Here is a 276,396-nt window from a genome sequence, read left to right as displayed (position 1 = left end):
TTCATGTCTTTTTCCTACTCTTTTGACCGACTTCCTTTCTACCTTGCCTTTGACATGAGAGAGTGAAATACTGAGCTCTGGTAAGTGCTAGTTAAATGCAACACTTAAAAAAAAAAAATAGAGTCAAGCTTTCCAGGTGTTATGAAAGGCTTTCTTCTAGAATATGCTTTTTGATTTATTATAACGGTGGGTAGTACAAGAAATAGTGGATATTTTTAAAACCTCCATTCATAATCAAAGCGTCACATGGCTAGCAAAGCACTGAGCCTGGCCACGGTACCCTCACCCTCCTTCCCATCCGCTCTCTTTCTCTCCCTTTAATTGAACACCTTGGAGAATGAACCAGTTTTTAAAAAAGCAAAATTATAAAGCTAAGGTTGGATGGAATCATTGAAGTCATATAAATTAAATACTTTATTTTAAAGATGATGATAAAGACTGAATCTTGTAACATAACAACCCATTTAAATATCCAGTGAAAATAAAATGATTGTGATCCGAATAAATCAATGTTTTTTTTCCTAAACGTTTTTCTTCTTGCTGTATGACATTTTTTTCCCACTTAAGTAAACATTTCACAGAAATAAAACTAGAACGGATGTGTGAAGACGGAAGGGTCTCAGCACCCAAACTCCCCACAAGGAAATGTTTCCTAAAACGAGTTTGCTAAGGATGACTGATTTTTCAAGACGCTCTTAAAACCCAAACTCTTGACTGTGTCTGTCAAAGGACCAGGCTACCCTCCTGTCTTCCCTGTGGGCTTCTCCCCATTCAATATGGGGGGAGAATAGAAATCTTGAGCCAAATACTTGGAAAAGTTGGATTTACAGAGCTGGCTTTGCTTGCAAAGACTTTAGGCCTTTTGAGGTAGACCCAGTCAGAAAGCATACAGGTTATTTTATAGGCCTGTAGTGCATATATATACATAAATGTGCATTTGTGTGGTTTGAATTTCTCGATGCTTCTGGGAATTGCCATTTATCAGGATGCTTCTTAAATGAGAGACACGATCAGATAAGCTTTTACGGAATTATAATTCAGAGACAGATCACTCTTTTATTTTGCTGCCTAAATCTCTTTAACAAAAGCATTTTTGGCTTTTTCCATTATTTATTTCCTAAGTTTACTGGCTTTTATTTTAGACTGGAAGTAAACACTTTAAGAAAACCGAGAGTTTGAATTACCTGAGCGTAAACGGTAGAGTAACCTCAGAGTTCAGACGGAAGTCCTGCAGCACATTTTATTTCAACCACAAAGTGGCATATTCATAATAATCTAATCCTCAGCGGGTGCAGGACTTCAATACTATTCTTGAACTTGAGACTTTAGACGTTTTCTTAGAATATGGTCCCCTAGAGATTCCAACATGAAGCTGAACAGCCACATGCCTGGAAAACCCTCAGTTCTAATCAGCCTGTTTTAGCCATAGCAAGGATTCTTGATCATCAGTCAGAGGTAAGCACAGCATTGTGTTTGGTAAGGACACCTTCTTCTGAACGTCCTAGAGGTGGCCTCCTTCCTCATGGGGCCCGTGGTAGACTTTAGTCTCTGTCTGAGAGGCAATATGCAAATGAGGTATGTGAGCATATGACAGATCAATCGAAATTTATGCACGATAAGAATAGAAGGAGCGAATGCCTGCACTTGGAATTAATTTAGAAAGGACTCTCTGGTCTCTTAGAGAATCCTTTCGTGGAAAGCAGCATTTGAAGACTCTGTAATTACAGATGCCGCCACAGAGTGAGTGCTGCTTCTGTGTGTCAACCAGAAACCTGACAATCACAGGGAAGGGTGGGAAAGGATTTGTCATCATTTGGAATTGTAAATAGCAGCGCTAGCCCCAGAGTGGAAAACAATGTAAAATAAACATCCTTTTCCCGCCAGTTATTGCAAATACTCGAATGATACAATAAGGATTCTTTAGAGAAGAACATACGAGACCATTCTTTCTAAAAAGTTCACATTCTATAAAAAAGGTTTCCTGAATAAAGAATTCCCACAAAAATATCATGAACGTAAATTCTCTTAACAGTCTCAAGAGATCAAAGAAGTTTGCAATCAGTGAATACGTGGGAAGCAATGGGCAGGAACCTCTTGGAGAAACTAATTTTCTTGATGACACTTTATTGGAGATAGACAAGTTAGAGTCTGAAGAGGTGGTTACCTAGAACAAAGAATGGTGCTTGCCAGCCACTTTGATCATGACATTCACACAATCACCTTTATATTGTATAGAACAACAACAGAAAAATGAAATTAAAGGAAAACCTATTGTTGTTAAGGCAAAACCAATGCCCTCAATAATGACGACCTCATTAAATACAATGTCAGATCCATTCCCACCTAACAGATTTCAGGGATAGTCCTAAGAGTGTTTTGTGACAGATGTCGCCAACACATTAAGGGTGATTTAGTTTACTTGAAATGTATAGAATGTGCTGTCTGACAGAGTTCACTTGGCAAGTGGCAAAGCGAGAGGAAACAGATTTTCCATTTTAGCATCTCCGGATGTCTGGGTTTGCTCAACGTTTCAGCTGCAAGGAAAAAGACTGTAACATGCTGTAATTCCAATAAAAAGCACAGTGACCCAACAGCTGATGGGAACGTCTGGCCCATCTTTAACCACTACCTCCGCAAAACAAAGCTGCTCACATTCAAGAGCCATAGGGCAGATCTGAGCAGCCTAGCTCGGAAATAAACAATTCCAACAGCAATTTGGGAAGCGTTTCCAAATATCATCATGTGTGGAGTAAGCAGGTTTGATCTCGGGCCAGAAAAAGCATCTGTGTTGTTAACCTTCTGCCAATTCTCATAAGAAATTTCAGGTCTTTGATAATTCATCAATATTTGGTTTCCCGACTGAAATATAGGGCCAAGGGCAGAATCAGGGAGACACAACCAGGCTTTCTCCTATTAAGAGTGCACCGAGCTGGCTTAAAACATACCAATGCCAGAACACGGACTACAAGAAGAAGAAATTACTTGTATTAACATAATATTCCCGTTTTGGTCTGTATTCTAGGCCAGTGCCATTCCAAGTATGATCTGTTGAAGAGCAGCAGGAATGGGCCCAGAAGGAAGAATCTGTCTTTTAATGAGCTATCCTGGTACTCTGATGTAGGCTAAAGTTTGGGAAGTGTGATTTGTCTATAAATTGTATACCCATTGTTACCGCTCTCAGATGCAAAGAATTGGTTTTATTTTATTTATACGGTTTTTCAATTATTTGTTTTAAAGCAGTCTCTTTATAGGGCATGGGCCTTTACATAACAATCACATTACATCTTGTTAAAAAATGCCGAGAGGCCAAGCTTGAGTGTGTGGTGAGCTGAACTGGGGTTATTATCTGAATAATTCAGGCCTAAGCCTGATGGCCTCACACATTTCTATTTGATCAGTTTGGCTTGTGTAATCCATGTTTCAGAATCCTCCCAATTTAGAATTTCAGTAAGTCTTGTAGTTGAAATTATAAGAATAGAAAGCAGAATACAAAATAAATGGTAAGAAAATTATTTGGATAACATAAGAGAAAAAAAAAAAGAGCTGTCACCTTTTTTCCCCCCTTTTTTTTTTTTATTATTTTTTTTTATTATCTAGATACCACAGGTCAAAATGCTCATGACTCCAATATTATACTTTTTTTTTTTTTTTTTATAGTGCTTTATGCAAAACCCTATGGGTTTCTTATACAATGACTGGGTTCATGGCTTTAAAAAATGTGGTTTAAAGCCATTTCTTTTTTCTTTCTCATCTGGATGTTTCTACCTCTTTACCAGTTTTTAAGATTTCTAGAACAAATATCTAACTGGATTTGTGCTCACCAAGCTACTTTTAGCTGATGCAAAATCGAGTACACAGAATGATATGAATCTACAAGAAAACTGGTTAGCATAAATGATTTTTCAATAGCAACAATGACTTCATAATATGAAAAACAGGTTTTCATTTAATTTGGGAAAAAGGTCTCCATATGCAGTGTCCTGCCATACAGGTGTGACACATCCCTTGGCTTGTGGTGTACGTAGAGACAAATCGAATCACCTGAACACGACTCTTGAAGGGATCGCCAGCTATTTGCACATGGCCTCAATACTTCACCTTTTTTCATTTGTTGATGTTGGTGTGATTTTTTTTTTTTTTTTTTTTGGTGGCAGGGGGGTGGATAGGGAGAGGGGTTAAAAATGGTTGCTGTGGGAAATGAAAAAAAAAGAAAAATAGTAGAAAAAGCCTCCCATCCTTACAAACACTTATTAATTCTCAGCTACCTTGATAAATGTCCACTAAACTTGGAGGGGGCGTCTGACTTTAAAAAAATTATGATTGCAGTCAAGACGGTGATGGCAAAGGTGGTAGCTATAACTTCAACTTTGGAAGCCTTTTGGGATGGCGGCTCACAAACGCCGAAGGTATGGGAGAATGATATATAACCATGCTAAGCTGGAAGCCACATCGCTCCTATGACTCTATTTTAGCATTTAATCCCTTCCTCTACTTTATTATTCTCTAATTGCTTTTTCTAGATTATACTGTCCAAGAAGGCAAGGTTTGCATGTCTTTTATAATAATTATAAATAGGAATTGCATACAATAGGTACTCAGAAATTTTTTGTGCATTACTATTGTATATCAGTACACTAATTGATCAGTTACACTGAAAATAGTTAACATTTACCAACACTTCCGATTTAGACTGTTGGTTCTAAGAGGGCAGAAATCACACCTGTTTTGTTCACCACTGTCTACCTACAGTATGTGCAGTAATGTCTATAGCATAAGTCATGACTATAGCTTCAAAAGTACTTCTTGGAAGAATGATGAAAGGACAAAACCCCAAATCAAAAAGTATTTAGAAATGTTATTTTGAGATTACTCGTCAACTGAAGCATTCCAAAAGTTTTGAGGAAGCTTGCTCTTCTCAAGGAGCAATTTAGTTTTATAACCATGGTTGTTCAGCTCAAGTATACATGTATTGATTCATATCTCCAAACACCATACCTTAAAAGATGAAATATGAAATTCATTTGAAGATGTTCTACAAATGAAATCATAGGAAATCTATAGAAATTATTGAAGTAAATTTTTTTGTGTGTGTGCAGTGATTCTGAACTGGAGTCAAATTGCAATGTCTGGAGGGGACCACTGGCAATTTCTAGAGGCATTTTGGTTGCCATAACTGAGGGAGGGTTACTATTGGCATCTAGTGAGTAGAAGCCAGGGATGCTACTCATCATCTATAACACACAGGATAGCCCCCACAACAAAGAAAACTGGCCCAAAGTACCATTGGTGCTGAGGTTTGGAAACCATGTCCATAGCATAAAAAAAAAACCCAAACCCATTGCTGTCCAGTCAATTCCGACTCATAGTGACCCTATAGGACAAAGTAGAACTGCCCCATCGTTTCCAAGGAGCATTTGGTGGATCTGAACTGCCAACCATTTGGTTAGCAGCCATAGCTCTTAATCACTATGCCACCAGGGTTTCCCCATAGCATACCCATATATTTATAAGCTTCATATTTACAAAACAAGAATGAATTTGATACCATAGTAATTAGAAATGGCATACAGCATTCATTTACCCTCTGCTCCACAAACAAGCAGTAAATCTTAGACTCTGTGCTGAGATATTACTGATATAAACCAGTTTCTTACAGCCCTGACATCTAAATCAATTTCCTGAATCCTATAATTGAGCAAAGAAGCAAGACTCATATGTGACTTCAATGGATATGATTATTTTCGACTTCAAATTTATTTTGCTATTGTTTTGTAATTTTTTTTTTTTAGAGTTGGGGGGGGGAGTCCTGGTGGTACAGTGGTTAAGTCAGCAGTTCAAATCCACCAGCTGTTTCTTGAAACCCTATGCAGCAGTTCTACTCTGTCCTATGAGCTGGAATTGATTTGATGGCAACGAGTTTGATTTTGATTTGAGATCTGGGCTGTTCTTTCCTGTCCTTGGACAGGCTTAGATTCAGATGGCATAATATTTGGATTGCTACCTATACGTGTGTAGCTAACAGGTTATGGGCTAGGAGTATATTTAGAAGTAAGACATTTTCTATAGCTATATGCTAAATCTGGAAACCCTGGTGGTGTAGTGGTTAAGAGCTACAGCTGCTAACTTAAAGGTCGGCAGTTCGAATCCACCAGGCACTCCTTGGAAAACCTCCAGGGCAGTTTTACTCTGTCCTATAAGGCCTGTAGAGTCACTATGAGTTGGAATCAGCTCGACAGCAACAGGTTTGGTTTGATTTTATATGATAAATTTAGAAGAGTTATGTACTTCGTTTGCCTAAGGAGAGAATATTTATTAGTTAAAAAAATATTTTTTTTCATCTTCTATTTCTAAATCAGAAACCCTGGTAGCATAGCAGTTAAGAACTAGGGCTACTAACTAAGAGGTGGGTAGTTTGAATCCACCAGGCACTCCCTGGAAACTGTATGGTGCAGTTCTACTCTGTCCTACAGGGTCGCTGTGAGTCGGAATCGACTCAAAGGCAACAGGTTTGGTGTTTTTTGTTTATTTCTAAATCAAATATGCTTAATTTCAGGTTGTTTTTTGATTCCATTTCTATTAATTAGAAGTTTTTTTTTTAAATATGTAATATTAGAGACACTAAAAACAGATTAGTTTTAACCATGGAGTTTGCTGTAAAAGAATCCTAATTATATACCATGCCTATTCAACTGCGAATAAGGGCTTCACTTATTGGTTAAATATCTATTTATACAATTATAGCATTTTGAATGAGACTATAAAGTAAATATGTCACATTTAAGTATTTCTTACCAAAGCAGGTACACAGATAATCAGGATTGCTAACAGTGCTTTCTTGTATCATTTAGCATCTTATGCCTAAAACTAAAGAAACTCGTTTAACAGTGACTTTTCATATTGTCAACAAGCTTCCTTAGATTTCTAATAGAGAAAGCGGTTTTTAAGTATATTACCTTATTGGGAGAGAGTTGAAAGCTTGAAGACTCTGGAACCCATTGGCCAAATGGTTTTGTTGGCTGAATTTCAACTAATGTGCAAAACAATTAGTTCTTTTATCATTCAACTTGTACACTGATTATAAAAACTGATCCTATTAAAATTGTGAAAGGAATCCCATTTTGCAGCTAGATTACTGTATTCTTTTCCTTTCATATTTCTAATTGAAGAGATCATAGTTGGTGAGCCAGTAGAAATATGAATTGTGCACACAAGGATTACAAATTCTCTTTATTGAGCTTTTGGCAGCTTCAGCCACAAAGGGTAAACTCATGTTCATCAGCCTCTCATTCCAATTACAAAACAAGAAGGCGGTTCTCAGCTGGGGGGTCTACCACCCACAAACATGTACACCATAAAAACCAATGTGGTGTGGTGTAGATGACATGAAGGAGTTAGACTATTTGTACGGAAAAGAGTGGTGTTTCACTCCAAGTACTTCGGCTTCACTTTGCCAGCTCCCAGCAGTATGTCTATGCCTTCCCCACACAGATGTATCATGCAGTTCCCAAATCAGCTTAAAGGGATTTGAAAAAAGCCAATAAAGATTAAAAGCCATTAAGATAGGATGCTTATCAAATGAATGGATTAATCACAATATTTTTCAGCACCTTCCATACTTTTGGAAACCCTGGTGGCGTAGTGGTTAAGTGCTATGGCTGCTAACCAAAGGGTTGGCAGTTAGAATCTGCCAGGTGCTCCTTGGAAACTCTATGGGGCAGTTCTACTCTGTCCTATAGGGTCATTATGAGTCGGAATCAACTCGATGGCACTGAGTTTGGGTTTTGTTTCATACTTTTAAATATACAAAGGGAACCTCAGATCTCTACCCACCAAATCTATTACATAATAAAAAATTTTGTTAGCCTGATAGATAATAGATCCTAACCATTTTGCTACTTTAACAACATTAAACAAACAAATATATATATATGTATGTATGTATACACACACACATACACCACACAGACACCTGGTGCCGTCAAGTCAATTCCAACTCATAGAAACTCTATAGGACAGAGTAGAACTGCCTCATAGAGTTTCCAAGGAGTGCCTGGTGGATTTAAACTGCCGACCTTTTGGTTAGCAGCCATAGCTCTTAACCACTACTCCACCAGGGTTTCCATATATGTATGCATAGCCCTGGTGGCACAGTGGTTAAGAGTTCCCCTGCTAACCAAAAGGTCAGCAGTTTGAATCCAACAGCTGCTTCTTGGAAACCCTATGGGGCAGTTCTACTCTGTCCTATAGGGTCACTATGAGTCAGAATCGAGTTGACACCAACGGGTTTGGTTTGGTTTATATATGTATATATATATATATACACACACATATGAAAACCAAAACCAAACCCACCAGGGTTTCCATATATACATATATACACATATATATGTGTCTCTGTGTGTGTATGTGTATATATATATATACAACCCTGGTGATGTGGTGGTTAAGAGCTACAACTGCTAACCAAAAGGTCAGCAGTTCAAATCTACCAGGCATTCCTTGGAAACTCTATGGGGCAGTTCTACTCTGTTCTCTAGGTTTGCTATGAGTTGGAATCAACTAGATGGTGACGGATATAATATATATAGCATCCCTTTAAAAATGTTTTCTTCTTTTTCCTTCCAAGAAACCTAGAAAACCAAACAGACTGCCATCAAGTCGGCACTGCTAGCTTGACCCTCTTGGCGTTTAGTATGGGGATTCCCGGGCTTTGCCAGGTTAATGTTGGAGCTCACTGCATGATTTCCATGCTATGCAAGAATAACGTACACCAGGTTAAATGCTGCAACATTTCCTTTATATATCACAGCCAACGTGCATTGCCACATGTTATTAGTACGCATTTCCTGTGCTACCAAGTGCTTTAATAGCCATGTATCTGCCCAAGATTCTTGTCAAATCTTGCCATGCAATAAGAAATGATTTCTTCACTTGTACACTCTACAAACCTCTAAGTAGATTTTCAACGTACCCAACGTTTAAAATGCATGCCAGAAGCAGTATTCCAGGCCAGTCTCCTTCCAAATGGTAAGGCAAACACCGTTCCCAGCAGATATCTGAATATTTATGGCCTCATCTTTTGTCTGGTCAAATGTTTATTTGGCTTTAATTAGCACTCAGGACTGTGAGCCATCACACGGCTTCTCATTAAAAACCCCTTTCTGACAAATCAGCCAAAAGACCCAGCTGTAGATCGTTTTCAAGGTCTTGCAGGATCCTACTGGCAAATGGGGCTGGGAAATCGTTTCTCAAACCACAGTGGTGATCGAGAGGAAGAGCTACCTGTTATCTTACTTATGGCCATTGTTTATAGTGCAAATCGCCTAAATATGTTAACAAGGCACCTCGATTCCCGCTATGACTAGGAAAGCAGCTATTCCTTGTCCTGCAATTTGCTACAAAATGCACTTTATTTTGTGGCCCCTCAGAGGACATTTCTGGGATTTTTTTTTTCCTCCTTTAAGACATTTTGAGGAATTTGCTTGGTTAGAGCTAGCAACTCAAATTGACTAAAGGATACAGGTGCGAAGTCATAACCCTATTAAGAACTAATCGCCCCCTTTAAAGTATGCTTTTTTAGTATTATTGTTACCAATATGTCTAAATTGAGTATATACACTCCTGATGAAGCGTTTTATAATCTAATAAACGAAAAGAAAAAAAAAAAAAAAACCGTTGCCATCAAGTCGATTCCAACCCATAGGGACCCTACAGGACAGAATAGAACTGCCCCACAGGGTTTCCAAGCAGCAGCTGATGGATTCGAACTGCCAACCTTTTGGTTATAACCACTAGATCACCAGGGCTCTTTGTGATCTAATGATGGGATAAAATATGTCCTGGTGGAATGGCCATATTCTAAGGCCACAACTTACATATTATCATCAACCAGCATACATTCTGAAGCCTGCAAGATGTTCGGCAAACATACAGGAAGTGGTCAAGTAGATGAGATGAAAGCCAGCATTATGTTTCTATTCATCTGTGTGCTATTTGTTGTAGGGTTTGTCAGTTACTTAGTTACATGTTTTCTTCCACTTAAGTTCTATAGTCATTTCTCCTAAACAGTAATACAGTAATTTTACCCTTTTCTTAAATACCGGTTACCATCGAGTTGAGTCTGACTCACGATGGCCTCACGTGTGTCACAGTAGAACTGTGCGCCACAGCCATAGAGTTTTCAACAGCTGGTGTCTTGGAAGTGGATCAGCAGGACTTTCTTCCAAGGCATCTCTGGGTGGACTGGAACCTCTGACCTCTTGGTTAGCAGTCAGCACGTAACCGCTTGCAACACTCAGAGAGCTGAACGGTATTACACTCACGAGTACCTTGTTTCTTTCTAAGTGTGGTCCGGTCTCAAGATAGCATCTTATGGAGGCTTAGTGCAGAATCTCAGCTTACTTCATAGACCCACTGACTCAAAACCTCATCTCAGTAAGACCCCCAGGTGATCCCTAGGCACGTTACAGTTTGAGAAGCACTGTCATGGCTTTTTTTTTTTTTTAAGGTCTCCCATGGCTTTAAGTCAATCTTGTATTGCACGGCTTTGAAAAAGACTCGGTTTTAGTTGTAACCATTTTGTTAATGTCTTTATCAGTTCTTATTTGAGGGCTAGGTGTTGTTGCTGTTGTTAGGTGCCGTCGAGTCGGCTCCGACTCATAGCGACCCTATGCACAACAGAACGAAACACTGCCGGGTCCTGCGCGATCCTTTCAATTGTTGTTATGCTTGAGCTCATTGTTGCAGCCACTGTGTCAATCCACCTCGTTGAGGGTCTTCCTCTTTTCCACTAACCCTGTACTCTGCCAAACATGATGTCCTTCTCCAGGGACTGATCCCTCCAGACAACATGTCCAAAGTATGTAAGACGCAGTCTCGCCATCCTTGCCTCTAAGAAGCATTCTGACCGCACTTCCTCCAAGACAGATTTGTTCATTCTTTTCGCAGTCCATGGTATATTCAATGTTCTTTGCCAACACCACAATTCGAAGGCGTCAACTCTTCTTCGGTTTTCCTTATTCATTGTTTAGCTTTCACATGCATATGATGTGATTGAAAATACCATGGTGTGGGTCAGGCGCACCTTAGTCTTCAGGGTGACATCTTTGCTCTTCAACACTTTGAAGAGGTCCTTTGCAGCAGATTTGCCCAATGCAATGCGTCTTTTGATTTCTTGACTGCTGCTTCCATGGGTGTTGATTGTGGATCCAAGTAAAATGAAATCCTTGACAACTTCAGTCTTTTCTCTGTTTATCATGATGTTGCCCACTGGTCCAGTTGTGAGGATTTTTGTTTTCTTTATGTTGAGGTGTAATCCATACTGAAGGCTGTGGTCTTTGATCTTCATTAGTAAGTGCTTCAAGCCCTCTTCACTTTCACCAAGCAAGGTAGGGTTAGGTAGCTTCAAACAATCTTAGTAACATAAAGATGCCTCCTTGACATAACCACATACAGCCAGTTAACATTTAATTCGGTTCCTCGATAATTTCCATAGGGTTTCTGCCTTTATCCATAAAATTTCTTTACAGTATCTATGATGTATTTTCATGGCAACCTTCAAAATAAAACCGCCATTCTTTCCAAACAACATCTGCTTCACCGATAAGTTAGAAATAGCTAATACAACCAAAAAGAGCCCTGGTGGTGCAGTGGTTAAGCACTCAGCTGTTACCTAAAAGTTTGGCAGTTTGAACCCACCAGCTGGTCTGTGAGAGAAAGATGTGGTAGTCTGCTTCTGTAAAGATTTACTGCCTTGGAAACCTTATGGGGCAGTTCTACTCTGTCCTACAGTGTTGTTATCAGTCAGAATTGACTCAATGGCAACAGGTATTATAGCCAAGTATGAGAAGGGATACTACATACCTTGTAAAATAATGAGATTCAGCATTTGAATACTTTGGTTAGTCACATATATATATATATATAAAATATGTATATATATGGTATTAAAATATATATGTATATATGGTATTAAAAGCCAAGTTCAAATATATTGCTACTTTGTTATAAAAAAAAATTGTTATACACAGATGAAATTAATCAAAACTGCTCCAACTCATTCAAAATTAAAGTTTTTAGTATCTCTTTTGTGCCTTGACCTTTTTCCTGAACTCCTGATCCAAATTTCCAACTGCTCACTAAATCTAGAATCTTAGGCACCTCAAAACAACCATGCCCCTTTCTGAATATACATATATACAGGCAGCCCCCGGGTTATGAACGCCTGACTTATGGGCAGCATGTACTTGCCCTTTAATGTTCTGTAAATTCGCCCTCACCCTGAAGTGACTGAACCAACCCCTGCTTGCAACAGATCCTTCATTACTATCACCTTCACCTACTGCAGGTGCAGCTTTTAAATCACTGAAAAGCTTCAAGCCTTTCTTGCACTAAACCAACCAAACCCACTGCTGTCAAGTGGATTCTGACTCACAGCCCAGAGTCGAACTCCCCCATAGGGTTTCCAAAGTTGTAAATTCTTATGGAAGTCAACTCCCACGTCTTTCTCCCGTGGAGCAGCTGACAGGTTTGCACCACTGACCTTTGCGTTAGCAGCAGAGCACTTTAACCACTGCACCACTAGGGCTCCTCTCTTGGACTAACCAAACACATTGCCGTTGAGTTGATTTCAACTTATAGAGACCTTATAGGACTGAGCAGAACTGCTCCATAGGGTTTCCAAGGAGTGGCTGATGGATTCAAACTGCCAAGTTTCTGGTTAGCAGCCATGCTCTTAACCACCATGCCACCAGGGCTCCCTCTCGCACTAAAGTAAGGCTAAATAAGAACTGTACGCACTGGTTTCTACTTTCCTACAAATCTGACTTAAAGACTTAAAGACACACTTCGGAACAGATCTCATTCATAACCAGGGGACTGCCTATATGTGTGTGTGTATCTATATCTATATATTTTTTTCCTATTTCCACACTCAGAGTATATTCTTTCTCTTCTGTTTGATTCTAGGAATAATATAGAAACTTCTAGGTTATTTTTCCCTTCTCCTTCTCCCTTACCACCAAGAAGAACACAGTAGTCAAATCTTGGAGCCTTGGTGGTGTAGTGGTTAAGTGGTCAGCTGGTAACCCAAAGGGTGGCAGATAGAACCCACCAACTGTTTCACAGGAGAAGATGTGGCAGTCTTCTGCCATAAAGATGGCAGTCTTGCAAACACTATGGGGCAGTTCTACTCTGTCCTTATAGGGTTTCTGTAAGTTGGAATTGACTCGATGCCTATGGTTTTTGTTTTAGTCAAGTCTTGTGAATGCTACACCATAAATATCTCCAAATCTGCTCTCGTTTCCTCCCAACCGCTACTGGCTACGTTGAGGACTTCATCGTCTTTTACTGAGCTCAATCCAACTACTTCCTATAGTGTCTGGGGCCATTCATTATTACTTCTTACGGTGTGAATCCTGCCTTCTCAACACAGAACTGGAAAAACCTACATTTCCTAGGCTCTCTTGCAGCTGGGTGTAGATATGTAACTTCTGGTGATCAGAAGCACCTCCAAAGCATTTAGAGCTGCAAGACAGGTTAGAATAAGAGCTGAGCAGGGCCCCGGGCATCTATTTTTCTGGCCTGGTGGTTGCAGACGTAGGGTGATTCCATGGTTTGCAGCAGCCAGGGTGGCCATTTTCTTACCAGAGCTCAGCAGTGTGGTTTTGGGGTCAACAGTACAAATGATGCCCTTCGGGCCATGTAGCAGAATTATCTAGAATTGTATGAGAATATTTAGCATTTACTGGCTAGCAGATTAAGCTTTTACCAAGAGTTTTCTTTCTATAGTAGCTATATTTATGAAGTACATGCTAATTTTATTGTTTTTAATTTCTTTTTGAAGGTAGATGGGATGAGAGAGAAACCAAGGTAGTATTATTCTACCAAAAATAATTCACTAAGGTATCCTGAATATTGCCTACTGTTTCTTGAAGGGAAACAAATATGACTTTATGTCCACTAACCAGTATTCAAATTTAGCAGTATTTTTTATCATCATGTGCTTTGATGGCATACCCTTTTTATATTACCTTTCAAAAGTTCCAGGAAAAATAACGTGGAGCTGCAAACACATGAAAGTAAACTTATGGCACAAATGTTTTTCTGACCTCTCAGCCACCCAGCTGAAATCACTGTGTTGTTTTAAAGATATCCAAGAGAAAAATATTCTGAGCCATTCGTTCTCCCACCGTTTTCTCTTAGCCTGCCCTTCTCTTTCTCACAGATTATAAGTGAAGTAGGTGGGGAAATGGATGTTCAGCAAAATCGGGTGGTTTGACTAGCATCAGAGGCTTTCAACATATACTTTCACTTTATTTCATGTGAAAGAAAGCCTGAAACCATCTGCCCTCCAGCACCTACATTCTTCGTTTCCATTATGGACTCATAAGTCCCACTATGTCATCATTAAAAGCCTATCTTCAAAGGTACATTGTTTTTGCTTATTCCGTTGTGACAGATGTTTTCTATCGTCTACCTCAACAAGCTAGTTCATCTGTAAGGGACACCCACTCTTTGCAGCCAGCTGTGGAAATAGCTCCGGTGTCATCTGTGGACACTCTCATTCCATCCTTCTGACCTCACTGAAGACCACGTCCAAGTACAGGAAAAACAAACAGCCTGATAACTTCCTTTACAATGATTCCAGGGCAGGAGGTGGGCCCACGTTAGACAAAAGCTCTTTACAAAGTATGTACCAAAGGTTATTCAAGCTCATTTGGAATGTTCAAGTATCACCTAACTAGCCAATTGGGGTAATCCCTAGATTAAGGAAAAACAGAGCAATCACCTCCGTGGGAATGATGCAACTGAAAACATCTGGTTGACTCAGCGCCACTTCAATTAGCTGGGGTATACATTAGTCAATCATTTCTTTTCTTTTGATTGTACAAAGTTCCCAAGAGGAAATGTTTATACCACCAACACATCCAACTGTTTCAAATACTGTGAAGAGACTATAAGTCACTTTGTAAACCGACAGAGAACTAACATGAATTGCTCAGTGGTGGAATTATACCCTGCCATTAGAATAAATTTTTAGGAACAAAAACTAATCTGCTTTTTTAACAAGTCTATCTTGGCTTGCTTGGAATTGACAAAGAAAAACTTTTAGTCTTAAGAATTACATCACTTTCAGATATTGAGAGAGCTGCCCAAATTACAGTTTATATGCGGAACTGCAGAGTTACAGCTATAATAACTTCTTTAAAGATGTTTAGGTGATAGTTAGAGTTTAAGATCAAGAACATTCATTCATTCGTGAATAGTTACCGACCACTGACTATGTCCTGCCTTCAGAAAACTTATAGTTTAGTAGTTAAATAACTTTAATATGAGATATTAAAAAAACGAGTTTCAAAAATATAATACAGGCAAGGTGACAGGGGAGATTCAAAATTTCCATAGAAATAAATATCACTGGTTACACTATGTCCATTTTTGTCTTCATTGGCATGGCTGCTAATGGCTGATTGCTAAAAGACAACTCCTGAAGTCACGGGTGAGGCCCCTGATGTGTGTCTCCCCCTGTAAATTAAGGACTTATCTAGTTTGAGCAAGCCTGGATATTGTACTGCGGCAGGAGCTTGTGGGTACCCAGGAAACAGCCTGAGGTTACCAAGCACCGGGGTGAAGAATAGAACGCCAGAAGGGAATAGTTCTCAAAGATGAGGCAAAACTGTAGACACCCCGGACTGTGTCTACAAATGACTCAGACTCAGTAGTTACCTTAATTATTAGAATCAAAAATGCCTTGATGGGGCCGAGCCTTGGAGCTTCAAGGGATGAATGGCTCATCTCTGAAGAGTTGGCAATAATTCCAGGTACATTAATTTCTGTTGTCAATCATAGCTCTCTCCTTAGCCCTTTGATCACTGCCAGTTGTCAACCTGTTAATTGACTGGGAATACTTTATTGTGTCATTCTTCCTAAAAGATATTGCCAGCACCTTAAAAACAACCTCTCAATTGATAGCTTTTTAGGTATTTGTGTGGCAATGGGATGGCAAACATAGCTAATCTACACATTGTAAGTGACTAGGCTGACTATAGTGGGTGTTATGGAAGATGGAAACCTCAAAAACTTGAGTTACAATTCCACGGTTTCCTCGTAGTACAGACCTAATAAGTATTGATATCCAGTGATGTTCTTATAAAGGCCCTTTGAAGCAATTATTTCTGTACATGGCCACCAACTGCAGAAAATTCAGAACTTTATTAGCATAATGAAAATTAATTAGTTTATAATTGTTCCTGTGATTTTTAATAGTGACCATTTCTTTTACATATATTCATGGGGGATTCTGTGAATCAGAAAAGCAATTGCTAAAGTTAAGAATAAAAATTACATTCCAAGAAAATATGCATATAAGAAATGATGATTTCATCCCAGTCTACTTGGTATGGATCTAATGTCAACTCAGATGGGGAAAAGAATCTTTTTAAAATATTAGGATTTTTTTTTTTTGGATGAAGGCAGTAGTGTGCAGGAATTTCAAAAAATGATAGAGAATGGGTTTTTGCATATAACAAAATGTTATATGCAAAAACCCATTCTCTTTAACCTCTGAATTGTGAACACCAGTAACATACTTGCCACTTGACTCATACCCTGCGAACCTTTCAAAAGCCAAAGTATAAACAAGTCTCTCAAATTCGTAATTTGTGCTTAGGGACACGTGAGGAGTACGAACGCTGCTGATCCATTTTAAACTTTATCAGGAAAAATTGAGAAACTGTCCAAATTTCATTCACCTTTTTTTGGTCAGCTGGATTTATTATTGCCTTCTATGAGCTAACTTGAATCTGGCCTCCTGAGGTGGTGAGGATTTTTTTTTTTTTTAATCCAGGTATAGTTAAAAAATATATATCCTAAAAAAGAGGGGGCTAATGCTCTACAATCCTATGAAGCCAACCAAATTATTCTAGGAATTTTCTTCCTACAGCCTGTAAGCGTGGAGGAGCAGGGGGAGACGCTGGGCTAACAACGTGGGAGCAAATTTTGTGAATAAAATGGCGGAAAAGTAGAGTTTAGAGAAGCAAGTGCGGCTGCCTCAGCCAAAGGCCTCAGCATTAGGAGCTGGGCTCTATTTCCTAGGGAGGTATAACCCACAGGTATCTAGAATTCCTGGCACCTAAACCTAGTTCTGGGAGGGACTCCCTAAAGCCCACTCTCTGGAGGCATCTGAAGTGTTAAAACAAAATTGTCCAACACGCAGAAGTTGTCAAGGGCCTGCACTTTATAACTACTAGGACATTACAATGGGCACGCAGAGGGACAGTTAACAAAAATTATGACTGAGATTAGCACTTAACAAAAATCATCATTACAGATTAGTCAATAACTGTAGCAATTGTGGAGCCCTGGTGCTCAATGGCTAAGAGCTACAGCTGCTAACCAAAAAGGTCAGCAGTTTGAATCCACCAGCCGGTCCTTGGAAACCCTATTGGGCAGCTCTACTCTGTCCCGTAGGGTTGCTGTGAGTTGGAATCAACTCAACTGCAATGGCTTTGGTTTTGTTTTTTGGTAGCAATTATTAACTTGGCAAGCTGTGTGTTCTGCAGTTGTTACACACACCTACATACAAGGTAGCTAAGACTGCGTGACTTGAACCAAGATTGTACAGTTCTGACACTTGCATCTTCCCCTATGTAAGAAGCATCATTCCTTCTTCCTTCTCTGAGAAATTCCATCTTTCTCTGGCCATTTATTTTACCAGATCATCTATGACTTCTTGGAAGAGATGCCGCAACGCCCCATGCTGTGGTTGGCAATCTGATATTAATCTATCCTCTCGAAGGGAGTGGGTGATGCCCCGCTTTGTCTTTTCACTTAAGTGGGTCAGGCAACTGCTGAAGGCAAATGCAACCCAGTGCTGCTGAAATTGCTTCTGTAGTACTGCAATTCCTGCCTTTGGAAAATCCTTTAACATAACTATGTGGTTTTATCATACAGGGTTTAAGCAAAATCTCCTAAAACATTTAAAAAGTGATTTTAAAAACCCTAAAAAACAAGTAGGAAGTATTTCATCTTTATTAATGTTTGTTTTCTCACTTAAAAAAGAATGAGTCTAAATGAAAAGAAAAGAAAAAAAAAACCCTGCAAACTCTTCTTTTGGTTTTATTTTTAATGACTATATTTTCACTTTACAAAATAGATAATACCTAAAGTAAGGAAAGTGACAACATATTATTTTAGAAGAAATTATTCCTTTTGGGCTTAATTCACAATTGCTTGATCTTTACGGCTTAATTTGTGGGGTTTTGGAAAAAAATAAGAGTCTGCTCCTTAAAAATTAATCAAAATTATTACACAAGGCTCAAAATTACCCACTTGCTACAATAAAAACTACCCTGTGTGGAAACTCATAATGGACTTTAGCATATAATTTTCAAACAGTGCTCTAGTTAACACAGACCTGAAGAAAATGCAGTGACACCCATTTTATACCATAAAATACCCTAGAATTTTCTCAGTTATGTCTTATGTGCTTTATCAGATATACCCACTTTAAAATGCAAAAAGTGTTTTAAGTAGGCAGCTATGAAATCTCTACAATATTTATAGTATTAATATGGTTCATTTCCAATGACAATGCAGAATAAAAATGAGGCATATTTACCTTAGACATAGCATCTAGCCTGATATGATTTTGAGACAGAATTATATTATTTGAATAAATGTGTATATCAAAAATCAAAACTTTGAACTAAATCTTATTAACTCCTTTCCACTTAAAGTATAATGATGGGATTACTAAAACATTAAAATATCTTACATTCTTATGCTAGTTTAATCAGTTTTAATGCACATAATTGATTTATTAATATTTTGTATTCTCTGTGCAAAAGGACCCAAACATAATACTTCTTTTTTATGTGTCAACTTGATTTCCTTGGGTTAAATTACATAACCCTAAATATAAAATTATAAAAATGTACTGAAAAATCAGCCAGTCATAATGAAATAGAACTGGGGTTAATCTGGACTGAAATATACCTGTCCCAGCTTTGCCACCAACTTGCTCAATATCTGAAAAGTCAATTAACCTCTCTGAGCCTTACTTCCCTCATTTGTAAAACTATTATTATATACTATTCTGGTTTATACTTTATGATCGCATATACGATATCGGAAACCCTGGTGGCGTAGTGGTTAAGAGGGTTGGCAGTTCAAATCGCCAGGCGCTCCTTGGAAACTGTATGGAGCAGTTCTACTCTGTCCTACAGGGTTGTTATGAGTCGGAATCGACTCGACGGCACTGGGTATATACAATATCATCAAGAACTTCCTATGAAGACAGAGGGAAAAATGTCTGTGTAATCTGAAAAGGCAGGACATTTTCCCAAAGGGTATAGAAAGATCCAAACCCGAAAGACGCGTGCACCTGCTTGTTGATGTCTGGAATTCTCTGTCGTTGTTGTTGTTGGTTGCCATCAAGACGATGCCAACTCATAGAGGGCCTCATGTATGCAGGGTAGAACTGCTCCATAGGGTTTTCAAGGCTGTGACCTTTTGGAAGCAGATCACAAGGCCTACTTTGGAGGCACCTCTGGGTGGGTGGGTTTGAACCACCAACCTTTTGGTCAGTAGTCTAGTGCTTAACTGTTTGCACCACCCAAGGTCTCCTGGGAGTTCTCTAGGGAGTAACATACTTTTCGTTACATAGTAAGAGGAAAAATAAATAAAATACCAAGCTCAATGACAATCTCATTCAAACCTAGATACCAATGACCAGATCAAAGTCTTCGAGAGTGATTTCGAGAGAAGTACACACACTGTTAGCTTAGCTGGACTGGATGGTTGTTTTCGATTCCTTATCATTCCTCTCCAAGCTCCCACCAAACACACACACACACACACACACACATACACAAAAAGTCAGGGCCCTCTAAAACACGCAATCAGAGTCTCGTGTACCGTTCTTTATTAGAATTTTTGCCAGTTTAATTTTATACTCTTTAATATACTCATTTGATTAATCTTTCTTCCCCAATAGACTGTAAATTTCATAAGGGCAGTGACTACATTTTATTTCCTGTCCCCTGTACTCCTAAACCGGGTCCAGCCCACGGTGTCAGGCACAAATTGATTTCTCTGTAAATATTGTCTAAATTAAAAAAGCAAAGGAGAGAAAAACAAGAACATGAGTGTCTTGAAGAAAGGGCACCACCAAGTTCAAGAAAAGGAAGTTGAAAGTAATGGCTGAGATTCACAAAGATAAATTATGTCCACTTGACAGTTTTAGCAAAATGTGGCCTTAAATATTTAGCATGGTGTGTTAGCATATTCCTTGTTATTTTATTAGTCCCCCCCCCCCCGCCCCTGCTAGGATGTAAGTTTCACAAGAAAAGGGATCTCTGTTTGGTTTGGTTTTACATCCCAAGTGTCTAGAACGGTGTGTGGCACATAGTAAACATCTAATAAATGAATAAGTGAATGAATGACTCTGGTTCCATTATTCCAATAAGTTGCCTTAATAGCAATATTTTTAGTTTCAGGAAAAAGAAAAACTGAATAAATGATCTACTTTTTAATGGTTGTCATTCTTCTAAGGTGCAGCAAAAGAAATACCCTTGATTCTACTGGAAATATTCCAGAAGTTAATTGATTGCTCAATAGTTGTAATTTGAAGCTTTTGAACCTCCATTGGGAGTATTGTTAAATACCTTGAGATTGATAAAATCTAAAACATTTTCCACCCCTGAGGAATCTTCTTAATTTTCATATGCACATACTTTTTTCTGGAAACAAAACTGCAGTGGAGTGAATTACTTAATATGGCCCTTTTAGCCACAGTCTTTGTGAGACCCACACAATGATTGGGTGGGACTATGCAAATAAGGTATATGAACCTGTGATTGTTAAGTGTCAACTTGGCTGGGCCATGATTGTCAAAGGTTTGGCAGTTATGTAATGGTGTAATCTGGCAGTTATATAATGATGTAGTCATCCTCCATTTTGTGATCAGATGTATTAATGTTTCATTTTGTCATATGTTGTAAATCCTAGCCTCTATGCCTGTGGTTATGGTTCCATTTGGGAGTGAGTTGTCTGTTATGTTAATGAGACAGGATTAGGGTGGGAAGTATCTTGAGTCATCACCTTACTAGAGGGTGTGACTCAAGTTCCCACCCTTACCCCAGTCACCACACTTACCACCCTGATTCTAGTCATGCCCTTACTTGAATCAAACCTTTTATCTTAAAAAACAAGAGAAAAAAAGAAGAGATAAGGAAGTGGTGAAGGAGAGACCCCCCATCATCAAGAAGAAGGCCCAGGAGTGGAACGTGTCCTTTGGACCCAGGACTCCTGTGCTTAGAACCTCTTAGATCTAGGAGACAGAGAGCTGTAAAACCAAAGACAACACAAGACAATGAGAAGTGGCAGAGAGCTGGCAGCAGCAGAACCAGGAGACCGGCACGAGACTCCATGGAGCAATATAGCTGAGTGCCTTCGGCGGGAGGCTTCCTGGCAAGAGTGGGGTGCCTCCGGGTATTTGTCAATGGAGCTAGGCTTGCAGACTCATGAAGCGAGAAAGAGTTGAGCGCCTTTGGCCCAAGGATTACTGGAGGAGTGGGGTGCCTCTGGGCACTTACTGACAGAGCTACAGAGCTTTGTAACACTTGTCTGAGCAGGGCAGAGGCTAGGTCAAGGGGCTGTGGGGCCTACAGCCTGAGGTACCTAGGGGTCAAGAGCCAGAGAGAGGCCTGCCTGTGGACATGGCTGAGAATAGACTGTTCTGATCGTAAAACTGTATCCTGAATTGTGGCCTGTTACTTCCCTAAAAAACCACATAATCATGAGTGTTGTGGGTTCTGTGTGGCCATTGCAATGAATTATCAAACCCAGAAGAGAAGTAGAGTGCCGTGGGAGGGACGGCTGGTGTCAGAATTGGTAAAAAGGTTGGAGAGAGGAGGCATGTCTGACCTCCACCTCACAGGAATCAGCCTTGGAGTATTGATCTTGATTCTCCTTCCCCACTGTGAAGTTAGAGGAGGTTAGACATCTCTGCCACACCATTTTTACAATAACCCATATGCTTCTGATTCATTTACACTTGCGGTGGTCCATCACAATTTTGATCAGATTAATGTGATATTTAAAAGACAAACATTTGTTTCTCCTGAACAACTAATAAGCAGGGTTTCTAATGAAAGCAATAAAAGAAATATCTTAACTACTTACTGATAGGTTCAAAATTCGGAGTTCTTAAAAAGTTAACAACTCAATATAAAAAAAAAAAAGTATGTGCTCTCTGATGGACTTTCACTGTAAATTATTAAACTTAAATTCAAGAAGAGAAGATTATACTTTAAACAATATTATGGTGAAATACAGTCATTTCTTAAAGAATTTAGTTTGTGTAAAACTAAAAGTAAAAGGAGAAAGCAAACTAGAGAAATAGATTTACTAGACAGTACTACTTTCTTCTTGCATAATTTGACTCTGCTAGGAAATCAGTGCTGTAACAATTTATTTCATTTCTCTAGGGCAGTTGTAAGATGAAATTGTGTCAGCCAGAACACTTCCCATCATCTGCCCAGTCATGTGTCATAGAAGCAGAGAAGACCAAATGATCACATCATTCTGATTTACATGGGCCTGTTTTGTCTACATGACTTTATAAGCAGGGGTGATTGCTGCTAACAGGGCTGCCTTGGTAAACTGTGGCAAATCAGCATCATGAAATACTGGGAACACATCACAGTCCATCTCAACAGAGAAGACTAAACCTGCATATGTTTGCATTAAAAATTTGTTCCAGGTGAAGAATTAAAAGAGCTTTTTTTTTTTTTTTTTTTGGTTAGAATTGAAAAGTAATAAAAAAAAATTTAAAAGACAAATTCTTTGATACTGGTTCAGATATCAGAAATCAGATGGTAGGGATTAAAGTTTTATTTTTGAAACATTGAATCCTGTTGTATGGCATCTAATATGCCACCAAATACCCTCCTGCTGATTGTCAAAGAATCATCACCCTCCCCGATTTCATACTCAACTTATTTTTTGAAAAAGACATGAAGGAGAGTTAAATTTTTGAGCCACAGTCCAATTTGAAAACACTTGTCTCAAGATATAGACACACTGTTAGGGATTCTTAAGAAACTTCCTTTAAACTTTGTTTTTTTCTTTTTTTAATGTCAAATAGGACAGAGGGAAAACACCAAGGAACAGCATGTCTGAAGTACTGAGTGCATGGAAAAATCCCACAGGGAAACGTGATGTTCTTCAATAATTCAGCTCTCATATTCCCTATGCGGCTCTTTCAAGTTGGCCATTTGAAACACTGGAATTATTGAGTCACTCTGAGCTCATACTTTTATGATCAGTAAAAGTGTTTCTTATTACCAGCATCGACCTTAACATTAGAGCAAAATACAGTTTAAAGTCCCTGGTGCCAAGGATGAAATTAGCCAGCAAAGCCTGAAATAATAATCTATCCTGTCAATAAAGCAAAAGAAATGAAAATATGTCCAGAGCTTGAAGAACAGATCCCTCTATGCTACAAAGGGTAGGAAACCTTCATTGGTAACAGTCTAGAATTTATAGAGTTCCTAGATCACGATTACTGACAACGAGATCCTGTTGCTTCCAGTCGGTTCTAATGCATGGCAACCCCACGTGTTTCAGAGTAGAACTGCCCCGTAGGGTTTTAATGGCTGTGATCTTACAGGTCTTTCGTCCATAGCACTGCTGGGTGGATTTGAAACCGCCAACCTTTCAGTTAGTAGTTGAGCACACACTGTATGTACCACCCAGAGACCTAACAATGAAATAGGTAAATCTAAATGTATTGAAGCCTCCACCTTTTTTAAAAGTGATAATAACAGATCTAGGATTTTCTTACAGGTTTGACAAAGGAGCTGATTGCCTTCTTGGTTTGTACTCAGCAGAGGGTTGCTGCTATTCTCTTCTCATTTTGTTTTTCTTCTTCTTGCTGGATTTGTGGCAAGAGTGGAGAGGTGATCTAACGAAAAACATGTCTCCTGAAATGCTACCCAAGATTGAACGAAACATTTATGTATGGATACACATGACAATTTCTGAAACGTTTATCTCAATTCTTACACAGGCGGTCCTCTGGTTGTGAACGAGATCCACTTCTAAGTGTGTCTTTAAGAATTTGTAGGCAATAGATTCATATGGTTCTTACTTAGCATTGCTTTAGTGCAAAAAAAGGCTAGAAGATATTTCAGTTGATTTAAAAGCTGCACGTGCAGCAGGTGAAGGTGATCGTGATGAAGAATTCGTAGAGAGCAGGGGTTGAGGTGATAGTTTCAAAGGGAGGGCAAATTTGTGTAACATTAAAGGGCAAGTACGGTTGTCCATAAACTGGACATTTGTAACCCTGGACTTACTGTACTTCAGTGGCGGTTGGATTAAATGGCCTCTAAGATTCATTCCAATTTGAAGCATGTATCTCTATTTTCTGACTTGTCACTGAGGTTAGTGCCCTAAGTAGAAGCACCAGGTACCTGTGCATTTGGTCAATACTGTAATGCAATACATAACCAGCTTTAAATATATAGGGGTATGCTAGTTAATTAGGTTGCTAAATAATCTTGCTTGCAAAAAGTATAAGCAAGCATTTGATTTAATACACATAAGACTAATGTACTTAATACGACGTCACTATAAGTATATTGGAGCCCTCTTGGCATAGTGGTTAAGAGCTCAGCTGCTAACTAAAAGGTTGGCAGTTTAAATCCACCAGCCACTCCTTGGAAACGCTGTGGGGCAGTTCTACTCGGTCCTGTAGGGCCACTGTGAGTTAGCACTGACTCAAAGGCACCTAACAACAACAATATGTGTAATATATTTCTGAGTTGAAGAGCTATTGCACAGATCAAGAATAGTAAACGTAAGTGCAAAGTAAATGGATTGATAGAAATCTCATCTTTTCACTCTCGTGAGAATGAAAGACCCCCAAGTCTATCACTGCCAATTTTGAGTATCAATCCTGTATTTTAAGCCACATACTGAAAATCTTTTTCTGGCCCCAGAAACTCAACATCCCAAAGAGAATTCCATGTTCTTGATCTTGAACTTCTCTTACACTTACTAATTTACATACTAATTCCACCTACTGATTCAGTTTAAGAACATCATCTTCTACCTAGTTACCTAGGGCTGAAATTGGCTACAGTCAATCTTGACTTACTTACCCTTCATATCTTTTGTTCTTTCTTCTCTTATCCTAATTTATACCATGAATCACAACACTACTCACCTGTATTTTTTATCATATAAATACGACTCTGAACATATTCGTAAAAACAAAAATTGGTGTTATATGTATTGGTCCGTGTTTCGGCTACTTAGTATCTACTGTGGAAACCCTGGTGGCGTAGTGGCTAAGTGCTACGGCTGCTAACCAAAGGGCCAGCAGTTTGAATCCTCCAGGTGCTCCTTGGAAACTCTATGGCGCAGTTCTACTCTGTCCTATAGGGTCGCTATGAGTCAGAATTGACTCGATGGCAATGGGTTTGGAATATCTACTGTGGAGATCAGCATATGTGAACATGAGTGTATACATTGTATCTATCCATCCATTCGTCTCTCCATGAACATAGAGTATAAACTATTCTTCTGAAATAACTTCCATATATGCATGTATATACATATATATACATGCATGTATACATATATATATCAGAAAGAGTGAAATAATTTTGAAGAGTGACATTAAAATACAAAGATTTATACACGTAGTGTGTAACACAAACTTGGCCTCATAATGGTTTTTCAGTATTGACTGAAAATACTTAGAGATACAAGACTAAGGAGCTAAAAGGCTTTATAGGAAAGTAAAAATTGATTTCTACTACACAACATTGTTATGCAGAACTGGTTCTAATGCGTATTGATTAAAAACCCTTTAAGAATATCTCTTTGATAAAAGGTCTCTCTTCTGAATAGAAGTTTTAAGGTTATTATTCAGACCCCAAGTTGATAATTAGGTTGATTTCTTCTGTGCTAAATGAGAATGAAAAAGCCAGGAACACAATGTTCTTTTTAACACAGATAAGAATTAATCCTTTTCCTTGAAATTTGCTGCTGTTTTGTTGGCTTGCTTCTAATATTTTTCTTCCGTATGTGCAATGAATTTATACTGAAGTGATGTAAAAAGGGACAAGCACCACTCCAAGTTTTAAAAATATTGTACATACACAGGGTGGTCCCAACTGATCTACGTGCATGTCTTCCTGAAGTCAGCAGGAAGGCAAGTTTTCTCTTCTCTGGTGCTGATGGGTTTTGCTGTCACTTCTCAAACGCAGCCTTCAAAATCAGCTGAACTTGTGTGTGTGTGTGTATATATATATACACACATACATATATACCTGAATTGCAGACATAGCACCTTAGTAGAACTAGCTAAGATCTCCAGGGCTAACCTAGTAAAGGGCAATCTTTAAAGCAAAGTGAAGTGTCCCCGTAACATTTCTGGAGGCAAGAAACAGAGAATAATATCTTTTGGTATTTAGGAATATTCCAAATTTTGAACCCATTCATGACGATCTGTTTAATGAGGACTCATATACTTCATGTAACTGCTGGGGTTTTAGTTATGTATGGGCATTTTGCTCCAGTGTGCTAGAAAAGTAAAACATAATTCCATAGACTTTCTGTACCCTCACTCTCAATCCTTCAGTGATTTCGTAAGTAGTTTGTGTTGCCCTGGCAACATTTATAAAATAAATGATCTACCCTAACTCTATATGATTGTGTTGCCTTGGCAACTTACTCTTTTCTATAAAATCTGACTTAGATTTTCTCTTAGCTGTGTATTTGCTCTCTCTAAGGAAATACGGATTTAATAGATTGAGTACTTACATTGTGTTTTTATATGATTATATTTAGTATGTTAAATAGCTACTGAGGAAGAAATGTTGTCAATGTTTTCATGAAGGAACTCGCTAGGTAGTGATACTATGGTTTACTGATGATGTAGTGATGAAAAATTGTAAGTACTATCCAAGGACAGAAATAGAGTCACTATGATTTGGAATGGACTCGACAGCAATGGGTTTGGTTAGGTTTGGTTTATCCAAGGATGCATTGGAAGTCATGTACAATTGAAATCTTGTCTCTTTAGCAGCTGTCAGTCTTTTATTCAAGACCGTCTAAAGTCCTAAAAAGCAATACATTACTCCTTGGGTTATTCTTTCTTTTCTAAAAGTCTATGGTAAAACAACTTAAAAACATATGCAGAAAGATGTGCCATATGCACACACACCATACACACAGACATATATTCTCACACATTCCCACAGTACAGAAGCTGGAGTATTCCAATTGGTGCCAATTTTTACGTTACTGGATATAGAAGGAGTAGCCGTCTAGATGGTATGGAGATATGTTGGGTGCCTAGCACTTTGTAACTTCCAACTACCAATATCTCAAAATTAAAAAAAAAAAAATTAAAGCACATTTTTGGATTTCAAAGGATTCTGGAATCCCTGCTGCTTCAAGCCACGCCTGTGCTTAGGAGGCAAGGATCTTAGACATCAGGAAACATTCCCTCCACGTAGCTTTCAGAAGACCTACTTGGAGGCAGAAAATTACTTCCAAAAAATACTTCTGTGGATGCAAAAAGATTTTTGTTACATGGGCTTTTCATAGTTGTTGTTATTGTGTGTCATGGAGTCAGTCTGACTCATAGCAACCCTATACCTGCAAGAGCATTTTTATAAGGCAGCATAATTACACATTTTTTCCTTTTGTGATTGATTCATCCACTACTGGAGTGGAACTTATGACCGTTTCACACATATCAGTGAAATAATTTAGCACTTTCTGTGTTACATTTTCCAAAGTCAACCCAAATTCTAGACAATGGCTTTGGAACTGTCAAAATAATAAAAAAATGTGTAGGAAAGTCTGCCAGATTTAACTAAAAAAAAGCTGCACTCCAGTAGACCACAATTCACCTTTTCAACCAGATCTTTCCCTTTTTTCCTAGCACATTTCCACTTAATGCAAGCTATTTGCCTCTCTAACCCCTGAAAAATTAAGATCTCATGCTTCTCTTGTATTTTTCACGTAATGTATATTCTTTCTTTCTCTTTAACGCATAAACTTAACCCATCCTTTAAGTTCATATTCATTTGTTTGTTCTTCTCTGTCCTTTAGTGTTCATAGATACTTCCTTTTTTAATATTACGTAATTGCTAAACAATTAGCACACTTTTCTTGTATACTTTTAATTAAATTTTCCTACGTATATAAGAATTATCCCTATAATTAGATCATATGACTTGAGAAGAGATTGTTTCTTGCTTCCTCTCCCCCTTTACCAAAAACACCTAGAATATTCTGTATATACCTGACGATTATTTGTTGGTTTTTTTTCATTGAAACCAAGATTCTCTGTATCCTAATATAAACAGCCAGTGACTGGTATAGCTAAGGGCTCGGGAAAAGAAAGACAGAATCAAGTAAACATTTGAGGGAATTATTTCTCAAATTTGACCAAATTGCAAGTTATTGATCTACCATTGCTGATATCCAACAATTTCTTATTAAATGACTGATGACTATTTTTAATTTACAATAGATTTAATTTAAGATCTATATGACCTGAAGATCAACAACTAATCACTGAGCAACTAATAATGCCAATCTGGCTAAGACCATAACATTTCACAACCCAACTGTCTTGATCATTTTAGCAACTACACTGTCAACTCTGCAACAATCGAACAGAGACATGATGAGCGGACATGATGTTCACAAATCCCTAAACGGATATCAGATGTGATGTTTACAACCCCCTAGAGGGAATATACAGTTCCATTCTCCTGAAATCATTTATCTCACAGGAGTAATAAATGAGGCCACTATGAGTCAGAATAAATTCAATGGCAATGTGTTTTTTTTTTTTTTTTTTTGGTGGAATAAATGCATTTTGTCCCAAAAGCCAAAACAGCTTCCTATGTGATAATAATAATAAAAAAAAATTTTATAATAATACGTGTCAAAAGCTATTTAAAATAGTTCCAAGATTAAGAGAAATAAGAATGCTTCCAAAATATTTTTATGATTCAAACCTGGCAAAAATAGGACACTAAAAAGAAAACACAACAGTATAGTTCATGAATACTGATGCTCAAGTCATAAATAAAATATTAATAAGTGTAATCCAAGAGCATACTTTTTTCAAAAAAGCATACAGTAGGACAAAACGGAGTTCATTATAGAGTGGTGCCACCTTAAGAAATATATTCATAATATTAATTATAAAGTAAATGATAAAAATACATTCATAAAATAAAACAAGTAAAAGGAAAAAAAGAATCTCGATAGTTTCTTGAAAGACCATTAGTTAAATTCAACATCTACTGCTGATTTAAAAAACACTTCATAGTAGCATTCTCATATGGTAAGGAATATATAGAGTATAAAGAATATACTCCAAAACAATTGGATGAGAAAACTGAATATGAAATATAGATACATGAAATGAGGTGGAAAATTATATTATTTTTGATGACCTGCAAAACCCAAGAGAATAAACGGAACACTCTATTGGAAACAATAAGGGTCAGAAAGAAAGCTGGTTATAAATTTTTTTATTTTTTTATTTTTTTCATATGTAGGCTAGAAGAACAGACTAAACAACGCCATGAAGAATCAGCCAGACATATCAAAAAGTGAGACACTCTGCAGGGCAGTGAGCCTAGTCTGTCCAACAATTCCGTAACACGAGGGGGAAAAAAAAAAGACTATGCTAGATTAAAAGAGACTTAAAAGACAGAACAGCCAGATGCAATATGTAGCTCAGGATTGGATCCTGATTTGGGGAAAAGAGCTATAATGAATTTTTTTAATTTCTCAAAATTTGAATACTAAAGAAGATAAAAATGTATTAATATGGCAAAGTGAATATTACTAGCTGATAACAGTTTCACAATAGTGTGTGCAGTGTGATTTAATTTTGGCGAAAAATATATTTATACCTATCTGTCTCTCTGTACACATATACACACACACAAAATATACACTTGTTTCCTGCTCTCTTCTCATCCCTTTGCTGACATGTCAGTGTGTACAGGTGTAAACAGGTAGAGAGATTTAGATAGATAAAGGTCTGGAAAGATATACTATTAGATGTTAACTGGAGAAATCTTTAGAAAAGATGAAACTGATGTTTTTAATATTCATATTGTCATGTATGTATATTTCTGAAGTGTTGACTACTCTTTTGAAGAATTAAAGGATACTTTTAATTTAAAATAAATACAATTTTTCTGTATACCAAAACGACCAATGAGAAAATACAATTTAAGAAAATCCTAACTACCGTAAAAATATTAACATGCCATATGAAATACTGGAGAAATGTACAGGACATACATGGAGAAAATGTTAACACTCTATGAAAGAACCTTAAGGGCAAAAAGAAATTCTTGAGTAAATGGAAAGACATCCTCTTTTCTTAGATAGAAAAATTCAGTAATATAAACATCGTATTGTTAAATTTCCCACAAATTAATATATGAAATCAAAGTGATCCCAATCAAAATTTTAGCTGATGTTTTAACTTGACAAAATAATACTAAAGTTTATATAGAAATGTAAAACAGCTAGAAAAATGAGAACTATGAAATGAATAATGTTGGGGGCAAGTGCTACCAGGTATAAGGTATTATAAAGTTATAGTAATTCAGATAGTAGACCAATGGCCCAAATATAGACAGATCAATACAACAGAATAGAGCTCAAAAATAGACCAAAGATACAAGGAGATTTATTCTCTGATAAAAACTGGCATAAATTTTTATATCAATGGTGAAAATATAGATGGCTTAAAAAGCTGAAGTTGTTGTGGTAATTAGTTATCCATTTGGAGAAAAATAATAAAAAGCTGGATCACAATCTCATCCCATATTACAAAATAAACTCCAAAAGGAACAAATACTTTTTAAAAGTACTGTAAACACAATAAGAGAAGATATGGTATTTAAAGTGTTATAGTGGATAAGGTATTTCACATGAAGCCCACATGTTCCAAAGCAAGGGTCGGCAAAATACAGCCTACAAGCTAAATGTGGGCACCTATCTCCTTCTGTGGAAACCCTGGTGCAGTAGTGGTTAAGTGCTACGACTGCTAACCAAAGGGTCAGCAGTTCAAATCTGCCAGGCGCTCCTTGAAAACTCTATTGGACAGTTCTACCCTGTCCTATAGGGTTACTATGAGTCGGAATCGACTCGACGGCACTGGGTTTTTTTTTTTTTATCTACTTCCATAAATAAAGTTTTATTGGAACTCAGCAATTCCCATTCATTTACTGATAGTCTCTGTCTGCTTTCACACTACAATGGCAAAACTTAGTAGTTGTGACAGAAATCACATGGCTCATGAAGCCAAAAATATGAACTGTCCAGTTTTTATAGAAAAAGTTTACTGATCCTTGCTCTAAAGGGAAAGACTCATAAATCTAAACACATAAATACTAAGATTCTGCATGGCAAAGACCACAAAATTAAAAATCAAAGTAAGCTGAGAAAATATTTAAAATAACTATGACAGTGTTAACTTATTGTAATAAGATCATTTTATAAATAAGAAAAGATCTATACCCCAAAAGAAAAAAACATGCAAAGCAAATAAACATAGAATTCAGAGGAAACAGCAATAAAATTGGTCAATAAACATATGATAGGCAACTCGACGCCTCTAGGACTCACTGAAAGAAAAGTAAACCATCAATAAGATACCATTCACTAGTTATCATATTAACAAAATATTTAAAACGTGAGGTCATGCTAACAGAGGCTGTGGGGAAATAAAAACTTTAAAGTGCAATTTGATAATAATACACGTCAAATGTAAAACACTCATACCCTCTGAACCAGCAATTTGTCCTGTAGATATTTTCCTACTAGTGCTCAATATTACAATATTGAATTCATGAGCAAATACTAGTAGCAACTTAAGGGCTATGAATAGGAAATTGGTTAAATATATTTTGGTGCATCCACACAAAAGCGTATCATGAAGCTGTTAAAAAAGTGGTATAGATCTATATGTGACCCATATATTATGACATTCAGGACATTCTATTATTGTGGGGAAAAGAAAGCAAGCTACAATACAATGTTTGTAGAATAATCTTGCATATATATTAAAAATACACACATACGCACACAGTGAAAATGTCTGGATGGTGATATATGAATTTTTTTTTTTTAATAAGCTTAATCCTGGGGAATAGAATTGATGAGGGAGGGATCCTTGGTGGGAAGACTTTTATTTTATGCCCCCCTGAATTATAAGCCTGTATTAATTTCATTATTTAAAGTTCTTTTCTAAAGTCACCTAAGATTACTTTTGAAAAATTACGGTAGAGTTTTGAAGTTACATTTGATAGCAAAGCCAGTAGTGTTTTTCAAAGCAGTTTAGGTGTCCAAGAGATTTGCTACAGTTGCATAGAAATTATTTTTTCATATTTACTTTGTTGTTGTCGTTAGGTACTGTGGAGCTGATTCCAACTCACAGAAATCCTCTACACAACAGAACGAAACACAAGCCCGGTCCTGCGCCATCCTCACAATTGTTGTTATGCTTGAGCCCATTGTTGCAGCCACTGTGTCAGTTCATCTAGTTGAGCATCTTCCTCTCTTTCATTAACCCTCTACTTTACCAAGACTGATGTCCTTCTTCAGGGACTGGTCCCTCCTGATAACATGTCCAAAGTAAGTGAGACAAAGTCTCCCCATCCTTGCTTCTAAGGAGCATTCTGGTTTTACTGCTTCCAAGGCAGGTTTACTTTATCTAGCAGTATATTTGAAAGGAGGTGGCACTCAAAGGTAGATGCCTCCACCCCTCCGAGGTTATTCTTACATATTGGGATTCTCCTTCAGTAGAAGAAATACATATGGGTTAGCACCGCTGTAGCACCGTTGTTTTTGCTGTTTACTTAAAAAAAGATTTGGCCCATAGGCATATGCATTTACCAGCTTGACTTGTTAGATAGCAAAAGCATTTTGCACTTGGTACTTTGATAATGAAACCATAAGGGTTATGATTTTTGCTCAACTCGGGTGTTAGAGTAAAAAGAAGGTATCTGAAAACCATGCGTTCTCAGGAGCAGAATTCTAATGCTTTATGATACCCTTTCCAAATTTAGTGACGTGCCTTCATAGAAGACACACCTGCCATTTTGACGGACACAACCTCTAAAACTAATTTCTTACAAAGCGTCTGCAGCAAACAATGGCAAATCAAGTATTCTACAGCTTTCCTGAAGAGTCTTGCTGTACAGGGGAAGTTTATATTTACCTCTCAGCTATAAACTTGGGGTTCATTAATCACGAAAATCATAATTCAGCCTTGCCTCCCAACACACCAGTCAGTGAACCAGGACGTTTCTTAGGAAGCTGTAATTAGATAACCAGTTTGTAACAAAGTAAAAATGAAAGCTGACCTTTCTCCTTGGGATGAAATAATACCAACTACATGAACGACAGAAGATTTATGATTCGAATAAGCCTAAATATAATTTAAGGGGATAGCATTATGCTTCTTTTTAAGAGCTATCATCTTTTCTCCTTGTCAGTAGCACAAACTCAACAAAATGGCCAATGTATTGCACCACGTGAATTGCAAGTGTGCACCCATATGAGACTGCAATGTGACATTATGCTGCTATGCAGAGAGGATATTCGGTGCAATCTGTTACCTATTAAAATTCTGTCAGTGTAGTGGTGAGATTTCAGAGTATAGTACAGAGTCCTGTACTGAGAAGCAGAAACAAACAACCAATTGCATCAACAAAGCCAGCCTTTTTGCTTCTTCGCCGCAAAGCACGTGAATTTAGTCTTAAAGAGCCCTCTCCCCAGTCTCAGAATGATGACAAAGTGCAAACAGAAATGTGCTTGTTGCCCTGAGTGGGCTTGACAACTTTCCAGGGTCCGATAACTGAGAGATGTTGTCTTGCACAAACACCAGAATGATGGGTGAGTTATAACCTGGACAAGGAGACTATTACCACCTCCTCTTGAAAAGTGAAGAGCCTCTTTGATCTTATTTCTAAATCTACAGAAAAGCAGACTGCACACAACTTAGAAAATTACATCTCCAGAAAAGCAAACTTCAATGGCAAACTTCAGCAAGCTATGTGCTTATGTTTTCTGTCCTTCTTTTGTCCCTCCACTGTTCCCTTCCCTGGTCTGTGTCACTTCGTTTCTCTTATACTAATTGTCGCCCCTCCAGTTTACCATTCATCTGCCCTGCTAGAGACCAAGGGCACTCTGCTTTACTTTAAGGCTGTTCCCTTGAAGCACTGTGTTCTCTTTTGATACAAACCTAATTGAGAGCTTAGAGCCGATGGAGTCAAGCCTGAGAGAGAACCTGCTGGCCTTCTGTGGAGACAAAGCTTCTTTCTCTAACACAGGAGTCAGTGTGAGCCATGGTGATGGAGTGGAATATGACTACGCAGTGAGAGTTTTACCTTAGATTTTCTCAAAGTGGGGGTAGGGAAAATGTGAGAAAAGTTGCAAGCTAATAGGAATTATGGGCAATGTATTTGAGACACATGGAATTTATTTGTAAAGTAGGTTCTAGTTTCTAACAGAAAGTGGGTACCTCATAGACATTTCTTTTTAACTTTAGTGTTAGGTATTGAATGGATTAGTAAGAAAATAAGTACTAATCAAGGTGATTTGTTTTATGTATAGCTACAGAGGCTACCTGCAGCAAACTTTTTGGCAGCACACATTAAATAAGCAATATGAATGTGGTAGAAATAACTGATTTTTGCTTATTCTCAACCTTCTTTCTATATCAATATTCATTTTATGTAATCTGCCTAAAGTATAATGTGAGGTGTATCCATATAACTAAATAATAATAATAATTTTCAAGGGTTTTCCATTGGCCAGGGATGATTTTAAAAGCTTTAATACTTTATTTCATTTAACGACCAAAACATAATTAACCCCACTGCCGTTGAGTCGATTCCGACTCAAAGCAACCCTATAGGACAGGGTAGAACTGCCCCATAGAGTTTCCAAAGAGCACCTAGTGGATTTGAACTGCCGACCTCTTGGTTAGCAGCCATAGCACTTAACCACTACGTCACCAGGGTTTCCAAACACATAATTAGTAGGTATTATTATGCCCGTCTTACAGATAACGAAACAGTGACTCAGAAAGTTTAAGTACCTTGTCCAAGGTCCTAAAGCTAATAAAGATTTCCATCCCAGAAGCCTAACCAAGAATCCATGCTATTAACAATCAAGTCATTCATTCACTTATTCATTCATGCAATATTTATTATGCCACGTGTAATTCTAGGTGCATTCAATTATATGGATTTTATGGCACATTAGACCATCGGGTGTAACTTTGGCGGCGTAGTGGTTAAGTGCTACAGCTGCCAATGAAGAGGTCAGCAGTTCGAATCCACCAGGCACTCCTTGTAAACTCTATGGGGCAGTTCTACTCTGTCCTATAGGGCTGCTCAGAGTCAGAATCTACTCAATGTTAGTGGGTTTGGTGTTTTTGGTTATACCATTGGGCATTTTCATGGAAGTGATATTCAGAGATTCTGTTCAGATCCAGGTATTTTGTTTCTGGGCTTCAGATGGCTTAAATACTTTCATATTTTAGCATCACAGAATGTTTAACACCACATTAATGATGAAGACACTAAGGCCTGTTTGATAAGATTATCTGCATGATATAAAACCAGCAAGACCGCCACAGGGTAAGACAAATTTGTTTCCATGACTTTGTTCAGCAAATGTCCCACATTAAAAACAACAAAGTAGTGGGTGGCCCAGCCACTCCTTTTGCTAGGAATCACCCTGGCCACAAATATAACATGTTTAAATGAGTGGTCTAAGCTCAAGTGTGATGCATGGTCAAGTCATGGCAAGTACTATGGTATCAGTGAGCCGTAGCTAAAGCAAGGAAGATCCGTGGGGACAAATTAAAACACACACACACACACACACACACACACACACACACAGAGCTAGTGCTCCAGGAAGATGCGTGAGAAATGGGGCTGAAGTTGTGTTTGGGTGGAGGGAAGTGTACATGAAAAATGTTGCCAAGGTCCTGAGTGACTGGTGAACTAAGGATCTATACAACCATCTTCCCTTCTTCTGACAGCTAGAGAAGTACTGGAGAATCTTACATACTTTGACATCTGGTAAACTCTTCAGATTTTTCCAGATACGCCTTCCTTTTGGCCACAAAGAGATGATGCTTAACCTCAGTGTGAGGATTAAACTAGCACTGCTGCTCTACAGGTGAACATATTATTATTATTATTTTTAGAAGGAAGTTGTTTCCTTCTAGAAAGTCTTCCTGTTTAAAACTTGGCAGGACTTCTTCCCTTTTCATGTGTTGACCCAGTCAGTGCAATACATTGGTTTAGCAGCCCAGCTTAATTCTATCTCATGACTTGGAGAGAAAAGTGTAGCCTGTATTTGTCACAAATCGATATGATCTACAAATATAGACTAAATGAACTCAGGACACCCCAAAGATATGTAAATAATAGTAAATAGCGGGATTTATAAAACAGGACCCTAAGGTCTGCTGTGGTAAGCTACATACATTTTAATTTTTAAATAAAAACAAAATATTGAAATATTAGGAGAAACATGGAATGTTCCTTATGTATTAAAAAAAAAAAAAAAACAGTAAGTGGACAAAGCTCAAATATGAAAACCAGGTGCTGGGATTGATCCTTTGAGTCCAGAAAATGGAAGCCTGTGTATTTAGCTTCCTGGTCTTTAATATGTGTTATATTATTTAAAAGGAGCCCTGGCGGCACAGCGGTTAAAGCACTCAGCTGCTAAATTAAAGGTCAGTGGTTCAAACCCACCAGCTGCTTAGAGGGAGAAAAATGTGGGAGTCTGCTTCATAAAGATTCCAGCCTTGGAAGCCCTGTGGGGCAGTTCTAGTCTGTCCAATGGGATTGCTACGAGTTGGAATTGACTTGATGGCAATGGGTTTTGGTTTACTTCTCTAAAGACAGCTTCTGAAAGGGTTAATGTGTAATGTTGCCTCTTTGTATAAATGACCAAATCAACAATACTGATGATAGCATGTCCTACTTTTAAAGCTGTTTTTACGTATACTCTTTCATTTGGTCCTCCCAAAGGCAATTAGGTATAGGTCCTCCCAAAAGCCCATTAGGTATAGTGACAGAAAAGCAAACAAAGACACAGATGTAAGCATACCCAGGAGGGTGCACCAAAGACCTTGTCACAGAACTTCCAGTCTAGGGCTCTTGTTCCTGCTACGTTCTTGAGGGTGCTGCTATTGAAATCTCGCTATCATATACCTCTACAGAGCTAGAAAACCTGGAAGACCTAGACAAAGACAGATGGAATCACTATCCTTCAATCGATGTTCTAATTAAACATGTAATATTTTTAAACTTTGGACTAATGTAATATTTCATCACTCAATGGGAAATCTAACAAGTTGAAAGTAGAGTTTTAATGTATTTTTTTTTTGGAAGAAATTTTTCTTTAAAGAAGATAATGGCGATAGTAAACTTAAAAATACCTATCCAGTTTGCTATCTATCTTTGTATCTCTACTTACTAGCAGATAACTCCGTCCAAATTTCAAATATACTGCTTTACAGTCAATGTTTGGCTGTGATAATCAAAAATTTCCCCAAAGCATATCAAATTGCATTCAAAGAAAGCAAAGCATACCAGAAAGAGAAGGAAAACAAAAAGGCTTTCCTTCTACAATGGGTTTAAGTGCCCAGAGTTCCAAGTTCCTGCATGAAGCAGAAATATCCCACTCATAACAGACTGTAGACATCAGCTTGGGAGGTTGACTGCTATTTCCTCCAATAAAGTTTGTTCATATTCTTTCTCTTCCTCTCTCCCTTTCTCTCTCCTTCTCTCACTCTCCCTCTATCTCCCTCTCTTTACATGCTTTTGTTAGACATTCAGGAACAGCATTTTAACTGGAAAATATGGCTGCCTGAAAGAGGTATGGAATATAACAAAAGCTTTACCCCAAAGCTTCTATGCATTACAAAAGCTTGCACTAGGATAATAGAAATATTTAGCCTCAGGTGACTGAGAACACTTACTGTTGGTTGCATAACGTATGGCGGATGAGGCATCCATGAAGTACTCTGGACCTATGCATCAAACAGCATTTATTAGCACAAAGCAATCACAGAGAGAACTTGGTTCTTGCGTTCAGTGGAGTCACACTAGGATATAAGAAAGTGGAGTCCATCTGACTTTATAGCTAACTAGTACTCAAAACCAAGGACAAAAAGGAAATTCTTGGGCCTGATTAATTTGATCTCTGAAACGTGGCAAAAATGTACTAATTTCCCATTTCACTGGAGCTGGCTGCAATGCCCACATGGTCCAGGTTGGGTCTTGGGGCATATTTTGGGGTTAGTGATGGAGATTAAAGTCTCAGGAGGCCTCAGAAACTATATGGCGGTCAAGTCCCAGAGATGTCCTGGCAAGTCGTGAAAAAGGCAAGAGTTGACTGTTAAGATTTCTTTTTCTATCATTGGTTCTAACCTCAAAGTCTCAAGTTATCCCTTCTTGGAAGTATGTTCAAGCAGTAAAAGTTGGGATAAGAACTAAAAAGAACTCTAGAAGTTTTGGGGAATGCTTTGAGTTCAACCCAAGTTAAGTAACTTCATAACTTTTTCCCTTGTAGTAATTTGTATGGCAAACAAAAAATGAATATTTGAACCAGCCAACTGTTCAGAGATGTGCCACGTGTCAGCCAGATGAGAAAGTCAGCTTGTAAGAGCTGACTGTCACAAGGAGAACCCTGAAGAATTTGGTTTTCAATATATTCATACCAGTGGAATTGCCAGTGCCATTTAGATTCAAAAAAATAAATAAATGAAAGACGAAGAAGTGGGTGAGAAGCGAGAATCAACAACATAAGAAATCGCTCGAATTCCCTTTTCGAGAAAAGGGAGCTGGGGTTGAATTTCACTCATGAGCCCTCCCAAGTAAAATCACTTTTCTGTGGGTATTTTTTTTCACGTCACCAAAGTGCTCTACACTGGGGCTCAATGGGTGGTCTTGGCTGAAACAGAGGCCAAGACGAAAAAAAAGGAAAAAAAAAAAAAATACACATTACAACGAGGCAGGCCTGCAGGAAGAACAAAAACTGAACAGCACCTGCACCGAGCCCCAGAGGCCCCAAGGAAAGGCAATTAAGACATCAGCTCTTGTGAGACCTTTGAATGCAATTCCAATGAAAGTCTACTCCATTCACCTACCGACATGTATCAAGAGTCTGAGTGCAGGAAAAGAATGAAAATGAGCTGCTTCAGGGTGGGGGGTTCAGTTAAGGAAAAATGCTTGTGGTCTCAAGTTGCATGCTCTGACAGCTGGGATATCCTGAAAAATAGTATGTCGTGGCTGGATAAGGTAAAACTTCACTGAATTCGTAGCAGTCAGCAACATGACAGTGTTACCCACTGTAAAACATCCACCCCCACGGTCTGCAAAATATCTAGAAGTACCTGCATGCACACACTTGCACACACACTCTCTCTCTCGTTCTCCTTCTCTCTCCACACTTTTACAAAATGACACTAGACACTGTCTTCCTGTAGGCAGCGTTTCTAGGCATTTTTTTCTTAGAACAGAACAGTTGTTTCAAGAACCATATTAGATAAAGAGGAGCAGGGAGTGTATCATATCTGATAACTTGGAGACATAAAATGAGAAGTATTTTTTGGAAGGAAAAGTGTGACGACTTCACCTGTGCGCTTCGAATGAATTGGCTGCAACGTCTGGTTTAGGAGACATATTGAATCTGAGATTTTCTAGCTTTTCAACATATAGAACCCTGAGGTCTCTTGTGGCCTCTCGTGAACTGAGAACGAAGTCAGAGTAGGGATTAGGAATACCAATTCACCACTTAGTCCTCTCTGTTTCTTGGGAAATAGGATTTAACATCTCTCCATGTAGCTTTGCCAGGACAACCGTGACAAAAATGAGATGACGATGAGACAATATGCTGGAGTGAGTGAGGGGAATCCTAGAAATGTGCTTTTAGAAAAGACAGTGGGGAACAGGAACAACCCAAATAGCAGGAAACAAACAAAATCATCTCTCAGTGGTAAGAAAGCTGTACTGATGCGGGCCGGAAAGTGGCACAGTCATAAACACTCAGCAGGAAGAGCAAAAGGTGTGGTGGATTTTGTCATTTACTGAAATAGAAGCAAACAGGCCCTTGAAAGTATAGGCTAATTCATAACTTGAGAATTATCACATTAAAATGTACCTAAAGTGTATGAGGTCAGCTTTTCTTTCACTTGTTTCCTACTGGCTCTGTATAGGCTATTACTGGCAAGGGAGATCTCTCCTGAGGTGCAGGTAAACTGGACATACCTGGTATGTGGAGACAGGGGAAGCAGCAATGAATGGCGTGATAGATGTCTGTGGAATCATGCGGTTGGTTGCAATACTGTACGGTGAAGAATAAAATCTGCAAACAGAAAACAAAAAAGAAGATTCATGAAGCGGCTGCATGCCTGGCTGCTAAGCAAATGCTACCAAGTACCTCTGGGAAAGACAGAGTTTCCCCTCATGTCTTCCTACCAACTGTTAGATTTATAGCACCCAATTCCACTAAGGGAAATATATCATTTGGAACAAAATGACAACTTCGAGTCATCTTCTAAAAATTGGCCTCACAAAATCTCTCTCATGCCAGGTGAGTGTAACAGCATCTAACCAACGGGGAGACAAGCCATTGTGCACTGCCTTCAGGAAAAGGAAACACCATTCTAAAGTTCTTTGAGGAAAGGCAAAATGAAAACACTAAGCTTCATAAAGGTGACTGCTGTGGCATACACATGAATTGTACCCCACCTCTTTACTCAGGAAATAAGTATCCACTCCTAGAAAGCGCTGGATATTTTGTGCTGGTCATAGGTCCATGCCTTTATGCAGAAAGTTAGCTAAATACTTTCTCCATGAAAAGATAAAAAAGAGGACGTTTTGTGTCGAGGTGGGGATATGTGTATTTTTTTGGTACGCAATCAAGGAACTGGTGGAGATTCTGATCCTATGTGGTATACTCCCGTAGATTCTACGAAAAGCTCAGAGTTTCCTAGTCCTCTAAGGCTCTTCATGGAATAAATCAGATGAAGGATGATACTTCTGGAAACCCAGTAAAAGGAAACCTCTAGGTATGGAAATCAGTGACACGTCTGTCTCTGCTCAGCCCATTCCTTAGAGTCTACCAATTATCTAATGCTCATATTCTCCAACAGAATTTTGAATCATTTTTTTCCTTTGTGCTTCACTGGTAAGTGAAAGGCTAGAGTGGCCAGACACAGAACAGACAGAAGCAAGTTGCTTGAGAGGGAAGATTTCACTGATGTGAAGACAAGATCCAAAAATGTGTCTCAGGGATAAGGGAGTCAAGATTTCACTTTCCCAGATTCTAAGCGAAAGTTAATCACTATATTCAGTATATGTATTTTTTAAGATTATAACTGAGGTTGTAGTTTTGGGGACAAGACTTCATTACATTGGTGGAGTTACTGCTATTTTGAATAGAGGATCTCAGGGATTACCTTTAAGGAAAGCAGTTCTAGGAGAAACCCATTGAACATGGGAGAGCTGGAAATAAAAGTTACCATCATTCAAGGAGTAAATTCTTCAAACTTAGATTCCTATAAAAGTCTTCAATCTAAGATTGGGGATCTATAATCTTGGTTTTGTTTTATCTGGTTCTGAACAAAGATTATACAAGGTCATACTCTTTTGGTAAAAAAAAGAAAAAGTAGCTGAAAGATTATTCCCTTACACATTACTTCTTACAATCTGTACCCAGCAGACGCCTAAATTTATCGTTAAGTTTAAAAAAAGATGTTGACTATACACCTATTTGAATGGTCAAAATTAAAAACAAAAACAGAGCAATATGAAATGCTGGAAAAGATGCAGAGACAATGAACTCTCATTCACTGCTGGTGGGAACGCAAAATGGTATAGTCATTTGGGGAAACAGATTGACAGTTTCTTATAAAGTTAAATATACACATACCATATGACCCAGAAGATCCACTGATAAATATTTGCTCCAGATAAATGAAAATACATGTTTAAACAAAAGCCTTAATGTAAATGTGTACAGCAGCTTTATTCATAATCACCAAAAATTTCAAAACAATCCAAGTGTCTTCCAACTGAATGAATTAACAAACTGTGCGAAATACTACTCAGCAATCAAAAGGAAAGAGCTACTGATACATACAACCATGAGGATGACTCTCACATGCACTACGCTAAGTGAAAGAATTGAGACTCAAAAGGTTATATATTATACAATCCCATTTCTATGACAATATGAACAGACAGAAAATATGTCAGTAGATGCCAAGGTCTGGGGGTTGGAGAAGGGGTCCTTTACAAAATGGCATGAGGGAATTTTAGGAGCTGATGTAATTGTTGTAGTAGTTAGACAATGCATGAGTTTGTAAGAATTTATAGAATTGTATAATAAAATGGGTGCATCTCTCTACATAAATTATGCCTAATAAACCTGACTGTTTAAAAGAAACTCGATTATTAGGTGTTACAAACTGAATTGTGTCCCCTCAAAATGTGTATCAGCTTGGCTAGGTCATGATTCCCAGTATCGTGTGCTTTCCAATATTTGTGATCTGATGTGATTCTCCTATGTGCTGTAAATCCTAACCTCTATGATGTTAATGAGGCAGGATTAGAGGCAGTTATGTTAATGAAGCTGGACTCAATCTACAGGGTTAGGCTATATCTTGAGTCAATCTCTTTTGAGATATGTAGGAGAGAACTGGGCAGAGGGGAGAAGGACTTCATGCCATAAGAAAGAAGGGCCAGGAGTGGAGTACTTCCTTTGGGCCCGAAGTCCCTGTCCTAGACCAGAGGAGATTGAAGACAAAGACCTTCCCCCAGAACCAAAAGAGAGAGAAAGCCTTACCTGGGAGCTGGCACCTTGAATTCAGACTTCTAGCCTTCAAGACTGTGAGAGAATAAATTTCTCTTTGTTAGAGCCATCTACTGTGGGATTTCTGTTATAGCAGCACTAGATAACTAAGATACTAGGTAAGAAACAAACAACCATCTTTCCATTTAAAAAATTTATTGTGCATTTACTTTGTGCTCCAAAGAGGGGCAAGACTCTACCATAACTCTGAATTTTTCTATTTAGCTACTTAAATCATATTTTATCTGTATACTTCTCATTGCAATGAGAACAAAATTTCAACACTTTGTATTGGCCAGCCCAATCTGGCCCCTGCCTACCTCTCTGATAACTTCTCCTACCTCTCTCCCCCTAAGACCCAACCAGGCTGACCTTCTTTTGGTCACATGATCTGATCACTTTCACTCCCATCTTGGGCCACTCAACTTGTAGTTCTCTCTGCCTAGAATGCACATTTCCCCAAGTCTCCATACGGCTACATCTTTCTCGTCATTTGGTCTTACTAAACTGTCCTTTCTCCAGAGAAGCCTACAGCTAAAGTAGCAACCACCACGTGTTTCCCAATTGCCCTCTATCACTTTGCCCTAATTTATTTTCTTCATTTCTCTTATCACTAACTGAAGTAGTATTTTAAAAATTTTTTTCTTTATGTATGCATTGACTGTTTCTCCCTCTAGAATGTCAGTTCCAAGAGGGCTGAGGACACATTGGCCTTGTTGTCTAGAACAGAGCCAGGAACATAGTAGATACTTAATAACTATATGCTAAATTAATGAATGACTAAATAAATGAAGGCAGAGCAGCTTAGGGAAGTAAGAATTGAATACAGTACAGAGTGTTCAATGTGAAGATGTTGGGAGCATAGAAGATGGACGTCTTAGTCATCTAGTGCTGCCGTAACAGAAATACCACAAGTGGATGGCTTTAACAAAGAGAAATTTATTTCCTCACAGTCTAGTAGGTTACAAGTCCAAATTCAGGGCATCGGCTCCAGGGGAAGGCTTTCTCTCTCTGTTGGCTCTGGAGGAAGGTCCTTATCTTCAATCTTCCCCTGGTCAAGGAGCTTCTCAGGTGTAGGGATCCTGTGTCCAAAGAACATGCTCTGCTCCTGGTGTTGCTTTCTTGGTGGTACGAGGTCCCCAGCTCTCTGCTTGCATCCCTTTCTTTTTATCTCCTGAGAGATAAAAGGTGGTACAGGCCACATCCCAGGGAAACTCCCTTTACATTGGATAGGGGAGGTGACTTGAGTAAGGGTGATGTTACAATCCCACCCTAATCCTCTTAACGTAAAATTACAATCACAAAATGGAGGATAACCACATTATACTGGGAATCATAGCCTAACCAAGTTGCTACACACATTTTTGGGGGGATTTAATTCAATCCATGACAATGTGTCTCTAAAATGGGTAGGAATCTGTGGGTGAGATTCCAAGCAGAGAGTCCATGGTCACATATCTGTAGATGATCAAACCCAATGCTGTCAAGTCTATTCTGACTCATGGAGACCCCATGTGTTACACAGTAGAACTGCTCCATAGGGTTTTGTTGGCTATATTCTTTATGGAAACAGATCACCAGGCCTGTCTTCCACGGTGTGCTGTGTGGGTTTGAACAGCCAACCTATAGGTTAGTAGTCAATCGCAAACTGCTTGCACCATCCGGAGACCTTTGTAGATGCTTAATTAGTGGGAAAGCTTAATTAGTACCTATTTTCTAAGCATGCAGGGATATCTGTAACTAAAGAAAACAGTTATTTTCTAGGAAAATTATGGTTTCCATTTAAGATCTGCATATTGAAATTGCACTTAGGTCTTATCGTTGACAGATTTACTTTGAGTCTCCTAATGATATGACAAGCATCCCTGACAGACCTTCTCACTCACCATTTGGTGGTTTAACTTCTGTTAGAAACCCAGGCTCAGCCTCCCATACTAACCAGAATGAGTTGCACATCAGATTTTAGCGTGGCTAGGCTGTTTTGTAAAAGACACCAATTAGAGTATTGAAAATGAAAGCAATAAGTGTGGGATCGACAGGCAGAGTTTACAGGGAATTCTGTGGGGAAAAGAGAAAGCATAAACATAAAGAAACCAGCCAAGTAAATGGATACAGCAAAGGGAACCCTTAGGGGAAATTTAATGCATTTTTGTTCTCTCTGCTCTAATCCTATCCATCAAACAAGAATGATTATTTCATACTTTCCAGCGAGTTCCAATACTGCCACTCAAGTCAGAGAGTCACTTAGAATGGAAAATGTACTGGGAAGAACAGATTCAGCCCAGTGTCTTGATCCTCTAATTTCCGTATTCTGAAATAAGCTCTTCCCAAGTCCAACGTAAACTGGATGAATTAACAGGAAACCCTTTACTTAAACCATAACAGGAGAACCTGCTCTTGCACGTGAGGCTTAGAAGTATCGGATCCGAAGAAAATCCACAGGACCAGACTCTAATGACAGAACTCCAAAATGCATTTCCCAATCTCTTAGGTTTTTCTCAGCCCATACCATATGTCTGTCATGGTGTGAAAACACTGTCTCATGGGCATCATGTTAAAAAAAAAAAAGAAGAAAAATCAGACCATCCAAATAGATACTTCAAGCACTGCTGCTATGTTACTGGGAAAAAGAAAGAGAAAAGTGATAGAACATTTTAGCCATAACACCAAAGCTAAGGTACTTTTAAACTTGTGGCTTTATCTTTTTGTATCTGCTAATAAATGCTTTATACCTTGCAAATGCTATTACGGAGAATTGGGGATGAAGTCTGTTAAACTACTTTCCCGGGAATAGTTCACTCTCCAAAGAGAATGTTTCTTTGCCAAGAGTCACATAACTTGTGTGTATGGGTGCCCCTTTTATCCTTAGCCAAGTGGTGGTAAATCAGAGGTGGTTTTGACCCTTTCTGCCCAGGCAACATTTGGCAACGCTAGGAGACATTTTTGGTTGTCACCACATGAGGGGATGTGCTACTGGCATCTCGTGTGTGGAGGACAAGGACGCCGCTCACAGCAAAGAATTATCTGGCGCATGTCAGTGTCATTTTGAGAAACCTTGCCTTACGCATGTGAACTAGTTACATCTGGGGAGCTTCCACCTGTACAAGATACCAAACGCCAGCGTGGTTAAGAGAAGTTAACTAAGCTTGATCTACCAAACTATAAGCTGGCCTTTGAAAGACTTAATATTTTTACAGACTGCAAAGAGTCACCTGATTCTCTGGGATTTAAGCCAAGTGTCTCTCAGAAATCCAGAAAATTCAAGGCTAGGCCACTAATAGAACATGATGTTGCCTGCAGAAAAATCATCTTCAGGGGATTTGGTAGTCAGAAGTAATATGGTGAAATCTCATTTTACTGACAATAAAAGTTACCGTGAATCTATCAATAACCCCAGGGTAGAATGTTTTGTGCTCTAGAGAAACCACCCAAAATACTATTTGTACATGGAAATAAACAATACTGGCTTGTGTTTCATATCCACAGGCAATATTGTTAGAATCAGGCCCACAAATGCCGTCCTCAGGGTAACACAATAGCACAGGGTTAGTAAATTATTGGTCATTTCTATGGTAATACCAAGGTCTCCTTCACATTTGATTCCCTTCCTCGTATAAGATAAGGCTTCTGTGTCATTTAATATCAAAAGCCTGTGTAAAACAGCTGGCAACATAATGCTATAGAAAAACACTGTCTTTATCCAACAGGCTTTTTATACTGCAGCCCCGGTGAAAAGGGTAGAGGAAAGATGAGAATATGAATATGAGTGTGAGGTGGGGGTGGGGGGGCAGAGGGAAATTATTTTCTGCCTCCAACACTCATATCTGAGAGTGATGGAATTTCATACTGAACTGCTAAAAAAAGCAAGAAGGCAACAGTAATAACAAATTTCAGAGCCCTGCCAGATAGACCTGAGAGAAGAACGGGCATTTTTAGTCTCAGAAGTTAGCCGATAGTAAGAAGTATCAAGCCTTTTTACTCTTCTTTTGTGATACACATACTTCATTCTATTCTTCAAAGCCTTAGATGGAAATGACATTGAAGTGATTTCTAAACATGATCATTTGGGTAGATCCAGGAGGATGGCACAACCAATGTTACCTACTGGCCAGAAGCAAAACAAACAGCACAAATCACCATGGCCCATGGCTATACAACGTTTGTTCTTCAGTAGCCAATAAATTAAGTTAAATTTGGGGATCTTTCTGTATTTCACTTTCATGCTGCTATATTAACGTGGATTTCTTGGGATTTAGAATGTTAAACTCTTTACACAGTTTGAGGTGCTGGCTTACAAACCCAGTTATGTATTTTGCTTACTTATAAAAACTTCTAGTTTAATACACAGAAGAAGGATACCACAGGATAAAAAATATGTTCTTTAGTTAAGACGTGGGACATCTCTAAGAGGAAAACTCATGTCAGTCCTCCATCATAAAGCTTTTCCAACGTCTCACTGAAACTCAACTGCCTTTTTTCTGTGGTCTTAGAGCACTGATTTTCTTTTTTTTTGAAACGAACACAAAAAGATATGCAGTAAAAAATGAGCCTCCCTCCCACCCCTGTTTCCCAGCGCTCCATGGGTTCTATCCAGAGATCCACTGTCTCCAATGTTTTGTGTCTTCTTCCAGAAATACTATCTACAAAAAATGAATATATACATCAATCTCATAGAACTTTGTGCTTATCTTCCAATACTATTTGCCTCTATCTTGTATTAGAATTATATACATGCCCATCACCCCTCAGTAAATAATGAGAAGATTTCCTTTTTCAAATCTTTATTACCAAAATGACTTTGTTGTTGTTCTTAGGTGCTCTGGAGTCAGCTCTGACTCACAGTGACCTTATGTATGACAGAACAAAATACTACCCAGTCCTGGACCATCCTCACAATCATTGCTATGTTTGAGCCCATTGTTGCAGCCACTATGCCCATCCAAAATGACTTTAAACAGTGCAATATATATATTGTTGTTGTTGTTGTTGGCCCCCAACTCATGGCAACCCCATGCACAATGGAAGTGGACTGTTGAGATCCATAGAGTTTTTATCAGCAGAGCTTTTGGAAGTAGATTGCCAGGGCTTTCTTACAATATACATAATATACTCATTGCTCTTGAGCCACTTCCGACTCTTAGTGACCCTATAAGACAGAGTATAACTACCCTATAGGGTTTCCAAGGAGAGGCTGGTGAATTTGAACTGCTGACCTTTTGGTTAGCAGCCAAGCTCTTAACCACTGTGCCACTAGGGCCACATATGCATAATACCCAGCGCTGTTGAGTCGATTCCAACTCATACCAACCCTATAGACAGTTAAAAAAGGCTTGAGTTGATTCAGCACTAAGCAAGGTTTAAAAATATTAACTAAATTCGGGTGAGTTGGAACTATAATTTTTATTGTGCTTTAAGTGAAAGTTTACAAGTCAAGTCAGTCTCTCACACAAAAACCCATATACACCTTGCTACACACTCCCAATTACTCTCCTGCTAATGAGACAGCCCGCTCTCTCCCTCCACTCTCTCTTTTTGTGTCCATTTCGCCAGTTTCTAACCCCCTCCACCCTCTCATCTCCCCTCCAGGCAGGAGATGCCAACATAGTCTCAAGTGTCCATCTGATCCAAGAAGCTCACTCCTCACCAGTATCCCTCTCCATCCCATTGTCCTGTCCAATTCATGTCTGAAGAGTTGGCTTCGGGAATGGTTCCTGTCCTGGGCCAACAGAAGGTCTGGGGGCCATGACCACCGGGGACCTTCTAGCGTCAGTAAGACCAGTAAGTCTGGCCTTATGAGAATTTGAGGTCTGTATCCCACTGCTCTCCTGCTCCCTCAGAGGTTCTCTGTTGTGTTCCCTGTCAGGGCAGTCATCGGTTATAGCCGGGCAACATCTAGTTCTGCTGGTCTCAGGATGATGCAGTCGCTGGTTCATGTGGCCCTTTCTGTCTCTTGGGCTCGTAATTGCCCTGTGTCCTTGGTGTTCTTCATTCTGCTTTGATCCAGGTGGGTTGAGACCAATTCATGCATCTTAGATGGCTGCTTGCTAGCATTTAAGACCCTAGACGCCACTCTTCAAAGTGGGATGCAGAACGTTTTCTTAATAGATTTTATTATGCCAATTGACTTAGATGTCCCCTGAAACCATGGTCCCCAGACCCCTGCCCCTGCTACGCTGGCCTTCGAAGCATTCAGTTTATTCAGGAAACTTCTTTGCTTTTGGTTTAGTCCAATTGTACTGACCTCCCCTGTATTGTGTGCTGTCTTTTCCTTCACCTAAAGTAGTTCTTATCTACTATCTAATTAGTGAATGCCCCTCTTCCATCCTCCCTCCCTCCCCCCTCTTATAACTACAAAAGAATGTTTTCTTCTCGGTTTAAACTATTTTTCAAGTTCTTATAATAGTGGTCTTATACAATATTTGTCCTTTTGCAGCTGACTAATTTCACTCAGCATAATGCCTTCCAGGTTCCTCCATGTTATGAAATGTTTCACAGATTCCTCACTGTTCTTTATCGACACATAGTATTCCATTTATCCATTCATCTCTTGATGGGCACCTTGGTTGCTTCCATCCTTTTGCTATTGTAAACAGTGCTGCAATAAACATGGGTGTGCATATAACTGTTCGTATAAAGGCTCTTATTTCTCTAGGATATATGTCAAGGAGTGGGATTGCTGGATCATATGGTAGTCCTATTTCTAGCTTTTTAAGGAAGCACCAAATCAATTTCCAAAGTGGTTGTACCATTTTACATTCCCACCAGCAGTGTAGAAGTGTTCCAATCTCTCCACAGCCTCTCCAACATTTATTATGTTGTGTTTTTTGGATTAATGCCAACCTTGTTGGAGTGAAATGAAATCTCATTGTAGTTTTGATTTGCATTTCTCTAATGGCTAATGATCGTGAACATTTCCTCATATATCTGTTAGCTACCTGAATGTCTTCTTTAGCGAAGTGTCTATTCATATCTTTTGCCCATTTTTTCATTGGGTTATTTGTCTTTTTGCAGTTGAGTTTTTGCAGTATCATGTAGATTTTAGAGATCAGGGGCTGATCAGAAATGTCATAGCTAAAAACTTTTTCCCAGTCTGTAGGTAGCCTTTTCACTCTTTTGGTGAAGTCTTTGGATGAGCATAAGTGTTTGATTTTTAGGAGCTCCCAGTTATCTAGTTTTTCTTCTACATTCTTTATAATGTTTTGCATATTGTTTATGCCATGAATTAGGGCTCCTAACATTGTCCCTATTTTTTCTTCCATGATCTTTAATGTTTTAGATTTAGGTCTTTGATCCATTTTGAGTTAGTTTTTGTGCATGGAGTGAGGTATGGGTCTTGTTTCATTTTTTTGCAAATAGATATCCAGTTATGCCAGCACCATTTGTTAAAAAGGCTGTCTTTTCCCCCATTTAACTGTTTTGGGGCCTTTGTCAAATATCAACTGCTCATATGTGGATGGATTTATGTCTGGATTCTCAATTCTGGTCCATGTATCTGTTGTTATACCAGGACCAGGCTGTTTTGACTACTGTGGCGGTATAATAGGTTCTAAAATCAGGTAAAGTAGGGCCTCCCACTTTGTTCTTCTTTTTCAGTAATGCCTTATTTATCTGGGGCCTCTTTCCCTTCCATATGAAGTTGGTGATTTGTTTCTCCATCTCATTAAAGAATGTTGTTGGGATTTGGATTGGAATTGCCTTAAAGGTATAGTGGAACTATATTTTTAGGTATCATTTGTTCTGTGTAAAATCGGACCTGTATCCTCCCTGCAGTAACATGTACAAAAAAAAAAAAAAAAAACATGTACAACATCTCTTGAAATTATATCTGACTGCTAGATTGAATACAGCAACGTGAATAGGTTTATTCTAGATATTCATGTTAGACTCCATGTTATGCTGAGTAAGACATCTAAATCAACTTCTTTGCCTCTAAGAGATGCCTGCTAATGTTAACCCAAGGGACAATATGGTGAGAAAATGTTTGTGGTTATTTTGATATCTTACATGCATAGAAATAGTTGTTTTACTGCTTCCCCTTTATTAGAATGTTAACCATAGAAGGCAATGAAAAAAAAAAAAACTGAACAACAATGTTTAAAATCATCTAAATGAGATTAATTAGCAGCCATTTTTCTATTTCTTTCTATTTTATATATAAAATTTCTACCTTTTAGTCACCAAGAATACAATGGATATAGTCTAAGGCTTCCAAAATTGTTTTCTTAAGCCAGGATATGAGAAATTTATGGACAGTTTGGCTGCTTTGGGTGAAACTAGTGGCTGTATTTAGGGAGAATCAAGTTAAAGAATTGGTGGGAACAGACCAGGTTGATGGGGAAGGGAACCCTAATGCCAACTTTCCGGAGCCAAGTAGATGTCATCTGTCACATTTGTTCTTTTTGATTTGGCTTTCTCAATACTGTGTTAAACAGGATATAAAGATGAGTAAGACATAGACCTACATTCATTGAATTGATAGACCAGCAGGGAAATAGATATGGATATCAATGTCGTTGTTGTTATCAGGTACTGTTGAGTCAATTTTGACTCATAGAAACCCCAAGTGAAAGAGCTGAACTGCCCCATAGGGTTTCCTAGGCTATAATCTTTAAGGTAGCAAATCACTGGGTGAGTTTGAACAGCCAGACTTTCAGTTAGCAGCCAAGAGCTTAACTGGTGCACCACCAGAGTTCCTTATGGGTATCAATAAAACCTGATAAAAGACTAAGTGTCAAACACAACATGGGAACATAAAATATAATGCAATAATAAAAGCTAATATTTACATTGATGATTACATTGTACCATGCAGGGCTCTTTAATTCTTACAACAGTTTAGGAAGAAGTACTATCAGTATTAGTAATAGTACTATTACTATCATCTTCATTGCACAGAGGAGGATACTAAGGTCAATGGTCACACGCCTGGTGAATGACACCTGAGCAGGATAGCTCAGGAGTCAGCTCTTAACTGCTTCTCTCATGACTAACTCTGCCTGGGTTTTATGATTGTATCATGTTTTTGAGATGAGAGCAGTGTTTAAAAAAAGAAAACACCATACCTGAACCTGTTAGCAGAAATAATGCCATGTACAACAAGACACAGAAGTGAAATATACCATGGGATGCTCTGAGAACCAGAAACAGTTCTTTTTGGCCCATTCTAGCAAGTTTGAGTTATATTCTGTAGCTACTAAAGGCCATTTAATACTTTAAACCAAATAGCTAGGTGATTGCTATGACTATATTTGCTTTAAATATTATTCAAAAAGCTATATGAAAATGGTTTGGAGGAAAGTTAGACAGAAGGCAAGTAGAAGAAAACCTAGTGCAGGTAGGAATGATGATGGCAGGGAAGAAGGGCTGGACTGAAGATATTTTTTGAGATGGATTTAGCAAGTCTTAATGACCAATGACTCATCTGTCGGTCATACTGTGGTGGCTTGCATATTGCTACGATGCTGGAAGCAATGTCATTGATATTTCAAACACTAGCACGGTCACCCGTGGTAGACACATTTCAGCAGAGCTTTCAGATTTAAGACCAACTCGGAAGAAAGGACTGGCTCTCTACTACTGAAAATTAGCCTATGAAAACCTTATGGATCACAACAGAACACTATCTGATTTGCTTGCTTTGGACACATCATCTGGAGGAATTAATCACTAGAGAAGGACAACATGTTTGGTGCAGTGGAAGGACAAGGGCATGGGAGACCCTTGGTGAGGTGGATTGGCACAATAGTTGAAATGATAGACTCAAACATGCTGGCAGTTTTAAGGATGACACAGGACTGGGCAATGTTTTGTCCTGTTGTACATAAAGTCCCCGAAAGTTACAGAGTTAGAGTCAACTTGATGGCAGCTAACAACAACAAAGACCAATTAGTTTGTGAAGATCGTAGGAGAAGAAATACTCCAGGAGACTGGAGTTTCTATCCTAAGTAACTATATAGGGTATTCAAAAGAAGAAGTTATTAGATATTTATTTTTCCTCAGCAATGGTTCGATTTGTATTACAAAGGGTTGATGAGGATAATAAGCTCAATTTGGGACATTTAAAAACATCCAGATAGCAATACCTAAAGCTACTGAACATTCAGGTAACTAAAACGAAAGGAAGAAATGATGGAGTAAAAGAGCTGAACAGAAGATTTCAAAGGGCAGCTCGAGAAGACAAACTAAAGTATTATAATGAAATATGCAAAGATCTGGAGTTAGCAAATCAAAAGGGAAGAACACGCTTGGCATTTCTCAAGCTGAAGGAACTGAAGAACAAATTCAAACCTCGAGTTGAAATACGCTCCTTGGAAACCCTGTGGGGCAGTTCTACTCTGTCCTGTAGGGTCGCTATGAGTAAGAATTGACTTGATGGCAGGGTTTGGTTTTGTTTTTTTTTTTTATGGGCAAAACATTGAACTACGCAGGAAGCATCAAAAGGAGACGGAAGGAATACACAGAGTCAATGTACCAAAAAGAATTGGTTGATGTTCAACCATTTCAGTAGGTAGCATGTGACCAAGGACCAATGGTACTGAAGAAAGAAGTCTAAGCTATGCTGAAGGTATTGGCAAAAAATCAAGCCTCTAGGAATTGACAGAATGCCAATTGAGATGTTTCCACAAACTGATGCAACAGTGGAAGCGCTCACTTGTCTGTGCCAAGAAATTTGGAAGACAGTTACCTGGCCAATTCATTGGAAGAGATCCGTATTTGTGCCCATTCCAAACAAAGGTTATCCAATGGAATGCAGAAATTATTAAACAATATCATAAACATCACATGCAAATAAAATTTTGCTGAAGATAATTCGAAGAAAGATTGGTAGTTGGAAAATATGGTTTTGGTGATATAACATCTAGGTACTCATTAAGCCCCATCAGATCTCAGCTCAAGCATCCCTGTTCAGAGAAGTCTTGGGTAGCAATCCAAAGTGAGGCCAAGCTTTTCACAATATCCTGCTATTCAGCATTATGTGATTATTATATATAAATAATAAAAAGTTGCTAATATCTACTTCTGTTGCTACAATGTGGGAAAGCAAAGAGTCTGTGTTGTTTGTTCATCAGTGTGTCCTCAATCCTTGATGGGGAGATCTGCTCATAGAAGTGCTTGATGGACATTAGTTTCTTTTTTATTTTTATTTGTAATATTTGATTGAGTTTTTAGTGAATGTTTACACAGCAAATTAGGTTCCCATTTGACAATTTCTATGTAAATTTTCCAGGGACATTAGTTACATTTATCACAATGCATCAACATTTTCTTTAATTGTGTTCTGTTTGTTTCATTTCCAGTACTCTAGGTTCCCTGCCCCCTTATCTTCTCATCTTTGCTTTTGAGTAGCTGTTGACGTTTTGGTCTCATACTAATGGCTTTTAAGTAGTGTGCTGGTCTTACAGGTAATATCCTTTATTTTGTGTGCCACTCTGCTATTTAGCTAAAAGGTGGTCTCAGGGGATAGGCTTGGTTCTAGGTTTAAAGAACGTTTTAGGGTGATAGTCTCAGGGAATCTTCTGTTCTCTACTGTTTCAGTTTGTCTGACATTTATTTATTTTAAGAATTTTGAGTTTTTCTTCCATTCTGTCTTGGACCATCTATTGTGATCACGGTCAGAACAGTCAGTGGTGGTAGCAGGGTACCATCTAGTTCTTCTGGTCTCAGTGTAGATGAGGTTGTAGCTCATGTAAATTTGTTTCTTCTTTGAGCTTTTGGTTACTGTCTTAGTCATCTAGTGCTGCGATAACAGAAATACTACAAGTGGATGGTTTCAACAAACACATTCTCACATTCTAGTAGGCTAGAAGTCCAAATTCAGGGCATCAGCTCCAGGGGAAGGCTTTCTCTCTGCCAGATCTGGAGGACAGTCCTTGTCATCAATCTTCCCCCAGTCTAGGGGATTCACAGGCACAGGGACCCTGGGTCTAAAGGATGTGCTCTGCTCCTGGTGCTGCTGTTGTGCTGGTGTGAGGTTCCTCCACTCTCTACTTACTTCCCTTTCCTTTTATCTCTTGTAAGATAAAAGGTGATACAGCCCACACCCGAGGCAAACTCTGTTTACATTGGATCAGGGATGCAACCTGAGCAAGGGTGTTATATCCCACCCTAATCCTCTTTAACATAATCTAATTTTGCCTCATTAACCACAGGCAGAAATTAGGATTTACAACACATAGGACAATTACATCAATCATAAAATGGAGGACAACCACACAATACTGGGAATCATGGCCTAACCAAGTTGACCCATGAATTTTTGGGAGATACAACCCAACCCATAACAGTTAAACCTTTTTACTGTTTTGCTCCTGGTAAGTAGAAACCAGTAGTTGTATCTTTGACGGGTGATTGCAAGTTTTTAACATCTCAGATGTTACTCTCTTCACTAGAATACAGATCATGATTATGTTATGCCAACTGACTGAGTAGTCCCATGAGACTATGGTCCTAAGCTTTCCAGCCAGGAAACCAGTCTTGAAAGGTGTTTGGTTATGTCTGAGGAGTATCCATATTTGTGTGTTCAATGAATATATGTGCCCGTACTCACATTATTTGTTTTTACATGTACCTATAGTTTTTTTTTTTTTTTATAGTTATTTTTATAGATACTTCCGAGCCCTGGTGGCACGGTGGTTAAGAGATCAGCTGCTAACCAAAAGGTCAGCGGTTCAAATCCACCAGTCGCTCCTCGGAAATCCCTCGGGGCAGCTCTACTCTGTCCTATGAGGTTGCTACGAGTCAGAATTGACTTCGGTTTTGTATAGATATCTCTGGGGCCCTGGTGGTGTAGTAGTTGAGAGCTAGCTGATAAACAAAAGGATGGCAGTTTGGATCCACCAGCCACTCCTTGGAGACCCTATGGGGCAGCCCTACTTCATCCTATAGGGTGACTATGAGTCAGATTCAACTTGACAGCAATGACTTTGGGTTTGGTTTTATAGATACTTCTCTCTGTTCTCGCCTATGTATACATCTGTACCTACCTGTATAACAGTATGCCTGTACCCATGCATATGTGCTCACACAGTCATTTTTACTTTGGTTGTGTTATGCCCAGTATATTCTCATTCGGTGTCACTTTTTCTATCACCAAAAATAACAATTCGCTATGATCTAAAGCCTACTTTCTCCTCCCTCTCACTGACCACTAATGAACGTCGGTATCTCTCTACATATATCTATTCTTGCCTTATAAAAGAGGGATCATACAATATTTATCCTAGTGTGATTGACTTATTTCACTTAGCATTATCCCTTCCAGGTTCATTCATGTTATAAAATGTTTCGCAGACTCATCATTGTTCTTTAGGATTGCATAGTATTCCACTGTATGTATGTACCACAATTTGCTTATCCATTTATCTGTTGATGGCACTTCAGTTGTTTCTGTTTATACTATTGTGAATAAAGCAAAAATGAACACAAGTGTGCATATGTCTGTTCATGTCATTATTTTTAGGTCACTAGGTTTTTTTTTTTTTTTAGGGTATAGGGTATATACCAGTGGCGTAGTGGTTAAGTGCTATGGCTACTAACCAAAGGGTTGGCAGTTTGAATCTGCCAGGCGCTCCTTGGAAACACTATGGGGCAATTCTACTCTGTCCTTTAGGGTCGCTATGAGTTGGAATCGACTCAGTGGCACTGGGATTTGGGTTTTGGTAGGGTATATACCTAGGATTGCTGGATCATAGGGTTTATTTCTAGTTTTTTCAGAATGTGCCATACCGGAGGCTGGGCCAAGATGGCAGAGTAATCAGACTTCTGGAGATCCCTCTTACAACAAAGACCCGAAAAAACAAGTGACACAATTATATTTATGACAAGCTAGGAGCCCTGAACATCAAAGGCAAAGTTAGAAAATGGACTGAGCAGCAGGGGGAGGGAGAGACAGTTTAGAAGCAGAGAGGAGTTGCCAGACCTGAATCACCGGGAACCCTCAGGCTGCGGTGAGCTGGTGGTATGGTTCGGCTGTAGTTTCCTCAGGGAGAAACAGCCAGCCTCACAACCTACTCACACTTCCGGAACCAGAGGAGAACAGCGCTCTCAGCAAAAGCTAAGTACTTGTGTATATTTTAATGGCCCCCCAGCCCCCAAGCCAGCTTCAGTGGCTGTCAATTTTCCTCGTCCTGAGATAGGTCCTGCTGAGTACTCTGAGCAATTCTCCTGGCCTTGGAGAAGGAATAAATTCACAACCGGGGGAAAAGATAATTTGCCAGCTCCACTAAGCAACATTTAGCAGCGTTGCTAAATTCTTCTAGTAGTTTTAGCAGTTTTCTTGTGGAATGTATAGGTTCTTCTATGTCTAGGGTCATGCCATCTGCAAATATAATTTTACTTCTTCCTTTCTGATTTTATTTCTTTCTTGTCTTATTGATCTCTCTAGGACTTCCAGTACAATGTTGAATAAGAGTGGTGATAATGGGCATCCTTGTCTCATTCCCATTTTCAAAGGAAAGGTTCTCAGTCTTTTCTGTTGAGTATAATATTGGCTGTTAATTTTATATATACTGTATTTATACACGTATAACACACGTTATATATTTTTTGCCAACCGCGTAATCCTCGCTTGTTATTTTTGTAAGCAAACTATGCCGAGCATTGTATGTGTAGGTGTTATTTATGTGGGCACATTATTTGCAAAAAAATATGGTATGACCTTAATAATGTTGCTAAATTTCTATTCCTGTTTTGCCAAGAGTTGTTATCAGGAAATATGTTGAATTTTATCGAATGCCTTTTTCTGTACCAATTGATATGATCGTATAGTTTTTTTCCTTTGTTTTACTTATGTGGTGGATTGCATTCATTGATTTTCTAATGTTGAGCTGCCCTTGTAATCCTGGTATGAATTCCACTTGATCATGTCATATGATTTTTTTTTTTTTTGATATGTTGCTGCAGTCTGTTGGCTAGAATTTTGTTGAAAAATTTTGCCTTTGTGTTCATAAGGAATATTGGTCTGTAATTTTCTTTTTTGATTGATGTTGTTGCCTGGTTTTAGTATCAGGGTTATGCTGGATTCATAGAAAGAGTTCAGTAGTGTTCTTTCCTCTTCTGTTTTTTGAAGAGATTGAGTAGGATTGGTGTCAGCTCTTCTCTGAATGTTTGGTAGAATTCTCCAGCATAGCTTCCTGGGCTTTTTTTTTGTTGTTGTTGGCACTTTTTTTGTTGTTGTTGTTGGCACTTTTTTTGGTGACACTTTCAATCTCTTCTTTTGTAATGGGTCTGTTTAAATTTCCTACCTCTGTTTGTGTTAGTTTGGGTAGATAGTGTGTTTCTACGAATTTGTCCATTTCACTTCGGTTTTCAAATTTGTTAGAGTATAATTTTTTATAGTAATATATTATGATCTTCTTTCTCTCTGTTGGGTCATTTTTTTTTTAAAACTTTTTTTTTTTATTAACTTTTATTAAGCTTCAAGTGAACGTTTACAAATCCAATCAGTCTGTCACATATAAGTTTACATACATCTCACTCCCTACTCCCACTTGCTCTCCCCTTCTTGAGTCAGCCCTTTCAGTCTCTCCTTTCGTGACAATTTTGCCGGCTTCTCTCTCTCTCTATCCTCCCATCCCCCCTGCAGACAAGAGTTGCCAACACAATCTCAAGTGTCCACCTGATATAATTAGCTCACTCTTCATCAGCGTCTCTCTCCCACCTGCTGACCAGTCCCTTTCATGTCTGATGAGTTGTCTTTGGGGATGGTTCCTGTCCTGTGCCAACAGAAGGTCTGGGGACCATGGCTGCCGGGATTCCTCTAGTCTCAGTCAGATCACTAAGTTTGGTCTTTTTATGAGAATTTGGGGTCTGTATCCCACTGATCTCCTGCTCCCTCAGGGGTCCTCTGCTGTGCTCCCTGTCAGGGCAGTCATCGATTGTGGCCGGGCACCAACTAGTTCTTCTGGTCTCAGGATGATGTAGGTCTCTGGTTCATGTGGCCCTTTCTGTCTCTTGGGCTCTTAGTTGTCATGTGGCCTTGGTGTTCTTCATTTTCCTTTGCTCCAGGTGGGTTGAGACCAATTGATGCATCTTAGATGGCCGCTTGTTAGCATTTAAGACCCCAGATGCCACATTTCAAAGTGGGATGCAGAATGATTTCATAATAGAATTATTTTGCAAATTGACTTAGAAGTCCCCGCAAACCATGTTCCGCAGACCCCCGCCCTTGCTCCGCTGACCTTTGAAGCATTCATTTTATCCCGGCAACTTCCTAGCTTTTGGTCCAGTCCAATTGAGCTGACCTTCCATGTATTGAGTGTTGTCTTTCCCTTCACCTAAAGCATTTCTTATCTACTGATTAATCAATAAAAAACCCTCTCCCACCCTCCCTCCCTCCCCGCCTCGTAACCACGAAAGTATGTGTTCTTCTCAGGTTTACTATTACTCAAGATCTTACAATAGTGGTCTTATACAATATTTGTCCTTTTGCCTCTGACTAATTTCGCTCAGCATAATGCCTTCCAGGTTCCTCCATGTTATGAAATGTTTCACAGATTCATCACTGTTCTTTATCGATGCGTAGTATTCCATTGTGTGAATATACCACAATTTATTTACCCATTCATCCGTTGATGGACACCTTGGTTGCTTCCAACTTTTTGCTATTGTAAACAGAGCTGCAATAAACATGGGTGTGCATATATCTGTTTGTATGAAGGCTCTTGTATCTCTAGGGTATATTCCTAGGAGTGGGATTTCTGGGTTGTATGGTAGTTCTATTTCTAACTGTTTAAGATAATGCCAGATAGATTTCCAAAGCGGTTGTACCATTTTACGTTCCCACCAGCAGTGTATAAGAGTTCCAATCTCTCCGCAGCCTCTCCAACATTTATTATTTTGTGTTTTTTGGATTAATGCCAGCCTTGCCGGTGTGAGATGGAATCTCATCGTAGTTTTAATTTGCATTTCTCTAATGGCTAATGATCGAGAGCATTTTCTCATGTGTCTGTTGGCTGCCTGAATATCTTCTTTAGTGAAATGTGTGTTCATATCCTTTGCAGACTTTTTGATTGGGTTGTTTGTCTTTTTGTGGTTGAGTTTTGACAGAATCATGTAGATTTTAGAGATCAGGTGCTGGTCTGAGATGTCATAGCTGAAAATTCTTTCCCAGTCTGTAGGTGGTCTTTTTACTCTTTTGGAGAAGTCTTTAGATGAGCATAGGTGTTTGATTTTTAGGAGCTCCCAGTTATCGGGTTTCTCTTCATCATTTTTGGTAATGTTTTGTATTCTGTTTATGCCCTGTATTAGGGCTCCTAGGGTTGTCCTAATTTTTTCTTCCATGATCTTTATCATTTTAGTCTTTATGTTTAGGTCTTTGATCCACTTGGAGTTAGTTTTTGTGCATGGTGTAAGGTATGGGTCCTGTTTCATTTTTTTGCAAATGAATATCCAGTTATGCCAGCACCATTTGTTAAAAAGGCTTTCTTTTCCCCAATTAATTGACACTGGTCCTTTGTCAAACATCAGCTGCTCATACGTGGATGGATCTATGTCTGGGTTCTCAATTCTGTTCCATTGGTCTATGTGCCTGTTGTTGTACCAGTACCAGGCTGTTTTGACTACTCTGGCTGTATAATAAGTTCTGAAATCAGGTAAAGTGAGGCCTCCCACTTTCTTCTTCTTTTTCAGTAGTGCTTTGCTTATCCGGGGCTTCTTTCCCTTCCATATGAAATTGGTGATTTGTTTCTCTATCCTCTTAAAATATGACATTGGAATTTGGATCGGAAGTGCGTTAAATGTATAGATGGCTTTTGGTAGAATAGACATTTTTACTATGTTAAGTCTTCCTATCTATGAGCAAGGTATGTTTTTCCACTTAAGTATGTCCTTTTGAATTTCTTGTAGTAGAGCTTTGTAGTTTTCTTTGTATAGGTCTTTTACATCCTTGGTAAGATTTATTCCTAAGTATCTTATCTTCTTGGGGGCTACTGTGAATGGTATTGATTTGGTGATTTCCTCTTTGGTGTACTTTTTGTTGATGTAGAGGAATCCAAGTGATTTTTGTATGTTTATTTTATAACCTGAGACTCTTCCAAACTCTTCTATTAGTTTCAGTAGTTTTCTGGAGGATTCCTTAGGGTTTTCTGTGTATATAATCATGTCATCTGCAAATAGTGATAACTTTACTTCTTCCTTGCCAATCCGGATACCTTTTATTTCTTTGTCTAGCCTAATTGCCCTGGCTAGGACTTCCAGCACGATGTTGAATAAGAGCGGTGATAAAGGGCATCCTTGTCTGGTTCCCGTTCTCAAGGGAAATGCTTTCAGGTTCTCTCCATTTAGAGTGATATTGGCTGTTGGCTTTGCATAGATGCCCTTTATTATGTTGAGGAATTTTCCTTCAGTTCCTATTTTGGTAAGAGTTTTTATCATGAATCGGTGTTGGACTTTGTCAAATGCCTTTTCTGCATCAATTGATAAGATCATGTGGTTTTTGTCTTTTGTTTTATTTATGTGATGGATTACATTAATGGTTTTTCTGATATTAAAGCAGCCTTGCATACCTGGTATAAATCCCACTTGATCAGGGTGAATTATTTTTTTGATGTGTTGTTGGATTCTATTGGCTAGAATTTTGTTGAGGATTTTTGCATCTATGTTCATGAGGGATATAGGTCTATAATTTTCTTTTTTTGTAATGTCTTTACCTGGGTTTGGTATCAGGGAGATGGTGGCTTCATAGAATGAGTTGGGTAGTATTCCGTCATTTTCTATGCTTTGGAATACCTTCAGAAGTAGTGGTGTTAACTCTTCTCTGAAAGTTTGGTAGAACTCTGCAGTGAAGCCATCCGGGCCAGGGCTTTTTTTTGTTGGGAGTTTTTTGATTACCGTTTCAACCTCTTTTTTTGTTTTGGGTCTATTTAGTTGTTCTACTTCTGAATGTGTTAGTTTAGTCAGGTAGTGTTTTTCCAGGAATTCATACATTTCTTCTAGGTTTTCAAATTTGTTAGAGTACAATTTTTCATAATAATCTGAAATGATTCTTTTAATTTCATTTGGTTCTGTTGTGATGTGGTCCTTCTCGTTTCTTATTCGGGTTATTTATTTCCTTTCCTGTATTTCTTTATTTATTTTTATTTTTTTTTTTAGTCAGTCTAGCCAATGGTTTATCAATTTTGTTAATTTTGTCAAAGAACCAGCTTTTGGCTTTGTTAATTCTTTCGATTGTTTTTCTGTTCTCTAATTCCTTTAGTTCAGCTCTAATTTTTATTATTTGTTTTCTTCTGGTGCCTGATGGATTCTTTTGTTGTTCAGTTTCTATTTGTTCAAGTTGTAGGGACAGTTCTCTGATTTTGGCTCTTTCTTCTTTTTGTATGTGTGCATTTATCGATATAAATTGGCCTCTGAGCACTGCTTTTGCTGTGTCCCAGAGGTTTTGATAGGAAGTATTTTCATTCTCGTTGTTTTCTAAGAATTTCCTTATTCCCTCCTTGATGTCTTCTATAACCCAGTCTTTTTTCAGGAGGGTATTGTTCATTTTCCAAGTATTTGATTTCTTTTCCCTAGTTTTTCTGTTATTGATCTCTAGTTTTATTGCCTTGTGGTCTGAGAAGATGCTTTGTAATATTTCGATGTTTTGGGCTCTGCGAAGGTTTGTTTTATGACCTAATATGTGGTCTATTCTAGAGAATGTTCCATGTGTGCTAGAAAAAAAAAGTGTATTTTGCAGCAGTTGGGTGGAGAGTTCTGTATAAGTCAATGAGGTCAAGTTGGTTGATCGTTGTAATTAGATCTTCCGTGTCTCTATTGAGCTTCTTACTGGATGTCCTGTCCTTCTCCGAAAGTGGTGTGTTGAAGTCTCCTACTATAATTGTGGAGGTATCTATCTCACTTTTCAATTCTGTTAAAATTTGATTTATGTATCTTGCAGCCCTGTCATTGGGTGCATAAATATTTAATATGCTTATGTCTTCCTGATCAATTATCCCTTTTATCATTATATAGTGTCCTTCTTTATCCTTTGTGGTGGATTTAAGTCTAAAGTTTATTTTGTCAGGAATTAATATTGCTACTCCTCTTCTTTTTTGCTTATTGTTTGCTTGATATATTTTTTCCATCCTTTGAGTTTTAGTTTGTTTGTGTCTCTAAGTCTAAGGTGTGTCTCTTGTAGGCAGCATATAGATGGATCGTGTTTCTTTATCCAGTCTGTGACTCTCTGTCTCTTTATTGGTGCATTTAGTCCATTTACATTCAGCGTAATTATAGATAAATAAGTTTTTAGTGCTGTCATTTTGATGCCTTTTCATGTGTGTTGGTGACAATTTCATTTTTCTGCATACTTTTTTGTGCTGAGGCGTTTTTCTTAGTAAATTGTGAGATCCTCATTTTCATAGTGTTTGACTTTATGTTAGTTGAGTTGTTACGTTTTTCTTGGCTTTTATCTTGAGTTATAGAGTTGTTATACCTTTTTGTGGTTACCTTATTATTTACCCCTATTTTTCTAAGTAAAAACCTAACTTGTGTTGTTCTATACCGCCTTGTATCACTCTCCATCTGGCAGTTCAATGCCTCCTGTATTTAGTCCCTCTTTTTGATTATTTTGATCTTTTACCTATTGACTTCCATGATTCCCTGTTATGTATATATTTTTTTTTAATTAATCTTAATTTGTTTGTTTTTGTGCTTTCCCTATTTGAGTTGATATCAGGACGTTCTGTTTTGTGACCTTGTGTTGTGCTGATATCTGATATTATTGGTTCTCTGACCAAACAATATCCTTTAGCATTTCTTGTAGCTTTGGTTTGGTTTTTGCAAATTCTCTACACTTGTGTTTATCTGTAAATATCTTAATTTCGCCTTCATATTTCAGAGAGAGTTTTGCTGGATATATGATCCTTGGCTGGCAGTTTTTCTCCTTCAGTGTTCTGTATATGTCGTCCCATTCCTTTCTTGCCTGCATGGTTTCTGCTGAGTAGTCTGAACTTATTCTTATTGATTCTCCCTTGAAGGAGACCTTTCTTTTCTCCCTGGCTGCTTTTAAAATTTTCTGTTTATCTTTGGTTTTGGCGAGTTTGATGATAATATGTCTTGGTGTTTTTCTTTTTGGATCAATCTTAAATGGGGTTCGATGAGCATCTTGGATAGATATCCTTTTGTCTTTCATGATGTCAGGGAAGTTTTGTGTCTGGAGTTCTTCAACTATTTTCTCTGTGTTTTCTGTCCCCCCTCCCTGTTCTGGGACTCCAATCACCTGCAGGTTATCCTTCTTGATAGAGTCCCATATGATTCTTAGGGTTTCTTCATTTTTTTTAATTCTTTTATCTGATTTTTTTTCAGCTATGTTGGTGTTGATTCCCTGGTCCTCCAGATGTCCCAGTCTGCATTCTAATTGCTCAAGTCTGCTCCTCTGACTTCCTATTGCGTCGTCTAATTCTGTAATTTTATTGTTAATCTTTTGGATTTCTACATGCTGTCTCTCTATGGATTCTTGCAACTTATTAATTTTTCCACTATGTTCTTGAATAATCTTTTTGAGTTCTTCAACAGTTTTATCAGTGTGTTCCTTGGCTTTTTCTGCAGTTTGCCTTATTTCATTTGTGATGTCTTGAAGCATTCTGTAAATTAGTTTTTTATATTCTGTATCTGATAATTCCAGGATTGTATCTTCATTTGGGAAAGATTTTGATTCTTTTGTTTGGGGGGTTGGAGAAGCTGTCATGGTCTGCTTCTTTAAGTGGTTTGATATGGATTGTTGTCTCCGAGCCATCACTGGGAAACTAGTTTTTCCAGAAAATCCGCTGCGTCCAGTCCAAATCCCGGTGGGATGGTTCCCTGGCTGGGATGCTGCTCTCCCCGTTCCAAGACCAGTCACTGCCTCCTGGGGACTTCTCCTACCGGCTGTGTCCCTCGCTGCCCGCGGAACCGGCTGGTCCCCCTCCTGGGGTTAGTTCAGGGGGGTGGAGCAGCTCTCTGTGCTTGTGCCGTACCTGACTGGTACGCTGGCTCCAGGCTCTGAAAACAATCGCTACTTCCCTGTATTAGTTCGTTCTCCGTCTCTAAATCTGTGTTTGTTGTTCAGGGTTTGTAGATTGTTATGTATGTGATCGATTCACTTGTTTTTCCGTGTCTTTGTTGTAAGAGGGCTCCGAGGTAGCGTCTGCCTAGTCCGCCATCTTGGCTCCGCTCTCCTGTTTGGTCATTTTTAATGTCACCATTTCATTTCTTAATTTGGTTAGCTACATCTTCTGTTTTTTTCTTTTATCAATCTAGCTAATCGTTTGTCTATTTTACTGATACTTTCAAAGATGGTGGACATTTGTTGAATGAATGAATGGTTTGTTTAGATTATCCTTATACCTGTTCCCATTTTCCTTTCATACTTCAACCACTGTAGGACAAACTCTTACCATTTTATACCTTGACTATTTTTTTAAAAATATCCTATTAATTGTTTCTTACTTAGAACATGTTTCTGATCCACTTTATTCTTCACTATTTATATCATATCAGTCTTGCTAAAAAAAAACCAAAACTATAAATTGTTCTTCTTGATTAGGAAGTAAAGTCAAAACCCTTGAATTTGTGGTTACAATGCCTTAGAAATCTGGAATCAACAGATTTTTGAAACCTGCAAAGATTCTTCACATGAAACTTCTACTCCAGTCAAACTGGTTGATTTGCTAATCTCTAAAATGTCACATCCATGCATATCACTCTACCTACTCAGAAAGCATCTTTTTCTTTGTGTATCCTTGCTAAACATAATTATCCTTGATATGTCATGTCAAATCCCATTGCTTCCATATAGTCTTCCTTTTACCCCAGCTGGATCAAAACATCATGCTTTTAAGTGGGTATTAGAGTCAGAGAGATCGGCATTTGTCTCCCAATTCTACCTCTGACTGGGTGACCTCATTTTTCTTATCTGTAATATAAGAATATTAACAATCACCCAAAAGGGAAATCATCAGTAAATTAAATAACCCATGTAAGGTATTCTGACATGATCTCTTTATCTTGCTTCAAAAGCAACCAGCTATGAAATATAATTTGGGGACACTGATCAAGTTGAACATAATGTGGAAAATAGGTGATATTTTGGAATTAGTACAAATTTCATTTTGTCTGATACTATCATAATGCGGGATAATTTCCTAATTTTTGGAGATGTATGTTGAAGAATTTAGGGGTGAAATGTTATGATGTCTAAAATTTACTTCGCTAAAACAAAAAACAAAAAAACAAACTCATGCCGTTGAGTTGATTCCGACCCACAGTGACCCATAGGACAGAGTAAAACTGTCTCATAGGGTTTCCAAAGAGCAGTTGGTGGATTCGAAGTGCCGATCTTTTGATTAGCAGCCGAACTCTTAACCCTTCTTAACCACTGCACCACTATAGTCCAGTAAAAACATATCTATCTAATTAGTGCTTAAAACAATTGCAATTAAATAATTAATCATGAAATTAAACAAATAACTATGTATAAAAATTAAAAGTTATTTGGTTAGATAGGATGTTTGTGGGGCAGTGAGTTTACGTTAATGGGAGAGGGAGGATTTGGAAAAGGAGAGTGAGAATGGTTACACAACTTCAAGAATGCAATCAATATCACTGGATTTTACATACAGAAATTGTTGAATGGGTATATATTCTGCTGTGTATATTTTCAACAACAACAAAAAAGAAAAATTTATTTTATTTATGGTTCTACTTGGACAATGTAAGGTCTATGAGTATAATGACTAGGTCTGCCTAGGTCACCACTACCTCTCCAGTCCTTGGTATGTAGCCTTCAGCAAGAAGGTGCTTATAATGAATTTAAAACTAATGAATAGATATAAATGGAAGAAAATATCCTAAAATATTAACACTTGCTGAATCTAATCAGTGGGCATATAAATATTCACTCAACTATTATTTCTACTTTCCTGTGTGTGTGAAAATTTTCTAAATAAATCTCTAGTTGTAATGATATGCATTCATTTGACTCAGAAACCAGGTACTAATAAATTAAAAGTACAAAAAGCCTTACAAATAGTAGGTGTTAAATAATTGCCATTCCCTTTCATTATAGCACCTTTTTTCTGTTACTGTGACTTGACATTATCTCTCCAAATAAGCAATGAATTCTAATGGACTCTCTTTTCCGTGTGTTTCCTTCTTTCCACTCACCAAAGTTTAGAGCATCTTGCTTGGAAATAAATAAATGTCTACTGCGTAAATAAAAAAGTATCCATAATATTCATTCCTAGCGGGAAGTTTTAATCAACCAAAAACAACAAAGGACCTCATGCCTATCCCTAGCCTACTGATAATTTTTTTTTTTTTTAATGTAATGGCAGCCTGTGAACTTCTTGAGGGATAGGGTCTTTTCATGTACATTGTTTTATAAATCTATAGAGCATAATGCTGTGCCTGGTACACTCATTGGACGTTTACTGAATTCCTGAATGAATGATTATAAGAATAAATGGTATTATTTAAACACTTCCAACATCTCACAGGTTTTCATTAAATGCCAGTGACAAAATAGAAAATAGAGTTTAATTCCTTCTACTTCCTATGCTGACATCTTCAATAAGGCCTTCATGTTGGTCAATTCTTAAATAAAAGATAGTCAGCTGAAACCCATGGACAAATCTAAGGAAAATAAAAACAACCAACTAACCAAAGACTGATTCTGTCTATTACAGGGTAGCCAAAGCAAAGAAAAAGGATTGGAAAGTGAGAAGACAGCTTCAAATAAAGATAGTAAGAATCATAGAATTTTAGGGAAGCCAGGTGATGTAGTTTAACAATTTTATTTTTCAAAAGAAAAATTTGAAGCTATATGACTCGTTCTAAGTAAAAAGCACAGATTTCTTGATGTTTAAAGAATTAAGATACAACCATTCGAGTTACTAACCTGACCTCCAGAATGAAAACGTAAAAGCATTACTGATGTAGACATGAACTTGGGCACACTCTAAAAATTGTTGCAAGCTAGACAACAGAGTTATTAGCAGGGCCTACACATTTGTCTTAGAGACACACAGATAAATCTCCCAGCCTAGCTCTCTCTAGCTTTACTCCCTCTTCACAACTTATTCCTTACTCTTTCCCAGAGATAGTGAAAAAGACAGAGAGAGCAAAAGTGAGAGAAAAAGAGATGGAAAGAGACAGACAGACAGACACAGAGAGAGAAGCTTAATGTGTGTAAAAACGAGAGACATGGATGCTATGAAGTCAGGGTCACTTATGGGAAGAAAGAAAAGTACAGTGGTAAGAAATGTTTGGTTTATAGTTTTTGTTCAAAGATGTAAAACAAAAGCAAGACAGATTTGGAAGTTTTTTCTTCAGTATTAATTGAAGAGCACCAAGATATCTTATGAATTAGAATAAAGAAAATGTGGTCTACTTACCCATTCTGTATGGCAGCTGTGGGGTCATAGGTCAGAGCCATGCCAGCCTGTATAGAGTGGGGAGAGGGAAGAAAACAGATCTTAACATTTTTATTGTGGTGTCCAAAACATTCAGTATACACAAAGACTCTTATCTTTACCTACCATGATTTAAGTTTATTTTCTCTATTCTTACTGCCAAGGCTAGCATTTTTACTACTCACGAACCAGGCCCACCAGTGAGCTGAGGAGTTTATATTGTATACCTAGACAAACCAAGGAACAATGCAGCTTGGATGAGTTCCATTCCTACTTCATAAACCATCCACTGTAATATGGTATCCTTATAATTTCTCACTGCTCTCAAGAGCACCTATCGTACAACTCATGACATGAAAAAAAAAAAAAAAATGAATCCTGCAGTCAGGATAAAAACAAAAGCCACTTAAAATTTATTACACTGTTTAGAAGAAAATATTAAGAAATATTTATTTTAAAATAGATCATATGCCTAAAAATAAAAAGTACTAAAATCTTGCAAGCAGCCATCAGTTGGTTCCATCCCACTTGAAGCAAAGCAGAATGAAGAAAACCAAAGACACAAGAAAAATAATAGCCCAAAGGACTAAAGGACTAAATGAACCAGAGATTCCACCAGGCTGCGACCAAAAGAAATAAATGGTGCCCAAAAAACCCACGCCGTCTACCACAAATGACCCCCTGACAGGATTGCAACAGACAGTCCCAGACAGAGCAGGAGAAAAATGTAGAGTAGAACATAAATTCATGCAAAAAGACCAGACTTACTGGTCTGACAGAGACTGGAGGAACCCTGAAACTATAACTATGGGCCTTCAACACACTGTTAGCCCAGAACTGAAACCATTCCCAAAGCCTGCTCCTCAGACAAAGATTATACAGGACTACAAAACAAAAAATAATACACATGAGGAATGTGTTTCTTAGTTCAGTCAGATATACTAGACCAAATGGGCAGCTCCTGTCCAAAAGCAGGATGAGAAGGCAGGAAGGGACAGGAACTGGTCAAATGGACACAGGGAACCTGGAGTGGAAAGAGTGACTGTGCTGTCACATTGTGGGGATGGCAATGAATGTCACAAAACAATATGTGTATAAATTTTTGAGTAAGAAACTGAGCTGTAAACTTTCACTTAAAGCATAATAAAAAATAAATAAATAAATAAATAAATAAGATAAAAATAAAAGTAAAAAACAAAACAAAACACAGGATCAGCTTTGAGGGCATTTACAGAGGAAAAGAAACACTATAACAATTTTAATGAAAAGTAAGAGAGCTTTCAAGTTTGAGTTTTTCCAGTGTGGTTGAAGGCAGCTGTCCTATTGGGCCAGGTGAATTCTTCAGATGTAACATATAAATGACATAAAAATTTGCAGGCTTCCTAACTTAGGGGCTAAAGTCCAGTGTGGCTGGTTACATTCACATTTAGATTTGCATGCATTATTTTCCCTAAGTAGCAATGAAATATATATATCATAAAGATTGGCATGAGGAACAAAAGCGTACAACCATATATAAATGGAAATTGGCATAAGGATAGCATACATAATTGTAAATGGAGTTGGCTAATAATGTTGAGAAGGCTGTCAGAAGACAACAAAGCTGCAATGGGAACACATGTTTAATGATAACGGTATGACCTCTCTAAACTTAACGATCTCACTCATGTTATAGAAATATGCAACTGGTTATATAAGCTGAGGGACTGGGAAACAATGAAGAAAGGTTTTTGCTTTTTATCTTGGGAGAGACACAGGTAGTGGTGTCAAAACACGCTGAGACACAAAGTCTAAATTCTTCCCTGGGAGGAAGCTTCTGCCATGTGACTCCTGGACCTACTGAAAATTCCCCAGAATGGAACCGTCTAGGACTTAACTGAAACTCCATGGTCCTGGGTATTGGAGAGGGCAGTTGTAAAAGCTGTTTATCTGAGATGAGATTACCTTTTAGGAGCACTGAGCTTCTTCCCTCTATTTGTCCAAGATGCCACACCAGAAGCAGAAGTATGCTAATGTTAGCAGAGATATTGTTAGATCTTGAGGGATTTAGGATGATAGTCACATCTTCAGCCTCCTAACTACTCCAAATCGTTTAATTCATGAGGAACTTATAGGAAACTTTTCCACTATTACTTCATTTCTCTGTACTTACTTTCCTGCAGTGCTCAGAAACCAATGCTATCTAGCCCTTCTTGAATTATACACTGTCTTGAACAGTCTCTTCTTCTGTCATGCTTGTTTTGGCAACTTTTAGGTAAGAATTTTTTTTCCTCATATTTTATTTGAATTCTTGATGGATTCTAGTTAACCAGTCACTTCTAAAAAAAAAAAAGAAAATACAGTAATGATCAATAAACTCTAGCTCTTTGTTGAATATGTATTTGATAATCATAAAAACCTAAGTTGGTCTCTTTCTCCATCTAAACCCTCACCACCTCTTTTGACGGATAGGTAATAACTGCGTAGGAAACAATATGTAGAATGGAAAGAATATATGTTTTGGAGTCAGACAGACCTGGGTTCAAGACCTAGCTCTGTTATTTCTTAGAAATGTGTCCTTGGGCAAATTATTTAACCTATTTGAGCCTCAGTTTCCTCAACTGTTAAACAGCATGACAATATCTACCTCATTGGATTGTTGTGAAATTTAAATGAGATTACATTTGTAAAGCACCCAGGACAGTGCCTTGAGATAAGACACATACATAAATTATAATACAAAGCATGCGGTAAGTGTCATACGAGTGGTATGCATGAAGTGTGGAGAAAGGAGGCTGGGGGTGATCAGGAAAGGCACATAGAGGAGGTTCAACTGAACAGCTTTGAAAAATAAGTAGGGTTTCCATAGATGAAGATAAGAGATGAAGGCCAGTTCAGGCAAAAGGGATAGCATGGGAAAATGTGTATAAATAAAAACAGCAAGGTGGGTGATCCTCCTGCAGTAGAACATGTAGGGAGGGATAGTGGGAAATAAGATCCAAAAGGTATGGAGGGAGGCTTTTGATTGGCAGGCTCCTTTTTGGGGAGCCAGTGAACATTTTTGAGCAGGTAAGCTATACAATCAAAGAGGGATTGGGCAAGGAGCATCCCGGAACACAGAGGGTAAATCTCCCGCAGTGGGCAACTGGAGAAGACAACTGGAGACTGCGCAGTGGAGAGAATCAAAGGTACGATTATCATTGCAAAAGGGTAGAGGATGAATCCATGTTCCACCTACTTCATCATTTTGTCTAGGGGTAGGCCTGCCTCTGAGTACTTTTGGCAAGAGGAGACAACAAGGAATAGTGTCAGGTCATACGCACCTGGAATCTTCTGGGAAACAAAACAAGGCATGAGTTAAAACAAAGGGTGCTTTGAAAACTTACCAGTTGGCTGAATACCATAGCACAATGACTAATACTCTGCTACACCCAGTTTCTACTTCACGTGTAACAGGCTGTTGAGGTATAATTCTAATATGGTCTTAATGCAGATTTTGAATTCTTTTGTTTCATTTCTTTTGACAAAATTTAAAAAAAAGTGATTTTGCTGCTCTTTCTAGCCACCATTTATACTAAGCTAGACGCATGAAATCATCATTATGTAATTACCATGTATTAAGGCATGTTTACAAGCTCCAGAGTCACACCAAAAGTAAAAGAGCTTGGAACAAAATGAAAATGTCACACCACATAAGTAGAAAAGTGATGTTTAATAATGTTGCTTTCTTTCAAAAAAAGACTTCTCTCCATAAATACTAAATTCACAAATATTTTCCATTTTTCAAGTTCATGTTATTTGTATATTGAAGGCATGTACAATTTATTTAAAATACAAAGACTATTTTTGTCATTTCTCAGTAGCTGCTGAGTTTTGGCTTAGTATTTCAACCATAGAAGGGAATATTTCTAAGCTTCTCAAACAAAATCCATACCAACCCCCCCCCCCAGAAAAAAACCTATTGCTGTCGAGTTGATTCTGGCTCATAGTGACCCTATAGGACAGAGTAGAACTGCCCCATAGGGTTTCCAAGGAGCGCCTGGTGGTTTGAACTGCTGAACTTTTGGCTAGCAGCCATAGCTCTTAACCACTACACCACCAGAGTTTCCAATCCATAACATACCATGAGAGTTAAATATTTTAGAAGAAACTTAAAAAATGGTTTATTAGGATAATTAGAGTATCTTAGTTATTTTCAATAAATATAGGGGATTCATTGAGAAAAAAGGAACAGTTTGACATGGAAGCTAGAGGAGGTAATAATTATAGAAATACTGTTTAGAACATACACATTGGGGAGTAGGCATAGCCACTTTGGAAAGATTGTCTGTGCTATGTGTGCAGCTTGTTCTTATCTGAGGAATAAAGGAGCATTGACTTCAACAAAGCCAGCTGGAAAGATGAGCAGACAGAATTGTTTTATCACCTTTGAAAATATTTTTACACTGTAACGTGGGTGGGGTCAAAAAGTTTGAGGCAACAAATGTTCTGTGGACACAGCCAAAAATTCCTGGAAACCTGAAACAGTATGTTTCACCCCAACATTTCTTTTTTGCTAAGTTCTGCCTTGATATATGATGTACTAGAATTGGATGAATTACAAATAAATGATTAAAAAAATTTCCAGCCTTTGGCTAAATATGTAGTAAATACTATGTATTTTAGAAAATGCTGTGCATATCAACACAAGATGAGTTCAGAAAGCCAAAGAAGATGAAGATAACATAATTGCCTGGATGGCATCTTTAAAGAGTTTATTTCTTGCAACCGATTTTAACAATATTTACAACTGCCAGCTGTGTATGGCTAAAAATTTAGTGGACAGCACATTACACACTCTTTGCCAATGCATAGTACACACTCTTTTCCAATGGCTTATTTTCCAGAATAAACCATATTCTAGACCACAAAGCAAGCCTCATTAAATTAAAAAATATCAAAATAATACAAAGCATTTTCTCAGATGACAATGCTATAAAATTAAAAATCAATAGTAGGAAGAAGATGAAAAGAAAAAAATATGGAAACCGAATAACAACTTGCTTAAAAACCATTGAGGAATAGAAGAAATTAAAAAGGAGATAAAAAATTCTTAGAATCAAACAAGAATGAAAACACAACATACCAAAACGTCTGAGACACAGCAAAAGCAGTGCTCAGAGGACAATTTATAGTAAGAAATACACACATCAAAAGAGAAGAGACAAAATCAATACGTTAACCCTAAAACTTGGACAAATAGAAAAAGAACAGCAAAGGAAGCCAACAGCCACTCCAAAAAAGGAAAAAACAAAGATTAGAGCAGAAATAAATGAATCAGAAAACAGAAGAACAGTTGAAAGAATCAACAAGACTAGTTGGTTCTAGTTGGTTCTTTGAAAATATTAATAAAATTGATAAACTACTGGCAATCCCAATCCCAATTTAAATCCCAACATTATTTTTTAATGAGATGGAAAAACTAATCACCAACTTAATATGGAAAGGAAAGAGGCCCTGGATAAGCAAAGCATTACTGAAGAAAAACAAAGTAGGAGGAAACTTCCCACTCTCCAATTTCAGAACCTACTATACAGTCATGGTAGTCAAAACTGCCTGGTACTGGCACAAAGACAGTCACATTAAACAATGCAGCAGACCTGAAAACTCAGAAGTAAATCCATCCACCTGTGGACAACTGATCTTTGACAAAGGGTCAAAGTCCATTAAACAGGGAAGAGATAGTCTCTTTACTAAAGTTGCTGGCAAAACTGGATACCCATTTGCAGAAAAATGAAACAAGATCCACACCTCACACCATACAGAAAACTAATTCAAAATGAATCAAAGACCTAAATGTAAAACCTAGAACTATAAATATCATAGAAGGAAAACAGGAACAATGTTAGGGCCCTAATATGTAGCATAAATAGAATACCAAACATAACTAAAAATGCACAAACAGCAGAGGATAAAGTAGAAACTAGTATCTTGTAAAAATTACACACTTATACTCATCAAAAGACATCACCAAAAGTGTAAAAAAAAGAGCCTACAGACTGGGAAAAAATCTTCAGCTGTGACACATCTGACAAGGGTTTAATCTCTAAAATTTATAGAAAATTTCAATACTTCGACAACAAAAAGACAACCCAATTAAAAAATGGGAAAGGAACATGAACAGACACTTCAAAGAAGACATTCGGGCAGCTAACAAACACATGAAGAGATGCTCATGATCATTAGCCATTAAAGAAATGCAAATAAAAACTACAATGAGATGCCATCTCACTCCAGCAATAATGGCACTGATCAAAAAAACAGAAAACAGCAAATGCTGGAACTCTTATACTGTTGGTGGGAATGTAAAATGGTACAATCACTATGAAAATTGGTAAGGCACATCCTTAAAAAGCTAGAAATAGAAATACCATATGAGCCAGTAATCGTATTCCTACATACATATCCTAGAGAAATAAGAGCCATGACAAGAATAAACATATGGACACCATATTGTTTGCATTATTATTCATAATATCAAAATGATGGAAACAACCTAAGAGCCCATCAATGGATGAATGGATAAATAAAATGTGGCACATACATACAGTGGAATACTAAGCAACAACAAAGAATAATGATGAATCCACAAAACATTTCATAATATGGGTGAATTTGAAGGATATTATGCTGAGTGAAATAAGTCAATTACAACAGGACAAATATTGTATAAGACCACTATTATAAATAGTCAAGGAAAGGTTTACACATAGAAAGAAACATTTTTTGATGGTTACCAGGGATGGGAGACAGAGAGAGGGAAAATCACCAATTAGAGAGTAGACATGTTTAGACTTTGGTGACAGGAAACGCAGTACACAGTATGGGAGAAGTCAACACAACACAACCAAGGCCAGGGAAAACACTGAGAGGTACATAAGAATAAAAGGCAATGAAGGCAAATACTATAACATATACAATCCTACAAAGACAATAATAACAAACACTAATTTATCAGTGGATACATAGGTAGATATGCATGTTGAATAGGTGTGGGAGGGCGTATGGGAGTACACCCACATGCATATATAGGTGTGGCTATATTGGCTGTGGATATTTCTGCATACATATTTGTATGTGTGGCATTTACATTCGTATAAATAGAGCACACAGGGGGTGCAGTCATGGAAACAACCTAAACCAAAAAACCAAACCCATTGCCCTCAAGTCGATTCCGACTCATAGCGACCCTATAGGATAGAGTAGAACTGTCCCATAGAGTTTCCAGGGAGCGCCTGGCAGATTCAAACAGCTGACCCTTTGGTTAGCAGCTGTAGCACTTAACCACTACTCCACCAGGGTTTCCAGAAACAACCTAGACACAACCAAATGCCTCGTGGGACTGAGTTACAGGGCTTGAAGGCTAACGACCATTGTCCCAGGGACAACTGGGTCAACTGGCATAGGATAGATCATCAAGAAGACATTCTACATCCTACTTTAGTGAGTAGTGTCTGGGGTCTTAAAAGCTTGTGAGTAGCCATCTGAGATACAACTATTGGTCTCTTCCCATCAGGAGCAAAAGAGAGTGAAAAAAACAAAAGACACCAGGACACAGTTAGTCCAAAGGACTAATAAACCGCAGGAACCACAGCCTCCACCAGCCTAAGACCGAAGAACTAGATGGTGCCTGGAAACCACTAGCAACCGCACTGTCCAGGATCATAATAGAATATCCCAGTTAGAGTGGGGAAAAAAAACTGTAGAACAAAACTCAAATTCCTAAAAAAGACCAGCTTTATTGGTCTGAGAGAGACTGGAGGAACCCCTGAGACTATATACCCCTTAGACACCCTGCTAACTGGGAACTGAAGCCATTCCCAGAGATCCCATTTCAGCCAAACAATAGATAGGCCAGTAAATAAACAATAACACACATGACGAAGGTGATCCTTAGAACAATCATCTACATGAGACCAAAAGGACAACATATGCCCAAAATTAAAGAGGAAAAGACAGGAAGTGGCAGAAAAACCTGACAAATGGAAATGGGGAACTCAGAGTTGTAATGGGGGAGAGTGTTGATACATTGTGGGGAGTAAAATCTACGCCATGGAAGAATTTGTGTATAAACTATAAAATGGGAAACAAATTTGCTCTGCAAACCTTCACTTACAGCACAATTAAAAAAAAGAGAGTTGTAAGAATTAAAGATAATGATATAATATAAAGCATTCAGAGTAATAATAAATGCTTGATGCATGTGCTTAAAAAACTTCAGTGGATAAAATTAGATGACTCAAAAGATGATGAGTATAAAAGTGGCTTGAAAATTATAATGGCTAGGTTTTGCTATTTTAGAGAAAACTCACCTATTTTTCTTTATATTTACTTACCAGTATTTCTCTTTAGAACACATTCTTTAGTCAACAAATCACGATGCAAAGTTATGTGCTCAATAAGATCACAATTTTGTCAAAAAACAAATATTAAAAAATATTTGCTTAGAAATAAAATTATAAATTACATTTAAAGATGTTAAAATGTTGGGGTGGTATAACTATAAGAGCCCAAAACCAAACCTGTTGCCATCAAGTCAATTCTGACTCATAGATGGCTTTTTTTCTTCCTTATTTTTTTTTTTCTGACTCTTTCATATTTTGTATAATGAGAATTTCTTTTATAACGGGGGAAAAACCTATACTTACATCCTCTATGATTTCTTCTAAAGTTTTAAACTTGGGGAGAAAAAAGGGCATATTATTTATAAAAGTAATATAAATCAGAGGCCTAATTCAGAAGAAAATTGACAATGTCAATAAGTCTTAAGCCTTGCTGGGTCAGTAGAAGACAGAAGAGCTGAGAAGGAATGAGGTTGTTACAGCCAGGAGGGTCAAGGTTAAAATGGGCAAGAGGTCAAGAATCAAGGCTGAAAGTTCTACGCTAATGGCACAGTGTTTCCAGTAAGAATTCTGAACTCTAAATGATCATACTAGCTGAAAACGGAGGGTTTCATATGTGATTCCAGGTGGGTGGAAATTCAAGATATTGTAAGGAATCCATAAAAACCACCAAGCCAAAAAAAAAAAAAAAAAATCCATTGCCCTCAAGTCCATTCCAACTCATAGCGACTGGATAGAACTGCCCCATAGGGTTTCCAAGGACAGGCTGGTGGATTGGAACTGCCAACCTTTTGGTTAGCAGCCATAGCTCTTAACCAGTGCACCACCAGGGCTTCATAAAAACAAATAGTGATCAGAAAACCATAATATGACCTAATACTAAGTCAATCTTTCCTGTTATGGGAAGAACTAATCCTAGAAAACATGATGCTCTGGACAAAATTGAGGGTAGACTATTGGTGCACTTGCTGAAAGGGGACATGAGAGAATAAACAGCTGGCCTTCATAACAGGCAGGTGTTAGGACTTTACCAGCAATGGCTCTGGCATGGTCAGGTGAGTACTGGATGTTTGTTTCTCCTGGTGGGGCAGAGGCCGTCAGTTTGCCACATAGGCAAGTTTCTGCTCTTATCTGCAGCAGGCATGCTCCCTGAGCTACTGTGCAACCAGCCTCTCTCTTGAAGGGAAGATGAGGGGCAGATGGGGCAGTAGACAAAGAAATTCTCATGGTCTATAAAAGGGGGTTTATGGTTTAAAGTCAGGAAAGGTATGCATCAGGGCTGTATCCTTTCACCATACCTATTCAGTCTGTATGCTGAGCAAATAATCTGAGAAGCTGAACTCTATGAAGAAGGATGGGACATCAAGATTGGAGGAAGACTTATTAACAATCTGCTTTCTGCAGATGATACAATCTTGCTTGCTGAAAGTGTAGAGGACTTGAAGCACTTACTGAAGAAGATCAAAGACCACAGACTTCAATATGGATTACACCTCAATATAAAGGAAACAAAAATCCTCACAACTGGACCAGTGAACAACATCATGATAAATGGAGAAGAGATTGAAGTTGTCAAGGATTTCATTTTACTTGGATTCACAATCAACACCCATGGAAGAAGCAGTCAAGAAATCAAAGGATGCACTGCATTGGGCAAATCTGCTGCAAAAGACCTCTTTAAAGTGTGGAAAAGCAAATATGTCACCTTGAAGACTAAGGTGTGCCTAACCCAAGCCATGGTGTTTTCAATCACCTCATGTGCATGAGGAAGCCAGACAATGAATAAGGAAGACCAAAGAAGAACCGATGCCTCTGAATTGTGATGTTGCCAAAGAATATTGACTATACTATGGACTGGCAGAAGAACAAAACAAATCTGTCTTAGAAGAAGTACAACCAGAATACTCCTGGGAAGCAAGGATGGTGAGACTGCATCTTACATAATTTGGTCATGTTATCAGGAGGGATCAGTCACTGGAGAAAAACATCATGTCTGGTAAAGTGGAGGGTCAGAGAAAAAGAGGAAGACCCTCAACGAGATGGAGTGACACAGTGGCTGCAACAATGGGCTCAAGCATGTCAACGATTGTGAGGATGGCTCAGGATCGGGCAATGTTTTGTTCTGTTGTACACAAGGTCGCTATGAGTCGGAACCAACTTGGCAGCACCTAACAACAACAACAACATAAAACCAAAACCAAACCTGCTGCTGTTGACTCAATTCCGATTCATGGCAACCCTGTAGAATAGAGTAGAACTGCCCCATAGGGTTTCCAAGGAGCGCCTGGTGGATTTGAACTGCCGACCTTTTGGTTAGCAGCTGTAGCTCTTAACAACTGCACTACCAGGGCTCCTTATGGTATATAGTCCTGAGATAAAACAGGAAAATCCTGGTTAATTGCCCTATGAACGATGCCAACCAACCTGTGGAATGGCTCATACTACAGTCCCTAATTGTCATCATTTCTGAGACCAAGAAATATTTTTATTCCAAATCATATTTGATAAGTATCATTTGGCCAGTGAATTTTTTTTTTCCCCCAAAGTTCTTTCCTTTGGCTTCTGTGACCCCTTCCCCTAGTTTTCTCCTGATCTCTCGAAGAGCAATTTTTTCTTTAGCATTACTTGCTCCACCTGCCTTTGAGATGCCAGTGCTCAGGGCCAAGATTTGCCCTTCCCTCTCTCTCTGTACATGGATACCAGGTGATGTCAGTCCTTTTCTGATCCCACCTGTTATTTATGCTACAGTGAATCCCAAATCTTAGTCTCAAACCGGAGCATCTATCTTGGATTCCACACATGCATGGTCATTGCCTTCTTTAAAGCTGCCAGCATTTCTTGCTTGAGTATTTACTACTATCCTTTCGTAATAATCTCCTCTTCCCACTTCACTCACAACTCCCTTCCAATACATCAGCCATGCTATTTCTGTTGTAAGGACTGATCTCAAGAGATGCATATCTAACTTCAGTATGGTCCTTCATTTCCATGGCGTCATGTGCCCTTTGAGATAAAACATGGCTCATAGAACCCTTTCTGATCAAGTCCCTACGTAACTATCAATTTCCACAAACGTCTTCTGCAGCTCTGGGCCCCTACCCCTCACCATATTCAGATACATCCTGACTTGAACATGACCTCTGGCTCTTTGAAGTTGTAGTTCCTTTGCTGAAAATTCCCTGCTTCACCCTTGTCTGTGGGAACATTGCAATTCTGTTCTACCAGTGACAGACTAAATGCCATGACCTCATAAAGCCTTCCCTGAGTCTGCATGCAGCATTAACTACTGTCTTTGTTTTGCCCCTGTGGCAGAGGGTGACAGCTCTTATTACTTTGCTTTGCCACGCGTTTCTCCTAACTAGATTCTGGGTTGTATCTGTCTTGGTACCTCCTATTTCTAGCCCAGTGTTTGGAACATAATAGGAGCTCCCATTAAAAAGAAAAAAAACACCTCATTACTGTCGAGTGGATTCTGACTCATAGTGACCCTACAGGACAGAATAGAACTGCCCCATAGGGTTTCCAAGGAGCAGCTTGTAGATTTGAACTGCCGACCTTTTGGTTAGCAGCCATAGCTCTTAACCACTGTGCTACCAGAGCTCCAAGTAGGAGTTCATTAAATGTTTATTAAAGACTTAAGAAGAAGTATGAATACGAACTTTAATTAAATTTTTATTTGAAAAATGGAATTTGAATGTGTTTTCAATTTTCCCTTTTTTATTAGTAAAATTTCCTTGTGGAAAAAGGTCAGCTGGACTGAGATGAACTTCTAAAGAAAATGTTTTCACTGCTGATTGGTCAGTAGAGACAGGGGAAAGCAAGATGATCATGAGGATTGCTTGTGAGGCCTTACTGATGTCAGACAGTGGGAAGCCAGTGTACTGGGGCCAAATCATGGGCAGGGACCTAGAGGGGATTAAAGGCAGTTGTGAAAGCTGGAGGCTCCTCTTGTCTAAGTTACTAACCCAGAGTGGGGAAGAAAAAGGGACTGTTAAAAGTCATCTTGACATATTCAGGGGTTTGTCAGGAATCCAGCAAATGAGCTGCAGGGGATTTATCGCTTTAAAGAAAAAAAAAAATTGCCAAATTACTCACAGAACAGAGAAAATGAACCTCTTTATGTTTGGGAAAGGTGTGTCATGTTGTTTCTGTACTCTGTGCTTTCAATAGTTCTCTTTTTTGGCTTTTGCTAAAGCATTCTTGTCACGCACACACACAAATGTCTCCCTTATATAGTAACGGAGAGCAACAAGATAGAAAGATACAGACACAACTAAGACTAGATGTCTGAGAATGTCTTGGTTTCAGAGAAAACTCTTGATTTAAAGGGAAACAGATGAAAAGGTATGACAGCTTTATAGGAGGTAGCTGGCTAAAGATCTCAAACTCCTGGGGGAAAAAATAAAGTTCTAGTCTGATTTTGTCATCAAATGCAAAGTTACATTGAGCCTTGATTGATAACCATAAAAGAGACCCAGGGATGTTATAATTTTTTTTATGTAGGTGCTTCTGTTTTTATCTCAATCTAATGACTGAATTTCGTAGATTCCAAGACACCATTCTTTCCCACATTTTAATATCTTTGGAATTGGGATTCAGATGATATTGGATAGTATTTCACAGTTTGGCAAGTTTCTGTTCTTTTTCAATTTTTTCTCATTGTTTAAAATATATATAAAACGCGTTGTATTCGAGTCTATTCTGATTCATAGCTACCCTACGGGACAGAGTAGAACTGCCCTGTAAGTTTTCCAAGGAGCAGCTGTATTTGAACTGCTGACCTTTTGATTAGCAGCCTGAGCTCTTAACCAGTTCACCACCATGGCTCCTATATATACATATAAAAGAAAATGTGCTATTTTAACCATTTTTAAGCATATAACTCTGTGGCATTAATTGTATTTGCAGTGTTGTGCAACCATCACCATCATCTGTTTCCAGAACTTCTTCATCACCCCAAATCGAAACTCTGTACCCAGTAACCATCAACTCTCCATTCTCCCCTCCCACCAGCCCATGGTAACCACTAACGTACTTCCTGTCCCAATGCGTTTGCCTACTTTGGTATCTTGTATGAGCGGTCGTACAGCATTGTTCCTTTTTGTCTGGCTTACGGCACTACTACAATGCTTTCAAGGTTCATCCGTGTCATAGCAGTTATTAGAACTTCATTCCTTTATGTGGCTGAAACAATATTCCATTTTATGCTTATAACACATTTTATTCATCCATTCATCTGTTGATGGACTTTGGATAGTTCCACCTTCTGGCTATTGGGAATAAATCTGCAAGGAACATTGATATCAGTATTTATTTAACTCCCTGCTTGGAGTTCTTTTGGGTGTATGCCCGGGAGTAGAATTACTGGCTCACATGGTTATTCTATGCTTAACTTTTATAGAAACTGTCAAATGTTCTCCACAGCAGCTGTATCATTTTATATTCTCAGCAGCAATGGACAAGTGTTCCAATTTCTTATACCCTTACCAACACTTGTTATTTTCCCTTTTTTTTTTATAGTCATCCTAGTCGGGGTGAAGTGGAACTCACTGTGGTTTCGATTTGCCTTTCCCCAATGATTGATGATGTTGAATGTCTTTTCATGTATTCATTGGCCATTTGTTTACCTTCTCTGGAGAAATATTAAAGTCCTTTGTCTATTTTTTAATTGGGTTCTTTGTATTTTTTGCTGTTAATTTGTAGGAGTCCCTTATATATTTTGGATATTAAACCCTTATCAGATTTATAGTTACCAAATATTTCCTCCCATTCTGTGGGTTGTCTCTTTACTTTCTCGATTAAGTCTTTTGATATGCAAATGTTTTTAATTTGGAAGTCCAATTTATCTCTTTTGCCTTTTGTTGCTCAAATGTTTGATATGATAATGTCCTTAGACATATTGTTGCTTGTGCTTTTGGTATAATATCTAAGAATCCACTGTCAGATACAAGGTCTTGAAGATTTACCCCTATGTTATCTTTAAGAGTTTAAGGCTTTAGCTCATTACTTAGGTCATTAATCCATTCTGAGTAAATTTTTGTACATGGTGTGAAATAGGGGCCCAGTTTCTACTCTTTTTTTTTAAGTGGTATTTAAAGTAATATCTCATCTTTAAATGAGATATGTCTTAGTGTCATGAACATAGTATATAAAAAACATAGTATACATACAGTTAAAACTGACCATGCCATAATAAGTACAGTTCAAAAATATAAAATTCTGGGGTGACTTCCAGTGTGATTCTGTGCAGTTAGATAGGTGAAACTTCCAGGTGTCTGGCTAATTGATCCATATTTTGCTATGCCCCAGCTGCTGTTTGTTGTCACATGGAGGTTATAAACTATGGCTTCAATATTGATGGGGCTGATTCTGAGTCTTGTGGTGGGCTGGGACTGCCAGGCCAGTGCCCACAACTCCAGAAATCTCCCAGTTGTTTGATGCTCCACTTATTTTTCCTCATCCATAGAGACTGGGCCAGAGGAGTACTGGGGACATGGAGATAACCGTGAGATTTTCCTCTTGTCATTGTTTCCTATGATCTTCCCTAGCCTCAATCTTCTCCTGTGCCCCGACTTCTATCCCACCCCGAGAACATATATATGCTAGTCCATCTTCTTCCTTGCAAATGGAGGCTAGGTAAAGAAGTGTATCACCAAATACATTATATACAAAACCACATTATTACAGAGATTTACTGGACTTACTTTTTATTTTTAGTGACCATTGGTTAGTAGATATCATACCTAGCTATTTTAAAATAAGACAAGGCTTAATGAGTAAAACTGTTATCATGTTGGATTACTGAGAATTCAAATTCTTGTAGCAATGGGAAGATTTATTTTATGATTATTGTTGTTGTTTTTAGGTGGCGTCGAGTCAGTTTCAACTCATAGTGACCCTATGCACAACAGAACGGAACACTGCCTGGTCCTGCGCCATCCTTACAATCGTTGTTATGCTTGAGCTCATTGTTGCAGCCAGTGTGTCAATGTACCTCGTTGAGGATCTTCCTTTTTCTGCTGACCCTGTACTCTGCCAAGCATGATGTCCTTCTCGAGAGACTGATCCCTCCTGACAACATGTCCAAAGATGTAAGACACAGTCTCACCATCCTTGCCTTTAAGGAGCATTCTGGCCACACTTCTTCCAAGACAGATTTGTTCGTTCTTTTGGCAGTCCATGGTATATTCAATGTTCTTCGCCAACACCACAATTCAAAGGCATCAACTCTTCTTCGGTCTTCCTTATTCACTGTCCAGCTTTCACACGCATATGATGTGATTGAAAATACCATGGCTTGGGTCAGGCGCACCTTAGTCTTCAGGGTGACATCTTTGCTCTTCAACACTTTGAAGAGGTCCTTTGCAGCAGATTTGCCCAATGCAATGCGTCTTTTGATTTCTTGACTGCTGCTTTCATGGCTGTTGATTGTGGATCCAAGTAAAATGAAATTCTTGATGACTTCAATCTTTTCTCTGTTTATCATGATGTTGCTCATTGGTCCAGTTGTGAGGTCATTTATCTTGAACCTGCTCTCTAAATTGCAGACAAAGCATATGATAATAAATAAAATCACATCTGGTAAACTAGCTTACCAACCCAAACTTGTAATGCTGGCAAGCATTGTAACAGTCAACTACTCTTTTCAAGATCGCATATGTAAAGATTATCCTTTAGTTAAAAGGAAAATTTGCAGAACCTGGCCGTGTTGGCAGATGTGTCTTCCTTTTTTGCCCAAAGTCTAGTTAAAGAAAATAATTGGGCTACTAATTGCCAAGCACTGTGATACGCACAAAAGAAAAAGTAGTGAACTCTATAGACACTATCACTACCTTCACAGATTATGGTCTAAGACATCCTGAGTCTGTATGCTGTTACAAAGCTTTCCAAATAATTTTTTAGATATACTATTTAATAGGAAATTGTGCTTGCTTGAATGGTAACTTTACAGATAACCTTTTTCTCTCCAGATTCTATGTAGCATGTTTGAAGCATTATTTGCCTCTACCTCCACAGCCATCCTTGGGTCCTTAAACATCAATCTTTTTCATATCAATGTGACCCACTGTGGTTCCTGCATCACATGCAGATATATGAGTAAAGAACAATTTCATCAATGACAGTAGCAATAATTCAGTGTGCTAGGTTGAAGGCTTTTCTAGATAAGGAAGGTAGGCAAATCTTTTTATTGGGCCAAATTTTTAGTGATTTTAAGAAATGTTGATTGCAAGTCAGGTGGTTACTCACAGCAGTCATTACATTGATGAGAATAGAATCAGGGCTTTTTCCAAACTCCTTAGAAAGTTTTGACTTCTTGGTTGAGTATAGTAAGAACTCTATTGGTTTAAATTCATACAAATTGGTAATTGGTGCCAACAAAACTCTTCAAATTAAGAAAAATTTACTCATGCATTGGTATACTATAACTTTTGATACTCAAGCAAATTATTTATATATGTGTGTGTGTGTGTGTGTGTATAAATGTAAAACGTTGCCGTTGAGTCGATTCTGACTCCAAGTGACCCTATAGGACAGAGTAGAATTGTTCCATAGAGTTTCCAAGGAGCACCTGGTAGATTTGAACTGCTGACCTTTTGATTAGCAGCTGAGCTCTTAACCACTGAGCCACTAGGGCTTTTTTGTGTAAATAGGAGGGGCAAAAACATAAACAATAGACTATATCCCACTAAATAACGAACATTGTAAGACAATTTTGAACCAATAACTTCATGAGTCTTTCAGCAAAAAAAAAAAAAAAAAGAAATTTTGTAAATATCATTAATACCACTTTCGTAAGGACTCTAAAAATTCTATACGCAGTAGAATTTGGTAACATCACCTCCAGTATATAGGTAAGGAAGGGGAAGCATAAAGATTACTCACATTCAGCTTCAGTCATAGGATATGCAAGAGAATTCCTGTTTCCCAATGCTTTGTAAAATCCAGTAAGACAGACACTGTGGCATTAGAATGCTTCTTCTGTCAAAATTAATTGCTTTGAAGGCTACTGGGAAGTACTTGATCATGAGGAGCTTTTTATACAGGCTTCTCATAGCCACCAAGTTGAATAAGCATCTTTGGTATTCAAAATTAATTGCCATTATTTGTCAGAATAAGTAGGTTAATAATTCATCTTCATTCCCTTTAAAAACACCAACCATATAATTTATTGGTCTTGGTAGTAGCTCAATCTTCTTGAATTCTAGCAATAGTTCATGTTTTTCTTTTTTATTTCTTTTCTTCATGCAAACGCCCCTCCTCCTATCAGCTCTTGCCTTTTGAACAATGAGCACATGACCTTCAAGGGACAAACTGGTTAAAGGCTTGAAAACCACATACCGTTGTAGTTCTATACAGTGCTTTATGATTTGAAATGTGATATCCTAAAAATATTAATATAATGTGGGTCAAAGTTAAAATACATTAATTTCTACTTGTTTTGTAATATGTTTTATAAAAAATAAAAACATTCAGCAGGAAAATTATATTGACAGTAAATTTTCTTTTAAATAAATGCTACACCATTAAAAACAACTGCAATTTGGAAAATAATGTAGACATAAAATTGGAAATGAAGGATCAAAGTATTCTATTCATAAAATTTGTTGCCATCGAGTCAATTCCCACTCAAAGCGACCCTAAAGGACAGAGTAGAACTCCCCCTTGGGCTTCCAAGGAGCAGCTGGTATTTGAACTGCTGACCTTTTGGTTAGCAGCCAAGCTCTTAACCACTGTGCCACCAGGCTGCCATTCTAGTTATAACACATAGCAAAGCTGGTTTTCAGGTTAAAAAGTTCTGAGTGGTATTGATGCGATTATCGCGATAGCTATAATAGCTAACACTTCTCAATAGCTTGCCAGCACAGTGCTTTAAACTCTGCACCTCATTTAATCGTTCCCATGTATCATTCTCATTCTACTGATGAGGAAACTGAAATTTCAGGAGACTGGAGAATTTGCCTGGTATCACTCAGTTTGAATGCTGTGGAATTTTGGCTTAGCCTCTAGAACTTGTCCCCTTCTCCACTAAAGCAGAGTCCCTGGAAAATTATGGAGAAAAGAAAATTCCCTCAAGCACATCACAGATAGTGACACACACAATTCCTTGAAATTATTATTCACAGAGAGTGTATCAGAGGACTGAAGAGTTATGAAATATTTACACCCAAAGTTTAAGTTGCTTCTTGAAACATTATCTTCACTGTCTGTGCCACTCAGCAACTCAAGGGCAGCGAAGCTTCTACTGGCCAAGTGACAAAGTAGGGATTTCCAAGTACGGGCGGTATTTCTGGTTTGCAAATGCATACAGGCCAATTCTTTTTAAGTTACCCACCCTGAAAGACAAACACACGAAGCTTAATGCTAAAACAAATGTAAACGGATGCTCTGTGGCTGCAATTCTTGTTATTTTTATCATTATTATTTGGGCTTCGATTTCTTTCACCGTCACGTAGATTTGTAGCCAGTGACAGTTGGTGATTTTATTCCGACAACACTAGATGATATTATATTCCACTTTTAATCTCCTACTGTAGAGACAGAGGAGAGCATTGCAGTTGTAGGTTTCAAGGGGGTGTTTACAATCTTGTCCGTAGCATCAACACTGTGCCTCACAAATCGCTGGTATGCACTAAAATGCTGACTGAAGGCTTTTCATTGAAGCTACTCTTCAATATTGCCTTTAAAAAATGTTTATTTCTGACAGAATTCTCTTGTAAAAGAATTCTGGATTATTTTACAAGACATTTGTCTGCAAAAAGTTATCATACATTTAGAAAAGTATGAAATCAAATAGGAAACAAGAGGGAATTGAAGGGGTTTTCCTTTGAGGTCAGGGTAGCTGCTTATATCTCCTTGCTTCCTCAGAGTTGTGGAAGGAACACATGTTTTATAACAATACTCATGCTGATGGTGATACACACATTGGTGAAATTGATAACTATGTTGTCAAATCCATGTGTATTCACCTTCACTTAAATATACAAAAACTAACAACAACAACAAAAAAAAGGAAATAATCCCTTAAAGAAAATGTTTCTTAATCTGGGATCTGAATATAGGATGAACCATTATGTAATGGAGTGTGGCTGTCTGCCTACTCAGAAATCTAAAAAGGCATCTCTGTCTCAACCATAAAAGGGTTTAGTCAGAATGAATAACTGCTCCCAATGCCTTCAGGCTCAGCACAGAGGAAGCTGGGTGTTTGGAATCAGGTTTATCAACTTCGCTTACACTTGGCCATGGACTTCCTAATAGCCTGAGAAATCCCATTTTCCCACATGACCTTTGCAGGCCTTCATTCCGGCACTGAAGAGAATTTTTATTAATAGTAGCTCTGAATGGAGAAGAGTTCTAAAACTTTATAGCACAGAGTAAGTTTTCATCCATCACTGAAAACAAGTTGATTTGGGGTCTGAAAACATATAACATATGATCTGGGTTAGAGGTCATAACAAATCACTTAGGTCAAATTGGCTGTGTTAAAACTGATAACCTTAGTACGTACCGATGGCGCTGTCAGCTCACTAATAGTAGATTTTCTGACTTAGTCATTTAAGAAAATTTAAAGTACATCATGTCAGTATATTACATCCCTTCAAGTTTTTCATACTACCAGCCCATGCAGGGCCATAGCATTGCACTATCCCAGGGGTGCCGTTCTCTTCTAGTTTATGTGAATGGCACCCCCTGGAGCAGTGTAGTGCATATTCTACACTGTACTCAGAGACCAGTGTCTTGGGCAAATAAAAATGCACTTCCATAAAATGTCTTCAAGAAATAATACATCATCATGCCTCACCTAAAACTTACCCTTTAGTTGGGAATAGCTAAGAAATTTCAGAAATTCTTGGGTGGTACAAATGGCTAAGGTGCCCAACTGGTAACCAAAATGTTGGAAGTTCAGGCCCACCCAGAGACGCCTTGGAAAAGGCCTGGCGATCTACTTCTGAAAAATCAGCTGTTGAAAACTATATGGAGCACATTTCTACTCTGACACACATGAACTGGAGCCGACTCAACAGCAGCTGGTTATTGGTTAAGGACTTTCAAACCTCAGTAACTCTAGCATTCCTCCTCAAAAAACTTAGTTGATTTCCTTTCCAACGTACATGAAAACTATTCCTGGGAACCTGAGTGTTGATTGTTAACAATACTATATTAGTTCCATTAGTCCATATTCATATCCAGAATGTGAAGGAAATCTTTGGAGAGAAAATATTTATTTTTCATTGCTTTTAAATCAACTGTAGCAGAGGACTGTAAACAAGATAAAGGCAAGAAATGTTGTTTTATCGATTTTTGTTTTTATAATAAAATTTTGGCATCTTTCCACTAGACCTCTGAGTACTTAGTTGGGTAATTTCTTGTTCTATTGCCAGGTCTCTTATTTGTGTCTATGGACAAAATATGAAAAGCACAATCCTCAAAGTAATCGTTATCAATGACATTTACTGACTCATTTAGTATAGGGCTCGGGAAGATTTTATGAGAGCTAGATTAGAGTTTTGAAGCCAGTGAGATCTGATTCATTTACATTCACATTTAATGATAAACACCCAGCATAAAAAACAGATGAAAAAGCACTATCATTTGTGATTTAAAACTTAGCATTTACTTATATTTGAAAATTCTAAAGGAAACCCAAATACTAGTCACACTAAAAGTTAACACGACTAACCTAGTTATAGAAATAATTTCAAATTTGAGTGACTCTCCTCATTGTAATGGGAAGTTACTCCTTCTTTCATTTGATCCAATTGTCTTTAAAACATATTTGACTAAAGGGTGAAAAAAGATGTATACCACAAGTTAGTACATGTGTCTACGTGTATGTCATTGAATGAACATCTTAATTTATTATTATCTTTACCAAGCCAGGAAGTCTCTGGTCATCTGGGAAATTCTTATACCAGTTTGGTTTTTGATTGGCTTTTCTTATTATTTGGGGATACAGAGTTCAAATCAATCCAATGGTTTCTTTGTAGTCACTGTAAACACATCCACTGGGAACACAGAAGGAAGCAATGAGAGTTCCTCTGGCTTCATATTCCTGATATATTTTTGAGCTGCTTTCAAACAGTCCTGTTCCCAAGTCGGTCTTTTGGGACAAAACTAACAAAGTCATTCTCTGCAGCATTTTACCTGAAGTAAAGACTGCAAGTGGAGCCCTGGTGGCGCAGTGGTTAACAGCTTGGCTGCTAATCAAAAGGTCAGCTGTTCGAATCCACCAGCCACTCCTTGGAAACCCTGTAGGGCAGTTCTCTCTGTCTTATAAGGTTGCTATGAGTCGGAATCGACTTGATGGCAGCATGTTTGGTTTCCCTATGGGGCAGTTCTACTCTGTGCTGTAGGGTCGTTATGATCAGAATTGGCTCGACAGCACTGAGTTTGAGTTTTTGGAAGGACGGCAAATATGGCCTTAGATGCAACGTTGTAGGGGTTACAGTGATAATAAAGTCAGACTACCTCTGATCCGGGGGTAATATTAAAAATATTTCACCACTGTATAGAAGAAACACTGGCCAATCAGGATGTAAACACTGAAGGAAGATCCTCGGGAAACTTCTAGTGTGCTAGCCAACACCCCATTCTTGCTGGATGGTGTGTTCTGGGAGTTTCTGGAGGGGTCCCCAGGGTGGTAGGGAGGGTGGAATCACATTGGTAAAATAGGGGAAGAGGCTATTTACCAAATGATACAAACATATTTTAATACTTTAAAAACCAGCTTGGCAAAGAAGTTTCCTGAATACAATCAAAAGCTTCAAAAGCCAGAGTCACAGGGACGGGGGTCTGGGGCCCACGGTTTCAGGGGACATCTAGGTCATTGGCATAATGAAATGTATTAAGAAAACGGTCTGCATTCCACTTTGGTGAGAGGCATCTGGGGTCTTAAACACTAGCAAGCAGCCGTCTAAGACGCATAAATTGGTCTCGACCCACCTGGAACAAAGGAGAATGAAGAACACCAAAGGTATAGGGTAAATATGAGCCCAAGAGACAGAAAGGGCCACATAAACCAGAGACTCCATCAGCCTGAGACTGGAAGAACTAGATGGTGCCCGGCTACCACTGATCACTGCCCTGACAGGGAACACAACAGAGAATCCCTGATGGAGCAGAACAGTGGGATGCAGATCTCAAATTCTTGTAAAAAGACCAGGCTTAATGGTTTGACTGAGACCGGAAGGACCCTGACGGTCATGGTTCCCGGACCCTTTGATAGCCCAAGATTGGAACCAATCCCAAAACCAACTCTATAGACAGGGATTGGCCTGGACTATAAGATAGACAATGATGCTCGTGAGGAGTGAACTTCATGGCTCATACAGACACATGAGACTATGCAGGTGACTCCTGTCTGGTGGTGAGATAAGAAGGGAAACGGGGACAGGAACTGGTTGAATGGACACAGGGAATGCAGGGTGGAGAGGAGGAATGTGCTGTCTCATTAAGGGGAGAGCAGCTGGGAGTGGATGGTGGGGTGTGTATGACTTTTTGTATGAGAGACTGACTTGATTTGTAAACTTTCATGTGAAGCATGATAAATAAATTAAAAAAACAGCATGGCGCTTCTGGTTTATAGAAGCTATCGGTCCTGTCCTTGGCTCAAACTTCTCAAGGATAATGGTTCTCCAAGTATGGACAAAAAATACCTTAGGGTCCCCAAGATCCATTCAGGAGATCCAGAAAGTTCACCCTTTTCCAACAATAAATCTCTGTGAAGTCAGATTTTATTCACACGCTTGACACCAAAACAACATACAGCAACAGATTAAAATGGTGAAGCACACGTCACAGTGATTTGCAAAAATGTAAAGCAGTGCCAATCCTGTCAAAAAAATGTATCTTTGCTTTGAAATATATATTTTTTGTTAATATGTGATGAGTTTATCACTGCTTATTTTAATAAATCAATAAATAATAATTTTTAAGAGTATAAGGGGATCCAGAGATTAAAGAGTTTGAAAACGGCTGCTTCAGGAAATAAAATAAGAACTCTAGAGCATCAGAAAAGAGGGGCCTAAGAGCCCTAATCCCCTGAAGATTCTTGATTAAGAGAGTCCTGGTTGCCACTTAAAAGACTGATTAATAACTTTATAGTATCTCTTTAGAATATTCCGTGTTTTTCACTTATGCAAAAATATATCTACCAGCATATATTTATACTCCAATCCTTTGCTAATTTACTTATGTATATAAATTTTCCAGGGTTAGTTTATTAGAAGGACATGTGTTTCACCAAAACTGTGCTAATAAAATTATCAAAATGTCACTCAGAAGAAAAGAGCTTTAAGTAATAGATTAAAATGATAATTAGCCTATCAATCATTATTTTTGTGGTACTTCTAAAATACTTGCAATCTACTTGTTTTGTATCTTAAGCATTTCCTCAGAAGTCCTTTTCACATCATCATTTTTAACTTCACTTTTATGAGAAAAGAAAAGTAAACATTAGCCTTCCCTTTGCTGTTGAGTGGATTCTGACTCATAGCAACCCTACAGGATAAAGCAGTACTGCCCCATAAGGGTTTCCAAGGAGCGGTGGTGGATTGGAACTACTAACCTTTTGGTTAGCAGCTGAGCGCTTTAACCACTGTGCCACCAGGGCCCCAACATTAGCTTTAGTCTGTTCCATTATCTCAAATTCTGAACCAGCCCAAGCAAAGTTACCAACTTTCACCTTATCTAAGACAACAAGGATTGAAAGGTGCACCATTGTTTCATGTACCAAAAAAAACAAAGAAGCAAAAACACCACCAAGGAGGTTCTCCTGATGCATCTAGGAGGCCAAAGGGCTATACCTGAATGTAAAGGTAAATGAGAATCAAAACCAACCAACCGACATGGACACTAAGGAAAGTTGCACGTCTCCATCTTGACACTGGATGAAGGCAGGGGATTAAAAAAATAAAAGACTCCCCTGAAAATATGACCCATAGTCCTCACTTTGACTAGTGTTTCAATTCATGTAAAAAGGGTGGTCAACAACCAAACCGAACCAAACCTGTTGCCTTCCAGTAGATTCCGACTGGGAGAAGCAAATACAATCGTCTTGTAAGATGCCATTGATTTATATAAGAGAAGAACCATTTTCAAAAGCGTTAAAATGTGGGGAAAAAATACACCACCACCACCAAAAAAAGTGTCATAGAATCAATGAAATATGGTAGTTAGAATTTACTGGTACATAAAAATTAAATATTACCTATATAGGATTAAGCTGTATCATATGCTTTATCGACCATGCTAGCACACTTTAAATTACTCTAGCAAGTACAATGTCAGGGAAAATAGAAGAAAAAATGTGTAATGATGGGCATGCAAAGTTATCCAACGTTCTTGATGTGTCTACTTCTAAAACTAAAATCAAAGTATACAAAGTAACACATTCATCTCCAAAACAAGGTATTTTATAAGCGAACTTCTAGTGAATGCCATTTCTTTTTTGAATGATTTCTTTTCTCTGTGTCTACATGTTTAGAATATATATTTTACCAACCACAGATAAATTACTATGGCCTCTTGATTTTCATATTCAATAGGAAAATCTATAGCTCTTAAACTGCAAGTTTTGAAAGCAAAGATTGGAAATATACCTTCAAAACATTTACATTGTAAGGTGTTCTGGGCTCTAAACTTGACTTCTTAATAGCTTCCACGCCGTAGAACACGTGGTACTTATCATGTTCTGAACCAAAAACCTGGATTCTCTATACGGTGGCAGGGTGGCAGCTCTAATTCTGCATTTCCTTCATGTATACTGATTTAGTTTCCAAGAAATGTAGGCTTAGGTTGAGGAATCTTGCGGCATTTGGCATCTATCACGTGGAAGTAATATTGCAGGCTCTTAAGGAGACAGGAAGTGAGGTCTTAGTCGTTAGTGCTAAGTTGCATAATGGAGTCTCGGGGTTTTCTGGTTATGGCCTAAGATCCAGAGATATCTCTAATCAGTAAGTATTTGACCCAATTAAATTGGAAGAAAACCAAGTGTGTCTTTCTGGACCACAGATGTTTGGAATAGGATGGTGTGGTAATGTGTTATCAGTCATCAGCTGTCTTCTGGGGGCAATGGAACTGCCCAGGGATGCTCTAATCTACATGATAAAATTTACATGTCTAGGTCACCCCCGACCCCTTCTCTTTTGAACATAACATAAACTGCTTCTTTAAAGATGAGAATATTGAAATGCTCATCTTTTTTTTAGCTTTAGATGTTCAACGATGACTCTCTTTTTCATGTCTGAAGGCCATGAGTTGTAGATTTTACAGTGCTTGAACACAGCTATGAACTTTTTCATGGGTTCTGAGACCTGCCTGAAAACACTCCAAATAGACAGCAGTCTTAGAACTGAAGAATGGCTACAGGTTTTGCTGCGAGAAATTCCAGCCTTCTTTATTTCCTTGCAACTGCTCTCTCAGTGTTGAAAATATAAAAAGCTGCGTTAAGTAGGATGCCTCTTAAATGGTAAACGGATGAAGTAGGTGCTTTGAATAGAAATACTAAATAAAGCTTCTCTGCTGAAATTATGGCCTTGGTACAAAATGGCATTTATTCAAGTACTTCAAACAACTTCTTTTCATTTCACTAAGAATGAAAAGACACACAGAAGCCCAGGCATTTTTTTTCTTGTCTTCTTACATTAAAAAAAAAAAACAAACGGAATCTATTCCCAAGTGGCATTGGATCTATATGCTTGCTTTTCTACTCTCCTGTATTAGAGGGATAAATGGATGAGCAACTGTTAAATAATTTTCCTTCACCCTGATGTAGAAAGCAAAACCCCACGTGTATCACCTTTTCTTTCTCCTTCTTGACTAACAGAAAATGTCGTACCCTATATATATATATATATATATATATATATATATGTATATGTTGTTGTTAGGTGCCACTGAGTCAGTTGAACTGCCAACCTTTTGATTAGCAGCCAAGCTGTTAACCAGTACTCCACCAGGGCTCCCGATATATGTATAAACATACTTACATATGCATGTATATAACATATATCAGTATTATATATGCGTACATATAACATACATCAACACATTATTAATGTGTGGTCACATGCATAAATACACACAGATGTGCAAGTAGCCAGATCATCTCAATGGTAGAATGAAATAGATCTAAATTTTTAGTTTGCATTTTTCAAAGTGCATTTAACTCTCTCTGTTGATTTCACTGAAAATGTGTTCTTGAGTAATGATACCCTCATTTTATAACCATTACACAATTACAGACCAATTATTTGCAAATAAGTCTTTCTGTGAGTGCCTTTTGGGTTCCGGGCTTCTTAAAGACAGAAAACTTGATGAAGCGTAGAACTGAGACTGATTTTGAAGTCCTAAAATCCTTCTAGATTCATTTTATCTTGAACACGTTTATACAAACCAAAACCAAAGCCAAATCCATTGCCATGGAGCCAATTCCAACTCATAGCGACCCTATAGGACAGAGTAGAACTGCCAGATAGTTTCCAAGGAACACCTGGTGGATCTGAACTGCTGACCTTTTGGTTAGCAGCCGTAGCGGTTAACCACTATGCCACCAGAGTTTCTGAACACATTTACATAAGCCTGCTCATCACCCTCTTTGAAGCCATTTGGTTTCCACGGGACCCAATTTCACCATGGTCCCCAAAATCAGCTTTGATGCCCTTCTAAGGGGTGCCTGTTTCCAAATTTCTGAGCAAAAGTTATCACTCAGGACTCACCTCTCCTTCCCTGGGCCAAGGCCTCCCGTTCTGGGTGTATTTGCTTTGATTCTGTCTCTTCTTTTGTCCTCCATCAGCGAATTTGCACAGTAAAGGCTCACTAGGGGCTGTGAAGATAAGAAACCAATTCCACATTAGCAAACCCCCCCTTAAAAACAAGGGATTATTGGAGTCACAGTAGCGCTTTGTAATGCATAACTTGAAGTAACATCTTGCTTCTGGAGAGATATTTGGCCCCCTTTTAGTCTCAGCTCTGTTGGCCGCTGCCCTTCTAAATAACTGGGCTTCAAAAATGCACTGGCACACCATAAAAGAACATAACAAACATTGTTGAAAAATAATCAAATGAAGTGGAATGTGAACTCGCCTTAGAAGTAAAGAGGCAAACTCCTCCCAGTTATGTTAGGAACATATTCATAACTGGTATTTGTGCGTGGATAAATAGTCACACTTCAAAGTAACCGTGGAAATGGTAGAATTGTCCTCTGGAAGGAGATACTTAGGAGTTTCTTTCTAAAAAGGGAGTGATTTTGCTAAATACAACCAAATTAGCTTTGTTTTCTCATTAATCCTTTGCTATTTCAGACAGGCTAGAAGTTGATCATCCACCCCACCGCTGTTACTCCATTTTCCCAGTAAAAACCTAGCTAGAAATTCCAGGGAGAACAATCATTAGACTACTAAGTAAACCCATATGATACAAAGGATGTGGGTGTAGCTGGTGGATTGGGTACTGGGGAAAATGAAGTGGTCCTGTATGGTTTATGTAAATTTACTTCCCAAAAGAAGTGACCAAAACTGAAGTATGTCAGAACTCTTCTTTCAACAATGATATTGCAAAATGATTATTTTTAAGACACAACAGGGCAAAAAGTATATTCTTTCAGAATTGAAAGTTCCTTCCATAGCCCTTGTTGTTTGGGAAGGTTGCTACTTGTTACTGTGACCAGTATATTTAAAAATGAATTAAAAAGGGAAACTCATATTGGCCTAACAAACATGATCAGTAAATTAATATGGCTGGGAGGGCTTTCACTGTTGTCGTTGTTGGTTTATTTGCGTGACTAAACCAAATATTCATTTTAAGCTTACAGTCTGAAAACCAGAATGGCAATCCCTCCCTACTCTCTTCCCATCCCTCCTGCTGGAAAATGCCGTCTATTATACAGTAACTGTGCTAATGTCCCTAATTCTTCACTCCTTCCTGCATCCTCACCCTTTACCATGTGATTTTATCCAGCACTTTCATTCTGACTCTTGGACTGACCCCATGTGACTTCTTTGGCCAATGGACTGTTAGCAATGGTCTCAAACAGAGGTGTGAAAAGAGTTGAGGCATTGGGTCTCCCTTATTTCGCTCCTCTCCCGTGTGATCATTACCATGCCAGTCTGCTGGAGGATGAGACATGAATGAAGGTAAGTCATGCAAAACATCCCAGCCAAGGCCGTACTAGATCATCCAACACCTAGATCAGCCACCATCCAGACATGTAAGATCAACCAAGATTAGCAAGGGTGTTTATTTTAACCTGCAGTTGATGGCAGAAAAATGTATGAGCCTAGGTGAGGTCTACCAAGTCCACCCCACAAACACATGTGCTAAATAAATTTGTATTGTTTCATTTCATTAAGATTTTGTAATTAATATGTGGCATTGTTGTCTTAACAGATAACTGACACATTTCCCCCTAATTCCCATTCCTTCCCATTCCCCTCTCCCAGCCATTCTGCTTGAATTTCCTAATGAATGAAGCTAAATACCATCATAAAATCATGGGACTTCCAATTGTTTCGAAATCAATAATGGAAAAATACAGGCATATTTACGAAAAATATTTTAAAGTCATTTGGTTCTAAAAGGTAATGATATTTCACCTACCACTTCCACCAATTGTTTGTATTAACAGCACAACTCTGTTCATCAGTACTGGAGGAAACGGCACAAAGGGAAAGAGGGGTCACCATTGACCAAGATAAATGAAAAATAAAATGTCTTTCCTGCCTTGTAAAGATAGCATGTAGGAACGTGTAAGTCATCCTGGCATGTGCTCTGTATTATATTTTTATGCAAATGCGTGTTTTCTATGTTTGTTTGCCAACCACACCCTCCCCCCAGGAGGTATTTTCATAAGTGTTGCTATGCCAATTTTTTTATGTGTTGTAAAAGAAAAAGAGCATAGCTGTTAACAAAAATACCTGGGGGGCGGGGAGGGCATGGTTGGCGAACGAACACAGAAGGCGCAGGTTATCTGTCTGCTCTAACGAATGCAGACTCTGGTGATTTGATGACGCTACCAAAATCACAAACGGCAAAGCCTGCAACTCGGAATGCCTGAAGACAGTTGGTGCTCTCACATTAGAAGTTATCTAAACTCTTACTCCAGATGAAAACATAAAGGCTAAATGTAATTACTGCACCTCAACATACCATGTGTGAGAAAATTTCCTGTATGTGATTTCAAAACTATACATATATATGTGTGTGTGTATATGAATGTAAGTATACACACACACACACACACGCACACACGAACACACACACACACAATGTTTATTCACTATAGGGCATTTTCTCTCCTGCCATTTTAAATATTCAAGGAACATCTATCCATTAAAATAGGGTGGTCATGCTAACATGTGAGTTTATTTATTTATTTGCACCACCAGGGCTCCTTGTATTTTCTTTCTTTCTTTAAGAACTAGGCTTTAGATGAAGGTTTACAGAGAAAATGAGTTTCTCATTTAACAGTTAGTACACATATTGTTTTGTGACGTTGGTTACTAACACCATGACTGGTCAACACTATCCCCTTCTTGACCCTGGGTTCCCTGTTACCAGTTTCCCTGTCCCCTCTTGTTTTCTCTTCCTTGCCCCTGGGCTGGTGTGCCCATTTAGTCTCATTTTGTTTCATAGGCCTGTCTAATCTTTGGCTGAAGGGTGAACCTCAGGAATGACTTCAGTACTGAGTTAAAAGGGTATCTGGAGGCCAAACTCTTGGGGTTTCTTCAGTCTCCATCAGACCAGTAAGTCTGGTCTTTTTTAAACATGTGAATTTACGCAGGCAGTAGTGCAGATTTCCCACAAAGGACAGACAAATCTAGAAACACCTCACATTTCCTGTTGTAAAGAAATTGGTTCAAATTTCTTATGAGGAGGGGTGTGAACCTTGTGTGACTCTGTAAAATGATTTTTCTAGCTACTAAATTCACACGTATATTTGCACAAGATTTGTTATGTTTTATTTATCAGTTTTATGGAGGTATCACTGACGTACGATAAACTGCACATATTCATAGCATACAATTTGATGGTAAGTTTTGACACATATATACACCCTGATGTAACCACCACCACGATCAAGATAATGGACACACCTATCACCCTCAAAAGTCAGCAGCTTACGTCTATTCAAATATATATGTATACACACACACACACACACACACACGTTGTTGTTGGGTGCTGTCTAGTCAATTCCGCCTCAAAGCGATCCATGTGACAGAGTAGAACTGCACTATGTTTTCTTGGCTGTCATCGCTATGGAAAAAGATCACCTATTTTCCCTTGATATCATGAAAAAAAAAAGGCTTCTATTATTAAGCTTATATTTTTTATTAAAAAAAAAACTTGCTTCTTTTGCTTCTAAAATCTTTACAGATAATTCCTAGACCTTTATTCTACTCTTCAGCTACAACACCACATTGATCAGTGTTTACAAAAAATCCTGGGTTCTTTTTATAAGTTGTAAATGTTAATTTTTACAAAATTATTTAAATCCTATCTTTTATACTTTTGGGGGTAATGACTTGCATGAGTGTACCTTCAACTGTATGAAGTAGGATTCTCTTTGTTGTTCCCTGAAGCTGCTTCATTTAAGGTACATAAGATACTCTCTGGTTCTAATAGTCTAGAATATACCGTATTGTATGCAAATTATGTGTTCCATCTCCAATTGTTTGCTGGTCGGGCTCTCCCCCCCTCCCCGCCTGAGGCCCCCAAGGTATTTCTAGAAGCACCCTATGGTAATTTTTCCACAACATGGGGAAGAGGACTGGCATGGCGGTGCTTGGGAGGGTGCATCGTGGTGCAGGCGCAGCTGGCAAACAAACGCAGACAGCGTGCGATATTTGTGTAAAAATAAAGTAATATTGGCTTACCCCCTTTTCTTATAAATAATATTTTATTGAACTTTTGGTGAAAGTTTACACAGCAAGTTAGGTTCCTATTTTATTGTTCAGTGACATAAGTTACATCTGTTATGATGTGCCAACATTCTCTTGTGTTCTGTTTTTTTTTTTTGTTTGTTTCCAGTACTCTAGTTTCCCTGCCCCCTTATCTTCTCATCTTTGATTTTGAGTAATTGTTGACCTTTTGGTCTCATACAGATGATTTTTAAGTAGTGCACCAATCTTACAGGTAATATCCTTTGTTTTGTGTGTCATTCTGCTATTTCACTATAAGTTCACTAAAAGGTGATCGCAGGGGATAAGATTGGTCCCAGGTTTAAAGAGTGTCTCAGGGCAACAGTCTCAGGGAGTCTTCTGTTCTCTACTGTTCCAGTTTGTCTGGCTTTTTTTTTTTTTTTTTTAAAGAATTTGAGTTCTGCTCCTCATTTTTCTCCCATTCTATCTGGGGCTATCAATTGTGACCATGGTGAGAATGGTCAATGGTGCTAGCCAGGTACCATCTAGTTCTTCTGGTCTCAGGATACATGAGATTGTGGCTCGTGTAGACTTGTTTCTCTTCTGAGATTTTGATTACCTGCTTACTGTTTTGCTCCTAGTATGTGGAAGCCAGTAGTTGTATCTAAGATGGCCCCCGACAAGCTTTAAAGACCCCAGATACTACTGACTTTACTAGAATGCAGATTGTGATTTTCATGAAGTGTTTTATGCAAATAGACTGAGTTGTCCCATGAGACTATGGTCCTAGCTTTTAAACCCTGAAAACCAATTTTGGAATGTGTTTGGTTATATATGAGTAATATCTGTATTTGTGCTTTCAATGAATACATGGGCCTGGACTCACCTATGTATACACCTGTACCTACTGAAATACCAGTATGACTCTATCCATCCATCTGCGCTCAAACACTTGTTTTTACCTTGGTTGTGCTGTGTTCACTACATCCACATTTGGCGGCAGTTTTCCCATCACCAAAAATCACAATTCTCTATGATCTAAAGTGTACTTTCCCCTCCACCCCTCCTCTCCCTGGTAACCACTAACAAATACTGGTCTCTATGCATCTATTCTTATCTTCTTATAAAACAGGAATCATACAATATTTGTCCTTATATGCTTGACTTATTTCACTTAACGTTATGCCCTCCAGGTCAATCCATGGTTATAATATGTTTTGCAGACTCATCATTGGTCTTTATGGTTGCATAGCATTTCTTTGTATGTTATGTACTGCAATTTGCTTATCCATTCTGCTGCTATCATGAATAAAGCAGCAATGAACATAGGTGTACATGTGTCTGCTGATGTCCTTTAAAGTAGTTTTTTTTAGGCCTATTAAAAAAAAAAAAAGGAGTGGGATTGCTGGATCACAGGGTAGTTCTATTTCTGGTGTTTTGAGAAAGCACCATATGGTCTTCCATAGTGGTTGTATCATTTTACGGTCACACCAGCAATGGATAAGTGTTCCAAACTCCCTACATTCTCTCCAACTTTTGTTTTTATTGTTTGTTTTTAATCACTACCATTTTAGCCAGCAGAAAATGGTATCTCATTGTCATTTTCTTTCTTTTTTTATTATGCTTTATATGAAGGTTAATAAAACAAATTAGTTTCTCATTAAACAATTAATAGACATATTGTTTTGGAACCTTGGTCGGCAACCCCACGACAGGCCAACACTCTCCCCTTCTCTACCTCGTGTTCTCCATTTCCACTCCTGCAGCTTTCCTATCCCTTCTTGCCTTCTTGTCCTTATTCCTGGTATGGTGTGCCCATTTAGACTGGTATATGTAGTTGAACTACGTGTATTATTATTTGCTTTATGTGCCTGTCTAATCTTTGGCTGAAGGGTGAACCTCAGGAGTGACTTTAGTACTGAGTTAAAAGGGTGCCTGGGGGCACTATTCTTGTTGTTTTTCTAGTCTCTGTCAGGCCATTAAGTCTGATCTTTTTTTGTGAGTTAGAATTTTGTTCTACACTTTTCTCTAGCTCTGTCTGAGACCCTCGATTGTGATCCTTATCAGAACAGTTGGTGTTGGTAGCTGGGCACCACCTAGTTGTGCTGGACTCAGTCTGGTAGTGGCTGTGGTAGTTGTGGTCTGTTAGTCCTTTGGACTAATCTCCCCCTTGTGTCTTTGGTTTTCTTCATTCTTCCTTGCTTCAGATGGTGTGAGACCAGTGGAGTATCCTAAATGGCTGTTCACAAGCTTTTAAGACCCCAGACCCTACTCATCAAAGTAGGATGTAGAACATTTTCTTTATAAAATATTTTATGCCAGTTGAGCTACATGTCCAGAAACCATGGTCTCCAGCCCTCAGCCTCTCGTTGCAGTTTTGATCTACATTTCTCTAACGGATAACAGTTGTGAACATTGTTTCACACGAGTGTCGGTTGCGTAGATGTCCTCTTCAGTGAAGGTCCTATTCACGTCCTTTGCTCATTTTGTGATTGAGATGTTTGTCTTTTTGTTTTTGGTTGTTGCAGTTTTCTATCAATTTTAGAGATTGGACCTTTATCAGGTAAGTCATTTCTGAAGATTTTTTCCCAGTCTGTAGGTTGTCTATTTACTCTTTTGATAAAATCTTTCGATGAGCATAAGTTTTTAATTCTTATGTGGTCTCATTTATCTATTTTGTCTTCTTCTGGTCATGCATTTTTTGTTATGTTTGTTATCCTATTTTTACAAAAGATTAGGCCCCATAGTTTTCTCCTAGGAATTTTATGGTTTTACATTGAACACTTAGGTCTTTGATTCTTATAAGTTTGTGTATGTGTGTGCGTGTGTGTGTGTGTGTATGGTGTGAGTTATGGGTCCTGTCTCAGTTTTCTGCAGGTTGCTATCCAGTTTTATCAGCACCACTTATTAAAGAGATTGTTTCTGACACTCTGAATGGACTTTGACCCCCCGCATCCCAAATTATTTGTCCATACATGGCTGTAATTCTGAGTTCTCAATTCTATTCCACAGGTCTATGTGTCTATCATTGAACCAATACCAGGAAGTTTTGATTACCATGGCTGTATAGTATGTTTTGATGTCAGAAGTGTGAGGCCTCCTGCTTTGTTTTTTCTTCAATACTGCTTTGGCTATTCAGGCTTTCTTTCCTTTCTTATGAAGCTGGTCATTAGTTTTCCATTTCAGTAAAGAAGGTTGTTGGCATTTGTATCAGGATTACATTGTATCTGTAGATAGTTTTAGGTAGAATTGACGTTTTTGCTGTATTATGTCTTCCAATCCATGAGCAAAGGATGTCTTTCATTTTTGTAGGTCTCTTTTAGTCTCTTAGAGTAGTGTTTTCTAATTCTCATTGTATAAGAATTTTATGTCTCTGATTAGGTTAATTCCTAGATATTTTATTGATCTGGAGGTTATTGTAAATGGTTTTGTTTTCTTGATTTCCTTTTCAGAGTACTCCGTTAGTGTAGAGGAACCCAAAAGATTTTTGTGTGTTGATCCTATACCCTGGCATTGCTAAATTCTTCTGTTAGTTCCAGTAGTTTTCTTGTGGAATATGTAGAGTCCTCTGTGTATAGGATGGAAGCCCTGATGGTGCAGTGGTTAAGAGCTTGGTTGCTAACCAAATGGTCAGCAGCTCGAATCCACTAGCCAGTCTTTGGAAATCCTATGGGACAATTCTACACCATTCTAGCGAGTCTCTGTGAATCGGTATCTACTTGACGACAACGAGTTTTTTGTTTGTTTGTTTTATTTTTATGTATAGGACCATAACCATATCATCTGTAAATAGAGACTTAGTTTTACTTCTTCCTTTCTGATTCGGATATTTTTTTCTCTCTCTCTTTTTTTTTTTTTTTTTGTCTTATTGCTCTGGCTAAGACTTCCAGTACAATGTTAAATAAGCCTGGTGATAATGGGCATCCTTGTCCTATTCCCATTCTCAAAGGCGCAGCTTTCAGACTTTCTCTGTTGGGCATAATGTTGGCTGTAGGTTTTGCGTATATGTCCTTAATTATGTTGAGAAATTTCCCTTCTATTCCTATTTTGCCGAGATTTTTTATGAGGAAAGGGTGGTGAATTTTATTGAATATCTTTTCTGCATCAATTGATAGAATCATATGGTTCTTTTCCTTTGTTCTGTTTACGTGGTGGATTATACTGATTGATTTTCTAACGTTGAACCATCCTTGTAATCCTGGTATGAATCCCACTTGATCATGGTGTACGATTTTTATGGTATGTTACTATAGCCTGTTGGCTAGAATTTTGTTGGAAATTTTTGCATCTATGTTCATAAGAGATATTGGTTTGTAATTTTTTTTTTTTTTCTTGTGAAGATCTTTGCCTGGTTTAGGAATCGGGGTTATGCTGGCTTCAAAGAAAGAGTCTGGTAGTGTTCCTTCCTCTTCTATGTTTTTGAAGAGATTGAGTACGATTGGTATCAACTCTTCTCTGAGTGTTTTCTGATTTTTCTGTTTTTCTTTATATTTGGCTGTTTTCTTGTGAAAGTCTTTTTGCTTTCTTCCTTCTTCTGTATGTTTTTTCTTGGTGATTTCTTAGTGGTTACCAAATATATTACATTACACAATTTACAATTGCCATAATGTTTAACTTATGATTAACAGTTAGTATATAACATTAACATAATAAACCTATACCTTATATGTTCCTCCCTGCCCCATTTCTGCTGATGCATCTCCATTAACATCAATAAAAATATACAACCTATATTTGATAAGTTTACTGTGTGCTTATTTCTTACAAACCTGATGTTGTATTGCTAGTGGGATTCAATTTTTGAGTTTATTTCTTGAAAATATCATATATTTAGTCCTTATGATTGGCCATGTTGTTGTGTTTTTTGGGGATCTCTCTCTTGTTTTTTATTATCTTTTTTTTTTTCCAGGTATGGATATGGGTATTTACTTAATGCCCTTGCCTTTCCATCTGGATACTCCCTTGAACAATACTTGCAAACCTGATTCAGGAGTGGCAAATTCCCAGAACTTCTGTTTGTTTGGGAATGTCTTGATTTCCCCCTCATTTTTGAATGACAACTTTGCTGGGTAAAGGATTCCTGGTTGGCAATTGTTTTCATTCAGTATTTTATATATGTCATTCCATTGTCTGCTGGCCTCAAGAGTTTCTGGGGAGAAATCTGCACTAATTCTTATGACAGACCCTTGGTATGTTATGCTGCATGTTTCTCTTGTTGTTTTCAGAATTCTCTCCTTGCCTTTTGTTTTCAAGAATTTTATTAGCATATGACACAGTGTTGATCTTTTTATGTCTTTTCTGATTAGGATATGTGTAGCTTCCTGTATTTGCAGGCTTGGTTCTCTTTTCAATTCTGAGAAATTCTCTCTGATTACCTCTTGGAAAATTATTTCTATTCCTTTATTGTTGTCATGGTACTCTGGGATTCCAATAATTCTAATGTTAAATTTCTTAATTGAATCCCATATGTCCTTTTGGGTTTGTTTGTTTTTCATTGTTATTCTCTCTTGAGACTTCATAAGGTTCAGTTATTTTGTCTTCTAGTTCATTTATTTTGTCTTTTATTTGTTTGACTCTATTGTTGATATTATTGAGTGTTTATCCTACTTTTTTTAATTCGGTTGCTTTATTCTTCAGTTCCAATGTGTAATTCTGTTTTTTTTTTTTTTTTAATGTTTACAAATTTCTACTTGACTGTCTCGTTTTATCCCTCCATTTGTTTCCTAATGTCCACCAGATCATTTCCTGTGTGCTTTTTGCTTTCTTTAAACATATTTAACACCATAGTCTGAATAATTATCAACTCTTTGCATTAGTCTGGCCTCCACAGGAGAAATTTCCTCTTCTTCATGTTTTGCTTTTGATTGCTCCTTCTGCTGTGATTTTGTGTGTTTTAATATTTTTGTTGAACTTGGGCCCTTTTGTTCTTGTTTTTTTTTTTTTTTTTTTGGTTGCTGCTTTGTTTTTACTTTAAATTTTGTACTCTGGTTTTTGTTGGAAAAGTTTCTGATTGAGTGCCCTGGTGGCACAGCAGCCAAGTGCCTGGCTGCCAATCAAAAGGCCGAGGCCTGCATCAACCACCTGCTCCATGGGAGAAAGTTGTGGCAGCCCATCTCCACAAAAACTCACAGCCCTGTGAACCCCAAGAGGCATCTCCAATCTGCCCCACAGGGTCCCTTTGAGTCAGAATAGACCCAGTCACAGTGTGCTTGGTACCTTCTCCTCAGAACCAGTAGAGGGCTCTCTTGTCCTTAGGCTTTTTCAGTGTTGATTCAGGAGTTCTGGATGCTTGATCTCTGGAATTCAATAAACATGCATGGGAAGAGATGGGGGTTTAGCTGGTTGCAGACTCTGATGTAAACAGTGGGGCTCAACTTTCTTCACAGGGGCCCTTCATAGGCTCTTCCAAGGTGTCATCCTGTGGGCCAGGACCCAATGGTTTCCCTTTGTATTGCTGTCTGTCTGAAGTATTCCATTGCCCTGCTGCCCTTGCAGTTCCCCTTGTCCCAGCGCCCATTCATCTCAGGCCTCTGTGAGGTTCAACAGCACTCTCTTGCAGTGCCTTGGTCTCCCTTCACCTTCTCCCAGTTGTGAGGTCCATGAACTCCCATGGCCAATTTGCACCATCTTAAAAAAAAATCGAGCTGTAGCTTCCTCAGATTAGCTTCCTTTCTGTGTTCCCTGTTTGAGGTGCTGCCTAGTCCCTGTTCCAAAGTGGCTGTGATTAGCAAGTGTTCCCGATGTTAGCGGGTAGGCTCTTCCAGCTTCTGTGCTGCCCCTGTTCCTCCTCTCTCCTGCTTCTAGACTTACCTCAACTCTCCAACACCTCAGGTGCCACCCAGAGTTCTGAGATCTCAGTGTGCTTGTGTTTATTCATTGTTCAGTGGGTTAGTTGCTGGGGCAGTAAATGGGACTGTCTACTCACTTTGCCATCTATCTCTGCCCCCTTGCCTCCCCCTTTTGTAGTTCATGTTTCTATAAACTTTACCACATATGTGGGGATGCACTGAATCATCAGGCATGCCATCTCTAGTGTCCGCTATCTAGGTTTAATGTCTGGCTTCCTGGCTTACTAGCTACAAGACACCAGGAAAATTATTTACCATTTCGGTGACTCATTGTCCTCATACAGAAACCAGTAAACCAGTTACCATCAAGTTAACCCCAACTCATGATGACCCCACCTGTGTCAGATTAGAACTGTGCTCCACAGAGTTTTCAATGGCTACTTTTTCAGAAGTAGATCACCCAGTTCTTTCTACCGAGGTATCTCTGGGTGGACTTGAACATCCAACCTTTTGGTTAACAGCCAAACATGTTTAACTTTTGCATCACCCAGGAATTCCATTCATCATATATAAGATGGGAATAACAATGTTAACTACCTCATAGAGTTGTTACAAGGATTAAATAAATTAGTGTATATAAAGGGATTAAAAGAGAAGATGGCACATAAGTACTAAAAGCCTATAGCTACAATTGTCATTATTGCTTAACCTCTCTATTAACCACTGCCTGCCACTGCCCTGTTATCAGCGGTGAAACCTAACCACTTGTCAGTCGGTGTCAAGCTTCACAGTGTTTAGTCAGTTAGACTTTATTTTCATCAGATCTGTTCCACCTTAACTCCATGGAAGTTTGGCCACAGAACTTTCGACTATACTGCGGAGGAAACAGGGATAAGGGGCAGTTCCACTCTGTCCTATAGGGTTGCTATGAGTTGGAATTGACTCGACGGCAACAGATTTGGGTTGGAGTTGGGTTATGATGGCAAAGCAGGTAGGAGAACAATGTTTTACTAAATGCATTAAAAAAAAAAACCCAGGAGCAAATTTTCAACTGTGCCATTACAAAATAACAATAATAACAATAATAAAAAGATGGGTATACATCCATAATATTATCCTTGAATTCCAGGTCTGTAATTCTGATTGTTAGTTCCCCAAAGGAGAATATTTCATGGAAAGGAGAAGATAGGACACTAGTAAATTAGGAGAAATAATATGAATAATAATATCTAGTTTTTTGGGTGATTCCTAAACACCTGCAAGATAAAAATTGAAATTCCTAATCAAGAGCATTAAGGGTCCCTCCCCTCAATCCTGTCTTTCATCAGTCTCCTCCCACCCCATGACTGGCTTGCAGGTCCTTCCCTCCTGCCTGCAATTTCCTTTCTCAGCTTTCCCCCACACACGCCCTCCGCCCTCCGCCCTCCGCGTGGCAAGCTAGTAATCATCCTTCAGAATGCAACTCAAACGTCACCTTCTTTGAGAAGTCTTCTTTGACCCTTCCCCTGCTTACCTGGGGTGAAACTATCTCGGTAGACTTGCATGGTTTCAACGCTTTCTGTTTGTGTGAAATAAGTTCTTTGAGGGTAGCAATTAACTTCTAGGCTTGAGGATACAAAGTGATTACAGCAGACATCAGGGTGAAGCTTGTGCGTGTGTGTCTGCCTGCGCACATGTGTGTGCATACCATTAACAGCATTCTGCACGTGCTGTTAGGTGCCGTTGAGTCCATTCCGACTCATAGCAACCCTATATACAACGGAATGAAACACTACCCGGTCCTACAACAACCTCACAGTCTAGGATATACTCGATATTTTTGCCAATACCATAATTCTGTACATTTAAAAAAAAAAAACAAAACCATTGCTGTCGAGTCGATTCCAACTCATAGAGACCCTATCGAACAGGGTAGAACTGCCCCATAGAGTTTCCAAGGAGCACATGATGGGTGCAAACTGCGGACCTTTTGGTTAGCAGTTGTAGCACTTAAGACACTATGCCACCGGGGTTTCCAATTCTGTACATAGGTATATATAATACTTGAAATTGATGATATTCAGGGTACCGTATGGTTCACAGACCAGTAACAAATACAGGATCTTGTAGGAAATACAGACTTTTGGGCCCCTCCTCAGACTGACTGAATCAGAATCTGCATTTTCACAAGGTCCCCAGGTAATATGTTTGTACATTAAAATTCAAGAATCACTACTCTGATTACGACTGGCTCCTTAGCTGAAGGAGGAATACATTTTAGATGGTAAACATGAAATCTTCTGAATAATATGATTTCAGTAGCACAGAAATATTATACTGCCTACAGTTCCCGTTATCACAGGATTCTGGTGCCAGTTAATTTTGTTTAGTCCCTTTTAACAGCAGTTAAGATAGAGACTAAATGAAGATGAGGACTTTGCGGAAGTGAGATGCTATTATAAGCTACAGACTGTAATGTGTTAAGAGACATTATGGTCTATCATGTAAACGGGGAGTATTTAAAACATAATTATAACAATGCATGGCGATAAAGTTGCACAGGGATTGTGAATAAGTTAATTACTGTTTGCTTGCTTGGTGGAGTTTTGCTGCTCTTCTGAACTTTGTTTTAATCATGAAACATCCAATGCATAGACTTATTCTATTATCCAGTGGCATATGGTGCTGGGGCATATAGCGGCAAACAAAACAACAACAAATATTTGTAGTAGGAAATTTGATGTAAAAAATTTTATTTTGACTTTGTGTTTAAAACTTAATGCATCTTCAGTTTTATAAGCCCTGGTGGCACAGTGGCTAAGAGCTTGCCTGCCAACCAAAAGGTCAGCAATTTGAATCTACCAGCTGCTCCTTGGAAATCCTATGGGGCAGTTCTACTCTGTTCTATAGGGCCGCTACGAGTCAGAATAGACTGGACAGCAATGGGTTTGGTTTGTTTTCTTAAGAATGTTCTCTAACATCAAATTATACAAGTAGTAGTGACATGGGTTTTAGCTCATCTATATCAATAAAAAAAAAAATTTTTTTTTTTTAATATCAATAGCAGAGTCCCTGCTGTTCCTTAGAGATGCTGAACATTTCTTATTTTTACCATTTCATTCATTGAAATTCATCGAGTATTTATCGGGATTGTGGTGACGACTTCCTGATATCTCTTCATTAAAGCTGTCTTACTGTCACTAGCTGGTCTGGTCCTTTAAAGATTTAATATACAAATTCCTCATCTCAGATAGATTATAAATCTTACTTCAGGAAAAAAAAAAAAAGATAAGGTGAGAGGGTTGGATCGAGAGGATGAGATAATGGCAATAAACCAAAAAAAAAAAAAAGAAAAAACCCCGTTGCCATCAAGTTGATTCCGACTCACAGCAACCCTATAGGACTGGGTAGAACTGTTCCATAGGGTTTCCAAGGCTCTAAATCTTTATGGAAGCAGACTGCCACATCTTTCTCCCTAGGAGCGGCTAGTGGGTTTGAAAGGCCAAGCTTTCAGTTAACAGCACAGCCCTTAACCACTGGAGATGAGCTTATAAGATTTTGGACTGGGGGTAGAGGAGAAGGTTAAAGAATTAAAAATATACAAACAAGAATACCAAGGAGCTGAAGTTAAAATGTGATAAAATTTTGATCCAGAAACTACCTTTTGTTTTGTTTTAATGTGTGGACTTGAATTAGTTTTCAATTATAACAAATAAAAAACCCAAAACTACTCCTTTGAGATTCTGGGTAACTTACACATTAAAAATCTCTTCATCCTAATTGACTAAAAAAATTATATTAATTTAAGAACGTTAATCAAACTCAGTAACATTTTCAACATATTCATTCATTTAAAACAAAACAAAACAAAAACTCGAGGCCTATTCAGTACCTAATTTGTGCTGGAACTACCCTGGACTAGGGATGTTTTTAGGTCCAGTTGAGGCAGTTTTGAATCATTGCGACCCCATGTATAACAAGATGAAACACTGCCTCGTCCTGCACCGTCCTCACAATTGTTGCTGTGTTTGAGCCCATTGTTGCAGCCACTGTGTCAATCTATCTCTTTGAAGGACTTTCTCTTTTTTGCTGACTCTACCAAAAATGTTGTCCTTCTCTAGGGACTAGTCCCTCTCGATAACATGTCCAAAGTATATAAGATGAAGTCTCCCCATCCTAGCTTTTAAGGAGCATCCTGGCTATACTTCTTCCAACACAGATTAGTTCATTCTTTTTGCAGACTATGGTACATTCAATAATTTTTTGCCAACACCATAATTCAAAGATATCAATTTTTCTTCAGTCTTCCTTATTCATTGTCCAGCTTTCCCATGCATATGAGGTGATTGGAAACGCCAGGGCTTGGGTCAGGCACACCTTAGTTCACAAAGTGGCATCTTTGCTTTTTTTTTTTTTTTAACACTTTAAAGAGGTCTTTGCAGCAGATTTGCCCAATGTAATATATTCTTTGATTTCTTGACTGCTGCTTCCATGGGTGTTGACTGTGGATCCATGATGCTGCTTATTGGTCTGGTTGTGAGGATTCTTGTTGTCTTTATATTGAGGTATAATTCATACCGCAGACTGTGGTCTTTGATCTTTGTCAGTAAGTGCTTCAAGTCCTCTTCACTTTCGGCAAGCAAAGTTGTGTCATCTGCATATCACAGATTGTTAATGAGTCTTCCTCCAGTCTTGATGCCATATTCTTTACGTAGTCCAGCTTCTCAGATTATTTGCTCAGCACACAGACTGAATAAGTATGGTTAGAGGATACAACACTATGCACACCTTTCCTGATTTTAAACCACGCAGTATCCCCTTGGAAACACTTGTGGGATAGTGGTTAAGTGCTATGGCTGCTAACCAAAGGGTGGGCAGTTCAGATCCACCAGGCGCTCCTTGGAAACTCTATGGGGCACTTCTACTCTGTCCTATAGGGTCGCTATGAGTCGGAATCCACTCGATGGCAGTGGGATTGGTTTCTGGGTTAGTATCCCCTTGTTCTGTTTGAATGACGGCCGCTCGGTCTTCCATTTTATGACTAGGAATACTCAAACCCACTGCTCTCGAGGCGATTCGGACTCATAGCGACCCTATGGGACAGACTAGAACTGCACCATAGGGTTTCCAAGGCTCTACATCTTTATGGAAGCAGACCGCCACATCTCTTTCCCTTGGAATAGCTGGTGGGTAGCTGAGTGATTAATCATTTGGGCCACCAAGGCTGTCATGTATGTATTTCCAGATGCAGAGCTAGCAAGCCCCAAATTTAAACCATAATTTACATGGCAGAAATTACCTGAATCTTATTACACAGAATTATTACATATATTAGAGTTAGAAAGGCTTTTGCATATGGGAAAAGAAGCTATTTAGCTATATTTCCTTTTGACTCCTAGAATCTTGTTTGCCACTTAATTATGTTTTATGAGGTATAGTTATTTTGGATAGTTCTTAGCTGTAATAAGATTTCATACTGGAAGGCATAGAGCCTCTGTCTGTTATATGATCCTGAAGCTTATCTAATTCAAAGTCTTTACTTTGTTAATGAGGGAAATAAAGGTTTAATGAATTACCAGTGAATGCTTGGTACGTGGTGGCAAATCACACCCAGAACTATGTCCTCCTGATTTCTAAGTCAACGAATGTTATCTCCAACTGCTTACCTTGAACCTCATTTATGATCATAAGTAAAAGAAAACGAATTCAAAGCTGTTCTTGTGATTGACTTTGTTATTTTGGGTTGGGGCAAAAGATTCAGTATTCATTAAAATACGATTACAGTGGTTCTCTGGCCACAGGTTATGATTAGAATGAAAAACTAAGCAACTAATGAGATATTTGAAAATGACCTATTCTGCCAGTCGAATAACATTTTGGTTTAAGAGAATAAGCAAATAACTTGGCCTATATTTAACAAGTCTCAGATAGATGTTTATCCCCTTTATTTAAGCCAATGTCAGCAAAGGAATATAAACCAAAAAGTGGAAATAAATAAAAAGTTAACAATACACTGCAAAGAAAGCATAATTTGCACCTACATTCCCACTTTCTGCCCTCAGTAATGGACCAACGCTTATATTTAGTTTCATACATGATTCTCTACTATGGGAAACAGCCTTACAGTAAAGGAAAATGCCCCAAAGTGATAATAAAAGCAGAGAGCAGCTGTTTGTCTAAAAACAAGACAGAGCAAATTGCTTTTTGATAAATCATATTATGGCCTAAGTAATTATTTCAAGCTCCTCCCTCTATCTGAAGGATTAAAACACCATTTTTTTCTTTTTTTGTAACAATTCTTTTCATATAGGAAAATACAGTTTTGAGGAAAAACTAAGCCCCATAGGGAATAACTAACATAACAGAGGAAGTTAATGTCTCAAATAGATGAGATGCAAACCATTCACTGAAGGTTAAATTAGTTCATTTCATCAGGAAAAAATGACCAAGACATTTTCTTTGCTGGTTGGAGACAACATTTTGACCCTAAGAAAATGGAAAGTACCAGCACTTCCAAGAAGAAATTAGCTTATCACCTATCTACCTGTGTGACAGATTGGGGAACCTCTATCAGTTGGAAGGCAAAAGGTCAAGAAAAAGGTTTCTAAGATGGAGAGTCTTTAAACAATAGGAGAATCTTAAATATTGACGATATTAATTTCCTAGCGTTGGTGTCACCAAGTACCACAAAGTGGGTGGCTTAAAACAACGGAAATTTATTATCTCACAGTGCTGGAGGCTACAAGTCTGAATTCAAGGTGTTATCAGGGCTATCATCTCACTGAAGGCTTTAGGGGGAGATGCTTCTTTGCCTCCTCCTAGCTTCTAATGGTGCTGGGCAATTCTCGGCATTCCTTGGTTTGTAGATGCATCATTCCCATCGCTGCCTTTGTCTTCACATGGGGCTCCCCTCTGCGTGTGCGTCTGTGTCTGTATCTCCGCCCTTTTTATAGGAAACCACTCATATTGGATTAGGATTCACCCTACTCCTGCATGACTTTATGCTAATTGATAATATCCTCAGACCCTGTTACTATACAAGGTTATGTTCATAGGTATTGGGGGCCAGGGCTTCAACATATCTTTTTGGGGGACACAATTCAATCCATAATATTGACCAAGATGGGGTGTATCTAGTTCTACCTCATTTCTCCCTTCCATTTCCACAGAGCTGTGCACTGACCTCTATTAGAGCACTTTGCATACCATATGTAATATTTATAGATTATTATATACTGTGTATAATACGGCCTTTTGATTAGAAAGAGGTACAAAATGAAAAAACTATGGCTCTAATTACACAGTGCAGATACTTCTTTGAGAGTCAAAATGAATACACAAATAAATGGAAAAAGGACATTATACTAGTAGCAGATCACGTGCCAATGAGTCCACTCCAACTCAGGGGGACCCCACGTGCCACAGTAGAACTGTGCTCCACAGGGTTTTCAGTGGTTGATATTTAGAAAGTAGATGGCCAGGCCTTTGCTCTGAGGTGCCTCTGGGGACTAGAACCTTCAACTTTGCAGTTAGCAGCTGAGCGCATTAACCACTGCCAATACCCAGGGACCTAGGACATGCATGCTGTTGTCGTTAGTTGCCATCGAAGCAATTCTGACTCATGTGGAACCTCTGTGTGCAGAGTAGAACTGCTCCATAAGATTTCCAAGGCTGGGACCTTTCGGAAGTAGGTAATGGTTAAGCACTCGACTGTAAACTGAAAGGTTGGCAGTTTGAACCTACCCAGAGGGCATATAAAAATAAAAAGTAAAAGATCCCTCTCTACCATCCCCCCTTTCTTATTATTCCTTCCGGGTAAAAATATATAAATAAATATCTACTGATTCTAGGCTTTTTTTTTTTTTAACTTCAGAGAGGGCAATGTTAATTGCATGTTAATTTTGTTTGCTTCTTTAGCTTAATTACATATGAAGAGCTTTCCATATCAGCCCGTATTACCCTTTCTACAGGCTGCAGAGTGTTGCACTGTAATCATGATGTACCATAATTTATAGACGTCCATCAATAGGGGACCAGCTAAATCTCATTAAATTTCCGTAATGCATTTCCATGTTCTTCTCTACTGTTACGAGAATTTGATTGGATTACTGTCAGGAGTGGCACCCACTTCACCTTTGCCTGGCATCCACCCCAGTGGCCTCAAAAAGTGGCCGACGGCAATGCATATTTCATTCTCTGTGGACCAAGTGACTAAATAAGTGCAGACAGATAGACAAAACAGCTTCTTAAGATGACGTCAGTTAATGAAATTTTAAGGGGTTGGAGAGTTGAGTGGAATCTTTTCCTCTTACAATGGAGCATATAGTGCCTTCATTTCCATATTTAAATATTACTAACCAGTCTACTTAGGAAAAACCCCAAAACAAAATGGCAACAAGAAAGAATTCCAAGTTCTAGACCCAGGTGTAACACTAATTTCATGTTCATGCTAACTGACTCAGGAAAAATAAAAACAAATGAAAGGGGAAAAGCTAGAGAGGAATCCTATGATGAAATACACTGAGATTCTTTGTAGTATCCACTTATAATCTTCCACCAAGGAAGAAAACACATATGCACCCTCCAACTGGGCTCAAACTCAGGCCAAGAAAACATACCTCAATTTCTCACACACTGTTCCCAAGCACACATTTTATGTGCTGGAGGCTGAAGGAGTTTCTAAGGTGCAGTGAAGTAAGTTAATAGAAATAAATATAACTCCAGTTTCAAAGTGAAAGCTGTGTATTACACCGTAGGTATCAGTTAACAAAGCTAGAGGCATTAGTGGGGATGCACGCCTCACTTCCAGCAGGTGAAGGATTTACAGAAGCAGTGACTTGGGACTGAGCCCTTTCTAATTCAAGAGTCATGGTACTGAAATTGTGACAATTTGAAGAGGATTTTTCATGTGGCCTGAATCACTTACTAATCGATACAATAGAAATTTAGCCCAGATCCTAGAAACACAGTTTTATTTTCCAAAAGGGTGTTCAAGACTATATTTGCTTTAAACCTCTCTGGATAAATCAATCTAAGGAGCCATAAAAAAAAAAAAAAGAAAAAAAAATTGAAACATGGCGTCCACCTATGGAGGAGTTCAGTGTAAAAACAAGGCATACAAATTGCTCTAAAATAAAACATTCATTGTTTTTACCATAGAAACAAAGTGATAAAATAGCTTAGGACTAGACTACCCCAGGGGAAGGTTGAGTAACTGCCTAGAAATCCATTTTTCTTAGACAGATGCCAATGTTTCCAGTGAGACTGAGCCAAAAGGTATCTTGGCATAGATTTCAATTGTCTGTAGATCTATCAAAAGTAGAAATTTTATCATGCTAATCCACTGCATGTCCACCTACAGGATAAAGCCCAAGCTCCCTCGCACAAAAGGTCCTCCAACATCATCACTCAACCCATTCAAATATATACATCTCCATCTTCACCTCACAGAACGACTTCAAAAAGGTTGAGGTGTTTCACGCCATTCTAGATTTCCTTATGCTGTTCCTTCTGTCTGGACTGGCTTCCTTTTTTTTTTTCTTTTTTCACCCATCACCTTCATAGAACCTGTCCTGACAACTTTGCTCATCTCCCAAATTCCCATAGACACATCATACCATATACGCAAGTCAGAACTGACTCAATGGCACCTAACAACATATGTATGTATACATATATATATATGTGTGTTGTTAGGTGCCATTGAGTCAGTTCTGACTTGTAATGACCCCATGTACAACAGAACTAAACACTGTCCAGTCCTGCTCCATCCACATAATTAATGTTACGCTTGAGCCTATTATTGCAGCCACTGTGTCAATCCATCTCATTGAGGGTCTTCCTCTTTTTCATTGGTCCTCTACTTTACCAAGCATGTCCTTCTCCAGGAACTGATCTCTCCTGATAACATGTTGAAAGTAAGTGAGACGAAGTTTTGTCATCCTTATTGCTTCTAAGGAACATTCTGGCTGTACTTCTTTCAAGACAGACTTGTTCATTCTAGCAGTCCATGACATATTCAATATTCTTCGCCAACACCATAATTCAAAGGGATCAATTCCTCTTTGCTCTTCCTTATTCATTGTCCAGCTTTCACAACACATGAGATGTCTGAAAACACCATGGCCTGGGTCAGGGGCACCTTAGTCCTCAAAGTGACATCTTTGCTTTTCAACACTTTAAAGAGGTCTTTTGCAGCAGATCTGCCCAATGCAATGTGTCATTTGTTTTCTTGACTGCTGCTTCCACACACGCCAGTTGTGGATCCAAGTAAAATGAAATCCTTGACAACTTCTATCTTTTCATTTTTCATGATATATACATATAAACAAAGCCTTTTTTGTTTTCTCGCTTTTTTATTTTGATCCATTTCACATGTCAAGAGTTGTTTGAAAAACAAGTTCCAAAGTTTAAAAATTCCAGAAAAAACAAAAATTCCTGGACTAGATGATCCTTTGCAATGACATATTTATGGAAAATAGCCACCTATGGCAAGCACTGAGATTCCCTCCCTGCAGGCCCATACCCAGCGGCCCAAGGGCCATCTCTATACTGCGCCCCCTCCCAATTTCAAGATGAAGAGGTGTTGATAGTGGCAGTGCTTCAGCAGAAACACCTTACCCTCTCTTGTCTGTCTCCATGGGCCCCTTTCATATTTGTGGTGCCTGGGAATGTCATTCCATGCCTTGTCTGGCACCCCCTTGGACTTGTGCCCAGGTAAGTGCCCCCTTCTGTCCCTGTCCCTTCCCCTTGCCACGCCTCTTTGTCTACCCTGGTTCAGGAAGGACATTGGACCCTACCAGCTTAATAGAAACTGCTCAGTGGAGCCGTCCACTCCCACCCCTTCAAGTGGCTCACAGGACACAAGCCATACCTGCCATGCCTTAGCTAGGACTCCACAGCAGAGCACTAACATCCTGTAGGTTCACGTTCATTTGCAAAGCTCTCGCTGCCCTCCCACCTGGCAGGTCCTCCCCTAAGTCTGGTGAATACAACGGAAGGTGCCAGGCAAAAGGAGGGAGAAAGGGTGTGGGCCCAGCAGCAATGGGCCGCCTGTATTTTCCTCCCAACACAGAGGCAGGAGCAATGCTCACAGTAGGGCCGCTCAGGTGAGGCACCCCCTCCTCCTCATGGCCCCTGGGCCAGCCCTGAGCCTGGGCACTAGGGAGCCCAGCATCTCCATCCTGTCCCCATGAGGAATTCCATGAGGAATAAGCAGTGAACAAATAGACAGTCCTGGTCTTTAAAGACCTTTTTTTTTTTTCTGCTAGCAAAGCAGACATAAAACACGCAATTAAAAAATCACAGTTTACGTGTCCACCATTCAGACTTCAAACAGCATCCGTAAAACACTTCAGCTCACTGATTTGTCTACATGTCTTCCCCTACTCATTTAAAAGCCTCTTGGGAGTGGGGCCTCTGCTTTATTTGTTTCTGCATTCCCAAAGTATAATGTAACGCAGTTCCTGTGACGACATGGATTACACCCACATGCTCACACACATGTGCACACACACACACACTCATACACACAACTTTAGCAAGCCCATCTTTTTTTTCAGGGCAGAAGACGCCCTCAAACTGTCCTGCTGTGACTTGTCAGTAGCAGAGCATACTTTGATTGTTCCTCTGTACCCCACCCAGCCCAACAAACCTGACAAATACACCCAGCTGCTCTAAATCCAATGGCGCAGTGGGTGTATTTGTCAGATTTTTAAAACCCTCTGGAAAAAGTCTCTATATTTCCGGATAACACATTTAGTGCTTAATAATTCTGTCAAGAAGGTTTTCCTATCTAAAGCAGGCACTGGGAAGCTTGTCTGTTTCCTAAAAATCATAAAATTTTCTGTTTCCTAAAAATCCAATGTGTCAAACACACTCTGAGTAACTGTAGTTTGGGAATATGTCCATTTTTACTTAAAAAATAATCATAATCAAAGAAGTAAATATTTTGTATTGAACTCAGCAAGCATAGCTTAGACATACATTTTTCTATGCAGTATAACAAGAGGCACATTATCAGATACAAAACATGTAGAAGTGACCACACTTAACCATCCAGAAATTTATCAAAGTTGTTCTTAAATAAAAAAGTTTTGTTTGATGCAGTTCTCACAAACTGAGGATGGTTGAGGGTATGATAGCTGATAATAGATTCTATTTTCATGTCCCAGGTTTGCCTGCTATTGGTTGTAAAAACTTGGACCAGCCACTTACAATTTCTGGAACTTATTTATAAAATGGGGCTAACTCTCTAACTCACAGGATTAGATGACTCTATGCTCATTCAGCACATAACCCCAAACCTAGGACATGGTAAAAGTAGCATGCAGTAAATATTGGTTGAATGGATGAAAGAGTGGTGGTAATTATATGAACATCATGTAAGATAGGCAGAGGAATAACTTATGAGCCATGACGCACACAAATCAAATGTTAACTGTTATGAATATTATGGGGCATGTATAAGAACATTACTTTTAGGGACATTTTCTTGGAGCCATGTCTCTTATGTCATTCCCATTACAGGAATAGAACAGTCAATTCAAAACCTACCTAAAACCCTATGGGCATCACCGTGATGAATTTCAGAAGTGATTAGAGTTCAAAGGTTCTATCTTACACTAAAAAATCTTAAAGTGGCGAGAAGGAGTGCTTTCTTCTCACATGGATTGTGACTGACTTAGCAGGGTTGACTTTGTGAAAGGACCTAAATGTGCTACATTACCACAAAACACTATTTTGTTTCACTCCTGAAGACATAGCCCATGAGAGACCTTGTCAAATTAGCCAGATAATAGAAATGAGAAAGTAAAACCATTCTTTACTTTTTTCATTTTGGATACTCTCAAACCCAGTTAGCTTCCAAAGAGCCAACATTTGTCTTCCTCTCTCTATGGAAAGGAAATGAAATAATCTTCCTACCAGAACTGGTGAGCTGCTCTTGTTTTGACACTGGGAACTGTCATGGTATAACCTTATTTAGCTACTACCCTGAGGCATTCAAGAGTCCAGAAGCAGGTAAGACATCTTCTGAAGGGGGCTTACATCCAGAATTGATCCTCTGCTTGCTTGCCTGGGAAATTGGTTCTAAGCAGGATGCTCATATCTAGAATCAATCACCCCATTGTCCCCTGAGAAGGAGCTTCTAAGAAGATTAATTTTAGATGACTAGAAGGGAGGATCTCCCGCCTTCTTCAAAATATAATAAAAAATAGACATACCAGAATGTGCTCCGGGCTGGTAGATATTAAGATGGCAAGAAAGTAAATTGGAATTTAAGATTTAACGTGAATTGTCAGTTCTAAAGAACAGATAAACTTTTGTAAGGTAAATTACAAAGCTACTATATTTGAGATGAAACTTTTTATGTGTCAAGCATTGTGCTGGAGGCTTTAATGCATTATCACATTTATTTCCCATAACAACCTGTGTTTTAGTCAAAACTCATTTTAAGAAAAAAAAAAAAATTAAACACCAGAGAGATTAGGTAAATTGAGCAAGTATCCATAGCTAATAAGAAACAGAACCAGGATTCACTCCCTTTGTTAGTCCACAGTTTATTTCATATTGTTCCTTGTATCACGGATACTTCCTTACTCCTTAGCAGGATCTTGATCAATTCCAGGCTTTTCTCAACAGTAAAGGAAGAACATTTATTTATTCAACAATTATTTACTGAACGCTCACTATGTGTCATGCTTATTATAGGCTGGAAAGAACTAAACTAGCAAATTCCTGCCATCACAGAGCTGATCTTGTAGGAAAGAGAGACAGTCAATAAACAAGTAACCCATAAATATTACTTTGTTGGTCAGGGGTACCAAAAAGAAAAAGAGGCAAGTCAAGGTAAGGAGCAGAAAGTGATAGAGCAGGAGGTGATATTTTAGATAAAGAATCAGGGAAGGTCTCGGCAGAGACTTAAATGAAAGGAGGGCATAAGTTTTGGAGATATTTGGAGCCAGGTATTCTAGGCAAGTGTTCTGAGGCTGGTGTGTGCTAGACCCTTTGGAATACAGCAATGAAGTGCAGGACTGACTAGACTGAAAAAGGGGAAGGCTGTGGGTGAAGAGATCAGAGAGCTACTAGTGGTCAGATCTCGGCCCCTTTTGAGTTAAAATGCACTGGTACCTTGGAAGTTAGCGAGGGGAGGGAGGATGATGGGGGATGAGGGTGGCATCAAGGAGTCTCAGGAGGAAGGTACATCTCAGGGGATTAAAATATGGTTTCAAGGTCTAAACAACACCACTACCACCAAGAAAAACAAACCTTTTGCCCTCGAGTCAATTCCAACTCATGGCGACCCTATAGGACAGAATAGAACTGCCCCATAGGGCTTCCAAGGAGTAACTGGTGAATTTGAACTGCTGACCTTTTGGTTAGCAGCAAAGCTCTTAACCACTGTGCCACCAGGGCTCCCTTCAAGGTGTAAAAAAAAAACCAGCGCCGTCGAATCGATAAAAGGTGTAGGTGTCTCTAATTAGATGGAGATTCTTCCATTGCCAAACCTAAAGATTTGGGCTTTGTTTCTAAAGACAGCAAATCCCACCAGGGCATGAGTTTTTTCACATTTAAATAAGGATGCTGGAGGAAAGACTGTCTAAAGTCCTTCATTCTAAAAATCATTGATAGTCCTCCTTTCTCCATGTGGCTCCCAATTTCCCAATGACAATGGAGAATAAGACAGGAATTTCCTTCAATGAGGCCCAAAGGATTCCAGAAAAGTAGAAACAGAATAATTTTAAAGGAGCTCTAGTTTTAGCAGAAGAGAGGATGAAAGCAGAAAACAAGAAGATAGTTTTCTTTGTGGGTATTCACCCTCTTATAATCAGCGAACAGTAACCAAGAAAGTAGATCAAATATTTGTGAATGATTATGTAACCTGAATGAAAGCTGGCCTCCTTTAATGGTCCTGTCTCAGCATGGTTCTCATCTCTCATATAGATCTCATACCTAGAATACTGAACCAAACCTATTGCTGTCGAGTTGATTCAGAATCTTATTGACCTTATAGGACAGAGAGAACTGCCCCATAGGGCTTCCAATGATTCCAAGGTGGATTTGAACTGCCAACCTTTTGGTTAGCAGCGATCTCTTAACCACTGTGACACCAGGGCTCCATATCTAGAATGTTTACATGGAAATTTGCTTCTGAGCAGGGCACTCATATCTATAATCAATCACCTGACTGGTCACATGTTGATATCGAGAAAAATACTCACCTGCTGTATAACCAGGTATCAGGTATAAAGAAAAATAAGAGAAATTAAAAACAAATCTACCCTAGCACCTTAAAAACAAAATGAAACGGCAAGGAGACGGCATTAAGAAACCTCTCTCTCCATGTTTGTATGTTTCTTTCCACTTTCTTTGACATTCCATCTCCCCCAGCAATTTTACTTTCTCAGACTTCACAGACTCTTCTTGTCTTCGCACCCCTTGCCTTGTGGTCTTGGATTTAGTCTTATCTCTTGCTAGTAGTATTCCAAAAGGGAATACTGCCAGTCTGCCCCAGATCCTCCCAAATTTACAGCTCTGCTTACCCATTATCTTTATCAGGAAAAGAAAAAAAAAAAAAAAAAGGAAGCCATAGAATATTCTTGGAAAACAGAGGAAGAATAAATGCTACAAATTCACAGAAACTTATTTTTTCTCCCTAAAATAATTGGTCTGTTTACTGATGACCCCTTCAGAGTCTGAGCTGTTGCTTCTAAATTCTTAAATGAAATAGAATCAAGGAATTTTCTATTACAAAGGTGGGATTCACTCTAACTCATCCTTATTGCAACACTCATCAAAATAAAAAGTCATTATAAATTGCTTCCTGCAAAGTTTTTTGTTGTTGTTGTTTATTTTCTTCTTTTAATACTATTGGACCTCCTCAACTTATTTTATGATGGGGCCACTATATATACCAAATCTGAATTTGAAAGAGATTTCATGAATCACCTGTTTAATCCAAATACTAATTTACAAAATGTGTATTATAAAACGACTGCATAACTAACCTGCTTATGCTGGAGCCCTGATGGCACAGTGATTAGGAGCTCAACTGCTGCTAACCAGAACGTTGGCAGTTGGAATTCACCAGCTGATCCCTGGAAACCCGATGGGGCAGTTCTACTCTGTCCTATAGGGTTGTGTCGGATTCGACTCCATGGCAACAGGTTTGTTTCTGGTTTGGTATACTTATGCTATGCTTATATTATCCAACAACTCTTTACTTGACCTACTTTTAAATGTGAAATACACAGACACATATGCATAGATGTCTTTGGTGGCAGGAGTAGAAGGCATTCTAGGAACTGTGTGTGTGAGTCTATGTATGTGTGTGTGTGTCTCAAAGAGAATATTCAAAAACAGCAATAGATTTGAGTGCATTTCTCATCGCACCTATATAGTCTTGTATTACTAAAGAATTCCAGATGGTCTCTATGAGGTTGTAAGTATACTAACAAATGCAAAAATATATTTTGGGTTTTCTTGTTTAAATAAAAATGACCCCAATTACACTCAAAAGATTAAATTACATCACCCACAAATGTGAAATTGAATGATGTCTTAGAATTATAACACTTTCCAATTCAACTTTCCACCAAAGCTTTACTTTGTCCCCATATATTTTTGAACCTGAGTGTTCAATGACACCAAAACCTCTCAAAAATGTGTTTAAAAAATTACAAGAAAAAAAAAAAAGAACCAGAAAATAGCACCAGAAACTGTTTGATCATCCTCACATATCTGTTTTCATTTTTTTTTTCTAATTTAATAACTTCTCTACGGAAATGTTGAAACACTTGCAGAAATAGAGAGAATAGTAAAAAGAGTCACTCAATTTCAACAATTATACAATTATTCATACTTTGCCTATCTTGTTTCATGTAACCTCAACCTTTTTTTTTTTTTTTGGCTAAAGTATTTTAAAGCAACTTACAGAAAATACGAAGGCTTCCAAATAAAAGCCATAGATTATTTTTTAAACCCCTGAACTTTCCTTAGAAAGAAGGCTGGCAGTTCAAACCTACCAGCCTGCTCCATGGGAGAAAGATGAGGCAGTCGGCTTCTGTAAAGATTTATAGCCTTGGAAACCCTATGGGGCCAGTTTTACTCTGTCCCATAGGATCTCTATGAGTTGGAATTGACTCGATGGTAGTGGGTTTGGCTTGGTTTTTTTTTTTGGACTTCCCTTGCGAGAGTTACTCTAATGTCTAGAGTTTTGTTCAGCTTTCCCTGAACAAAATCTAAAGCATATTATAACTATAAGCATAAACTTCAAGTGAAAGAAAAGACAAATTAGAAACCTCCTGGTTGCTGCTAAATATGAATTATGACATACTACGTTAGCACAAGAGCCATGTTCAACGGCATAGTTCTAGAACCCAGGCAAATGAAGAAAGGTGATCTTGGGCAGACTGGAGAAACAATGCTGTAATTTACGCCCATCAGCACTGTACCCGCTGGCTTCTGTGCGAGACCTCTCGTAGCCTGTCTTTGGAGGAAAGGACTTGAGTGAGCTTTCCTCCTTACATGGCCATCAGCAGCTGCGAAGTAATGAAACAACGATTCCTTCATTCAGAGCCATAGAGAACTTGTAGTAAAACGGGAACAAAGAGTTGGTTTTGTTCCATATTGAGAACGCGTGTCCTGGCACGCTACAAAATATGAAGAGAAAAGCCACCCCCCACTGCATGCACTCATGGTGTTTTATTTAAAAAACAAAACTAGAGTAGCCCAGATTTATCTCCCTACTGGACTTAACAGAATTACTATTTTGATTGCTTCATGAGAAAAAGAATTTTAAATTGAGTCACTGATATTTCACTTTAGTAGCACTATGGCACTGATCCAAGACTTAATATAGAAAATTATAGATCTTGGCCCAGGCTAATTTTAATCTCTGCCCAGAATAAAAGTCCTTCAGCTGCCAAAAGCAAGAGTTTGGTATGCTGAAATTGGAACTCTGACCCTGAGATACAAAGTTATAACTAGTTAACACAGAGTAAGATTCCAGAACTTGAGAGCTAATATCTCCTTGCGGGAGCTGTATATAAACAAACATGGATCAGGTTATCTATCGACACAATGTGTATTTGTACAATACTGTATCTTAGATCAGTGAAGGTAGGGTACCCTGTTTAAAATAAATTATTTTATTAGACATAATTAAAAAGACAAACAGTGGGCCAAATCTGTCATTCTAAGTGACATCATTCATTTATCTTTCCAGAACAGGCTTTCCCAAGGCTGTGTCATGTAAGGACCTCCCCAAATGAAAAATGTATTAACCCTATGCTACCTTGTTAGCATGTATGCCTTGCAGTATGGTCTCTTGTATTGTTCACTTCTTCCAGGGCATGGAAGTGGTAGGCTTGACTCAAAATTCAACTCTAATATTGTATGTCTTCAGGAAAAACAAAACAAAAAGAGCAGACTCTTTAAAACAAGGAAGCTATTAAGAACTTGGCTACTACCAAAAGGTCGGCAGTTTGAATCCACCAGCCACTTCTCAGAAACCCTATGGGTCAGTTCTACTCTGCCTTATAGGGTCGCCATGAGTTGGAATTGACTCAACAGCCAGGGGTTTGTGTGCTTTTGTTTTTATAAAAACCTATTATGATTAAAAAGTATTCTTTCTTCCTGGCTAATCAATTCATTTGGACCCTGGATGAATCCTCAAACTGAAGACAAGCTTTCCTTTTTTGACTCTCAAGTAGAATTTGTTTGCCTGGACTTATAAGCCTACCTTGATAAATTCAATCAAGTGTTTACTTAGAGGATATCTATGAACTTTCAGACTAAGTTAAATTCTAAACTTTCTTGCAACAAGGCACCTAAAAGGAAAGGTATTGAGCCATCACATTACTGAATTGCATGCATAACAAGCAGTCATCCAAAACAGATACCATCTTAAGCAAACATTGTTGTATTATTTGAAAGGTGGAAAGATCTGCACACAAACAACAGCCAGTTAGATGTCTCAGAGTCATCTCAAATGTTACAGGTCCAAAGTATAACTCTTGCTGTCTTCTATACAACTCCTTCTTTCCTTAGCCTTCTTCAACTCAGTACCATCCACCCAGTCACTCAAGTCCTAAATCTAGGCATATTCCTTTCTTTACCTTCACGTTCTTTGTTGTTTGTTTTATTGCTGTTGCTGAGAATATACACAACAAAACATACACTAATTCAACAGTTTCTACATGTACAATTCAGTGACATTGATTACACTCTTTGAGTTGTGCAACCATTCTCACCCTCCTTTTCTGAGTTGTTCCTCCCCCATTAACATAAACTCACTGCCCTCTAAGGTTCCTATCTCATCTCTCGAGTTGTTGTTGTCAATTTGATCTCATATAGAAAGTTTTTAAAATAGCATAATACTTGAGGCAGACATTCTTTACTAGTTAAGCTAAACTATTGTTTGGTTCAAGGAGCTCTGGTGGTGCAGTGGCTAAGCACTCCACTGCTAACCAAAAGGTTAGTGGTTCGAACCCACAAGCTGTGGGAGAAAGATGTAACAGTCTGCTTCCATAAAGATTACAGTCTTAGAAACCCTGTGGGGCAGTTCTACTCTGTCCTATAGGGTCTCTGTGAGTCAGGATTGACTCAACAGCAACAGGTTTCTTGTTTGCTTGTTTGTTTGGTATTGTTTTGTTTTAAGAAGGCTTCAAGGAATATTTTTGGTTTAAGGTTTAAATCTTGTCTCAGAGCAATAGTTCCAGGAGTTCATCCAGCCTTCGTGGCTCCAGAAAGTCTGGAGTCTATAATGAGAATTTGAAATTCTATTCTGCATCCCCTCCTCCCCACCTCTTTGATCAAGACTCCTCTGTAGAACACTTGATCAAAATGTACAGTAATGGTAGCTGGGCACCATTCAGCTCTTCTGGTCTCATGGGAAAGGAGGCAGTTGTTCATGTAGGCAATTATCCACACATTCCATATCCTCCTCCTGTTCCCGAGTACCTTTCTTCCTCTGTTGCTCCAGATGAATGGTGACCAATTGCTGTGCCTTGGATGGCCACACCTCCACACTCTTAACTATCTTTTGACTCTATCTTCAAAAATCATCCCAAATCTTTTTCCTTCTGTCCATCTCCAACCCACTTAATTCATTGAAAAGTACCACCATCTCTTTCCAAGATTCTGCAATAGCTCCTATTATCAATTTCCTACACACTCATCAGAGTGACCTTTCTAAAGCAAAAATCAGGTCATATCCCTCTACCTCAAATAGTTTCTCATCAAATTTAGGAAAAATAAAAAAATCCAACTTTTTTCAGACACAAAAAGGCCCCTACTCATCTCCATGGCCTCATTTCTCACAATTCAATCTCTTGTTCACTCAGGTCTAATCACAACTGAACAGTCAAGGTAGCTCCTCTTTGGGGCCTTTACACTTGGAATTTCCCCTGCCAAAAAGACTTTGCCTCCAAACATCTTTATGTCATTCAAACCTCAGCTGAAATGTCTCTTCAGAAACACCATTCCCAACTACCCAAAATATAATATTCCCCAGTCAGTTTTTATCAAATCATTGTTTTAGTATATTCATAAAAATTATTATGATCTGAAATTTTTATTCTTGTTATGTGCTGGCGAGTTGATTCCAAATCATAGTAACCCTGCAGAACAGAGTAGAACTGTCCCATGGAGCTTCCTAGGCTGAAATCTTTATGGGAGCAGATCGCCAAGCCTTTTCTCCCACAGAGAGGCTGGTGGGTTCAAACCAATGACCTTTCCATTAGCATTCTAGCATTTAAATATTAGACCACCAGAGTTCCTTGATCTGAAGGTACATTGTACATTTTTTTTTTTTTTTTTTTTGCTTTTTCAATTCCTCTTTCCCTCTTCATACAAGCTCCATGAGAGCAGAGACCTTGTCTATCTTGACTATTACTTATCCTCAGCCTCTGGAACACAGGTTTAAAAAAAAAAAGAATGCAAACCCGTTGCCATGGAGTCAATTCCAACTCATAGCGACTCTATAGGGCAGAGTAAAATCGCCCCATAGGGTTTCCAAGGAGTGGCTGGTGGACTCAAACCGCCAACATTTTGGTTACCAGCTGTAGCTCTTAACCACTGAGTCACAGGGTTTCCATCTGGAACACAGCAGGCACTTAATAAATGCCTGTTGACTAAATGATTAATAATTGCATATATCTGTCAACAAGTAGAAAAATCAACATTTTATTAGTTTATAAATGCTTGATACCATTGGTTTAAAAGCACACACATACAGTCATTTGGTTGATTTTAATCAACCGAAAGATAAAATTACCAGGAAAAATGTGCAGTAACAACAAAAAATATCACCATCTTTTAAGAGGATGTATAACATAATAACCCTTTGTTTCGTTTAGCCCCTGTAACAATCTGATGAGGCAAAACCTAGTTTATAACTGAAGAAACGGACACTTGAAGTGTTTTAAAAGCTTGCCCAACGTCATAGTGTTAATAGTGGCAGCTTCTTAAATATAAACCACACTGTCTCTAAACTAATCACAGTGATGATGATGATGATGATGGCAATAAAAACAACGACAACTGACATTTTTTGAGCTATTCTAACTGTGTGCCAGGCATCCTGCAAAGCATTTTAGGTGTGTGGCAAAGACATGCTTACCAGATAGCCATGCTTCCATATCTTCCCTTGTTTCTAAACCTCCCTGGGCTATAAACTAACAAAAGTGACACGTGTCACTTCTGAGCCAAGCTTTGAACAATGATGTGCTTCTTCAGTATCTAATCCACTGCCGTCATTTCCTTAAAGTCCATGTGTTTTAGATGGTTCAGATACAAGATGGCAGGGCTTCCTTTAGCGTGGCTCTCTGAGGGACTGTGTGCAGCAAAGCCCCCAACAAGCTAATTCTGAAACATGAACAAGAAATAATACTTCTTGGGAGTTAAGCCACTGAGAGTTGAGATTAGTTACTACAATATGACATATCCCACTCTAACTAATTCAAATACTAAATCTCATCTAATTCCTAAAACTCTTCAGTGAGATACATTATTACCTCCATTTATGGATTATATAAATAAGTCTTAGAGACATTAAGTCCCTGCATGGCACAAATGGTTAAGCGCTCAACTACTAGCCAAAAGGTTAGTGGTTCAAATCTACCCAAAGACAGCCTGGAAGACAGGCCTGGTGATCTGCTTCCAAAAGGTCACAGCCTGGAAAACCCTATGGGGCAGTTCTACTCTGCACACGTGGGGTTCCGTGAATTAGAATCGACTCAATGGCAACTAGCAGCAACAACAACATAATATTAAATACCTTACTCAAAATCACATGATTAGTAAGTGAATCCAAAGCCTGAACCTTCCATTAAGGTTAATTTGGAGGAAATAATTTCAAATTATTCAATGGTGATATTAATCATATTGCCTCATGCTGCATAATCTGCTAGACAAAGCCTGAATTATAAGTCAACTAATAGTGTTACTATCTTACCAAGAAACACAACCAAATTACACATTAGCTAATGGGGACATTTCTGCACTCTGCACTAACACAAGTTAAATACAACACTCTAATAACTGATTGTGAAATTTTATCCACTAGTTCGGTCATAATTGCTTTATAATTTCTAACTCTCCCATTGGTCTCCATTTTATCAGAAATTATAGATTGTGTAGGTCCCCCTGGGAACCAATTATAGGGAAAGAAATGGAAAGAGCCTTCTCAGCCCATCTCAGTAAAAATGGTCAGTTATTTTACAACTAAAGTAATATTTATATAACCCAGGAATTCGTACATCTATTTGCATTCTTCCTGATATAGACAGAACTACTACCAAGAATAGAAAAAGCAAAACTATATATGTATTTTTTAATAGGAAGCAAAGGAAGAAGGCAGGCAAGTGTTTTTGTCAATAGCTTCTCCCTCAGAGGCATAAACTGAACTTTCTGTGAACAGACTAATTGAGACCAATTTTTAACATTTGGTTCCTTACACTTCCACATGTGCAATATAAACAATAGCAGGTGCAATTCCTTTTCCATTAACAAATGTGGGGGGAAAAAAAACCCTAGATAACGTCCATGGATTTGATAAATTCTTTGTGTATTATAGCAAAAGGGCTTTGGTTATAGATGGTAAAGATAGAAATATAACTCCGTGGCTATTGGAATAAACAAATATAAGTTTATAACTATGAACGCAGTTCTAGTAATTTCAGTATTTTCAAATCAATCTATGCTGGTAACATAAAACATTAGAGTCCTGCCTTCTTTATCTATGTGGCCCTGTACCCTTAACTTTTAAGCTAAATTTAATATTATAAATACAGAGATGGGGTTTTCTTCTGCAAGGACAACCTACTGCTTCTGAAAAAGTGCAGCATTTTATCATTGGCTTTACTTACATTTATGTAACAAAGATGGGAAGACGTTTGATCTGATAGAAGCTCACAGTACAATCACTATGCAAACTGTGCTAGCTAGTTCATTACAGCAAGGGTGTTGAACTTAAACATGGACTCCGTATGTCACGCAACCTAAGTGGTAAGCACTACCACAGATGCTTGGTTCTAGAGGCAGTATCTAATGCATGGACTATAGAAAGAAATGGGGGTAAAGTAGGTGTATTAGTTTCTTATTGTTGCTGTAACAAATTACCAAAAGCTTAGCAATTTAGCACAATACAGGTTTATTCCCTTATAGCTCTGGAGGTCAGAATTCTAAAATTGAGGGATCAGCAGGGATGCATTCCTTCTGGGGGCTTCAGGGAGGCATCTGTTTCCTTGCCTTTTAGCTTCTAGAACCATATGCATTTCTTGGCTCATGGCCCGGTTTCTCACATCATTCCAACCTCTTTCTTCTGTAGTCACATCCAATAATACCTTGGTGATTACATCTAGTCCACTGAGAAAATCCAGGATAATCTTCTCATCTCGAGATCCTTATCTTAATCACATCTTCAAAGTCTCCTTTATCATGTAAGGCAACATATTCACAGGTTCTGGGCATCAGGATGGAGCCCTGGTGGCACAGTGGTTAAAGCGCTCAGCTGCCAACCCATCAGTTGCTCCAAGGGAGAAAGATGTAGCAGTCTGCTTCTGTGAAGATTTACAGCCTTGGAAACCTTGGGGGGCAGTTCTCCTCTGTCCTATAGGGTCAGTATGAGTCAGAATCAACTCGATGGCAATGGGTTTTGGGCATTAAGACATATGTATCTCTCAGATGTTATTATTCAGCCAATCACAGGAGGAAAGGAAATGGAAGAGAAGGCAAAAAAGTAGAGGACCCGCAAGTACTGGTCTAACGGTAACAGTAATTACAGTAATTATATAGTAATTAAGGAGCCCTGGTGGCATAGTGGTTAAAGAGCTCAGCTGTTAACCAGAAAGTCAGTGGCTGGAACCCAACAGCTGCTCTGAGGGAGAAAGACGTAGCAATCTGCTTCTGTAAAGATTTACAGCCTTGGAAACCCTGTGAACCCGTTCTCCTCTGTCTTATATGGATCCTATGAGTCAGAATTGTTCAGCAATGGGGTTTTTTTTTATACATATAGTTATTATTATTATTCGTTCATTCATTGATTCAACAAATGTCTACTGAGCCATGAAGTCATCTCAAATAAGATCTTGGACGTGGTAGAAACACTTTAAAAAAGATGAGCCTAAATTGGCAACACTGTATTCCAGTGCTTATGGCATGTCTATATCTTGATGTTTAGAGTTAATATTGAGAAATAAATCATATTCTGAACAAAGCTTCAAGGAAAAGTTTCAAAAGTAGCTTTGTTTATTTAGTGCCTTCAAGATGCAAGAAAAATATTTTTAAAAAGATTTGTTTTCCAGTATGCATTTAATAATGACATAGCATGGATAGTGCAAAGAAAAAAAAAAAGCAAATTCAAAATAATGTGTTCAAAACAGTGTTAAGTGAGGAGTATTTTTTACTGTGAAAATTCGTGAAATATACCAAAGAATGAGTTGAAGGTAAAAGTATAACTGAAGGTATAAGAAAAGCCTTCTAAGAGGAGAATATTTTCTCCTTATGGGATCCTCACTTTTTGCAATCACTGGCAAAACTAGGAAAAGACGACACTAAGTGGTTGGGTGAAAAAGACAAGCAATTACTGAGGTCTTCTCTTCTATGCCTAGTGAAAAATTAAACTTGGATTTCAGATTGTGTCTCTTCTTCCTAACAATAGAAACCCTTATGAAAGTAGAGCACATTTTGCCTCTTGTCAATTTCAGCAATTATTATCATTTTGGAACTCATCTATTTTGATGCATTACTCCAATTACAGAAACCATCATTTCCTGATGAATTTTTTAAAACTAGAGTCTAAATTTTGATATCTAAATGCATTATATTGGGAGTGTCCAGTAAATGGGTGCAGAGAAAGGGGGTATTTAATTAAGGTCACCACTAGACGCTCCCGAAGTAATAAAAATCATGGGGGTAGTGGAATACCCTGTGGAACTTGGACAGTACTGAAATTCTAAATCATCAAATTGAGGAAGGTGTATAAAAAATAGTGAATGTACTGAATGGGGAAAATATTTGTGGAACTTGTAACAAATCATGGGTTAATTAAGTCAACATGCAGAGAGCTCTGACAAATCAATAATGTAAAAATGAACAACCCAATAGAACAATTAACAAAGAATTAGATAGATAACTGAACAATAAATACATGCAAAGATGCTCAAACTCACTTTTAAAGAGTGAAATCAAAACCAAAACCAAAACATAACATTTTAAAGCTATTAAAATGGGTAGAAATTTAAAATTTGTTCTTGCCCAGTATTTCAAGAGCTGGGAAACAGCAGCTTCTATTATTTTAGTTGAATTAAACATTTACAAACCTTTTTTTTTTAGGTGGGGGAACACACTATAGTTTAAAATATGCATACCTTTTAACCCTGTAATTTGCTTTTAAATGTCTAACATTTACATATATCCACACATGTGAACAAATATGTCTTAAAAAGGATATTAATTGAAAGTGCGCTTGTAAGGAAAAAAAGAATACTATTAATATTTACTTAGTATTAACACTAATAATAATATGTAATTTTTCTTTTTTCACTGTTTTTCGACCTCATTCTTTACAGACACAGTGAGTTTTTAAGAGACTACATAAAGTATGATATGGCAAAATATTGAATACTGAAGCACATACAAAAATCTAGTTGTGTTCTATTAAGTCAAATATTGAAGTGATTTGCAAATACATAAAACAATTCCATACTTCTAGCTAATTATGTGTGAGTGTGTTTGGAAGAATGGTAACTTTAATAAAATGTTATTTTTATTAATATTAGTTTTACTATTTCAATTAAATTAATGAATATTTTTTAATTGACAGTTTCAAATATGGTGAGTGTTGGTATGCATACCCAATATAAACAAAAGTTTTTTGGAGTCTTTGATAATTTTTAAGAGTGTTAAGGGGTCCTGCACAAAAATGTTTGAGAAGCATTAGCCTAGACCAATGAACTGTTTCCCAATAGAGATTACCAATATACTCTTCTTTCACTTACAGCTACATACTAAAAATGCAGCAATGTAAGAAGAGCAGAAAGGAAGAAGGATATAAATAAGGAAAAAAAGAAAAGAATGCAAGCTAGAAAGAATTAAAAGTGTTTCTGTGTTTTTTTTTTCAAAGTATTTTGAACTGGTGAAAAGTAACTGGGATAAGCGTCATAGACAAAAACTTAGACTAAGATCATACAGCAAAAATCTTTGAAAGATATTCTTTTTTATAGTATTTTCCTTCATATTAATGATCATCTATATAATTATGATTTTAGTATTTTAAACATTTTTAAAATTAATAATTATCTTATGTTTATAAAAATACACATAAAAAATCTATAACTCATCTGCTGAGACAAGTGATTGTTATTATTTAGCTATATTTTCTCTGAGAATTTTTCATTATAATTAAATGATATATGAAATAAAAATGTGTTCATTTCTATTACTTGCTTTTTGAGGTAACATTTTATACATATTTTCAATGTTACCTCAATTATATCTTTAAAAGTATTCCCTATTAATAATTTTGAAAAGAGTACCCCTGTAAACTACCATGTGTCTATCAGTTTGTCCTACTGTGGTGGCTTGAATATTGCTGTGATGCTGGAAGCTATGCCACTGGTATTTCAAAAACCAGCAGGGTCATCCATGGTGGACAGGTTTTGGTGGAGCTTCTAGATTAAGGCACACTAGGAAGAACTTGGTGGTCTACTTCTGAAAAAATTGGCCAGTGAAAACCTTAAGAATAGCAGCAGAACATTGTCTGATATAGTGTCAGAAGATGAGCCCTTCAGGTTGGAAGGCACTCGAAACATAACTGGGGAAGAGCTGCCTCCTCAAAGTAGAGTCAACCTTAATAACGTGAATGGAGTCAACTTTTTGGGACCTTCATTTGCTAACGTGGCACAACTCAAAATGAGAAGACACAGCTGCAAACAACCATTAATAATCAGAACGTGGAATGTACAAAGTACGAATCTAGGAAAACTGGAACTCATCAAAAATAAAATGGAACACATAAAGATCAATTTCGTAGGCATTAGTGAGCTGACATGGGCTGGTATTGGCCATTTTGAATCAGACAGTCATACAGTCCACTATGCTGGGAATAAAAAATTCAAGAGGAATGGTGTTACATTCATTATCGAAAAGAACATTTCAAGATATATCCTGAAGTACGATGTTGTCAGTGATAGGATAATATCAATACACCTACATGGAAGACCAGTTAATAGTACCATTATTCAAATTTACACACCAACCACTAATGTCAAAATGAGGAAATTGAAGATCTTTACCAACTTATGCAGTCTGAAATTGATGAAACATGCAATCAAGATAAATTAGTAATTACTGGAGAATAGAATGAGAAAGTAGGAAACAAAGAAGGATTGGTAGTTGGAAAATATGGCCTTCGTGACAGAAAGACACCAGAGATCACATGATAGAATTTTGAAAGACCAATGATTTATCCATTGCAAATACCTTTTTTCAACAACATAAATGGTGACTATACATGTGCACATCACTGGATGGAATGTGCACATCACTGGATGGAAAACACAGGATTCAAATTGACTACATTTGTGGAAAAAGACAATGGAGAAGCTCAATATCATCAGGTAGAAAAATGCCAGGGGCTGACTGCAGAGCAGACCATTAATTGCTCATATGCCAGTATAAGTTGAAGTTGAAAAAAATTAAAACAAGTCCAAGGGAACCAAAATAGGACCTTGAGTATATCCCACCAGAATTTAGAGACCATCTCAAGAACAGATTGGATGCATTGAGCACTAATAACTGAAGACAAGACGATTGTGTGATGACATCAAGGATATCACACATGAAGAAAGCCGAAGATCATTAAAAAGACAGGAAAGGAAGAAAAGACCACAATGGATGCCAAAAGAGACTCTGAAACTTGCTCTTAAATGTAGAGTAGCTAAAGCGAATGGAAGAAACGATGAAGTAAAAGAGCTGAACAGAAGATTTCAAAGGGCAGCTCAAGAAGACAAAGTAAAGTATTATAATGACATGTGCAAAGACCTGGAGTTAGAAAACCAAAAGGGGAGAACACACTCAGCATTTCTCAAGCTAAAAGAATGGAAGAAAAAATTCAAGCCTTGAGTTGCAATTTTGAAGAATTCTATGGGCAAAATATTGAACTGCAGAGGAAGCATCAAAAGAAGATGGAAAGAATACACGGAATCAATGTACCAAAAAGAATAATTGACATTCAGCCATTTCAGGATGTAGCATATGACCGAGAACTGATGGTATTGAAGGAAGAAATCCAAGCTGCCCTGAAGGCATTGGAGAAAATCAGGGCTCCAGGAATTGATGGAATACCAACTGAGATGTTTCAACAAATGGAGGCAGCACCAGAGGTGCTCACTCATCCACGCAAAGAAATTTGGCATACAGTAACCTGGCCAACTGACTGAAAGAAATCCATATTTGTGCTCATTGCAAGCAAAGGTAATCCAACTGAATGCAGAAATTATCAAACAATATCATTAATATCACATGGAACAAATCAAAACCACAACGAGATACCATCTCACCCCAGCATTACTGGCACAAATCAAAAAAAAAAAAAAAGAAAGAAAATAACAAATGTTGGAGAGGGTGCAGTGAGACTAGAACTCTTATGCACTGCTGGTAGGAATGCAAAATGGTACAACCATTTTGGAAAACAATATGGTGCTTCCTCAGAAAGCTGGAAATAAAATATCATATGATCTAGCAATTCCATTCCTAGGAATATATCCTGGAGAAATAAGAGCTCTCATATGAATAGACACATGCACACCTATGTTCACTGCAGCATTGCTCACAATAGCAAAAAGATGGGAACAACCAACATGCCTATCTACAGATGCATGGATAAACAAACTATGGTACATACACACAATGGAATACTACGCAAAAATAAAGAACAATGATGAGTCTGCGAAGCATCTCACAACATGGATGAACCTGGAGGGCATTATGCTGAGTGAATTAAGTCAATCATAAAAGCACAAATATTGTATGAGACCATTACTACAAAACCTCATGAAAAGGTTTACACACAAAAAGACACAATTTTGATGTTTAAGAAGGAAGGGAGGGATGGGGATGGAAAAACACTAACTACACAAGAGATAAGAAGTGTAAGACAGTACACAAATGCCGGGGAAGCCAGCACAACTTGTCCAAGGCAAGGTCATGGAAGCTCCACAGACACATCCCAACTCCCTGAGGAACCGAATTACTGGGCTGAGGGCTGTGGGGACCATGGTCTCGAGGAACATCTAGCTTAATTGGCCTAACATAGTTTATAAAGAAAATGTTGTACATTCTACTTTGGTGAATAGCATCTGAGGTCTTAAAAGCCTGTGAACAGCCATCTAAGATACTCTACTGGTCTCACCCCATCTACAGCAAGAGAGAATGAAGAAAACCAAAGATAAAAGGGAAAGATTCATCCAAAGGACCAATGGACCACAACTACCACGGCCTGCACCAGACTGAGTCCAGCACAACTAGATGGTGCCCGGCTACCACCACTGACTGCTCTGACAGGAATCACAATAGAGGATCCTAGACAGAGCTGGAGAAAAATGTAGAACAAAATTCTAACTCACAAAAAAAGACCAGACTTCACTGGCCTGACAGAGACTGGAGAAACCCTGAGAGTATGGCCTCTAGACACCCTTTTAGCTCAGTAATAAAGTCACACCTGAGGTTCACCCTTCAACCAAAGATTAAACAGGCCCATAAAACAAAAGAGAGTAAAGGGGGTACACAAGCCCAGGGGCAAGGACTAGAAGGCAGAAGGAGATAGGAAAGCAGGTAATAGGGACCCAAGGTTGAGAACAGGAGAGTGTTGACATGTCGTGTTGACATGACATATGTCAAAAAGGAATATGTGTACTATTTAATGAGAAGCTAGTTTGTTCTGTAAACCTTCATCTAAAATATAATTAAAAAAAACATATCACACACAAGTAAAATTTTGCTGAAGATAATTAAAAAATTGTTGCAGCCTTACATTGACAGGGAACTGCCAGAAACTCAAGCTGGATTCAGAAGAGGATGTGGAATGAGAGACATCGTTGTTGGTGTCAGATGGATCTTGGCTGAAAGCAGAGAATATCAAAAAGATGTTTACCTGTGTTTTATTGGCTATGCAAAGGGATTTGACTGTGTAGATCACATAAATTATGGATGACATTGCAAAGAATGGGAATTCCTGAACACTTAATTGTGCTGATGTAGAACCTGTACATAGACCAAGAGGCAGTTGTTCAAACAGAACAAAGGGATACTGCATGGTTTAAAATCAGGAAAAAGTGTGTCGGTGTTGTATCCTTTCACCATACCTATTCAGTCTTCATTCTGAGCAGATAATTTGAGAAACTGGATTATACAAAGAAGAATGTGGCATCAGGATTGGAGAAAGACTATTGACAACCTGTGATATGCAGATGACACAACCTTCCTTGCTGAAAGTGAAGAGGACTTGAAGCGCTTACTGATGAAGATCAAAGATTACAGCCTTCAGTGGGGATTACACCTCGACAAAAACAAAACAAAAATCCTCACAACTGGGCCAATAAGCAATGTCATGATAAACAGAGAAAATGTTGAACTTTTCAAGGATTTCACTTTACTTGGATCCACAATCACCACCCATGGAAGCAGCAGTCAAGAAATCAAAAAAACACATTACATTGGGCAAATCTCCTGCAAAAAAAAAACTCTTTAAAGTGTTAAAAAGCAAAGATGGCACTTTGATGTCTAAGGTGCACCTGATTCAAGCCATGGTGTTTTCAATTGCCTCATATGCACGCGAAAGCTGGACAATGAATAAAGAAGACTGAAGAACTGATGCCTTTGAATTATGGTGTTGGCAAAGAATACTGAATATACTATGGACTGCCAGAAGAACGATCAAGTCTGTCTTGGAACAAATACAGCCAGAGTGCTCCTTGGAAGCAAAGATGGGGAAACTTCAACTCATGTACTTTGGACATGTTATCAGGATGGACTAGTCCCTGGAGAAGGACATCATGCTTGGTAAGGCAGAGGGTCAGCAAGAAAGAGGAAGATCTTTGATGAGATGGAGTGACACAGTGGCTGCAACAGTGGGCTGAAACACAGCCCATTATGAAGATGGCACAGGACTGGACAGTGTTTCATTCTGTTGTACATAGTGTCACTCTGAGTTGAAACTGACTCAAGGGCACCTAAGAAGAAGAAGAACAACAACCCCCCGTAAAACTTTATAACATTATGACACTTTTTGCAAGAAAATAATCTAAAAGCGTAAAACGACGAGGTCTTATTCTTTAAGTCCAGACACTTGAAGCAAAATATTGGCAGCAGATGTTGATCGGTGGCTCTAAGGCAATAGATTTCCTGACTATGGGGGCCACTCCAGGGAGGCCTTGTAACTGAGAGAATCAACGATAAGGCCAAATATCATTGCTGTCAGGAAATTCTTTGACGAGTAACAGAAACCTCTCAGAAATTTTAAAAGTTCACCCTGCACCACACAGGACAAATGTCATCTATGCATTCCAGTGCCAGTGGACAGTTAGAACAATTATTGGCAGTCATCGAATTAATGGCTACAGATGAAGGACTTGGGCTACCTGGAAGGAGGTGTTAACAGATCCACTCATGATGTTTGACACTGTAGTTTCGAAATGAAGAAGAATTATTCACTTTAGTAAGACCTTAACCCCTTAATGAGCAGCACTCACAAAAGATAATTCCAGTAAAAACTGTCTCCCTGGCAGCCATTATAAGAATGCTGGTTAATGTAAATTAGTGAATTTCAAATACTCTTCTTGATTATACCTATATTCTAAAAGATGCCCAATGGGACTCAATATTGCAGAATTTATGAGCCTGTTTTTTTAGATGGCTTTATCAACAAAGAAACTCTAGTTGACAATAGAAATATAAACTTGACACTCATGGGGGCCATTATTTGGTCTTTCTGGTCAATTGATTCAATTACTGCATAAAAGCTAAGACTAATCAATTATCAGTTTGAACTAAAAAATAATTGACTATACTAGATTCAGCAAACATCTAGCATTTAAAATCCTCCAAAATTAAGGTGGATTAAAATGTCTTAGGTTAAAAAAAATGGGTTTATGGCATAAGATAAATCAAAACACTATTATAAAGTGGGAAATTCACAATGTAATATTGTTCTTACCATTATCACTTAACTTCTTTTAAGGTTTTGCATTTATTTGACATGTCCTAGTTAAGGAGGGCCAAAATCAATATAATATTGAAGAGCATATCGTTACTTAAGACTCAAGTAGTCTCACCACAATCAAAGTGTTATCAATGAATAATGGATATACAATTTGTAGTAGAAACTGTTCTATTTCTTTTAATGGGCTATTTAATATGCACGTATTCAGAAGGAAGGATTAGACTAAGGGTTATCAAAAACCTACTCTGTGACATTAACTTCCAAACCAAACCAAACCTATTGCCATCGGGTGGATTCCAACTCATAGTGACCCTACAGGACAGAACAGAACTGCCCCATAGGATGGTCAAGGCTGTAATCTTCATGGAAGCAGATTGCCACATCTTTCTCCTGCAGAGCAGCTGGTAGGTTCAAACCCATGACCATTCGGCTAGCAGCTGAGCACTGACCACTGTTCCACCAGGACTCCTGACATTAGCTTAGAATATGATAATTTTGCACTTTTTATACATCACAGGAAAATCTCTGGGCAACAGCACATCCACTGGAGCTCTGTAATATTTTCCTATGTTTATAACTTGAAAGACTTCTGACAATGTGAAGGAATGCAGGAAGACATCACGTAAACGAAAATGGTTCACCAAATATAGCCATTAGGAACATATGACTATTGGCACACAAAACCAGCCAACCACATCACATTCCTCTGCAAGTTTCACAAGAATGTTACTTTGATCTTTGGTGTCTAAAATCATTATTATGTAGCTTTGGTGTTTCACATTTTGCACTTCCTAGAGACCTAATGTTGATTGCATTGTTATGAAAATTCTATGTGGCAGGTCTACTCTGTTCTATAGGTTAGCTATGATCCAGAATTGACCGGATGGCAATGGTTTTGGCTTTACGTGGTCTAATTATATTCAGTCCTGAAATTCCTTAACAACAAAGTCAAAGCTGATTTGGAGAACCTTTGCTATTGATGAAATACTACATCCCATCCTACCAATTCCCTCCCTCCATTTTATTAATTAAGGTGACCATTCACTCTGAAGGATTTAGGATGAATCAAAAAGGTATTGATGCTCTTAGCAAACTCCATATCAACTTACCTCCCAGAAAAAACAAGAGGAAAATTCAATCCAGCAGCCTTTGGTAAATCAGAACCTTATACAGAATTTTCAAGGGAAAAACACCTCTAAAAGATTTGCTAAAAGTTTGCTTTTTCTAAGTAAAAGTATTTGCAAGATTTTGAAATATTTATTTTATCTTCAGTGTCAAGTTTCTTGAGGTAATTATAATCATTAATTACAGGAGCTATCTAAAACTGTTGTTCTTGTTACTTCCTGTTAAGTCAGCTAGGACTCACGGGGACCCACCGTACAACAGAAGGAAACATTGCCTGGTCCTAGGCCATCTTCGCAATCATTGGAATATGAGTCTGTATATCTCATACATTTATTTTATACTCCCTCTCTACAGTTGAAATTTTCTATTTTAGATGTCTTATTGTATGTACGGAAACCCTGGTGGCATAGAGGTTAAGAGATATGGCTGCTAACCAAAAGGTTGGCGGTTCAAAGCCACCAGGTGCTCCTTGGAAACTCTATGGGGGCAGCTCTACTCTGAGTCAGTATGAGTCAGAATCGACTCGACGGCAGTGGGTTGGGTTTGATTGTATGTACATCTTGAATCATGGATAATTTTTTTTTTTTTTGAGGAACAAATCCAGAATTTTTACAGCTTGAAAAGACTTTGCACATTATGTTTTCCTCCACTTTTATTCTGTAACCAAAGGTCCCACCATGAGGGACACTGATTAAGGTTACTTTAAGAATAAAAAATGGGGCCAGAACGCATATCCATGACTCCTACTCAGTCCTCATGAGAAGAGTTTGATCAGCATATTATGAGCAAACAAATGTATCTTGCTCTCTAGTGCTTCTGTTTTCACTCATCTGTGACACCATTTGACCTGTAAGTAAGAGTAAAAGCATATAGTAGGCATGTTTTAGTTCTTTTGTATATGAAGGTTGTTTAAAATCCACTCTGAGTAAATTCTCAGGCAGTCAAAAGCTTTCACAGAAGATCTGCGTTATTTTAAGAATGGTATTTTTTTCTACTGATCCCTGAAGAACTAGGTACTTTAAACATTCATTGGTACAAGGTCATTGCTTTACTGAAATAGCTCCAACTTAACATAAATCAACTTAGCACCTCTGAATATCCCTTCTTTAAGGAAGGACACAGAAATCTGAAGTTGAAGGTCAATTTAAGTCTTGCTGTCTATACTTACTGAGGTAATGTGCAAGCTCACAGAGCCTCCCCTTTCCATTAGGTGTTTAAGATCAAGTGGTATAGCAAACATTCCTGAAAATGAATATACAAGTGGAAGAGGGTCTGAGCTGCAAATTCAGAGTTAAACAAGTTGCTTCTGTATTGGATGCACATACCAGGAAAAAAAAAAAAGGAGTCCAAAAGCCGTAATTTTCAGTTAAGGACCAAAATGCTCATCAACAGAAAATGTCCAGGGGGGCTTTTGGGGCCTGTATCTATTACATATACACCCACCCTTTGTATTATACTCTGTCAAAACTTTATGAACAAAGTGGCCTATTGACCACAATTAGAAAGATTTATGTTTCAAATTTTTGCTGCTTTTTTTTTTTTTTCCAGTGTTGGTAATAGGCTGTTTTGCTTCTTCACTACCATTAAGACCGACTTGAGTTTATTTGTGAGGTAAGCTTTTGGGTTAAAAGCATAGCAGGTGATCACAGAAAATTTTGCATGAACCTGCTCCACAACAAAGTGTTTCTATGAAAGAGTTAAAATGTTCCATTCATAAATTAACCCTTAACTTAAGCTTTACGTACACCACTTCATCTAGTCAAATGGCTTAACATTTTTAATAGGGAAAAACAATCCTTCTTAATATGCCTCCCCAAAACCTGCTCAAAAATGCCCCAAGAGAAAAGAAGCAAGTGGAGAAAAAGGGATTGTCGCCTACTAAAGTGATCAGCATTGTATAATTAGTTGATGGGCATATATAAACGTAGCCCAAAGAAACAACACAACAGGCTAACAGGGCAGCTTTCTATTCAACTGAAATAAGAGTTTCTTAAGCAATTCCAGAAAAACGTAATTTGGGGGTGATTAATCTCCTTGACTGAAGTAACATGAGGGACAGGGGAACAGGTTGTGGTTAGGTGGTTGTTGTGCGCCGTCAAGTTGATCCTGACTCGTAGTGACACTATAGGACAGAGTAGAACTGCCCCATAGGGTTTCCCAGGCTGAAACCTTTATGGGGGTAGATTGCCAGGTCTTTTCTCCCACCGAGCGCCTGATGGGTTTGAACTGCGGACTTTTCAGTTAGCAGCTAAGCACTTACCCATTGCGCCACCAGGGCCCCTTAGAGGGACAGGAAGCCCCATCTCAATTCTGCATGTTCTAACCAGGTACCCTAGAAGATCTGGGCACAAGATGAGCTTGGTATGTAGGATAAGTAGACAAATGCCCTCAGCAGAGGCATGTTCTTCCTGCTGTCCTTCTCTAGCCTGTCTTCAGCTAAGAGTCCCTTGGAGACCATGCTCATACCTACATTCCTTCCTAATGTCTGATGCTACAGAAGGGGAAGTGGTAGGGATTTTCACAGAATCTGCTGTAAATGGCTGAATCACAAGTGCTTTGCCAATCCGCAAGATTTCGTCACATCAACTCTAAGCACATGATGAATATTTAAAAAAAGAAAATACAAGCTGCAACATGCGCAATGGAAAATTAAAGATGTTTCCCCTCATTTCCCCACTGTCTTCACCCGTGCTCTGCTTTGGCTATTTTCACAATCTTCCAAAATATATTGAAGAGAAAAAGAAGACCGTTTTGGTGGTAGCTTTGGAGAAGTCAGGAAATCCTGGTAGCGTAGTGGTTAAGCGCTACGGCTGCTAACCAAGAGGTCAGCAGTTCGAATCCGCCAGGCGCTCCTTGGAAAGTCTATCGGGCAGTTCTACTCTGTCCTATAGGGTCGCTATGAGTCGGAATTGACTCGATGGCACTGGATTTGGTTTGGTTTTGGTTAAGTGAGATGGAAGAGTTAAGTCAGATGGCAGAGAGAGAAGAAATTCCACCAGAGAGATGGGAAACATATCTACCTTATCTTAGCAGGATGTTCTGCAAGTTGTGCCTCGCTAAAAAAGACAAGAAGCTCCGAGTTAGCGTTGTAGACTATGGAACTTTCTTGCCAACAGCAGGCTGAATGCCAAAGACACAAACCATCTCTTGACCCTTCTTTCTACTATATGGGTTATTACTGAACAGACAGCTATGTTTAGGGTAGAAAGAAAAACAAATGTTTAAGCATATAAATTGATTGCAGAGAATGTAAATATTTCCATTCTGTTTTGCTAAGGCCATTAAAAACATACAGAGGGGAAAAAATAAAAACACAACTACTTTTTCACAAATTCATTTTCCTTCTCCAGACTGTGCAGTTTCCAATCCAACATCTGTTACCTTTGTTAGACTGTGATCTGCCAGAGATTGTTCTTTTTAAAGCTTGTCTAGAAAAGTGTGAAATTTATAACTTTAATTCTTGGAATGTTATATAATTTTGTAGGTACACATTTCTTATTTAAAGAACCAGGTCACGTTGGGGACAGTGTTGGTAATCCACTTGAAGAAAAGACATATGGTCTGTCCTCCCATACTGCTTGGGTTGTTTTGGGGAAAAAAATAATAGAAGACAGTGTATTTGACACATTATTTATTATGTTCCAAGTTACTTAGTGCTAAACTCCTTTCAGAAGAATAAGGTGTGCATACTGACCTACCAGCATACATAAGCGGTTCAACCAAATATTTTCAAGTGGTTTGTTTGCGTCAAAACAAAACAAACAATGTAAAACACCAACAACAACCAAAACCAAACAGGTAGAGCTGAAGACATATGCAAGAGAGGGAGAGAAAGAGTTTTTAGAGGAAAAGATGATAGTGGCAGGTGAGGGCTCTTTGGGGTATGAGACCAGTGAAATTTCATGTGCCTGGGAAGTGATTTCCAGGAGAGTGTGGCTAATAGTTTCGGATTGGGAGCTGAACAGTTCTGTGTTATGCTGCTCCTCCATTACATCCTATGGAAAAAAATAAAGTCAAGGATCTTTTTGCTGGAGCAAAAAATTGGGAACAGAGGTGCCCTTGGGAAGTCAAGGGTAAGAGCAAGGGGAAAGGAGAGAAATGGCTCAGAGTTGCTGGACGCTGTGAAGCTACCATCAGGTAAAGTGTTTACTACGACACAAAAGATTCAACAGGGATTCATTCTGATGTTCCATTTCCATATGTCTTTCTGTATCATCTTTTTGGACTGTTTCTTCCAGCCTGCCATCTTGCCAAGTGTCAGTTCTATAGATTACCTAGTGAATGGGCTGTTTGGATTCATTCGCTATTTTTCTGAGGCAACAACATATCTTGTTCCTGCTATGTGCACAAGATGCAGTGTAATGTTCAAATATTTCACCTGTGCTTTGATTCTAAGAAGCGTACTCAGGTTACTCTAACAGAGACCACACAGCATGGTGCTGAGGGAAAGGCTCTGATGCAAGTCAAGAGTTAAGAGTTCTAGCCTTGACTCAGTCACCAACCAAGGAGCCTTGTGATCTGGGGCACCTCAGTTAACTCTGCTGGGCATTGGTATGCCTATTTATAAAATAAAGGTGAAAGATAAACAAAACAAAGGAATCCTGCATAACTAGAATTTCTATGATTCCAAAATATTTATTAAAAATGATTTATGTGCTAGAGAAAGCAACACGATCATTGTCACAAGGAAGCCATTGACCAATACATTGGGATTGCCATCCTGACAGCCATATATGGTCTTAAAAGAATCACTGAAACGAAGGGCTTTATTATGGATTGAGTTGTACTCCCCCTACCCCCAAGAGATACGTTGAAGTCCTAACCCCTGTACCCGTGAATGTGAAAGTCTTTCTTTGCAGATGTTATCAGTTAAATCATACCAGAGTAGAGGAGGGTTGGTCCCAATCCTAATTTCTTTTGAGTGGTAGTTGATAAAAGGGCAGAACAGACACAGAAACTCGGTTACCCACAGAGGGAAGACAGATGCCATGCGACCACAGAAGCAGATGTATCTATAAACAACAAAGGAACAGCAAGGATTGCCAGGAGTTATCTGAAACTAGGAGAGAGACATGATACATTTTCTCTCTCAGTCTCTTCAGAAGGAATCAATATAGTCGGTACACTGATTTGGACTTTTGGCCTCCAGAACTGGAAGAAAATTAATTTCAGTTCTTTAAAGCCATCGCCTTCATGGTATCTTGTTATGGCACCTCTCAGAAACTAAGACACTAGCTATTTTCTTGTTTTCAAAGTAAATTGTCCCTGCTGAACTTAACTGATGATAGATCAAGTTAGGGCACAGCTACAAGAATCTTCAGAAGGCAGTGAAAGAGGCTTATGAGATCTGTGACTTCATGGAAGCTGCTCTAGCAATTATGAAAGCAGATTTAGGTTCTAGCCTCCATGACCATCTAACAGAGGCATCATCCTAGATCAGATACTTCACTCCCTGGGAATGAACACAGTTCCTTTCCCTCTCAAATGTAGAGGGTTATACCAGAGGCCCATTCTCATTTTAAACTCTATGATTCTTAGACCACTCAATTTCCCTCTTGTGTCTCTTTTAAGCTTTGTTATTACTTCACAACTTGGTAAAGATGTGTTAACGAACTTAAAAAAACAAAACCAAACCCATTGCTGTCAAGTCAATTCTGATTCATAGCGACCCTATAGAACAGAGTAGAACTATCCCCTAGGGTTTCCAAGGAGTGGCTTCTGGGTTTGAACTGCCAACCTTCCAGTTAGCAGCTAGGCTCTTACCTACTGAGCCACCAGGCCGCTGGCATTAACCAACTTGGTACTCCAGAAAAACATGTCATTTTAGCATGCATTATCAATTATCTCCCTCCCCAACACACATACAAATTTCTACTCTTCGTGATTGTTCTATGGCACAGGATTCATTGTTCATTGAATCTTAGAGAAGTGCAGTGATTGCACACTCAGATAAATTGTGAAGGTTTAAAGATGCCTGTCTGCGGCCCTATCAGAAATACCACAAGTGGGTGACTTCAAAGAACAGAAATGATTTTCTTGTAGTTTTGGAGCCTAAAGGTGCAAATCAGGGTCTCAGTTGTGTCAATTCTTTCTGTGGTTCTCTGCTCTAGTTTTTGGTGTCTGCTAGCAATCTTGGTGTTCTCTACTTGCAGACAGGCCTTCACACAGGATCTGTCTTCTGCCTGTGTGTGTGTTTGTATCTCTTCTGCTGCTTTTATAATACAGAGGTGATTAAGTTTAGAAACCACCCTATTATGGAATGATCTCATTAACATAGCAAAAAAAAACCATTTCCCTATAGGTACAGGGATCAGGACTTCAATACATATTTTTGGGTGACATAATTCAACCCACAACCAGGGCCAGACTACCCAATAAGCAAGGTATGCATGGGCTTACTTGTGCATACTTACTAAACTGTAGTGAATATTTCACCTGTTTTTTGCCATATCAAAGATATGGTGAAGCTCATGTGAAATTATTCACTACAGATTAGTATGTAAAGACAATTCAGCCCGTGTGTACCTTGGTTAATGTAAACTGGTGCTGTACCTTGCTTACTGGTTAATCTGCCCCCGCCCGCAACAATACCCAACACGGGCAACATGGAGGTGTTCCAAATGAGAAATACATCAACTCCTCCCTTTCTTCATTTATCATAACAACTCCTTGCCAATTTTAGCAGCAGAAACTTTATTCCTGGTTGGAGTTGTTATCAGTACATCTACTGGTGGTGAGGGATATACATGGAGAAACTTGGAAATTAATTTGAAATTGTAACTGTATGTAACAAATTTCAAAGAAATCTAGCGCAGAGACCAATCAGGATGAAAACTTGCTAGTTCGAAGAGAATGATCTATTTGTTTTTTTTTAGATAAATCTGATTCCTGATAAACCAAGAAACTAAAAATTCACATCAAAGAAGATGTGATTCATTCTATACCATACCAATTGCCATCGAATCAATTTCGATTCATAGCAACCCTATAGGACAGAATAAAACTGCCCCATAGGATTTCCCAGGAGTGGCTGGTGGGTTTAAACTGCCAGCCTTTTGGTTAGCAGCTGAACTCTTAACCACTGGACCACCAGGGCTCCACAATTCTACACAGATCATTGTTATTATCACTTAGATTTTTCTGAAATTCATTATGGTAGTGCACCAAACACACTTGCATTTTCCATTTCCCTAGTCTGATCATTCTCATATCAATATGTTTCCACAGCACCTGCTATTCTCATTATAATAGGTATCCTGAGAATAAGGTATCTGTACATCTTTAGTCTTCATTGTTTGAATGACTGCTCATTCTGACCCTTTCTCATTGTTTGTCAGGGATAAAATTGGTAACCATCCTAAAGCAGTGATTCAAAGTAGAGATAAATGGAAAGGTCAGACTGAGGTAGTTTGTTTTTATTATTGTTGCCAAGGAAGTAGGTCATTAAAATCTGGGTATTTCATTCTAATGATAGGAAGAGAATGACAACATAAATGAGTTGAAGGGCCCCCTGTGGGCTCACATAAGAAGGTCTGGTGTTTCACTGGACCTTGGCATGCCTTGAAAACTCATGGGAGCTATACCATTCTGTGAATCAGTGCTACATACTTACCCTTGTCATTTTTGTTACAACTTATTTTCATGTCACTACAATTTTGAAATAATTCCATGTCTTTATCATACTTCTCTAGGATACATAACATTAAGTCAAATGGAAGGGATAGTTCCATGTCTTTATCATACTTCTCTAGGATACATAACATTAAGTCAAATGGAAGGGATATATATATATATATTTATATATATATAATTTTAAATCACATTTAATTACCTTGCCAAAAGTAACCACAAGGAGCATGTTTATAAGGAAATGTTATACAAAAGTGTATATTTTAATTGAAGCCATTTTCCATAATGTTCTAAATTTTTTCTATACCTTTTGTTTGCTTTCTATTTAAATCATGTTGCCTTAGTGACGTTGCAGAGTCAGATGGTCATCAGACACTCCCCTAGCTCTTGACACTAGCAATTTAAAAATTATAGGGTAAAAGTCTGTGACATTCCAGGGGTGACATGGAAGCACTAGGGAATTTTAAGAATAAAAAACAGTGCAGTAACCCTGTCTTTTAAGTAATGATAGGGACAGGTAGAAAAGCAAAACAAAAACAAAAATAGCTCTATATTTACTTTCATTTGAGGCTTTCCAAAGACAATTTTTATGAACTTTCCCTAGTATGGGGTTTAGAAGAAGGACACGGTTTTACGTATTCTATAAAACTTAAGGCGACACTTGCCTCAACATGTGTTTCTTCTATGGATGAACTTTGCCTTAGTTTAATCTTTGATTCACTTTATAATAGCTCTTCAAAAGTAAAAAAAATTAAAAAAAGTTTTAACCATTGATTTCTTAAATATGCTAATCAACTACTTCAAATATGGTTTTAAAGCTTCATATGTTAACATACACATTTTTTATTGTTTATGGCTATACATAAATATAGCCATAAACTTACATATAAAGAACTGAACACTTTTAAGTTATACTACATTTTTATAAATATACCTCTTAAACATATTTCTCGGAAACTGAAAAAGTTCCCTTCTCAAACTTCCTAAATTTCTAAAACACTGTATCTTCCAAGGAATAGAAACCTTATATTGGAAAAAAACTGCTGTGAATCCCTTTAACAGAGAATTACTGGCATCTTGAGAATGAGCCCTAGCATAATATTTTCCTTAATAGATTCCCTGAGTAGCTCACAGTTCCTGTTACTATTATAAGACCATACAAAAGAAAAGGGAGAGTGAAGAGGAAGAGGAAGACATACTAATTTGCCTTTGTTTCCTATGTTTTTAGATATATTCTTAGTAACATCTCTTTATGGCTGAAGAGCAGAAGTGAAGAGCTTACTCCTCAAGGAACTTACTCATTCACTCGCTGGTTCATTCACTCATTTATCCACCCTCTTATAAACTCACCCATTCATTCATTTATGCATTCATTCAAGAGAAGGCTGTATCTTTTCTCTTTTACTCTGGCGAATGCACCTCCTTGAAGAAAAAAGGCATACTGTCATAACATAATTCTGATTATGAACAATATCAGTCTCATACTGGCCTCAGTGTTTACAGGAAAGGACTTTATGGTTTCTGTAAACTTGTTGTGATGGCCTGGGAATAGTTTAGCAATGTTCCCTTTCTCACTATGTCAACAATTTTACCTAGTAAGCTATTCAATCGTACTAAGTCCTAGTAACAATGAACAAAGAGGCAGTGAGTAAACTCAGGAAAAAGGGCTGGACAAGATGTTAGGAGACCAGAAATCCAATTCCCCTCATTTAATCTTCAGTCTTCAGATATCCAGATGTAAACCCATTGCTGTTGAGTGGATTCCAACTCCTAGTGACCCTAGAGAACAGAGCAGAACTGCCCCATAGGGTTTCCAGTGAACACCTAGTAGACTTGAACTGCCATCCTTTTGGTTAACAACCGTAGCTCTTAACCACCGTGCCACCAGGGCTCCCACCCAGATGCAAAGCAGCTACCATAGTGGTTTCTTCTAGAATTCCTTTGGTTTCACTTGTTTTTCCCTAAAGTATTATTTTCTTCTGGAGTGTATTGTATCCAGAGAAGACTGACCTTTAGAGATGTGGCATTTCCATTACTGTAGAAAGTTCTGTTGGACTATGCTATTCTAGAGTGTTCACAGCAGCACTGTTAATAATGGACAAAAAATTAGAAACCACCCAATGTTCATTAACATTAGAGCAGATAAATTGTAGTATATTTTCACAAAAAGATACTATGCAGAAATGAAAATGAATAATCTATAGCTACGTGGAACAATATGGGTGAAAGAAAAATTCACACATGAAAGAGTACAGACTGTAAGATCCCATTTATATAAAGTACAAGAACAGGTAAAAACTCATCCATGCAGTTAAAAGTTAGGATAGGGATTATCCTTGGTGGGCAAGAGGGTAGTGATTAGAAGAGAGCATGAGGGGGGGCTTTATGGAGCTCTGGTGGTGCCGTGGTTAAGAGCTCTGCTGCTACCCAAAGGTTGGCGGTTTGAATCCATCAGCCACTCCTTGGAAACCCTATAGGGGCAATTCTACTCCGTCCTCTAGGATTGCTATGAGTAGTGATCGACTTGATGGCAACATTTTTTTTTTTGTTTGGTAATACTTTGCTTCTTGATGTGGGTATTGATTATATGGGTGTGTTCAGTTCATGAAAAATTATCAAGCTATGCATTTATGATATGTACATTTTTCTCTACATGTTATACTTTAATGCAAAGGACCAAAGTTAAGCTACACCACAAAAGTGAATATTCATTTACTCCTCATTGCTAGAAAAAGTGAATTATTCAATTTCCTGAATTAAGCAACAAAACACCATGAATTCCTCTAAGTATCATGCTTTACTAAGCAGTCCTTTTAAACTTTCTCTAATGTGGCACGCAGTGTACTTAGGAAACACTACAGAATTTTAGAATATTCCTCATGGCCAACCCCATCACCTTCTACCAGAATATATGCCTCAAATATAATTCAGCAGCCCCACGATGCCATTATAGGTAGGCATGAATGGTGATATTAATGAAGACCTGCTAAGTTTGTATAGTTTGCCCAATGTCACGTAGCAAATCAGTAATGGAAAATCAAATTGAATCCATCTCTTTTCCATGAACTCTCTCCTGTATATTGCTTTACCTATCTAGCTTGGGTTTTCAGCCCCAAAGCCAATAATTTATGGCATAAATTGTCATTGGATACATTGGAAAAGGTAGACACATCAAATAGAAAGTGGAGTGTTGAAGAGAAACTCAATCTAAAACCAAAATTAATCGAAGTGTCTCAGATTCTGACCTTGCAAAAAGAAACATTCCTGAGACCCTCAATTTATTCCACCGAGAAAGTGCAGCGTAATATCTTTTAATGCACTTTCTGTAGGTCTGCAATGCAAATTTGATTTGTTTTTCTCTGCAAGCAATTTGCTTTTAAATTCCAAAGCCTCAGATGTCATTGAAGAATGTTTTGGACTACTTAATCACAGCAACAGGGATTAAACTGGGAAAATGTCAACAAGAGTCCATTTAAAATGAGGGATGCACTGGTTTGAAGGGAGGGGAATAAAGCTCTCCATCACTTGGATTCACACATTGAGACTCAGGAAGGGCCAAATGGCACAGAGAACCCTGAAAACTGACGTGTGTCTGAGCAAGGGTGAAAAGGAGAGGAGCAACAACCAGCCTGACTAAAAAGCACACAAGGAGCCTGAAACCCAGTGTCTTAAGGATTATCACCCTTGTGTGGTATACAAAATGGCAACCAGGTGTTTGAATCTTCATTAATGACCTAATGAATGAACATGCAATGGGGGCATTCCTAATCTCTTGTTTTCAGATTTCCATTTTCCAATGGCAATAAAAAGGGATGCACTTTCTACCAAAATCTGATTTGCCCAGTAAATGGTAAAAAAAAAAAAAAAAAAGGCAAGAGCTTGATAACTGTGAACATATTCAGACATCTTTCCATCCATTACTCTGATACTAAAACTTAGTCAGTTAGTTGCTAGCCTACTTTCCAGCTTTTTCTAAGTTGTCAAGTGTTCTTACCATTCAGAACTTCTGTTGAAATTGTTCTGCTATACTTTCCGGCTCTCAATTCAATAGGAAGCCATTCTGATATTCTGGCTCCACAACATATAAAAAATGATGATGTCTCTTACAGATTGTTTGCCTATCATATGATTACTAAAACATGAGCTAGTTGAAAGCATAGGCAGTTCCTAAATTTGCATGCCTTCTTTATTAGTTGTTGCTTTTTAGCTTTGCTCTGCATATTTAGCTATTAAGTGAATACTGCCTTAACTTGTGCTGGAATCATTTAAACAATCCTGATTCCTTTCCAATATCATTGTGGACCATTTCCCAGCATAGAAAAAAAAACATGAAATATGGATTAAAATAACCAGGAGACTTAGGAGCTTACTCAAGATACGGTTCATGGTTATGTATTAAAGAGATACATACAAAACTCGAGGACAATTGAAAGTGAAAGTGGCAAAAGATGTGCAAAAAAGGACTCTAGAAATGCCTCATAATCTAAGCAAAGTTTTAGATAAATGAGGGGAAAATCCAATTATACCTGTAATTGTCCTTAGGTGTCTTCAAGTCAGTTCTGACTCATAGCAACCCTATGTATAACAGAATGAAACAGTGCCTGGTCCTTCACCATCCTCACAATTGTTGTTATGTTTGAGCCCACTGTTTCAGCCCAAAATTATGCCTAGATGCTTATATTCCATAAAAACTTAGTCTAAAAATGCCTATCAATGATCACAAATGACTATATGGTAATGCTGGTTAACACGTATACTTGGATGTTTGGATAACAGATTTTATTTTGGCAAAAAAAAATCCACAAGGAAGTAGATGACCATGCGTTATGGACTGAATTTTGTCCCCCCGAAATGTGTGTCAACTTGGCTAGGCCATGATTCCCAGTATTGTGTGATTGTTCACCATTTTGCCATCTGATGTGATTTTTCTGTGTGTTGTAAATCCTACCTCTATGATGTTAATGAGGCAGGATTAGAGGAGGTTATGTTAATGAGGCAGGGCTCAATCTACAGGATTAGGTTGTACCTTCAGTCAATCTCCTTTGAGATATGAAACAGAGAAAGGAGTAGAAAAGGGAGGGACCTCCTTTCACCAAGAATGAAGAACCAGGAGGGGAGCACGTCCTTTGGACCCAGGGTCCCTGTTCTGAGAAGCTCCTAGACCTGGGGAAAATTAATGACAAGGACCTTCCCCCAGAGCTGACAGAGAAAAACAAAGCCTTCCCCTGGAGCTGGCGTTCTAAATTTGGTCTTCTAGCCTCCTAGACTGTGAGGGAATAAATTTCTCATTGTTAAAGCCATCCATTTGTAGTATTTCTGTCATAGCAGCACTAGATAACTAAGATAAAAAAAGATAACTAAGATAGCATGCATTTTTAACTTGAGCTTCTATAGGAAGCCAATCTATTCCAATCACAGAACACCACTATTCTAGGCATTGATAATCCTTGAAGAAGATTGACAAACCTAACATTGGCTGCCTCCAGGGAAGAGAACTCGTTGGAAGACGACTTACTTTCCACTCTATACTCTCTTGTACTCTTGAGAGTACCATATGCATTGATTAGTTTAAAAAACAATACATCTCACTGCCTGTCCAGTGGTAGTTTATCTGAATTATAGGCAGTGAACCTTGAATGATATAGGCTTGAAGATCAATGTCTAGTTGGTGACAGAAAATGTCCTAGGAAGAAAGGGAAAATACACACTCTGAGTTTACAAATATCTACAATTTGAATAAAATGCAATCCTTTTCAATTAGCTGGTTTAAACCCAAGCTGGAAGAAAAATCATAGTTGAAAAAAATTAAATGGCGCTTGATTGAGCCGCCAGTAAAACAAAAATGGAAATCAAACTCCTATTGTAGCAAAGGCCTATGCTTTTCCATCAGAAAGGATTCAAATTTCTACTTTTAAAAATAAAGTCATTGTGTTTAATATGCCAGTTAAACATATAGACCACAGCGCTTAAATTCACCATTTCCTTCACTGAATATTTTATATAAGAATAGTGGAGATAAAAAGGACGGCTTTAACTCTTTGATTCTGTCAAGATTCACCAGAAAATTTAAGCTGATCCTCCTGTCTACAATTTCCATCTACAAGAAAATGTCTTTTGAGCTGCTAACTTAGACACGTAGAGACTCATATGTCTTCTGAACAGCAACTCAGTACTGTTGAGAATCTTCCGCACATACACAGAGAGAAAAGTTGATCATTGCCACATCACTGGTAACCCTGAAAATCTGGAGACATCATTAGAAGACTAGATAAGTAATTGTATATAGTATGTTAAATGAATGAAGTAAATCCATACCTGCCAGTAAGTATAAATCTCAACACCATGATGTTCACTGTAGAAAGAATTGCCAAAATATACTATGATGTTGTTCAAAAAATTTTAAAAATATACCAGTCAATACTATACATCAGGGGTTGGCAAACTATGGTCTACGGGCAAAATCTAACCTGCCACCTGTTTATGTAAATATGTTTTACTGGAACACAGCCATCTCTACCCATTTCCATATTGTCTATATCTGCTTTTGTGCTACAAGAAGAGAGATGAATAATTGCAACGGAGACCGTATGACCCATAAAGCATAAAATATTTACTACTTGGCCCTTTAAGAAAAAATGTGCCAATTCCTGCTATTATGGGCCTGTGGTAAAGGATAACCAGTAAGAGCAGGATCAGGATACACACTACTTTGGAGAGTGGCTGGTTGCCTCTGGAGAAAGAGATAAAACTAGAACACCTGATATCATTAACCTAGGAACATAGCACAAATCACTGAGACCATTTTTATTTTGTTGATGTGTAATGGAATGCATTTATTTTTTATTTTGCTGAAATTCCCTGCTTTCAGAAACATAGTCTGTTTGTTGGGTTGCAGCATAATAAATAGTCACTTTGCTTATCCCAGTCCAGTTTCCATGGAGAAAAGCAAGGTGGCATTGTAGGTTGAACATTCTTTACACTTTTCATGTCGTCCATGCTTATGGATTATCATTGTCAACAAAAAAACTTTTTTAAGCGCATGGACACACCAAGGGTTGATTTCAGAACAAAAGCCTGAATTACGGAGAAATTCTATCAGTGGGGTTGAAGCAGTATCAAGGCCCACTAGAAAAATGGGCCAGATTTTTTATAAGGGAACTCACAGAAATGAAAATACTCATAGACGAAAGATGTGAAAAAACCTACAAGTAACAGTTACAAAAAAATTGGAATTTTTTTAATGGACAAAAATTTTAAATTGACAAGTACAGAAAAGGATGTGAGAAATAATACCTTTCCTTGTTAAACCAAAAACCAAACCCACTGCCGTCGAGTCAATTCTGGCTCATAGCAACCCTAAAGGACAGAGTAAAACTATCCCACAGGGCTTCCAAGGAGCTCCTGGTGGATTTGAACTGCTGACCTTTTGGTTAGTAGCTCTTAACCACTACGCCACCAGGGTTTCCTGTACCTTGTTATTGGTATAGAAGATCGATACAAAATTTTGGGGGAGTAGTTGAGCAATTATTAATAGAAGTTATGATTTTCAGAGAAAAATATCGAGCTTGACTCTTACAATGACCTTCTCATACTTGTATAGCACAATATCTACTGTGACACTGATTCTATATTTTTCTTCCTATTTATATGTACATCCATATTCAAGAGCCCTGGTGGTGCAGTGGTTAAGAGCTAAGGCTGCTAACCAAAATGTCGGCAGTTTGTATCCACCAGCCACTCCTTGGAAACCCTACAGGGCAGTTCTAGTCTGTCCCACAGTGTTGCTATGAGTCAGAAGGAAACTCTGGTGGCATAGTGGTTAAGAGCTACGACTGCTGACCCAAAAGTCAGCAGTTCAAATCCACCAGGTGCTACTTGGAAACCCTATGGGGCAGTTCTACTCTGTCCTATAGTGTCACAATGAGTCAGAATCGACTCAATGGCAACAGGCTTGGCTTTTTTTTTTTTTAATCCATATATATATATACGTATGTGTGTGTGTGTCCCTGGGTGGCACAAATGATTTGCACTTAACTACTAATTTTAAGTCTGGCAGTCCCAACACCCCACCCACAGATGTCGAAAAAGAAAGGCCTGTCAATTCGCTTCTATAAAGCTTATAGTCAATAAAATCCTATGGAGCAGTTCTACTATGTACCACGTGAGATTACCATGAGTCAGAACTGACTGGTTGGTTGGCTGGTTTTTGTTATATACTCCGTAACAATCAAGGTTGCCATGAGTCAGAACTGACAACCTCATGTTTTACAGAAGTGAATATATACATAAACCTAAAAGAAGGTTTCATGAAAAGTTGAACATAAGATTAAGCACAATTTTCTATGAAAGACCTGACCTAACACAGAGGTCAGGTGTAGCTATATGCTACATGGCGTAGAGCTTGTGCGTAATAAATCTTTGCTAGATGGGTGGATGGATGAATGGGTGGATTCCTGTGAGGGAACCTCAATAAAACATTGATTCTAAGAGTGATACTGAAATAGACTGTTGACACCACAATGGCTCCTTCTATTTTTTTTTAAATATTCTAATTCTTTTAAAAAATTGTTCAAACTGGTTTGTTCTTTTTCCCCATCAGCCCACATAGACATAGTTCTCAAGAGGAATATGATACTCCAAAATGATGATGACATTATATCAATAAACCTACATTTCTCTATTAAGTATGCCAACCAAAAGCATTTCTTCTTTCTGATGTTTTGTTTCCTAAATGCATACTGACTTCTACCTTCAGGTTCAATGAGAAGTAATGAAAATTTAAGAGAACGCACAATTACTGAACTCAGTTTGTGTCTTTCAAAAGATTTGGTGAGAAAGACAATCCATTTTAATTAAAAAAATTTAAAAGAGTAATAAAAGGGATAGCTAATAAGTAGATATTTAATATCTAGTTCATATTCTATTTACCTATTTTTACCTATCTATCTGTCTGTCTATCCATCCTTCCATCCATGTATATGCCAATTAGGACCAAACATGCCTTGGTGCCCTGTGCCAATTATTATGGTTCACAAAAATTTTCTGTATGTGGAAGCAACTATTTTTAAAAGGTGAATTTTGGTGTGAAAATGAAAAGAACTCCCAATTATGGACATTCATAATATCTTTGTTTCCAAACACTGCAAGAACCTTTGATCTCTGAGCTTGGCTGCATTAAATTTTAAAAGCAAATAATCAAAGGAATGCTTAGAGATTAATCCTGTGCCAATTAGCAAAAACATGTTGGTTTTATATCCAAACGATAATCACAACAGTATCTTGCTAAACTGTTCACCAACATCTATGCTCTTTCTCCTGAGCACACAAGCAGATTACATTTTCTAGCTTTCCTGCATTTGGGGAGTGTCCCGTTATGTAGTTCTGTCCAAATGGATGTGTGTGGAAGTGACGTGCATGATGTGTACGCTTCACCATTCAGGCAGCTTTCCGTGTTTTCTCTCACCCTTTGCCTGCTAAATGGAAGGAAGAGAAATCAGTAGAGGGCTCAGAAGCCCTAAAAGTGGTCCAGCCATGTGATGGAATAGGTCTGGGTTCCTGAATGTCTGCATGGATTAGAATCCACATTCCCTCTACCTCAGCTGCATTGCATTATGACAAGCCTAAAGATATTTTCTTACTGAGTTATTCCAGGAAGCCATAATAGCTACAGCGGTAGCTAATACACCATCTCGTTTAATCTTCACAAAACCCTGTTTTTAATTTTAATGCTATTATAACAGGAGAAAACCGAGGCTTAGAGGAGTTAAATAAATTGCCTTCAACATCTAACCTAGGCATCACTCTAAAGTCCTGGCTCTTAAACACTACACTATGTTGCCTCACACAGAAAATGGGGAGGCTAGAAGAAATAAAAACAGAGATACAAGTGTGGTTTTAAATGTTTCAAGCTGTGCAACAGAAAACTATAAATAATCACTGTTGCACAAGAGTTGAACTGGGCACTATCTAAGGGCTTAGGTGTGTATGGGACATAGAGCACAGGTGGGAGAAATTCAGAGATCTGCGAATTGTCACATATGGCCACGCTGATGCTCATTCCTGCATCCAAAGTAAAGCAAAGGAACAATTAAATCATCTCTAAGCTCGTGTTGCAGATTGATGGGACACCAGACCCCTCTGGAAAGTGCCAGGGAGGTGGGGAGTGAAGATGAGCTAATGTTCGATCCACTGTGCCTGGGCAATCTTTGCCATTACTACACTGCTCATGATGTCTTTCACCAAACATTAGTTCTTATCAAGAGATGAATCTGATGCTTTTAAAATCTTTTCAAAAAGACATTCTCTGGTACCAGGTGGTGAGTAACAGCAATCAATAAAAGATAAAGAGTTTTTAGTGTTATGAATAACACCTGATCAAGCTCCCAAATACCACCAATGCCAGGAGGTTATTTTATCCTTGTTCATTCTGGAACCATCAAAGCTAAAAGGTTCTTCTGGAAGGAGTTTCTGATGGTGGGAAAACGGTGAAACAGTCATGTCTGTGTTCATCCGTAAGATAAAGAACTTCTCTGAAACTGTGTATTCCAATTTTAAAGTTTCTCTAAATTGGAAGGTCAAATCAGCATGATCTAACTACATGTTAAATGAACTTACTCTACAACCTTGCAATCCAACTTTTTGGAATCTTTCTGATCAAAGTAGTAAAAATATATAATCGTGTATATATACAGAACGGCTAGTGAGTTCGAACCGTCAACCTTTTGGTTAGCAGCCGAGCGCTTAATCTCTAGTAACCCAGAAACAAAGAATGACTTTTAAAGAAATTTGTCTTTAGTAAATAATTAAGGACTTAAGGGAAGGTGTAGTCACAAGTATACTCATCACAAAATTACTCATAATATTGAAAAACTGGAAGCACCATTCATGTCCGATAAGAGATTAGTTAGACATTGTGGCAAATGTAACTATTAAGATGCATATTTATATGTAAAGGAGTTCATGTAATACAATAATACATAAGCCCGTTGCCACTGAGTTGATTCCAACTCATGGCGACCCTATAGGACAGAGTAGAATTGCCCCATATGGTTTCCAAGGAGTGCCTGGTGGACTCGAACTGCCAACCTTTTGGTTAGCAGCCAAGCTCTTAACCACTATGCCACCAGGGTTTCCATAAAAATATATACTATTTACAATAATTTATATATTTATGTATGCATACGTATGTGCATATATGATACACACACACATATAATTGATAAGTTGAACAAGCAGGAGTCCAAGCATAATAAAAACGCAACTTTATGTTTTTCACCATCCCTTTAAACTTCATTCACAGGGTGGGGCCATAGTCTTCCCTGCTCACAGAAAAAAAGCGTAGGTGATCTAAGCTTCATGCTTTCCTGGTCACTCTTAGCACGTTAAAAAAAAAAAAAAAAAAATCCTTTTCTCACTTTTAATAATAAAAAAAAAAATTTTAATTTCAATATTTCGAATGTCAAAACCCAAATAACAGTCCCAACTTTGAACTTGACCTAGCCTCCCACTTCAAGTTTAAGAAGGACAGACAGAATCCCAACACAACAGCAAGCTCCTGGCTCTGCTACTGAAGCAGTTGGTCAGTCCTTTTCCTGCACTCCAGATTTCTGAGAACTAGGGAGAGACTTCGAGCCCAGCCCATGGTTTGTTTTAGCTTTTTCGCATCTAAGTCAAGCACCAATACTCAGTCTTCCAACAGCAGCACATCTCAAAGCTTTCGTTGGGGATTTCCTTAAAGCCTCCCTCACTAAGCTTGGGGCCAGAAGACAGGACTTTATTATTTTCTCAAAGGCAGGGGTGGGCTTGTATTCAAGAACTGTATTATGTCCTTGGAACCATTTTCTGTGTAATCCCACATGTGGAGGAAGTGGCTCACATTCACTTTGCATCCTGATACCTATCATTTGGTACCTTAGTGGAAGCTGAAGTCGGAGAAGTTCTACTCTAATATCTTATGTCTGTTGTAAAGTATGGACATACAATAAGTTATAGAGCATGGTATTTTCCATTCCACAGGAATTAACACATAAGACTCAAGGCTGGGGATAAAGAGTTCTCTACTTTCATAAAAAGACCATACACCTCTTCTAATTCCTAAGAATCGCAGATCAAGCTCTGCCAGCCACCAAGAGCAACCATGATTAGCACTTCCATCCCATCCCAAGCCAATATAAGAAGGCTGGATGGTGAGGAGGAGAGAAAAGCTTTGGAGTCTTAAGTTCTTATTTTAGTGGACAAGAGATTGGGGATACTTTTAAGAAGTAGGCATTGGATGTTAGAATGAACATAGAAGATGTTCATTCCCTGGTTGAATGTCTACTTAGCATGGGCATTTGTCTACCTGCACTGTGCTTAGCTGAGCTGGGGAGAAGGAAACTGGATGGAACAATAAGACAGAGAGAGGGAAAATTTTGAAGCAGCCTCATGGCCTCTCTTTGGCATGGTAAAGATACAAGAGTTTCCTAGAGGTCCTTGAAATGTAAGCTATATAAGGACAGGGGTTTGGGGTGGGTTTTTTCACTGACAACTCTCAAGAACTTAGAATAGCACCAAGCTCACAGATGGTGCTCAATAAATATTTGTAGACCAAATGCAGTAAAAAAAAAAAAAAAAGTAGGCACACAGAAATAGCCTGTTTGAGCTTCCCTGCTGATATATCAGTTAAAAGGGCTGCGTGCTATAGGGTAGCTATGAGTCAGAATCGACTCAATGGCAATGGGTTTGGATTTTTTTTTTTTTTTTTGGTTTACTAGACTTGGAGACACTAGCTGCCAAAGGTTACAGGTTTTCAGAGGTACCACAGGATGGTTGCTGGGGCAGGTAGAGGTTGATGCAGGTATGGTACTTGGAGGTCAGGGAACATGAAGCAGAGCAGCCCCAAAGGATCACATGAGAGAGTCCTACAGAGTGCCAACTCTCAGTCATTATCTGAAGAGCTGAACCAACCAAGAGAGCAGAAATCACCTATGTTCCTAGGGATTGAAAATGTTTGCCCCTTTCACCTCCTTCTCACCCTAAGCCCAGTCCCACACAATTTAGGCTTAAAAAACCAGAATGGTATCCCAGGATCACATGCTACAATTGTACCCCTCTTTAGTCAAACTCCATCATCCATCTGTCAAGTTTTTCGTACTGTGACGGCTTGCATGTTGCTGGAAGTTATGCTACCATTGGTTCAAATACTAGCGGGGTCACCCAGAGTGGACAGTTTTCAGTCAAGCCTCCAGACTAGGTTTGATTTTCACTGAAAGGACTATGGATGGTAGAAAAAAACATTTTTTAAAAACATCTACAGGCATAATCTGTTGCCCTTGAGTTGATTCAACTCATAGTGCCCCATAGAGTTTCCAAGGAGCGCCTGGTGGATTCGAACGGCTGACCTTTTGGTTAGCAGACATAGCTCTTAACCACTACACCTTTCCATCACTGTAACAAATCACATTTGGGATCAATGATTTCTTACATTATTTTCTTTAAAATCATTGATGGCACTGGTTGGGAATGGAACAGAACTCAGCAGGGGTTCCTGAAAGATCTTTTAGAGTCTTAACTCCATTAAAATATCAGGACTGTTATTCTCATGATAATGATTTTCAAACCATGTTATCCAATGTGCTGAGGCTACCCATTTCTAAAGCCTCTTTCTCTTCCCTCTTTATGATGTAATTCTCCTCAAAACACAAGAATTAAAAAAAAAAAAACCATTGTTCTTGAGTCATTGGGACCACACAGGACACAGTAGAGATGCCCCGTAGGGTTCTCAAGAAGCACCTGGTGGATTCAAACTGCCAACCTTTCCAGACAGGTAACAGGAGGAGCTGTGCTGTGATGTCTGAATGTAAGAAGTCAGGGTGGAGCCGACACTAAGTTATGTAATCCATTCTTCTGCTATTGTTTGATTATGGGATCAGCATCAAGCTTGAGTCCTTCACTGAATAACTGATCAGAAGATCTTCTCCAGATACTGTGTAAAATTTCCTCCCTGCAAGGGGGAAATGAGTGTGTTACACCAGAACCTCAGCACTGCATTCTTATTTTACCACCCTCTGTTTCAAACTGTAAAATCCTTTAGCATTTTCCTTTTCATTTGTCACTTGGCTTTAGAAGGCAAGAGATTTCCTGGAGTCCATTCCATTGTGTGGTTGACATCAATTCTACATTCGATATATTAGCAGGCAGAAAGAAAAAGAAGCCAAATTGGGTAGAAATAATTAAATTTGTGAAGGTCAGTGAGCAGGGACGAGAAAGGCTGAAGAAGTTATGGGACTTTGCTGCGTAGCCACAGAGGTATTAAAATATGAATATTATCTGCTGACATAGCTAATAAAAGGAATTAACCACGAAATATGGTTGCAACAAGCCTGAGGTCCTGAAGCTTGGTGATAACCAAGTGGTGACCTGTTAATTGCACTATAAGTAAAAAATGCAGATGAGGTGCCAAAAACCATGGGTTCCCATCCTGGAGAGTAAATCTGGTGTTGGGGGAACTTATCTGCCAATATTTAAAAATCAAACCAGTTGTGGTATGTGGGTTGAGCTTCAACTCAAATTTTGGTGACGTGAATTTGGCAAAACTGCACTGGGTTTTACAGCTACAGAGCCAATTTCACTTAGCAAGGGTAAGGACTGAAATTTGGGATCGATTATACTGTAGGAGAGAGAGGGGGGAACAGGATTAGAATTTGGAAGTTAGAAGTTTTTTTTTTTTATTAACTTTTATTGAGCTTCAAGTGAACATTTACAAATTAAGTCAAACCGTCACATGTAAGTTTATATACACCTTACTCCATACTCCCACTTGCTCTCCCCCAATGAGTCAGCCCTTCCAGTCTCTCCTTTCGTGACAATTTTGCCAGCTTCGAACTCTCTCTATCCTCCCATCCCCCCTCCAGACAAGAGATGCCAACACAGTCTCAAGGGTCCACCTGATAGAAATAGCTCACTCTTCATCAGCATCTCTCTCCTACCCACTGTCCAGTCCCTTTCATGTCTGATGAGTTGTCTTCGGGAATGGTTCCTGTCCTGGGCCAACAGAAGGTTTGGGGACCCTGACCGCTGGGATTCCTCTAGTCTCAGTCAGACCATTAAGTACGGTCTTTTTGTGAGAATTTGGGGTCTGCATCCCACTGATCTTCTGCTCCCTCAGGGGTTCTCTGTTGTGCTCCCTGTCAGGACCGTCATCGGTTGTGGCCGGGCACCAACTAGTTCTTCTGGTCTCAGGATGATGTAGGTCTCTGGTTCATGTGGCCCTTTCTGTCTCTTGGGCTCTTAGTTATTGTGTGACCTTGCTGTTCTTCATTCTCCTTTGATCTAGGTGGGTTGAGACCAATTGATGCATCTTAGATGGCCGCTTGTTAGCATTTAAGACCCCAGACGCCACATTTCAAAGTGGGATGCAGAATGTTAGTTAGAAGATATTTTTTTCCAGTACTAATGCAGATGTATTTAGGTATTACACAGACACACACTTCACATAATATTTTATTTCTACAGTGCTGTTGAGCTCTATCTAGTAATCTATAACCTGCTTGTTTCATGTAATAATATCATGTGGAATATCTTTGTAGGTCAACAAAGTGACATGTCTTTTTTTTTTTTAATGTATCTTCACGGTATGCCATTATAAGAGTGAACTATGAGTTTTTAAATGTCATTTTCCTATTGAGACATTTGAGTGGCGATACCAAGTTTTGATATTCGTAACATTGCTACAGTGAACATCTTTGTATAGACATCTGTAAGCACAGGTGCCAGGATGTCTGTGGGACAGGGCCCTATACATAAAACTGTAGGGTCAATAGGTTAAAAATACTTTACATTTTAATAGTGCAAAAATCACTTTCCAATAAGATTTTTATGTCTTGGCAAGATCATATAAAATATTTTATTTCCTTTCATTTTGTTTATTAATGTATTAGAATCCCTGCCACATTCTGAAAATGATTTGGATAAGCTTAGAGGCTAGATTTATGCAGAGCAGAAAAAGACAGTGGCTTAGTTAGTAAGGCAGGGGATTCTTGTCATGTTGTGATATGAAAAAGCAATCTTGATGCTGACAGTTTTATGTCCTTACTGCTTTATTACAGGTGCTTATAGATCTTCCCGCCCCCCTTTGAAGCCTCTACAACCCTGTACTGGTAGGGAAGTAAGATATTTGTTTCTCTGCTCCTAAAGGTTTTCTTGTTTCATTGTTCATTTGTAAATTAAAGCAGCTCTTTTCACACAAGCCCAGTAAATGCATATAATCAACATGGGTGGATTTTGACATTTGAAAATCAATGTTGATGTTCTGGACTCAAATATTTATAAAATTGGGGGAAAAAATTCACACATCTCAACTCTTGATTACTCCATTTGCATTGCAAAGAGGATACAAATCCTTCTTTGAAAAAGTTACTGCAAATAGTTAATTCTTCCAAAGAAATTGATAATAGAAGCACAGATCCTTGATTGACATTCAGGGCCCAATGTAGAATAGCCAACAGTTGCTACAAGAAATAGAATTCATGGTGTACCTGGATAAAGTGAGAGAGACTCCACGGTGGCCCATAAATCTGATAGCACCTTATAATAATTATTAATGAGCCATAAGAAACTGGGCTGTATTGAACGAAGAGCCACAGTGAAACAACAATCACCATCCCTCTAGTCTACCTTGCTCCACCAGTTTTACATTTTACCTATGGACTTCACATTAAGTCTTTGAGTGTGAGAAATACCAAAGCAGGTTTAAAAATTTTGCTGGTTTCCTTTATTAGCCATCAAAACTGTACCAGGTGGTATGGTCAACAAAACCAAAAAACCTGTTGCCACCAAGTCAATTCCAACTCATAGCAACCGAGTATAACTGCCCCCATAAGGTTTCTACAGAGTGACTGGTAGATTCGAGCTGCTGACCTTTTTGGTTAGCAGCCAAGCGCTTAAATACTACACCACCAGGGCTCCTGGTATGGTCAACAGGGAATGCAAAATAATACTAAATTTGCAGCTCAATTCTTCCAAAAATATGCTACATTCTAAAAACACACTTTTGTGTGTGACTTTCGGAGTGTTTTTCGCAATGTACAACCTCTGTCTAAACTGTCTTTCACTGACTTATATCATAAAGGGGAGAGTGGGAAGATGAAGCATTTTGTCATTTGGCCACGGGAAATACTTGCACGGTGACATGGTGATATCAAAATGACAGAAAATACAACAGCAGTTAAAAAAAAAAAAAAAACGTATTCTGCTCTTTTAAGTTTACTGTGCTATTCTTTGCTTTTTTTTTTTTTTTTTGGTGGTGGTGCAGGCTCTGGTTCTGTGTATGGGTTTCTGGCTCTGTATGAGAAAAGAGGGTTGACTCACAACTCAAAGTCTTGATTTAAAAATATCTATTCAACTCTGGAGTGAAAAAGACCAGGCAACTTCTCAAAGTCACTCTTACTTTGCATATGTTTTGGAGATAAATTACTGCTGAGAGCAGGTATGAGAGAGCAGTTAAGGTGAGTAGAGAATTTTCAGCCAACTTGGAATACACATGAGAGAACAGTAATCATTTTATATTTATCCGTTTTTTTTTTTTTAATCTACTTAGAAATTCAGCAATCCAGTCACAGAACAGATAATAAACAAAAAGGGTTTAACATTACTAGTGTCAGAACAGACAATTAAACTGATTCAATAGGTATCCCTGGGAAATTTCAACAGGATTTTGCTACTTAGTTATGCTTTGAGTGGAAACCCTGGTGGTGTAGTGGCTAAGCGCTATGGCTGCTAACCAAGAGGGTCAGCAGTTCAAATCTGCCAGGCGCTCCTCGGAAACTCTATGGGGCAGTTCTACTCTGTCCTATAGGGTCGCTATGAGTGGGAATACACTCGATGGCAGTGTTTTTTTTTTTTTTGGTTATGCTTTGAGTACTCATTCCATTCTTATATTAACACACACACACACACACACACACACACAAGTCTTTGCCCAGAACACGTGGTTAACCGTATTAAGGTATGTTATTAATTAGGCCACTCAAACCAACTAGCATCCTCTTTTATATATCAGATAAAAGCATCACGGATTCATTTATTCATTTCTTTAAGGCATTATGCAAATTGAGGTTCTATTCCATGTTTTGAAAGTGAATAAAACGGCTTTTTGACAAGGAAGAAATTTAGAACATTGAGAATATCCATGAAAAATGGCCTATCTTTAGTTTCTAGAAATAAATAGTACCAAAATCAAACCCAAACCCAGTGCCGAGGAGTTGATTCCGACTCATAGCGACCCTATAGGACAGGATAGAACTGCCCCATAGAATTTCCAAGGAGCACCTGGCGGATTCGAACTGCTGACCCCTTGGTTAGCAGCCGTAGCACTTAACCACTACACCACCAGGGTTTCCAGAAATAAATAGTAAGAGAAAAATAAAATTAAAAAAATACAAAACCCTGAGTGTTAGAGGTATAGCCTTTGTATCACGAAACCAGTTTTTACCATTTCTTAAGAGCAATAAAACAGGGGAGTTGAGTCTCAGTTATTGGCATATAATTTATTTAATTTCTAGAGTTTCTGTGATCGATCTTAAAACACAGGCAGGCTTCTCTTCTGCCATTTACCAAGCTCTGGATTGCCTTTGAATTACTTGGCATGTATTAAAAGAACATTAAATCAAACAGAATATATCTATATATTGTGACGCTAATTGTAAATTATTTGGCCTGTTTCATGGTCCTCTTTTCCCTTGCTAATTTTCCTAATCAAATCAGAAACAGATTGTAAACCCATGGGTTCCATATTGACATCTATGTATGCCTCTTATCCATCAGATTTTTCTTCTCAATTAGTTTTATATCAGACATGAACACCACAAGACCACTTGAATAACAAGGACAAATCAAGAATTTCAGTCTTCTTTTTTCTGAGAGTAGTGGTGAAAAGGCCAAGTTTTGTCATATTTGATATGAACTGAATTACATGCAACCTGGTGGTCCTGGGCAAATGCCTTAACCTGGCATCAATGTCCTTAGCTGTGCTAATGGATTTGGGTTAAGTGTTCCCTAATGAATCTTCTATGTTGTTTACAAAAAAAAAAAAAAATCATAAACGATTTAGAGGGAAAACATACTTATAAGAATAAAATAACTGTCTATTCTGTATGCATAGGAATATTGCCAAATTAAATGTGGTTCTACTATTAATCATAATCATTTGGTAACAATTGCAACAATTTTAACTACCCATTTATTGAGAATATGTCAGCAACTTACTCTCAAGTGGCTTAAAAATATGTTCTTTGTGCTGTACTTGCAAATTTTCTGTAAGCTTGAGATTGTTGAATACACACACATATATATTTTGTTGTTGTTAGGTGCCGTCAAGTCAGTTCCGACTCATAGCAACCCTACGGACAACAGAATGAAACACTGCCCGGTCCTGCGCCATCTTTACAATCATTGTTATGCTTGAGCTCATTGTTGCAGCCACTGTGTCAATCCACCTCATTGAGGGTCTTCCTCTTTTCCCCTGACCCTATGCTTTGCCAAGCACGATGTCCTCCTCCAGGAACTGATCCCTCCTGACAACATGTTCAAAGTATGTAAGACGCAGTCTCGTCATCCTTGCCTCTAAGGAGCATTCTAGTTGTACTTCTTCTAAGACAGATTTATTCGTTCTTTTGGCAGTCCGTGGTATACTCAATATTCTTCGCCAACACCACAATTCAAAGGTGTCAACTCTTCTTCAGTCTTCCTTACTCATTGTCCAGCTTTCACATGCATATCATGTGATCAAAAATACCATGGGTTGGGTCAGGCACACCTTAGTCTTCAAGGAGACATCTTTGCTCTTCAACACTTTGAAGAGGTCCTTTGCAGCAGATTTACCCAATGTAAATACAAATATATATGTGTATGTACATATATATATATATTTGTATATCAGAAATTTTGCCAACGTGTCAATGAAATGTATTTTCTGGCTCTATTTTCAGAAACACAAGAGCCAATCAGTTTGGAAACTGTAAAGCATATATTAAGGTGAAATATGCTTCAATCAATTCTAGCTTTCATCTTCAGCACTCCTTTGCCCACAAACTTCCTCTCAATAGGAACATTCACAGATCAGTACAGATGGGGTGGGCAGAGGCAGGGTATTCTATGTTGCCATTAAAGGTAATGTTTTATATATATATTCAGTACTTTTAAATCTTTGAGTTTCTCGTTAACCACATTCACAATCAACATTTAACTTAAATCTAAAAACCACCTGCAATTACAGGAGTAACCAAAAACAAATCTGTTGCCGTGAAGTCGATTTTGACTCACAGCAGCCCTATAAGGACAGCATAGAACTGCCCCCATTGGGTTTCCAGGGAGTGGCTAATGGATTTAAACTGCCAACCTTTTGGTTAGCAGCTGTAGCTCTTAGCCACCACACCATCAGGGCTCCAGAAATACAGGCATGGCATTGGATTATTATTATTCATTAAACAGATGAAAATACTGGTTTGCTCAAGTCTCTAAAATACAAAGTGTCAGAGTCAAACTCCAACATGAATTTCCAGATTCCATATACCTAGTGAAAAGGATAAAGATCTGGCTGGATCTTGAATATGTCACTTATTCACTCTCGGCCTGAGTTTTTTTATCTGTACAGCAGGGTTATTGATCTTGTCTACCTCGAAGAGTTGTGAAGATCTAATGGGATGGTACAACAGTGCTACAATACTAGGTCTTTCAGATGAAACTCTAGGTAATATTTTCAAAGAGTTCCTGCTTGGTGCAAATGGTTAAGCTCTCAACCACTCACTGCAAGTACTGCAGTTCAAAATCACCCAGAGGTGCCTTGGAAGAAAGATTTGGCAATCTGTTTCCAATAGGTCATAGACTTGAAAGCACTATGGAAGACAGTTCTCCTCTGCAACACATGGGGTCACCATGAGTTGGAATTGACTTGATGGCAACTGGTTTAATATTGCCAGAGCGACTACTGTCTTGTCGGCCTTTTCTACTCCCTCACATCAATCAAGAGCATTTGTCCTTCAGTAGTCATTTAGAATGCTGGGCTTAAAGGTAGAAAATTCTCTATTATAAGGATAAAATATATTAACACGAACAGCCCCACTCTGTAAATGATGAAACCATACTGAACACTAGTTATTATTCTTTCTGCTCTATCACACTGTCCTAACTCTACCAGGCCAGCCAGTCAAACGCCTCCCTTCTCTGCTTGGGTTTGACCTTCAGCCACCCTTACTTCTAACTCAGAAACTGATGTACAAAGCATAGGATTAAAAGTAAAATAAGTAGCATATTGAACGAAGACTATAAACTAAAATCATTTGGAAACTCTGGTGGCATAGTGATTAAGTGCTACGGCTGCTAACCAAAAAGGTCGGCAGTTGGAATCCACCAGGCGCTCCTTGGAAACTCTATGGGGCAGTTATACTCTGTCCTATAGGGTCGCTATATGCGGCAAATAGTATTCGTCAGAGGCAAACAAGGTTCTTCAGATAATGCATGTTATAATAGGATATATTTAGGCAAGCACTGGGTTAGTCTAGAATTTTTAAAAGACCATTATCAAATGAATCAAATAATTGAACATACTTTTTCTTGCTACGATGAGAATTGAAATATGTTGTATAAAAAACAACAGTATATTTACCTAATACCCTTTATCTAAAGAACATTTTTACTGCTAATGTATTAAGAGGAGAACAGCAAAATGCCTTCTAAGAATCCGTATATAAAGCCCATGGTTGACGATATTGACTTCGGGACACCCCAGTCAGACAGATGAACGACAGCTGGGTATCAAATATCCTATAAACTCATCTGCTGATGCTTCCTTAGAGATTTCCTAAAAGTTCCTGGCTTACACCTCTGCTTCCTCTCGGGTTTTGAGAGTAGAATAAAAGTGTGATGGATGGAAAGACCCCAGATAAAACCAACAAAGCCTTTCACAGGCCTGACCATTCCTGATCCTGATTATTCCACGTATATATGATGCTTTATATTTTCCACTGAAGTCCCCGGGTGGCGTAACCGGTTAAGTGCTCAACTACTAACCAAAAGGTCGGTCATTCAAACCCATCCAGAGGCGCTTCAGATGACAGGCCTAGTTATCTGATGCCAGAAGGTCACTAGCCTTAATAAGACCATGGAGCAGGTCTACTCCGACACACATGGATTCACCAAGTGTCAGAGCTGACTCAATGGCAACTATTTTTTTTTTTTTTTTTGATGCTGCTGTTTCTTTGTTTTTCCCTGAGGAGTCCCTGGGTGGCGCAAATGGTTAATGCTCTTGCCTGGTCACTGAAAGGTTGGAGGTTCGAGTCCATCTAGAGGTGCCTCAGAAGAAGCAGTTGATCTACTTTTGAAAAATCAGTCCTTGAAAAGCCTATGGAGCACAGTTCTACTCTGACACACCTGGGGTCACCACGAGTCAGAAGGGGCAGCTAGTACTGGTGTATATTTTCCAAAGTGTACATTGTTGTGTTTGAGGCTGAATGACAGACAGCCTGGGACTATGGGAGACAGAAAATGACAGAGACATTGAAAAGTGAAGACAGCTTAAAACAGCAATAAAAAATCACAGCAACTATCATTTATTGAACATACATTATATACTCTACTCCTCACAAAAACCCAAAAAGGATTTTATGGGTGAGGAAATGAAGATGATAGAGCTGGTACAAGAAAGAGGCAGAATTTGAACTTGTATCAGTCTGACTTTAAAAGTTGGATCTTTCCACTCATGCATTACAAGGCATGAAAAAAGCAGACATTTCACCCAACAATTCCTGGAAAGCCATAAGGTAGAGTGTGTGATAAAACCCAAGCTGTGAGTAGGAATTTGCCCTAGGACATGCTTTTCTTCTACAGCAAGGAACACATCTTAGAAATGAGGAAGAAACAACAGAAGTGAAATATCTGGACTTGGCTATATGACATTTTCCATAACAAGCTAGGAAGCTAGATAAAGAGCAATGACGCTTCAAGTGTGGTATGTATAACACTACTGAACAGCAATGGGGTCCCCCAAGTGACTGGGCACTGACCTCCATTGCTGTTTCCATGTAGCTGCTAACCAAAAGGTCAGTAGTTCGAATCTGCCAGGCGCTCCTTGGAAACTCTATGGGGGCAGTTCTACTCTGTCCTATAGGGTCGCTATGAGTCGGAATCGACTCGACGGCAGTGGGTCTTGGAGTGGGTAAGGAATATTAAGGCTTTGACTTTTGATTCTGCTTAATAACGTAAACCTTGCTTATATTCTTCCTTAGCATGTTACCACAAGACTACTACACCCCATTTATTTCTTTAACCTGGTTATAAATGTGTGTGTATGTGTGTATGTCTGTGATTAGGGGTGGGGGAGTGAATGAGCAAGCAGGGAGATGTAAGGTAGGTAGTTGCAGGGCATTTTTTTTCTCCCCAACAAAAAGGTCCTATGGCAAGCGAAAGTTTAATAAAAATTGTAATAGGTCAAAATATTTTGAGGTGGAAAAAAAATGCATGTTTCCAAAGACTAATTTCCTAAAAGTAAGGTGTCAATCACTCACTACTAAAAAAAAGTTGTGCTTTGTTTTGTTTTTTAATTTTTCTTTACTTTTACTAAAAGAAATGGGCAGCATTTAATACAGGCAAATTATCTTCTCAGAAAATAACATTACATGACATATATTTTTTTATATTACAATATTTTAAAATTGAATTGTTATGAGTAGTGCTTAATAGAAAAGATCTTTGTAGCTCTACAGTTTTTGTACAGAACTCTTGAGATCTCATGACCTTTTGGATGTTGAGTCTTTTTTTCAAATGAATAGGGATAAAGGCAATTGTCAAAAATTATAAGAGAACTGAAAAGAAAATGTATCAGAAATGATTCGACCATTTTGATTCTGCTTCAGTGAAAACTTATATGCCACATTTATATGGAAATAGCTGGGTTTTTATATTTTATTTTGTTTCTTAAATTAAAAGTGTACAGAAAACAACTTCCTTGAAAGAGAAGATTCAACACTGTCTTTAACTGTGAAACTCTTCTCATTCCTTCTTTACCTTCACTTTCTTTCTAACATTTCTAGGCTTAAGATATAACCACAGCATGGAGGGAAGTCTAAAATGGTGACAAATACTAATCCCTTCCCCAAAAACCATTCAGATCTTCAGCTAGATAGATAGATATCTGCCTTTGCGTCAACTCTGATTCATGATATACAACAGAATAAAATGTTGCCTGGTCCTGTGCCATCCTCACAGTTACCCTCAACTTTGAGTCCATTCTTCTGACTATTGTACTAATCCATCTGACCAAAGGTCTCCCTTACCCTTGTTGGCCCTCAACTTCATCAAACATGATGTCCCCTTACAGCAATTGATTCCTCCTGATAACGTATCCAAAGCAAGTGAGTTGGACAATGTTCTGTTGTGATCCATAAGGTTTTCACTGGCTTATTTTCAGAAGTAGATCACCAGACCTTTCTTTCTAGTCTTTCTTAGTCTGGAAGCTCTGCTGAAACCTGTCCACCATAGGTGACCCTTTTGGTATTTGAAATACCGGTGGCATAATTTTCAGCATCACTGCAACACACAGGCCATCACAGTATGACAAACTGACAGACAAGTGATGGAGATCATGAGTTAACAGAGTTCAAAAGGGTGGGGAGTGAATGAAACTGAAGATTTCTCCTGCATTCTATCTGATGACTTCATGGAGGTAAATTTCCAAGAAGTTTAAACTGATCAGTGTTCTCTGCGTTGACTTTGGTGCCTCAATGTCATCCAGTATCCATGGAACATCTATTATGCAGTGTGAGCAGAGGAAGCTAAAAAAGACAGGCAATGACTACAAAGCTTGTTAAAGGTGTTCATGAGAAACAAAGGCTGTGGGAGACAGATATCAAAATAACCTCACTAACGTTTTAAACATGTCTGCTAATATAACTAATGCTCACTGTCAATGGGCCAGTGGTCGCAGAGATGCCTATATACCTTTCTTGCAGAGGCAAACAGAAAGAGGCAGCTAGATATAAGTCACAAAGCATAACCCAACTCCAGGGTCAGCTTTCTAACATCTTGTGTTTAGTTTCTACCAATGCAAATTTTATACGTAAATGAGTAGAACCCATTTTAACAAAGTGTACACTTTAAATGTATTAAAATGAATTATTCAGGGACACAGCAGAAAAGCAACAGATGTACCCATCTAAGAGGGTCATGCTTAGTTTCGCTTGATGAATGTTTGTTTTATTGCTTTGAAAAATTAATACAATGAAATATTTAAGATGAATAAGAAAGTTTTAAATTGACTTGGAGAAAGGGTCTTTCCTTCCAGGAATTTTTTTTTTTTTTAAGTGCCATTGGCATTAAGTACAATGTTATTAACACAGTTTGTCCCGATGTGCTAAGAAAGTTGTAGGGGATATTTACAAGGCATAGATGTACGATTACACATCCTGCACAGACGCATTACATTTAAAGGCAAATACTGAAATGTAGGGGATTCAGGCATATCCTGTCACTCAGATAACTCAGAAAAAATCAAGGCCCTGATAATTTGGAAACGTGGTTATTTGGCAGAGGACGATAGAGGATTATATAACATTTTAATAACTCTGACCATCTGTGTTGGAAACGTCTTCAATGACCTTCTTTTCTGGAAGTGTAGTTTAGCATGAAGCCAACTCCATTTATGAATAGTTGAGAGGCATTCACTGTTATTTCATTAAGGGGCATTGACTGTTCTTATTGGTAAATCAATGGCATTTCTTAGGAAAGGAAAGACTGAAATATTTGCTGAATACTTAAAGTTACAGAAGAAGATGACAATCAGGTCCTTGACTTTAAGAATCATACAATTCTAAGTGACAGGAAAACAGAACAAACAAAACAAAGGGTACATAGCATTACAGTTAATGTTTCAACGGAATGTGTACATAAGAAATGATTTTAAAGAACCAGGCGATGAACTACCCAATTCTACATTGTTGTTGTTAGGTGCTGCCGACTCCTAGCGACCCTATAGGACAGAGTTGAACTGCCTCATAGAGTTTCCAAGGTGTGGCTGGTGTTTTTGAACTGCTGACCTTTGGGTTAGCAGCTGAGCTCTTAACTACCACACCACCAGGGCTCCACCCAATTCTATAGAGTCACCAAAAATTCCACCACAGCAACAATACTTGTTAGCGCTTGGTTGTAATGGTGTGTCCATCTGCATCTCTATGCCATTTGGTCTAATTGCTTGCAAATAGGCTAAGATGAGGGTTCTAGAGCTACGGCGGCTAACCAAAATGTGAGCAGTTTGAATACACCAGCTACTCCTTGGAAACCCTATGGGGCAGTTCTACTCTGCCCTATAGGGTCTCTGAGTCAGAATCCACTTGACAGCAAGGGGTTTGTTTTCTAGTTGTCAAGTCAGTCCCCAAATCATGCAAAAGGGGATTGGACTGTTGTGATCTACAGGATTTTCACAAGTAGATCGTGAGGCCTTTCTTTCGGGCCTGTCTTAGGCTAGAAGCTCCACTAAAACCTGTTCAGCATCAAAGCAACAGAAAACCTCCACTGACAGATGGGTGGTGGCTAAGCATGGGAGTTAACTAGCTGGGGATCAAACTCAAGTATCCTGCCTGGAAGATGGTTCTACCACTCAACCACTACTGCTCTCTTCTATAAAGTTACATCTTTAGTGTTTCTTTAAATGGTTCGGGGAACAGTACAGAATGTTGGCAGCTAGCAACTGTGTTAGCAAATCTCCAATTTCAGGGATATACTTCATGTTCCAGCTTTGTGTATGTTATGGAATTTTCTGTTGCCAGTGAAGCAAAAGAAGAGACACAATCGATTCCTGGACAACTTTGACACATGGCTTTCTATAGTTTCTCTCCCTCTCTTCGTGTGTGTATCTTCTTGTACCTAAAAACGAAATGCAGATAAAGTCTGGAATCTAAGTTAGACACTTTATATACCTCTGTGGCCAAATAAGCAGGTTTTTTTTCTTTGAAAAATTTCATTTGCACAAAATGTTGCCTCATCTGTTTCTCTTGCCCAGCTATGCACACCCTGTTCTGCATCTCTTTTTATTAAAAAAAAAAAAAAAAAGTTCCATCTAAGAGTTGGTCCAAGATTTTAACCAATATGAACTATTAACTGTGGAATTTAGACTTTCTTTAGATTCTGTACAATCCATCCATCTGTGCAGCTAGTCCACTGGGCTGAGGTTGAAACACAATGCAATAGAACCATTGATTTTAGGACCAAAGGATTCTATTCCAACTCTAGCTTGGACATTTAAGACTTGTGTGGCTTTGGCGAGGTCACTGTAATTTTCTTAGATTCCGTTTCATCACCAGTAAAACTATAGTATTATATTAGATGATTATACCCTAGAAGACAAAATCCAAACCGTTGTTTAATGTGTGTGGTTCTTAATGTATGTTTTTATGTGCACATCTGACCCGATCTTGCCTCTCTGGGTTTATGTCAAATTGTCCGACCACAGATAGTGGTAAAACAATTCCAGCCTTGCTGAAATTTCCGCCATTCTCCAATCTCACATGCTACTTCCTACTTCCATATTCCCTCCTGATGGGATCATTTCCTCCACGCTTTATTCCTTCTCAAGCTAGAAAACTCCTACTCGACCTTCAAGAAAGTGCCTATATGTCATTTATAAGCTATGACTGCCTAAGGTTTCCACAGCATTTTGGTTATCTCTCATATCACACAGAGCTGGACGATAATCTAGGGAGTCATATGCATTTCCACCCCTCTGGGCTCTACCAGCATGGGAGCTGTAATTTGACTGGCACATGTGCTGAAGGTACTAAATGCAATTTCATTCTATTCTATTGAATTCTTCTAGTGAATCCATGAACCAGTGAAGCCATGGGTCAGCACACTATCCTTTCTGACTAACAATGCATAAAATGCTACAGTTGGAAGGAACCTTTGCAGCTCATCCAGTTGTTGCCCTTGACCCTCAAATTTATGGAGGAAAAAAAGGAGTAGGAGTGATTTTAAATTGTACCAAGGTTATATAACTTCCTAGGGGCATATCATGGATTGCAATCTAATTCCACTATCATGTATCTATTAATTAACTCAGCAAACATTTGTGGAGCTTATACTACATATAGGGATGTAATGGTGAACAACACTGACAAGGTTCCTGATCTTGAAGAGTTGATGCTGTAGTGCAGGGGGACAGGAATTAATTAGTAAACAAACTCACCGCATACACAATTGAAAGATGACAATTACGTGATAAGAAGAAAACAAATAGCATGACTTCCTCTTGCCTGTCATGTATGTAGTTAATCAGAAAAAATACAAAGATAAATCTCAAATTGTACTCAGCCTCGAGGTTTACAGAGGTGGAGCAAGTCTCCGATGTACTTCGGTACAGTATGAATTTCACGGGGATACCGGCGCCCACTTCCTGTGAGCGCTCACGGACGTGTCTGTGTTCTTTTGTCTCCTCCCGGGAAATCCTGGATGGTGAAAAGCACTCACAGTCGTGGCAAAAGATGGAGAAAAGTACCAGCAAATGCTATTTTGTTCACCATCCTTCTTCTGCCCTTTCCTACGCCTTATTAAATAACAGTTAAAATGGTAGAAGAAGCAAGCAGAGAAATGATCCCTTTGACAACACACACGCAGCCTGGGGGGATCCGATGGGGTCCAGTAATAAAATTAAAAATGTCCACGTCAAAAAAACTACCCTCAGCTAGGAACAAACAGCATCTGAGTTGAGGATGGGAACCACAGAGCTACGTTACTGTAATATGCTTGCTTTTTAAGGGGAGCCCTGTGAGAAGAAAAATGATTTTAACAGATTATTTTTCTCTACCCTTTAGTAAATTTTTAACCAGAAATAACAGAAATTAAACCAAACCAAAACCACTGCCGTCGAGTCAATTCCAACTCATAGCAACCCTTAAGGACACAGTAGAACTGCCCCATAGAGTTTCCCAGGAGCGCCTGGTGGATTCGAACTGCCGACCTTTTGGTTAGCAGCTGTAGCACTTAACCACTAGGCCACCAGGGTTTCCAACAGAAGTTAAGGTAGAGGTTTTTTGGGGGGGACGAGATGTAATGTTTCACAAACACTCAGAAGAGTGATTGGCATTGTAGGTGTTTTATACATACAAATTCAATTTTACCTCTTCCTTTCGCTATTGTAGGGAGTGCTGGTGGCGCAGTAATAAAGCACTCAGCAGTTGACCAAAAGGCTGGTGGTTCAAACCCACCAGCCGCTCCGCTGGGAGAAAGATGTGGCAGCCTGCTTCCATAAAGTTGTTAGGCTGTGGGTGTTGATAATGCTCTAGCTACATTTCTTCACATTGCTAAGTTGAAGATGACATAGGGTCACCACGAGTTGGGACTGACTCCACAGCAATGGTTTTGTTTATGATGGCAAAAAGGAGCCCTGGAAGCGCAGGGTGTAAGAGCTTGGCTGCTAACTGAAAGATCAGCAGTTTGAACCCACCAGCAACTTTGCAGGAGAAAGATGTAGCAGTCTGCTTCTGTATAGATTACAGCCTTGGAAACCATACAGGGCCGTTCTATTCTGTCCTATAGGGTCACTATAAGTTGGAATTGACTCCGTGGCAACGGGTTTGGTTTGTTCTCTATTGTATTTTATTGAACAACAGTTCATGCCAAAGGGGGCAGGGAAACAGGCAATAATGCCCACACAAAGCAAGCCAAAGTGACCTTTCTATTACAATAGAGCTACGAGGTAGCCTTTAAGCAGGCTGAAGATAATGTAAGTCATAACATATAGAATCTCTAACCCCACAATTTAATGTAGCAGCTTACCCGTGCCTTTCCATAATTGTAAATATACTCTTTAACTGGTCTTAACCAGTTAAAGTGCATGTCTGTTGCATTTACTGAGCACTTACAAGGAGCTAGCAGCTCTGGGGTTTACATGTCTTGCTTCACTGGGTACTCAGGAGAATCCTCTGAGGCGGCCATTATTATTCCCATGATGCAAAGAAGGTGCTTTGCCCAGGGTCACACAGCTGGATGTGTGATGGCAACATGTTCTGAAACCATGGTTGGATGCCAGTGTTTGCTTTCTCTTAGTCACCGACTAGTAGCACATCAGCTGGGGCGGGGGGGTATTAAATTGTGTTCATGCTCTTGACAAAGATGTTGCCCATCTGGGTTAGGTTCAAGATAAAGGAAGCAGAAACACAATCACAGCTGTATCTGGGAGTTTCAGCTACACTTAAACTCACACAGGTCTTTCTCAAAGCTAGAACCCACCCTAGATGCCTACATATCACATGAAGGTCAGTTTTACCCGTGAGAATCCTGGCTTAAGAGTCAGTGCAAGCATTATGGACACAGAGCCCATCAAGGAACTTTATCAGAGTTTCCAGACACATTTTGGTAAACTGTATTCTGTTTGAGACAAATGTCTAATACATACCCACTGGCTGAATGCTCATAAGTCTAGTATTGCCACCCTGAGGAGTGCCTGGGGGAGGGTGCGCTACTTTATTTATTCATTAATTATTGGTTTCTAGAAAGTTCTTCCTCACACAGTACGTTATCACCATCTTTGGAGATGGCAGTTTGTGTTTTCCCACTGCATCACCGTTTCCCCAACTGAAATAAATCAAAATAATGGATTTTTTAAATCCTCTCAAACATTCTCTCATCATTTTAAGGAGAAAATATTTTCTCCACATAATTCTTTCTCATTTTTTTTTTCCCTTCAAAAAGTACGCTTGAGGGAGTTAAGAAACAGTTTTTTTTCCTTGTGGCAGTAGAAGCTTTTCTCAGAGAAAACCTTTCCAATATTTTGAAATTCCCTCAGTGACCAATAGGACAGACAAATGGTCAAAGTGAGCACCTACTGTCTGCATCTGGGGCTTAGCACACTGCCTGGAGTGAACTTGGGGCTCCAACAAGTAGCTGCTGACCGAATGAGAGAAGTGCTTGCTCGCATGTCTCTAGAGGGGGGGAAAGAGAGGAGTTCAGCGTCCAACATCAACTTGCAGGCTGGCATTTCCCGTATCACTTCTTTTTGATCTGAGTGTAGTGTAAATCAGCAGAGCAATGCAACCAAGTACAGTCACTCTTGTTAACTATGTTCACAACAAACAAGGCGCATCCATCTCTGCCAGGGAAACAAAGTGACTCCATCACACACACACACACACACACACACACACACACACCCAAACCCTCCAAAAACAGTGGATGAGGGTCTCTGATAGATGATACAGGTTCCTCTTTGTCTCCTACCAAAGATGTGAGCCCCAAACATAAACCTTACTGGGAAATAGTTAATTTTTGCCAAGCACTTGCTATACGCAGGTATTTTGGTGGTTGTTCATGTGAATTATTTTATTTAATCATAAGCATGTGTCTACAACAACTTCCAGTCAGAAATGTAAACACGACTCTTCAGCCACTCTAAAAGGCTTCTCCAGATTTTCTACCTTAAAAGATGGTGAACACCATTTGTTAACATGGAGAGTGGTAAGCAACATCGATACTGTTTAAGAAAAAAAACAAAAAAGTTGCCATCAGGTCAATTCCAACCTACAGCGACCCTATAGGACAGAGTAGAACTGCCCATAGTGCCTCCAAGGCTATCATCTTTATGTCACATCTTTCTCCAGCAGAGCTGCTGGTGAGTTTGAACCTCTAACCTTTTGGTTAACAGTGAGCACTTAACCACTGCACCACCAGGACTCCTTATCTATGATGTTACTACATCATTAATTGAGAGGCACCACAGAGTCATTCTGGATATCTCCCTTCTCCTGACACCAACATGCAATCTCTTACCAGGTCCTGCCTCTTCTAGTCTGAAATTCATTTGGGATGTATCTGTTTTTCTTATATCCAGTGCCCTCCTAAGTCAAGCCATCATCAGCATTGTCTCTTGTACACAGCAATAGCCTCTTCATGGTCTCCCCGATTCCACTTAAGTTTCCAGTTTCCACACATTTTTAAGATACATATTGGGCTACATCACTCCTTTGCTTAAAAACTTCCTGCTGCACTTAGAATCCAGTTCAGACCTTTACTGAGGTCTTTGAGGCCTCAAGTGATGGACGCAGCCCACCTTTCAGCCCTGTGCTCTGCTCCCAGTACTCCAGGAGCATTGATTCTCTTTCAATGGCTCAAACACCTCCATCTTTTCCTACCTCAGGACCTTTGCACTTGTGCTCCTTCTGCCTCAAATGCCTCTCCCTCCAACTCATGATGCCTGCCATGTACATTTCAGGTCGCGACTTAGATGTCATCTCCAAGAAAGCCATTTTTGATTACTCAATCTAAAGTAGATCATATCTTACTCTTTCTGATTGTATCTTGTCCTTTTCCCTTATAGAATTCTCTAAATGTATAATTATATTTTTGGGGTTATTTGACTATTGAATATCTCTCACACAGACATTAAACTTTAAGAGTTTAGGGGCCATAACTATTTTGTTTGTCACCATATTTCCAGGGTCTTGCACTATGCCTGGTTCATTGTAAGGATTCATTGTACTGATGAGTAAGGGAATAAATTTCAGCATAGACAGTTTACTCAAGTGATTTCCCTAAATACTATCTTTTTTTTTTGGTCTTGCCTTACTCTAGGAAAAAATTGAGCTGCTAACAAGAATAGCAATTCCCCACTCCAAATGGATTAACTGCAGAGCTTACGATGTGCTAAAGCAAGGCGAAAATAAATAAATGAAAAAGGACATCTATTTGTGAATGATGATAAAATTACTACCGTAGCAAATATTTACTGGACAATTACTATGCGGCAATTCAGTTTTTAAGACCTTTACCTATGTAACTTCATTCCTCTTAATAATGCTACATGGTATGTGCTTTATTGTTCTCATTATACAGATGAGAAAACTGAGTCACAGAGGGCTTAAGTAACTTGCTCAAGTTCGTATAACTTGTATGTGGTAGAGCTGGTGTTCCAATCAGGCAGTCTGGCTCCAGATTCAACGTTTCCTTGTCTAAGAGCAGCCAGAGATACAAAGGTACACGCACGTGGTGGAAGAAGACCAGGCTAGAAAAAACTCATTAAGTGCCAGACCATGAAGGATTCTGAATTTCAAATAAAATATCGAGAATAATAAGATACATATATAAATTCTTTCCCAAAAGTTGAAATGCAACTTGAATTGAGTCCCGCTCTTTTGATAACGGTGGGTGAGACAGTGAAAAATGAATGACGATTATGGGCCAAAGCAAGAAACTAAGGTTCAGATATCAGTCTAAATCCATCTTCTCTCCTCTTTAACCTCTCATGCTTAGACTGAAAATAGCAGAAAGCACAGAGAAGAAATCATAGTATTATACGGTGCACCGTGGTGTTATTAATTCTGGTCCACGCACCTCATACTTTTCTATTTTAATAAATCTGAGTAAAAGGTAGAGATGAAAGATGTATCCGATAAACTGAAAACACATCTGTTAAACTACAAGGGGAGTTAAAGCAAATCTCAAGATTACCGTTTATCATAATTTTCAATGATACAAATCTAGAACCCGGTCATTTTAGGAGAGGAGATAAATCAGTAGTAATGGTGAAGTGCAGGAATATGTATTATATGCCAGTGCCAGCTCAGGCTTCCTGCTGTATGCCCAAGACATTGCAATACAAATGCAAAAGTCATTGGCACATCTGTCTGTGCTTGGTTGGTGGAAATCTCTCCTGGGATATCCATCCACACACTGGAAACCCTGGTGGCGTAGTGGTTAAGTGCTACAGCTGCTAACCAAGAGGTTGGCAGTTCAAATCCACTAGGCACTCCTTGGAAACTCTATTGGGCAGTTCTGCTCTGTCCTATAGGGTTGCTACGAGTCAGAATTGACTTGACGGCAGTGGGGTGGGGGATCCACACACTAGCATTTAGTGGACCCCGCCAGAACGTCTTAGTAGAGGAGAAGGTTCTATCTTTGTTTTCCTAGCAGAATAGCTAGAGTTTGGAGCTGGAGAAGAGTTTTAGCAAGTTAATGCTGGGTTCAACAGTACTACCCTTGAGGTAAGAAAGTCCTCTACTTGTAATGCTAAACAGTAAAATCTATCCCTTATAGTTCCAAGCCATCTTCCAAAAATTTTTTTTCTAGGACGAAAGGAAAAAAAAAAAAAAAAATAACACCGAGAAGCTATTTGAATAATCATGTCAGCGAAAGTACACACTTTGTTCTTTTTATCTTTTTTTTTTTTTACTTAATGACATCCTGATGCTCCAAAGATGACAGACAAAAGGCTTTTAAGCATCATTTCAACATCTTCGGTCAGTCACTTTCATTTTGTAACATGGAATTTCTGTTAAAACAGCAATATATTAAAAAACAACAACAACATAGGCTTGACTGCAAGGCTTTCAGATGAGATCAGTGCAGGAAATGGAAATGAAATTCTACCCGGCGACATTTACATAACACCCTTCTTTGAAGGAAATCAATGTGATGATTCACCTCTTCACCCCATTTATGTATGAGAGGCTCTTGAAAAACAACAAAAAATAGAAGGACCTCTAAAAGCAGGATTTCTTACAAGATTTCACAAACATACTGGAGCAGAGGAATAAAGGACATCCGCTATCACTGGCCAGGGTGTGAGGTTCCCTATGCTTTCCTTGCCAGTCTCCAGCCAAGTCTAAGATCCAGGTCAAGGGAGGACCCAAAGCTAAGCTACCAGACAGAATGGGTCGGTGGAGTGCAGTATCAGGGGACCTTCACCAAAAAGAATGAAAAGCTTTGAAAAGTAAATGTAAATCAAATCTGTATTTCAAAGATCATGCATACCAGGAGATTTATTCCATATCAAAGTATAAATATTTTACCACAGAAGCTCTAAAATTTCCCAGTGTTATAAATTTCACATCCACTAAAACTCACTCAAAAAGCAAGAAAATGGGGACAGGCAAAAAAAAAAAAAAGTTCTTCCAAAAATTAAGTCATTCTCCCAAATGCTTAACCCATTCCTGTAAAACACCTGGTAAATCACAATACCAGAGAAATAAAAGGTGGAGGAAGTATCGACTGGGCCATGTTGGGGAATATCTGACATCTGTGTAGAAGCTTATTCTCAATGGTGTGCTTCTGAGATCTTTGATGTTCAACGGGAAATCATCAAGGCAGGATTTTTCTAATGGCTATACAAGGAGTGTGGGCTACAGGTTACTCATAAATGAAACATGCTCTTTGAAAATTCATTGAGTCGAAACCCACAAAGTACAAAACCATGTTAGAGTGCTCATAATGGCCCACTAGACTTTACACAAGAAGCGTCACAAAATTAAGAGCTATCACAGAGCGTTTTCCTTCCTTAAATGTGAGATCTAACCTTGACTGCACAATTGTGCTTTGTTTTGATACAGTGATTTAAATTTCATGTATGGCTTCTCTCCAAACTTTTTTTTTTCCCTCTCCGTAATGGATTCTCTAAGTAGTATTTGAAATATTGGGCAAGAAACATTTTCTTTATATCAATTCAGAAGAGAGAATCATTTCAGTGAAAGTATGTTCCCAGTCAAAAAAAAGGGGGGGAGAGGATCTCCACGCAGTTGGTTTTTCTCAGCTACAATCACCTGTAACCGTTCAAAGAGTTAAAGAAGAGAATGAATGACATTGCCTCCAGAGTGGAAAAGGATTTAAGTCTCACCATCTAGGTTGCAAGAAACGATTCTGGAACATCTGGCAATGTTTTGATAATGTCACAGTTTTCCTTTAGTAACAAACACTAAAAAAAAAAGACAAAAAACAAACACTAGAAGTTGAAAAATCTCATCCAGAAAATGATAGGTTGGTTTCACTTAAAATGACAGACGCACAAATCATAAAATGATCATATATCTGGGGGAGAATGGTGAAAAATGAATTCTAAAGTTACTGTGACAAAAATGGATAAGCAAAGAGTCAGGATTATTATTAAAAATAAGATGAATGGCAGGGTGGGTGGTGGTGGGCACAGCTCTCCCAATTATTAAAACGTAGTATAATATAATATACTCATCATAAATAAGATCACATACATTGACAGAAAATAGAAACTTCAGAAACATAAAATATATACATGAGAATTTAATAGATAAAATATTAAACCAAAAACCTGTTGCTGTCAAGTTGATTCCGACTCACAGCGATACTACAGGGCAGAGTAGAACTGCCCCCACTGAGTTTCCAAAGAGCACCTGGTAGACTTGAACAGCTGACTTTTTGGTTAGTAGCCATAGCAATTCGACGGCACTGGGTTTTTGGTAGCCATAGCAATTAACCACTATACCACCAAGGTTTCCAGGTGAAATATATAGCACTTAAATTCAATGACAAATGGTGTTGAGGCAGCTGATTCCCAAAACACAAAAACCCATTGCCATTAAGTCAATTCTGACTCATAGCCACCCTATAGGACAGAGTTGAACTGCTTCATAGGGTTTTAAAGGCTGTCAGTCTTCATGGAAGCAGACTGCCACATCTTTCTCCTGCACAGTGGCCGGTAGCTTCGAACCCCCTACCTTTCGGTTAGTGGCTGGGCATTTAACCACGGCATCACCGGGGCTCGGGAAATTATAATAAAGCTGTTTTCTCTACCTCACAATTTATGTAAAAGTAAACTCCTAGATTAATGAAAGATTAAATTTTTATAAATGAAATGATAAAAAATTACTAGAGAAAAAGAAATGGTTGACTTTTAATATTCTCAGAGTGAGAATTCTCAAAAAAATGATTTCAATTATAAAAATATTCTTTTAAAAATCTTTATGGAAAAGATCACCATGAATAAAGTCAAAAGATAAATGACTGACAAAGGCCAAATATTTTTATTTTAAAAAATTTCCTACAAATTAACAAGAAAAATGTCACTAGTTGGTTGATAAATTGGCAAAGGATACCAAGGAACACTTCACCAAAAAGGAAATATCAAAGCTCTTAAACAGATGAAAAGATGCTCAATCTTAGTTTGTATTTCCCCTATTAAGATAAAATATAGTAAAATTTTCACCTTTGAGATTTACAAGAAAAAAAAAAAAATCCACATCCACTGTATCAGTGAGGGTGTCAGAAGACATTCTCATACCAGCTGGTGTCAATGAGACATTGGCTAACTGATAAACCAAACCAAACCCACTGCCGTGGAGTCAGTTCCAACTCATAGCAACCCTATAGGACAGGGTAGAACTGCCCCATAGGGTTTCCAAGGAGCGCCTGGTGGATTTGAACTGCCAACCTTTTGGTTAGCAGCCAAGCTGTCAACCACTGCACCACCAGGGCTCCTGGATAACTGATAGGGGGAATAATTTAGAAAAATTAATCAAAATTAAATAAGCATTTACTATGTCATCTGGCAAGTCCACTTTATATATTTTTCCTGCAGATAGGCTCACATCTATGTGACAAAAAGGTACGAGCTTCAATTTTCATTTTAGTGTTATTTGTAATCAAAAGGGATTAGAACTAAAATAAATATTCATCAGTAAGAAAATGTTTGAAAATTTTTATTGTACATCTAAACAACAGAATACTATAAAACCATCAAAATAACAAGATAGCTCTCCTTGTACTTTTAGGAATAAATTCTGAGGTACGCTGTTAGGTGGAAAAAAAAAATCAAGATTCAGAACAGTGTATAAATTGGCATAGTTGGCATGAAAATATAAATATATACATTTGGAAAGCAGGAACTGTTTCTGGAAACATAAGAAACTGTTGAAAATAGTTCCTCTACGATGATAAATAGGGCAGTTGTATCACAAAAAAGGGAGAAAAACTACTTTTCACTGTGAAGCTACTTGTACATATTAACCAAAAAACAAACCTGTTGCCATAGAGTTGATTCCAACTCATGGTGACCCTATAGGACAGGGTAGAACTGCCCTGTAGAGTTTCCAAGGAGCACCTGGTAGACCTGAACTGCCGATCTTTTATTTAGCAGCTGTAGCACTTAACCACTAGGCCACCAGAGTTTCCATTGTACATATTACTGACTCAAAATATAAAACAAATCAAGTATACATTAGAAGAATCCATCATAATCAAGTAAAAAGTCTCCCAGGACAAATAAATAGCTTAATATTTTAAAATTTATTTAGATACAGCTTTAGCAAGTCAAGTGTTAGATAACGATTATCTCGAGTACTAAATAAAATTCAGGATCCGTTCCAAATTAGTAATTAAAAAAGACACTTATTCAACATTAAAAATGGGGACTCTATCATAGGCAGTTTCCCAAAACTAATAAAAACACAAATGCACTCTGAATGGAGAATAGATAAATTATAGTACACCCATTCAGTGGAATACCAATCAGCAATGAAACGGAACAAAGTAATGATACATGCAGCTACATGGATATGGTTTAAATGCATTACACTAAGTGAAAGAAGCCAGACTCTGAAGCTACACCATGTATGATTTTGTTTAAATGACATTCTAGAAAGGGTAAAACTATAAAAGGAATGGATAATAGAGGGGTGATTTCCAGGGATCAAAAGTGGAAGGTAGGGTTTGGCCACAAAAGGGCATCATAATAGAATATTTTAAGAACAGTTTTGTATCTTGATTGTGGTAGCAGTTACACAACTCTATGCATTTGTAAAAAATCTTAGAAATAAACACCACAATGAGTAAAAGGTACTTTACACAAATTATGTCAGCAGAATCCCTAAGAATTTATCATTTAAAATTTGCAGAAAATGTGACAAAATGATTTTAAAGTAGATCTGGAAAGTGGAAAAAGCCAGTAGCTAAAACATAAAAAATTAAAAGTTAAATCTAGAAGAAGGGGCTAGTTCTGTGAGATAAAATACATTATAAAGATTTGATAAATATACTAATATGATTCTTGCTCAAAACAAGCTTATATATCACAGGTAATTAAGCCAATATAAGAATTTATTATAGAAAAGGTGACATCATCAAATAGTGTGAAAGGGAATGGATTAAATTATAAACACTGCTAAGATACCTGATTTAATTTTTTTGGAAAAATAACCAATTCGGATACTTAATTCATGTAAATATTTTAAAGGATTAAATGTGACGGACAAATGGTTAACATCTTTAATATAGAAAACATTCAGTTCAACCAATACAATTAGATTAAATTTGTTCTTAGAGGCACAAACCTCTAAGAGGATAAAACAGAACCCAAGTAGTTTCAAATAAAACTCCATCAGACCAAGCCAACTCCATCTAACCAATTCAAAGGGCTCAGGGTCAGATCTGACCATTTCAACTTGGTTCTAACCAGCACAAACTGGCTCTCATCAACTTAAACTCAAGCACATAGGTTCAAAGTTGTCAAGAATAAAGGAAGTTTCAAAAGCATCAGCCTGGTTCTGCTTGGCAAACATCTTCCATCCTTATCTTTAAAGAAAATAATTGGTGGTCCCCTGGAATATTTCTTGATCTCTATGCTGTATGTAGGGTTGACCAGTTCCATTTTTTTATTCCCATTCTCCGGCCCCTTTATTACATTTCTCTACGTGTTCATCCTTACTACTGAAAACATCTTATTTCTATACCTTACACTCAAATTAAAAATTATGTGCTTACTAAAGATTAAAAAAAAAAATTCAAATATCTACTAGTGTAAAGGATACTGAAATACCATGTTGTTGTTGTTGTTATTAGGTGCCATCGAGTCGGTTCCAACTCATAGCGACCCAATGCACAACAGAACGAAACATTGCCCGGTCCTGCGCCATCCTTACAATCGTTGTTATGCTTGAGCTCATCGTTGCAGCCACTGAGTCAATCCACCTCGTTGAGGGTCTTCCTCTTTTCTGCTGACCCTGTACTCTACCAAGCATGATGTCCTTCTCCAGGGACTGATCCCTCCTGACATGTCCAAAGTATGTAAGACGCAGTCTCGCCATTCTTGCCTCTATGGAGCATTCTGGTTGTACTTCTTCTAAGACAGATTTGTTCATTCTTTTAGCAGTCCATGGGTATATTCAATATTCTTCGCCAACACCACAATTCAAAGGTGTCAACTCTTCTTTGGTCTTCCTTATTCATTGTCCAGCTTTCACGTGCATATGAAGTGATTGAAAATACCATGGCTTGGGTCAGGCGCACCTTAGCCTTCGGGGTGACATCTTTGCTCTTCAACACTTTGAAGAAGTCCTTTGCAGCAGATTTACCCAATGCAATGCGTCTTTTGATTTCTTGACTGCTGCTTCCATGGCTCTTGATTGTGAATCCAAGTAAAATGAAATCCTTGACAACTTCAATCTTTTCTCCGTTTATCATGATGTTGCTCATTGGTCCAGTTGTGAGGATTTTTGTTTTCTTTCCTTTTTTTTTATGTTGAGGTGTCATCCATACTGAAGGCTGTGGTCTTTGATCTTCATCAGTAAGAGCTTCAAGTCCTCTTCACTTTCAGCAAGCAAGGTTGTATCATCTGCATAACGCAGGTTGTTAACGAGTCTTCCTCCAATCCTGATGCCCCATTCTTCTTCATATAGTCCACCTTCTCGATTATTTGTTCAGCATACAGATTAAATAGGTATGGTGAAAGAATACAACCCTGAAGCACACCTTTCCTGACTTTAAACCAATCAGTATCCCCTTGTTCTGTCCGAACAACTGCCTCTTGGTCTGTGTAAAGGTTCCTCATGAGCACAATTAAGTGTTCTGGAATTCCCATTCTTTGCAGTGTTACCCATAGTTTGTTATGGTCCACACAGTTGAATGCCTTTGCATAGTCAATAAAACACAGGTAAACATCCTTCTGGTATTCTCTGCTTTCAGCCAGGATCCATCTGACATCAGCAATGATATCCCTGGTTCCACGTCCTCTTCTGAAACCAGCCTGAATTTCTGGCAGTTCCCTGTCGATATACTGCTGCAGCCATTTTTGAATGATCTTCAGCAAAATTTTGCTTGCCTGTGATATTAATGATATTGTTCTATAATTTCCACATTTGGTTGGATCATCTTTCTTGGGAATAGGCATGAAATACCATAAGAAAAGCAGATTAACTAGGTCCTAAAGTACTCACTTTTATCATGTTTTCAATCATTGAACTCTATGGATTCTCTAACCTGTTATTAAGTTTTGTCTTTACCTAGGATTGCTGGGATTGTTTTCACCTCAGTAGATTTTACTTTATTTTTATGATTTTGAAATTTGAAGAATTTTTGTAACAACAGAAGGAACTCCGTTCAATTCTTTTGAACAGATTTGTTCTGGTTTGAATCCCTGCTGAGGGATTCTAACAGGGTCCCAGGAAGTTATACATAAGAATCACCTGGAGATCTTATTAAAATGTAGATTTTGATTCAGTATATCTGTGGTAGAAGTGCAAATTCTCAGTAGGGAACTTGTTAGAAATGCAAACCCTCAGCAGGGGTTCCAACTGGAATGAACTGGAGTTGGAAGACCTGCTTTTGAATTAGGTACTTGTAATTGTTTTACTAAGTGGTACTTTTCAGCCCCACAAACCCTACTGATAACAACGTATTTTCTGTCACATCTCAGGAATGCAAGGAAAAAAAAAATCTTTATCAGGTTGCCATGGTTTCTTTCAGTCCATCAAATTGAAGGACCATACCAAAAGAACAAAACAAACCTGTTGCCGTTGAGTCGATTCTGACTCATAGCGACCCTATAGGACAGAGTAGAACTGCCCCTTAGAGTTTCCAAGGAGGGCCTGGTAAATTTGAACTGCCAACCTTTTGGTTAGCAACTGTAGCACTTAACCACTACACCACCAGGGTTTCCTAAAGGACCATAGAGATGGCGAAAACATGGATGTCATCCTTCTAATTCGGGTTTTTAGTAATGCCATGTTCTTCGGGTCCCAGCTCTCAGACTTCATAGGTAATTGAAAACAGCACAATGAACATCAGTCTACTGCGTACTTTTCAAAGGAAGTTCTTCTCTCTAAAGGACCACCAAACCCAAACCCACTGTTGTCAAAGCAATTCCGACTCCTAATGACCAAGACGGAGTCAAACTGCCCAACAGGGTTTCCAAGGCTGTAAATCTTTACTGGAGCAGGCTGCCACATCTTTTTCCCACAGAGCAGCTGGTGGGTTCAAACTGCAAGCATTTCAGTTAGCAGCCAAGCACTTAACCACTGTGCAATCAACGCTCCTTCTCTAAAGGAAATTTCTGTAAATAGGTTACCTTTTCTTATAACCAAAGGCCCACTTATAAAACATTAGTATATGAGACATCGGGCCCTGGTGGTGCAGTGGTTAAGAGCTTGGCTGCTAACTAAAAGGTTGGCAATTCGAATCCACTGGTGCAGTGGTTAAGAGCTTGGCTGCTAACCAAAAGGTTGGCAATTCAAATCCACTGCACCTCTAGGGCCCGATGTCTTATATACTAGTGTTTTATAAGTGGGTCTTTGGTTATAAGAAAAGGTAACCGATTTACAGAAATTTCCTTTAGAGAAGGAGCCTTGATTGCACAGTGGCTGACTGCTTGGCGGCTGCTTGGAAACCCTATGGGGCGCTTCTACTCTGTCCTATAGGGTCGCTATGAGTCAGAATCAACTTGACGGCAACTGGTTTGTTTTTTTTCTTTTTTATATGAGAAACCGTTTTATTTGTCCTAGAATCCAGATTTCTGGGTCCATGGGGTTCAGGGAACTGACCCAGTTCATTTGTTTTTGGGTATCCTTTTGAACCTTTAGCTTGGAGAAACTGGTTCCTAGGGGTTGCCTCTGAGTCAAACAATGGTCTAGGTAAACTAGAAAGACCATTTTGCCTTGGGCATTTGCTATTTTGAAGAATTGAGTCAGTTTTGGGAAACAGAATCCAAGGGTCAGGCTGGGAGTTACATTTAGAGTAAATCAGTAATTATTTTAATTGTTCTTCAAGACAATGCTCTACGAAAATCCTTCCTGACCACAAATTTGTTTTTCTGTTCTGTTCCAATCCTTTTTTTCCATGGCAATGCAAATAAGATTTGGTATAAGGGTGTTCCGAGGTTCTTTCATTTTCAGAACATTTTTGACTCTCCAGTTTTTTTTTTTTTAGTTGAAATGCTACCCCAATTTGTAAATTGTATATTCAATAAACTTCAATCAGTTCTATTATTGGCTTAATAAGATTTTTGTTTTAACATATAAAACCCAAGTTTGTGCTTTGCTGAACATGATGCTCTAATACTTCCTTTCTTCTGAAAACTCGAATGAGTATTGAAACGAGTAACTGAATCTCAAGGAAGAAGGCTTTGGATGGATTAGAGAAATGAAACACTGACCCCAATACAATATATTAATAACCATTCTATTTAGCAAATAAGGAAGAAACTTGGTCCTCTGATTTTGGGAATGGAGGGAAAATATGCATAAGGGGAAGGGTCAGTAGATTTTATAAACGTTGCTGGTTTTGTCCCCTATAATATTCCCCTATTACTTCTAAGAAAAGACATTAGAGCTTAGCAGTTTTAATAATAAAGCTAATATCTAAATAGCAGTTAGTATTTACCATGAATGGGGGCAGTGGTGGTTCACGGTAGAATTCTTGCCTTCCATGTGGGAGACCTGGGTTTAATTCCTGGCCTAAACGCCTCATGCGTAGCCACCGCTAACTTGTCGGTAATGGCTTATGTGTCGCTATGATGTTGACCAGGTTTCAGCAGACTTTCCAGGGTAAGAAGGACTGGGAAGAAAATCCTGATGATCAACTTCCAAAAATCAGCCAATGAAAACCTATGGATCACAAACGTCCCATCCTCAACCGATCATGAGGATAGGGCAGGATAGAGAGCATTTCTTTAGTTTTGTGTGGGGTCACCATGAACCAGGGGCCAACTTGATAGCCGCTAACAACAATAATAACATTTACCACGAACGTTTCAAGAGCTCTATATGTTTCAATTTATTTAATCTTCACATTTACCCTCACAATACTAAGACAGAAACATGCTATGATTATTCCCATTTTACTGATGAAGAGATGAGGCACAGAGAGGTTAAGTGACTTGCTCAAAGTTATACATCTAGTAAGCGCTATAACTAGGTCTTAGAATCAACCAGCCCACTACTTGATCTGAGTATGTCAGCAATTTACATAACATCTGTATGCCTCAGGCTCCTTATCTGCAAAACAGATTAATAGTGCCTTTTTTTTTCCCTAGGAGTACTTTGAGGAATTCTATAGAATAATCTGTAAAGCACTAAGTACAATGTATTGACATTTAGTAAACTAATTCACCCTCTCTGTCTCTTTCTCACACATACACAGACACAAATGTTCATTGTTAGGATGTGGGAACGGAAAGCAGAGACATTCCATGGTTCTAACTGTATCTTTTAGGAGCTACCTGTTATCTGTTGCCTTCTAGTCAATTCCAACTCATAGTGACCCTATAGGACAGAGCAGAACTCCTAGGGTTTCCAAGGAGTGGCTGGTGGATTCAAACTGCCAACCTTTTGGTAAGCATCCTAAGCTCTTAACCACTGTGCCCCCAGGGAAATATTGGTATCAAAAAGTGAACTTTGCACATACAAGGAGTAATAAGGGAAATTCTCTGCATTGTTGTTGTTAGGTGCCAATGAGTCAGTTCCAATTCATAGCGACCCTCCGTACAACAGAATGAAACACGGCCCAGTCCTGCACCACCCTCACAATTGTTGCTATGTTTGAGCGCATTGCTTCAGCCACTCTGACAGTCCATTTAGTTGAGAGTCTTCTTTTTCACTGACCCTCTATCTCACCAAGCATGATGCCCTCCTCCAGGGACCGGTCCCTCCTGATAACGTGTCCAAAGTACATGCAACAAAGTCTCACCGTCCTAATTCTAAGGAGCAGTCTGGGTGTACTTCTCCCAAGACTGAGTTGTTTGTTCTGGCAGTCCATGGTATATTCAATATTCTTTACCAACACCGTAATTCAAAGGCATCGATTCTTCTTGGGTCTTCCTTATTCACTGTCTAGCTTTCATATGCATATGAGGCAATTGAAAACACCATGGCTTGGGTCAGGCCTACCTTAGTCCTCAAAGTGATGTCTTTGCTTTTCAACACTTTAGAGAGGTCTTTTGCAGCAGATTTGCCCAATACAGATAAAAAAAACAAAAAGACAAATATGTAGAAACTAGGTGATACTTATATTCTGAAGATAAAACAAAATTGAAAAATTGAAATTGTCTTCTCTGCAGAAGCCCTAAAAATGTAAAATAATTCTGCTGAATGCAAGAAGAATGCATATCTGTGACAAACTTGACCTGACGGAGGCAGCAAGTGATTAAAAATGTAAATAAAACAGCTTGATGAAAATTTTCTGAGCTAACAGGCAGCAAAGGTCAAGGAGAGAAGATCTCTGATAAAGGACTTCATTAAGCCTTCAGGGGAAAGGGGTATAAATGTTTATTTGAAGGCAGTTCAAATAAATGAAAAGGTTCCTGAGCCCATTTTGTTGATGGCACTGGGTACTATAGCCTCCACGCCCTACAAGGACAGATGCTCCTGCAGGAAACTTTAGGAAAAGAGAAACCTTTGAGAAGACTTGAGCTGTGTTCTCAAAGATTTTAATTAGAAAAAAAAAAAATGTCTAATTGCTAGTCGTAGAATTAATCGTAACAACCAACAGAATGTTTGGTGTTCCAATACGTTTATTTTATATTCCTTTAGCTTCTATTCATCTCCATAGGCCATTACTTTTTTTTTTTTTAAATCTAGAGAAGGAGCAATGGAAAGTAGAATACAAAATAGAAAGATTATTTAACCTTTCATGAGAAGAAAAAGCATTCTTGTGTTTTGGACACTGTCCTCTATCCCAAAGAAAGCTTTTGAGATTTAAATATTTTAAAATTTACGAAGAGGAACATTTTACACAAAATATTTCTGTGCGGATTTGTCATAGTCAAAGGTTTCTGCACCCAGTTTACAAGCATTTGCTAATCAAATGCATTATGAAGACAGAATTAAGACAGTATTAAGAAATCACACTGGAATAATGTGCTTATCTATTTTTAATTAAATTCAGTGTGTCCTATAGGGTCCCATAGGGTCGTTTTGAGTCGGAATCGACTCGACGGCACTGGGACTGGGTTTAGATTAAGCATCCCCTATGTTTAAATGCTAGGCATTGGAAGGGATACAAAGATTTAAAAAAAAAGGCATTATTCTGCCATCCAGTGGGATAAGTATATAGCAATTGTCATCTGAAGCTACGTATCATAAATGGATACCCAGTGTGGGAGAAAACAATTCAATGGGGTGTAGTGAGAGTTAAGGGGAAGGGAGACGGAAATCAGAAAAATCTCCATAGAAATGTTGCATTTATATTTAAGCAGGACTTCTTTAAGGAGCTCTGGTGGTGCAGAGATTAAGTACTCCGCTGCCAACCGGAAGGTCTGTGGTTCAAACCCACTAGTTGCTCTGAGGGAGAGTCCAGCAATCTGCTTCCTCAAGATTTACAGCCTTGGAAACCCTATGGGGCAGTTGTACTCTGTCCTATAGCTCACTCTGAGTCAGAATCGACTCCACAGAAACGACTTTTCTGTGGTGCAAAGGTTAAGTGCTCAACTCTAACCAAAGACTGGCAGTTTGAACCCACCCCAGTAGCTCTGGGGCAGAAAGACCTAGTAATCTGCTTCCATAAAGATTATGGCCTAGAAAACAATATGGGCAGTTCTACTCTGTCACATGGGGTAGCTATGAGTCGGAATTGATTCGCCGGCACCTAAGAACAACAGGATTTCTTTGGGAAATAAGAATAAAAGAGGATTCTAGGCCCTGGGAACTGGAGGTCCAAAGATATCCTGAGAAATCATTACAATAAGTCTGAGGTGCTACACATTTGCTGCTGTTGTTTTACTAGAATAATGACTTATGAATTGTATTGTTTTCCCCCAAGAACACACGTTGTAAATCCTAACCTCTATGTCTGTGGTTATAATCCCATTTGGGAATGGGTTGTCTCTTTACGTTAATGAGACAAGACTAGTGTAGGGTATGCCTTAAATCATTCTCTTTTGAGATATAAAGGAGACTAAACAAGAAAGCAAAAGAAGCAGAGGTGGGGGAAAGAGATGTCAAGCCATATGATGATCAAATAGGAACTGGGCAAAATGAAAACAACTTAAAGATTTGGAAAATTCTGTTGTATAAACCAAGGACATGTGTCCTAGAATGTTCACCAAGGATGTGGCTACAGATGTTTTGTTAAAGAGATCAAGCCTGTGACTGATGGGTCTAACCAACTACCACAGCAGGAAACCCATCAGCTTAGACTGAAGGGGACAGAGAAAGAACAAAAGAAAAGAACACTGTCTGCCTCTTAGAATTCTACAGTCAAAAAACAGGCCAAAGGACCTATGTCTCTTGTCCTCCAAGAAAAGAAAAGGATCGTTCCTGGAGCAGCTCAGAGACCAGCAGAACTGTTGGAAGGAGCATGGCAAGCGGGGCCTTCAGAGTCTCAAAGTATGGGGCTACAGTCTCCTGGACCTCAAAGGCTAGGGCCACAGCCTTCTAGGTTTCAAAGAGTGGGATCTTCACCAACTTGGTTCTGGCATGTGGGGCTGCCACTAAGGTGTGCCAGGGTGATGGGGCTGCTGCCCAAAGCTGAGGGGGTAGGGCTGCCATGCCTAAAGGCCGGAAGAATGGGGCTTGCTGGGACGAAGGGGTGAGGTCACCATATAAAGCAGAGGGAGTAGAGTTGCTATCGCAGAGGACCTGAAAGGCAGAGCTGAAGCCTAGGGCTGAGGGGTCTTCACTCAGAATCCAGAAGGCATGGCCAACACCCAGAGTCTGGAGGGCAGGGCCATTGCCCAGATGGTCTCAGAGAACAGAGGATTATTTCCAAGCCTTGAGACCTAATGTAATTTGTTCTGCTGGGCTTTAGACTTGCTTGGTGACTGTTATACCTTCTTCCCCTCCAATTTCTCCGATTTGTAATGGAAATGTCTACCTTGTGCCTGTGCTACAATAGTACTTTGGAAACAGATAACTTGTAGTCTAGATTTCACAGGTTCGCAGATGAGGAAGAAATTTGTCCCAAGATGAAATATACCTAAAGTCTCACCCATATTTGATTTAGATGATTAAGAAGGTGAGATTTTGGACTTGAAGTTGATTTAAGACATTTGGGACGATGTGATGGGGTGAATTGTGTTTTGCATGTGGCAAGGACATGAATTTTGGGGGCCAAAGGGTGGAATGTTATAGATCGAATTGTGTTCTCCCAAAATACATGTTGTAAATTCTAACCTCTATGCCTACGGTTATAATCCCATTTGGGAATGGATTGTCTTTTTATGCTAATGAGGCAGGATTAGAATGGGGTGTGTCTTAAGTCAATCTCTTGTGAGCTATAAAAGAGATTAAACAAACAAGTGACGGCAGCAGAGATAGGAAAAGAGAGATGCCAACGCACATGAAGATCACCCAGGATCAGATGCTCAGAGACAAGGACCTTCCTCCAGAGCTGACAGAGGAAGACTCCCCCTAGAGCCAGCAACCTGAATTCAGACTTCCAGCCTCCTAAATTGTGAGAAAATAAATTTCTATTTGGTAGAGCTATTCACTAGTGGTATTTCTTTTATAGCAGCACTAGGTAACTAAGATAATGACCTTCTGCGTTAACATGGCCATCTTGGTCCTGTAAGAAGAAATGTGACCAGTGTTTACTAATCTGGGGGTCACCAGAGAAATTCTAGATAAGTATTTAGCTGATGTTATGCTCTTTCAAATCATCCTGGAAAACTGTCAAATTCCAAAATTGACACTTAGAGTTTATTGGATAGCATCCTAGGCTAAGCCATGACAGCTGTGCATAGGCTCAAAATTTATGGGTAGTCCATACCTATTTACAGGTTTTGAATTTTCCAAGTACCAGATAACGTCCATCTATGATTGTCATTTATAGGCTTCACTTGTAAAATTATATTTCTAGCCTAGAGGTTGGATGTTGATTAAATGTTTCTCACGATGCTAATAAACCGAGAAACCAAACCGGTTGCCGTCGGGTCAATCCTGATTCGTAGCAACCCTACAGGACAGAGTATAACTGCCCTATACAGTTTCCAAAGAGTGGCTAGTGGATTTGACCTGTCAGCCTTTTGGTTAGCAGCCATAGCTCTTAGCCACTAAACCACCAGGGCTCTATGATGCTAATAGATGCTATTAATATTGGTAAAACCACCCATTTCTTGTCAGAACGCTTTCTGGAGCTGTACCTAAATTCTCAGTTCATTCTAACAGCCCCTCTGTGAAGGAGCAATTATAAACATCTCACCATGCAGAATCTGCCACACAAAGAGTCTAAACAAGATGCACAAGTTGAAAAGTTTAGAACAGACAGTCAAAACTCAAACCAAGATCTATCTGCCTCCAAAGTCTCTCTCTCTTTATGTTCTCCCACCAACAATTCACAGAGGGAAAAGAGTATCCCAGCCATGGGGCTGTTATAGAAAGCATATCATAAACCAGACGGATGTTGCTCTTTTCTTTAATATCATACAGAGGTAGCAAGGATGCAAAACACTTTTCATCAGGATGAGAGAAATGAAAGACTGTCAAAAGGTATAAACAGATATCAAATTAAGTCTTTTCAAAATAAATTACAGGAGAAAATTTTATTTTACAATCTTCCATCTATTAGATGGATCCATTTGGTTAAAATTATAAGCTAGTTACTAAGGATACCCAGGCAATTTCTTTCCTTAGAGAGTGTTCAAACGAGGTTACAATGCAATAAGCTTAAAGAAATCATGAGTATGGGACTCCGCAATAAAGGAATTTACAATTTCAAAAAATAATGAGAAAATATTTCATCTGAACACTAATAAGATACAGTGTTCAATTAGTTATACACCAATGTTTACATTATTATTATTATATTGGTATTATTATTTGCGGAAACCCTGGCGGTGTAGTGGTTAAGAGCTATGGCTGCTAACCAAAAAGTCGGCAGTTTGAATCCACCAGGCACTCCTTGGAAACTCTATGGGGCAGTTCTACTCTATTCTATAGGGTCGCCAAGAGTTGGAATCAACTTGACGGCATCAGGGAGATTATTATTTGCTACACCTAACAAACTTGGAAGCCTGTATTTCATAAGTGCTCTACAAGGTGACTAGCAGTTGAGCGGTGCAGCCCACTGTGAGATGAGCATGCTACGAAATTATCAGTGACCAAAGGAAACAACACAGGATAGGTCTTAATCATCGATGACAACAGCTGTGTGGCTAGCTTTCTGGGTCTTAGGTATTAGTCTGAAACCCCCTCTGAATTCTGCAGGACTCACATGCCACTCACGAATTCACACAGGTCCGTTGCTACGATTCCAATCGTGCTGTGTGTGTGCTTTGTTTTAGTAAACCATCCACGTACTCTGCGAAACAATATGCTGTTCGCCGGTACGAATCATAACGTAGATATTCAGAGGAATAAGCATTGCTTCTGCATTTTAAAAAACAAACTTGTCACTATAGATTAAGGCACCTGCGTACTTGTTTCCAGACAAAGGGCAGTATCCCTCATTTAATTTTTAAAATGATTTCCTAACTCTTCCACTTAAAACAGCTTTCAAAAACCCATCTGGATATTCAAAATAAGATCAGAAAAATGAGAAGACATTTTAAACTTTATTTTTATCTTGGCTACCTTCCCTAGTCTTTCTGAGTTCTTGGAAGGTGAAAAGGCTTGGATTTTATACAATTCTCAGGTGTTCTCGAAGTTTTTTTTTTTTTTGCCTCAGGCCTCTTTACATTCTTAAAAATCATCGAGGATCCCAAAGAGCTTTTCTTTATATAGGTTATATCTATTGATATTTACCATTAAAAAAAAAAAATTAAAACTGGGACTTGTTTAGATATTTCCTCATTAACTTATTTTAAAATGATAATAACCAGCCCATTACCTATTCAAATAAATGGTACATATTTTATGGGGAAAAAAAGAAAAGTATTCTCAAAAAAATAAACTAAAAGTGGCCTTGTTTTATATTTTTGCAAATCTCTTTAATGCCTGGCTTAATAGAAGTCAGCTGGATTCTTCTATCTGCGTCTGCATTCCACCTTTTATCATATCACACATCACCTGGTCTCTGGAAAGCTCCATTCCACACGCACGAGAAAAAGAGTGAAAAAGGCACATAATTTGTTAGTAGTATTATGAGAGTATTTTCGACCTTGAGACCACCTGAACCACTCTTAGGGATCTCTGAACCGCACTGGAGAATGGCTGCTCTGGACCACGCCATCTGTCTGAACCTCACCACTTAAAGTAGTTGTACATAAATATATGTTAGTTTCAATATTTGACTTCAATGCCTTTGTACTTAGTTAAGATTTTTTGTTTTGTTTTGTTTTAAAGCCATTTATTATCTTATATATTGGTTCAGTTTCGATTTTTTTGAATTGACCTTTATCAAGACATATTAACCTTTGTCACTGAGTCGATTCCAACTCATAGCAACCCTATAGGACAGAGTAGAACTGCCTTATAGGATTTCCAAGGAGCACCTGGTAGATTCGAACTGCCAGCCTTTAGGTTAGCAGCTGCAGCTCTTAATGACTGTTCCCTAAATCATACGACCAACCAGTGATCTATTCACCCAACAGAGTACATGATTACAGTCCTACCTACCATGAAACCAAAAGCCAGTTGGCATGCAACTCATGGCAACCCCATGTGTGTCAGGGTAAAACTATGTTCCACAGGGTTTTCAGAGGTTGATTTTGCAGAGGTAGATAGCCAAGTCTTTCTTCCAACATGCCTGCGAATGTACTTGAACCTCCGACCTTTGTGTTAGCAACCCAGAGCACTAACCATTTCCACCACCATTACAAACGTCTTATCAATAGTTAAACTGTCTATGCCTTTTTGAAAAAAAACCTGCTACCCATCAACAACTGCTACCTTACTTAGGGTGTGTCTGGTATGTATCTCTATCTCCAGTGAAGTCAGCGTGTTTGATGAATTTTATATTTACTTTCAAATTCTCCTTCAAACTACCCTGAAGATTTCAGTTTACTCAAGAGTCTATTTTATGGATGAGACGTTTAAAGCTGAAAATGCAAACTAAAATAATAGATCAGGGTAAGACTATATGAATTTAATACTTGTCTTTAAGTTCCCAGAAGCAGACCTTGGAACAAAGATGCCTGCGATAGGGTCGCTGTAAGTCGATATTGATTCAACAGCAACAGGTTCCCAGGAAAAGCCAGTAGAGGGGTTGGGAATTGTAACCAGGAAGCGAAGGAGCCAAACAGGAGTGTGCTCTTAAGCAAAATCCTACAAAGCATAACTGTTGGATCTTGGAGGGAAATTCTGGAGATAGTATAGGTCACACTCAGGGTTGTCTTCATAGGAGCAAAAGAACTAGGGTATTGACATGCCAAAGCATCAAAGCCTATGCACTGTTTAACAGCTGCCGCCAGGGTGATGCAAATTCCCAGGCACCACTGACTCCCTAAGCCTGAGGGCAGTCCACCTAGAAAGAGAGGTGCTGGTGCTTGGCAGTTGAAAGACAAGCAAGCATGGAGGGAATGCTAACAATGTGTGCTCTAATATCAAGCGGCTGGAAATCACGTCAGGGCCCTGGTGGCACAGTGTTTAAGTGTTTGGCTGCTAACCAAAGGCTTGGCAGTTCAAATCTATCAGCTGCTCCTTGGAAACCCTATGGGGCAGTTTTACCCCATTCTATGAGTTGGAATCCACTGTTTGTTTAGAAGTCACCTTAAATTATTGAGTTGGTTTACCTCAGGTCATTTTAGTGACCCAACTAGTGTACTATTTGATATAAACCCCTGGTCCAAAATAAGTCCCACATACATTTATTGCTACAGGGATAATATAGCTTTGTCTGAGAAACACATTTTTCTAAAATCACTGAAAGGCTTATCTTTTAATCACTTGAGTCATTAGCGCTATTTTTTTAATGTATAATATCTATCCACATTTACCTTTTCTGGATTTTTAATTTGTATCTCAAACTCAGGCTTCCATATGGGGCTCAATCATTTAAAATTTTAAAAACCAAACCCGTTGCCGTCAAGTTGATTCCAACTCATAATGACCCTATAGGACAGAGTAGAACTGCTCTATAGGGTTTCCAAGAAGCGCCTGGTGGATTCGAACTGCCAACATTTTGGTTAGCAGCTGAACTCTTAACCACTACACCACCAGGGTTATTTCATGGGGCAGTGAGTTGGGGTGGGAGCACCACCTATGCTTTAGATATTATCATGTAAAATTTAAAGTTGATATTAGCTATATAACCTCAACCAGCTCCATTTTGCTTTCTAAGCCCTAATAATTTTCAATGTCAGGAATCCTTGAAACAAATATTGAGGTTGAGACCTAAGAGAATCACATTTGCATGGATTTAGATCTGCAGTTGGTATACTTTTCCTGGCATATTTTATGATACCAGGTGGTATAAATTAATATTTTATTTCTTTGGGTCAAAACTGATGTGCTCTGAGATATAAAGATATATTCCTCAAAGCCTCTCTTTTTGGATGTTTAACAGTCTTCTGTTCTAATACATTTTTACAAGAAGGTGTAAGCATGCTAACTAAAAAAACTAACCCACTGCCGTCGAGTTGATTCTGACTCAGAGTAGAACTGCCCCATATGGTTTCCAAGGAGCGGCTGGTGGATTTGAACTCCTGATCTTTTGGTTAGCAGCCAAGTTCTTAACCACTGTACCACCAGGGCTCCGAGGATGCTATAAAGTCAAAATAATTAACAAGATATTCCTTTCCAGTTTATCATACAAGCAACCCAAATGATACTCACAAAGAAGGCATTAAAAAAAAAAAAAAAAAGGAACTAAAAGTTCTTCAGAGGCCACTTCATAATGTAATATAGGAAGAGTTTGGAATAACAAGTTTAGTGAAACAAGTTTTATGCTAGTGTATTAGATTTCTATTTCTGCTATAACAAATTAACACACATTTAGAGGTTTAAAACAGCACAAATTTATTAAAATTTATTAACCTGCTGTTCTGTAGTTCAGAAGCCTGACACTGATCCCACTGAGCTAAAATTAGTGTGGATATGTCTGAGTCCCTTTCTGAAGGTGCTCAGGGAGAATCTAATTCCTTGCCTTTTTCATCTTCTAGAGGCCATCCACATTCCTTAGCTTGTGGCTCCATCCTTCTATCTTCAAGGTCATCAGTGGTGGGTCAAGTCCTTCTCACATCACATTGCTCTGACTTCCTCCTCTGCCTCCATGTCCACTTTTAAAGACACTTCTGATTACATTGGTGGAGTCCAGGTGGTGCAGTGGTTAAGCACTCAATTGTTAACTGAAAAGTAAGTGGTGTGAGCCCACCAGTGGCTCCACGGTAGGATGATGTGGCAGTCTCCTTCTGTAAAGATTCCAACTTTGGAAACCCTATGGGGCAGTTCTACTCTGTCCTATATGGTTGCTATGAGCCGGAACTGACTCGACGGCAACGGGTTTGGTTTAATGAATACATTGGGCACAGCCAGATAATTCAGGATAGTTTCCCTATTTTAAGGTCAGCTGATGAGCAACCTTAATTTCATCTGTACCCTTAATACCCTCTTTCCATGTAACATAATATATTCATAGGTTCCAGGGATTAGGGCATGGACTATTCTACCTACAAAAGGAGCCCTGGAGGCACAGTGGTTAAGTGCTCAGCTGCTAACAAAAAAGTTGGAGATTTGAACCCACAAGCTGCTCTGTAGGACTTTTGGACTAATTGTTGAAGATAAAGAGGAAGATAAACATTAAAGTTCTTCCCTAGAAAAATTCATAATCCAATGGGATAAATGTGTCTTTGAAATGCATGAAGTCTAAAAAAAGACCAAAAGCATGTCAATTTCCTATGAAAAATTAGACTTTTTATACTGAAAAATGACTAAAGTAATAGTAAACTAACTGATTCATTATTCATGGACTTAAAGAGGTAAGAAATCAGAGCAAATAGCTAATGCGACAAACAAATGCTGGCTGGCTCAGAGCTTGCCTGATGAGTGTCCTCATTCTTATTCCCCTGAAAATATTTTCTTAAAGTTTTTAGACTTACTCTAAAAAATTAGTTACTAAATAATGCATTGTTAGTATGACAGGTTTCCAATGGTTACTGGGAGAGAGTAATAAGGATTTAATTTAATATACTATCCATTCATTCAAACATGGTTAGAATTTGTTTCTAAGTCAATGCTATTAAATGAGATTATACATTTGGAAATGCACTAATTACTTAATTATTCAGTGTTTTGTTTCCCTGGCTTGTGTCGTAATTGGACTTAAGCCCCTCAACCCTCGTGGCTTGCTAATAGGACTCATTCGGACAGACACTCAATGCCTTAACTACTAATTAGTGATACTGACAGAAGGCAAATCCCAACATCATTTCAGAAATAAAATGAAAGGTTTTATTATTTATTTTCTAAGTTTTTATATTGAAATCTTCAATGTAGAAACTTTGTGCAGATCTGAATGGAATTTCTATTTTAGAAATAATCGATAAAGAAGGCTCATGATTCTGGAGATATATAGAAAATATCCTCAACCCTCTTTTCTAGCCCATGAAATTACCACTGCGTTCAACAACTGGATCCTGGGGCCAAACACAGTCTCCAAACAAATTCTGTCAGTACTCATTGGTACTTTATATCTAAGTATAACAAAAGATATGGACAGTAGAACATATTTACCATATTCTATTGATAAAACCATATCCTACTGATAAAAATATAGATTATATTACATTATATTATTATAAGAGGAATGTGGTATTTCCACTAGGCAGGGAGGGATGTGAATTTACGCCAAAGGGAGCAAAACCATAGATCAAAAAACGCTCTTGTTTATTTTTGAGATATTTACATTTTTCTGTAGGGGGAAAAAAACTGCAGCTTAATAATAACAGTGCTTAACTAGTTCCAATGGCAAAAAATTAAGATCTTGACATTATTCAATATAAATTAGGGAAGGCAATTTGCCATGTCAGAAAACAAAATTCATCATTGTTCTGTCCAAGATTGAGTTCTTCAAAGAAATAACAATAAGGCTGCCTGCAGAATACCTTGAAAAGCAGCACTGGAAAAATGAGGTTTTTCAAAAAGCAACTGGAATCTTTCTCAATGGAATAAGTTTCTGACTCTTTTGAACATTTATTTGAAGATTTTCCTCAAAGCTTTCCTCCAAGTTGCTTTCATGATTGTTCATCAAGGGCTATGCCTCCTTCATACTCCCTCAGGAAGTTCGTTAAAAGCAAAGTATGTACAATGATGGACACACAGACCAATGGACCAGAATTGAGAACCCAGAAGTAAATCCATCCACCTACAGACAGCTGATCTTCAATAAAGGGCCAGAGTCCGTTAAATGGGGAAGGCAGAGTCTCTTTAACAAAAGGTGCTGGCAAAACTGGGTATCTACCTTAGAAAAATGAAACAAGAACCATACCTCACCCCATACACAAAAATCAACTCAAAATGGATTAAAGATCTCAATATAAAACCTAAAACTATAAAGATCATGGAAGAAAAAATGGGGACTAAGCTAGGAGCCCTAATGCATGGCATAAATAGCATACCAAACATAATTAAAAATGCACAAACAGCAGAAGATATACTAGATAAATGGGACCTCCAAAAATTAAACACCTATGTTCAACAAAAGGTTTCTCCAAAAAAGTAAAGAGAACCTACAGACTGGGGAAAAAAATTTTGGCTACAGCATATCCAACAAGGGACTAATCTCTAAAAGTTATAGAAACCTTCAACATCTCAACAACAAACTGATGCTCCGATTAAAAAATCGGCAAAAGATATGAACATGCATTTCATCAAAGAAGACATTCAGGTGGCAAGCAAACACATGGAGAAATGCTTGCCATCGTTAGCCACCAGAGAGATGCAAATGAAAACTACAATGAGATACCATTTCATCCCAACAATAATGGCACTAATCAAAAAAAAAAAACAGAAGACAACAAATGCTGGTGAGGTTGTGGGGAAATTGGAACTCTTATACACTTCTGGTGGGAATGTAAAATAGTACAACCACTATGGAAAATGGTGTGGCACTTCCTTAAAAAGCTAGAAATAAAAATACCATATGATCCAGCAATCCTATTCCTAGGTATATAAAACCCAGGGAAATAAGAACCATGACACTAATAGACATATGCACTCATGTGTTTATTACAGCACTAGTCACAATAGCAAGAAGATGGAAGCAACCTATGTGCCCATCAACAGATGAATGGATAAACAAAGTGTGGCACATTACACACAATGGAATACTATGTAATGATGAAGAATAACAATGAATCCAGGAACCATCTCACAACATGGATGCACTTGGAGGACATAATGCTGAGAGAAATAAGTCAATCACGAAATGACAAATATTGCATGAGACTACTATGACAAAAGGAGCCCTGGTTGGCACAGTAGTTAAGAGCTATGGCTGCTAACCAAAAGGTTGGCAGTTTGAATTCACCAGCCACTCCTTGGAAATCCTATGGGGTAGTTCTACTCTGTTTTATAGGGTCGCTATGAGTCAAAATCGAACTGATGGCAACTTTTTTTAACTGCTATAAAATTCAAGAAAAGGGTTACACACACACATACACACACATTCTTTGATCATTACCAGGGATGGGAGGGGGAGGGAGGGAAAATCAGTGACTAGAAAGAAGACACATGCTAATATTGGTGAAGGGAAAGGCATTACACAATAAGGGGTAAGTCAGCATAACAGGACCAAGGCAAAGAAAGGCACTGAGGTGAATGCAAGAATAAAGGATAATCACAGTAATTACCATAACATAGACAACCCTGCAAAACTAGTATTAACAAACAATAATCTATGAAGGGATATAGGTGGACAGGTATGCTAAAGAGGAGTAGGAGGGTCCAAGGGGGCACACCCACCTGCAGATATTTGTTGGGTTGAGGATATTATTACATAGCCATTAGTAGATGCTGCATGCATATTAATACAAACACTAGAGCACACAACGGGCACAGTCATGGAAACTTCCCAGACACAACCAAACACCTCACAGCACGAAGTTGCTAGATTTGAAGACTAAGGACCATAGACTCAGGGAACATCTATGTCAATTGGTATAACATAGTTCACAAACACAAGGTTCTATATCTGACTTTAGTGCGTAGCATTTGGAGTCTTAAAAGCTTGCAAGTGGCCATCTAAGATACAACTATTGGTCTCATCCAAGCTGGGGCAAAAGAGAATGGACAACACCAAAGACTCAAGAGAGCAATTAGGCTAAAAGACTAATGGATCACAGGAACCACAGCCTGCACGAACCCAAGACCAGAAGAACCAGATGATGCCCGGCTACCACTAGTGACCACTTTGACCAGGATCACAATAAAGAGCCCTGTGTAGAAGAAAAATCAAATCCATAAAAAAGACCAGACTTACTAGTCTGATAAAGACTGGAGGAACCCCTAAGACTATGGTCCTAAGACACCCTGCTAACATGGAACCGAAGCCACCACTGGAAACCACCTTTTAGCCACACAGTAGACAGGCCTACAGAATAAACAAAAACACCTAAGAAGACTGAGCTCCTTAGAACAGTTAATTAGATGAAACCAAAAGGGCAAAATCTGCCCAAAGGCAAAAATGAAAAGGCAGAAAGGGGTAGGAAAACCTAATGAAAGGTAACAGGGAACCCAGGGTGGAAATGGAATGAGTGTTGACACATTGAGGGGGCTGTGACAAATGTCTTGGAACATTCTGTGTACAAATTGTTGAACGGAAAATTAGTTTGCTTTGTAAACTTTCATCAAAGCACAATATAACAAAACAAAAAACAAAGTATGCTGGTTATTCAATTTACGGAATTACTCATCAACTCAAAAGAACACTTACTGAAAACCTACACTGAGCTCAGTGCACAGCCCTTGAAGGTACAAAGATGAAAAAGACCCTGAGTTGGAAAACTCAGAATCAAAAAAAATAGAACAATTATTACTTCACCACTGTTGGTGCCTCTTACCCTGCTCCTATCAAACCGGCACCCACCAAACCTGCTCCAACTTAACTCGCTCTTAGAGGTTCAGGAGAAAGTCAAGGGCAGTGTGGGATTAAGTAAGTAAATCTGGACTGTTGTAAGCCTTCCAACACTCTAACCACTCCACTTGCCCAGCATAGGAAACCCCGGTCGCATAGTGGTTAAGTTCTACGGCTGCTAACCAAAAAGTCGGCAGTTCAAATCCACCAGGTGCTCCTTGGAAGCTCTATAAGACAGTTCTACTCTGTCCTATAGGGTTGCTATGAGTCAGAATCGACTTGAAGGCAGTGGGTTTGGTTTTTCGGGTTTTTGCTCAGCATAAGATGGTTTCCATGTCACCTCAGCCAACACATTAAAAAAACCTCATTGTGGTTGCGTTGATTCTGACTCATAGCAACTCTATAGGACAGAGTAGAACTGCCCCATAGGGTTTCCAAGGTTACCAGCTGAGCTCTTAACCACAATCCCACCAGGGCTCCAAAACATTAAGACCTCATTATCAATGCCATCACTCTACATTTATCCACTACCCAAAACTCAAAAAGTCTCTTCTCTGTGACCTAAATTTTCTATGTCTGTACCTCATCTTCACTTTGCTAGCACAGTGATTGCTTTTCAGCCTCTCAGTCCCTCACTGTTTTCATCAATTATCCATCCCTTTATGCCCTCACTTGTTCTGAGGTCAGCCCTGCCCTGACAGCACTTTGTCCCTATCTTCCGTCATCCCTTTCTTGCTAAATTTCACACCTGGCTTACCAACTGCTTCCTACCACCGGTACTTACCTTCATCACCCCTACTATGTGGTTCGGAATCTCTGCTGTTAAAATAATAATGAAAACAGTATATTTGGCCCATGAAATTCAGTTGACTACTTTAGCTGGGTCTACCTTCTTGTATGACCATCAGTTTTAAATCAAAAAGCAGTTTCCCACCACAACCCCTAAAGCACCCATCTTAATTTGAATTCCCTAAAATCAGAGTCCTGGACAAGGTAGTTTAATGGGGAGGTGATCCCAAGAAGTAGATACGATTCAGAAGGGAAGGAAGACGGGAAGGAAAAAAATGCCAATAAAGGGTGCCTTGTAGAGCTTGTTACCATTGTGGCATCCCCCCAACAAGCCCTACAGAACATGCCTCAGAATTGTCCCTCCAAAGGTCAGAGGCTGGAACCTAATCAACTGACCCCCATAACCCACTGATTGAGGGTTGTCCCAAGGTGCGATAACTGTCCCAAAGTTTGCAGATGGCCTCCGTCAGAATGAGTAAGATTTTATGGATTTTGTCCCAAGGTGGAAAATTGGAGAAACAAGGTAGATGACGGGAGATGCTTCCAGGGCGCAGAGAGACTGGCCACCTCAGCTGCAGCTGAAATCACAGGTGTGTAGAGGGGACCTGATACAAGGCACAAAACTCACTCCAACCATTTCCACTCACCTGAAAATGACCCTCTGTGCCTTCTTTATCTAGCTTCTCATTATTCAGATTTAGAAATTGAATCCTCTCAGCCTCCTTTCTCCCATATCTAACTCATGCTGTGTTTACCTTCACAATAGCAGGTATAGCACCATAAAAAGTTTGAGAAATGACTGACCAAGTCCATTTCTATAGGATTGACACAGATTCTTAGGCTGTGTTGACCATGAAGTTGTGAAGTTCAGTAACAATATTCTAAGGTTGCTTCATCATGAAACAACTAGCTCCATGTTTCATACACAGAAATGATCTAAAAGGCATTACTAATGTTACAAATGAGAGGCTTCATAGAAAGCAGCTTCTAAGTATTGCAAAAGACCGCTTACTAAAGAGAAATCTAAACTGATACCCAGTTGAGGCCTGTAGTGTTGACAAGACTTGTTATTTAAATGTTGGTTTAGTTTCACAAAAATGGAAAAAACAAAACAAAACAAAACACAGATTTGGACAATGCCTCACCCAAGCAAGACAAAAAATATATTTTTGCCAAACTGTACATCATAGTATTTTCCTATTCGTTGCCTTTTTTGCAACTCCAGTTGCATTTATGGACTTAACAGACTGGTACCCTAGAGGAGGAATCCCTGGATAGTACAGATGGTAATGCTCTAGGATGCTAACCGAAAGGCCGGAGGTTCAAGGCCATCTAGAGGTACCTGAGAAGAAAGGCCCGGTAATCTACTTCCAAGAAAATTAGTCATTGAAAAACCCTATGGAGCACAGTTTCACTCTGACACACATAGGATCACCATGAGTCAGAGTCTACTTGGTGGCAAATCGTTTACCACTGAGGAAACAATGGTACTCTGCAACACTTTCCATTGATAAAAATTTTAAAATTTTTGCTCACATACCCATATTTTGGAATCCTGTCTTTAGTATAAATTTCATTTAAGTACATTGTTGATACTCTATCTTGGGAGAAGTTTTAAACTTAAACAAACAATATTTATTTTATTTATTATCAGATTAAATGAAAAAAATAAAACATTATCAGATTATAAATATTTTTCTTCACAAGTTCCCAGGAGTTATACATATACACCCACAATCATACACATTTTTATTTACATAAACACATACAGTAAGCTATATGCCAAAATATCAAGGAGGCACACAAGTTTTATTTTATTTTTTAGAAAAACATGATTCCTTTAAGTGCTTAGTTACTTGTCCAAATTTCTCTTGGTCACAGTTGTTAAAATTTAAAAGGTCCCATAATGTGGTGAGCTCCCTTTCAACCTTCCCCTACTTCGTGGAGTTCAATTGGGATTAGAAAGAGTAAGAAAATAATATCAAAAGTGGGTTATTCCATTTTCTTCTGCAAAGACTGCCCCACTGATAAGCACAGGTGCTAACAGCACAAATCTAGTTTGGGAGCAACATGTGACTGACTTTTCCACAAACCAGCCTGCACGTTCTGTTCATCAATACACGTCCTTACACGTGGAGGCCTTTCCACATGGTCCATGGCTCTGCACTGGGGCTCTCTGAGAGCGAGCCTTTCAAGCTTCTGCTCAACAGATTCCTGAAGTGTCTGCGAACTTTCCCTTTGCTTTTGTCAGAGGTTTAAAGATGGAACGCTTTGGGGCTGCACAGTGTTGCTAAGCAATTTATTATGGGACAAAGAAATGTCTGGGGTTAGACAGGCAAGCAACTAATCATCCTCCATTTTGTCCAGAAACATCAGGATTGATGTGTAGGACATGCAACATTTATGGTACACCGTGTCTTCTTTTCCCTGTAGGGGAGGGAGAATATACCGGATGCTCTCTTTCAGCTGATAGCTTCAGCATTCGAATGATTACACTGTTTAACACACACCTTTTGGCCTCTTCTTTAAGTCCTTCCCACCTACCAGTAACAACACAGATGCCTGATCTTATTAACTTCCTGTTCCATATATACCAGAACTCAGATAATTTGATTTATGGCATGCATACTGAGCTTTGTTGACCCAGGGAACCAAAATCTGGGGAATAATATTATAAACCAAGGTGTACAGGGCACACCAACTCTGGTTCTAATAAGCATCTATGATCCATGATGTATTCATTAATTTTAGACCCAGGGAGAGGAAGTATGGTCCAAATGAAGATATCTACAAAGTTCCCTTCCAGCTCACAGTCTAACAGGAATTGAATCATATTTAATGAGTAAATAGTTCCTAGAACGACTCAAATAAAAAGGAGCTCAGCAAAATAAATATGGACAATGTTACATGTCCTTTCAAATATCCCTAACTACGGCACTGGTGGTACAAATTGTTAGCGCTCACTGCTAACTAAAAGGTTGATGGTTCAAATCCACCAAGCAGTTCCGTGGGAGAAAGACCTACTTCCATAAAGACTACAGACAAGAAAACCCTATGGGGAAGTTCTACTCTATCACACTGGGTCACTAGGAGTCGAAATTGACTCAGAGGCACCTAACACCATCATGGTTTTAGAATTTGAAATTCAGAGCAGTGTCAAAGTATGGGGTTGGAGTAGGTTTTTTTTTCCCTTACCCTTTTGTAGAAATGCCACAGTAGATAATTTGGAAACTCAACAATCATTCTCAAGAAAAATAATTGGCTTTGTATCTCTTTTAAGAGCAATTGTTATTGTCAAGAATGACAGAAATCAAAATGGTACTACATTTACCCATGACACATACATGTTTTCCCAAGTTGTCCCTAAATGGAGAAGGAAGCAATGTGAACATGGCACCATTTGCTCTCTACTTGCTTCCAGCAGAGTGGAAAGCAAGGCTCTAGTGTGAGAAGAAGGTAATTGATTTAATATGCAACCTTGTTAACATCTTTCCTAGGGCCTGAGGATCTCAGGTACCTACTGGATCATTGAGGTTCCCTCATCCACACAACCTTAAATCATTGTATTGAAACCATCAATAGGCAACTTTACAAAGCTACCGATCTCTGAATTCAAAGATGCTAACCTTGATAATGCAGAACCTTGAGATTTTTATAAGTTTTTGAATTCTACTTTAGTTGCAGGTGGGTCAGTCCAACTATAAAGAACTGGTTTTAATTACCATACCTACAAGCAAGGACAATCTCTCCAAAGATACAGTAGTATTAAAAAATGTTAGGCAACTAGGCAGTTTTTTTTGAAAATATCAGATGAATGGGTTTCAGTGTCACATCAGGGCTCAAGGTGACATCTCAGTCTCAATCTTTAGGATCCACGACCAAATAGAATAGAAAATTAGATTAACATACAAGTTTCTCAAAGTATTATTTCAACTGTTGTTGTTGTCAGGTGCCATCGAGTTAGTTCTGACAAAAAAACGATGAGAGCCAATAAACTCACACAACAACCAAAACCAGTTGCCTTGGACTCCCCACATACAGGCAAATTTGATTATACACCTCTCATGACTTTTCATGACTAGGAGTCCTGGTGGCCCAGTGGTTAAGTGGTTGAGAGCTATGGCTACTAACTGAAAGGTTCAAATCTACCAGCTGCTCTTTGGAAACTCCTATAGGGCAGTTCTAATCTGTGCTATAGGGTCACTATGACTCAGTAAATGCACTGAGTTTTGGTCTCATGACTCCGCAAATGCACCCCAATGAGGACATTTTACTACTGTACCTTCCAAAATACCCACACCTTGCCTTATGTCTTTTTTTATTCCTCATTAAATTTAAATATCAAAGATTAAATATCTTCAGTTAGTATTTGAAACACTTATTAAACTCTATTTAGCTTCCCAAGTAATGCATAAATGAGCAAATTCAAGAACTGATGATAATCGATATCATATATTTAATTCTATTATGTTGAGTTCAAATCTCAGAAGCATAAAGTTATATCTCTTAAGAGTTTTATCACGGAGTGTAATTAGTTTGCCTCTCATGCTCCCTCGAGATAAAAGTGAGTGAGAAACTCCTAAGTTCTTGCTATTCACAATGTTTCCATTGGGTGTAGCTATGATATTAGATAGGTCAGTATTGCAGCAGAGTGTTCAGGAAGTATATCCAAATATTTGGGGATTGTAGTGACTTTTTTCGTCTTTAGCTTTCAATTCTATTAGTTAGTTGTCTGTTCTATGGAAAGAACCAAATAAAATCCTTTCAAATTAATCAGGCCAAGAAAGATTTCAATGTCTTTTTCCAAAAAGGAGAAAATCAAAAAACAAAAACAAAAAAACCTGAGACCTGTATTGAAACGTGAATCAACACTAATTTCTACACAGCTTGCTTATTCTTTATTTTTTTTTATATTACTTTGAGTGCCTTCTATATAAATAGGCATCTTTTAGATAAAAAAAAAAGATAAGGGGAAAAAAAGCCACTAACAATTCAACTCTTTTATTCAACGATAGGGCTGAACAGAGTATCTTGAAATTGCCTGTTTATGCTAAAACAAACCTGTTAACATCGAGTCAGTTGTGGCACAAAGCAACCCTATAGGGCAGAATAGAACTGCCCTGTAGGGTTTCCAAGGCTGTAATCTTTATAGAAGCAGGCTGCCACATCTTTCTCCAGTGGAACAGCTGGTGGGTTGAAACTGCTGACCTTTGATTAGCAGGCGAGTGCTTAACCACTGTGCCACAGAGCTCACTGTTTAAGCTAAAAAGGAGGGAAAAAAGTATTTCTCCAAAAATACAAGGGCCGCTTACATGCTGAGATGAAAACTGCTAACTCTTTTCTTAACAACACCATATGTCTCCAACCGGATCATAATACATTCAGTTCTCAAGGGAATCTTACACATGGAAGCTAATCAAATTAAGGAGCAGTCTTCACTGTATATTGACTCACTCGTTAACCAGTGATCAGCACTTTTGTATTTTCCAGTTCTTCCTCCAAAACGTTGACCCGAAGGGACTTTCTGCTTTCCCGACATCCTCCAAAAACCAACCAAGAGTAAGAAGGACCCTTGACCCCTCCACAAAAATATTCCTCTTTTTGTTCACACTTCCTCTTCTACATAACCTCAATATATTTTAAGGTGGCACAGTGGCTGAGAGCTGGGCTGCTAACAAAAGGCTGGCAGTTCAAATCCATCAGCTGCTCCTTGGAAACCCTGTGGGGCAGCTCTACTCTGTCCTATAGGGTTGCTAGGGTGGAACTCCATGGCAACGGGTTGAAATGCCTTACCCTTGAACGCCTCAACGAAGGGGTTTAAATAGAGGTATTTCAAATGGGATTAAAATCCAGCATTTAGAGATCAAAAGGCACAATATTGTAGGATTGAAGAAATCACTATTTCTTTTTTCCCCGGAGAAGCACCGAAAACAGAACAGCAAATGAACCAGCATGCAGTAGTCAGGTTTATTTATTTATTTTTTTCTTACCTGCTGGTTGTAATTCTTCTTACTTTAGTGTTCCATTCAATCTTTATTTATTTTTTAACACCATAAGTAAGATCCATTTCAAGACTTTCCCACCTAATAATAAGTACCTTCCCTATATACTACTAGGAGCCCTGGTGGCACAACGGTTAAGCACTCTGTTGCTAACCAAAAGACTGGTGGTTCAAATCCACCCAGCAGCTCTGAGGGACAAAAACTTGGCAATCTGGTGCTGTAATGACTACAGCCTAGAAAACCCTACAGGGCAGTTCTACTCTGTCAAATGGGATCCCGATGAGATGGAATCGAATTGGCAGCACCTAACAACAACGAACATACACCACTATAAACTTGCTAATATAAATAGCAAGTTGAGATATTTCCAGCTTTAAAAAAACAAACCTCTTGCCATTGAGTGGATTTTGACTCATAGCAACCCTGTAGGACAGAGTAGAACTGCCCTGTAGGATTTCCAAGGAGCAGCTGGTGGATTCGAACTGCTGACCTCCTGGTTAGCAGCTGAGCTCTTAACCATTGTGCGATTGGGCCCTGATAAACATGGTATATTCGATCCGATTATGTTGAGTATAATTCTTAATAACATAAATCTATGTCATTTTGTGAGGTGTGTAAAACATTAAGAATCTAAATAAAATGCCCTGGGATAGGGTAGATTAGGACTTTGCAAACTATCTGTGATGAATGTCCAGTTTTTTTTTTTGTTTGTTTAATTTCTAATCTGTCAATGATTGATATTTTTGTGAAATATAATATTATGCACTCAGATGTTATGACAATGTCAAATTGCTATTAAAAGTTTCTAAATGTTTACTCTCACTTTCTGTATTCTTCTTGTTGCAGGTTGGTAAGAAACCATTTGGGAACTGGCATCAAACCGTGAGTATCTCTGTTTAGATATTTTGTAAACTAGAGATCAGGATACCAACATTAGTAAGAGTCAAAAACTTCCTCCACCTCGTGCGCATTCTGAACTATTCTTTGCTATGTTTTCCTTCTAGCTCACTTGAGGGAATCAGCAACAGACGTTGAAAAGAAACATCGAAGAAGATGTCTTAGTATCTAGTGCTGCTATAACAGAAATACCACAAGTGAAATTTATTTTCTCACAGTTTAGGAGGCTAGAAGTCCAAATTCAGAGCACCAGCTTTAGGGGAAGGCTTTCTCTCTCTGACTCTGGAGGAAGGTCCTTGTCTCTTTAGCTTCTGCTTCCTGGTTCCTCGGAAATCTCCATGTGTCTTGGCATCTATCTGACCCCATCTCTGCTTCTCTTGTTTGCTTGTTTAATATTTTTTATATCTCAAAAGAGATTGATTTTAAACACACCCTATACTAATCCTGTCTCATCAACACAACAAAGACAACCCATTCCCAAATGGGATTATAACCACAGGCATAGAGGTTAGGATTTACAACACATATTTACAACTCATAGGGTTGCTATGAGTCAGTTTTTTTTATTTTGGGGGGACACAATTCAATTTATAACAGAAGAATAACCAAAACGTTTTCAGTAGTGTTGAGAAAGATGAGCGGTGACTTAGGATTAAAAAAAAAAAAAATTTATAAAAGCAATCTTTTTCCTACCAGGGACCAGTCAAGGATCTTGTTGTGCACTGATTTGCATAGAAGCAATACACCTAGGCACAATTTACTGACTATTTAATGGCACTTCTTACCTGGGATGCCTGGTGGTGTTTTCAGATATTTTCCATTAAAATGTTGAATTACCACTTCACACTTTTCAGTAGATTCCATTCTGGGAAAAGAAGACAAAACAGAGTATCACTGACTTTTGTGGCATTGTGTACACCCAGGGAAAAATAATAAAAAGGAAAAGAAAAAAAAAAAAGGAAATTAAGAAAGCATGGACAAGCTTGTTTTGAGAATTTTGCCAGAAATGTCAACTGTCTCAACAACCACCATAACAGGCAGGAGAACATCACAAATTCATCATTGCCTGGAGTAATGTTCACTCTCTATTGAAAGCTGCCTATGTAATGGCTTTCTGATGAGTCCTCTCCAGAGATAACATTGAGGCACTATCTCATTTGTTCACACAAAGAAGTCTGACAATTGGAAGTGCTTGATAAGTATCTATTGACTGATTGAATTGTTGTTGTTAGGGACCATAGAGGTGATTAGACTCATAGTGACCCCACATGACAGAGAAGAACTGCCCCATTCAGTTTTCTAGACTGTAATCATTTCAGAAGCAGATCTTCCATGAAGCCCCTGGGTAGGTTTGAACAGCAAACCTTTCGGTTAGCAGCTGAGTGCTTAACCGATTGCTCCACCAAGGCTCCTTGGCAAATGTGAAAGAGGGACTTGCTATTGTTCTTCATACCAATAAGGGCACTGAGGCTTAGAGAGATGAACTACTTTGCTAAAAAGTGGTGGAGTCGGAATTTGAACACAGGCCTGTCAAACACCAAAGTCTGTAATGTAACTATAAAGCTCGTTGCCGAAAGACTTCACAAAAAAAGTTGACAAGATGTGTTTTAGTTGAACAGCTTGCGGCCTAAAGGAGTGGGTGATACAGTAACGTTGGCAGCAGCATTAAGACACTTACACTGGAAACCCACTGGGAGAAGGGTACCTAAACAGAAAGATTTGGGTTCCCAAATGTGAGAGGAGGAAAAATATATACAAACTTTTCTTATTTATTTATTTATTGTGCTTTAAGTGAAAGTTTACAAATCAAGTCAGTATCTCATAAAAAAACTTATACACGCCTTGCTATGTATTCCTAGCTGCTTTCCCCCTAATAAGACAGCACACTCCTTCTTTCTACCCTGTACTCCCTGTGTCCATTCAATCAGCTCCTGTCCCCCTCTGCCTTCTCATCTCACCACCAGACAGGAGCTGCCCACATAGTCTCATGTATCTATCTGAGCCAAGAAGCTCACTCCTCATTGGTGTCATTTACTGTCTTATAAAAAAAAAAAAAATTTTTTTTTTTTTGTCTTATAGTCCAGTCCAATCCTTGATTGGAGAGTTGGCTTCAGGAATGGTTCCAGTCTTACAGAAGCTTGTGTTAATTTTGAATTTTACACAACTTTCTATTTTTTATCCTGCATATCGTATTCTTAAATTGAGTTTCTTATGCCAAATTATGGCATCTCACATACAAGCTAATGATTGGGCTTTTTGATCCATACCATCACAATGCCCATTTTAGCAGTATTGTCATCTCTGAAATATAGTAGTAAATGAAACATTATCCAAACTATAAATTGTATCTGTCTATTATCATTTAATAAAACTGGGTGGTGGTGGTTGTTGTTAGGTGCCATTGAATCGATTCCAACTCATAGCAACCTCATGCACAGCGGAACAAGACACTGCCAGGTCCTGTGCCATCCTCACAATCATTACAATGTTTGACCTCATTGTTCAGCCACTGTGTCAATTCATCTCATTGAAAGTTTTCCTCTTTTTTTCCTGAATTTCTACCAAACATGCTGTCCTTCTCCAGGGACTGGTCACTCCTGATAACATGCCCAAAGTATGTGAGATGACGTCTTGCCATCCTCCATTCTATGGAACATTCTGGCAGTACTACTTCCAAGACAGATTTGTTTGCTCTTCTGGCAGTCCATGGTATAGTCAATATTCTTCACCAACACCACAATTCAAATCCATCGATTCTTCTTTGGTCTTCCTTATTCATTGTCCAGCTTTTCTATACATGTAAGGTGATTAAAAATATCATGGCTTACCATATCCCTGATACCAAAACCAGGTAAAGACACCACAAGAAAAGAAAATTATAGACCTATATCCCTCATGAATGTAGATGCAAAAATCCTCAACAAAATATTAGCCAGTAGAATTCAACAACATATCAAAAAGATAATTCACCATGACCAAGAGGGATTCATACCAGGTATGCAGGGATGGTTCACATTAGAAAAACAATTAATGTAATGCAGCACATAAATAAAACAAAAGATAAGAATCACATGATTTTATCAATTGATGCAGAAAAGGCATTTGACAAAATTCAACACTCATTCATGATAAAAACTCTCAGCAAAATAGGAATAGAAGGAAAATTCCTCAACATAATAAAGGGCATTTATACAAAGCCAACAGCCAACATCACCCTAGATGGAGAGAGCCTGAAAACATTCCCATTGAGATCGGGAACCAGACAAGGATGCCCTTTATCACCGCTCTTGTTCAACATTGTGCTGGAAGTCCTAACCAGAGCAATTCGGTTAGATGAAGAAATAGAGGGCATCCAGGTTGGCAAGGAAGAAGTCAAAGTATCTCTATTTGTAGATGACATGATCTTATACACAGAAAACCCTAAGGAATCCTCCAGAAAACTACTGAAACTAATAGAAGAGTTCAGCAGAGTATCAGGATACAAGATAAACATACAAAAATCAGTTGGATTCCTCTACACCAACAAAAAGAACATCGAAGAGGAAATCACCAAATCAATGGCATTTACAGTAGACACCAAGAAGATAAAATACTTAGGAATAAATCTTACCAGAGGTGTAAAAGCCTTATACAAAGAAAACTACAGTACACTTCTGCAAGAAACCCAAAGAGACTTACATAAGTGGAAGACTATACCTTGCTCATGGATAGGAAGACTTAACATTATAAAAATGTCTATCCTACCAAAAGCGATCTATACATTTAATGCAATTCCAATCCAAATCCCAATGACATTCTTTAATGAGATGGAGAAACAAATCACCAATTTCATATGGAAAGGAAAGAGGCCCCAGATAAATAAGGCATTACTGAAAAAGAAGAACAAAGTAGGAGGTCTTACTTTACTTGATTTTAGAACCTATTATACTGCCACAGTAATCAAAACAGCCTGGTACTGGTACAACAACAGATACATGGACCAATGGAACAGAATTGAGAATCCAGACATAAATCCACCCACATATGAGCAGTTGATATTTGACAAAGGCCCCAAAACAGTTAAATGGGGGAAAAGACAGTCTTTTTAACAAATGGTGCTGGCATAGCTGGATATTCATCTGCAAAAAAATGAAACAAGACCCATACCTCACTCCATGCACAAAAACTAACTCAAAATGGATCAAAGACCTAAACATAAAATCTAAAACATTAAAGATCATGGAAGAAAAAATAGGGACAACGTTAGGAGCCCTAATACATGGCATAAAGAGCATAGAAAACATTATAAAGAACGTAGAAGAAAAACTAGATAACTGGGAGCTCCTAAAAATCAAACACTATGCTCATCCAAAGACTTCACCAAAACAGTAAAAAGACTACCTACAGACTGGGAAAAAGTTTTTAGCTATGACATTTCTGATCCGAGCCTGATCTCTAAAATCTACATAATACCGCAAAAACTCAACTGCTAAACGACAGATAACCCAATGAAAAAATGGGCAAAAGATATGAACAGACACTTCACTAAAGAAGACATTCAGGTAGCTAACAGATATATGAGGAAATGTTCAAGATCATTAGCCGTTAGAGAAATGCAGATCAAAACTACAATGAGATTTCATCTCACTCCAACAAGGCTGGCATTAATCCAGAAAACACAAAATAATAAATGTTGGAGAGGCTGTGGAGAGATTGGAACACTTATACACTGCTGGTGGGAATGTCAAATGGTACAAGCACTTTGGAAATCAATTTGGCCCTTCCTTAAAAAGCTAGAAATAGAACTACCATACGATCCAGCAATCCCACTCCTCGAAATATATCCTAGAGAAATAAGAGCCTTTACACGAACAGATATATGCACACCCATGTTTATTGCAGCACTGTTTGCAACAGCAAAAAGCTGGAAGCAACCAAGGTGCCCATCAACGGATGAATAGATAAATAAATTATGGTATATTCACACAATGGAATACTACGCATCGATAAAGAACAGTGACGAATCTCTGAAACATTTCATAACATGGAGGAGCCTGGAAGGCATTATGCTGAGTGAAATTAGTCAGTTGCAAAAGACCAAATATTGTAGAAGAACACTATTATAAAAACTTGAGAAATAGTTTAAACTGAGAAAAAAACGTTCTTTTGTGGTTACGAGAGGGGTGAAGGAGGGAGGGTAGGAGAGGGGTACTCACTAATTAGATAGTAGATAAGAACTATTTTGGGTGAAGGGAAAGACAGCACACAGTACAGGGGAGGTCAGCACAATTGGACTAAACCAAAAGCAAAGAAGTTTCCTGAATAAACTGAATGCTTCGAAGGCCAGCGTAGCAGGGGCAGGGGTCTGGGGACCATGGTTTCAGGGGACAACTAAGTCAATTGGCATAATAAAATCTATTAAGAAAGCATTCTGCATCCCACTTTGAAGAGTGGTGTCTGGGGTCTTAAACGCTAGCAAGCAGCCATCTAAGATGCATCAATTGGTCTCAACCCACCTGGATCAAAGGAGAATGAAGAACACCAAGGACACAAGGCAATTACGAGCCCAAGAGACAGAAAGGGCCACATGAACCAGCGACTACATCATCCTGAGGCCAGAAGAACTAGATGGTGCCCGGCTACAACCGATGACTGCCCTGACAGGGAACACAACAGAGAACCCCTGAGGGAGCAGGAGAACAGTGGGAGGCAGACCCCAAATTCTCATACGACCAGACTTAATGGTCTGACTGAGACTGGAAGGATCCTGGTGGTCATGGCCCCCAGACCTTCTGTTGCCCCAGGACAGGAACCACTCCTGAAGCCAACTCTTCAGACATGGATTGGACTGGACAATGTGTTGGAGAGGGATGCTGGTGAGGAGTGAGCTTCTTGGATCAGGTGGACACTTGAGACTATGTTGGCATCTCCTGCCTGGTGGGGAGATGAGAGGGTGGAGGGGGTTAGAAGCTGGTGAAAAGGACACGAAAAGAGAGAGCGGAAGGAGAGGGCAGGCTGTCTCATTAAAAAAAAAAAAAAATTGGGAATGTGTAGCAAGGTGTATATGGGTTTTTGTGTGAGAGACTGACTTGATTTGTAAACTTTCACATAAAGCACAATAAAAATTATTTAAAAATAAAAATATCATGGCTTGTGTCAGACACACCTTAGTTCTCAAGGTGACATCTTTGCTTTTTAACACTTTAAAGAGGTCTTTTTTTTTTTTTTGTAGCAGATTTGTCCAAAGCAATACATTGTTTGATTTCCTGGCTGGTGCTTCCATGGATGGTGATTATGGAGTGAAGTAAAATAAAATTCTTGACAACTTCAGTATTTTCTCCAATTATCGTGATGGTGTTTTTTGGTTTAGTTGTGAGAATTTTTGTTTTCTTTATGTTGAGGTATCATCCATACAGAAGGCTGTAGTCTTTGATCTTCATCTGTAAGTGCTTCAAATTTCCTTCACTTTTGGCAAGCAAGGTTGTGTCCCCTGCATACGGCAGGCTGTTAATGAATCTTCCTCCAATCCTGATGCCTTGTTTTTCTTTATTTACTTTGGATTACTTTCTCAGCAGTAGAGAGAATGGTGAAAGGATACAACTCTGACACCCTGACACATACCTTTCCTGATTTTAAACCAAGCACTATCCTCTAGTTCTGTTCTAAAGATTACCTCTTGGTCTATGTACAGGTTCTACAGACAAAAATTAAGTGTTCTGGAATTCCCATTCTTCACAATGTTATCCATAATTTCTTATGATGCACATATTCAAATGCCTTCAAATAGCCAATAAAACACAGGTAAACATCTTTCTGGTATTCTCTGCTTTGAGCCCAGATCAATCTGACATCAGTAACGACATCTCCCATTTCCACAGATGTCATCCATTTAATTTCTCTGTATTTCATCTGGCAAGGTTCATGTGTATAATCGTCATTTACATTTTTTTAAAAAAGGCATTTGTAATGAATATGTGGCTTGTGTTGGAATATTGTACCGTGTGATACCCCGCACTGTTTCTATCACCAAGGCCATATTTTTCAACTACAGATCCTTCTTCATTTCCAACTTTTGCATTCCAATCACCAGTAATTATCAATGCATCTTGATTGCACATTTGATCAATTTCAGATTGCAGAAGCTGATAAAAATCTTCAATTTCTTTTTCTTTGGCATTAGAAATTGGTGTGTAAATTTGAATAATAGTTGTATTAACTAGTCTTCATTGTAGGTGTATGGATATTATCCTATCGCTGACAGTGTTGTACTTCAGAATAGATCTTCAAATGTTCTTTTTGACAATGAATGTGACGCCATTCCTTTTCAATTTGTCATTTCTGGCCTAGCAGACCATATTATTGTCTGATTCAAAATGGCCAAAACCAGTCCATTTCAGCTCATTGATGCCTAGGTTATCGATCTTCGAGCATTCCATTTAATTTTTGACAACTTCCGATTTTCCTAGATTCATACTTTGTACATTCCAAGTTTTCATTGCTAATGGATATCTGCAGCTCTTTCTTCTCATTTTGTATCATGTCACATCAACAAATGAATGTCCCTAAAGCTTGACTCCATCCATGTCATTAAGGTTGACTCTACTCTGAGGAGGCAGCTCTTCCCCAGTCATATTTTGAGTGCCTTCCAACCTGAGAGGCTCATTTTTCTGTACTATATTAGACAATGTTCTGCTGCTATTCATGAGGTTTTCACTGGCCAATTTTTTCAGAAGTAGATCGCCAGGTCCTTCTTCCTAGTCTGCCTTAGTCTAGAAGCTCCGCTGAAACTTGTCCACCATGGTTGACCCTTCTGGCATTTGAAATATCAGCAGCATAGCTTCCAGCATCAAAGCAACATCCAAGATACCACAGTACGACACACTGACAGACGAGTGGTGGAAAACTGGGTCGGGAAGATAAAAATTAAAGAGTTGATTTTGATGAAAGGAAATTAAGTTCCATAAATGCTACACTGAAGATAAAAGTAGATTTTTAGAACATCACATATACACATGAAAGAATGTATATGAAATGTGTCTAAAAGGCAAAGTATGACTTTGGATTTTCTGCTGTTATTAATATGTACTTTCTTGGAATGGAGCCCTTAGACACAAGTTGTAAAGCTTTCTTATATTTGAATTTCATGTGTGTTACATGCACAAGGAAGCAAGATAAGGAAAAAATATGTTAACAAATGCCAAATGAGTTATAATTACATTTACAGCTATAAAAACCAAAATCAAACCTTTTGGCATCAAGTTGATTCTGACTCATAACGACTCTATAGGACAGGGTAGAAGTGTCCCATATGATTTCCAAGGAGTGCCGGTAGATTCGAACTGCCAACCTTTTGGTTAGCAGCCACGCTCTTAACCACTATGCCACCTGGGCTTCCGTTATAGCCACACGATACCAAAAGTTGAAGGAATCCCAGAAGCCAGGGGGACACTAAGTAGGCACCCAACCCAGCCAGTGCCTAAGAAGTGCAGGAGAAACCTCTTGCGGGAATTAGGGCAGGGGGTGGGCTGGACAGATGAGAGGGCCTGTGTCTTTTGTACAATGAGGGAGAGTGAGCAGATGACTGTGGGTGGGGCGGAAATCTCACTGGGGAAATTCTTGGAAATAAGCTCACACACAGATAAGTGCACCTGAATTATCAGGTTAAGGAATTCGAAGGTGATATCAGATACAGTATCCACTTGAGCAGTTATAATTATTTTCTGAAAGGAGCCCTGGTGGCACAATGGTCAAGCTCATGTGCGGCTACTAACTGAAAAGGTTAGCAATTCCAGGATCTGCTAGAGAAAGACCTGGTGATCTGCTCCTGTAAAGATGATAGCCTAGGAAACTCCATGGGGCAGTTCCACTCTGTCAGATGGGGTCGCTTGGAGTTGGAACTGACTTAACAGCATACAGCAACAACAAATTATTTTCTGACTCTAATTAAAAAAAAAATTTGCTCTCAGATGAGTACTCCTATGAGGCATAAGATGGATCCACATCTTTCTACATCAATACGAATGGAAAATCTCTACCTGCAAAGCAGGAATGACCCCATGGACGTGAGACCTGCGTGGTTACACAGAGCCGTGTGTTTAGAACAACCCCCCACTTGGTCTAACTCTCTGCTGCCACCATCTTGAAATTCTCAATAATGTTTTAACAAGGACCCCATAGTTTGGTCTTTCCCTGGGCCCACAAATCATGTAGCTGGTCTTGCTATTAGCATAACTAACCAGATATGAACAGATCACCATTCTTTTTATCCCTGGGGACACTGGATCCACAGAAGTGTTATTCTGAGGAAAGTCTTAAAAAAGAATCAAGTTTTTGTCCAAACAAGGGAGGGCGGGGACTTTAAGCTTAGTATTATGTGATGTGTAAGAAATTAAAAATAAAAACAAAGATAACATTTAGTGTTTTCACTACTTAATCACAAATTCCCCCCATATAGAAGGTATTTGGATTAGGAAGGCAAGAATATTCTTTCCCTGTTCCAAATATTTAGGCACTGCTAAGGACAATTTTCTAACTTTCTTGTTTTATTTTCAGTGGAAGCTTTTACAGTAAGTCTTCCAGCTTATTATGATTTTTTTTTTTTTTTTTTTTTTCCGAGATAGGAAACTTCCATTTCTAGGAACAAAAGCATTCTAATTCCGCTCTTTCTCTCTTCCCACAGGATGTACTATGCATTGTCTCTTAGGGAAAATAACCTTTCCTCCTAGCAGAGACATGAATGGGAGAGGAAATGTAAGCCCTTAATTACTGCAGATGTTACTTTATGGAATTTTTATTCCAGAAGAGCTACAGAATGAAAAGCGTATGCCCCAGAGCCCCCTCTGCGCCCAGTCCCTCTCTGGGTACTCATCTAGATAAAAGCCAGTTAAAAATCTGAAGCTTGCTTGCAAAGAGTCCTATAAATCAAATCCTTTCTCTTTGTCTGAAAATGAGACGGAATTCTTAAATGAAGGCCAAAACTAGATGGGGGTTAGTTTGTGTGTGTGTGTGTGTGTGTGTGTGTGTTGTTGATCCTACATAGTGTGTTTTAGAGAACACGGGAGGAAGCTAAGCAAGAGAATCAGGTGGCTAACCCCATCCCCACATCTAAAGTATTTTTTCCTGGCCTGAGAGCCTCAAGTCATCCCTTCTGGATTCTATGTATGGTCATCTTACTGGTGTTTTACAGCCCTTGCAAGCCAGATGGGGACTGTTTCCATGAGCACAAAGATGGCGCCTTAGATTGTTCATTGTGGCTTCGCTCACGTTTAAGTGAATGTCTGCAGTGAGCCTTTAGAGACACTGGTCTCTGAAAGAATAAATGCAATAAAAGTCTGTTTTCTGTAGCTGCTGGCGTTTACTGTCAAACCATGTAATGCTGTACCATCCAGCAGGGACAATTTCATTTTAATACACGGGGCACATTTTAACAAGGCAAAGCTGTCCCAGCAAAGATGGCAATGAAGGAGCTGCCAAGGAGAAAGGCTCGGTCTTCCTCATGCATTTTATGTGGGAAAAGAACCAAAGTGAGACTCTGCGAGGAAAGGGGTGGGCTTTGAATAGCCATCTTGGCAAAGTCATGCCCATTCTCTTCTCAAGTTTCACAATTAACCACGCTGAAATGCCAGCTCAAGCTATCAGAAATCTGGCACACCTTCCGCTGAAATTGACACGAGCATTATCCAGTGGGTCTGAAAAGACGGTACATCAAACAAAGCTGTCTTTACAAGTCGCTTTCAGAATCACTGACTCAGTACAACTGCATATATTCTTCCTTGGTGGTACCTGAAGCCCCTCATGTCCCTCGGAACAACTCGTGTGCCAGGCCAACCATTCACCTGACAGTATGTTAATTAGGCTCTTACAAGCTCCAACCACAGTATAAAGCTTCAGGGTTTTCTGTTAGGTCTGATGTTTAAATATAAACACACATTAAAGGTCCTGTTTGACATTCTTTCTTGTCTCAGTGCCTAGAAACCTGGCTTCAGTCACTTGAAAAGCACCAGAGAATTGTGTTTTTTTCTTTTTTAAACAAGAGCTACTAAGAGGAGCTAGGTTCATAGCCAATACAATTCCCACAGGCAAATGACATCAGATAAGAGCTGATCCAATATAAGTAGAATGTTCTGGGTCAGACTTAACACACAGTAGTGGAAAATCTTTTGCAAAGCCATTTTCAACCCACCTAGAACACACTTATTTCAATAGAGAATCTCTCCATTCATGTTCTTAAAGAAATAAACATTATTAACCACGGATCAAAAATGAGTCCACTCTCATTTATTTTGGTTAATTAGAGGTTTCCACTATAGTGAAATTTTTGAGGTTTTGCAATCACAGGCCTGTACGAATTATTGGCAACGGAGAGCATCCAGCTTTAGAGCCATTCATCCTCATATCCGGTAAGATTTAAGAAAAGTGTCAACATAAAAAAAAAAATTTTTTTAAATATTAAAATGTGCAAGCACTCCTTCTGATATTTCAAAAACAATGATGTCATTTACTTCTTAATCTGTGTAACGGAAGGATTAATCATGCATCCCAGGGACAAAAACGAGTGAATGAATGAGTTGAATTCTCTTCTTAGTTTTTGCATTCTTTGTTCTTCCCGCCAGGTGCCTGACATTCTTAGGACACAAGTGTCATAAATGACAAAGAGTAAAGCCGAGTGGCCTCCTTGGCTTTGCAGAAACCCAGGTATTTTGGCTGTACCTTGCTCAGCACAACAACTCACTCCTCTTAGGAAATGTAAAGGCGGACACTATTTGCCTAATGAAAACCCATCCCACAGTTTTAGTATTGCATAATTTCAGGACTGGAAATGGCCTGAGGTATTAATGTCTACATTGTACAGATGAAAGAAACTAACACTGGGAGATTGTGGTTGGCTTCCCTAAAGACTAGTTAGTGAAAGAGCCTGGAATAGAACCTGCGTTTCAACTCTCAATTCATATGGCTTATTTGGAAGAGATGGTGCTCCATAGCTGGCCTTCTAGACCCACGTTGATAAACTTCAATCTGCTCGGAAGCTGGATGGGTCCTGCTATCTCCACTCTACCCAGTCAACCATGGTGCTATACCCCTGACATGATGTGACGACAAGGGCATTTCACCTTCATAGCATTCTTTCCTAAAACCCATAATTCCAGTCTAATCATGAGAAAAATATCAGACAAACCCAGACTGGGGGCTAGTCTCCAGGATGCTGGCCAGTATTACTCAGGAGAAATGGGGAAACTATCACAGACCAGAGCAGAGTAGTGAGGCATGACAGCTAAATGCAGTAAGATACCCTGGACTGGATCCTGGAACAGATGAAAGACTCTTAATGGAGAAATTGGCAAAATAAAAATACAGGCTAGAGTTAATAGCAATGTATCCAGGTCAGCTTCCTAATTTTGAAAATGTGCCATGGTATTGCAAGGGTTAACAATGGGGGAAACGGGGTATGGGTATATGGGGACTCAGTATTAGTGTTGCAACTTTTCTTAATCGAAATTCAAAATTTTTTCAAAATTAAAAGCTTACTAAATAGTACTACACGTTAAAGTTACCAGGAAACTATTTAGAAAAGAAGCCAGAGCCTGGGCCCCAACCTAGGAGATTCTGAGTTAATTGATTTGGCATGAGGCCCAGACACATAGTTTTAAAAGATGCCCAGGTGATTCCAGTATGCAACGAGGGTTGACAAATACTGTTCTGGAGTTCTGTGTCAGGTGCCCCAAACTACAGACCAACGGGTGAGTTTTGTTTGAACTACAGATTTTCAGAAAAATTGAAATAGTTGTCAACACTGAAAAATTGGAAGACTTCACATGAAAATTTCAATTTCTGACTCTTCTTGAACATGGGATGGTCTAAGGCAGATTTTCTGCATGGCACCCCTGGGCTGGAGTTAAAGAGTAGTTGCTTTCTTTACCCAGAGCCAATTTGCCATCTCCCTACCAGCCCCTATCCATTGTCAGTCCTAAGATGAAGTATCAGACACTATTATCACTGATTTTACTTTTTTTTCTTCTAAATAGTGGAGTCAAGAGAGGACAAAAAATCTATCTGCATGTTTTTCTGCTTGGCCCTCCCCCATATGTACATAGATCAAGATGCAATCCTTCGAAGAGAACAAAGGGTACTGTGTGGTTTACAATCAGAAAAGACGTGCATCCGGGTTATATCCTCTCACCATACTTATTCAATCTGTATGCTGTGCAAATAGTCTGAGAATCTGAACTATGTGAAGAAGCACGGGGCATCAGGATTGGAGCAAGCCTCATTAACAAACTGCGATATGCAGAGGATACAACACTGCTTGCTGAAAGGCAAGAGGACTTGAAGCACTTACTGATGGAAATTAAAGATTTCAGCCTTCAGTATGGATTACACCTCAACATAAAGAAAACAAAAATCCTCACAACAGGACCAATAAGCAACATCATGATAAATGGAGAAAAGATTGGAGTTGTCAAGGATTTCATTTTACTTGGATTCACAATCAACAACCATGGAAGCAGCAGCCAGGAAATCAAACAACGTATTGCATTAGACAAATCTGCTGCAAAAGACCTCTTTAAAGTGCTAAAAAGCAAAGACGTCACCTTGAGGACTAAGGTGCGTCTGATGCAAGCCATGATATTATCAATGTGTCGGAAAGCTGGACAGTGAATAAGGAAGACCGAAGAATTGTTGGATATGAATTTTGGTGTTGGTGAAGAATATCGAATATACCCTATATCGTGGACTGCCAGAAGAACAAACAAATCTGTTTTGGAAGAAGTACAACCAGAAGTGAGGGTGGCAAGACTTTTCCTTGCTTACTTTGGATACATTATCAAGAGGGACCAAACCCTGGAGAAGGACATCATGCTTGGTAAAGTAGAGGGTGAGTGAAAAAGACAAAGATTCTCAATGAAATGGGTCAACACAATGGCTGCAACAATGGGCTCAAACATAGCAACAATTGTGAGGATGGTGCAGGTCAGGGCAGTGCTTCCTTGTCTTGTACATGGGGTTGCCAGGAGTTGGAACTGACTCAATGGCATCTACCAACAACAATGGCAACATATATCTTCATTGTCCTGCTCTATGCCCCTAAGAAATGACCTTTCTATGGACTGTATCACCATGTCTCCCTTATTTGCTGGCTTTAATTAGGGCTGGTGGGACTTCTGAAGGCAGGAGTAGAGAGAGATCAGAGAGGTTTTTCCTCATCCCTTCCTGCTTTGCTGCCACATCTCTCACTGGGGTCTAACAGTGGTCTCATCCCTCCCTAACTATAACTCTTGCTGGGCAGCCCCTCCTCCATGTCTCTCCACTTGATCCTTCACCCCTAGGTATGGTAAGGGCTTCCCTCTCTTGCTGGTCTCTGAGTGTCTCAACATCTCTTCATCAGTTTCTTTAACTGTGCCCACATTTCTGGAAATAATCCTTCATTCTCACTCCTCAGTTCAATCACCTGAGGTAAAATTCTGCTTCCAGCCAGTACCCTGACAGATACACCATAAAACTATCAAACACAGAGAAACCAAAGGGTATCCCAGAGGCTGTATGTTTCAAGAAAAATGTAAGCGGAAAAAAATTTTTTTTGTCTTAATACTCGATCTATAAACTGTTTCTCTCACTAAATTATGTGCCTAACTCCAGTGTGAACCCTTGTCCAGATGCATACTATTCAAAATCTATCTTTTAACCCTACATTGGTGTTTTCAAAAGGGCTTATTTTTTTAATATAATTTTTATTGTGCTTTAAGTGAAAGTTTACAAATTGAGTCAGTCTATCACACAAAAACGTATATACACCTTGCTACATACTCCCAATTACTCTCCCCCTAATGAGATAGTCTGCTCTCTCCCTCCATTCTCTCTTTTCAGGTCCATTTTGCCAGCTTCTAACCCCTTCTACCCTCTCATCTCCCCTCCAGGCAGGAGATGCCAACGTAGTCTCAAGTGTTCACCTGATCCAAGAAGCTCACTCCTCACCAGCATCCCTCTCCAACACATTGTCCAGTCCAATCCATGTCTGAAGAGTTGGCTTCAGGAATGGTTCCTGTCCTGGGCCTACAGAGGGCCTGGGGGCCATGACCACCAGGGTCCCTCTAGTCTCAGTCAGACCATTAAGTCTGGTCTTTTTTTTAAGAATTTGGGGTCTGCATCCCACTGCTCTCCTGCTTCCTCAGGGATTCTCTGCTGTGTTCCCTGTCAGGGCAGTCATCAGTTGTAGCTGGGCACCGTCTAGTTCTTCTGGTCTCAGGATGATGTAGTCTCTGGTTCATGTGGCCCTTTCTGTCTCTTGGGCTCGTAATTGCCTTGTGCCCTTGGTGTTCTTCATTCTCCTTTGATCCAGGTGGGTTGAGACCAATTGATACATCTTAGATGGCTGCATGCTAGCATTTAAGACCCCAGGCAGCACCCTTCAAAGTGGGATGCAGAATGTTTTCTTAATAGATTTTATTATGCCAAGTGACTTAGATGTCCCCTGGAACCATGGTCCCCAGACCCCTGCCCCTGCTACACTGGCCTTCAAAGCATTCAGTTTATTCAGGAAACTTCTTTGCTCTTGGTTTAGTCCAATTGCGCTGACCTCCCCTGTACTGTGTGCTGTCTTTTCCTTCACCCAAAATAGTTCTTATCTACTATCTAACTAGTGAATACCCCTCTCCCACCCTCCCTCTTTCACCCCTCTTGTAACCACAAAAGAATGTTTTCTTCTCAGTTTTCTTATAATAGTGGTCTTATACAATATTTGTGCTTTTGCAACTGACCAATTTCACTCAGCATAATGCCTTCCAGGTTCCTCCATGTTATGAAATGTTTCACTGATTCCTCACTGTTCTTTATCAATGCGTAGTATCGCTATGAGTCGGAATTGACTTGACGGCACTGGGTGGTAGTTAGTATTCCATTGTGTGAATATACCATAATTTATTTACCCATTCATCCATTGATGGGCACCGTGGTTGCTTCCATCTTCTTACTGTTGCAAACAGTGCTGCAATAAACATGGGTGTGCATATATCTGTTCGTGTAAAGGCTTTTATTTCTCTAGGATGTATTCCGAGGAGTACAATTGCTGGATCATATGGTAGTTCTATTTCTAGCTTTTTAAGGAAGGGTCACATTGATTTCCAAAGTGGTTGTACCATTTTACGTTCCCCCAGCAGTGTATAAGTGTTCCAATCTCTCCACAGCCTCTCCAACATTTATCATTTTGCGTTTTTTGGATTAATGCCAGCCTTGTTGGAGATGAAATCTCATTGTAGTTTTGATCTGCATTTCTCTAATGGCTAATGATTGTGAACATTTCCTCATGTATCTGTTAGCTACCTGAATGTCTATTCATATCTTTTGCCCATTTTTTAATTGGGTTATTTGTCTTTTTGTAGTTGAGTTTTTGCAGTAGCATGTAGATTTTAGAGATCAGGTGCTGATCGGAAATGTCATAGCTAAAAACTTTTTCCCGGTCTGTAGGTAGTCTTTTTACTGTTTTGGTGAAGTCTTTGGATGAGCATAAGTGTTTGAGTTTTAGGAGCTCCCAGTTATCTAGTTTTTCTTCTACATTCTTTAAAATGTTTTCTATACCGTTTATGCCTTGTATGAGGGCTCCTAATGTTGTCCCTATTTTTTCTTCCATGATCTGTATTGTTTTAGATTTTATATTTAGGTCTTTGATCCATTTTGAGCTTGTTTTTGTGCATGGAGTGAGGTATGGGTCTTGTTTCTTTTTTTCTTTTTGCAGATGGATATCCAGTTATGCCAGCACCGTTTGTTAAAAAGACTGTCTTTTCCCCATTTAACTGTTTTGGGGCCTTTGTCAAATATCAACTACTCATATGTGGATGGACTTATGTCTGGGTCGAAAGGACTTATGATAATGAAATGAAAGGAAATTAAATTAAAAAGCTAAAAATGAGGTAAAGAAGGAATTAATAAGCATAGTATGGGCAGGTTCAGATAAGGCCTGTCATTCAGTGCCGCTGGAATGCATTAGACCTTTTAATCCATGTCTTTGAGCTATAGCCATATTTCATTCCTGGATATCATTATCTACTGCATGTCTTTCCCATGCTCTGTGGTCTAACAACTTTGCCTTATTTCTGTTTCCCAAACACGCCAAACTTGGTCCCACCTTAGATCTTTTACTTCCTTTCCCTTGGACAAGAGATTCTCCCCTTCCCACCCCCGATCAAGAGATTCTCAAGACTGGTTTCGTCTTATCATTCACATCTCAGTTTAAATGTGACCTCCTTAGAAGGCCTTCCTATCCTTGTCCTCCCACTTCTCACGCTCCCATACTTTGTCACATCCACTCGTTTTCTTTTTAAAACACTTTATATTTTATGACATTAACTATTTGATATTTGATGATTTGTGTGATTGCAACTCCCACCCAGTAGAATGTAAGTGCCAGGAAAGCAGATAGTTCCTTTTATGATACATCTTTAAATTACTTCATCAGGAATAATGACTTGCACACTAATAGGACCCATAGTATGTTTACTGATGAATTGAATGAATGAATAAATTTTACCTATCAGGAAAGGAGGCACAGAGTGTTTAAGTAACTGGCCCCAAAACACACAGCTAGAAGGTGCAAAACTGAGATGTAAGCTAAAGCCAGGTTTATAACCAAGGGGATATAGAAAAGTGATGGATTGGTCCAACTCACAGAATGCTGGTCCCCTATTTCATACCTTTGAATTATGGTGTTGGTGAAGGATATTGAATACACCATGGACTGCCAGAAGAACGAACATATCTGTATTGGAAGAAATACAGCCAGAATGGTTCTTTGAAGCAAGGATGGCAAGACTTTGTCTCACATACTTTGGACATGTTATTAGGAGGGACCAGGCCCTGGAAAGGGACACCATGCTTGGTAAAGTGGAGGGTCAGTGAAAAAGGAGAAGACCCTCAATGAGATAGACTGATACAGTGACTGCAACAATGGGCTCAAGCATAACGACAATTGTGAAGAAGGCTCAAGACCAGGCAGTGTTTCATTATTTTATACATAGGGTCACTATGAGTCAGAGCCGACTTGATGGCACCTGACAACAACAACAAGGTACTAAATAAAAGAGAATCAAACTTCTAGTCCAGAGTATATTGCGCTAGCTTTCCAAGGCTTTCTTCTCTCTTGACTAGAAGCAGACAGCATGCCTCAAATCCCCATAGCCTTCTGAACGCCCGGAGTCTTCATGACGGTTTGTGCTTACAGTAGGGATAAAGCAGAGAGATCTTCTTGGCTCCGAGCACATTGACTGGCCACTATTTCCAGTCTTGAGTTAAGAAAGTTTTCCAACTTCAGTTTCTCAGATTTCCTTTTCCAGACTCTCCTGCAGAGGGAAGGCTCTGGAATCTAGTCATTTTAACTTTATAATAATGAAGGAATACAATGTATGTTCCCCTTCTCTAAATTTTTACAAAAGCATGCATAGAGCAAGAATTGGGTCCAGGAAATTTCAGAATAATAGATTATTTGAGGCAGTTTAGTTAGTCTGTTTGTTTGATCGATTGGTAAGTTGTGGTCCTAGAACCCAGGGCTCAGAATATACGGAGAAAGAAAGCAGAATGTTCTGCCTCCTCCAGCTGTGATCATGAACTTTCCACTTGCTGAGGGTAAAAGAAAGACAAAAAGGGAATGATAAGAAACAGATGAGGGTAAGAGAAGGCACGCACACAAAACAAGAATAAAGACGAAGAAGTTGGAGGGTGGGCCAGGAGTAGACGCTGCACAGGATCACACCTGTCAGCAATTGGGAGAGGAATTAAAATTACCAAAAGGAATAAAATATAACGGCCCTTATTTCCCTCAAACTCAGCAAACACAATTGTAACCTGTTTCTGTGCAAACACAGCTGTGGTTTGGTGATTACTAGTCACTAAGTTTATATTTTAGAGATTTTCTTTGGTCACATTTGATTTCCTGGTTCTGTGCATTTGAGATAGTAAGAGACATGACAAAAGAATCGCCAAAAAAGGTAAGAGAAAAAGCATTAATAAAAAGATGAACTCAAGGTAGATATAAAATATAGTAAAAACAAATTCCAAACAATAAAAAAAAACAAATTTTGATAGACATAATGGTGGTTTTAAAGGCAAGCTCAGCTGCTAACCAAAAGGTCAGCAGTTTGAATCTACCAGCTGCTCCTTGGAAACCCTGTGGGGCAGTTCTACTCTGTCCTATAGGGTCGCTATGAGTTGGAATTGACTCAACAGCAATGGGTTTGGCTTTGGCTTCTGGTATATTTGCCTACAAAGAACATAATTTTTTTTTGGTAATTTCTGTGTTCATTATGTTTATTCAGAATCAGTGTTTGCATTGCATTTCAGAAGGTGGGAGAGAAGAGGGAGCAAGAAGAAGTATCAAGCAGTACGTAGTGAATCTATAAAACGCTAAGAATATTCAAAGTTATTCAAAGTTATTAATGGAAAACATACAAAAAATACTTTGAGCTGGCTTTTTATACCAATATTTAAAAATCAGGCTAATATTTGCCTGCCTAAAAACCGTAATTACTTTTGTTTTAACGTAGTGAAAGAACAGAGAACTTCAACTATTTCTTTCTAATTCAGTAGAGAGAGATGGAACACAGAGCTAGCCATATGTTAAAAGTCATTCAAACAAAGCTCCATGAGAATCAAATTAAAGAGGACTGAAGAGGGGTGAAAAACCCTGCAACACATAAAGGTCTCTCCTCTCATCAGTCTCTCACGCTCTTTAACTCACCAGGGGACACTAAATACATTTCTCAAAGAGGGTCTATGTTCCCAGATGTTGAAGCTGGATTAATTGGGAATGCTTCTCCCCCACTTCCTTCTTCACTTGGGGTCATTCTTTACCGGCCTCTTATACCATTCCCTCAATGTGATTTTTGTTGGACAAACGGTCTCAGGTTTCTGGGAACTGGAAATGGATAGCATGAACACACAGCTCTGTCCCTCTAGACTCCAGCTGATTTACGCTCTGATCCTCACCCTCGCAGGCCAGGTAGTCTGTTGGCACCACCAGCTCTGCAGTAGTGCGTCTGACTGTCAGCATTCCCACCATAAACTTCTGTTTTTAGAGGTTTATGACTTGGCTATAAAATGCTGCCTGGAGGGGAGTGGATCTTACAAAACTGTTTTAAGTTACAAGAGACTAAGAGAGCAAGAAAATAAATAAATAACAGCGAAAAATAAAGCGTCTGTGATTTCAGACACTACCTACTGCTTCTGGAACTTTGAAAAGCCTGTAATTGCGCTCTATATGCGCCCTACTGGCATTCAAATCGACGCTTTGAAGTTCAGCGTTTTAAATATAAAATGAAGATCCTACTTTGACTTTGAAGTGATGGTTATCAAAGACGATGAATGTATAGTTTCCAAGTAAAATAATAACAGGGAGTTTTCTTTCCTGTCAGAGGAATTTTCAGATTCCCTGTGCGTGGATCAGGGGCCACATCTGGCAGTGAGGAGTGACCCATGGTAATATTCAAAGTGAAGCCCACTGAGTTATTCAGGTTTCATGACTCCAGATAGTCATAACTTCAGGAGATATGTACAAAAATTTACCAGGCACAATCATAGGCTGGCTATTCTCTCGATCAAAACAATATTATTGTAAACATGCCTGTGGCACTGTGAACTCTCAGAGGAAGAAACAATTTGTGAACCGGAAATACTTGGGCTGATGCTACTGCAGTTTGCTCTAATGTTCCAGGATACCCTATATCAGAATTTGCCTTATCATTATCACAAATGCTGTCTTTCTGCATGTTGCTGTAGTCAAAACATAGCAAAGTGATTTCATTCATTCATCATTAAAAATTTACTGAAGGTCAATTACATGTCAGACAACGTTCTAAGTTCTGGAATGTGTATGAGGAAGAAGAAACAGTCTCTACTCTTGAGGGACAGGAACGGAGATAGATTCATCATTAGTACATTTCGAGAAAGTGGTACAGTGTGATAGAGGTACCAACAAAAATTAATTCCACCTGGAAAATTTAGAGGTAGCTTTAGAGTAGTGGCGCTCAAATTGTGTTCTGGGAGCGGCAGTGTCAGCATTTCCTGGGAACTTGTTAGAAATGCAAATTATTGAGTCCCACCCAGGACCTATTAAATCAGAAACTCTAGGAGTGGGAAGAGCAGTAAGCATTTTTATAGGCCTTCCAGATAATTCTGAGAACCAGCCCTAATGCCCTAAGGCAATGGTTCCCAAACTCTAGAGATCAACAGTCTAAAGTGTTTGTTAATACCCAGATTCCTAGGCCCCACCTTCCAGACTGCCCATTCACTACAGCTGAGATGGGGCCCAATAATTCCCATTTCTAGCAAGTTCCCAGGTGATGCTGATGCTGCTAATCTGGGAACTGTACTTTGAGAACCACTGTCCTGAGGTTTCCGGGGCATATAATCCATTAACTTCTCTCACTAGCTATGTACCATCCTTCAACAAATTGAGAAAATAGTTACTCAAATCATCTCTGTTTTGTAGTTCAGAGAAGACGCTCCTATTAAGAAAGGCTAAATGAGAAAGGGAGAGGATGGTATTTGAAAGAGAGGGACACACATGTTGTAAACGTCTTAAGGTGTGAATGATCAATCTGTAGAAAGGTCAAGAAGGATTGAGGCAGATCTACTTACTTATGGCATAGCTAAAATTCAATGAATAAAACTTGCCCCACCAAATTAGGTACATCACAACTTAAGGTCTAAGATACTTGGAGAATGAAATAGTTATCGTGTATAGGTTTCTGGCTTCTTACACAATTGAGATAGACGCTATTTCCTTTTGAATTTCTTAGGCACAAGAAATCAATGTCTTGACTTTAAACTATGATTTCCTTTTCCAATAATATGTCACCTTGTGAAATTAGAAAATACATGGTTTTGAGTACCGAGACCTAAGTTTCAGTATTGGACTGTGACTGCCAATAGTTCATGTCTAAACCTCAAAGTTTGCTTTGAATTTAGACACTCAGGGATTTCATAGGACGGTAACTGTGAAATCAACCAACCACCCAACAATCCACCCCAAAATGAAAAAGGCAGGCATGATCCCTAAGTTAATGGCAAGTGCAATCTAGTGGATGAGCATAGGCATTAAGCAAACATATAAAGAACTAATTGATTACAATTGTGGTAAATTATATTTAAAAAAATATGAAAACAACAAAAATAACTTTTATAGGAGCTGAAACGAGAACACCTAACATTGTCTGAAGGCTGGGGTTAGAGGTTAGTGAAGGCTTCTCTGAAGAAAGGACATATAAGCCCACAGCTGGGGGATGAGGAAGAAGCTAGGGCAAGAACAGTTCCCTGGCTTGTGCCCTTAGACACAAAGTAGGAAGAGGCCACGCCAGGAAGAGGAGAAAAGTCAGGGATGATGCAGAGGTGCATAATCAAACCAAACCCAATGCCGTTGAGTCAATTCTGACCCTACAGGACAGAGTAGAACTGTCCCATAGAGTTTCCAAGGAGCACCTGGCAGATTCGAACTGCCGACCCTTTGGTTAGCAGCCGTAGCACTTAACCACTACACCACCAGGGTTTCCAATGGAGAGGGAGGCAAGTCAAATCATTGAGGCTGCATGGAAGAGTTGTAAGCAGACTCCTGACACAATCTTATTTGCATATTTAAGGGATCGTTATTGCCGCTACATATAAAAGGCACTGGAGGAGGGAAAGGCATACAATAATTTCAAATCCCCAACCTTTCCATTCTAAAGACAATAACCTTGTTACGCTTTATCTTTTCATGACACCCTATGCTATGATTACAGTTTTGCCTTTTACAATGTACACTACTTGGCTCTGCACTTAAGAAGAACATGATTCATTTTGAGCAAACTGTGTCCAGAAAAGATAAATGGAAAAGAAATGAATAACCCAATCTTTGTAGCACAAAAAAAAGTCCCATGTTTTAAAAACAGCACTACACGTTGTCTTAGAAAATATGTTCTCTTGATGAATCTGAAATATGTTCATTTCTCAGCAGGAGGACAAATAAGGGAGGAACTGATTCGTTACGAAGAGTTTTCTTTTTGAGGGCTGCGGTTGGGGAGAAGAAAATCTAAAGGAAGTTGCATGTTGTGTAAAATGAAACATATCAGTCATTTCAGTGAACTCCCGCCCTGGTCAAACCTCCAACAGCAGGCTGTATTCACTCAGGGAATTACCTGACTGGCAAAATTCAGAGACCCAGGCCATATATTAGCTCTGCATGACCGTGAAAATCAAGTCATCAATGTTCCAAAGCCAGAATGTCTCATATGTACATTCAAGTCAGGGAGATTTGCTTCGTTCTGCTTATTTCTAGTCAAATCATCAAGCAAGTACCTTGCATATATGTCTACTGCTCTGCCAAGTGTAAACTATTGTGGGGAATAAAAAAAAAAAAAAAAAAAAAATTTAAGACACGGCCCTTGACCTCCAGGAAGTCAAGTTAGAGATCAGTTTCCACTTACAATACAATTTGTTATCTTCCAAGGTGGGTTAATAGAAGGTGGTTTGGAATGGTTTTCCATATCATAGCAGGGTTCATCCTAGGTGGACGACCTGTCTGCAGTGGGCTGACTTCAGATGTGGCACATAAAGTCCTTCCACCCATCTGTGTTAAGTTAGCTGGAGACACACATAAAGGCACCACACCATGGAGACAAGGCTTTGCTTTGCATCTTTCTTATGGAGCAGTTGCTTTTTCTCTGTGATTCTTTTAGCTCTGTTTTTCAGGAAAGCACAGCAGGTACAAACGTTTTAACTTCATTCCTGGCTGTGACCCTCTTTTGTAAACAATCCCTTAAAGTTAACATGAAAACTACTCTTCCTTTTCCAACAATGAAAGAAGAGCAATTTGCTTTTTTCCTGTCGTGCTTAAAACATCAAAAACACACAGCCAGGGCCTCTTAAATGCAAATACCCCCTTGACCTCCCCTTATATTTCTGGGTTCCTTGGGATTTCCCAACAATTCGTGTTTCTCTAAACCTTTCCCCTCTTCTCCTTGCTGAGAAATTCTACCATCTCTCTGGTAACGCAGTGCAAAAACATTTGGATGCTTTGTCCACCACCTGGGGTGTTTTGCTTTGGGGTTCTGGACATTAGCCCCCACAACAATGGGCAGCGTCTGAGTGTGTTGATCTACACAGAGGCCCGGGAATGGAGTATGCATATTGTTATGACTCAAGACACATGAACATTCTACGTACACATTTTAGCAAGCACAATGTATTTATAATCACGTTGGAATTCTTTGGCTGGAATCAAAGATACAAACAGAGATACTTTGATAAAGTTCATTTTTCTTTTGTTTTGCATATTCTCTCACTTCGGGCCCTAATACTAGAAACAAATGGAATTAAAAGGGAACAATGAGAAGGGGATATAAACAGAGCAAGTGGTTTACCTGGCAAAGCCAACTCCTCTGCTGACGCCATTAGCGTCTCTTAGTATTCTTGTGGAAATGACATGTCCGAAGGGTTTCAGCATATTCTCAAGTTCCTGCTCGTCCATAGAAATGGGGAGATTTGAGATGTATAGGTTGGTTGGGTCTTGCTCTTGTTGCTATGGGAAGGAAAGAAACAAATGCAGTAAGTTATGAACATTGAGAAATTTATTTCACAATTGGATAAACTTTTGCTTAAACTGTAATCCAGATTTCATTCTCCAACATGTTCTCAAAAGCGCTCTCACTAGGGGCAATTCTTTTCCCCAGATTTTCTTCTAGCTCAAAACATTTCTCATAGAGAGAATATCTTCCGTGAAAGCCAAGCTCTCTCCAGCCTTTGTAGCAAAGACTGATAAACTTGCTGCATTAGAACTAAGGTAAATGTATTCTCTATTAACACTAAATACTATTTCTTCTACTAACACTCTTAATTACAATCAGCCCTAGTTACTAGTGTTCTTTACTGCATGCACATGACATGCCAGGCATTGTTCTAAGCACTTAATTCATTCAATATTCCTAATAAATATTAGTTCTTATTTTAGAGATGGCAAAGTTGATTCCTAACTTGTCCAAGTTACACAGCTACTAAGTGTCAAAACCAGGGGCTGAATGCTAGGCCTATCGCCCAAGTCCATGGTCTTCGCCACTCCGCTCTACTTGCCTTCCAGTAGACCAATGGTTCTCAGAGTGTGGTCCCCAGAACAGCACCATCAGCATCACTGGGAAATTGTTAGAAATGGGAGTTCTCTGGCCCAATCCCAGACCTATAGAGTCAGGAACTCTGTAGGTGGGGCCCAGAGATTTGTTTTGACAAGTTCTCCAGAGATGATGCTGATGACTGCTTAAGTTTGAGGATCACTGCCATAGACCATACGTGAATATTACATAGGAATAAGACTAAGGTGTCTAGATTTCCTAACTCAGCAGCAATAGTGTCTAAGTAGGCTTTGCTTAATAGAATGGGAATGAAACCACAATTGCGGACATTACATATAAGTGTATGGATGTTCTCTATTTTATACAGTGACTTGATAAGTCAAAAATTAGCTGTATGTTTGCCTCAGAATAAAATATAGCCATAAACCTGATATGATTAATCAGCTGATATTAAAATATATCAAGATACTTAACTGAACCATTATGTCTTAACCAAAATAGCAAACTTAACTTCAAAGAAAATAGATTAAATTAGAAAAAGACATTCCGAAGTCTATGGGAAATTACAATATGTAATAGCAAGATATCTTTTCTGAAGAGTTGTATTCTATTATCTAGAACATTAAAGGTTTTAGACACAATAAAAATACACAGTAAGCGAGATCTGAAATATTAACTCAGGTTAAGAATCAATTCTGGTACGCAACTAAATTCCATTATTTTTAACACCTGTACCCTGGTGGCATAGTGGCTAAGTGTTACGGCTGCTAAGCAAAGAGTCGGCAGTTCGAATCTGCCAGGTGCTCCTTAGAAACTCTATGAGGCAGTTCTACTCTGTCCTACAGGGGCACTATGAGTCGGAATCAACTGGACAGCACTGGGTTTGTTTTTGTTTTTGGTTTGGTAAGTACTTAGGCAGGTCATAATATTTTTTTTATCAAGCTCTGAGATGAATAAATTATGTAATTAGGTTCATTTTTTAAACACAACTTAGTCTTAAAGCTTTGTTTTTTTAATCACCATGGAAAATAGCAAAAAATAAACAGATATAATCAATCTGAAAAATATAACTACAGCTTTTGTATTCGGGAATAACATAGAAGTAGAAACAGTAAAGCAGAAGCCAGTTTCTCTCTTTCACACACACACACGTACATATTCCATGATGGTATGACCCTAGTGAGACAACAGATATAATATCGCCCTTCCTAAATGATTATAGTCTTGGTTTTTGGCTGGGATAGTGGACAAAACATAAAAAAGTGAACTTTCAGATACATAATAAGGAAACTTAGGCATGTACCTTTTTTAACTTTCATAGTACTTTACTATCCATCATTTAAGTTTAATCTCCATGTCATCACGTGAAAGGTAGCTTGGCAAATATCATACTTGCTGGATAATGAGGAAACAGAGGCATGGTTGATTCATCACCTTACCCAAAAATAATCCAAAAATTCCCGACAGGGTTAGAATTCAATTTAGCAACAAATAGTCTTGTCTAGTTAAGTATATTTTCCACCAGCCCAATGTTTGCCATGCTTCACTTATTTGCATATCATCTTAGAAATCCTTGCCAGCTATGTACTTTGACTTATTAAATAAGATTTCTTTAAATAAATCCATTTTAAAAGATAACATTAAGTTGCCACCATTACTGAAAAGCCAGTGTTGCTTGTCATAAGTAGATGATGGTTGCAAAAACAGTGAACAAATCAATGTTTTAAAGTATAGGTACATATGGTTGAGTTTTTTTTTCCTTTTTCTGCAGAGGGCTTTGAGTCTCGCAGTTGACTTTCTCTTTGTTACAAAAGGGACCTGTAATTAGGAGAGGGCTTAGAAGCACACTAGCACTGCCCTGAGTTTTTCTTCTGGGAAGAAATCAGGACAAGACAACTGAGAAAGGAATAACTTTCTTATGTTGGTGATTGCCAGGTTCTATACACGTAGATCTACTCAGGTTTCATGAGAGATACATGTCTCACAGCCTGCCATAACCCTGAGCTTCCCAATGAATGAACCACATCACATGGCAGTCCCATAAGTGGGTCACAAATGGCCCAGCATTCTGCAACCCTCAGCCCTTAGTCAGGCTAAACCACTACATGGGACCTTCCTCATTACCACTAGTACCGTACAGATCTTACCATTTTCCCTGGGCAGCAGTGTACTAGTGAATCCTGATTCAAATCCATTTCCAAAGTCCCTAAGTGTGGAAGGCAGGGCAGTTTCTCCAAATGATGTTCAATAATCACAGAGAGCTTAGTAAAGAAGGGATTGTCCAGTAAACTATATTCATCTCTAAATCTAAATGTAAACAGCAAGGCCAACTCCTGAATTTGTACTCACAGTGACAATGTAGCATTGGGTGGTACTCCATAATCTGTATTTGCAGAGAGAATATAGAGTTGGGTGCTGGTTGCTGTTGTTGTTAGGTGCCGTTAAGTCAGTTCTGACTCACAGTGACTGTATGACAACAGAACGAAACACTGCCTGGTCCTGTGTCACCTCACAACACTATGTCTGTCAGGTCGTGTTATTTAAGTAATTCTCTCCTTGGAAAAACAGAATTACTCCTGAATGTATTTGTTGTCTTGACAAAAGAATATAACTTCTGTATAGAATAAACCTTAAAATAGTATAAACCCACTGCTGTAGAGTCGATTCTGACTCATAAGGACCCTATGGGACAGAGTAGAACTGCCCCATAGAGTTTCCAAGGAGCTCCTGGTGGATTCAAACTGCCAACCTCTTGGTTAGCAACCGTAGCACTTTATCACTACACCACCAGGGTTTCCTAAAATAGTATATATATCTATATTTTTCTTTTTTAATTGTATTTACTTAGCAGATTTATGGAAGTGGATGGTCACTTTCAAAAGGTTCATTGAACCTAAGAGCTCTTTCCTTCCAATGTTTCAGGAAAATTTCTCATGCGATAACTACAATCCAAAACCCTTTTTAAAATCCTTTTTTAAGTTAAATATTCACAAACACTTAGCTCCAGAATGGACCTAAGGAAGCATCTTGTTCAATCTGATCATTTAACAGAAGAAAAATACGGAAGCTATACAATGGAGAACGACTTGCCCAAGGCCACCCAACCAATTAGCAAAAGGCCAGAAATAGAGCGCACATGCTTTTATACCTGGTCCGGTATTCTTTCCAATTCATGACACTGTCTTTAATAAGATAACAGGCTGTGGTTTAAAGGAATGTCTGTACTGACAAAAATAAACGTTCTCTGAATTCCTCGTTCTATTCACTTTTACCCATCCATCAATTAGCTTTAGCTACAGACGTAAAGCTATGAGAAAGAGCTCCTAGCCCTAATCAGCATCCTACACAGAGCTACGGAATGAACACACTGTGGCATACCCTAGTTTATAAAAGTACACAGCTACAATTCATACATACTATTACATTTAATTGACTGTGTCACCATAAGCAAATCACCCATTTTGATCTGTTTCTCCATTTTTTCATCTGTAGGTTTTCTTGATTTATTATTTAGTTTTGTCAAAAGCTCAGGAAAAAATTAGAAGAGATAAGGGTCTCCTCCATGGTTAATGGAAGCAGAAGCCTATCATTTCACTCAACGATATGTAAATAATTTTATTTCCCCTGGAAAGGCTTCCCTTTCGTTGGGTTCCTTGGTATGTGTAAACTGCCAAATTAAGATTTACTGTCACCCATTTGCTTTTTTAAGAAATTTAAGACAACTCCAGAGCTTCAGAGCACTTCAAGATGGTTAAGTAAATGAGCGTATACAGAGGACAAAACAGTGGCCCACAGCTAGAGGGAAGGTTACGTCTGGGTTTGTGTTTCTCGGGCATGCATTATGACTTTTATCGGAACGTGACTCTGAAAAAGGCTGTTAGGAGAACACTACTTTGCAGCTTAACAACAATCTGATGATACTTATAATTCAGGAAAACATACCTAAATATCCAGGAAATAGTTACTGGCATTAAATAGAGATGTTAGAGCAGTGTTTTTCAAGTTACCTGGGGTAAGGACCATTTTTTATTTCCAATCTGCCATGGACCAGTGGAAACCCTGGTGGCGTAGTTGTTAAGTGCTAAGGCTGCTAACCAAAAGGTCTGCAGTTCAAATCTACCAGGCACTCCTTGGAAACCCTATGGGGCAGTTCTACTCTGTCCTATAGCATCGCTATGAGTTGGAATCGACTCGACAGCGGGTTTATGGACCAGTATCTTGTAAAAGATGGTAAGAATGAATTAATAGAAAATAAGATAAGAAGATTTGCAAAATGTAAATCTCGACTTTTTATTATTACATTCAACAGACACAAAATTACATTTTGGACTCGATGCCATGTTAATGTCAAATTATTATAAAAGGTTTTCAATGCTTACACTAACTTCTGTCCTCATTTTGTTACAGACAAGTAAACAGTTTGTGGATGGAACTTTGCATAGCACTGTTTTAGGGGACTGCTTTCCTGTTTTTTTCCCATAACATAATGTCTGTGGGTCACAGTAGGCTATTGACTCTTCTTTCTTTATATATTACCTAGTCCTTTTTTTAATCACAAAATTGTGTATAACGGATTTTATGATTACAGTCGTTTTGCTGTCTCAAAATGAATTCTCCTGACCAGTGGTGACAAAACATCCAGAAATTTCCTTAAGAGGTGAAATAACTCTAAAGCAAGCATATCTATTTAAAAACACACTGAGAGGGAAGTTCATATAGACTGAAGACAATTATTATTAATTTATAAAGAGCTGTGTTTTATAGTATCCAAAGTGCTTCAAGGTTATTTTATTTCATCTGGTCTTTTATAACAACCCTACGAGGTAGAGACGGCGAGATTTATTATTCCCATTGTATCGAAAAGAAAACGGGTTCTGGTATCTTAAGAAGTTTACCAAGGTCACCTGGCTGGTAAGTGAACTCACTGACGTCATAAATGCTACTTTTTGACACCTGATCCAGTCCTCTCTCTCCTACACTCCACCGACTCTGGAGATGACTTATAAATATTGCTATTCACTGTATCTCACCTGCAGAAAGGAAAAGCAATGGGAGACAAAGGAGCAACTGTTTTCTAATGGAAGAGCCTATTTTAAATGCTGCAGCAATTTAAAAATGAGTAATAATAATAAAAAAAAGAAATGCTTTCTCTCACCCTGAAAACGGAAGCAGAGAATCAGCGCCTCCCACGTTAACAAGCTGCTCCAGAGGCATCAGGTTATTTTTGAATGAGCTTAACATTGATTTTTACAGAGATATTCTCCCTTTTCTGGTGATTTTATCAGCATGTTTGGTGCCTGGCTATAAGAAGTAGAGCACCTCTGATTGAGACTCAGACGAAGCCTACTGTTTTGGTCATATTTGCTTCAGTATCCTACACATGTGGATTTTTTCAAATTTGTACTGTTATGAAAAAAATAAGTTCTCTGGCAGCTCTGACCATCACAATATGGCTTCAGCATTCCCTGGTCACAAAGGCTACTGCCTTTGACCAGGTCAAGAGATATGCACAGCCTTGTGGTTCAGTGATGGAATTCACATGGAGAATGGGAACCTTCCACGGAGGAGGCTGCTGTTCAATTCCTTGCCAAAGCTTCTCAAATGCAGCCACCACCCATTTGTTAGTGGAGATCTGTGTGTTGATATGAAGCTGAACAGGTTTCAGTGGAGCTTCTAGACTAAGACAGACTAGAAAGAAAGACCTCGCAATCTACCTCTGAAGAATCAGTCAATGAAAACCCTAGAGAGCACAATGGTCTGACCCCATATGGGGTCCGCATGAGTCAGGTGCAACTCAATGGCAACCAACAAGAAGAGCAACTTCAAGGAAGGAGCTCCAGAAGCATACCTGCAAGGTTCAAAACAAAAGGGAAAAGTAAGGAAGGACTGCCAAGGAGTCAGCTTTCAACCCTAAATGGTGCCCTATATAGGTGACATTTGTCATCTTTGCTGAGTCGTAAAAGGGGCTCTGCATGAAAAGAGAGCTGGTGATTTCTCTTCCCCTAGTTCTGTGTGAAGAAGCAGCCTGGTGGCGCAATTGTTAAGCACTCAGCTGCTAACCAAAATGTTGGCAGTTCGAACACACCCAGCAGCTCCGCAGGAAAAAAGACTTGGCAATCTACTAAAGATTACAGCCTAGAAAACCCTACAGGGGCAGCTCTACTCTGTCACATTGGGTTGCTGTGAGTTGAAAATCGGCTCTAAGGCACCCAACAATAACGACAAGTTGTGTGTGCTGATGGAGTTAGAGGAAGATGATACCAATTGTTCCTTGCAAGGCACCAATAAGAACAATTTCCCTAAGGAAAAAACATTTTAAAAAGGAACGATCTGATTATTATAGATTTAATTTAAGCCCCACATTGGCAATTGGCGCTCACGTCCTCAAGTTCAACTGGCGAGTTTAATTCTGGTTAAAAAAAAAAAAAAAAACTTCAAAGAGGGCTGAACGTGAAACAACACTCAGAGTTCCTGACCACCTGGCCACCAGTCATTGTGCTAGTCTTCAAGGCTGGGGCCAGCTTTTCTTTCCAGATTGATCTGAGCAGCCTCAAGTCGAGATGTGCAGTGAACGATTACATACACCTCTTGAGTCTTTATGACTGAATGTGAATTACCTGTGGTCCTGGAACAGGTGGCCAAATTGGATTCCTGGCTTTCCTTGACTTCTCCCTCCACATGCACCTCATGAACTCGGGCTCAGTATCACCAGTTATCAGCCCTGATGTGATGGTTTCTCCTGTGAGAAAATGCTAAATTAACATTTTACAATATTGAGATCTCTCTATAGTTTTATTGTAATAGGTTACAATATCACAGATGTGTATGGTTTTGCACTCAGGGTCCTGGCGGCCAAAAATGAGAACAGGAAACAAAACCATAGAGAACTACTCAATATTGTAAAGACATCACACCACATTTTCTTGAAGTCTAAATCACCACCCTGAAGGGGCTCTTTTCTTCTCTATTTTATAGGTGGCTGCATGCTGTGACCTCTGAGACAGAAAGGTGTCACCTGATTTATTCATAATGGTCATGATCTTCCTTTGAACGACTACGGAATTATGGAAATGGTGTGACTACAGTCACGTTTACTGTAAACCAGAACCAAACTCATTGCTGTCTAGCTGATTCCAACTCATAGCAACCCTATAGGACAGAGTAGAACTGCCCCATAGGGTTTCCAAGGAGTGGGTGGTGGATTCGAACTGCCAACCTTTTGATTAACAGCTGAGCTCTTAACCACTGCACCACCAGGGATCCTTTTAACTTCTATTACATAAGAATAAAAGTTTAAATATGTTTAATATTTCAGAGAGTGAAAAGCCACTGTGTTGTATACAAAATGTTGTTGGTGTGGTAACTGTTTCGCTTGAATCTACTTTTATCCCAAAATTGTCCAAAGTTGATTTCACAGGAAACTGGCTCTGTCAAGCTATCCACATTTCACATACTATAGAGGAGGCAGTTGGCTGTACACCGGCACTTAAAAAAAAAAAAAAAATTAGATACCCACTAAAATTCCGTTAGCTTCAGTGAAGGGGGCATATTCTAGATTTGCTTAATCCTAGCTTTTCCAAAAAGTCTGAACAGACTGCAAAACATTTGCTAGCCTGGGATCCCTAACAATAACAATAGCTTGGGGAAAATGTGTATGTGGTGTTGGGGTGTGCCTGTGTGTGTCTGAGCTTCTTACTCAATGAAGACAGGTTTATCAATGCAGGGTGAGGTGGGGGCAGGAGGTTAAACAGGTGTTCATATCTTGCTTCCATTTTTTAAGCTGCCAGTTAACATTCTGACCTTCGTAGAGAAAAAGCAAGGGAACCCGGGTGGCACGGTGTTTAAGAGTTCGGCTACCAACCAAAAGGACAGGCAGTTCGAATCCACCAGCCACTCCTTGGAAACCCTATGGGGCAGTTCTACTCCGTCCTATAAGGTTGCCATGAGTCAGAATTGACTTGAGAGCAACAGGCTCGCTTGGTTTTTTGGTTTGATTGAGAGAAGCAGCAAAAGCAAGGTGCAATAAAGGGGTTGAAGGTATTCAAATGAAAGAAACTACTTTGCCTTTTATAAGAGCAGCTTCCATCACATGTATTAAGAGTAATTTCCTTAAAACTTGCTAGTGGGAAAGAAATAAATCCTATTCTTCATATGGCTCAACAGAGTTAGATGATTTCACTGGGACTGTGGAGTGGGCGGTACAAACAGTTAAACACTTGGCTGTTAAGCGAAAGGTTGGTGGTCCAAATCCACTCAGAGGTGTCTCAAAAGAAAGGCCCGGCGATTTGTGTTGTTAGTTGCTGATTCCGACTCACGGCAGCCTCATGTGTGCAGAGCAGAACTGTTCCATCGGGTTTTTATGGCTATGGCCTTTCAGAAGCAGGTCGCCTAGGCCTGTCTTCTGAGGTACCTCTTGGAGGGTTCAAACCACCAGTCTTTCAGGGAGTGGTCCAGCACTTAACCATGTATGTTCCCCAGGGACTCCAATCTACTTCCTAAAAACTAGCCACTGAAAACGCTAGGGGGAGTACAGTTCTATTCTGCCTTGAATGGTGTTGCCATGAGTCAGAATCAACTTGATGGCAACTGGTTTGGTGTTTGGTTGCCTAGAAGGTCACTGAAAGAGGAATGGACATATCCTTTCAGTTTTCCTGTCATTCATGGATTTTCTATAGACAGGAGACCTGTAGCTTTGTAGGCTAATGGTTATGGTTACAAAATTAATCCAAGCCAAAGTCACTTACTGATTTAAAGATCTTGACTCAGGATACTTTACTAAATGGATCATCCACTTATTTTTGACAATTCATTCAACATTTCTTTAATCGTCTAGTGTAAGCCAGCTATTGAGTTAAATTCTGAGGGCACTGGACACCAACGTGATGGACCACGCTCCTTGCCTGTCTTATAGAGTCTAGTGGATAGTTTACCACTAAATTTCAATAATAAAGTGCTACTTGTTGTTACCTAACACATTAAGGCAGTCAAGAATATAGATATTCGCCACCTACAGTCACACAATACCGCAACTTGAACTTCTAAGTTCCTTAAGCTGGTGATCAGAAGAGCTAGACTATTTCCAAATGGTGTTTCAGTTACGTGAAGAACATGAAAATTAATGCTTGAAATATAAAAACCTATGGGATATGTTAAGTCTTAAAAAAAACCATGAATTCTAGTTTGGGCTGTCTGTTTAACTATAGGTAGCCCCTGACTTATGACATATTCAAGGTCCAAGGAACCTGACTTACAACACTTCATTTTTGTTTTTGTACATCTTATCGTTAGCAATACGCACTACGTACAGCATTGCAGACTGTCATTTGCTGATGCTACCATTCTCAGGTGTTTACTTGAAGATGTTCAGTTTTCAATTTTGTGATTTACTGTTCAAAACATTGCTGTATAGCAGGCTATGGCCTGGTCTACAATGAAGTCAGTGTCAGTGTCAGGAGTCATAACAGACGGAAAGCTGGGCAACGTTCAACTCTAGGGACGTGGGACAACTGAACTGCACACATGACCAGCAACCATTAGGACTCCAACTTCATTGTAATGACACTGACGCCAACTTCACTGTAGACCAGGTCTATCCAAAATCCAAAAACCCGTTGCCATCAAGTTGATTCTGACTCACAGCGACCCTATAGGACAGAGTAGAACTGCCCCATAGGGTTTCTAAAGGGCAGCTGGTAAATTCAAACTGCTGACCTTTTGGTTAGCAGCCAGCATTTTGTACCATAAGATGCACAGGTGTTACTTTGAAGCTGAGCTGTTTAAGTTGCTCACACTGTAGCACCTGCACTGCTTATACCTCCAGCAGTACGTGCTGCAAAAGAAGTCATGCCACTGAAAGTTCCAATCCAGAAAAGGTGAGGAAGGCTCTAGACATGGATATAAAGGTGAAGATCATTAAAGCCTATGATAATGGAAAGAGAGTTGGTCAAATAGCACGTTTTGATAATCAGAATAGGATTTTGGAGGCATTTAAGGAAGCGATTGGTATAAAATTGACAAATTTAACAAAGAAGAGGCAAGGGTCAATCCCTGAGATGGAGAAGCTATTGATGGTTTGCATAGAAGGACCAAATCCAGAAGAGGATTCCTATGAGTTTACTGACAATTCAAACAAAAGCTTGCAGCCTTTTTGAAAACCTGAACGGACAGCAAAGAGAAGACTACTGCAAGTATTTTAATGCCAGCAAGGGCTGGTTTCATCACCTCAAATGCAGGTTTGGCTTACATAACATACGTATAACTGGAGAAGTATGAGCAACTGTGCTGAAGCTGCCCAAAATTCTCAAGGATGAGCTGAACAAAACAGTGAGATGTTACTGCGAATCACATGAAGAAAAAAAGAAAAGGACCATATAGACAACTCTCACTTCTTTTCTGTCTAGAAACACCATCCCCATTCCCAGGGATAATCCAGATGATCCAGAATCTTCCACAAGTGGAGTTATCACCACACCTGAGAAAATGCCAGTATCACCCAGCTCTTCTTCATTGTCAGATAAATTTTTATGATTTGTGTATTTTTTATGTATGTATTAAAATATAGCTGTAAGTTTATATGTAATGTTTTCAACCCCTAAAGACAAATTAAGATTGAATTTATTAAAATACTGGTAATAAAAGGCAATAACAATTAAACACAAACAAAAAATGAGACACTTGTCTTTAAGTCAGAAATGACTTACAACAGGGTGATTGGAATGGAACCCTGTCGTAAGTCGGGGACTGCCTGTATTTATAGATTTCCAATTCAACAAAAAGTGATTTTGTTCATAAACCCCAGAAAACTTTGGGTAGGAATGATCCATGAACAGATAGTGACATTATCTTGTTCTTAACATTTTTCAGTGAATTTTCTGACTTCCAAATGGAGGTAATAAGACTAATAACCTCAGAGGGCTATTGTGAGAATGCAAAGATTTAATAAACCAAAAATTTACTTAAGTGCCCAGTACATAGGTATTTTCATAATTATTACTAGGATGTTTAGGACATTGCAAGAGCGTAGCTACTAAGCATAAGTCATTTTCATAAAAGAATAAATATTTCTGTTTCTAATTTGCCCCATTACTTTCCTCACGGGTGTAAACTTACTACATAGTGTATTTAATTGTGTGGAGGTGGGCATATTAAATTGATGATGACATCCTTAAAATATCACCATTGTATCAGCAAAAGAATCTAGAAATATATCAGAGAGGGGGGAACAGAACACTATTCCTATCATTTATGAGCTAAAAAGATTAATGATTTCTTACTGGGCTCATTAATCAAAACTGTGTGGCTCTTTTTTTCTTAAGGAACAATTCCACCGTTCAAGTCAATTAGCCCACGAAAGCTATTACAGCAAAGAAACGGCAATGTTATTCAGATTTCTCTGGGAGTATTTAGAGTATAAGATAAATGCCATTATTCAGAAGATACCGAAGTGCTAAGCTTCTTAAATTCATACTATTGGGAACCCGTAGTACATTAAAATGCTGAAACTCATTAAAAGCCTTTTCGCCCCTCAGCTTCAGTGTCATTGGCATTCCCAACATGTGGTGTTGTTAGGTGCCATTGAGTCAGTTCTAACTCACGGCAACCCTACGTACAACAGAACGACTGAAACATCGTCAGGTCCTGTGCCATCTTCACAATTGTTGCTGTGTTTGAGCCCATGGCTGCAGCCACTGTGTCAATCCATCTCATTGAGGGTCTTGCTCTTTTTTTACTCACCCTCTACTTTACCAAGCATAATGTCCTTCTCCAGGGATTGGTCCCTCCAAATAACATGTCCAAAGTAAGTAAGACAAAGTCTTGCCATCCTCACTTCTAAAGAGCATTCTGGCTGTACTTCTTCCGAGACAAATTTGTTCATTCTTCTGGCAGTCCATGGCATATTCAATATTCTTCACCAACACCGTAATTCAAAGGCATCAATTCTTCAATCTTCCTTATTCTTTGTCCAGCTTTTGCATGCACATAAGGCGATTGAAAACGCCATAGCTTGGGTCAGGCGCACCTTAGTCTTCAAGGTGACATTTTTTTTAATACTTTGAAGAGGTCCTTTGCAGCAGATTTGCCCAATGCAATGTGTCATTTGATTTCTTGACTGCTGCTTCCATGACTGTTGATTGTGGATCCAAGTAAATTAAATCCTTGACAACTTCAGTATTTTCTCCATTTATCATGATCTTGTTTATTGGTCCAGTTGTGAGGATTTTTGTTTTCTTTATGTTAGGATGTAATCCACACTGAAGGCTGTAGCCTTTGATCTTCATCAGCAAGTGCTTCAAGTTCTTGTCACTTTCAACAATCAAGGCTGTGTCACCTGCATATCGCAGATTGTTAATTTGTCTTCCTCCAGTCCTGATGCCCTGTTCTTCATATAGTTCAGCTTCTTGGATTAACTGCTCAGCACACAGATTGAAAAAGTATGGTGAAAGGATACCACCCTGACAAACACCTTTTCTGATTTTAAACCGCGCATTATTCTCTTGTTCTGTTCCAAAGGCTGCCTCTTGGTCTATGTACAGCTTCCGCATGAGCACAATTAAGCGTTCTGGAATTCCCATTCTTAGCAATGTTTTCCATAATTTGTTATGATGCACGAGTCAAATGTCTTTGCATAGTCAATAAAACACAGGTAAACATTTTTCTGGTATTCTCTGTATTCAGCCAAGATCCATCTGACATCAGCAATGATATCCCTTGTTCCATGTTCTCTTCTGAATCTGGATTGAATTTCTGGCAGTTCCCTGTTGGTGTACCGCTGCAGCCACCTTTGAATGATCTTCAGCATAATTTTATTTGCATGTGATATTAACGATATCGTTTGATAATTTCTGTATTCCATTGGACCACCTTTCTTTGGAATTGTCAGCCTAGTTAAAGACAATAAAATGTTCCCAGCATCCAAGAGGAGAGTGATCTCTGCTCCTTCAGCTCCACTCCAGTGAGCCAGTGAAGCACAACTGGCACTCAACCCTGGAAGCAACCACAGCTTCTGCCAGATTACCCTGATACCTGAGAAACCAAACCAAAACACGCAAACCAATTGCAGCTGAGCAAGTTAACCATTTGCGCCACCGAAGGACTGCCAAATTAACTAATATGCTACACTGTTGTTGGCGTTGTTAGTTGCCATCAAATCTATTCTGACTCATGGTTACCCCATATGTCAGAGTAGAACTGTGCTCCATAGGGGTTTCAAGGCTATGACGTTTCAGAAGCAGACCACCAGGCCTCTCTTCTGAGGTGCCGCTGGGTGGGTTTGAGTTGCCAACCTTTCTTTAGTCTAGTAGTTGAGCACTTGGCCAAGAGGGAGAGAAGAGTAAGTAGTTAATACTAATCATTAATCCTTATCTTGTTAGAGAGATCTATTTAAAACATTTGAGCATCAAAACATCATATCCCAGGAAATAAAAAAAGAATCCATAGTGATACAAATAAATGAGGGAGAAGAGAAAGCTATTCCTTGAAATAGAACGCAAACTAATAAATGTAGAAGAAATGTTGGAATCAGAAAATAACTGCTTGGCTATCAAGACAGTCATAATTTATTCTGGCAAGGATGAGCAGATGATGACAAAACCAGTTGGGGAAAGTTTGATGAGAACTAAGGAATTTGCACAATTTCAATAAACCTCTCCAAAAGGTATTTATTAATTTTGAAGGGAAAAACAATAACTCTTCAGGGGAGATATTTTTGCAACTTTTTTAAAGTCTGAAATTATTTGAAAATATAAGTTAAAACAAAAGCAAAACTAAAAGAAACCAGCTATTAGTCTTGAGAGTTAAAATACACACAAACACACACATGAAATACCTCCCAAAACAATTTCATTCATCATAAGTAGTTCACTTTACAAAAGAAACTTAAGATAGTATGCACAGTATACATTCTTTGACTTGCATTCAAGCTGCATGCCCTCAAGTCAGAATGGACAAAAAATACGAAACTCAGCATCTGCCTCCACTAACACACCTTGATTCTCGTACTCAACAACATCTCGAACTGTGTCTATTCTTTTGTTTATTTGTACACTACCATTTCCTGGTCTCCACTAAAGGCTCTAGGTAACATTTCTCCCCAACTGATTACACAGAAAATGAAGATGGAGACTCACATACTGAGTCCCAGGTATCTATACAACGGTGCATAAAGGAAAGCCAGGTATCTTCATTTTAAATGTAGACAACTATCCTCCACCATTTCCATGCCCCCCGCACCATTGCCAGATTTTTTCCTGATGTGATACTGTTGTTAGCTGCCATCAAATCAGCCCCCATCTCACAGTGACCGTGAGCAAGGGAAAGGAACACTGCCCACGCCTGTATCACCCACGTGATAGATTGTGGATTGGGCTATTATAATCCATAGGGTTTCCATTGGTTGATTTTTGGAAGTAGATCACCAGACCCTTCTTTCTAGTCCCCCTTAGTCTGGAAGCTCTGCGGAAACCTGTTCAGCATCACAGCAGCATATAAGCTTCCACTGGAAGCTGTGATTCATATGCACTGCCTGGAATAAATCTGGGCCTTCTGCATTTAAGGAAAGAAGTTTACAGCTGAACTATCATCAATGCCCTCCTCATAATACAGCCTACATATGGATTCTCAGGATCATTTACTCATTAGTGAACAAGAAGGCAGTTGATGCTTTTGTGAGTTTCCAACCTGTGATGTTTATATAAATTTACCTAATTTGGTTTTTTGTCCTTGATTCTACAGAGATTACTCTAAACACTTGGATATGAGATGTCTTTGTTATCTATAGGCTACACCTGAGAGTTTACACTAATGAAGTGTCTCAGGTAGGCACTGGCCAGGACGGAAAGACCATCTTATGATATCGGCTGATCTCAGAGGAGGTGGGCTGATTCAATCAATCATGCCTACACAATGAGGCCTCAATAAAGGCTCTGGACACCAAAGGTCCATGGGCTTCCTGGTTGGTAAAAGACTCTGATACATATGGGAGTAAGCCCATCCTTTTTTGGGACACGGAAGGCCCATGTTGGGAACTCTTCCAGATCTTGCCTTATGTGTCTTTTCATTTGTGAACTTTTCGGTATAATAAAATTATACTCGTAAGTATAGTGTTCTCCTAAAATCTGAGAGTCATTCTAGTGAATTATCAAACCCAAGGGAGTAGCGGGAGCCAGTAAGATGTGAGGGGGTAGAAACCCTAAGATTATGGCTGGTACCCTGAGGGATAGAAAGAACCTCAAAATTTGTAGTCAGCAGGCCAGAAGTGAGGGGGACCCTGGAGACTCCCGAGCTTATGGCTGGCATCCTGAAGGGGAAGTGTGAAAACCCCTAATTTGTAGCCAGCAAGTCAAAAATGAGGGTGACATGGGGACTCCCAAGCTTGTGGTTGGCATTTGTGGTCTTGGGCAGACTTTGCAGTTTGGACGACTCTGACCATAACTTGTGGAGTCTGACGTAGCTCTGGGTGGTTAGGGACAGAACAAGGAGGGCTGCATGCTGGTTTCAGAACAAAAGTGGAAAAGAATTCATGTGATCCTTACAGCTTGGTGTGAGAAGAGGAATTTGATTTTTTTTCTTTTTCTCAATCACGACCCCATACACAGCATGGAATAAGGCATGTTTCCTATATGTGAGTAATGTATACAGCAGTTATTCTGAAATGGGGGCAGTGTTGCCCCCCAAGACACACTTGGCATTATCAGGAGATCCATTTCATTGTCACGCCTGAGGTGAGGTGAGTGCTACTGGCCATCTAGTGAGTAGGGGCCAGGGATGAACGAGCCCTCAATAAAGAATGAGGATCAAAGAGTCAATTTTTCTGAGATTAACATACTCTAAGATACTTTGATATAGAACCCTTTAAGGAGGAAAACAATATATATATGTATAAATCTATATCTACGGGGAGCTTGGTTGCTAACCAAAAGGTCTGTACTTTGAATCCATCAGCCACTCCTTGAAAACCCTATGTGGCAGTTCTACCTTGTCTTATAGGGTCGCCATGAGTTGGAATCGACTGACAGCAATGGGTTTGGGTTTTTTGTTTGTTTATATATATCTATATGTATGTATATCTACGTCTGTAGATATAGGTATGTAGTATATATGTATATATGTGTGTGTGTGTGTATATATTTGTATATATATAGATATGAAGCCCTGGTGATGCAGTGTTTAAGAGCTCAGCTGCTAACCAAAATTTTGGCAGTTTGAATCCACTGGCTGCTCCTTGGAAATCCTATGAGGCAATTCTACTCTGTCCTATTGTCCTGTAGGGTCACTATGAGTCAGAATTGACTCAGTGGCAACTGGTTATATGCATGTATGTGTGTATATATATATATATACACACACACACTATATATCTATCATTATACATCGTATAATTAATATATCATTATTTATTATACCACCAAAAAACCCCATATACATAAATACACATAATAGCCTCCCTAGTCTAGATTTGGTTATTTTTATTAAAGAGTCTTAAATATGTAAAAACATAATGAAGCGTAAGTACCTCTGTTTATAGCTCTAATGCAACTATTAAACCATACTTTAAAATTGCATGAAAGCCAACCTGAATAGTCAACACATTCAGAATTAAAAGCATTAATTTAATATTATAAATGATGCCATTTGCCAAATCTAAATTGCTGCTTGCGATGTGAATATGCTCACAGCCATAATGCTGAACGTTTGAGACCCATGGGCTGGATTCTTTGTACCATGTGGCATCCTAAACCTTTCACCACTTTTCTCTATTTCAATTACTATGAAACCTTCATATGAGTGTAGCTTGCCAGGCTAATGAGCTTTGGCTCGGCTTAAAAGCATCATTGCTTATTAAGCTTATCTCTTTCTTCCCTCATTAGCCCCAGACAATGACAACAGGAGTCCTTGGCATCATGTGATTATAGACGTAAGTGTAGACACAAGCAGTGACATTAACTGGTCATCCAGATGATCTCAAAGACGCTTTCATAATTTTTTGAAGATTATCATGAAATGGAAAGCCCCCAAATTAAACATTCTCCTGGGGGAACTCAGGATTCTTAAAACTTATTTCCATCGGTCTCAGAGTGAAAGATGCCAATACAATGAAATCTCACTAGAAATTTCCATGGCTGATCTGGTTTCAAATCCGTATACATATTAGTTATGTGAGGGGCTTTAGTGGCACAGTAGTTAAATACTTGGCTGCTAACTGATAGGTCTGCTGTTTGAACCTACCAGCAGCTCCGTGGGAGAGAAGACCCAGGGATCTGCCTCTGTGAGGATTCCATAAAACCAAACCCATTGCTGTCCAGTCAATGCCCACTCATAGTGACCCTACAGGACAGAGTAAAACTGCTTCACAGGGTTTCCAAGGAGCCCTGCTTGCACAGTAGTTAAGAGCTCGGCTGCTAACCAAAAAGTCACAGTTTCAACCCACCAGTTACGAGAGTCAGAATCAGCTCAATGGCACACAACAACATAAGCTATGTATTAGCTGCCCGACTAGTGAAGTCACCTCCTGAAGGCTTTGTCTCCTCATCCTTGAAAAGCGGGATTGTTATGGATTGAATTGTGTCCCCTCAAAATATGTGTTGGAATTTGTGGAAACAGGTTTTGATTTGTTATGTTAATGAAGCCATATCACTGTGGGGTGTATCCTAAAACCTAATCCCTTCTGAGTTATATAAAGAGCAGATTCAACATCAGAGCAAGTACAAAACTGGGGGACATAGATCCCAACGGAGATAGATACCACATAAAAATCTCCAAGGAAACAAGGAAAGCCGGGGATACAGAAGCTGAAAAGGACAAGTATCTTCCCTCAAAGCCGACAGAGGGAGCCTTCGCCTAGAGCTGGTCCGCTGAACTAACACTTCTAGTCTTCTGAACTGTGAGAAAATAAATTTCTGCTGCTTAAAGCCACCCACTTGTGACGTTTCTGTGACAGCAGCACTAGATGTCTAAGGCAGGGATAATGATAACGCAGAGCTGCTGTGAAGATTAAATGGGCATTTTATAGATGTTAACATCTTTCTCTTCTCCCTGTGTTAATCTCCTCCACACATTCATTGGGTGCCTGCCTATATATTCTTCTCAAGTAAATGAGAAACAAAATACAATTAAGAACTTGAGAGAATGAGTGCATCCATTTCAGAAGCTTACATTAAAGGAAGCACTAAATCAAAATGTACCTCTTCGCAGGTAATGGTTTTCACTTATTAGGTAGTCTGTATAAACTCTACTTGCCTTCCAAAAAAAAAAAAAAAAAACAACCCATTGCCACTGAGTTGATTCTGACTTACAGCGACCCTATAGGACAGAGTAGAACTGCCCTACAGAGTTTCGAAGCAGTGCCTGGTGGATTCAAATTGCTAACCTTTTGGTTAGCAGCTGTAGCACTTAACCACTAGGCCACCAGGGTTTCCCTACCTACCTGCCTTAAAAAAAAAAAGAAAGAAACCTGCCTTAGCATACAAAAAAAAAAAAAAAAAAAATATACAGCAAATTGGAAATCATGAAGGACAGACAGAAAGCATAGAAAGGACTGAAATCATGGCTTCTTTTTTAGTTTTTTCTTTCTATTTTCTCATAAGTCTTTTTTTTTTTCTATGTGCCAGATTAAGACTTATAATGGCTGTATATATGATATAGTTTGCAAAAGAAAATATTGATGAATTTCAGATGAGCTAAAAAGAAAACCACTATAAAATCCATCGAATCAAAACATTTTCAGGCCAGGTGGAAAGGCCAAGCTTCTTAGGCAGGAACTAGCTCCCTGCGTACAAGGTAAAGAAGAGCAGCCACTGTGGTTGGGCAGAGTGAGCTAGGAGGCAGTGGAGAGGTAGGCAGGGGCCAGATCACATGGCCTTCCTTATAGACCATGCTGGGCCTACATGCCGGGAATTGTTATTATATTCTAAATTGCACTGGAAGGTATTAAAGACTTAAGTGAAGGAAAGACATAATGTGATTTCTTAAATAAATTTGGCCTTTCCAGTGGTGATGACCTCCTCACAAAACCATGCCTCTCGCAAAGGATCTTCTTCATTCCTGTCCAGAGGAGAAGAAGAAACACAAGAAGAAGCATCTGATGCACATACAGCCCTGATTCCTACTTCCTGGATGTGAAATGCCCAGGATGCCATAAAATCACCATGGTCTTTAGCCATGTACAAACAGTAGTTCTGTGCGTTGGCTGCCTCGTGGTCCTCTGCTAGGCTTCAGGAGGAAAAGTAAGGTCTACTGAAGGGTGCTCCTTCAGATGGAAGCAATAATAAAAGTACCGTGAATGAAGATATGTGAGAAACCATCCCAATAAGCATATTTTGGATACAAAACAATAAAGAAAAAATAAAATTGTAAGAGAACGGAGGGCTAAGAGAAGGGGCAGGGTTCCCATTAGCTGGAAAGCTGTTGCAATAGATGAGGGAAACGAATATGAACATAATAGTGGAGATGGTGTTACACAGAAAAGTGGAGACACAAAAGACCTGTTTTGCTGGTAGATTCTGACAGGTAGAATGTGAAGGATTTGACAAAGGAAGGTTCAAAGATGATCTCAGTGTTTTCACATTTGCCTGTTCTCCCACACAGTTACTGTTTATTGTGATCAAAGACATGGAGGACCAGATTTGAGTGGGAAATCAAGAATTCTCTTTTGGATCCATTAAGTCTGAGATATCTATCTGACATCTAGGTTTCTAATCTAATTCATCTAGTTTCAACTAATAAGAGTAGTGAGGACAGTGTAAACACTCAGGGATCCTGGAATATCCTAAATTCAGTTTTATATGCTAGCCTGCCCCCGTATGTGCATACAACTCAGGAGACAGGAGGCATATTCTCTTTGAAAGCAGAAGAATGAACACATTGGGTCATAAAATACTAAGATGGAAGCAATCTGAACAAGAATCATGTCTAAAATGCTCTCAGAGAACTGGAAAGACTTATCTACAATCAACACCCATGGAGCCGCAGTCAAGAAATCAAAAGATGTGTTACATTGGGCAAATCTGCTGCAAAAGACCTCTTTTTAATGTGTTGAAAAGCAAAGATGTCATCTTGAAGACTAAGGTGTGCCTGACCCAAGTCATGGCATTTTCAGTTGCCTTATATGCATGAAAAATCTGGACTATGAATAGGAAGGCTGAAGAGGAGTTAATGTCTTTGAATTGTGGTGTTGGTGAAGAATTCTGAATATACCATGGACTGCCAAAGGAACAAACAAATCTGTTTTGGAAGAAGTACAACCAGAATGCTCCTTAGAAGCAAGGATGATGAGAATATGTCTCACATACTTTGGACATGGTATCAGGAGGGATCAGTCCCTGGAAAAGGACATCATGTTTGGTAAAGCAGAGGGTCAGTGAAAAAGAGGAAGACCCTCAATGAGATGGACTGGCACAGTGGTTGCAACGATGGGCTCAAGCATAACAACGATTGTGAGGATGGTGCAAGACTGGGCAGAATTTCATTCTGTTCTGCATGGAGTCACTATGAGTTGGAACTGACTCAATGGCACCTAACAACAACAGCAACAACGGTCCCAAAGCAAGTTTGTATCTGGAATCTAGATACTCTTGAATCTCAGTTAAATACATCTATTTTTAAGAAAATGTTCCAGAATCTTATAAAAACTCCTTGCACAATGTACAAGTTTCCTTCTGGCTATTTGGTTTTAGAGCCCTGTATTCAAAAGCACAGTTTGTGGACCAGCATCACCTAGGAAATTGTTGGAAATGTAGAATTTCAGGTCCCACCCAAGACGTGCTAAGTCAGATCTGCATTTTTGCAAGATCTGTGGGTGATTCATGTGTACATAAGATTTTGAGAAGCAGTGCTTTACAGGAAGATAATCACACTTGGTTTTATGGAGGTTTATTGAGCATACCAGTATGTTCCTTCACATAGTAAAATGAAGACAAAAGCTGGCATTGTATGCCTCAAATGATTAGCTAGCTCCATATAATATTCATTAATATTCATTTAATGCCATTAAAAACAAAAAGCACCAGCTACCTAACACAACAATTGGTCTCTATTCAGCTGGAGAAACATAGGAAGAAGAAGAGTCAGGAATTGAAGGAAGATATGGATGTGTGGCTAATTGTGGCCATAAACAACTGCCTCCTTTGCCATGAGACCAGAAGAATTGGATGGTGCCCAGCTACCATTACATTTTAATAAAAGATTCTATAGAAAATCCTGTGTAAAAGGGGGAAAATGTAGAACAGTATTTCAAATTCTCATGGATTCTAGACTTTATGGTGACATGGAGGCTGGATGAACCCGAAAACTACTGCTCTGAGATCATTCTTAAAACTTAAACCAAAAATGTCCCCTAAAGTCTTCTTAAAACCAAACAATAGACCAAAACCAAACCCATTGCCTCAAGTCAATTCCAACTCATAGTGACCTTATAGAACAGAGTAGAACTGCCTCATAAGGTTTCCAAGGAGTGGCTGGTGGATTCAAACTGTCAACCTTTTGGTTGGCAGCCATAGCTCTTAACCACTGTGCAACCAGGGCTCTAAAACCAAACAACAGTTTAGCTTAACTAGTAAAGTATGTCTGCCTTAAACATTATGCTTTTTTAAGATCTATTTATATGGGATCAAACTGAAAACAGCAACTGGAAAGACTAGATAGGAGCCTTACGGGGCAGTGAGTTTATGTTAATGGGGAAGGAACAACTCAGAAAAGGAGAGTGAGAATGTTGCACGACTCAAAGAATGTAATCAGGTCAGTAACTGCATGGGTAGAAACAGTTGAATTGGTGTATGTTTTGCTGTGTCTATTCTCAACAACAACAAAAATTATATATATATATGTGTGTGTGTGTATGTGTATATATATATGGAGCCCTGGTGGCACAGTGGTTAAGAGCTTGGCTGCTGACCAAAAGTTTGGCAGTTAGAATCCACCAGCTGCTCCTTGTAAACCTAATGGGGCAATTCTATTCTGCCTTATAGGGTCATTATGAGTTGGAATTGATTCTACGGCAATGGGTTTTGGTTGTTTATATATATATCTCCCATGTGCATGTACCCACTTGGAAATGTATCCAAGATGCATCGTTGAATTTTTTTTACCAGGTAGTTGAAGAAGAGCTGCAGGACAGGATTGTAGAACCTGCTTTGGAGCACCACAGGACATCTCCTTGGCCCAGGTGATTATAACACAACCATGGTGGACACTTACAGCACCCCCCACCAGTCCTCTATCACACAGGTGCTGGGTGTCTCTCTGCTCTGCTTTTTTCCAAATCTACAGAATGTCACTCAGCTGTACACAGGGACAACCCAAAGCGCAGAATAGCTGATACCCTGGGGGCAACCTTCGACCAATGGGATATGAAAGTTAGACAGCGAATGATTCCGCCTCCTTCTCTGAGGTACGTTCTACATGGTTCCTTACTGGGTCCCCAGCAGGGATGAGCTTCCATTGCCCACAGCCAAAAACTGCTTATTAGATCATCTTTTCCAAAGCTTTTCAACCATCCCTAGCTTACCTTTTCTACTCCTTTACTCCTATTTTCCAGGATCACCTCCCAAATAAACTAAACCAAACCAAACCCGTTGCCGTCAAGTTGATTCCAACTCATAGTGACCCTAGGGGACAGAGTAGAACTGATGCCCTATAGGGTTTCCAAGGCTGTAATCTTTATGGAAGCAGACTGTCAAGTCTTTCTCCCAGACAGTGGCTGGTGGGTTTGAACTGTTGACCTTTCAGTTAGTAGCTGAGCACTTAACCACTGTGCCACCAGGGCTCCTCATAATGACAATAGGCCTCTTCATAACGGGTGGCCCTTTCATGATCTTTTGAGTATTTTCCCTGAGAAAAACAAAGTGCTTTCAAGCAAAACCCAAAGTCAGGGATCCAGAAAACCACAGGGTATAATAAAGAGATCTAAACAGGTATTATTAACTTATGATGTGGTTAAATCAATTTTCTCCTTCCCCTCCTCTCCATTCTGAAGTCTGCACTGAACTTTCAAACTGAGACTAAAGTTTCTGTTCATGAGGTGAGCCAGAGAATTAAAAGGGTTATATGCCCCACACTTCTACTCAGTCTTAATGGATCAAGGCCCTTGTTACTGTACGCATGGAAGAACTGTGCTAAATTTTACTGAAATGTTGAAAGATAAAAAATAAATTAGTAATTTAGTAGTTCCAATTTAAAAAGTACCAACCCATATAGGGTCGCTATGAGTTGGAATCAATTCAACCGCAACGGGTTTAGTTTTTGGTTTTAACCCATACAGAGAGTCTCTGGATGGTGCAAATCAGTTAATGCATTCGGCTGTTAATTGAAAGGTTTGAGTTCACCTAGAGGTGCCTTAAAAGAAAGGCCTGGTGATCTACTTATAAAAAATCAGTCATTGAAAACCCCAGGGAGCACAGTTTTACTGACACACATGGGGTCGCCATGAATCAGAATCAATTCAAATGCAGTTGGTATGGGTAGTCTGTATAGATATGAAAGATAATTGGCAACTCATGAATCTGTCATCATTTTTACTTTAATTTTGATAACACATAATTAAAATTTTAGCAATATTTGGGGTGGGAAAGGGGAGAAAAGAGAAAGAGGAGGAGAAGAGAGGATTTAGTTATAGAAAATAAACATGTAAATTTGATACAGTCTATAACAGAGGAAAATATTCTTGGCTAGAAGTGAAGAAAGTGTGGCGAAAACAAAACAAAAACTGCAATAATATCGAAGAAGAGTGTGAATAATGAACAACAAGTAACAATAATAATGATGACTATCTGTTATTAAGCACCTTTTTTTTTATGTTGGAGCCCTTGTGGCGCAGTGGTTAAGAGCTCAGCTGCCAACCAAAATGTCAGCAGTTTGAATTCACCAGCCACTCCTTGGAAGTTCTAAGGGCAGTTCTACTCTGACCTATAGGGTCACTATGAGTTGGAATCGACTCAATGGCAACAGGTTTTGGGGTTTTGGTATGTGTTGAACAAGGAGCCCTGATGGTGCAATGGCTAAACATTCTACTGCCAACCAAAAGGTCGGTGGTTTGAATACACCAGCAGCTTCATGGGAAAAAAAGATCTGGTGATTTGTTCCTGTAAAGATTACAGCCTCGGAAACCCTACAGGGCAATTCTACTCTGTCCTATAGGGTCTCTATGAGTTGGAATTGACTTGATAGCACACGACAATGACGTGTTGAATTTAGTCCATGGGTGGTACAGTTTAGTGAATAGCTACTAACCAAAAGGCTGGAGGTTTGAGTCCACTCAAAAGCACCTGGGAAGAAAGTCCCAGAAATCTACTGAAAAATCACCCACTGGAAACCCTATTGAGCGCAGTTCTACTCTACACACATGGAGTTGCCATGAGTCGGAACCAACTTGAGGGCAAGTGGTTTATGCGTTGAGTTCTGTGCCTTGCATCATCTCTAATATTTATATCTAGACTTTAAGGTATGTATTTTTGTCATCACTGTTTTGTAGATGAGAAAACGGAAGCTCTGAGTGGATAAAAAATCTATGTAAAACTACACAGCTACTGGAGTCAAGGTTCAAACCTAGGCTTGGTGACTCCAGAGTCTAAGGTCGTAAAAGATACCATACTACGTATTGGTAAAAGATTACAATAATATAATATGTGCCACTCTAAAATTATACCTTGAAACCAGATGCTTTGCTGAAATAAAAAGAAAAATGTGCATTTCCTGTAACGATAGTAACTTCTTGACTTATTCTTCCAACCATAAAGGTGATTCACCAAGACAGAAACAAATTAGAGGGAACTGACTTGACACTTATCCTTCAGGATACATGGGACAGAAATTAATTTTAAAAAGGAAAGTGTAGGCACTTTTTGGCCAGTCGCCATCAGAGTACTTCAAAGCAAAATTGGAAACAACTAAATATCTTACATGACAGTTAAGCTGAATTTATTGTATCTCCCCATATAATAGGGAAACTTGCAGTTATTAAAAATAATTCTTACAGTAAGTTTAAATAAAAGGAAAATGCTACCATTATAAAGTTATACGGGAAAAGCAGAAAAAAATCATGTTGGTACACAACGTGTACAGGAAAGAACTAAAAGGAAACACATCAAATTAATAATGTTTATCTATGGGGGGGTTGTTGGGCGTCACTGAGTCGATTCCAACTCATAGTGACCGTATATGACAAGTAGAACTGCCCCATAGGGTTTCCTAGGCTGTAACCTTTATGGGGGCAGGTCACTAGGTCTTTTTCCCGTGCAGCCACTGGCTGGTTTGAATCGCGGACCTTTTGTTTAGCAGCCAAGTGCTTAACCATTGTGCCACCAGGGCTCCTTCTACAGGTTGTAGCATCGAGAATACACACTTTTTTTCATTCTTTCTCACTTAACTATGGTTTCAAATTTTTTCACATAGAGAGAACAAAACTTGTAGCATTAGTTAAAATAATAAATTCAGAGCTAACTCTTTTTCTTTTAGAAAGCCATGTAAGAACGCTCTTTCAACAATGCTACGATAAACAAATATTCTGGTCCAAATAACCCTGCCCAGATATCCTGATTTCATAGCTATGTGACCATATCTGGAGCGTAGCTTTCCATAAGTGGAATTACTAGATGAAAGGGAACACAAATTTAATATGTTTTAGGTATTGCCAAACTTTTGTACCAATTTACACTTCTACCAACAGCACGTAAGTGTGAGCCATCTTTTTAATCTTTGCCAATCTATATTTGCTGAAAGGCGCGAATTTAGGTGCTGCTACGTCTTCTGGTTTTAGAGTCATCAAAATTAAAACCTCATGTCTTAAGACAGTTTTTCTTCATTGCCTAGGAATAATAAGGTGGATCAACAACAACAACAAAAAACACTAAAGGGTAATCAAATGAGTCTGGGGTTTCTGGAGGCCAAGGAAGCAAATGGCAGAGAAATGTGCACAAATACAAGAAGTCATCTGATTCACTAAATTGCACAATCCTTTCACTGAACGTCTACAAAGCCCAACCAGGTAGGATATGCCGAAAGACAGGTATTGTCACTGGGGAACAGAATCTGGACCCATGTTTTGGCCTCTGATTTTTTGAGAACATTTTTTCACTTTTCTGTGCCTCAGATGCCTGGTCTGTGCAATGATAACAAACAGTGATTCCAGAGCAATGAGGATTACGTTGTTGCACATTGATCACGTTGCACATTGAACGCACAGGAGAGTTTGCCAAGGGAAGATGCTGTCAACACAAAAACCTAAAAACCTCTTAACGTGGGGCCAATTCCAACTTATGGAAACCTCATGTGGCACAGCAGAACTGCATGCTATAGGGTTTCCAATGGCTATGGCCTTAAAAAAGTAGAGTACTAGGCTTTTCTCTTGAGCTAACACTGGATAGATTCGAACTTTCAACCTTTTGATTATCAGCCCAGTGCAAACCATTTCTACCACCCAAGAACACCCAATTTAGTGTTAAAATGTATGCTTAGTCATCTGAGTGATTCCAGGGAAGAAACAGACAGCAGGGGGACTTACAACTTCAGGAAGATCTGCTGGGCTTAACCATAGATAGAATCTTTGAAGAAATATGGGAAGGTAGAGTTGTAAAAAAATACACAGTGCGGTAAACAGAGAAAAGAACACAGGATTTGAGTAACAAAGACCTATTTTAATAACTTGACCATTTACTCAGCCTCTCTGAATCTCGCTTTCTCAGACACATACACACGGAAAAATTCCCTATACCAGTATTTCAGGAATACCAGGACAATTAGATGAGGACATTTGTGAAATGCCCAGCACAGTGCTTGGTACAAAAGGGTCCCCCTCAAGCAACCCCTGGGTTTCACAGAGGCTCATTAAAGAAGTAAATCTTTCTTGACTGGAGTACGTTATTTTACAATTCACAAAGGAAAAGGAAATCACCTTCTGGAAGGTATTCCTAAAACTGAAGTTTCAAACAAAGCCACGAATTGGGCAGGGGCGGGGGAATGGAATTATCTTCAAGAATTTGCTGTTCTTACTTTTTCCAAAAAATCAGAACAGTCATCTATTATCTCTGGGTGATGAAACTACACAAGATTTCCTTGTGCTCTGTAGTGTGGAAATACATAGCACACACTCAAATAATCAGACTTGGGCCCAAGAAGAAAGATTTGCCTCAAGGCCTGTAACGGCTGTTATATTCATCACGGGCCAAGTTTCAGAAACAGACCCTTCAACGTTGCCTCTGTTTCTTCAGAGCTATTATGTGAGTGTGCGTGTCCACCCACCTACATGTCTAAAATTACTTTTCACAAGCTAATCCTACCTTACGTGTTAAATGGAAAGAAATTAATTTAATACGTCTGCTCTTTTTGAGTCACAAAGGGTTGACATGAGTCAGAATCAATTCAAAGGTAACTGACAACAACAACTTTGTGTTTCTAGGAAGAAGAAAGCCATGAAAAGATGACTATCCAGTCTTATGTACTTCTCGCCTTTTCTACCCTACACTTGATCCGTAGGAGGCTATCTTATCTAGTCTCATGTCTTTAAATTCCATCTATATGTTGTATCTCTTGCCTTGTCCTTTCCCTTTATTGCTAGATTCATATACCTAACTGCCTACTCAATATTTCCATTTCTTGGATGCTTCATAGACACTGTCCTTCATCCCAACTGGCTCCTCCCCAAATCTTCCCCCTTCCTATAAATGGTAACCTTAAATCTTCAGTTGCTCAGGCCACAAAACTTGTAGCTATTCTTGATTCCTCTCTGTTAGTATTCCAAATTCAGTCTGTTGCTAAATTCTGTTAGTTCCACCTTCAAAATCATCCAGAATTCAACCACTTCTTCATATCTCTGCTGCCCGCCCCCCCCCCCCCCCCCCCCAGTCCAGGCCACCATAATCTCTGGCCTGGATTATCACAATAGCCTCCTAACTGTTCTTCCCGTTTTGACCCTTTCCCACCTATGGCTGTTTCTCAGCTCATCAGGTTGGGTGATAATTTCAACCTACAAATGTCAGTCTCCTGCTCAATATCTACAATGGCTTCCGCTCTCACTCATAACAAAAGCAAACATCCATAAAATGGCCTATGAGGCCCTACCCTGTCTGGCTCTGTTTCCTCTTTGACTTTATCATCTATTAGTTTCCCTTCGCTCACTCTGCTCTGGGAAGTGGCACCATCTTGCTGTTCTTCAAATAGCATGCGTCTGCCTCAGGGTTTCTGCATTTGAGCACATCTCTCTGCTTTTTTCTCTGCTTAGAATCATCTTTCCCCAGAAAACCGCATGGCGCTCATACTCTTTCACCTCCTTCAGATCTTTGGACAGGTGTACCTGTTATGGATTGGATTGAGTTGTATCTCCCCAAAATATGTGTTGTAAATCCTACCACCATCTGCAAATAATGTGCCCCATCTGCGTTTGCTTGTTGTCTGTGCCCTCCCCGCCATGAGGCACCCTCACAAGCACTGCCAAGTCAAATGTTGATGTAAAAAAAAAAGAAAAAAATTAGCACAGCATGCTTATGAAAACCTCATGAGGGGAGGGTGTATCCAGCAAACAGATGCAGAAGGCACATGTAATTTGCATAAAAATACATTATACCAGTGGTTGTAATCTCATTTGGGAATATGTTTTTCTTTGTTATGTTAATGAGGGAGTATTAGTACCTGGTGTGTCTTAAATCAACCTCTTTTGAGATATAAAAGAGCAGATTAAGCAAACAGCAAAAGAAGCCATGCCACATGGAGATCTCCAAGGAACCAAGAAACAGAAGCTGAAAAGAGACAAGGACATTTTCCCAGAGACAACACAGAGAGAAAGTCTTCCTCTAGAGCTGGTGCCCTGAATTTTCATTTCTCACCTCTTAAACTGTGAGAAAATATATTTGTTTGTTAAAACCACTCACTCGTAGTATTGCTGTTATTGCAGCACTCCTTCTTAGTCTCCTTCTTAGGGAGGCCTTCTTTTACCACTTTATTGAAATTTACGTACACACGCATGCACTCACCACATTTCCCTTACCTGCCTTGTCTTTCTTCAGGGTAGTATGGCACGATATGACTTACTGCACAAGGCTATTTGCATATTTTGTTGACTGATGTGGCTCTTGTTCTTAGAAGAGATCCTGGTGCATAGTAGGAGCTCAATAAATATTTGTGGAAAGAAATAAGAGAGCTTTAAGCAAAATTTGGGAGCACTGGCTGGTTCTGCTGCTCTCAAGACAGTGTACAAGCTTGGAGGAAGGAGAGATACGATGTATATGAATGCATTAAGGTAGAAAGCATTTTCGTTTTTTTTTTTTTTGTGACTAGTGTGGTTTAAAGAGAATGTGAAGTGGGGAGGCAGGAACTAGAGAAAGTTGTTAGGCCAAAAACCCAGTGCCGTCAAAAGGCACAAGAATAAAGATAATATTTCTTTGCTTATGCTATAGAAAGGGCCAGTGTAGTTTCTACAGAGGACCCAGCATAAGATGTGGCCAGTCAGGTATGGGCATACTCATAGAACCAGGAAACAAGCTAATTTCCTCTAGGCAGAAGGCTGCCATAGGCTTCCGTTAATAGATTGAGTTGTGTTCCCCCAAAATGTGTGTCAACTTGGCTAGGCCACGATTCTCAGTATTGTGTGATTGTCCACCATTTTGCATCTGATGTGATTATCCTCTGTGTTGTAAATCCTGCCTCTATGATGTTAATGAGGCAGGATTAGAGGCAGTTATGTTAATAAGGCAGGGCTCAATCTACAAGATTAGGTGCTGTCTTAAATCAATCTCTTTTGAGATATAAAAGAAAGAGAGGAGGGGGACCTCCTATCACCCAGCAAGAAGAGCCAGAAGCATGCGTGTCCTTTGGATGTGGGGTCCCTGCCCTGAGAAGTTTTTAGACCAGGGGAAGGTTGATGACGAGGACCTTCCCCCAGAGCCAAGAGAGAGAGAAAGCCTTCCCCTGGAGCTGGCACCCTGAATTTGGACTTCTAGCCTCCTGGCCTGTGAGAGAATAAATTTCTCTTTGTTAGAGCCATCCACTTGTGGTATTTCTGTTACAGCGGCACTAGATAACTAAGACAGCTTCCTTTACAGATTCCTTTCTTTGGTTCTAGGATTGGTAAAATTCAAACAGCCCAGGAAAACAGCACTTTATACCTTACGTTTCTCTTCAGTATGAAGTTATTTATTGTAATTTCTTTTAAAGGGTTTTAACTATCCTTATATGGGGTCAGAAGGAAGACATTCAAAACCAGGAAGAAGGTAACAGGAATCTATCAAGTCATGGAAGTGAATATTAGTGAAAGAGAAGGAAGGAGAAGAAACATCATGGAACTGGTAACTTATCTAAAGCCTGATTTTATATGGATTATGTAATCTGTGCTACAAACGGGTTTGCTATTTAAAACAAGCTCAATATAATCTAATAGATATTTGCAATAAAAATTTATCATTAAAAAAAAAATCATTAGGGAGGTAATAAATATTGCCCAAATCACATCTTTACATCTCCCTTTTCAATGACAGAAAACACCCCCTCCCCCTCAGATTAAAAAAAAAAAGAAAGAAATTAAGGGGACAGTTCTAATTCTCCAAGCCCTGGGCTTGGGGAAATATGTACTTCTATCATAATTAATCACATAAACAGAAACCCTGGTGGCATAACGGTTAAGAACTATGGCTGCTAACTAAAAGGTTGGCAGTTTGAATCCCGCAGTCTCTTCTTGGAAACCCTATGGGGCAGTTCTGCTCTGTCCTGTAGTGTCGCTATGAGTCAGAATCGACTTGACAGCAATGGGTTTTTTTTTTTTATCATAATTAATCACATAAAGAGGAACAGCAAAGCGATGACCCAAGAACACAGTGACTATTTATAAGCTACCCAAAGATATACGAGCAGCTGTCATATGTTACATTTTTATCCTTTCCAATATTTAATTTACATCAGTACTCACTTTTACATTGACAATTAATATAGTTGGTTTTGCTTTATTTTATTTTTCTTTTCTTCAGATACTAGAGTTGAGCCAGATGTTTGCTCAATCACAAAGAACAATAGCTAATCCTCATTAAAACCCTGTCCAAAGCTTAGAATTGAGAATCGTCCATCCTCTTTATTAGGTTAAAACCAGGGCGAGTGTGCCAAAGATTAGAAAGAGTGCACGGAGCCATGGGAAGAATGTGACCCTTGGAGGAGGGAACTAGATTTTGGCCTGGGTTTTGCCACGAGCTCACTCTGAGACCCTGGGTTAGCCACTTGACCCCTCTTGGCTCTGAAGTTTCTGCATCTGTTCGAAATGGTTGGGATTAGGTGGTCTCTAAGGTCCCTTCCGGTTCCAAATTCCATGACTGTGTCCATCAGGCAACCTCTTAGGCCATGTTCCAGCTTCCTTAGAGGCCAGGAACACGACCCAGTTATTTACACTCGGGCAGTCCACAGACCCCAAACATCAAAACTCTCTTCCCAAACATATTCAGGACAGCTCAGACAGCGAGCCAGCAAATGTGGAGAAAATCATTTCCAGGAATAGTCTAAGAGATACATTCAAGAACAGGCCAACATTACACGTCACGTTGGTAGAGGTGGGGTCATGAATCACATCCAGTTCCAATAAATAGGAAGATGACACTAAGCTTTGGACAGAGTTACAACGAGGATTAGCTGTTTGCAGAACTGGCTGCTGTCCGAGCTAGTGTGCTGAGGACGATGACCCAATGTTTGGGAACAGTTATGGAAAAGCTTAGGGCTTCTAGGTTTTTGTGTATCTTAGCTGCATCAATCGAGTTAAACATGCTGAGGTATAACCTTTGGGAAAAGAGGATTTGAAACAAAAGGGCAAGATATTCATTTGTATATTTTGGAACACATTAAAAACATTTTAATTATATAAAACACATAATAATCACAAGTATTTATAACAAATGAACAAATCTGTCTTAGAAGTACAGCCAGAATGTTCCTTAGAAGCAAGCATGGCAAGACTTCGTCTCATGTACTTCAGACATGTTATCAGAAGAGATCATTCCCTGGAGAAGGACATCATACTTGGTAAAGTAGCGGGTCAGTGAAAAAGAGGAAGACCCTCAGTGAGGTGGCCTGACACAGTGGCTTCAACAATGGGCTCAAGCACAACAAAGGTCATGAGGATGGCTCACGCCTGGGTGGTGCTTGTTGTGCATGGGGTCACTATGGGTCAGAACTGACCGGATGGCACCTAACAACAACAACTGTTTATAATAAATGTAAAGATTTAAAGTCATGTTAATTGGCAAACACATGCTTCAAATCCTGCTTTTCAGACACCACTGTATATTGGACCCAGGCATTTTTGATAACATTTGATTGTTTTCAAAGAACGATGAGAAAAATATTTTCTTTAGGAGAAGTAAATCCTTTTTATTTCACAACGTCCTCAGGCTAAGAATGTTAACAGCTCATGGATGAATTCATTAGAACAGATTATAATATGACTTTCTTGGTCAATAAATTGGCCCTTAGAACTCATAATGCTTGCCTCTTTCCCCACTAAAAAATAAACACCATGGAAGTAGGCAGGGTGCCTATTTTCCTCCTGTTCAATACTCAGTGGGTGGCATGTTGCCTAATACATAGTAGGTGATCATATATTTTATGATAAAGAATGAATTTCTTTTGGCAGCATGAATGTATAAACAACTGTATACACTGAAAAATGTAGAAAGTAAAGCATTCCCATGAGGCATAGCAATAAATCAGTGCCAAGTAATAAAACACATCAAGGGGGCAGCCTGATACCTTTTGGAAGCCTTCTGAGAGAACAGGAACCCCTGACACTCAATCTCAGAAGGTCTAAAAGAAGAGGCAACACACTAGACATGGTGTGATAACTGGATGAAGAGAATTTAGTAAAATGGAACAGATGATGGTTTTCCATCTCTGAGCTAGCATACTACATTTCCACTCAAAGCTGAGTCTATTCCTTTGGATGACACAGAGCTGCTGTGTATTCTGGAAAGGATGTGGCTGCCAGAGGCAGCTGACTGACCCTAAATGATAAGTGCTATCTTTTAGCCGTGTGTTGTTAGGTGAACTAAACGTTCTGAGTCTTAGCTTCTCGCTGGCTTAATTGAGGTTCTTGCAAGACTTCTGGAGAAATGTCTTGGGATCTAGCATTAGAAGTGTTTGTATAGTGCCGGGACAGAGAATACATGCAATGAATTTTAGTTTTTATTGTCACTGACCTATTACTCTTTACCACCGACAGAGAGACAAACAAGGATGTTTAAAACTAGCTTTCCTAATGAATATCCTCCTTCAATGGGGGAAAATGGCCTTTTAAATTCATAAGTCCTGAGTTTTTCTCATTCACAAGTCTGAAAAGGCAAATAAAGAAAACTTCCAAAAGCTGAGAGTGAACTTTTAAAATCCAAAGGAATTAAAGGATGTATTCATTTAAAATGCTTATGCATTTTATGAATGAGTTTGAAAAATGCAATTTCTCATGTAAATCATCTCCTTTCATTTTATTTGCAATTGCTGAGGAAATTATGGATGCAGTCTGACAACCAGCAACTTATTTTTCCCTTGAATGTCTATCAATTATCCCTTCACTCAATTGACCCCATATTCGTTTTAATATCTTTTAATATGCTTTGTGACTGATACAAGAACAAAAATACGATTCTTATGCAAGATAAGGCTTTCACTTGATGATTGTATATAATTATAGTTTTTGTAGAGAAGGAATCAAATATATAGTCTTTTTTTTTCAATTATCCACAGGCAGTTTATTTAAAAGTTATATTTTGAAATGTGCAGTATATAAGAAATTTATATTTAAACGTAAGAGGAAAAAAAAGTACTTCAAAGACAAATGATTCTGGAGAATTCATTGTTTTAGTTTATCTTGGCCACTACTGCCTTCCACTGTAGATAATTGAATTGGCAGCGTCAACGAGTACTGACAATGAAGGCAATAATTCTTTAAAATCCTAAATCAGAAAAGTCGAAGTTTTTTTTTTCAAGGCAAACATTCATAGGTGCCATGGATATAACTCAAAAAACTGTAAAAACTTCCGCAGTACCCTAAAGCCGATATACTTCTCATCAGATAAAATATAGTCTTGATTTTCTCCAACCCAGTCAGGAGCTGACACTTGATCCTAGAAGGAAAGACAAAGGCTTGGGACTTTTCTTAGCCTAATTCACATAACATTTCTATACTTTTAATGTTAGCTGTGAAGTTGTTGACATTGCTAACAAGACCTATCAAACATAAAATGGGGTCACAATCCTACAATGTCATTAGAATGTACAAACGATCGAGTAGAAGAATTCTACTCTTTGAATTTACTCTTTGCCACAGCTGGTGTTCCCTGGGAAGCAGACCCTGAGATGGAGTTCAGAGTGCACGGTGTGTGTTAAGGAGAGCCTTTGGGATCATCACCTGTGAAAGGGAAGGAAAGGAAGCAGGTGTGGGCAGAGGGAGAACTGGAGCTGTGATTCGCCAGACATTGGCTGGCCCCGGTGGAAGTCCTTGTTCTGAGTTGGGCCGAGATGGCCAGGCCTTAGCACTGTGCCACACTAATCAGTTATTGGATGTGGCTCGCCCCAAAACAGATGTGACCTTGGGCCAAGTGGCTCTCTGAAGCTGAGACAATCCCTAAAGGAGCTGACAGCTGAAGGCTGTCTATCAACAGCTCTCCCAGCAGCTGGGGTGACAAGTTCTTCACTGAGGGGGATGTGGGTGACATACCCCAGTTCACCACGTCCTTCAGTACCTCCAAAGTTTAGTCAGCTCTCTCACTGTGATTCTGGAGAGATCTAGAAGAAATAGGTGTGAGACCCCTACCATAGACTCTCCCATCATGGTACCTGGATTGCCTAAGTCCATCCCTCCACTGATGGAGCAGCAGCTGCTGCTCCTAAAAAAAAAAAAAAAAAAAGATTTTTTTTTTTTGCTGCTTCTAGAACCACCCAAATGCCCTGAACTTTCTCCCACCATCTCAGTGAGAGTATCAGATCCAGATAACGACAACATCAAAGAAATTAAATTCGCACAACATTTAACGTCTTAAAAAAAAAAAATCAAGCTTGTCATCGAGTTGATTTCGACTTATAGCTACCCTATACGACAGAACAGAACTGCCCCATAGGGCTTCCAAGGAGTGACTGGTGGATTCGAACTGCCGACCTCTTGGTTAGCAGCAGAGCTCTTAACCACTGCGCCGCCAGGACTCCATATTACTCATTTCCCACAAGACCTAACTCAAACTCCGTAGGGCTCATAGTATTTATTATTTTAGTTTCTCAGATAGAACACCCCTTGCAGTCAACTGTTTGGAGGATTCTTAATATTTTTGTCTACATTTAGAGACAAAAATAATGTTGGCTCCAAAGTAGTGACTACTTTCTCTCTCAAGGCTTAGGTTTGTAACTATTTAATAACATAATCGGGTTTCTTCAAAACTTTCCAACTGATATTTAATTGAAAACTAGAGATAGCCAGTACTGAAGGTCATCTTCAATCTATTCTTTTGCCTCTTGAATTCTAAAGTAAGGTTTCTTTGGAAATTAGCCTCCATCTTGTTATATAAAGTGCTGCCTGAGAGTGTCAAGTGTCTAAGAATTAAAAACAAAAGCAGCATACATAGATGTCAATCAGAAGGGGCTTTGCTTTGCTCTTGGTTGCAAAAGGCATAATGCTCTCTAAATAGAAGGAGCAATCAGCCCATGTCAGGCCTGCTACCAGGAACATTTGACATTGTCACACTTGAGGGCCATCCCACAGGCGAGGGCAATCACTTAATGTTCAATGTAAGTTAACAATAAAACACACCACAATAAAAATGTCTACTGAAAGCACCGCAGCATATAACTATGACCTGTTCTGTATTTCGTAGGTTTTCTAAAATGAAAAACCTTGACCTGTCTTTTTTCAGATGGGCTTACTGGCACTTGACAGTCTTTGCATTCCTCTGCTTGTCTGGCAAGAAACACAGTAAGAAATTGTCCTGTGGCAGGGAGAAATGGCAGGGGATCCAAAAATAAAAGTGGCTTTGATTCCTACAAACATGAGTTGTGTCTAGCTCAGCCTTACATGGGCTTGAAGGGATAGACAAAGAAAAAGCAAAGCATACCTTTCACGTGAAAAACAGTCAACTTATTTTTACAAAAGTGTTATTTAGTGGTTTTTCTTGTCAGACATTTCTTTTGTTTGTACAGTTGAGATGGTGATAATTAATCCATTGTCAAACTTAGGAACAATCATGTTAACACCAAACTGTGTTTGTAAAATCAACAGGTCCTAAAAAGATGATTCCTTTATAGAAACATTATGGAAATGTGGCTGCTAATCCTGATTTTTCCCAGAAATTTTCTAGCTATGAGGACGAGTATATTTATTAATCCAATTAACAGAAGTCAGCATAAAAGTAGATTCAGGTTTATTTAGCACAATGTATTTCTCCTCTTGGAATAATGATCTTTAAAAAGGAATCCAAATAGGCATTGTCACAACCCCTTTAAATGTACGTGAGAAAACTTTATATCTACTTGTTATTTGGGGACAGAAACATTAAAGTATAGAGAAAAGAAAATTTTCAGATATGAAAAAGCCACCTTTCATGGAGGAGGGTGGTATGCATTTAAGCCATTCCCTAGTAGCTCTTGGAGGAGCCATGGTGGTACAATGATTAAGTGCTTGACTGCTAACTGAAAGGTCGGTCAGAACCCACCAGCTGCTCAGGGGCAGAAAAGACCTGGCAATCTGCTCCCATAAAGATTAAACCCTTGGAAGCCAATATGGAGCAGTTCTACTCTGCCCCATAAAGTCACTATGATTCCGAATCATCTCCACAGCCCACAATAGATTTAGATTTCTGTACCCACACAAAGGCAGAGCCAATTCATATAATATATCCAACTTGAATTTGAAAAGTATACAAAGCACTCCACCTCACCAGTCCTTTATCAATTTAAAGGGATACAGCACTGACTTTTCTGTGGCCTCAGGAATATATCCAGAACAGATGAATTGCAAACTATCTATGGAAAAGTCT

The 276,396-nt window shown here is 38.9% G+C and overlaps 1 protein-coding gene and 1 pseudogene across 1 annotated transcript; one reads left to right on the top strand and one right to left on the bottom strand.

The window, feature by feature from the left end:
* Window positions 1-94,969: 94,969 nt before the first annotated feature.
* LOC135228767 (RNA-binding motif, single-stranded-interacting protein 3-like) lies at window positions 94,970-239,169 on the bottom strand. The gene is made up of 3 exons (XM_064277424.1): window positions 238,730-239,169; window positions 215,159-215,238; window positions 94,970-95,498 (listed from the first exon to the last, which is right to left on the bottom strand). Exons 1-3 carry the CDS (start codon window positions 238,834-238,836, stop codon window positions 95,377-95,379), a joined length of 309 nt encoding a protein of 102 aa, XP_064133494.1. The 5' UTR covers window positions 238,837-239,169; the 3' UTR covers window positions 94,970-95,376.
* A 19,156-nt stretch (window positions 239,170-258,325) lies between these two features.
* LOC111752160 (small ribosomal subunit protein eS27-like) lies at window positions 258,326-258,693 on the top strand (annotated as a pseudogene).
* Window positions 258,694-276,396: the final 17,703 nt, after the last annotated feature.

Source organism: Loxodonta africana, chromosome 27 (assembly GCF_030014295.1).
Source record: "Loxodonta africana isolate mLoxAfr1 chromosome 27, mLoxAfr1.hap2, whole genome shotgun sequence".
Taxonomy (NCBI): Eukaryota; Metazoa; Chordata; class Mammalia; order Proboscidea; family Elephantidae; genus Loxodonta; species Loxodonta africana.
Note: the sequence above shows the minus strand (reverse complement) of the source record. Positions and strands in the feature narration are given on the sequence as shown.

Excerpts from the sequence above, each read along its gene's own strand:
- LOC135228767 (XM_064277424.1), bottom strand. The coding sequence starts at position 238,836 with ATGGACGAGCAGGAACTTGAGAATATGCTGAAACCCTTCGGACATGTC. Across the intron at positions 215,239-238,729 it reads AGAGGAGTTGGCTTTGCCAG|AATGGAATCTACTGAAAAGT; the intron begins GTAAACCACTTG and ends TTCTTTTCCCAG. Across the intron at positions 95,499-215,158 it reads AACACCACCAGGCATCCCAG|CCCCTAGTGAGCCTTTACTG; the intron begins GTAAGAAGTGCC and ends TTATCTTCACAG.